Source organism: Alosa sapidissima, chromosome 14 (genome assembly GCF_018492685.1).
Source record: "Alosa sapidissima isolate fAloSap1 chromosome 14, fAloSap1.pri, whole genome shotgun sequence".
Classification (NCBI taxonomy): domain Eukaryota; kingdom Metazoa; phylum Chordata; class Actinopteri; order Clupeiformes; family Clupeidae; genus Alosa; species Alosa sapidissima.
In genome coordinates this window covers 30,814,912-31,103,269 of record NC_055970.1, presented here as the reverse complement: position 1 = coordinate 31,103,269, position 288,358 = coordinate 30,814,912, and the positions used below count along the sequence as shown (strand labels likewise).

General features: G+C 44.0%; 9 protein-coding genes and 1 long non-coding RNA gene across 24 annotated transcripts; 5 read left to right on the top strand and 5 right to left on the bottom strand.

The window, feature by feature from the left end:
- Positions 1-99,066: 99,066 nt before the first annotated feature.
- On the top strand, positions 99,067-115,627 carry sema6dl (sema domain, transmembrane domain (TM), and cytoplasmic domain, (semaphorin) 6D, like). Of its 4 annotated transcripts, XM_042061857.1 has the most exons (19): positions 99,067-99,222; positions 104,139-104,298; positions 104,713-104,824; positions 105,006-105,066; positions 105,254-105,316; positions 105,425-105,526; positions 105,786-105,876; positions 106,178-106,297; positions 106,766-106,854; positions 107,462-107,679; positions 107,786-107,917; positions 108,014-108,169; positions 108,259-108,432; positions 108,694-108,834; positions 108,997-109,074; positions 109,171-109,229; positions 109,613-109,669; positions 110,286-110,450; positions 111,594-115,627. In XM_042061857.1, the coding sequence occupies exons 2-19, from the start codon at positions 104,190-104,192 to the stop codon at positions 112,877-112,879; spliced, it is 3,213 nt and encodes a 1,070-aa protein (XP_041917791.1). In that variant the 5' UTR covers positions 99,067-99,222; positions 104,139-104,189; the 3' UTR covers positions 112,880-115,627. The 4 variants fall into 4 exon arrangements, with proteins under 4 accessions (XP_041917791.1, XP_041917792.1, XP_041917793.1 ...); XM_042061858.1 differs by lacking the exon at positions 109,613-109,669; XM_042061859.1 differs by lacking the exon at positions 110,286-110,450.
- Positions 115,628-132,460: 16,833 nt separating this feature from the next.
- slc24a5 (solute carrier family 24 member 5) lies at positions 132,461-135,901 on the top strand. The gene is made up of 8 exons (XM_042061812.1): positions 132,461-132,720; positions 132,835-132,918; positions 133,106-133,209; positions 133,357-133,457; positions 133,801-134,084; positions 134,321-134,527; positions 135,241-135,342; positions 135,426-135,901. The coding sequence occupies exons 1-8, from the start codon at positions 132,639-132,641 to the stop codon at positions 135,746-135,748; spliced, it is 1,287 nt and encodes a 428-aa protein (XP_041917746.1). The 5' UTR covers positions 132,461-132,638; the 3' UTR covers positions 135,749-135,901.
- Positions 135,902-136,115: 214 nt separating this feature from the next.
- On the bottom strand, positions 136,116-144,659 carry myef2 (myelin expression factor 2). 2 transcript variants are annotated; one of them, XM_042061835.1, is made up of 17 exons: positions 144,401-144,659; positions 143,194-143,402; positions 142,493-142,545; positions 141,705-141,712; positions 141,520-141,613; positions 141,253-141,426; positions 139,674-139,827; positions 139,414-139,463; positions 139,252-139,312; positions 139,067-139,168; positions 138,379-138,417; positions 138,048-138,137; positions 137,855-137,944; positions 137,142-137,210; positions 136,792-136,970; positions 136,642-136,693; positions 136,116-136,525 (listed from the first exon to the last, which is right to left on the bottom strand). In XM_042061835.1, the coding sequence occupies exons 1-17, from the start codon at positions 144,598-144,600 to the stop codon at positions 136,362-136,364; spliced, it is 1,788 nt and encodes a 595-aa protein (XP_041917769.1). In that variant the 5' UTR covers positions 144,601-144,659; the 3' UTR covers positions 136,116-136,361. The 2 variants fall into 2 exon arrangements, with proteins under 2 accessions (XP_041917769.1, XP_041917770.1); XM_042061836.1 differs by lacking the exon at positions 137,142-137,210.
- Positions 144,660-149,010: 4,351 nt separating this feature from the next.
- ctxn2 (cortexin 2) lies at positions 149,011-149,253 on the top strand. The gene has a single exon (XM_042062108.1). The coding sequence runs from the start codon at positions 149,011-149,013 to the stop codon at positions 149,251-149,253; it is 243 nt and encodes an 80-aa protein (XP_041918042.1).
- Positions 149,254-154,989: 5,736 nt separating this feature from the next.
- On the top strand, positions 154,990-166,715 carry slc12a1 (solute carrier family 12 member 1). Its single transcript, XM_042062148.1, has 26 exons — positions 154,990-155,407; positions 157,045-157,179; positions 157,745-157,820; positions 158,834-158,929; positions 159,133-159,272; positions 159,496-159,606; positions 159,717-159,828; positions 159,984-160,111; positions 160,428-160,512; positions 161,127-161,275; positions 161,377-161,484; positions 161,623-161,746; positions 161,906-162,007; positions 162,141-162,296; positions 162,429-162,528; positions 162,618-162,729; positions 162,861-163,001; positions 163,186-163,292; positions 163,402-163,484; positions 163,924-164,037; positions 164,531-164,659; positions 164,973-165,084; positions 165,265-165,351; positions 165,483-165,618; positions 165,769-165,836; positions 165,963-166,715. Exons 1-26 carry the CDS (start codon positions 155,210-155,212, stop codon positions 166,096-166,098), a joined length of 3,045 nt encoding a protein of 1,014 aa, XP_041918082.1. The 5' UTR covers positions 154,990-155,209; the 3' UTR covers positions 166,099-166,715.
- On the bottom strand, positions 165,002-165,569 carry LOC121682125. Its single transcript, XR_006022436.1, has 3 exons — positions 165,472-165,569; positions 165,251-165,368; positions 165,002-165,139 (listed from the first exon to the last, which is right to left on the bottom strand). It is a non-coding gene; the product is annotated as an uncharacterized LOC121682125 (long non-coding RNA).
- A 1,169-nt stretch (positions 166,716-167,884) lies between the features above and the next one.
- dut (deoxyuridine triphosphatase) lies at positions 167,885-172,345 on the top strand. 3 transcript variants are annotated; one of them, XM_042062375.1, is made up of 7 exons: positions 167,885-168,008; positions 169,253-169,400; positions 169,523-169,614; positions 171,036-171,080; positions 171,237-171,311; positions 171,985-172,055; positions 172,214-172,345. In XM_042062375.1, exons 1-7 carry the CDS (start codon positions 168,002-168,004, stop codon positions 172,268-172,270), a joined length of 495 nt encoding a protein of 164 aa, XP_041918309.1. In that variant the 5' UTR covers positions 167,885-168,001; the 3' UTR covers positions 172,271-172,345. The 3 variants fall into 3 exon arrangements, with proteins under 3 accessions (XP_041918309.1, XP_041918307.1, XP_041918308.1); XM_042062373.1 differs by lacking the exon at positions 167,885-168,008 and adding an exon at positions 168,305-168,679; XM_042062374.1 differs by lacking the exon at positions 167,885-168,008 and having other exon boundaries at positions 169,104-169,400.
- A 2,990-nt stretch (positions 172,346-175,335) lies between these two features.
- fbn1 (fibrillin 1) lies at positions 175,336-235,113 on the bottom strand. 2 transcript variants are annotated; one of them, XM_042061610.1, is made up of 66 exons: positions 234,789-235,113; positions 234,289-234,573; positions 233,145-233,227; positions 232,184-232,282; positions 231,076-231,171; positions 230,834-230,929; positions 225,262-225,459; positions 222,272-222,397; positions 220,395-220,520; positions 218,060-218,212; positions 217,397-217,615; positions 216,991-217,131; positions 216,680-216,799; positions 216,380-216,505; positions 215,753-215,872; positions 214,968-215,090; positions 214,286-214,438; positions 212,179-212,232; positions 211,939-212,064; positions 211,543-211,668; positions 211,293-211,412; positions 211,019-211,156; positions 210,854-210,904; positions 210,499-210,624; positions 209,972-210,199; positions 209,009-209,134; positions 207,899-208,027; positions 206,819-206,944; positions 204,827-204,952; positions 204,591-204,713; positions 203,957-204,082; positions 203,525-203,650; positions 196,815-196,937; positions 196,418-196,540; positions 196,195-196,320; positions 195,602-195,724; positions 194,698-194,820; positions 194,275-194,442; positions 193,877-193,945; positions 193,568-193,693; positions 192,822-192,944; positions 192,471-192,629; positions 192,303-192,374; positions 192,084-192,209; positions 191,645-191,767; positions 190,329-190,454; positions 189,955-190,071; positions 189,554-189,679; positions 189,212-189,331; positions 187,620-187,745; positions 185,807-185,959; positions 185,589-185,651; positions 185,354-185,479; positions 185,042-185,161; positions 184,580-184,702; positions 183,713-183,844; positions 182,978-183,103; positions 182,137-182,343; positions 181,785-181,910; positions 181,532-181,654; positions 179,878-179,994; positions 179,087-179,215; positions 178,752-178,871; positions 177,834-178,065; positions 177,395-177,578; positions 175,336-176,690 (listed from the first exon to the last, which is right to left on the bottom strand). In XM_042061610.1, exons 2-66 carry the CDS (start codon positions 234,453-234,455, stop codon positions 176,307-176,309), a joined length of 8,661 nt encoding a protein of 2,886 aa, XP_041917544.1. In that variant the 5' UTR covers positions 234,456-234,573; positions 234,789-235,113; the 3' UTR covers positions 175,336-176,306. The 2 variants fall into 2 exon arrangements, with proteins under 2 accessions (XP_041917544.1, XP_041917545.1); XM_042061611.1 differs by having other exon boundaries at positions 217,400-217,615.
- Positions 235,114-250,786: 15,673 nt separating this feature from the next.
- LOC121681713 (SHC-transforming protein 4-like) lies at positions 250,787-263,476 on the bottom strand. Of its 4 annotated transcripts, XM_042061621.1 has the most exons (13): positions 263,407-263,457; positions 262,404-263,111; positions 261,494-262,073; positions 258,355-258,425; positions 255,981-256,044; positions 255,606-255,725; positions 255,303-255,356; positions 253,853-253,904; positions 253,606-253,732; positions 252,713-252,899; positions 252,531-252,603; positions 251,887-252,194; positions 250,787-251,631 (listed from the first exon to the last, which is right to left on the bottom strand). In XM_042061621.1, the coding sequence occupies exons 3-13, from the start codon at positions 261,998-262,000 to the stop codon at positions 251,503-251,505; spliced, it is 1,692 nt and encodes a 563-aa protein (XP_041917555.1). In that variant the 5' UTR covers positions 262,001-262,073; positions 262,404-263,111; positions 263,407-263,457; the 3' UTR covers positions 250,787-251,502. The 4 variants fall into 4 exon arrangements, with proteins under 4 accessions (XP_041917555.1, XP_041917556.1, XP_041917557.1 ...); XM_042061622.1 differs by lacking the exon at positions 262,404-263,111 and having other exon boundaries at positions 263,407-263,476; XM_042061623.1 differs by lacking the exon at positions 263,407-263,457 and having other exon boundaries at positions 251,811-252,194; positions 262,404-263,347.
- Positions 263,477-263,665: 189 nt separating this feature from the next.
- secisbp2l (SECIS binding protein 2-like) lies at positions 263,666-287,165 on the bottom strand. Of its 5 annotated transcripts, none has more exons than XM_042061616.1 (18): positions 287,079-287,165; positions 281,549-281,736; positions 280,108-280,435; positions 279,787-279,964; positions 278,924-279,183; positions 277,161-277,185; positions 276,928-277,037; positions 276,591-276,743; positions 276,361-276,450; positions 276,073-276,240; positions 275,660-275,801; positions 275,266-275,435; positions 274,852-274,984; positions 274,566-274,725; positions 273,211-273,431; positions 272,700-272,854; positions 267,007-267,226; positions 263,666-266,834 (listed from the first exon to the last, which is right to left on the bottom strand). In XM_042061616.1, exons 2-18 carry the CDS (start codon positions 281,662-281,664, stop codon positions 266,194-266,196), a joined length of 3,270 nt encoding a protein of 1,089 aa, XP_041917550.1. In that variant the 5' UTR covers positions 281,665-281,736; positions 287,079-287,165; the 3' UTR covers positions 263,666-266,193. The 5 variants fall into 5 exon arrangements, with proteins under 5 accessions (XP_041917550.1, XP_041917547.1, XP_041917548.1 ...); XM_042061613.1 differs by lacking the exon at positions 287,079-287,165 and adding an exon at positions 286,731-286,949; XM_042061614.1 differs by lacking the exon at positions 287,079-287,165 and adding an exon at positions 286,731-286,949 and having other exon boundaries at positions 276,928-277,034.
- Between the last annotated feature and the right edge of the window lie 1,193 nt (positions 287,166-288,358).

Below are 288,358 nucleotides of genomic sequence, written 5' to 3'. Positions count from 1 at the left end.
TCAAATAGCGTTTTTTTTTTTTTTTTTTAAATGTAGCACTCTACAGTGGCTCTACATTTTTTCCCTTCCTTCTTTTTCGGCGAGAGGCCTTGTTCTTCCAACAGAGCAAGTTGGAGGGGGGTTGTAATAGGAGAACTAAGATTACACTGTGAGGAAGTAAACAAGAGTACAAGAAGAGACAGGGAGAAAGAATGAGAGAGACACAAGGTTACATCTACAGAACAGTAAACAGCCATTGCAATGGCATTATGGGAGCACATCCTGGAAATAAATAAGTTCTCTGGCCTGAGGGGCAGTGGCAAGAGCAGGGATAGCTTGCCTAATCCTGAGCCTCCACAGCATTAGAGAAAGATGTGCTGTGGCCGGAATGCTGTTGTGACAATTGTGATATTAGGTTGTTCGAGGCACCATATTTGTAAAACCTTGTGGCACAATATATACTGGATCAAAAAAAAAAAAAGGTTCATTCATAAAAAGCCATGTTTTTTGACTCATGTATCATGGGAAGGTATGAGATCTACTAATATTTTAGCTGTGTATTTTAGCTACACAAAAGTAACTTTAAAATCCCAGGGAAAACCCCTGGACAAACTTATGAATATAACCTCGGTTCTCTGAAGGGCAACACAAGATGTTAAGGAAACATTTCTATGTTTACAAAATCATGTTACTTTACAAAATGGTAAGAGCTAAGAAGAACTGAATCAGAGAGGGAGGAAACTGCAATGAATGGAGAGTGAGGGAGCAGTTTTCAATCAGGACCAAGCATGGCACTCTGCTACTTACGATGATAAAGTTGTCATGGCAGTGATATCTCTTGAGGAAGGTCAGAGCATGTGTGCGTCTGATTAGACGGAATGGTTTGGATGGCACAGACACGACTTAATATTGAACCCAGGGGCACAAATAAACAGCGTTTGCTCCGAGTCTTGATAAAGAGCAGGCCTTATACGATATTACCCAGAGTGCTGTTGCGTGGTGCATGCAAAAAAAAATGAGGTTGTTTGAAATGTCATCTGCCTGACAGGAAATTCGGGTCATGTTTGTACAAGTTCCAGATATTACGGTGCAGCACGGATGGTGTGCTGCCACAATCCACTGCATAATTGGATGTCTTCTGCTGATGGTCTCTTGTATCATTACTGCACTTTTCCTTTGGTTAGTTCTTTCTATTAGCTCCCGCAGTAGATTTGCTTTGCTACTGTCCATTAGCCACAGGGTTACATGGTAACAATAGCACAGCGAAAGGTATGATGATTATGTTGTAGAGGGAGCAACGCGGCGACAGGAATCCCCCGCCATAAAATGAGCTTTTGTTTGGGTGATTCATTATGATGGCACTAACACTAGCTTCCACTGAGGGCCCTATCTACACAGGGCTAGTGTGAGAGCCATACCGCAACATGGCAGACTGTTCAAATTCACTGCTCTATACAGTAGGTTATGCTAAGCCATGTACGTACCAGAGCATACTGGCAGAGCAGCCAAATGATTGCCAATTAGTGTGATGTGCTTATTCCAACTCAAAAGTTGTTTACACTGTGCAGCTGGAAAAAAAAAGCTGATTTCTCCAAATGTCACGGGGAGCCAACTGTTTGCAAACAGCAAAGCAGAGTTGCTAAGAGGCGGCTTACCGCACTACACTCTCCAAAAATACTCTGTCATAATTAAATCATTGTCCTCTGTAAAATCATTTATTTATAGACGTTTCACAGCAAATGTTGTAGAGTTGTAGTCATGTCTTCTCAGAGTGGGTTAACATGACTCATTATGACTTGACTACAGGAACTGATTCTATTACAAGACAAGAAAATATTTGTGGCTTTCACATGCCTGTGTGCTAACACAAGCAAGCATGCATAACTCTCAGTAACTGAGTCCTACAGCCTCTCACCATTGTTTCTTTTTGGTTTATTTTGCTGTATAATTTTGGAGGTGCCATTCCTGCTCTGGGCTCCTCTGCTTAAGGCAGATCAAGATGGCCCCTGACAAGGTTCTCACCCCTGCTGCATTCTGATGCCAGGAGACTCCTGTTGCTGGGAGGCACGGGAGAGGATTCATCAATAGGCGTGACAGGCTCGTCTGACCCCAGCCCAGTGTAGCCGTGATCTGCAGCCTGTCTGACAGCTCTGCTGCACTGTGCCACCGCACAGCACCGCACTGTCGTCTGGGAGAGACAGACGCCACAGACCGGCTCCAGCCTCAACCCTCCAGCCTGGTCTCCTGTGTTCCCTTATGACACTTACAGTAGAGTGTGTCGGTGTGTGCGTGTGTGTGTGTGTATGTGTGTGTGTGTGTGTCTGTACTTGGAGGCACACACTCGCTTGTGAATCCTCTGCTGACAGATCTGTTTACTTACTGGGGAGATGTAAAAAGATCAGCTTGCGTAGCTTCTCAGGCTGAGCCCGTTCCCGGGGAAATCGCAGGTCTTTTCAAAAGCCCGCGCAGACTTTCAATAAAATATGAGCCGACAGAGCCTGCTGCACAACACCTCTGTTTGCCAACAAATATTAGGACAGACAGTACAGCAGAAACAATAGCAACAGACCTCCAGCTAATTTGCAGAGTCTCACATCAAATACACGCAGCAAAAAGTTCTCGGTTTGACGAGATTCTATTTTCACTCTCAGCGCGGCGCAATATTCACTTACTGCCCCTCACCAAATTAAATCCAGTACTTCATTACCATTCATTGCCAGGGTAATATTACACAGTGCCTCCCCTCACCTCCAATGGCCCTCTCTAATGATTCCTCTAAACAGTAGTTGCGTGGAGAATCCTCGGGCCCCGGCGAGCAAATGTTTGTGTTAATTCCTTTGGAGTGCTGAGTAAATATTGGACACAGGAACTCATCTGACCCTCTCCTGCATTATGAAAGAGTGATGTCACCGGGGCTTGCGTGCTCTGCACAGCCTCAGCTGGGGATTTGGACAGGAGGGAGACGGCTTGGCCGCAGCTCTTGTCTGGGAGCGCTGGACTACGGTGAACTCAAAAGCTTCCAGTCCTGACTTCTGCCTTTAAAGACACCATGGTGTCTGCAGATAAATGTAAAGGTTCAAGTCATTTAAATTAAAGAAATGTCTTACACAGAGACTAGATAAGGCCCACCTGATTTTGGCGAGGCAAGGCAAGTTTATTTAGATGCTTTACAGAAATTAATCTCTAGTACATTACAAAGGCTCTAATTCAAACTATAAGATTTTTCATGTGTGCAAAGAACACTGCACTAAATGCACTGAATAAAGTGTCTAGCTACCAGACATATTATAACTATAACTATATATATATAACTATATTAATGACCAATTTAAACTCATTTAACTAAAAACATGAAGATGCTGTTCAACTGTGTTTGAAAACAAGGATTCACTGTGTGGCGTAAATAATGTTGTACGCATGAATGTATAATCCAGCCCACTGGTCCCTATACTACCTCAATTAATTACTCAGTGGGTTGTAATGGTGACAGATGCCTTTGTCTTCATTACCCCAGAACAGCCCAACATGGGCCCATAAAATGGATCCATTTATGGCTTCAATTTGCTGTGAACTATACCGCTATACCTCAGGTCAGGGCCTCCTATTTGTGGCAATGGTGGCCGAGACAAACTGTTCTGCACTGGCTGGGCTATGATTAAAGACCCTGTCACGAAAACCCTTCATTCCTACAGCATCCTCCACTTTTTCCATTCTTTTGAGCACTGTGTTTTCGTCCCACGCAACCCTAAAATCGATTCTCCAGGGCAGTGTGAAGTCGGGATATTACAAAGATGGTGATATCCGAACTCTTCCCCCAGATCACTATGACTATTAAATTTGTCCAATCCAACAAACAATACCAGCAAATGAAACCGCATTCAAACATGGTCAAATGTAATTTGTCGCATGGCCACGTTTCATTTCATCTTATCTTTTAATTTTGTTGTGGTAAAGTGGGGGGAGGGGTGGATGCCACACAGAGATCTGAATAGCACAATTCAATAGAACATTGTCAGAGCCTCAGAGATGATAATTTGGTTCATCCATGATTCAGTCATTCTCTACTGTGTCCCTTTGTCTGGTCTATTCGTCTAGAGTGCCATAAATATGCTCCTATTGTCAAGCGGTGGGGAAGGCCTTTCGAGGAGCGGCCTACTTGACCCACAGGCAAGCTGATTAACACCCTCGGTGATCCCGGTAGCCTCTCTCCGATAGAGCTGAGACATAAACACCTCTACTCTCCAGTATTAAGATCTGACAGTCAAGGATCTCGTGATGCTTATCAGACTGTAAAGATACTTTACACATCCATGTCTGTCTACAAAACATCACACAGTTGAGGCCTAATACAACAACTGTACACTCTTTTAGCAAGGACAACTGATATATTAACATTTATCAATGCTCAATATTTCTGGTGGCAGTTGTTATACAGTATGTTAACCTTGATGTCATGGAACAAAATACCTATCTTAACATACAGTCCAGACATAATCTTATGTTGTGAATGTTATAATCCTTTATTCCACTGCTTGGTTGAATTTCCCATTGTCCTACGTAATTTAGAACGGCCATTAACCGTATGTTATCTGCACACCTATGAAGCAGATCCATTTTTTTGGCCGTATCACACAGTATATTAATTCGCCAAACTCGTTGTGAAGTTTAAATGAACCGTCACGTTGCATCCGAGCTGTAAAATGCAGACGTTCAGAACATTGCAACATTGTCCGCTTCGCGTCGGGGCCGTTTTTGCAACCTCGACCATGCATTAACTTCTGTGAACAGACCACCATGTCGTCCATTATCCCTTACGTGTTGTCATGTCATGCCATAGCTTGCTACTGAGCTGAAGGGTAACCACAGATACTGAACAATTTATCATGTTTTTATAAAAAAAACTGTTCCCTTGTAGACCCTAGAATATTCAGAACTGTTTGAACCATTTGAACGCACCTACGGTGCTCAGCACACAGGTAGAGGTGCGGTGTCTACATCCTGATGGATGGTTCTATTCACACTGGCTTTTGTGGAGCCTACTATTGTTTTCCCAACAACCACTGAGGAGAATTTGTCTGACCTCTATCGCATGTTTATCATCTGGGATTTGGAAATGATGGTCGATGCTGAGCATCAGCCATAACAACATACATGCAACAAAGCAACAACACCTCAAAATTGATTTCAGTGGGCCAAGGGACTTCCTGATTTATCAAGAGACTATCTGGAAGACAAACTCCCCTCAACCCCCCTCTCTGTCAGTTTTTAAAGTGTATTTTTATGACTTGTTGTGAGTATATTTGTTGTGAGGTTATGTCAGCTTCCTCCTGGATGTGATAAATAGCAAACACTTCTGAAATAATACACCAAGCACTTGACTGGAGGGATGGCTTGTCCTCCCCTGAGGTTACCGTGGTTACTTTGCCTCCGGTAGAAATCCAATTACAGAACTCACCTAGATTTATGGACATTTGGTAATAAGCACTTTAGATAAAGATGTCCTACATAAAATCTGTCCTAAATTGTTTCCTGCAGACAAAATGGGGCAAAGAGACATATGGAAGCATATAGACAAATATACATGAATTAATCATATAAAATTGCATGAAATTACTTGTTGACACAGTATGCTGTCATTGTAAGATGGTCATCAATTTTGACATTACAAATGAGGATGTGTTATTGTATGTGCACAGCAATTAATAGCCATGTTGCCTTTGTCCCATGTCTTAGCAAAGCAGAAATATGTGACATTACATAACGACCGTAATAAATATGTGGATTTCATGCCTCATGCTACAGTCGATATGGCTGCATTAGAGAGACAAGAATGCGTTTAATAGCATTACGAGGCAGGAGCAGCCGTCGGGAATGAGGTGACAAACATAAAAATAAAATGACCATGAGAATCGCAGCCGTATAATTATGTATTCATGGAATGATCTAAGGCTTTACGTGGGATGACTACAAGATCTTGTGAGGCAAACATGTTTCTCATAAGTCTTGGCCTGTCGAGTGTGTGTGTGTGAGAGAGAGAGAGAGAGAGAGAGAGATTGAGACAGAGAGAGAGAGAGTAAGAGAGAGAGTGTGTGTGTAAGTGAGAGAAATACATGAAGTATGTCTCTGATTTCTCACGGTGGATGAGCAGGATGTAAAGCATGTGAAACATATCATTTGCTTCAGTGTGAGAGACATGGCATGCTGATCCGCTGCATCTGAAGCTTGAGATCCTGATGTTTCTATATTTCTGCTTGTAATTGGCACCATAGAGTAATACAAAACATGTAGCTTTAGCTACTTAAATGTCTGCACACACATATATAAGTGGTTGAAACACAAAAACAAGACTAATGTTCCGTGAGTTGGTGTTCGATTCAGTGCCCGGCAGCAGCAGGCATGCACTGGGATGCAACCCACCCTCCACCATCATCAATTACCATTCTCCTGCGTCCCCACACTCCATTTCATTCAGTCCTGAGTGATTTAAAAGCTCATTTGCCAAGCCCCCCCACCTACCCTCCCCCGAATGATCCCTTTCTCCTCCAAGAAGTTATTATATGCTTTAAAGTTCAACAAAAAACGTGGGAGTGTAGCGCAAGCTCAAAGAAAGAGAGGTGGCTGTTTCACTTTATCTCTGCCGTTGCTAGGCTCTATTTGTATCCCGGATCAATGATCCCTTTGTGGGTGCCACTGGCATGGTCCGCACCGTCTGTGCCCACTGTCTCATTTGCCTGAATGGGACAAGTGTGCGAGAACTGCTAATACTGCGCTGTGCCTGGCCCCGGAATGCTATAGAGAAGGATGGAGTGCTCTAGGTTGGCCGCGTCCTCACTGGCCTTCTCAGCAGGCCGAGAGCAGAGCGTGAGTGATGATCTGCAGAGGTGTGGACGCTATCAACAGCGAGAGGACCTCAACTTCACAATAACTGAGAGAGAATGGGGTGAGGGGAAAAAACAGGGGAAAAAAGGAAGAAATTCCATCTCCATTGGGAAATTAGCACCTCCTCTCCCCTGGAAATCAAAGGGAACAATATCTGGCCCCGAGCTAGAATCATTTAGGGAGATCTGAAAGCAGGTGTAGGTTTGCATGGTGAGGAGACAGATTTTTCAAAGGATTTGCTCTGGGGCAAAACCTTTATGGCTCCCAAGACGCCACGAGACAAGACATCGCCTAGGAATTAAAATGTGTGCGCTATCAATTCAAACCATGCTCTGGAAAAGTGTCATAAAAACCAACTAGCCTGAGCAGTGTCACGGTGCTAGCCAGCCTACATTAGCACTGCTTAAGCTAAGAGGGATTGAGGACGTTCTCATAATGTGGGCCAATTTCTATTTCATCTCTGCTGGAAGTTTTCACATAGAAAGGATATGGGGAGGTTTAACTGCCTTGGGCCTAAAACATTAACATTTTTGTGTATCCCTCTGAATTACCCTTGCAGCACCATTCAGTATCTAGCTTTTGAAAGTTTCTTTTTTTTTTTTCAAAAACTGTCCTTTGTCCCAATAATCCAAATGAAACCAAAAAGGAGCTAAAAAAAGAGAGATGAAAATTAAGAGAAATTCTAGTCATATGGGTTGCTTATGCACTGCAAACGTGTACCGGAATGGTCCATCTAATTTTTGACAACCCACAAATCTTCACTGAGTGGTCAAATCCACAGGGTGCATCTCTTTCCCTTGGAAGGATATACATCATTGAACATCAGAGAGAGAAAGAAGGAGAAAGAGAGGGAGAGAGAGAAAACTGACAGAGACTCACAACAAAGCAATGTTTGCGGGCACAGAGTGACTACGCAAAACTGTCAGGTCTATGAGCATATGACTTCAATTGCACACGTCTCTCTCTGGTAAACGCGGGTGCTAATGGAGGGGCTGTCGGGGAGCCAGAGAGAGACGTTTAGAGGTGGCTGACAATGCAAACTCAAAGCCCACTGCACAGGCACGGCTTAGCTTTGAAGCAGTGACAACAGATTTGAAGGCCTGACACGTGGAGTGAGAGGCAGATCTGAGGTATCCATGGTGATTGTGCGGGGAGAAGGAAGCCGGGACAGAGCTGCTGGTGTGTGGCTCAGATCTCACTTCCCGCCGGGAAAAGAAGGCAGACGTCCTCTAGTCTCGGAATGGCTAAAGCCCTCCCCTCTTCAAGTGTTTCTTAGCTCTGCAATGGTAAACAAGCCCTGTACTGAAAGCCCACGGGGCTCAGATAATGTGTTCTCATGTGGCACCATGTTACTCAAACACACAATATATTGATGCAGTTTATTCAAAACAAAGTTCATACAGCCAGTAATCAAAAAACAATGTCAATCTATGAGAAACGAGAGCCTCTAAGCTCTTCATGCTAAACTTTCTTAACTTCTACATCAATGCCTACCATTTAGTTGAAGCTAAGAAAGTTGAGTGTTTTTTGTTCTCATCTACCCTGGAAATTCAGAGTGATCTGCGAGACACTCTGGCAACGAGTAATGATGCACGTTACGTTTACCCCTTGCATCGCGAAGAACCAATCACATCGGTGTATCTGATATAGGCGGGCCATGAGGCGAGCTAAACAGATGATGACAGCGGTGAAACGAATCAGTCAGTAAACATTGGTCGTAGTGTTATCCAATTGTGTCGAAGTCCGGAATCAGTCAATAAACATTGGTCGTAGTGTTATCCAATTGCGTGCAGTGAGATTTTCAAATGCATGCTTGGTGCCGCCCCTCGAGTTGGGCAATTTTCATTATTCATGGCCAGACCTTTAATCTTCCTAGATTACCAGGGTCTGGATTTTCCAGGCTAGTTCTCATCCTCAAACAGCCAAAAATGTGCAGCAAACATTATGCGATTTAAAAATTACGTTTGTATCCTGTCAGTGCATCAAAAAGAGCCCTTTTGAACCTGGTGAAATCATATTACTCTGAGATATAATTTATAGCATTACACAGGACCCTAATTAGAGGCCAACAGGGCTGTGCTGTGTAATTAGCTGTGCTGTAAACATGTTCATGTTTTCATTGCTCCTAATAATCAAGTTAATTACACGTACCTGTTGGCCCTTAAAAAAGAACATGGTGGTTGGTGCGTGACTGGGGCCTCATGTTGTGATGAAGCTTGAAATATTATGATAATTGCAATGCACCATTTCAGTGCACCTCATCTCCTAATGATATGCTCCCGCCGTGCCTCATGCAGGGCCACTTATGATCATCGGCACCTCTGCGGGTGCGCCAATATAAATTCATTTCAGTTGAAATAAATGGCAATACAGTCATCAAGCAACAGCGATAAAACATTGTAGCTGCAGAGGTACCAGAGCTTAAGGCACCATCCTAAAGGTTCTTTGGGGGATGTCGATCATTACTGAGGGGTTTAATTATCAACAGTAATGCAGACTGCAGATGTTACTAGATCAGATCACCTCCAAGCTAATCTTGTCTATACCTTGATATTGACTGGCCTCTGCAGGTCAATCAATACAGCCATGTCCTTGAAACGAAATCTACAAGGTCAGCTAGCTGCCTCAGCATGGGAGGGCAAGGGACAGAGAGAGAGAGAGTGCGGGAGAGCAAACAGACTGGTGAAACGTGGGCCAGAGACCACAACAAAGAGAGTCATTCATCACTCGCTCTGCTCTTAACCACAGAGACAGAGGCAAGATACATATGCACTATATGAAAGCTACAAACGATATACTATACCCACACATACCCTAGTGTCAATTATTTGAATATCACTTTTCATTTAAATTTATTTTTTGTTTATATAAGTGCTAATGTTATTAACTTTAGTGGCAAGTGATCGCCATCTTCTATTGAGTAGTTTATGGGGTAAATGATCCAGAAAGATGTTCACAGCTGAACCATCAAGACCCTTATCTCTTCAATAGATGTATTTGATTAAGTTGGTGAGTGTGATTAAGTGAATGAGCGATAGTGAGAGACAGAGATCTCTCCTCCATCATTATAGTAACCACTGTATTATAAATGTGCAATATACATACTCTCTGATAACATCTGATATTAGCAAACAAGGTGTTCCTCTTTTGGCTATTCAGCTATTAGGTTCTTTGGACCTACATTTTTGGCCCTTTTAAAATGCATAATCACCACTGGAAGCAAAATATTTTAATTTGTAAATTTGTAGGATTTCACGAATGCTTTAAATGCTTTTTAAATGCAATGTTTTTCAGTTTGTGGGGGGAAAAACTGCAGAACAGTCTCGACATTACAGTACACTACAGGCTATTTGAAAACTGGGATAACACATCCGTAAAATAAATATGGGCCTACAGTAAATGAGCTACACAACTGCAGTCAGCAGGGTAACAGGCCTATTTGATAAAGTGGCTTGTTGGCCGAGGAAAAGTCCACCCAATTTGCAGTATGTTATCAAGGCTAACTTACTGTCCAAACACAATTGTCAGTTTGCACAGTTGCAGTTAATTGCTGATGGGCCTACGGGGTTCTCAGAGGCTTTTAAAGGAAATGTACAACAATTCTATTGGTCAGTTGGAGCATTTGGACCCATTCTATAGATTGCTCTGATCAACTTGACCAGAATAAAGTACACTTGTTATTCATGCACCTGCCATTTCCAACAAATGTTTATGTTTTTCACCCACAGACCTAAAAATAACCATATGAAGTCTTTACAATGAGAATAATAAAAAAAATCCATTTTGAGTGCTCTGAGTGCTTTAGAAATGCACAGAGAATGCAACATATTAAAGGCTAATTGTGAGGCGAAGTGGTACTTGTGTGTTTCTAAAGTGCCTTAATGGATATGTAAGCAGAACTGCATGGTTGTTCCATTCATGAGATCACATACATTACCTTTGATCACATACATTTGATCAAAAGTCTAGTTTTCTGAAAGACCAAAACTCTAAATAAAATGCAAAACATGCATAGCGTCTGTACAGTAATGCTTTCTGATGGATGTTTGTAATGGATGTTTCAGCCAAGGGAGATACAAGACACACATTCTATGTTTACTCAATGAGCACAATGCACTATTTTTGATACTGTCTTGGGCCAACTGGAAATAGATAATAAATTGGATGCCATTTCGCATATATATGATATTTTTATCGTATCATCCTCCAATATATCCCTGACTGATGGAATGCTAACATATGTTTTTCATTTGATTAATTGTGAAATGAAAGACAGGAATCTGATTAGATTGAATAAGGATGCATCACGACATGAGAGATGATGAGTTCAAAACACGATTCATCATGTACTGTTGCACATTTATATTCAGTGGCAAAGCAAAGATATACTCACATAGCTCTAGTTACCTTACACAGCAGCTGAAATGATCATCATGCAGTGTTAGAAAGTACAGAGAATCATTTTTAAATAAAGAAAATGCCAAGCTATGATCCCATAACACTTTTTGAAATGTTTCTAATGTGGGCAGAAGGCATGAATTAGATTTCCGCTGCTCGTATTTCCCATGGTGGGCTACAATGCTAATATGCTTCTGAGGTTTCCGTTCTCCTTTGAGTGTGCAAGGGTGCGTTCAGGTGCGCTCGGCTGGGTGAGTCCCACAAAGGTGCACTTGGACTGTGCTGTGGAAAATTACAGTTATATATAGCACAGACTCATCCAAGGCAGGTGACTCACTGATTATCGTTGGAAGCAAAACGACAGTAATTGGTTTCAAGGAGAGTCTTTCAATGGAGTGGGATCTGAGAGAAAACAGAATACATCTTGGGGGAGCTGGACCCCTTGTTGCTCTCACATAGGGGAAAAACACCCACACACACACACACATGCACACAAACACACGCACGCAGGTGCACACACACACACACACGCACACATAGGCCCACTACTCAATCCTTTTCAATATTTCATTCGTAAGGAGAAAAGCCAAATAACTGGCAGAATGCTGGATTGATTTTCAGAAAATATCAGCAATAAATTTGGTGAAATGTCTTCATTTGTTCTTGCCTGCCTCACTTGCCTTACCATGAAGAACAACTAGGAACAAAGACAGCAAAAAAAGTGAGTCATTCCAATCCAGTAGACCTTTGCTTGTTTCCATGACCTTTTTAGCAGATAGCCCACAGACGGGGTCACGCCCACAAGGACAAAATGGAGGGTAATTAGCGCCTCTGCCTGTGAGGAATTGTTCAGGACCTGTTGGCTGTCAGAGCACCCTGTATGTAAGGCAGGGTAGCGGCCGACAGGCTAAAATCAGCCTGTATGCACGGCGTGCTTTAATAGCTAGGGCTGAGATGGCTTGTCACCTGAGTGGCCGCCTGCCGCTAATTTGCAGGTGAGCGTGTGGGGCTGAAGGTGTGGGGCTGCAGCCTGCGACTCCTGAGTCGCTGACATGATGCAGTGTGTGGGGTTGGTGGTGTGGCGCGGCGGTGGCAGGAGAGGCTGGCATGATGCGGTGTGTGGGGTTGGTGGTGTGGCGGTGGCAGGAGAGGCTGGCAGGATGCGGTGTGTGGGGTTGGTGGTGTGGCGATGGCAGGAGAGGCTGGCATGATGCGGTGTGTGGGGTTGGTGGTGTGGCGCGGCGGTGGCAGGAGAGGCTGGCATGATGCGGTGTGTGGGGTTGGTGGTGTGGCGGTGGCAGGAGAGGCTGGGAGAGACGCCACTGAGCTCAGCCCTGTGAGCGCTGCAACTGGCTGGCCTGCAATGGTCTCTGGGCAAAGGCAGCAGAGCGGTCGCTTGCAGCCCGGTGTTTAATGCGCTGACCGTGTCGCGCACTGAATGGAAAAATGATGGGTAAAGAGGTCATTACTGCCCGTGAAGTGGCCATCAACACTGGCCTGGAAGACAGATTAATATGCTATTGGGGAAAAATGTGTTTTTCGCCTGGTCTGCTATTTTCACAGTTTTTTTATAACAATCATTTAATGCCAAATAACTGGTAGCTAAATTGCATTTTGCATTCATATTGTTGGTCAAAATGAAATACTGTACTTTATTAATTCGCCAAAAAAGACAGAAAAAAAATATATGTATTTCAATAAATAGGCTACTTTCTTGCTTGACATTTAATTTCCTGCAAAACTGGCTAATGTTTTCTAATGTAATTTCCATCCTTCAAAATGACTACTTCCACTGGGTCAGTGTTGCAACACTCAAATTAATGTTATCTGCTTCCATCATTTAACACCCAGGCTGAATGTAATTCAGTGCTATGCATTAAACTGTAAGTAAAGTCAATATTCAGAATTCATTATGGGCCTATATTTAAATATCTTGAATTTATCTTACATATCAAAAGTGGCATATAGGGTCATTGGCAGATGTATACTAAATATTCAAAGAAACCCACTTAATCTGTGACCCTCTCTTTCTGTCAGCTGAGAGTGATCTTAGCAATACTTAGCAAAAGCAATACTTCATAAAACCATATCATGTGATGTGCACGGTGAAGGGAACCATTATTAAACATATTTATAAAATCGCTAGAAATATCAGCATGTGTCTTTAGTAGCACAAACAAACCAACTTTTAACAAGTTTTAACTGCTTTAATTTGCTGCCATTACTGCTGTGGCTCATAGTGTGTTCCTGCTCCAGCACTGCTGTGGCGTCGGATGAAATGATGGGAAGACAAGAGGGGCTGGAATGGGATTAGTCTATTTCAGAATGAGCCTCACGGCTGCGTCCCTCAGGAGTGCAATTTAGGCCCACATGAATTCAGAGGCAAACACACAAAAGGAAGAGAGAAGAGAAGAGACACATAAGAAGAAGAAGAAGAAGAAGAAGAAGAAGAAGAAGAAGAAGAAAAAAAAAACTTTAGACTTGGCAGCTCCGGCAGCATCATTCATCTGCTGACACCATGGAGAGACCTGACTCAGAGAAACAAAGTTTTTTTCTTTCTCCCTCTCCCTCTCCCTCTCCCTCTCTTTATCTCTCTCTCTCTCCTCACCCCAACCCCAAACCCTCTTTCTTCGCAGACAGGTTCTATCCAGACCTGGCAAGGCTCAAGGCTTCCCTCTCTTCCCTCTCAGAGCTTATGGGAGAGTTTTAAGAGCTGCTGAGAGAGCTGAGGCTTTGCCCACAAAAGCGAAAACAGAGGGTCACGACTCGAAAGATAGCTCTGGGAGAGGCGAGGGGGGTGGGCAGGGGGGGTTGCGCTGACCCCAACCCCCTCCTTTTCCCCCTGTTTTCATCCCCATTTTCTCCCTGTTGCTAGGGCTTCCTCCTCCCTGGCACTCCATGCACAGACAGCGGGGCTGCAGGCTGCTGCCATGGGCAAGTGGCAAAGGCTCCCCATCTCCATACGGTCCCAGCTCCTCCGATGTTACAGCGGATTTCTCCTCCTTGTGGAGACCATCTGCTTCCTGTTCCCCCCATCCTACACCGACCCCCCCTCCCCCCCCCCCCCCCCGCCCATGTAGTTATCACATTTTTCAGGCAATTTTCAACACAAATCGGCAGCAGCAATCTGTCTCCCTTCCACATGGCCAAGAAAACATCTGACGCTGACAAATGTTTGGATGGAACGATCCATTGTCACCTCATATCCATTTCTCACTAGTTAAAAAATATATCTATGCAAATTCTGTCTTTTTTTTTTTTCTTTTGCAGGGCTGTGCTGTATTTTGGAAAGTTGGGGCTTGCAGACATCTCGAGCCGTTCTAGTGTGCAGCAGAGCCTAGAGCCAGCAGACGCTGCTGCAGCTTCCATTTATAAATCTGGAAAAAAATGACAGAAAACAAAACAGTCTTCAATTTCCATAAGGAACTCATTTGTGTGGCGCTAAACAAAAAGTGTAAGCTTCCTGCCACCACATTAGCACCAAACGAGTTCCTGTCTGCATGCTCAGTCAAAGCATATGTTAGAAGGCTAACACTCCAGCCATCTCTCAACCCCCCAAAGTCACTGCTCCTGCCAACTCCACGAGCTCCTGGCCAGGAACATGCAGACTCTTCTGAGGTTGGATTCATCCCGCGCATCCTGCCAACACACCTGCACGGGAGACAAGCTCCCCCTTTTCAACTGTCAATGTGCAAAAGCACTTACACATCGCATTGAGGCCGCCCGAGCATGCTATACCACCCGTAACACGGAGGTGGTGGAGCCGTCGTTCCTCCCTGTGGATTCTCGTCCTTCCCTGGACACACACACACACACACACACACACACACACACACACACACACACACACACACACACACACGTGACCCAAATCTAGCCCCACTTTGCCTGCCACCCCCGTGCTCTCTGCTGGGAGGCCTCTGCAGGTTAATTAGCAGAGTGAGCATGGGCCAGTGGGGGGGCTGCGGCGCCGTCCTTCTGTGGCATCTGTTATTGCCATCCCTCAGCTCGGGGAGAGATTGGCAAGTCACTCGCGCTGCACCGGCAGAACACATGTAAGCGCAGGTCTCTGCAGCCGGATCCATATGGCGGCCGCTCTCCAGGTGTCACTCGGGACGGGGGCAGAGAGGCATCTCGGGAGGTGGTGGGGGGGGGGGGGGGGTCGTACATACATACACACACACACACACACACACACCTCCACCTCCTCAAAAAAAAAAAACCAAAGGCAGACTGTAAGGAATAAATGAAAAGCTGTGAGGTATGGACACATTGGAGGGATATACAGTACTCTATATAACTCTACGAGGTCTATGAGTTTTGGTCAGTCAGAGGTAAATCGCTGAAACGCTGATGAGCATGAGGACCTGCTACATCGACATAATGAAAAAATCTGAGAAAGCAGTGAATTGTCTGTCTGCAAAAGAGTGTCTTGAAACGGAATGGCACAGAGTGGCTGCAAACACATCTCACATTCTCTCTCTCTCTCTCCTTTTTTTTTAAAAAAGGGGATGAAGTGAGAAGCAAATGGCCATAAAAGCCTTTGATAAAGCAGCTTCATTACCCCATCTGAAGGGCAATCTGGCCTGTCTGCCAATGCCCGGAGAGTGAGATAACAGTGCAGAACCTTTCAGGGAGACTTTGATCTGTGCGCCTTCGCTCTCACTCCACGAGCGGCTGAATCACAGGGCCAAGCAGCCAGAAGACAATCAGCGCAAGGAAGTCGACTTTTCACAGTGCCAGTGGATGACAATGCAGAACCGCCTTCATCATCCTTGCTTTTTCATCCATTTTCTATGTGTCAATTACCCCCCACCCCCTATCGCTATACAGTACATCCTCTTTGTGGCCTTGAAGAACAGCTCCGAGGCATTGCTGAAGACAGAATAGACTCAATTTGATCTCACTAAAGTTTCCACACGGGTAAGAATAAAACCTTAAACCATGTGCAATTAATTAAAAACAGAGCTGGGAAACCAAAGACTAATCGTTAAAGTATAATGTTGGAAGAAATATCACCCAGCTAGCAAAAGATATTTCATTATAACAACCTTCTAAATGTAGTGTTGAGCATAGCATGAATACAGTTGTTCGCTGAAACGTCATTGTGAATGCTTTTACATTTGCTTTGGGATATTTTCATACAGCCAAGCCTCAGAGTGCAGTCTTTCAGTACCACCATACTGTATTTAAATCCTCCTAATTAACAAAGGCTAAAGCACCGGTTGACACTGCACTGAGGCATTGGACCAAAGCTTTTTGACAGCCAACAGACATGGGAGCACAAGAGGGGGCATTGACAGATTGCAGTTCTAAGGTTGCCATGGCCCCACGATTCAGTGCAGTGGAACACAGACGGAATCAGTGACTCATAAAAAGACAGTGCTCCCCTCAATACAGGCAAGTCCATCACAGCTCAGCTGATAGCCATGACACATTAGTGTGATTAGCCAGCTATGCCACAGCAGGAGAAGAAAAAACGACATGCCCATCAGGGTGAGACTGGGATATGGCTTTTGTTATGATTTTTCAATATTATCCAATATCCAGTTATTGCCAAGCAGGAAGTAACCAAAAACTGCAGATGAAAAATATAATTGCTTTGCCCTGCATTCTTAGACCGGTTATTGAGGCTGACGTTACAATTACATTACTGATTCTAGCCACTGAAGTGCACTTGCCCAATCATTTGTCAGCAGCTGCAGCCTTCTGCTATATGGAAGAAATTAACTTTCCCCTCACTCTCATCATAAATAATGTTTAATTTCTGCAGTTTGCATTCAGAGAGAGGAGAGGAAGTGAAATAACAGTGCGCCACGACATCTGGCTTCAAGGTGCTCATGTATGATACTATTCTGAATTAATGGATGCTGAATACAAATGCCCTGGTTACACTGAGAAGCCCGGGCACAGACACTGGCTCATTCTCCAAGAATTAAAAACAAACACAAAAACTTTTTCTCATGACCATCATCAGTTTATTATATTACTCACTCCGTATATTACTTATTATATTACACTATATTTATTTTGTGATATTTTCTTGCCTATACTTTTTATTAAATTACGCCTTTGAATGGTGTGGTATGAGTTTATTTCAATATCTAAGAACCCTACACATTCTATCTTCACAGTCTAACTGACTCGATCTCTTCTGACATGAGATGCTAGAGGCTCTGGAGTTGCAAAGTAGCATCTTTAAAGCAGGCACTGGGATGGATTTGAAGTGGAAAATGTTTCCTCCTAGTCCGGTACCCAGAATGGCAGGGTAGGAGGCAAGCCGAACTGTCATGACTGCTCTCCTCTTCCATGGTAAATTCAGTTTGCTGTGAACACAGGCGCTTACAGCGCAAGACTCAGACATCACAAAGGGTTAGGCTATGGGGGCGTAAGGTCTTAACCATGCCTACAAACAACAGCTAGAAAAATACTCCAGGCACGAAAAAGAGGAAACATCCAAAGATGTGAAAACAGTGAAAGATGACACAGGCAAGAATCCTGCCCTGAAAACTCCAAAGAGCTATCCTGCAACAATACCCATATATTAACAGGAAACAAACCAATTTGTTCTGGTGTGCAACTCCAGCTACCATTAGCTATTTTTATAGGCTATTTTTATATGCTTAATGACTCTGTATTGAGTGGGATTGCCCTCTTGGTGCAGCATGTCATAACATTCCATTTACATTTCTGAGAGATGGTGGTGTTATTCTGAGTATGCCCGAAGGCTGCTATCCAAATGTTCCCCCATAGATGGGCTGGTGTCAAGCAGGTGGTCTATGACAAATGCACGGCAGCTCCCCCCACCCTCCTACTGAGTGAACGAATGCATGGAGATTTGGAAAAGAGCTGCTTTCTCCTCCCTCACAGCCGGCACTATGTCCCCTCCGTTTGTGGATTTTTATTATCATATTCCTCTTTTTTACAGTCACTCCGGTCCATCTGCTTAGCTGGCTGCATGCATACCAAGTACCAAGTGGGCAAGGGGGCCAGTGAACCGATCGCACCGTCCAGGCTTGTTTTTCCCTCGATGACCCAGCCAGAGCTGGATCGCTATTAAGACAAGGACACTTTAATTAATGGTCACGTTTCACTCGAGGGCCTAACGAGCACCCGTCCCTCGCCGGCAAACACGGGGGCCTGGGTCCAAGCAGCGCACTGGCCAGCACCCGGCCTGCCTCAGCTGAACCCTGGCAAGTGACGATCACCAGGTGCACCGGGTAGCTCTTTAAGAAACCATCAGCCGAGAGAGCCGGGATGTGATTTGGAGGACTGACAACCGGCCGGACTCTACAATACCTGAGCAGGTTGCCAGATGGACAAAAAAAGGAAATGGTGAGACATCACGGAGGCCTATCCCTGTGACCACAGGCTATTGGCTTGGCACATCAGACCTACCTACATGCAACATTTGCTTTGCAATATGTAACATCCACAAACAGTGATGTACCAGAATTGGTGTTCAGTGCTCCCGAGCCTCTGTGGTAATCATTTTAACATGAGCTGCTTTGGCATCAACGCATACGACCTCCACATGACCTCTGCAGCCTCCAGACTGATGATCTATGAAATGTTCTTTCTTTGAGAGGTAAAACAGAAGTCCAAATAGTCCATATTTATTACGGAATGCAGCTCCGATCAGAAGAGAGACATACATTACAGCTCAGAAGCCACTCTGTATAAATCAGCCTGTGGAAAGACCACTGATTTCTCAAGCACATTGTTTGCCTCGCATTTCTCAGACAGCAGCACTGCGAGCCTAACATCATTGTCGTTATAAATATGGGCACTCTGAAGCTGCGGGTCGAGTAAACCCCCACGAAAACAACATGCAGCCCAGCCGAGGAGAGAAGATGGAAACCATCCTTAACTCGGTGAGCGCTCTTCCCCCATTTGTCTCCGCTGGAAAATAACTAATTGATCTGTCTGAGGTCTGATTAAAGCTCATCACAATTTGATTGACTGGCTGTCCCAGGCAGGCACACTGGTTGAATGCACAAGTGCACAGGGGATTTGTCTTAGTCAGCCCCCGAGAGCTCCGGCCCACCTATCAGCACGCAGCATCGAGCTGCCTCCGTGGCAGATGCAAACAGGATTGATAGGGCCAAAGTTTGACAAATAGCGAGCGTAGAGATGTGAGGTGTCGAGTGTGTGTGAGCAGGTAAGTGAGTGGCCCAGTCTGGGGACTGCCACGGAGTGTGTGGCTGGAACGTCACTGTGAGTGTTTTGAAAGGTGGGGAGGAGGGCTGTATTCCAGGAGGACAAAAAAACATAAGCATCTATATGTTTTTTTTTTGCGAGTGCATATCCAACACTAATATTGGGAAGTGTGTTGGCTCTGGTGCCTCGTTTCAGTCTTACTTTGAATGGATTTAGTCCAGCAAGAATATAAAGTACTGTGTTTATTCATAGCCAATACAGATCATTTTAGTCGAAACAAAACTGATGAAAATAAGTCTGTTTTGACAGAATGGACTTTGGGCTATGACATGGCATGTTTTAATTGATACTTTGGATATTTAAGCATGTTTTGTTTTCTTCCATCCAAAACTCTGGGTGGCATTGGAGCCATGCAAAGATTTGGAGCTGTAACTAGAGAACAGCTCTGCCAAAGCATTTCTTGTCCAAAACCGACCTGAGTTAATAACATGCCTCTGCCCTTTTCAGGGTCAGCCATCTCGAGTGACCACATTTGTTGTATTTTGGCAGGCAAACCGTGCTTTCAGAGAAAAAAGAACCATGCCATAGCAACAACAAACTGTGGAATACAGAAAGCCCTGTTTTTCTGATGGGAAAACAACATTTAGAGGCAGCACATAAATAAAACAGACGTCGTCCCAGTGTAATGCTTTCTTCGCATTATCCTTTTTGTCATCCTACCCCGACAGCATGTTGTCTGCAAATATTTCTGTCATCCGTTTGGTCAACAAAATCAACTCTGATAACTGGAGGATGTGTGAGCTAGACAAACGAGGCATTTTGATTCAGCACATCTCCCCTCTGCAGCCATAAGCATTCTCTGTGTGTGTGTGTGTGTGTGTGTGTGTGTGTGTGTGTGTGTGTGTGTGTGGGGAGGGGGGGGGGGGGGGTGGGCGAGGGCATGAGAGTAACCGAAAGGCCGATCGGGGTTGGCTGAACCCGGGACGTGTCCAAATAGTGTGGTCAGAGGGATCCGGGCAGCGATGTGAAGTAATCCATCTCCTTGCGGACTCGCGGCGACCCCGGGAGCACGGGCAGCCGTCAGCACGTTTATTGCTAAAGCAGGGGTCTCGGACCGGCCCCTGAGCAGCCAGGAACACCACAAAACAATTATTGGAACCGTGACCGACGGTGGAGCTGTGTGCACCTAAAGCATGAGCAACAACGCCCTCAGAATGTTCAATGACCTCTGAAATGACCTTAATGAGAAATAAAGTTAAATTGTGAAACATACTGAAAAATGGATACAGAGTAGTTTATAAAGATGTACATTTATATTGTTGTATTCCACCAGTACAATTCATCAGTGGTGTGTAGGAGGTAATATTGTTGGTCCCGCTCAGCATTCTGGAGGCCATTAGAGGCAGGCAAGATGTGCCACCTGTACAGGACTATGAAACACTCTTGCGTGTATAAATTGTGCTCTCACGGCTGACCTTCGGGGTTTGGAGATGTGAACCGTACACTGGGAACGCCTCCAAGCCTCATTCAGAAGTTTGTAAACAGTTTCATAGCTCGCGGACACACAGTGAGTCCATTGTGTTGTGTGTCCAGCGGGCCGTTCGTCATGCATGCGCTTACGCAGTGCATCTCCACCGCGGTCCTCTGGGGACACCAGCGGCTCGTAAAAGCTCACGCATGGATGGCGGTGGACAGTCCCTCACGGCAGCGCTGAGCCGTCATCTGAGTCCACTGTCACGTTTGGGATCATTACATCATGCTCAGCTCCATATGGTGGGTTGAGCACAACGTTGCTGTCCAAGTCAAACATAAACACAGATGCGCTGGATCTGTTGACAGACGTCTCGTGAACTACTTAAAATCAACATCCTGTTCATGCTCATGCCTTTTCTCTATTACTTAATAGCACTTTGGTTTAACCCTGTTGCGTGCTAAATAAAAATGTGCTATATAAATTAAAAAAATGTGCTATATAAATAAATTGACTTGACTTGATATGACTTACTTGATAAATACAGCAAATTTAACATAGTATTTTGAGACATTTAGTTGGTTTTACTTGTTTTGAGAAAATAGCAGTTTTGCATTACTGTGAATGTGCAACAGAGCTGTCATTTGAAATAAACATATCAACCGACCACTGGGCCCAAATGACAAAATGGAGCTTGAATGGTTTTCAATGAGAAATGCCAGACACAGCAGCAATTACCGTGCAATGAATGCCACTGTTCACGTTCCATTTTACAGAACCCACACTCAGGAGTAGGCTGCACTTTATCTGCACAAACAAAGCAGAGGAGAGGAGACAGGAAGGCAGATGCAGATGGGCCTCAGGACAGCCCTCCCCAGCAGAGGAGGCGTCTCGGTGACATCTCTACCGCTTCGCGGTGACAAACCGTCTCGCTGAGCGTCGGCGCTACTGATGGAGTCGTTATTCACCTTCCTCCCAGGCTGACCACCCATTCTCTCTATCCGCTCACTGCTTCTTCTTCTCCCTCCATCTCTCCCCTCCTCCTCGGCACCAGTGACAACACAGCCCCACACACATTTGTTTCTCTTGCTCCCACGATGGCCACATGTCTGGAGATGCAGCAATCGGACTGCAAATGAGGTCCAAGTACAACAGTGTGTGTTGTACACAACCCCCATCATTATCATTTGCATATACAATCTCTCTCTATTTCTCTCTCACTCACACACACACACACACACACATACACACAAGTAAACAATGCTAATCAAAGCTGTTGTGTAAGAAGCCTTCCGATTTGTCTTAATTGGGCATAATCTGTCGCTGTGGGTGGACAGCTGGAAAGGCATCAGTATTTGCAGATGATTTTCCCGGAGCTTGGACAATGGGGCGGCACAGGGACTGAATGTACGGCTCGTACTGTATGGAAATGGAGGCAGGCTCTTTGGGGGGTGCTGGCGGTGCTGTCTGAGAGACCGCTCTGCATAAGAAAGCAGACCTCTACGGCAAAGGTCAGCACGGGTGCGGAGGCAGCGGCGGGCTGGAGGGGTTCCAGTGCCGCATGCCTGACCCGTCCAGGGCACCGCTCCTGCTGGAGGTAGAGGACGAGCAGGTCGTTGCAATCAGCTGGAAAAAGGAGGCCTGCTCTGGCCACCCCCTCCCCGCTGACCAGCCTCCACCCCCACCTCCACCTCCCGTCCGCCCGCACCCTCCCACCGAGTGTGTCCTTGTGTCGGAGACAATTAGAGGAGCCCGATCACATTTTTACCTGAGTCCACATATCAGACAAAGGCAAGTCCGGCCAACACACAGGAAATGACCTGAAGGCATTTTGACAGAGAAAAACACTCCGTAGACAATAGTTTTTCCACCAAAATATATAGCGGTCTTTTTGGACAAGGTCTTCAAGCATCAGTAGCATCCAGGTTAAATGACAGGTCTGGTACTGCATATTTAGATTTGGCTTTACTCTCCCTGTCAGAGAGGGGTTGCCACTGTGGGTTCCACCCCTGCAAGGTTTGCGTGTCAGAGACAATCACACCACCGCAGTGCCACGAGAGCCTTGAGCTCCCGGTAACACGCGAGCCACGGCCTACCTCACACACACACACACACACACACACCACACACCGCACACACGCACATACGCGCGCACACACACACACGCGCGCACACACACACACGCGCGCACACACACACACACACGCACGCACACACACACACACACACACATGCGCGCTACCAGTCGCCACATGCGTCCAAGCGTCTGGCTTTGACAACCTGTCAGCACATCATTAACAGTCATCCGTCACTGATCTCCCCTCAAAGTCGAGAAGTAGAATTCAAATGAGCAAAAACAAGGCGGCAGAGCTTGCGGAAATGAAAAAAAGACAGGAGTGGAAAAGAGGTAAAAAAAAATACTGTATTGAATCCTCGACTCTATTAAATGTCAGCTTCTCTTTCCCTTTCTTTGTCTGGGGAAGAGATTATGCCCCAGGGCAGTCTGGGAGAAGCAGCATCGGCAGGAGGGGAGGAATGAAGGGTGGGGGAGGGGGTAAGTTCTGGATCTCATTGCTCAAACCACAGGTGTTACTTTAATACCCTCTTTTGTGGGAAAAGATGAAGCATGGTGTGAAGAATCCCCCTCTTCTTTTCTCTCTTGCTCTCTCTCTCTCTCTCTCTCACCTCTCCTGTCTTTTCCCCCTGATTATTGGTCAAAAAAAAACATTCAATTCTCTTTCTCTCCATTTCAGAAAGAGCCAATTTCATTTCAAACTTGCAACATATGGTCCCTTCCCAACACTGCTGTCGCCTCAGTCACACAGAGGGCAGATCTGCAATATATTCAGCAAGGGGGGAAAAAAGCCATTACAGAATTCATCAAAAATTAAAGAGGGCGTCATGAAAGTCTGCAGGGGAGAATAGAAACAGACTGCAGGAAATATGCTGTGTACACAGAAAACATGCTAAAGTCTCCTCTCTTAGGTACACAGACAATGCAGCTACAACTATACACAGACAACGCAGCTACAACTCTTCTGCTTTGTTAGTTGATAACAGCCCGTCAGAGCGACACCCAGAGATTTACAGGAAGGTACAAGAAGGCGTTTCCACCGTTGCCTCCTGCCCAGATGATAAATACAAGTAATAAAGGGGATGCATTTGAAGAAAATTGTCCTTTTTTCATTTAACTGAGAGACAGAGATAGATATTGATCCCTGTTTCTCATAAAGCATTACTGAAGGGGACCGATCTATCCAGCTTTCTTGGAAATATATAAGCTACATTTAGAGAGCACCAAATTTAATTAAAGTGACATTATAAATAATTTTTTGTTGGAAATGACACACGAGTGTATGTGACCTATGACTAATCCACACTTGATAGATGATGCATTAGAATATTCTAATTTACCATTCTCCATTTTTACAGTAGGATGATGCAATGAGTCTGTTATGGCTTTGCAATGCATGCTCTGTCAAATTAGCATGGGGAAGAGTGTTGGGGGGAAAGCCCTTTTTATTAGACCATTGTATTATTCTGTAGAGGTTTTCATGTGTATTATAAAGCATGTTCTGCAGCTGATGGAAAATATAGTGAGATTACCTATTCACCCTAGCATCCTACAAATACACACTGGATGATTGGAAATCTGGATACCAAATGAATCCTGTCAAAGAGAGAGGGAGAGAGTGACAGAATGAGAGAAAGGGGGAATGAGAGCTAAAGAGTGAGAGAGAAAGCGAATGAACGTGTGCAAAAAAAACATAAAGCGAGTGTGGGTGGATACCAGAAAAAAAGGAAGAGAAAATAACTAACAGACAAATAGAGGGCTTTGAAAGACGCGGAGCTGCCCTCAGCCTCCAGTACCAGATGTGTCCATCAGGCGTCCATCAGCGGCCTCGGCAGGAAGCGCCACTGTGCTCAGAGAGGCGGAGCTCGCCCAGGTCAGGGACACCTGCTGCGCCCAGAAGACAGGCGCACACCACTGTGACCACCAGCAGATGTGGTCAGGTCTCGTCCACTCCACTTCAAATGCACCCCCTGGCCCTGTCCAGCCTCACCCCAGCACTCACCACTCCATAGGGAGAGGAAAATATAGCTGAGGGACCTGTCTAGTCACGCATCCCTTATGGCTGATCAGAGTGTGATTGTCACACACGCAAAGCCCCCAAAATGGCTCAAAGAGGTTAAAAATATGGCAGATGCATGTCGGCTCCTAATACTGATGCATTGTTTGCGCGTGTGAATCTGCAAGCTTTTAGACGCCTAAAATAGCTGCGCGTGTTGTCTGGCACATCCCCAGCTCCGTCAGATACTAATGAGAGACGTGGGTGAGAGAGCTGACGCGTTCCGTTTCCGTGGATCTGTTACCCCCAGCACATACAGTTTTCTTTTCCCTCCCCCCACCACCCCTTGCAAACATCCATGGGGGCTGTGTGTGAGTATGTGCGTGTGTGGGGGGAGGCTGTGTGTGTGGGGGGAGGGGGGGGGGGGGGGGGGGGGGGGGATGAGGCTGTGTGTGTGTGTGTGTGTGTGTGTGTGTGTGTGTGTTGCTGGAGAGCCTTTCCAGCCCTAAATCTCCACATTCAGACATGCTCCAGAAGCGCGGGCCTTCAGGGACGCCTCCATGTGGTGAAGGCATCAGGCGCTCGTCTCGAGCCGCTGCGCTGGCGCCCCACACGCACTGCACTGCCTGGGCCTGACGCGCTCTCAGTCATGCTGCCGCGGGCAATGATGGGTGCAGCTTACGCACTTTTTTCAGGGGGAACAGGCGGGGATGGGAGGGGAAGGATACAGCTTAGGGAGACGGAGAGTCGGGGGGAGAATCTCCATCTAAGAGAGTGAACACGAGGCGCACGCTTTTAGGTTTCCATCCACGGCGCTAGGAAGGGAAGACACGTGTGTGGGTTCAGCCCGGGCTGGACTGGACGGGCTTTGTCGTCCGCGCTACGGGAGGAGGCCAGTGTTCCCCTCAGACGGGATGCCCGTGCTGTGGATAATGAGCGCCGCTGTTTACCTGCGAATAGGTGAGGCCCTGCAGCACGCCATCGCCGCCACTGCCCGCTCCTCGCTGGCCTCAGGAGAGCCGGCCGCTGCTTCATGGTCACCTGCATCATTAGCGCCGTGTGTATTTAGAGCACTGCCGCAAACACACTCTCCCACTCGCTCACGCTGGGTGGACAGGCAGGTCACGCCCAGCAGGAAGGGGCTCTCTCCAGTAATTGAGCACGTGGCGGTGGGTGATTTAAAGCGATACATAAACGACGGATGCGGCGCTAAATCAGCTCGCCTGGGGACACTTTAAAAAGAGCACAGCGGCTGTTATTTCTCGGCGCCGCGTCACGCACACTTCTTCTTCTTCTTCCCCCAGCGCCTGCTCCCGTTCTGAGCGAGCGGCAGACACCACCAGTCACCCAGAGCTGCCTTCCAGGATCATCCCCACCCTGCGCGCCCCCCGTTCTCCTGCTCATTAATTCCAACCCAGTGACATCGAGCATGCGACTCGACTGCTCCACTAAACACCTTTCCACTCCACTGAGGTGACTGTTTTTCCCACTGCTTCCTCACTCTAAGCTCAGTGAACCTCAGAAAGGACAGTAATTCATGACACTGGCACGCCGGGCGTCAGACAGAGATCAACCGTTTTAATTGTGTTGTGATGAGGAACGCGGGTGTAAAGAGAGTAACCTGTGACTCCGCACGTTCTTGACGTGCCTCACGTGCTTTCAGCATTCTCATCCCCTCAGTCTCCCATCACACGAGGATCTGTCTGTTATCGCACTTGGGGCAGTGTGAGCAGCATCTGTGTTAGAAGTGCCACACACGCTAATTGTTTCTTCTCACCTGCTAATCCAAACAGGAAGCAGGCAGCAGCTGGAGTGGAAGCTGAGTAAGCCGAGCCCCTCACTGGGACACGCGCGTCACTCTCTCACACCACACTGTAACACTTCCATCCATCACACTGACCCAAAGACGTCCAGCCGGCCTGCTGCAGGAGTGCATTCAACACGCCACGGAGAAGCTCTCAGGTAAAGAAACGGCTCCTTCTTGCCACAGGAGCTTTGAGTGATGTAGGTTCATTACAGGTGGTAGCTAACACCTATAGGAAAAGGTGAAAAAAGGATCCAGGGGGAAGTAGGAATGTGACTAATGTGTTTTCTGTCGCCATAGTTATTGCAGCAGTTGCCCTTGGGAATTATTAGGGCAAGTATGGATGCATACACAGAGCCAATATAAGAGAAAGCTGTAAGAACGGAGAGCACAGGGTGTTTATGCGCTTTATATTAGGCCTATTCACAAAATGATCCAGATCTATTGCAAGACACGAACAATCAAACTCTGCTGACTGAGGAGGACTCTGAGGTCACTGACTTTGTGGGAGAAACTAAAAAAATAGCAATATTTCTAATGATTTGTGGGAAGGTTTTTGTTCCATTTTCAGTATTTTACTGTGAACTCATTAGACTTGCTGCAGAGTTTATGGTAATATTCAAATTTGCAAACAGCACACAAACACAACTAAGCTTCAGCATATAAACACCTCTAGCTATTTACAATAATAAACTACAAATACGGTGCATTTATCAGTGTAACTATCACAATGGGAAGGCGGAGTGCATTTCCTATGATGGCTTGTTTTGTGTTGCTGAACATTGCTCGGTCTTCGCCAAGCTTTGGTCTTCTGGTTTAAGGAAGAGAGGACATGCCTCTTTAAATGGTTCAGTTAAATATGAAAGTGGAGAGGAGCCCACACTGCTGGAGTGCAGCCAAGCTAGGTGCAGGGGAGCGCTGGAGCCGAGCGTGCGAGCGTGCGTGGACAACCTGGAGCTGGGGCTCTTGCTATCTATAGACTGCACATTCCCAGTGTCAGAGCAGCCTGTCAGGAACAACACCACAAAGCAACAGCACCCAGGATTCGCTGAAATAGCAGGAAAAACAGTCACCAGCCATCGCAATGCTCTTCTCTTATAAAGACAGAGCTGGTTGAAAGATTATGGTCAGGGGCCGTATTCACAAAGCCTTTTATCTTACCACTAAGAGTACTCCTAAATTGCACTAAAAGATTTTAGCTAGGAGTTTTCTCTTAAAAGTTATTCACAAAGCCTTTCAGACCTACTCTTGACACCTCCTAAACTAAGAGTGAGTCTTCGTTGCTATGGATGACGTCATTACTCATGCACAAGCTTGACTGAAGTGACCACCTTAATTGGCTGATGATTGTAACGCGGGAATGATTCTAAACACCTCCCTTACGATGATGAGTGACAGGTGACAGGTCTGAGAATGCGTGCGCTACACAAGTAGTGCAAAGGACGGAAGATGATGAATAACTGAATAAAAAGGCCTAGCCTAAATTAATAGAGTAAGGCAAAACAAATAGCCTAGTAGTCTAATGAAACATAGGCCTACGGATTGATGCAGTATCTTTGCAACATTATTAAATTAATCTGTCACCATATGCCTACGTTTGCAAAGAGGAGAACATTTGAATTTGATTCACAATGAAACGTTACATTTAATTTACATGTTGACAATGAGTAGTTTTGGTTGTTGTTGGTGGCGTTATTGCATCCCTTTTATGGCTACAGAATTGTTCCCTCGCGATTGGAAGCTCCTGTTGCCGCATACGCATTTCAAAACATGGCAACGTGAAATGCCACAAAAAGCTGTTTGTGAATAGGTCTTAGTGAGTTAAGAGTCCTCTCGACTTCTTTTAAGCTGTCCCAGACTTACGTGCTACTTTTAGGTCTAAAATGCTTCGTGAATTACTTTTAGTGAAAAAAGTTCAAGTCCTAAAGTTAGGAGTGACACGCCCATTATTTTTAGGAGTTGCTCCTAAATTCCACACTTAGGAGCTACTTTTAGCCTTAAAATTCTTTGTGAATACGGCCCCAGATGGTTAGATTTTAACCAAACAATGTCATTATAAATTTGAACATAGCCACAAGCACATTTTTGCTCCTTGCTATCAAGGCAGGCATACAATGACCTTTAACCAACTCAACGTAAGTAAAGCTATAAGGTCAACATACTGTGCTTATTCTTTAGTGATCCTCAATAATTCGTTTGTCAATCAATATCAAATCCCCGGGATCCCATGTTAGAATAATAGCAATTTCACTGTGCCTTGCTTCTGATAAACACTAGTGGACAGGTACACAATTAAATGACTGGTCCTGCATGTGGCCTCAAGGCATTCTTTTATTTTGGCTGGCCAGTGAGAGAATGCTTTCTCAGCCCAATCAGACACCTGTGCACTGAGAGCCAGTCTCTTCACAGCTCCAGCGTGCTGATCTCCCAGGCACTCCCCCAAGGTCATCCACACAAAGGAGGAGAAGAGAGGGCTGGGGAGCATGTGTTGGGTGTGGCAGATCAGAGTAGGGAGAGAGAGAAAAACAGAAAAAGAGGAGGAGAAAGAAAGAGAGAGAGAGAGAGAGAGAGAGAGAGAGAGAGCATTGTGTATTGTGAGTATTGAGTGTACCATGCAGTATATTAAATCATTAAAATAAATCAAAAGCTATAGCACTAATCTGACAGAGCATGGCTCTTATCCTCTTAAACCTCTTTATCACATGCAGGCATGTACATGTGTATACTTATGCAGTACATGGGGGAATGGTAATGGATGATAATTGGTTAAATGAGCCACTATTTATTATCAAAATAAAACAATTATAACCCTGTCATGGCATTTTTTTTGCTTCTTTGAGTAAACAAAGAGCCAACAAAGCACATCTGGCTAAAATCCATTAGCAGCTATTTAGATGGTGTCTATTTAGGGAAACCTTTTGCCACCCAAAGTCACTCGCTGAAGCTGTGGTAGTCTAATTAACATAGCTCGATATTGACTGCCACCGTAGTCCATGATAAATAACACTGCATTTATCTCAAACCTATTTTTACCTAATTGAATCAACTGAGAAATTGATGTTTTTTGTGTGTGCCCTGAACAAGACTTTCGATTTCACAGCCAGTTTGGCTGCTGGAAATCCTACTGGGCTTTTCAGTGATCATTAGTCCTTGAGTTTCTATTGTCCTTGACCTGAAACAAACAAATATCTCATCTTTTTATTCCTAACACAGCTGAGGCTGTTTTTTTTCAAGGTTGCTTATTCCATCCAACCATTCTGAAAGGAGGCAATTAATTGTTCCCCTTTGGCTTTAGTAATACCCAGTGATTGGTTACCCTGATGAAATCAATTGGCTGGGACCAAGTAATTAGTCATGGTAGTCAGCAGACTAATCACAGAAAGCTACATACTGTGTTTTTCCCTCTTCGACACACCACCTCTCATGTCACACACATGTAGAAAATTAACCTGTGGTGGTAAAATGTCCCATCTAATGTCAAAAAAAACAGTGTCCCTGTTATTGCAGGGTCACATTACCGTGTTATATCAATGAGGTCACAGCTTGCTGTATGAGGTTGCTGAGTGAGGTTGAGGTTGAGCCGTTGTGGATAGCGACACTGGCCAGAAGGGATTACTGAGGGAGGGGTACTGCTGTGCACTGACTGTGTTAAGTCTCTTCCTGGGCCCTGGGTCTGGGGCCCCGATGCCATTGTCCTGTAGGCTACAATGACAGACTGTGGCCAGTAGAGAGGCATGAATCCCCCGCATCCCTGCCGCAAAAGCTCTATCTATGAATCACAATGTAAAGCAGAGCTGATCACAATCTTGATTTGTCAGTGCCAATAGCATTGATTCCAGCCTATGCAGAGTTAATATGCTGTCTGCTCGTGGAGATCCACATAAACGGTCTGCTCCTTCTAATTCCGCCACAGGAAATGAGGAACTCGAAGGCTGTACCTCAGGCAGGAGCAGTCACTCCATGACCACTAAAGAGATTTGCCCTTTCCCCTGCCCCTTTGGTCCCAAAAAGCCCCAGCATACTTGCTGGCTTCTTTCACAAACTTCCTTGGGATGCGGAGCGCCGAGCTATCCGGCAGCCGTAATGCCGCAGAATCCTGACAACATGCATGATTGTCATTTGCAGTCAGCAATTAGTGGTGTGTTCTGTGGCATGGCTCTAGCCCTGTAAGGAGCACCAGTGCAACAGCATTACACCGAAAGTGGAGAGAGCTCGTTAAGGTCCAAATAAGGCAGAGATGCTAAAAATGCAAAGCCACAGGTGCAGAGGAATTTACAAGCCGCACTGCCCTGCGTCCCACCCTTGCTGGTATTGCTTGGGAGTCCATATGAATCCGCTGGCATGCAGCATGTGGTCTGGCTGCCTAAGCTTTTAGGTAAATCCCTCAAAGAGATGGGAAATCACATTTAGGAGAAGAGTTCTTTTTTTTTTTTTTTTAAAAAGGGCTTAGAGTGCCCTATCTTGCTCATATACCTCGTACCCAACACAGTAAGTCAATTTAAAAGGAAATGATCAAGGCCTAAATTCATTCCTTTCCTAAGGTACTTGGAGGAGGTGGCACCAATCTCATTCCATGACTATTTTCCAGGGTGTTCCCTTTTTATTAGATGAAGTGAACCAGACCGCTGTCAAACTAGCCATGCTGCACTGTTTGAAGTCAGCTCTGTTCACAAGTCAAACTAGGCCAGGTCTTCCTTCACTAAGGGCCAGTGATTTGAAAAAGATTAGGTTCACTGGTTATGCTGGATGCCACTTGTCTAATTCAGGTTCCACATAAAGACTGTCTTGACCTTAGTCTATCCCCAAGGTTTCAGTTACCTTCTGCAGGTTGTCCTGAAGTGAGAACAGTGATCCTATTACACTATGGAAGAAAAAAGAATGTCAAGCAAAGGTCAGTCAGAATACTAACATCACTTTGATAAACTGAAGAAGCCTTTCTGAATTGGAAAAAGATGGCAAAAAGCAAAGGTCTATATAAAGCCCCTGTGATATTGGCGTGGCACAGAGGGCACCAGAGGGCACCAGATGAAACAGATAGTGCCCCCTCTGAGACTGGGCGCGGGCCCTGCTCCTGGCATGCCCTCGTCTGACAGCTTGTACTTGATTGCTTGCAGCCAGCCCACCTGCGGAGTGGCCTCCACCGCGCTTCAGGGCGGAGCAGCCGACGCTCAACCTCTTGGAGCCCTTGGAAGACAGGACAATAGAGCAGTGGCTGCCATGTGCGGATCAGCCTGCAAAGCTCCCTCTGATGTGTTAAAGAGCAGAGATTTGTGGGATGCGGTTTGACATTGTATCTTTTTTTGCTTTATTATTTCTTATTGAAAATATTTCTTTCACTGCTCATGTATCTTAGAAGACCTTGGAAGACTCTTTGATAGGTTGAGATTAGCTCATCAGTTGAGACTGTTATTATTATTTTAGTTATTATTATTTTATTATTTAGATTATTAAAACAACAAGTCAACACAAAAAACATCCGGAAAAGGACAACTAGTGTCTGGTTTTATTACACCTCCAGACACATTCGGGAGGACTAATGACTTTGAGTCGCGGTGTGTATGCTGTGTCTGAGGAAACACATTGCATCTATTGCACTTAACTTCATCGACTGTGAATACAAAGCCACTGAGTGGTAAGCCGGCTGAAGTTTTTCAACAAGACTTCCCATTTCCAAGGGAGATTTGAGGGAGATCGGTAGCCTTTGATGTTTATATATAGTCACAACAGTCTGATAACATCTTTTGAGCAAACGATGACTGGGAGAGAGCATAAACAACATTTAAAAAACACCATCAAGAGGCAGAGCAAGATGTGCTTGCCACATATGTTGGTCTACAAAGTACAGATGTTTTTGCACTACTTTTCCACCTGCACCAAAGAGAGAGAAACCACAAATAAACAAATACGTGATTAGCCAGACCCAGCACCAAATACCACCTCAGACCAAAACAAATGCAGGAGGGACTGATTTGGTCTGAGCGCCTATCGTAAATCAGTAGAGCATCAGCTTTGTTCCCTTCTTAATTAATGTATCATCCAAATCAAACAGGAACACACAGTCCACGCATCCACTTACTCCAACACAAACATACAACATGTGTTTACATATGAAAACCACCAAAGAATCAGAACAAAGGCTTTGATCCTACTGTACACACAACTGGCAGATCAAGCAAGGTTTTTCCCCAAGTATATTCTCACAGCCCCGCATTAGCCTGTGCGCAATCAACGGAACCACTTGGACTGAGAGAGTCATAACTGAAACACGTACATCACATAAATAAATAAATAAATGAATAAATAAATAAATAACTAAATAAATAAATAACCATAATTAAAAGACCAGTTTGTTCATGTAGCAACATCCTCATGTTTCCATGGCAATCTCATGAAATGCCCTCTGTGCTATAGTACCATAGGTGGCATTCCTTCAGCTCCTGCCATAAGACAGAACCAGCGTGCCCTGATGGCAACACAGCGTGAGGCCTCTCAGAAGTTATTGGGGCTAAAGCAGATCATTTGTCATTTTCATGGGCGCCAATACGACAAACAACATGAGACACGCACTTCGCTGGAAGCTGTTCCAGAGTGGGTTTCAAGGCTATATGGTGAGGATGAGCCCTCGAATTTTTGGGGGAATGAATCAGGAAGGGGGTCAGGCTACACATAACACGAGTTGTCATCCGCGCCCACTCAAGCAGAACACAGAATACTGCCAGGAGGGAGGAAATGACATAATCTATTCCTTGGGTTAATGGAGTGAAATGTGGAGTATTTCACTTCTTGATGAACTTGGTACCACATCACATCACACTATCACTTAATCAGTCCATAACACACTGCAATACAATCTCAGAAACGGGTGAATGCAGTGCCACACAGAAATGTTTTTCTAGAACAAGAACTAATGGTCAGATGGTTGGGTGGGTATTGGATTTTATCATTGCCGGAGGCCAGTATAACTGTCCCATTACTTCACTAATGTTCCAGTTTTTGGGGGGAAAGTGGGTGGGGGGTGAGCAACGCCCTTCAGCACTCTCTGAATGTTTGATTACTGACCCATAAATAAGTCATATACGCATATGAGTTTGTGCGGGTATACGAGTGTGCCTGCGTCTATAATAATCACAAATAGAGTTGGGCAACAGTCCTCCAGCAGGACCCAATAAATGTGGCACCTGAAGCACACATCTGCGTGCTCTTAATGGGCCTCGTGTGAAACCTGTGGCCGTGTGAGAGGTAGCCAATGAATGCGCTCGGGTTAATTGTGATTTATAAGCCAGGCCCCAGCTGCTGTCTGTGTGGCATAATCGCTTTCGCTCGAGAACATCCACCTGCACTGGCTGCTGCTGAGGCACCCCTGTTATGACGCACTTCACCATCCTTAGCCATATCATTAGCTCGCCCTTTAGTCCTTCGTTAAAATGCAAATGCTGGGCTCTGTCAGAGGTCACCAATAAATCCTGCGCAGTGGCCTTGACGAGGTGACCGACTCACATTTTCTTATTCGGCCATCTGATGCGTGTCTCTCTAGTACCAGCAAGCAAGCGCAAAAAAGGGCAGCCAGTAATTTAAATGTGTTCGTGCCCAGAATGCGAGGTTATAGTGACATATCAAAAGTGCAGCTACGGGGGGAAATGAAGGCAATTTTATAGCTGTGGCATTTGTTATTAGAATGGTTTCAGACCAGGACAGTTATTTTAGGCGAAGTTGGTCTTGGAGGTAAATGTTCAGTTTCCGAGGTGTCAGCCATGTAATTAGTAAGAAAATGTGGTGGCAGGAGGAATGACACCACTGAACTCTAACAGAACGTTTAGAGGTCCGACAGATTTAATACTAAAACAGAATTACCACACCGTTACCTCGAAATAGGTTGGAACACATATCTTTATATCACAGGAACTATTGAAGGGAATATGACACTTTTTATGTTTTTCAGAAACTACGATTCAGAAACCCAGTTTGAAGAGATATTTTAGTACTTTCTTTAGGTCACAAGTTTCTTGTACAGTTACAAGTTATATTTGCGTGTACTATTTGATGGACATGCTTTGAGTTTTGGCTGAACTTATCAAATTCATCATATACTAAATGAGTATAATGCATTATATATTATATTTCATTCCAGACAAACTCGGAGGTCAAACATTCTGACCTCCTACTGGGAAAAAGTACAATGGAACACCACTTAAAGGAAAGAGTTCCCATTTCTGAACTCGGGGTAAGTCCGTCTGCCACAACTTCAAGGTTGGAATTGATGTCCGACCTCCGACATCCGAGTTGTCTGGAATGCCCTGGAACCCTGATTAGAGACTAAAGGAACAGGCATACTTCCACAAGCCCAGTCTGTGCTCACCACACACACCATGTGCACAACGCAAATGTTGTCATCAATGCAGCTTGTGGGGGCTGCCACAATACCCCGATCCAGGAGAAACAACAGCACTGAATAAAGTTCACTGTTTGGTTAGCCTAGCGTGCTCTGAGCTCATAGGGAATACATGCATCTCTCCAGATCGCCACGTTCGCATTTGTCCCTACACAATGCAAGAACCATCACCCAGGAAACACATTCCAGTACATCTACTACTAGATTAATACAATACAACTGCACGTACTGTAGTGCACGCAACTCAGGTAGTTCTAACTAAAGCCACTTTATGCAAATTAAGGAGACCATTCAAACTTAGAAGTAGATTCACTCGTCAAGACCCCAACAGAGTTAGTAGTACATGCTTTCATTTTGTTTGCGGAAACGGGCTCAAAAATCGAGTGTGCTTAGCGCACATTTGCAGTTTTGCGGTGCACATTTACGCCCGCTAAGCTGTACGTGCGGAAGTATGGCAGAGTCGGCTGTTCCTGGAGCCATTAGGTGCGGCCTGAGCCAGCTTATGCTGAGTCTGTTGGAGCCCCAGGTGATGATCAAAGGACTGCATGACATTTTCAGCATTATCTAGTTGAAAATCAGGTCACACAGCCTGAGTCGGAAAACGTCCCATACATTAAAAGGGCTTATGCTCCAGGCTTATCTTTCTAGGCAGTTTCCAAAGTCGTCTCAAGACTGGCATGAATTTTTCATAGTGCAGGAGATTTGATTTCCAGTGTGTGCACAGGTGTAAGGGAGACTCGCTGTAAGCAGCAACGCCAGCATGGGCCTGTGGCTGCTCTGTCAGCAACAGCTGTATGGGAGTTGGAAAGGTCCGGAAAATAATAAACAGGGTGACAAATCTCCTGGGCCCCAGGAAACAATGACTGTTATTTAATGCAACAGGAGCTGGGGAAGCCTGGACCACAATACTATAGGTCTCAGGGCACTCACAGTTACAAGAAATACACATTACGGTTCCATTTGTGTCACTCAACATGTCACTGCCTCTTTTTCCACCTGTTAAAAAACTAAGGTCATTTTTTTAGCGAGATGCTGAATAGATGACAAATTTAGTTCCAGTCATAAATGACACCTTGTCCCTGTCTTTGTCTGATATTACCAGCCTTGGCAGTGATTATGGATTGTGACCAGTGTTGGAATATGAAAGCACATATGTCAAACTCATTATCTAATATTTAGTCACTATTTTTGTCTCATGAAATTACTGCACTCACCAGGGCTTTGGCTGCTCTATCTAACAAGCTTACGATTCATCCGGCAGTCTTTCAGGAGTAAATTGTTGCGCTGCTGACATTTCTTCAGGAAAAGGTCACCAAAATGTAGAACAATATTAGGTGCGCGCAGAGCATTGTGTGGTTCTGGCCCATGATTTCTCCCTTCCTCTGTCTGTCTTTCTCGGTCTTTCTTTCTCTGGCGTTTTTGCATAGCCATGATCTACTGCACACCCTAGCTGGGGGTCCTGTATCTGTGAGGAGAGAGGGTGTGCCTTGTCGGGCTCTCTCTCTCTCTCTCTCTCTCTCTCTCTATCTCTCTCTCTATCTCTCTCTCCACAAATGTCAGTGTGGATAAACGTAAAGTCACTGTCACATTCATGGCTTCCGCTATCATCGCCCTACTGAATACATCACACCGGTTCCATTTGCTCACAGCCGGCTATCTATCACCTGAGCCAGGAGCGGCATCTGTGTCAACCATAGCAGGGAGGGGAAAAGGTTAGCTCGTGAAATGAAGCATTTGTAAAAGTGCCAGGTGGTTTGTGAGACTTGAAGAAGGCAGACATGTCTAGATGGGGGAACATGATTTGTACAGGATGCTGCTAGCATGGCAAAACATGTCAAGCATATTTGTGATACACTGGTTTTCTTCTCTTAATAACTTCAGTGGATTAATGGAAACCCAGTACATAATCATCTGACAGATTAACGGAACACCCATTTGGCTTTCAATAGAGGCACAATTTACTGTCACTGTGATCAGTGCCTGATGACATTATGAAACTAACCTGGAATCACCAATAAGGGCAAGAGAGAGCTATGCATGCTAATGGCACTTGAAATAAATGTTTTATTTCAAAAGGCATTAATTGGGGATATGGCTTCCAGGAGGTCGGCACATATGAGGGGATTGTGCCTGTCAATATCGTCCTCATTTTCAGTGCCGAAATGATGAGAGAGGAATTAGTGGTACATTAACTTGGGTCATTATACTTGTTACATTTTTACAAGCTTTTCAGAGATCACAGTGGGAGGTAGCCTATTTGTAATGCTAAATGGCACATCAGGTCCTGAAGTGCAGTGGTTAGCTTAAAAGACAGGGAGAGCTAATGGTGTCCCAGAAATGTTCCTTGCGCTAGTCAGCCATTTGCAGTTACCCGAAACAAAAAGACTCTTCTAAGTTAGATGAAGAAAAGGAGGAGTAACTAGTTTTAGGGATGACAACCGGGCAGGCTCACTCGTTCTTGTGAACTAAGGATTACAGTAATCCTAAACCAAGTAAGCCCGTCACTTTGATGGACAACAGGAATGAAGACTTTTTTTGTGGGTCACAGAACTCAAAATGGAGCTTCTTAGTGGCCTCTAGATGACCTTAGCTTGAATTTTTCAAATGGCTTTTGCCAGGAACTGGAATCACTGAGCGGAGCAGCGAAGACCACAATATGAACCAAATCAAACTGCGAGTCATTATGCTGCCCGCCCACCTCCGAAAGGAGAAGGAAACATGAAAAATGGGGAATTTATACCTCCCAACCAAAAAACAGAGCAGACGAAAAAAACAAAACAGAAAAAAAAATTCTATACTTTTTTTATAATTTTGCCTGCTAAGCAATCAAGGAAACAACTGCAGCTAATTAGACACTAATTACAAACACCACTGGATAGTAGCGGCAATGGGCGTGTATGTCAGAAGAGGGAAGAAATGAAATAACAAGCTCCAAACTCCGAAACGAAGCAGAGTGGCTTCCTGATGGACAGCAGGTTTGCTCCATTAACTTTGCAGCGCATGCTCGTAAATGAGGACAATGTTATTGATTCCAACACACCAGCTACATTACTGTGGTTGCACCCTGAGCAAAAAAATGCACCAACCATTTCTAAAATATTACAGCTTCTACAAATTATGTCAGTGTACACAACAGTTAGTAAAATGATAAGGGCAAATGTTATTATAGTGAGTTATGTAAGGAAGTAACCATGTGAGGAAAAGGGCTGCATTTTGAACATTGATTCATTCGGCTCCTCTAACAAACTAATTACAATACAACATGGCACAGCCATTTACAGAATTGTATTTGCTCATGTGTATAATACAATAACCATTAGATGCTCATGGTAAATGTTAAGACGTGCTATTTGCAAGAGGTCTCTCAATGGGTCTCAATGGGTCAATGCCATTTACTGATTCCCTAAGTGCTACCTAAAAGATAATGAGTACCCCTACCTCATGATCGCCCCTGTCCCATTGACAAACTAAGAGTCTAAGTCAGAGGGGTTGACGCCCCTTCCAGACTTGGCACTTGGCTGCACACAAGGGAGAAAGGAGGGCCTGCTCGCCTGGCGATGGCAGTGATGGAAACAGCCCAAGACAAGGGGCTGGGCTCGCCTTAAATGCCAATGATGACTGGGAGGCAGCCGAGGCAGAATTACAGCATGAGTGAGTGGGCAGAGGCACTGCCCGCAGCCTTATCAAGCGTGATGGAGTTTGGCAACAGGGAAACAAAGCAACGCAAGGAAACAGCTTAATAAACCAAATGAGTCCTGAAAGATTCATTCTACACATACAGTACGGCGCCGAGCGATTCCTCCAAGGGCAGCCGCCCCCGATGCGCTCTCCTCCTCCTCCGCCTCAGAGTAGCTTAATGCTGGACTTCAGGGGCTTGTGTAATGACTCGCATTTAGATGATGATGGTCAGGTGGCCAGAGGAAATTATCGAGTTCACTCGCTGAGGAGGAGAGGGGCCCCATACTGTGGCTGCCTGTCCATTTAATGCAACACTCGAAAGTTTACTGATTAAAAATGTGTTCGCTCATTAATAATTACTACTCCAACTTAATCAACTCTGCTGTTTTTAATGATGATTGTGTTAATCATGTTGTTTTGCAATTCTCTCTCCTTTTTAAATAGCTTGTTCATTATTTGTCTGTTTTCTGTCTTGTGAGAAAGGATGCTGTGCGTCACTTCACGATCCTGTTTGACAAAGATAAATGTGGCAAAAACAAGGAGTCGGTACAAATGGCTCCTGATGACAGAAATCGCTACATGTGTCCATCCAACAGAATACATTATTCTTGAGATGTTAGTCAAATGCAGGGAATTTGAAAGTTTGGGTATAACTTCCTCTTGGGAATTTTCAATGAAAATTATTTTGGTGTGCAGGCAACAAGAAGCATAGTAATAACTACTTATGAGCACCTTTAACACATGTAATGCTAATGGCTATACAGTCCACGAAGGTTGCTAGCCAACAAAGGTAATATTACAGTTTTTCTTTCCCATATACCGTAATTACTGTACCATATTGATGTTTTGCGTTGAGAAGTGAGAGAGTGTTTTGTGCTCCTAGCTCCTCAGATGGAACTGGGCCACAGGGTCAGGGTGCGCTCTGCATAAGACATGGACAGTCTGTTACTCCACCATGTCATCCTTGACCTCAGACAGACATAGGCTACAGAGCATGACACCTGTGATTTATGTAGCTATCATCTACAGAACCTGAACAGACACGGAAGACATATAGACAGTTACGGGCTATCCCTGGGGTTGTTTTCTTTTGATAGAAGAATGGCCAGGGCATTAATAGACCTTCATTTTTTTATCAATTTCTGTGTTGTCTGCTGTTTCCTGGGAAATACATTCTAGCCATTTAGGGAAAAGCACATGAAATGCCGTATAAGACAACTTTGCATGAAAAAGAATTGCATAATGCATGAATAGCTAGAGTTGAAAGAAAAATGAAATTCATTCTGTCAGTTTGCTAGCATTCAGACTGGGACTGTTTAGTTAATGGGGCTCATTGTTTTGATGAATTCACAAGACTCCTTGCAAGATTAATATGCTGGGGCCATCTTTCGTCAACACTTATAAGGGCCTGTATACAGAACAAGTAATAATCTCAAAGTGTGCGATTTCGTGAATGTTGGCTTGGGACTATGCATATATTTATGAATACCCCAGAACCAGGGTGTTGAACAGGACCATAATGCTTTTTGGAATGAATCAGATATATTCCACTAAGGCTGTTCTTTTTCTTTTTTAAGCTTTAACTGTTTTTATCACAGATATATCCTATTTAACTAAAGAACGTTCAGAAGGAGACAATAGGTTTGCAGAAATGTTGCACATAGAATTGCAATATTAGTTCTCATTTGTTAATTTAGAGCCTACTCTACATATGCTAACCTTCAGTACTGAACATATGAACTCTGGAATTGTAATTCCTTTATATGTATATTGTAAATGCCAACTGGTCAGTTCCTGCATCTTTTAATCTTTTAATGTCCCCGGTCTGGCATGTCTGTTTTTGAAATTGCCATGTGAGCCTTTTGAACTAACCTAAAGCACACCACAAACTTTATTCATGCATGCAAATAATTCATTTAAATTACAAATTTCTTTGAATAAATTACACATTTTTTATTAACAAATCTGTGTTGATGATGGAGGCAAGCAGACATCCTGAAGGACAAACATGAGATCAGTCTCCGTCAGCAATGCTCTGCAGGAGAATGAGACTCTGATCAATTCAGCTTGTCATGCTAGATGTGTTTGGACAGCTGGCCGTCACATATATGCTGTTATCACAGTATCGGCAGGAAAAACACCCAATCTTATGCCACTGTTGTCCAAGAGCTAATAAACAACAAGCTAGCTAATCCCATGTTACATCATACATGCTTTGGGGGCTTTGTAAAATATGACATATGTCTACACTGCTACTCAGAGTACATAGGGCCATATTTATTGTTCTAAGATTGGCAGTTCAGCCTCAGACACAGTTGAGTGAAAAGCCTCAGAAACCTGTCGGTGAAAAGAGTAGCGGAATTGAAAGTCATATTTTAAGATGTGTGACCAGGTTGGCTGTTCAGCTGGGAATTGATACGGCATGTGTCAGCCCTGGTGATAAGAGAAATGAAAGATGCCCTTTGGTTGACCTGCACTATTATAACAGCAGTGAATGGACCGCACAGCCTCAGTGCTCTACAGAGGGAAACACTATACAGACTGGACAGTAGTTAAGACAGAGCACCTTTGTAGCACCAATTTACTCAAACCCACTATCCATAAAACATATTTTTTGAATTTCCCATTGGGGATCAATAAAGTATCTATCTATCTATCTATCTATCTATCTATCTATCTATCTATCTATCTATCTATCTATCTATCTATCTATAAACACATCCATAATGCCTATACATAGAAATGAAGGTTAGAATATCATATAGTACAAACCCTTACAGTAGTAACTCATACTGCAATATCATAATGCTTGATGAGTGTCGTCATGTTTATCTACAGACTGTGAACTGTATGATGCATGCATTATGAATGCTGAATACATTTGTTTAATGTTTTGTGTACACTGGGTTTAAATTAAGTATATGCTATATTAAAGCTATGCTTTTACAAATATAACAATTGCTCACCAATACATTTGACAATGTCAATGACAATGGCATGTTAACGGTCCAGAACTGCCTTTAAGTGAGTGTCTTTTAAATCATGAATAAAAATGAAGCAGAGAGCTTGAAGAGACAGAGATTAAACGCAAACACAAAGACATAAATCCCACCTCTTGGAGAATGTCCCTTCCATGTCATGTCACAGATGTATTCCCACTTGTGTATTCCCAGTGCATCATTTTATTCTACATTTTATTTCCACCCAGAACTGTTTATGTTGCCTTCCCGTAATTATCCTCCCTTGAAATCAGGTAATGTAAAAATATACGGTAGCTGCACTGTCCCCGACATTGTGCCTTCATCAAGATAAGGCTGTCATGAAAACCATAAAAATGAATGCCGACGCATGTCGTAACATCTTGTGGGCTGCTCAGCATTCTAATTGCCCACTTAATCTTTTCGAAGAGTATAATGAGACTACAACCACAGCCATATTCGCCACCAGGGGAATTAAGATTAAGGACAAAGAGTTTCTGCGAGTTGGGGCGAGTCACACGCACAGAAAAAAATATTGATTGATGTAGTCATTGCTGCAATGTAAGTACACTGGACCCATTTGCAAGTTAAGACACAACCTCTGTAGTGCAAGGTCCATAGGGCTCAGTGATATGAGAGGTCTGGACTCATGTCTAATAGCTGTCTGGGGTGTTAGTCACAAAAAAAAAAAAATTCTAAAAGGGCATATATTAACACTTTCACGGTTTCCATCTGATCTAAACTCAACTTATATTAACGTTAAGGGCTCCCAGCTGAGGATTAATTACTGTAATTAAAATGTACAAAAAAAGCGTACAGAACGGCCTCTTTGAATGTGTGTGCGCGTGGCTCTGCATGTGATTTCTAGAAGTGCACGGAGTGTACACCTGTGTGTGTGGTTGCGTTTCAAAGGCTTGGGAGGGAAACAAGAATGAAATGCCACCCAGAAACTCTTTGATATGTCAAGCATTTCACTGCAGTCAAACTGTTCACTCATAACACTGCACACAAGAAAACACAGCTATCTATCATCACCATAATCTGATAATATCAGACATAACAAATGGCTGTCACTGTTGGGCCATTTATACCGCACACAAAGGCATGAAAATACAGGTAAAGCAATATCTGATGACTGCATGAAAAAGCAGAGCACCTCCCCTAGACAGTGCTTATTGAGTTAGCTGTAATTGAAGGGGGATGGTCTAATTGATGTCTACTTGACCCAACTGCTTACATATTCATAAGGAGACTGGAATCAAGCAGATTACTCCAGCATGTGTCCTCAGCTTCAAACAGACCCACAAAATCTGCACAGATGCAAACACACACACACACGCACACACGAACGCACGCACGCACGTACACACGCACGTACACACGCACACACACACACACACACACACACACACACACACAGCAGGGGGAGGGTGGTTCTATGACAGGCAGCTGAGCTTCCATGCTTTGAGAGCCTCTCCTGTCCCACGAGGGGGTTTTGGTATGCGACGGCAGGTGAATAATCTACACTTCTGACAGCCTCATCCAGCATGACCAACGGGTGAGCCCACACAAACAGCCTGCCTGATTAGCATCACAGAATAAAATAAACACACTAGTGCACAGACCGAAGCTCTCGCACATGATTGGCCATGGGCTGGAGGATGCAAATGGCCTCAGTCCGTCTAGATGTGCATAATGCGCCTTCCTGATTCCAAATGGACCTGTGTGGGTGACTCATGCTAGATGATGCCATTTGGGTGAATGATGACCACATTTAGTTCACAAGAAGAGAACTTATCACCCATTGGCTTTCGAGTAAAAGCCACCATTTGGTATACTAGGGAGATCACTGGGCCAAGCGGGATAGAATACCTTTATGTGAATGATATACACCCTTTGATTAAATCAGAGAGGGGTGGGGGTGGGTGGCGGGCTGGGGGGGGGAGGGATATCTTGGTAATGTGTGCAAATTGGCAGGAGAATCAAATGACTATAACTCACAATGGCAATCAGTAAAAGCACTGCCTATATCTCAACCCTGGGCCTTCGCCACTCATCCAAACCCATCTAAAGTGGCCACATATTCACAGTCAGCTGTTAAAGAGGAACATGGGGGAGGAATGGACTGAGTGAGAGAGAGCAGACAGATTCTGCTATTGTTGCCATCAAAACCATTTGTGGCAATTCTGATCATTTTTTACAACAAAATTAGAAAATGCACAATGCTATTGGCACACACTGGTTTGCATCATTGCTCTCTCTCTCTCTCTCTCTCTCTCTCTCTCTCTCTCTCTCCCCCCCCCCCCCACATTTTTGCATTTGAAATTCAGTTATGGAAATCGCCTGCATGTTCACACCATGAATGTATCTCCAATACTTCCACATTCTGTCTCTCTCTCTCTCTCTTTTTCTCTCTCTCTGTCACAACACACACACACGCTCAAGCACACACACGCACGCACGCATGCACGCACGCACGCACGCACGCACGCACGCACGCACGCACGCACGCACGCACACACACACACACACACACACACACACACACACACACACACACATACACATTAAAATTCCACTGGCACAGCTGAGCAATACAGTAAATTTGGACAGATCTCAGTGATAATAATAAGCCTCCATGGTACGTAATGACTGTTATGATGGGGCCAGCACCCCAGAGTGCCCTTTTGGTGGAAATACAAATAGTCGATCCCTTCAGTGACTGATGAACTTTATGGCTCCGAGGGGAGATCCCGGCACACGCTGCCTAAACGAAACTCGGGGGGGGGGATGGCTAGCAGTGCTGCCGTGTCCCTCTCCACCCCGGAGTCTGACAGACTGCTACATGTGCAGAATATCCTATGAGGGTTCAATTGATACCGTCCCGGTTGGAGTAAGCACATCTAACCATGTCCTTACATATCCGCTACTGGTGCCCAGACTATAGACATGACATGAACTAAATTCCTATGACCCGTCAATGATCTTTCCTATATTGCGCTATTAAAGTGCTTAGTGTGATCCTGTAGTGCCTAAATGCTTGTCTGCTCTTTGAAGGCATAAGGTGGTGGTTTGGCAGTTCCTAAAGCAAGCTCTTTTAACAAGGTTGAGGTTCACAATAGGGCTTGAAAGCTCCCTTTTGTTGACCTTCGGAATACCAGAGTGGAGGGCGACTTATCTTACTCTAAAAAAGGCCAGATATGGATTCTTAGATGCCGTCAGTCCTTGACAGAGGGGGCTGGCTTGACAAAATGGCTGTCAGAAGGAAGATGCCCCCAGGCTGAGTCTACTCCTCTGTCTGAGGCGACCCTGTCTTCTCCTTCTCACTATCGGCGCTGCTGAGTGACTGTTTGATTGTCTTCTTCAAACCTCCACAGCCTGGAGCTGATAGCGCTGCTGAGCCCAGCTGATCGTCCACCCCCCCCAACCAAGTCACGGCTGCCGGGGCTCGAACACCACACCGCCTGTTCTGAGACCCGCTTATTCCCCAGGATTCTTTCAGGGGGGTCGCGTGGCAAACAAAAACACAATGCAAATTTCACACCTGGCATCATTATGCTGCAATTATCATCCGTTTAGATTACAAGTTGAGATATTGAAAATAGCAACAGGATCTCAAGAGTGCTAATTTCGCTTGACAAAAGTATGAATTGACTTCTCCAGTCAGCAACACTGCTCGACTTCCCTTTCGAGCGAAGCTGAATGGGATCATTGGGTGAGAGGAAAGGCAAGCACATAAAGGAGAAGGAATTAAGCACCCTGCCTGCTATCACTCTGTATATCTATCCATTCTGCAAGCCCCAGCCATTCTTCTGACTTACAAACAATGTGCCATGGGAGCAAGCCATCCATTTGTCTCACATTATGCCTATTGTCTTGGTTTGGGCTCAAATGCCTTATCAGTCTCAAACACAGAAATTCCCCTCCAGTGCAGAGCACACATGCTCCCACTATTTCACACTGATTTCCCATTCAGAGCCAAGTGCTGAGGCGCAGAATATGGCTTTATCTCACAACTGCTAAATACTCTGGCTGTAATTTTGGCTACTTGGTGAGGTGGTGTTGTGTGGTGAGAGGGAAGAGGAGAGGAGGGAGAGAGAGAGAGGCAGAGAGAGGAGTGGGGGTGGATGTCGGGGGGGGGGGGGGGGTGTGAGAGCACAACTCCCTGGAGTTTAAGAAATGGGCAGAGTCTCACTCTATCTGCGCAGCGCCGAGCGGAGCGAAGCACAGCAGCCACTCTCCACAGCAGCACGCCACCAGCCATCCCGCTGGAGAGTACTGCCACAGAGACAGCCTGCCAGCCAGCCACCGAGCGAGCGATCCGCGCAGGAAACTACAGCCCATCCGTCCGACGGAGCCTTTACTCCCTGTGTTGTGAACAGGCTCTGACTGTAACAGCTCAATCAGCCTGCAGAAGCCGGCGAGAGACACTCTACTCCCCCCCCCCCCTCATTTTTGCCTGTGGAGATCACCTCCTAAAAGTAAGTCTACCTCCGTTCTCCCTCCCTTTCTCTCTCTCTCTCTCTCTCTCATCCTTCTCTTTCCTCCCTCTTTCACACATCCTTCTGTTGGAGCGCTCTCTCTGTTGACTGAGAAGCTGACCAGCCAGCACTATGAGCACTGAGCAACACGCAACACTATACTTTAAGTCATCTCTCTCTCTCTCTCTCTCTCTCTCTCTCTCCCTCTCCCTCTCTCTCTCTCCCTCTCTCTCTCTCCCTCTCTCTCTCTCTGTGGTTCAGCTTCAGCATGCTTGATAAGGTTTTCTCAACATGCCAGCTGTCTCATGTGGAGAGTGGCCACTGAGATCGGTACTGAATATCCATTAGGAAGATGTGAGCTGCATCAGAGTAAGAAGGAAGCATGCCATGTGCTTCTCCCATTTGCCTCTCTCTGTCTCCCCTTCCTTTTCTCTCTCTTTTTCCCACAGGCACACGTGTGCTGAGATTTACATTGTTTTTCCTGTGATTTAAAAACAGTACTGTGAATACTTGATGTGCAGATGGAAGAGTGGAGGTCACACATGCTAATGCACCTGTGAACATGGCATCACTGCATTTCATCTCTCATAATCTGCACTTCTATATATTCCACTTTCCGCTCCTGCCTTTGCGTGTTATGCGCCATCTTTAAGGAGAAAGTTATTAAGTTTGGAATCATACCACTGTGTGCATATTTGTATCTGGTTACTTATTTCACGGACTTATGAGTGTGCAAGTACTGGCAGCATATCAATGGGGCATAATTACAATGGCCAGGGTTGGACCAAATCATTTATAACCCTCTTAAAGCTGATGTATGCTGGAAAATCCTATCTGCTAAAAGCGCCCTCAGTAATTTATCACCAGGAATGGAGGTGCCGTGCTCTACCTGACTGTCAATGCCTCTGAGTCTGATCATGATGCACGCCGACGGCTAACTACACAAACAAGTTCACCTGTGATACAGTCAGCCCTCATTCCCACATGCAGGGCTATTGCTAGAAGCTGTATGAGAATGGTATTTTCCGTATCATAAAGCAAATCTGGGGTGGTTTAAACATAAATAACTATACCGGTCTATTCACCAGGTGGCGTGATCTTGATGTCTGTTGTGCTGTTATATATATAGAGAAAAAACAATACATTGTTACATATACAGTTAGGACCTTTTCTGCTTTTGTGATTTCCTCAGTTGCTCAGTATGTCATGTTGTGAGCTGTAGGTGGACACAGGCAACCTCATGTATGTGCCACTCAGGGAGTCCCCACAGGGGCGAGGCGTGTTTGTTTGTTTGTTTGTCGGCTTGTTTTTATCCCCACCACCAATCTGATTCCCACTTCCGACATGGAGCATCTCTCAGTTGCTCTTTGTTCTACTGCCAAGCCTGGGCTGATTCAGGCACTCTACTTTGCCCGCTAGCTCCAAACCCCACCCAGCCACACTCAGAGCCCATGAATTATACATGAGATAATTCACCGCTGAGATGCTGAACATTACGCATGAGAAAAGCAGCGGCGTGGCCGTAACGACGACTGGTAAAGCCATTTCCCATTCCGCTCACATGCCAACTTAACAATATGGTGACTTCTTGTCCCTTTGTGCAGTGACCACTCCTCTTGTCTTGTGGGGTTTATATTCCTCAGAAAGTGCATCTGTTGAAATCAGCCTCCTACATTTGGGGGAGGGGGAGGGGGAGGGGGAGGGTAGTTGCGGAAAACTGATTTCAAAGGCAGCCTGTGTTTATTCCCATGGCGGGCTTACACAGCTAGTTTAAATCTGCTCATTCTTTGGTGCACATGTACATTTTTTTTTGGTTTTCTTTTGCAAAATTGGGACCTCACATTTGCCATCGCTGGATTTTAAAATAAGCAACCAGAAAACAGCACAGTAACAGTTGTTTGCAAGAGGAGGATGCATATTTATGCGGAAATTATGCTGAAAGTATCTACAATGCAAATTGAAAAACAAGCCTCACAAGATGGCTGTTCATTTAGGAGATTAAAAATTGAAGTTTTCGACCTGCTTTGCACAGTGAAAATCCATCCCTTATTCACATCCCAGCTTATTATATTACGGCTGCGCTTATGATGACAAAAGACTGTTTGTTGTATCCAAACATGCCAAAAACCATTCAAACACACACAGTCCAGCACAAAGGCTTCACAGATCAACATAAGCCTCGCTTCCACTGCAAAGATAAGGAGGGATGGCTAGCTCTCCAAATGTCTCCAAACGTCCTCCAACTTGATCACAGCTTCCATGCGCCCAGCCCATTTTCCAGGGGAAAACTCTGCCCCTACCGCATTTACAGATATGTACTCTCCCTCTCAGCCGTCGGCTTTCTGAAGCCCTGTTATTTCTCCTTAGGCAGCTCTTTTCACCACAGGCTCACTAATCTATTTCTTGTCCCCTGGGCTGCAGCCATCACTCCCTCCCCAGCTTGCTTTCTCCTCCACCCTGCTCCATCACCACAGCTAGCCGGTGTTTTTTTCCAATGCCACTTTAATAGATTCTAGTCTTAACACAGCACTGTCCCCATTGATCTACCTGTAGATGCTATGTGGTTGGATATTATTCTCTGGTTCGATACAGTCCCTTCTGTATCCACTGCTAGGAGAACTGTCGGGCTAGACACACGTCTCTTTTCTTTTTTTACCTTTAGCTTCTCACATCAATCTCTGTCTCCAACTGAGTTTCATTAATTATCTATCAATAGGGACTAGAGCATCTCTGCCATCCCGACCCTTAAGTCCTGTGCAGATAGAGTGCTCAAAGACAAATCTCTTGTTTTAGACAGCCTTTTTAGGCAGCCATTCAAAGTGGGGAATAATTAGCAGCATACAAACATCAGGTGACATTATCAATCACCAGAGGCTTCCATCTCATTAATGCCTATGATTACAGTTTGCAGATTCATTTCCCGTCGGGAGGTAACACAATCTATCTACCTACCTCTTGATTTAATAATGCCATGATCCTATTTTTCTGGGGACATCAAACTCACTTTGGCCAAAGTGTTTGTGAATGTCTGCAATACAGTGTTCAGTCTGATTCGCCATCACCCGGTGCTCCCATGTCTGTCTGGCTCAAACAGAAAATGATCACAAGACTAGATATGTGAGACTGACCGTGGGTGCAGGTGTAAAACTAGATTCAGATACAAAAAAGGAAACATGTAACAAGACATAACACAGCCTCAATTATTCAGACCGAATGTGGTTTTCGCTGTGGAAACTTGAGAGCTCGAGACGACATCAAATCGACCACACAAGTCTGTGCAGACAAAACCTTATATTCTGACAGTAATGCAATCTAGAGCCACATTTCTCACCAACCTCTTCAGAAACATTAGAGGCCCATTAGAAAGCACTTGGTCCAGTTCACATCAAAGAGTTGGCTGCAAATGCGATGAGATATTGCTCATAGAAATGCACATCTTGGAGAGGTAATCTATGTTCCTCTCCATGATCTTCTCTTCTCTCTTCGCACAGAACTGTTCTATTGCCATGCTCTAAAAAATTCTCAAAGTTTCACTAAGTTGCAGTTTTACACCAAGATGCACATTATGGAAGCCAAAAACAGTGGAGCATGAAACCATTTGTTCAACTCAGCAACACTGACTTAATGCTCCCTGGGTAAACAAAGGTAGCATTCAGCACAGACAAGTTAATGAAGGTGCTATCGGAGGCACCACAAGCCAAGAAAGGCAATTCCCAAATCAAGGTGAGCACATCGCCTTGAAGGTCACGCTCCCACTCTCTGGGGCCTGGCTCGGAATAACAGCCTTATCTCATGCTCCAGGGGCGGAGTTCACTGGCCAGGAACAGGGACCAGAAGAAGAGCGCACCCATGCACTGAGCACACAATCCAAAGTGTTACACAGCTGCGTTGGTAAATTGGAAAGGCACCATTCGAGTGAACCAGGGGAGAGGGGATGCAGTAAGAGGCATCTATTATTAAAGGGGAGTTTTGTCGTCCCTGATGAAGATGGCCGGGGCCGGATGAATGACTTGCTCCAAACCATGTGCTAAATGCTCATGCTAGCATAAGGATAAAGCTAATCTATAATTGATAGGTTCACTTCAGGGCTCAGATGTGCCATCACACATCTATGCACTCAGACGAATGCACACATACTCTCTCACACACACACACACACACACACACACACACACACACACACACACACACACACACACACACACACACACATAACTTATTGGCGTGGCCCTTTGTGTATATGGAAATAAACCTCCATTTACAACAAAAAGCTGTGATAAAATATTATGCTATCATGTTATCATATTAATATAATGATACCATAACCATTGCTTTAATTAGTATGGGTATATACAGTAATACATCTTAAGTGATTGATCTAGATCACGTCTTAACATGACTCTCATTAAATATCAAATAACTTTCCTTCAAGTGCAGACTGTAGACTGTAAACTGTAAACTGCAGACTGTAGACTGTCTTCAGCCCTTTTTTGGAGACATATGACAATATGTTTTATCAGACATTCTATACAAGTCTTTTTGTCCTAACAAGAGATCTTTAGTAATTCCAATACATGCTAAGTAGCACAGTCATATTGTGTGTTTTGTTAATTGAAGACATCTGAAGACAAGACAAGCATTTATATACACAGTATGTATGTACAATATATTTGTGTATGTGTATGTACTGTATGTATGTTCTGTGTGTATGCATGCATATATGTATATATATATATATATATATATATATATATATATATATATATGGTTTAGGACAGGGAAAGAACAAAGTACTTCTCAGCTGAAGACAAAAGGACAGGCATAGTTAATTAGCAGCTATGTAGCAGAACTCTTGTTCTTTCTGATTATCTTCTAATTAATCTCAGGGCAGGGGATTAAGAACCTGGATGTGAATGTGTATGTGTGTGTATGTGTGTGTGTAAATGTGTGTGTGGCCTGTTTCTCCAGGGCCATACTATACAGGGAGAAGTACTACGTCTGATAATCCCCCCCCCCCCCCCCCACACACACACACACACACACACTCTCACAGACACTCAGTAACTGACTTGCTCCCTTCGGTGTCCCCTTGCCACTGGTCTGCTTCAGTGAAAAGGCCAGGGACACGTCTGGACGGCACACACACAGTCTGATCCCTCCCTTGGTGTCAACCGAGGTGGCGGCCTGCTCTGTCACAACTTGCCTGTAAGCTCCAGTTCAGCACTAATGTGCTTTGTATCCAGAGCTAATTCCCCAGCGAATATGGGACCTCACTTCCGCGCGACTCCGAGGAGAGTCAGGTTTCGCCCGGCTAAGGAGAGGGCAACATCCACGTCACACTACCCTGTTGGGTAGGATGGCCATCGGTCATTGGTGTATTTGACTGACCAGACACTTAGGTGTGCGGTGGGTGCTCTCCTGCCCTGGGGTCTGAGATGGACCTGGCCTGTGGGGGGGGGTGTACTGGTGGCACGAGAGCGTGACCAGAAAGGGCCCCCAAATGCCCGTTTCCCAGAAAGCCCGCAGCCTTAAGTAATAAATGGAACGTTGCATAATCCATTTATAAAGCAATAAGCCTGCGCTTTATAGGATGAGGTTCCAGTTACCGAGGGCCATTTAACTGGTGTGGTGCCAAGACAGTAGAACATTACTGAAAAAGCTTCCCTCTCCTCAGCCAAGAATGTCGGTGGAGAAACACGCAACAGCAGACTTCCATTTACTCCCTGGCCCAGCTCTATCTGTGCTTGTTTTCTTTTGAGTTGTTTCCATAATGTACTGCACCTGGCATCCTACCATGTCCACTGACATAGAAATCATGTTCCAAGAGAGCACATACAAAACTGGCAACCTTTCCAAGGAAACTTTAAGCCAGCTGTTTGAAATATGCATGTGACAGTTAAATAAATCCAACTCATGCTATGGCCATTCTGACAGATCAAGTTAAAGAGATTCGTTCAAGCACAACATTGGTAACAACTCATCTACAACTGTTTTATCGTCATGGTGTTTTTGTCTACCATGGCAAGAAACAGTATTGTGCACTTTATATTACACATTTGCACACTTGTGACAAGATCGTCTCCTTAACTCAAAAGACCTGTGACCAGAACTGAATTGTGTGTATTGGTCACAACACGCTGACGTCCACTCTCTTGGCCAGTGTCTCCATGGACCGACGGATTACGATATTTGGTATTTGCGAGCTTTAAGGGTTGGCTTATCCACTACTGATCTGAGAGTGTACCTGAGCAGAGACGTGGCCACTGGTCCCCTCTAATGAAGCTCGGCTCGACGACTCCTCCTCCCTGACCACCCTGGCACTCTGTCCCCTCTGTTTGCTCTGTGCCCTTCACTCTCAGACAAACAGCTAATGAGGTTAACTGGCACAGCTCACGCCATCAGGGAGACACACTGGACTGGAAGAGAGAGGAAGTTTAATTGGCTGTTGCCGGCGCTGAAAAAGAAATAGTGGGGAGGTGGACTGGGGAGAAAAAAAAACAACAGAGATACTTCTCGAGTTGTTACTTTGCCGCTATTATCAACGACCTTCACCTCCCTCTCCGGTAACAAGCATGGGGACAACGCAACGCGATGTAATTGGAGAACGGCGAGGCCTAGCAGGGAGCTGTCGCTGGAGAGGAACTGCTGTTCATGATCAGCGGCAATCCCTCGTCATTAGCGTAGAACGAGGACTAGCTATGTGACCCAGCCAGGCAGCATGGCTTGCCAGGCTGAATAAAAATGTGTTGCAGTAGGTATGGATGGGACCAGGCTACTCCCCTGCTCCCTCCTCCACCCACTGCAGCGGACGCTAATGACCACCGCGTGGTGGTGTTTACCTGACTCCTCCCTGCCCCGTCGCTGGCCTGTTTGTACAAGGATGGCCTGTCAGCAACTTCAAGAGGGCGCCTAATTAAGATTCCCTTTGAAGAGCCACAGACAATAAGTCATGGGTCTGGCGCCATGACTCCACCCAAATTCACCCCTCACACCCCCCCACCCCCACTAACCCACCCACTCGGACCACACCCAATCCCTCTCCCCTGGCCTCCCACAGCTCCACAGACTCTCCGTGGCTCCGGCAGATATGCGGGCGGTGTCGTGTGCAGCGGGGGTCCAGATGATGGGAGTGGGTGAAATTGCCTTGACGGGGATGCGGTGACCTTCCGTCTGAGGAGCAGGTGCGGGTCTCCGTGGCGCGCAGCTGTCCGGGTCTGACGTGGCGCCCCGGTCCAGACACTCCTCCCGGCTCTCGCTCTAATTGTGCATTAATCTCACAGCCCGGAGCCACCAGTCAGACCAACCACAACCTCGCCAAAATCCTCGGCGACTGTCGCCACTGCTTCAAGGACTCTCAGTAACTATCCTCTCAGGATCTGTTGTCCAGCACAAAAACAAGCAAAGCTCCAATAATTTAAGGTTTTCTGGACACAATGGAGGAGGACCAGGAATAGGGTCCCACTTTATAGACCCTTGAAAATAACTGAATGGCTCTAATTCAATTAGTTTAAGTGCTGAAGAAAAAGAAGTCGTCTAGTTAGTGAAATTTCACATTTGAGCATGTAATTAGCAATAATGGGCAGGAGAATAATTTTAAGTAATGTCAGATAAAATCACACCATTTCAAGTTTGCCTCAAAAGCAATTTAAAGGGGAAATAATTATGTTATTAGGAAAGAACAGGCCATTAACAATCTGATTAACTACTTTAGAAATAATAATCAGATGACTAATGCAAACCCACCATTCACAGGTCATTGAAGACTTTATCAAATGTGCCTAATACACTAAAGACAAAAAATGATCATTTAACTCCAAAACCCATTTAACAAAAGCAGTTCATAATGTTGTCTAGTTTCATCTTAAATTGAAGTAACTTGTTAAAGGTCGCATGAAAAGCTGTCAGGTCTATTCAGATCTGTATGTCTGAGTAATACAAAAAGGAGATTGCTCACATCAAGCAAAAAGAAAATGTAGAAGCTGGGTAGAGTAAAGGTAAAACATTAATTTACAAAAGTTCTGGTTCCACTTCTTGTGTGACCCCCCAAAGGGAAACTTGAAAAAAGAAAACAAACAAAATGGGTTTTGTTGTGGAGCCAGCAGAGAAGCAGTCCAGAGACCCACTCAAAAGTGACTGCCAACTGTGAATAATTAGCACTGCCTTTGACTTGATTCTGCTGACCACAGAGAAAGAGAAAGACCAAGAGAGTTTTTATGAACTTGGGTGATTTCTCTGAAGCTGGTTTCATTGAATGTTTTCCAAAAACAGAATAAGCAGAAACCAGTAGACCCTTAACTACCACCCACTGCCACCCACATTCAGCAGAGGCTGGTCTGAAAGGCCACAAAGCACAGATCTGGGAACAGTTTAATCTCCTACGTTGTAATCTTTATGACTGAGAGCGGTCACGGGAACCTCATCCCTTTACCACCATTCAGAGAGTCTCCCCTCAGGGCATTACAGGTATCAGGTGTCCGCCAGCAATCTGTATAAGGACCAAATAAAAGCCAATGGAGAATGAGACCAGTGTAGGCCAGACCCCAGAGATGCCCACAGGAGCAGTTCTGTGTGTGTCCTTCCCTGTCCTTACACAGAGAGAGGAAAAGAGTGGACCTTGTCCAAAAGACACACACGCTATTCAGAAAGGCCCAACATGCCACTGCCTGTGTGAACTCCAGGTCTGTCATGTCGGAAACCACACTTTACCATAATCCATAACTCACGCAGGCCCGGGCAGGCATATGGAATGCATTCATATGTGAAATCGGCTGACCTATTTTTGTTGGTCTGGTCAGAGACTGAAAGTGAAGTAGTTCCTCTTGGTGGAGAGGGAGGAGGTGGGAATGGCGATGTGGTTGACTGGCAGAGGCTCTGTTGGCACTACAAGGCCCCGGGGCAAAAAATACTCACCAGTGGCATCCACACCCAGCAACGACATGCATGGCCCTGGGCTCAGGGAAACTTTCAACTTTCAAAGATTCTTTAATGACAAATTCAGTGAATGATTTAAAAGAGAGAATAGAGAATAGAGATAAACTGCTTGGGGACATATCCATGCTAGACCAGCTTGTTTGTATTATGTAGTTGGAGATACCTACTTAAACTACGTCATTAATAAAACAGTTATCTGCTAGAGATGGCTTTTGTTCTAGCTCTCTGGGGTTACCATGACAACAAGCAACATATGTCTCCCTAGGTATCATGGAATGAACATGAAACAGAAGGATTGGCAAAGTGAACAAAGAGCTGTTGACGTCGTTTTCACATAAACACGCAGCATCCGCCACTTTACTTAGCCACTGCTAAAGCTCTAAATTGAATTAGTCACTGCACTGAATGGGTGAGCACTACACTGCGTGTCTCACGTCAAATCCAGCTCAGCCCATTCAGGGTGTCTGTAGCAGCTGGGAACCTGAGCAGGCTGATTAATATGCTCAGAGCCCTGACTGGGCCAGGGAGATTCCCAGGCCAAAGATCAGACACATATGGTCAAGAACACCTGCTGACACCTGACTCCCAGGGGGGGTAGTGGCATTATCAGAGGCCTCTGTGATCAGGAATCCTCCTACGCTCCACTGGCAAACGCAATGATTATTCAGAGACAGAAAAAGGGCTTGTCCACGCTCGATTTTTCAGCCGGGCTTCCATTTCAAAGTTTGAGTATGAGACTTAATTAGTTTAAGTGTATGCTGACATTAATATGGAAATGCCCCTAGGGTGAATAAGTATTTCATAAAAAAAGCCTTTTTGTTTGTCTGAATATTTAGTCAGATTCATCATTTAAAATTCAAGGTGTTTGTATGGCTCTGAAAACATCTTCAAAGCCAATTTAGAATTATTCTCTCCAAGTATAGAGGTTAGATTTTCTTTTCATGGCAAAAAATCAAAGCGCAATAAAAAGTTTAGAATTAATTTGCCACCGGTACCTTAAATAAGCCTCTCAGTATTCAGAGCAAGCTTGAGGTAAACCTCATTTAACATTAACATCAACCTATTCATGAAAGTGTAACCCACCAAATAAAAATGTCTTATTCAGATTCTGGGGGTGAAAAGGCGCCCCATGCGTCTGAGATTGACCCCTGTCTGCTGGGCTAGTTCAGGGCCGGTCAAGTGACGGCGTCCTGCTAGTGCTCCCACACCCTCTGGCCTGACCTCCGCCTCAGACTGGAGACAGGTGTCTGTCTTTGGCAGAGTAGCCGCTGTAGGCGGGAGCTGATTGCAGCATGTAAACACACACACACACACACACACACACACACACACACACACACACACACACACACACACATGCAGATCAGTGACCGCAGCAGTGGCAGAAGCAGTAGCAAGGCCTGGTGTCAGCCTTTATTAACAGTTTTGGTGTCCTGGCGTTTTTAATTACTGAGGTCTCCGTGCCGCAAATCCCCCGGGCTTGGTCAAAGCTGACGCAGCCAGTGACCTAAAAGTCCAGGCTGCGCCGCAGCACCGGGCTCAGCACAAATCGCTAGATCAGAAGTCGCGGCAGCAGTGTCTCGACGCCGGTAGGGCTGGGGCGGGGAGGGGACAGGGCCACGTGTGGGGACAACACCGCAGAGAGCCCCTGAGCCACCTGACCGACGAACGCTCGCTCTCTCACATTACCTGCTCTCTGCTCCCACCACTGAGAGCTGTTCAGTTCCATTAGCAAGGCTGGCCATTAGAACAACAAAAAAAGGCTGCTTTCAACCTGCATGCTATATAATACCAGCATCAACATCTTTGTTGATGGCTGTACAGAAAGAGAGAAAAAAAGAAGAATCAGATGGGGCTTCAACAAGATGGAAATGATCTCATTTGTGCAGGGTCAGCTGCTTGACTGATCACTTGTTTTTGAAGAGGAGACGGCACTGCCTTGCTGGGACCACAGCTTTGGAGCCGCTGACAGATGGCATGAGCCAATGTGTGTGTGTGTGGGGGGGGGGGGGGGTTACAAAAATATTTTGACACCGTCACACACCTCTCAAGAGAGGACCAGTGGTCTGACAGCATCCTGCACCTAATCACACAAAACGTTAAGCACACTGGGTGTCCTGTTAGCCATTGTAAATTACAGTAGCGGTAATTGCATTAGCGCACTAAGTAAATCTAATCACTTAGCCAGCAGCCGGGCCACTGGGACTGCAGTTGGATGCAGTATCCTGGCTGTTTGCTCACTGATAATGGGCCAGTAGCACCAGCCATGTTCTCCTGGTTTCCTGTCACAGCCCATTAAGGGGGACCAGCCATACATTAGCACAGCGCCACTGCTCTTGGGTTTCTCTGGTGTCTTTGGTTTCTGGAGTGGCTCTCTCGTACAACCACACATGTACCCACTTATTTGAACAACAAGCAACTATCAAAGCAGCAATTCCCAACACCTCCCACAACTTTTCCTCTTCTCCATATCGTGGCATGTCTCTGAGCTCCCAGGCACATTATTACTGCAGAAATCTAGCATCACTGCCTCACAACTTATGCTCCGAGAATGGCACGTCCCTCTCATCTCTAGGACTTTAAATTGTCTCCAGGAACACATTTAATGACAAACCGAGTCGTAAAGATGGAGAGAGCGTGTCTACCCCTTGACTCATCCGCACAGTGCGTGAAATATTGTAAGAAGTAAATGTGCCGTGAGACACATAATCCACCATATAGTTCCAGGGTAATGAACAAATGGTGCTCAGGTTTCTACAGATGCCTGGAAGGGGATTGCAACAACAGGTCTGCTCCTTTCATTTTGCCTCTGACTAGCACTTATCAGCAACAGAAAATGGCAGACAAAGCCAACCAAATCTGAGGAAAATCGGCTGCTCTCGTAAACACACCAACAAACAATAAATTGACAGTTAAATATTCCATGCCCCACTTATTTTCCTTTATATCTATTAAAGAGCTTTGGATGGGGAATATGTTCTGTGAGAAAAATGGTTAGGTCTAAGTATATCAGATTGATTGTGCAAAGTGGCACCTTATCTAACATCTGTGCTTTTAAACTGTGCTGTCCTGACAGTGAACCCATTGTAGTCAATGGGGTTGCATTGCCAAGCATTTAATATTTAAATAAAAGGAACCACATTAATTAAGCATATTTCAATTAAATATTTTAATTACATTGATCGTAAAATTAAAATGTACATGCCAAATACTCTATACTCACTGAAGGAGCCTAGGCTGGTGAGGAAAGTAATCATATGCGGCGTGTGGTCACTGTATACACACACACACACACACACACACACACACATCAGTTGAGCTATGCTACTATGTACAGTGATGTATTTGTGTAGTGTGTATGCTACTATGTACAGTGATGTAATTGGGTAGTGTGTATGCTACTATGCACAGTGATGTATTTGGGTATAGTGTGTATGCAACTATGCACAGTGATGGATTTGGGTAGTGTGTATGCTACTATGCACAGTGATGTATTTGGGTAGTGTGTATGCTACTATGCACAGTGATGTATTTAGTGTGTATGCCTGGGGCACAACTAAAGGGATGCTCATCGATCTTCAAAGGGGCGTATGACAGGTTTGACTAATCAAATTGACAGGGGCTGAAATGGGTCAATAATGTGGAATGAGAGACATATTTATCAAGGGAAAGTCTATACTAAAATGGCTAATGATCCTGTAATTATGTGTAATTAACAACTGTGTGCCGACACAGTGCAGGCACCAAGCTTAAAATAATGGTGCATTAATGTTTACTCATAAATATCTACCATTTGGAGAGATTCGCGGTAGGCTTAAAAACACATTTTAACCTCAGTATGTCAAATCATTTCACTGGACTTAAACAAAGTCACCCAGAACACCCAGAACTATTGATTAGCTAAACTGAAGTTCTAGAAGAAGCATTCTTCTTTTTCCCATCTCAGGGTCAAGTTTTTGTTGTTGCACTAGAACATTTGTCCGTGCTCTGCTGACATTTTTCAGACGGCGTGCTGGCATTAAATAAATGAAGCTGACCCAGTGCCGTGGGTGCAGTCCAGGCCGGGGCAGACGTTTGGGAGTGTGATCCTCTGTCTGTTGACACTACTCTTAAACTTCCCTTCCTGAGGCTCTCACGCCACAGTGGTAAATAAATGATAAAGACCATCTCTCATTCACAGAGCAGATAGGACGCTGCATCTGTTTTCCCCCCCATCTGTCTCTCTCGCGCTCTCTCTCTCTCTCTCGCTCTATCTCTCTCTCCTGATTTGTTACAGCAGTCCTCGGAGAATGAAAAGTTGAGGTTCATATATCAATAAATAATTAACACCTTTTTGCCATCACCGCAAAGTTCAATCTCCGCGATATGGAAAGGTGGGGGGGGAGGCTGCGAAGCATCAACCTGCACAGGCTTGAAAAAGGTGTTCAAATAAAGGAAGGACATCCGCTGTCTCCACAATCCCTCCACGGGAGGCAGCTGCATTTTATTAAACACTCGGCTCCTCTCCTGGCTCTCCTCTGGCACTGAGAAAATTAGACTACGTTTCCCAGCTCTCCCCCAATCGTTCTGCCGTCCCTCATTCATACTCATCAGTGATCGTCTCAGGACCCGTACATTAGAGGGGATGTATCCCACGGAAACCCACCCAACACAATGGAATGCCGTGTGTAGCTGAGAGCCATACTGCGGGGAGTCCCCATGCTTCAGACCCCTGGTGTTGTCTTCTATCACTGGAACAATTCGCACATGTTGAAATATGTACTTTCTCTATTGAGCCTTTAGTGAACCCAGAAGTGGAGGAGAAGAGGCATTCCCTTAAAGAGGGCTTCTGTGTGGATGCCTGGGGATTAGAATCAACAGCTTCACACTCTCCCGGGGCTGCACCTTTCATTTCTGTAATAAGCCCTTATTAGTGTTCATTAGTGACTCTGTTCCCCTCTTTACTGTAAGAACCTGGTCCTATCTCTCTACCTCCTTATGAATTCTGCATGGCTTCATTCTATCTTTGGGCGTTAAGGCTCCATAACATTAGCATTGTGAGAGAAAGAAAGCATTGTGTGTTGGTGAACTTCCACACGGCAGAGGGGAGAGAAAGAGCGAGGCTGATGGCCTGAACTTGGACTGCCCAAAGGGGCGGAGGCCACCGGAATGCTCCAGTAGGCTTCAATGCGGACCGAAGCTAAACTTCTCCCGCTTAGGCCCCGGATCTCACAATCCCTCAATCCTAAAGAAAATATAACCATGCAGAGGAGGCACAATGGCAACTGCAAGGATGAATACCAATTAGTTATTTTTGGTATCATCACCCTCATCTAGATCAAAGCAAGCTGGCGCCATTTGGTTGCATGTATTAAGACCCATGTTTAATGCATGTCAGCTTTACCAATTGTGCAGCGTGGCATATGGTTCTAATGAGTCTCTGTCTATTTGGAACAGTAGGGAGGTGGTAACTACATGAGCTTATCAGACAAAGCCAGTGAAAGGCGTGGTTTAAAACACTGCCAAGGACTCTTCAGGACAGCAATCAAAGAACATCACTTATTAATGATGATTGCATATACTGTCCTTTCAATATGAGTGCAACTAAACACTCACTCTCAAAATGTATAACCATCACATGATGCCGTGTGCTGTGGATATTTTGTGCATCCATAGCCATGTTATATGACCTTAACAGAGATGCGCTAAAGGCACCATTGGACGTGGCCTGCCTGAATTCTGATTAAATGCGTGTTTGCAAAACATTGCCAACCATGCAAATGAGGATATTCAAGTTGACGACGCATTTCTTTTTTTAAGTTCACGAGTGAAATGCCGTAAGGTCTCCGGTGCAAGAGCTCCTGGCTAGATTAAAATATCACTCACAAACAAAAGGGCTGGATGGTCATCACACTAACAAATAATGGGAAGTATACAAACAGGTTCCCAGTTCACACAACAAGACTGTTGGGACCTTGATTAGGATCCGGGGATCTTAGAGCCTGTAAACAGCCTGAAACCAATAATTAGGCAAACCTCCAGCTGCCTTGTGCTCCACCACAGCTCTGCAGGCCGTGTACTGCTAAATGTCAGTGTAAATAAAACAAAATGACTTTGAGAGCAGTCGAAATCATTTGCTTCGAGAGACCTTTGAAAACATTAATGAAGCCTCAACCCCAGCAGCCCCGGGGACCTATAGTATGTGTTCTTTAAAGACGAATAAATGTCTCTGTTACTTTCAATGACATAGACTGACTCAGAGAATTGTAACTGTTAGTTTTAATGGGCAAAGCGACACCCTTTGATGTAACCCCACAATCAATAGCACATTAAAGGAATGGCGTCTGTAAACACAAATGTGAATCTCAGTTCTGAAGTTCAAATAATTTTATACAATCTCAACTTTTCAGAAGTCACCAGAAGCACCACACTGATTCAAGCACTCCTAATGAGAAAAGCATGGAACAGTGACAACTGTATTGTCCAAGAACCTCTCTTTCTGTCTCTCTTCCTTTCCCCACTCCATTGTTTTTTGTAAGAGTTCACACAGTTGTAAATGTTAGCTGTACTCTCTACAGTAATGGGCAATGACATCTAGAGTATGTGATTAGCGTAGCCCAGGCACTGAAGCGACTAATGGGCGAGTTTGGAGCACGGCTTCCCAGCGCTCCAAAATCACCAATTAGAGTCAACAACTTCCACTGATTCCCAGAGAGCGCGGTCTCCAGAGGAACACCGAGGAGCTTCTAACTAAACACAAGACCAGAAAGAATTTCATTTGCATTCCCATTCTTAGACCCAAACCACCTTCAGATAGAAATTCAATTTACTTGCCTAGCACAATACTTTTCCATAAGGCCACATCTGTCTTATTTTAAGGGGAGATCAGATGATTGACACATGTGCTGTCAACATTCCTCTAATTGATAGCACAGTTAGGTTTGGTGGCAGCTCAGGTTTTTTGGGAGGGATGTATAGATCAAAGCACTTGGTAACTCCTCTGAGAGGAGGACCCGAGCCATCTGAGTGAGACTTAATGGAGGCCGGGCTCAGGGGAGGTTATTAAACAGATGTACTTCTAAATGAATATCTGAGTGAATGGGAGATGGGGAGAGGAGCTGAATGGGGGCTGGTGGCAGAGATGTGCTGAGGCTCAGGCAGACTGCTGACGCTGTTTACCAGGTGGCACAGCTTACAGATCACAGACACCACGCTCCCCTCTGAGCTTTCAGACCTCCAAAACACACAAAACCTGCCTGAACGCTGCCTGTTGAAGAGGTGCTTGTGTTGCACAAGTGTGGTTACAAAGACTGAAAAATATATGTGGAGGGCACATTATATGCTTATTTCACATATGATATATTTATTGGAAAGTCTATCACTGCATGGTAAGTGTCGGGTGGCTTTAGTGTGCAGGGGAGATATGCATTATGTGCTGAATTAACATTCTATTGACACATTATTTCTAAAAGAAATTAGTTGAGAAATACATCTAGGAATACAAAGCTTTATATATTTGCTTCAAATCACGGCACAGCGATGAGTTACAAATCTGTCTGGTGAAATTTGCCTTTCCAATTCACAAGCAAATTATCATCACAAATGTTTGTTATGGGATTGCAGACTTTCTCTTCATAAATGTCTTCCTCATTCACTGAACTTGATAACCCACACCGAGCCCATGAAAACTCACTCTAACCCCGGGTCGTGCCAGACCACAGTAAAAGGCATCTGTCAGGAAGCGCCCTGCGGTCAGTACTTCACATTTCTTTAAAGACTATGGTCTTTAATGGAAATCAGAAATAGGAGAACCTGAGCTGACACTTAGTTCACATTCTAGACCATCATGTCACATAGTCATTTTCTCAGTGGCAAAATCAACTCGATGCCAGCCACCACAGCTGGGACGTGACTAATGGACTCAGCGGCGGTGCGGGCGAGCCCTGTGCGGCGAGCTGGCAGCCGTCTCTCAGGTGTGCGTGCGTGTGTGCGCGTGGTGGGGGGGGCCTCTCAAAGACGCCGCTGCCAATCGTCCCGCCGTGGCGTCAATGGGCCATTGAGATGCAGAGCACTCGGGAGGATAATGGACTGCTGGGCAGTCGTACAGTAGCAGTGGTGCAGTGGCTAAGACCTTGTCGGGGCCTCTCCTCGCGGGCAAGTCTCACTGCATTTCCACCTCTTTTCATCCGGCAGCGGAGAAAGGCGCCCTCATTGCCAAATGAGCTGCTTATTAGTTCCCGAGGACAGAGCGCCTTCCCTTTTCTCCTCTCTGTTCCCCCCACCATGCATCTCAGCACCCAAGCCGGCAGGACTTTTTGTTTGGCGGTGGGAAACTGTTCTTTTGCCGCTGAAACCGAGGCAGCCTGGCTCCGAATCAAATGGAGTGAGCTTGAGCCAGATGAGAGTAGGAACAAAGAGCGTAGCTACTGTACTGAAGACGCCCACAATACCCCAGCTGTGGACGCCGTTTGATGTTACTGTGGGATGTCTTTTTTTTTTGTTCCTTTCTCTCTTTTTACAGAGAGATCAATACACTTCTCATAGAGCGATGACTTGCTTGGCATGGAGAGGCTCATGCAAACACAATCAGTTGCCAAGAGTGAAACTGTCCAATGATAAAACAACAGCAAAGTCCTAAGTGTCTGCTTGAATCCATGGAGGTCATTGTTTCTGTTTCTCCAGCTCATTCTTGCAGCATAGTACGCTTAGGATACTGCCAAAACATGACCCACGTGATCTGTCTTTATCATGCTTTATGCTACTTTCTCCAAAGTTTCGATTAGTTAGGCACAAAAAAAGAACACCTTCTAGGGACATTTATTATTACAATATTTCTCCCTGCCACCACCTCTGAGTCTGATATTATTAAAATGCCCCTGGCAGGGTGGAGTGAGCCGATGAGTGCTATAACTCAATATAAGCTACTGTATTCCCTCACTCTGCATTAATGTGTGTCCAACATAACACCTGTGTCTGAAGGCATCAATGAAACCTTTGGCTCCAGGCTCAGCCCCAGCCTGGATTTATTTCACACTATTTAAAACTGTCATAAAAAAGGAGGGCTCAGCTTATTGCATAGAGCAGCATTATGTCGGCACTTTCTGGAGGTTACTTTCTTTGGCTGGTGCGCTGGGGATCTTGGCCCTGCCACGGTGGCCAGAAGTGGCAGGGAGCCATCCTGGCCAGTTAGCCCGCTTGTTAGTCGAAGGGGAAAAAGAGAGAGAGGGGGTATGGAGAGCGATGGAGGAGGAGGGGGGTGGACTGGGGTGGACGGGGGTGTTTATATATGCCTGGCATCTGGCTGGGTCAGGCAGCGTATGGAGCACAATGCATGTATACATCGTACAGGAGAGAGCAAACATTCCGAGGGGTGTGCATCGGCGGCGTGGACAGGCCTGTATGCGGCTCTCTTTTCTCATCTCCAGCTCGTGTGGAGCCGCCCCTGTATGCAGATTTCACACCCATTACGCCTCCTGTTTGCAAAGGGCCGGTGCCCGCCGGCCAGAGGTATCCATTTGAATGCCCCCCCCCCCCCCCCCCCCCCTCGGAAGATGCCAAAGGTTCGGATTTTCCCATGATGGTCCCTCTCCCCCACCTCCCTCCACCCCCTGGTTTGTGGGTTGAGTAACCAGGATGGAATCTGCCCCTTTTCATTAGCCTGTGAAAGGGGAGCTGTGAAATTGTCACCAAAATTTAGCTGTGTGCAAACAGGAGGTTAGAGCCATCCAGAGAGGAGCCGGATCAGCTCGCCGGGCTCCCTTTCTCCCCTCATTCTTCCATGCAATCCGAGCCCACTGTGAACAAGTGCTGAGGCCGCCAGCACCGACTGCTCTGCACTGCTCTCAGCAAGCGCATTCAGCCTCCTTTTTAGTGGCCGCACAAAAAAAAGCTGTTCAATATCGGGCACAGCACCACTGCCAGCAGCTAAAGCTTTGAGGGCTCGAACCTTTACATCTCCTCCGAGAAATACTTCCCCACAGCACATTTCATATCAATACGGGAAGTTTCTTTTAAATCAAATAATCTATTACTTCCTTTCCAAAATGTTTGAGACTTTCTGAGGTATTTTGCACTCTATTTTGGCATCTATAACCTGTATTTTCAAGCATTCTTCAAGTATTTTTACACTATCTCTACATATACAATACACTACATTCTCGAGTGTATTGGCTGGTATAGAGTGTTTAGTGTGAGTTAAATAGCATTCTGTTTTTGTCTGAAATAGCATGTTGCATTCACCATAAAGCAGACACCAGAAAGCATGCTTTGTCGAGCATTCTCGACAAAGCAGAAACAGAACACAAAATGCAGAAACCTAAAATGGCTACTAACACGTCAGCTCTTAACACATTTTAGACCATCTTAAATATTCTCAAAGAGGACAGAGTTCTGCTCCGAAGTAGGCAGTATGTTGCACATGACTGGCATTTAGATCAATTTCTGTGCCAATGTCAGCTTCAGCCATCATAATACCATGTGCTTTGCTTTTGAGATGTGCTCTTCCGTACCGCTGGTAATGTTAATTTATCCCTCTGATAATTATTCAGTTCACAGCATGCCACCCCATGATCTCTGTCTCCGCAGAAAGTGATCCTATTCATCTTGATGGAAAAAATGTGGCTCCCTAAAACTGAAAAGAGTCCAAAATTAACACGGTTGCTCTAAGGCAAATTATACTTTGTTTTACATATAACACTTTTAAAGCCTTGGCTCTTCTTTCATACTATGAGAATTCCAACAGTGAAAAGTTAGGCTAGCTATTTAAGTGCATTATATTTAAGCAATATATACTTTGCCAATTTGCTCAAATGGCCACATTTGTATAGACTCTGACTCATTTATAAATGGAGAAGTTATGAAAATACACATACATAAAAACATTCATTCATGTCTCTCTTACACTGTATTATGAGAACAGTTAAATGAGGCTCATTTTTTAAGTTAAGGTTATACAGAAAGGATTCCCAGAATGCAGTGCAACTGGTGTAGTTTAACCTGATCAACTTATTCAGTGCTCTCCATTATAACTCCTTTGAAGCAGTCTGAAGTGCTGGTTGCTTCAAGTGACTTTAATCCTGGCGCCTCAAAGTTCTGATATAGTTAATTTCTCCCCTCCTCCCCCTTATCTTTAGGGCTGCTCTATAACAACATTTTAAAAGGGGCCTGTATTAAGAGGCTTAGCGTCTACACAGTTTGGCAGCAAAAAGGTCACTCTGGCAAATTGGGTTCATTAATCTTCAAGTATATGCCAGCTCTTCTGAGACACATTTTATATACATTCCGAGATTGAACTGGGTCACGTGACCAAAGATTACTTTGGAGGGGAAATTTGTCGGGCGATAAAGTCCGTTCAGTGAGTTTTGTCAAGTCCTCCTAACTACAATTGCCTCTTCCTCTGGGATCCAAAAGTGCCACAGACTTTAGAGACAAGGAATAGACGCCTGACTTGAACTCAAACAGCACTGCGTAATCAGAGCCGCTGGCATAATTATACCTCTAGTTTTACGATTCGGATGTTTGACAGATGCTGCCTCCTCTTCCCTCTAGGATCCCTGGACATACATACACCACTTCAGTGATACTTCAGCACGCTCTGTCAACCATAACAACGTGACATGAACACCTAACTGTGTCTGGAAAGGTAAGAAATTATAGTGCATGCATGCTGTATGAAAACACACAACTCAGTTAATGAGGTAAACTTACAATGTTCTTTAGTCTACTCTAGACAAACACAGAGGGAAGGAAAGGAAAGGAACATTGTTTCCAACGGTGACTATCTGAGGAATAAACAGGAGAGAGTGGCTGTCATTTTTATGACAGCTGGCAGACCTATAGACCCAGGGTTTGATTTATACAATGATAAAATGGTCTGACAGATTCTAATATCCATTACATTCAGTAGTTCCAGATAGCTGGTTGACATCAATGACATCAAATGATGAGTGACATCATTCATATGACAATATAATGTAGGCAGATGATGATGATGTGCTCTCTAGCACTGATTAAACAGTCTTTGAAACAGAGTCAATTATTGACTGATATTGAATGAGAATATTTTAAGAAGCTGCATAATAATGCTGGTTGTGCATCATGTGTCCCCACATTATCATCTTGCCCTCTCTGCCATGTAGTTCTGGTCTCCAGCATTAACTAAGATGGATTGGATTGTAGGGGATGGTATCTGACTGAAATGTACGCCAATTTGTTATCTGGTTAAAAGAATAGCAGCTTTTTTACTGGAAAATATTATTTAAACCAACCATCCATGTACCTAATCAGTATACCAATAAGTAGAGAGACCCAGTACAGGGCATAGGCATGGCAAGACATCTAAACTCTTCCATTCAAAAAAGGCATAAAGCAGTGACATTTCCCCTCTTCACTCCTATGTTGCGGAGCTCACCTCCTGCCCTCCTCGTCTGGGTGTCCCTTCACCCCATTTCCATGCAATTAAACTCTCCATGACCAGCTCGCTCATGGGGAGAACTCACTGAATGCCCCACACAAATTAGATCTGAGCCTCCTAATCAACTTAATCAAAATTTCATTTTTGCAGTTTTGTTTTGATAAAGCGCCACCCCGTCCTCCAGATGGCGGCTCATGGCTCTGCACTGTTGGCTGATAATAGCTCTCATAAAAGATGTATGGCACATGAAAGACTTGTCAACTCCTCTTCACCCTCCGCTTTGTAGCGGAGTGGCACGGATGATCAGTCTTGTGTGTCCTACGGACTGGGTGAAAACACGCCACTCTGCAGCAATGCTAATGTTATTAAATGGCTTTCATTGGGGAAATGCTGTGGATCCATCCTGTGGTATGACGGGCGAATGGGACACAGAATTAGGGGCCGCTAATAAGGACTTAGGATGATGTCTGTGTGAGCAGCATGCTCACATCAATGATATGCCGAGGTAATCCTCCCATGCTTTAGAGACTGATGGAAATTTAAACCACAGTGTAGTCAACCATAGTTAGCCTGATGATCTGATATCAGGCAGATCATGTCAAGTATGTGCTGCATGCCATATACCACCTATGAAATCCCACATTTGAATCTGAGTTTCTTTTTTTTTATTCAACGTTTGACATACCATAATGCAAATGACTGCAATTGAAAACCCAAGAAGAATCACATTTCTAACTAATGCAGCCACACCTACAATCATGGTCATGGATCATGGTCATGATGGAAGAATTTAAAAAATATCATAGCAAAGCAGCTTCCAGGACCAGTGCAGTGTACAGTGAAGCCCAAAGCTCTAGAGAGTTCTTTGTCAAGCAGATGGGTCACAGATGGGTGCCGGCATCACCCCAGTCAACCCCCCACATGCCCACATGCACGCGCAGCCTTGCGCTTCATATTCATACTCTCTCTCTCTCTCTCTCTCTCTTTCTCTTTCTCTTTCTTTCTCTCTCTCTCTCTCTCTCTCTCTCTCTGCATCCGTAACGCTGCAGCCGCAGCCATCGCCATCATTAGAGCCCGTAATTGTCTCACATTAATGCAGCGTTATTGGATCTGGGGTATATCTGCAGACACAATTAGAGGTAACTTGATGTAAACCCATTCAGCGGTGAAATAAGGGGGCCAGGCTCGAGCACACACACGAGCAAGATGGTATCGGCATCAAAGGGCCCCGGGAGCATTGTGCTCCCCACACATCCTCTGTGCCACTCGGACGCCAGGTCAAGGCACTTGTTACACTAGACATCAGAGGTCTTTGATCGCCCCCCCGCCCCCCACCCCCCCTCCCCAACTCCTTCTCCCGGAGTTTGGTAATCCAATATAGCACAATGAGACAGGAATTAGGGCTCAAATGTTGAGATGACTTAATCTTGTGTAATGCCTGAATGGGGTCATGCTGATAGAGCTCGTCTTTAATGGTGGTTCTATTCTTCAGGCAGATGTACCTCTGGCGTTCCGTGTGTTGTCAAAACGTGTGAATGTTGACACAGGAAACAGTGGCTTCAATCTATGTTAAAGCGAAGAAGTTTATATAAAAGTACTGAGAATTGACTCGATTTCAGGTGCACATAAAAACACACAAAGAGTAGGCCTGTCAATTTGTTCACACACACACACACACACACACACACACACACTCACACTCGCCAGCCAGTGAGTCATGTTTCAGTGGTAGCTCTCACAGCTCGAGATAATGCACACAGGGAATCAACTCATTTGTTCACCACAGCCTTCAAGTGGCAATATTACTTAGCTGCCTCTGTTGCTTTATTCGCCAGGATTGCCATTAGTGTGGTTTCACATGACTTTAGCAGAACCTTTCCGTTGGATTTCATTAGGTGGGTGGCTCAAAAAAGCAAGGGTGCGGAGCTTCCTCCCAGATTAACAATGATGGCTTGCTGCTCGGGTAAGTGCAGGGCTGCAGGAGCATTATTAGTGTTGATTGTGGGCATGAGGGCAAGAGACCAGGGAGATGCTAGCGCCAGGACCGTGTCCATTTGCTCTTTCTCCATGATGGCTCCTCCTAATTACACCGCAAAAAAAAACAGTGCCTGCCACCACCACCACCACCACCACCACCACCACCCCCTAAACTGGCCCAGAGAACATTGTGTCTGCTCTTGTTCTGGGAACACAGGACCACAAAGCAAACAAGGTCATTGAGTTTGTTAAGTGTCTCGTTACAAGTTTTGCTTTTAACTTAACTCTCGCGTCCACTTTGAAAAAAGATGAGATCTTAAGATGTGAAACACAGTCTCTCTGTGTCCAGCCATTACAAACACTAAATACAGTGAGACAAATGACAAGGAGGACAAAAGACTGCTAAACCACCCACACATAAACAAATGATCCAGACAGAAACACAGTGTGCTCGCACTGTAGAAGGCCATAGCTTTGGATAAAAAAGTGCTTGTTGTGATTGCAAGCTCATATTGTCCTGATCAAAACCCGAAGATAGTATCCCAAGGTTGTGTCATCTGGCTGAAAGTAAATAATTGAAGTAAAATCTGAGATTCCATAATCAGGTCTCCAGTAAATGACATGGGTGAAAAACAGCCACGTCTATCAAAATGAGCTACATAAAACGTGTCAAAGTCCAGCTGGCGTAATCACTATATTTTGACCTCGGTAAGGGAGTCAGTGTGGCTGAACTTCCAAAGTCCCCAAAGACGTGTGTTTTTATTACCTTCAGCCGGGCCTGGGACAATAAATCCTCCCACCTCTGTGCCCCTGTGAACTTTGCCACTTAAGACGAATTTCATTTCTCATGAAGGCTGCCCAACACCCCAGGCAGAGCACATTTTTGCAAGTCTAAACTGCACTGGGCTCTATGTAAACAGAGCGTGTGTTTTTCACACCGAGCTCCTTTGTCAGGGGAGATTTCGTGATTTTAACTCTGGAGGGTGTCTCTCTCTCTCTGTGGGGAGCGTGTGGGGTTAGATGGGGTTAGGGAGCCAGTGGGAGTCGTTGCACGTCCTGGCGTCGCTTCATCAGCAGGGTGCGAGCCTGTGACAGCTCACCGGCCTCAGCAGCCCAGTTACCAGAATCCACTGCCACAAACACCAAGCCACAGAAAACAAACAACACAAGGCGGGACGTTGCTTTTCTTGTGATATGACAAATGCCAGGCAGCAGATATAGAGATTGTAATCAACCACTTTTGGCAATGCTGACAGATGGATAAATCATTGATAATTTCTGCATACTAGTAAGCCACTAAAAAAAGAAACAATTGAAATGAAACTGATTGTAGACTTACAAAGCGAAGAATAAATAGTACAAAAGTAAGAAGCCAATAACAGATCGCTTTATATTCCCATGACAAAACAAAACAAAAGCACTGTGAATATACAGTTCAATGTAGGATTCAGCATTTAATGAAATACACAAATAATGATGATAAACCTGGTGGAGACCTTTTACATGAATGCTCAGAGCACAAGCCTAACTAACACACATTTCAAGGTTCTATATGGTAATGTGGCAACCCCAGACATGTATGTTGGGGTGTTAGTCTTCTTAATGAGCCTAGGCTTGCTAAATTGTAGCCAGTGGGAGAGAGGAGCTGTGCATTAGAAATCCACTGACTTTATGCTCCAGAAATTAAATCAAAGTCCTAAATATTAAAATTGCGGCTGTAAAGAATATAAATAACTAGCACACTTCGAGGGAAATTTGCATAACAATCAGAAAAGCCAGGATTGTTTTTTTGTGTTTCTTTTCGCCAGGCCAAAAATCTTACATAGCCCCGACCGAATAAACAGGTCTGAAAGGCAAATCTGATGGGGATTGTTTTTTTTCTTTGTAAGAGAGAAAATAACTAGATTTCGGCATCCAAAAACAAGGCTATGAATCTACTGATGTAAATGATGAAAGGTTACTTTTTTATTTTCCTGGGGTACCCTACAAACATTTATGCAAAGCCTAAACAGAGAGATGAAGTATTGTCTTCTGTGAGGTCGTGGGTCAAGGTTGGAAATGAAAAGGGTGAGTAGGCATGTTGTTTGTTTCGACCTTGTTTTGTTTCGTTTGTGTGTGTGTGTGTGTGTGTGTGTGTGTGTGTGTGTGTGTGTGTGTGTGTTGATGGTATGCAAGTGTGGAGTACTTAACCAAATCGCCACTGTACACAATCATAGTAGTGGTGCATGATCTGACTTAATAGAGCAGCAACACACACCCAGGCCCTTGTTAGCAGCCTAATTCCCTGTGACACTGGATTTAAGCCGCACTCCTCTATCCCAAACTAAACCCTCAGCACTGTGGGAATTTAGGGAAATATTGATAATGCCATACTTCATTGATATAGCATAAATCAATCTAAAGCAAATTCTGAATAAAGCCAATCACTGCCTTTGTTCTGTTGTGTATCAATCAATTACTCCTTATAGTTCCATCTCAAAGCACACAGCACTGTGGCAGATAGATAGCTGTGGATATTGATCAAACACACGGACAAATAGAGAGTGGCAGAAACAGTGATTTCTCGCTCCCCACTCAACTTTGATCAGGCTATACTGTCAGAGAAACTGAATGAAACAACCTTCAGCCTTTGAACTGGATTTTCATCTGAGGTCCTGCTCGGATGGGTATTCCAGACACACACACACAGAGACACTGAAACACACACACCGTCTCTCTTTTTTTCTCTCTCTCTCTCTCTCCTCTCTCTCTTTCTTTCTCTCTCTCACACACACACACACACACACACACACACACACACACACTCTCCCCATCTCTATCTGTCTCTTTCCATTTCATCAACTTCTAGATGGCACACATCCCATGGGGTAATGTTGAGCAGAATCACGTCACATGGTTTGGTTGCTCCACATGACGTGGACGAGAGAGGTGAGGGACGTCATCTGTGATGCGTTTCCTGCGTCAGACGAATGTAAACTTACAGGACGAGATCTTTTATTGATGTAGCAGACTATATATATGCTCCTCTGTCTTCGTCCACATTCACACCATTTTTAGAATAGAATCCATCCCCGGGACAAAAATAAACACTTTCCCTATTATCCTTTGACTGTAGGGTAGTCAGACTGTGGGCAGCGATCAGCGCGATGCATCACTTAATGTACAGCCGACACAGCCTAAACCTAACACCCCTAATTCCTCTCCCGCGTGGGTTTCTGAATACATTTCGCGACATGCTGGGAGCACTAAATTGTTTTTCCAGCATAGCAACGTGGGGATGAAGGACTCAGGAGTCCGTGCGCTGTCAGGCATGTGTCATTTCATTTCCTGGGCTGCCAGGCGAACCCTCCAGTGTGTTTTTTTCCAAACATCCTGGATCAGATGACAGCGGAGTGGATTATAGGGGGAAACTAATTGATGCAGCTTTTCTTTTCTTCCTTCTCCTTTTTTGTACTGAACACTAGGGGCCCTGTGTGGGCCCAGCAGGACAATACATGACCCCTGTGCTGTCCATTCGAGTGCAAGGCTACCACAAACAATGCCCTGGTCAAAACCAACATCACCAACAGACCATGTTAGAGAAAAAAGCCACGTTACATTTACAACTCTCTCTCTCTCTCTCTCAGTCAGTCAGTGTAGGGACTTGTTTATGACCTGGAGTGGGACTGAGTTCATGCCTGACAGTCTGCTCCAATTGCAGGGCGATTTTTTCCCCCCCTGGTTTGTTACATTATTAATAGAACTGTTTCCTGTGCAACAACAAGAGCTTTGTATTTGTGCCAATGGCTTTGCCATTCAAAACATTTGTTATCCTCAGGACAAAAGGATGGGGAAAGGCAGGCTTGGCAGATCAGCTCTGGACAGAGCGCAGGGATCAGCCTGACAGGTCCCAAACACTGCGCGATTGGATACGCCCTTCATCGCTTATACGTTCACAATAACAATGATCGATGAGGATACCTTTGTTGTAAATACAAATGCAAAGAATGATCTAGAACTTCAGCGTTGCTTGAGAAAATAAAAAAAGGGGCAACAACTGACGTGCCCATTTTGAGCGTCACAACCTTTATGTTGGGGGTGAAGGCAACCTTGTGACTGGGCCATTTTTTCTCCCCCTTCTACTCATCCACATAAAAAAAAGACCAACTCCAGCAGAAGACTTAGGCCAAACAATGAAGGTGAGCCGCAGACGTGGGGGGATGGGGGACGTATTAAGTTTCCACTCAGGACCCGAGCTGCTGTTTTTATAAGAGCGCGCCGCGAGCGAGCCAAGGAAAGCAGAGGCGCCGTGCTGGGCTGGAGGAGGCCAGATAATGCTCTTAGCTCGGGAGTCAGGAGACCCTCAGGATTTGAATTGATCCCTGACCCATTGTTGAGATGGAGGGAATTGGCTGCTGATCAGTACGCCCTCATATGGAGGGGGGTAGTGGGCCTTGGACAAGGGTAAAGAGGCACAGCCTCCTGTTTCAGTTCCTTGTGGTCTGCCCAACCAAACGCACAGCCAGACACATCAGTTTCTGCCCATGCTTCAGCAGTAAATATGTTTTTTACATCTCACCTTCACAGTAATGGTAGCCAAGAGGTTGCCAATATTTCATAAATTTTCGGGCACAGTGCATTCTCAAAATATCTGCACTGGGTTATATGGAGATGTATGCAAATGGCACTGCAAAACATTAAAACCATCAAAGTGCTTCCTGGAAGCATGCAATTATCAACACAGTAAAGTCTAAGCCATTCACCACAATGAGCCTTTAACTTTTGATATCCTATCGCTGGATGTCATCCAGTGAGCCTGTGTGAAAAGCTGGGAGACAATGAAAGTGTACAGCAGTTTGCCTCCAAACAATCCCCGTAATGGATGCCCCAAGACAGATGGCATTATTGCTGCTAACCACTCCAGCACCAGCCTCTAAAGCTAATTGCTGCATTCAGTAATCAGAATTAAAGGCTCTCGTCAGCAGAACCAGTCTGATGGATATCCGCTACCGGACATAATGACAGCCCTGTGTTTTATATCACCGATAATGTACTCTGTGCTGACCTTCCAATACCATGTAGGTGCCACTTAAATTCATTTACCGCTAACAGAAAAATCGGCAGAAATAAATTGACTGAATAAATACTGACCTGTTTATGGGTGATAAAAACACAGCAATTATATCCATTTTTATAGATAAGGTTGCTGCATGCGCCCAAATTGTCTAATTTTCGTTTTATTTTTCAACCATAACAATAATTAAAAGCCGGGCAGAGGAGTACAGATTGGTAAGCATACGCCTTGGGGCTGGGTAGGATGCTGCTTGTTAAAGAGAATCTATTTATTTTGGCTGACTGGCTCTGATTGCCAGATATGTGACAAGTACAAATTAACAATTATGTCCATTCCTTCAGACTCACAAACCGTAACATAGACAATGCTTCTTATTTTATTTCCTCTCAGCAGACTGATCACATGAAAGGGGGAAATGAAAACATAGGTGGGCTGAATGGATGCCTCTTGTGTTCTGGAGTGAAATTCAATTTCCATTTGTGCATTTCTGCTCTCTGAACAAACGCATCAACTACGGAAACATATGTCTGTTACACTTAAACGATCTTCAAAACAATCTGTCAAAACACCACAATTGCTCTGTTTTGTGGTTACAGTGTTTAATTATAAACACACACCTCCCTTGACACAAGGAAACATAACCAAGAAATATAATGAATTCCACTTGTCACTAGAAATGAAAGAAAACCAATTCTCAGTGCAACTGTGACCATGTACTCCTCAGACACAGTTCTCTCTCCCCCCCTTCCCCTCTTTTTCACCAGGCAATCACCAACGGAAAGTTTCTTCATGTCCTGAAATAGAAATACTTTTACTACTAAAGATGCAGCAATCTGTAAAATATGGCCACATTTGAGACATTTCCTCCCCCTCATAACAGCTATGTTTGATATTACAGAATAATAATCTCCAATGGCCCCTGGCGGACATCTTTAAAATATAAGAGGCAAAGAGTGAGCATCTGACACAAATACGTGCCGTTGATATACAGCCAAAGAAATCACACACAGTACAATCTATGAGTTAGAAGCATATCGGTGCAAGAAGACAGTGCTGCTTTCAGATTCACCCCAGAGCCTCAAGCAATAATATGGAAAGTCCTCCTCCAATTTATTATAATGATCTATCACCGCTTTCCAGTATGGACATTAGGTTTAAGATTCATGCTGACTACAGCTCATTATGGGTTCCCTTCACCATTAATTATCCAAAGGATGTTTACATGAGCAGCAATCAAACATTCAATGAGGGTACGGCATTCAGACAGCAGCCGCTTCACTCTAAGTCATGACGAGGGGATGAAAAGGAAGCCCTGCATTCAGCTGCTTCAGACAGTGAGGATCTGTCAGGGGGTGTGCATGGGGGAGCCAAAGTAATTATGCCATCAGAGAGTAACATAGAGTACACATTCTAGCTATGCACTGGGATATGGGGCCAGAATCCAAAGCAATTGAGAGCATGCCAACTCAGTCCTATAAAACCAGTGAGTCCACTTGGAGCAGGACAGTTTCGGCTTGCAAGTAATGAGAGATGCTCCATATATCAGTGATTAACCAGGGAGCTGAGTGATAGGAAGGCCACGCCCATCTGTCTGGACGTTCAAGGCAGTGACGCACACTAAGTGACAAGACTCTGAAGCACACTCATCAGGCCAGTGAACAAAACCACATGAGTAGGGCTCATCAACGACCCACACAAACACACAAGCAGTACCAATCTTTTCCATGACGCAGCAAGACAGCTAATGTGAACATGTTGTTGCTCAAGACCTCTTCCCGTAATCTCGCTGAACATCAATAAATACTGAAACTGCTATGATAACATTAGAAAACATACCTTGCTATGATATTTGACTACCAATGAAAGTTTGCTGCAATTACAAATGAAAACAAAACTGAAAATCCTCTATGTGCATCAATAAAAACATTTGATTTCTGAGCAGTAGGTAAAACAACAGGTCAGCAGGAACCCTTTCTCTTGTTCCAACCAACTGCCAGATATTGGATCTAAGAATATGTTCTGTATGATTTATGTTACTTGGAAGAGGAAATAGAACTGAAAGGAAACAAAACATGAAAAAAGCAAGATCAGCCTTCAATATTTGAACAGTGGGCACAAATCTGTGCACTTTGAGATTCCAATAAAAAAAAAAAACAAGGCTGAGGAGTTTGCTTTGGGAGTCAGCCTGGTCTGGGTTATCAAGGCAGCAGACCTCTCCCACTTTGCACACAAGCCAGGAGGTGGGCCTATCTGCTGTTGATAAGAATGTCAAGGCGAGCCCCAGGCACGCTTATCTGAGAGTGTGAAAGGCCTGCGGAGGCTTACTGTAATCAGGGTCCGGCGTTCAACAGGTGAGCGCGGCCGGCAGAGATGCCAACAGTGACACCGAGGACAGTGGCGGAGAGGACGCACTCGGGCCATATGGTCCATCGGCTGGAGGCGCCGCTAATTAAAAGTGCTTCACCAAAGGTTACGTCTGTCAGCCTCTACAGCTGACCTCTTTATAACCTGATAATATCCTAATTAGACAAACAGTGTAGAAACCAACAATATCTGGTGCACACAAAAAAACTGCCATGGCTCATGATCCACGTATTAATGACTGCTGAAGCCTTGACTAAACACTTCACATGACGGAGGGTAAGAAGAAAAAGAAAGAAAAAAAACAAAGAAAAAAAACTGGCTTGAGCTGGTAAAAAAAACATGACAACAGCAGCAGTCAGAAGTTGGAGGCTGCTGATGACACCTTGCGAGCCGTAGCTACTCATTTTCCCACACTGTGACCTCAACACGTTTAATTGCCATAATGTGGCACAACATGTTGGAACAGCGGGCTCGGGGAGGGACGTGGCGCTGCTGTCAGGCCGCCGCCGACTACGCCATTCCCAGACGGGCTAATGCGAGGGCTGATGGGCACGCCAGCCTCGGCCCTCCACTCCTCTCCACTCCTCCCTCCCTCCCCACCGCCCCGCGCCAGGGCAGCTCAGATTAAGAGCTCTCTCCAACACTTGCGTCCTTAAAATGGGAGGGGGGGAGGGGTCCCTCTTTCATCCCTGAGAACCCTGCTTTAATTACTGGTGCGTTTAAAAGGATTCACTCTCATTAGAGAGGTGGAGGAGATTAGCTCTGGTGCCATCAGAGCGCTCTTATAGGTTTACCGAGAACCATTACCGTTTTTGGCAGTTAAGAGGAATCTGTTTTGCGCGAGAAGCGAAAGTTGTTTGCCTCGCCATGTGGGAGAGGTTTATTTGTGAGGAGATCAATGTCACATTCCCTTTGAATCTTTTGATCATTAAGTCCCGTCACGTCGGGGGTAACTGATCATAGCATTCAAAGTCAGCCCCAATGTCTGGTGAGCGATTCTAATAGGCAATAATAATGATTCAAGCGATGCAATTTGATGTATGTAGAAGTCAGAAAATCAAATCTGGGAGGAAATAGGCGTACGCCTCATTGCCTTCTAATTCCTCGTTAAAAGTGCGGCAGGCCCAGGCAGAGCTCGGCATCATCTCCCTGGAGGCCGGCTGTATTTGTTTCATATGTGGTTCATCACCGCCCGTCTCCTGACGCTAATGCAGAGTGTCAGGCTGCCCAACCACGGCGGGTGTCACATGGCAGACAGACGTGGCTTACGCTCTGATCACGCCAAACGAGAGGACGGACAACGAGGGCCACCGGAGAGAGAGAGAGAGAGAGAGAGAGAGCGAAAGAGGGAGAGAGAGAGTTGCTCGCGCCACACGTCCAAACATGAAGGACCGTTTCTAGAAGGGGGCAGGATGCTTTCGGGGCACCTGCATCGTGGGGAGCTCTGGCGATTACCACTGCCATGCCGTCAGCCAGTGGGAACGCAGCATGGCAGGGCACAACACCTCCTGGCCCAGGGCTCCTGTGGTGAATAAACGTGCCTTCCCAATTCAGCACCACGATCTTCATATTTGACACAAAGCCCTGACAAAGTCTGCTCTAATGAGTCCACGTTCTGTTTGGCACTACCAGCCAGGGTACCACCTTATATAATGGAACACACAGCTCCATTCAGTACATCTCAATCAATGATGATTAGCATCTAGCTCAAATATGCATGAGGGACTAATCCGAACAGATTCCCCCTTATTTCTTCGGGTTTTATACTATTTTTATGCACTTGCATAATCTGGCCGACGTCTTCGTGAGCTGGCTGAAGAAGGCATTAAATTGAAAACACAGCGAGCGGTGATTTCCAAACGAGGCACAGCTCATCTTTTCCCCGCGAGCAAACGAGGGGGGCAAAACAAAGCACCAGTTCTGCATCAGGCTTAGTCAGGCCCATTATGTGATGACTCAGAGAATCAACTCGCTATTCAGGGCCCAAGGAACCGGGACCGTGGGAGATATAATCCATGATTCTCCCAATGTATATATCATCTTTAATCCTTATTTTGGCTTTGCCGAGGGGGATTTAGAGCTCCAGATAATGAAAGGTTAGTATAGAATAATAACACACACATACACACATACATGTACATGCACAGTGCACACACAAAGTGAAACACTGCCAAGATGGAAGGTACCTTTAAGTTAAAGGTCTATACTCTGGAAAGAATTAAACATTTTGCTTGATGGTACAACAAAAGAGTGGTTCATGGCTGCCTCGGCTCTTTGGGTTTTGTTTTTGCTAGCTTGGCTGTCACAGACTGTGGGAGAAATCCAGCATGAGGAGTACGCCTGGGTGACCCTGTGCACCACAGATACCTCCAAATCCAAATAAACTGTCTGATCCACACCAGCCCTCTGAGAACACTGAGATTTAGAGCAAATATCATGTCAGAGTCGGACAGGGAAGGGCCCCTTCTGCAGGCTCACTGAAATGTAACCCTCAGACGTCCTCAGCAGGACTGACTGCATGACGTGACTGTAATTAGTAAATAAATTGCATGTGATTGTCCAGCCAGATTATAGCCAATGGAACTGCTGTACCATGGAAGAAATGAGCCCAGTTTGCATTTTAAATGGGTTTTGTCATCAGAGTTCTGTATGAGACGATACTTACCCTTTTGGTATATCAATGAAAGCCGTCCAGTCAAGGGCATTTTCACGACATATGCACAAAGAGAAAAAGATGGTCACATGTAGAATAGAACCCTAAGCCTTAACATGTGTTTCCTGGCTAACGCACAGCAGTGGTGAAAACAACACCACACAAAAAACATGGAGCACACTGGGCCAGGGCGCACAGAACTGACTTGGGAGTCGTAGATTTCATGAGAGGAATCTCTATCGTCTAGACAAGATGAGAGCAGAAAACAGCAGACGAGGGAGCACAAAACAGCCACCTTTTACATTTTGGGGAAAAACTCCAAGGTTATTAAGTGCCAATTACTAAGAGAGGATTATTCATATTTAGGAATCGATGTACTCCAGAGTTGGAGTAATTACGCTTGGCATGGGGGCACTGAAAATGGAGTAAATATTTACATCATGCAGATAAAGATAACTGGGAGGCCATTAAACTGGTATGTGATGCACAGCCCACTAATTAACAGGCAGGTGCCAGGGGAACAGGCTCCATCACACCCCCAATATAGGCTGAAAATTGACTGAGTCAGTTTCAAGGGGAAAACAAGGTTAAACATCTGCTGAGATGTACGTGTTGGTGTTACACAAACACACACACACACACACACACACACACACACACACACACACACACACACACACACACACATATTTATATGCTATATACACACATATGCTATATACTAACACAGTTTTTGCGACGATATGGCAGAGACGGATTACCTCATACACAAATAACTTGGGTACAGTGCCAGCGTACATTAGAACACGGGAGCGATTCATTCACTCCAAAGCTGTTCTTCTCTGACTCAAAACGTGGTCGTGACCAGAGTGTCAAACAACAGCTAACAGAGTTAGCATTGACCGCCCCAACACCATCCATCACCTCACCCGCCACCATCAGCCGACGCCCCCCCCCCCGCGCTCTCCGCCAGCGTCTCGACACAATACCACTGATTACACAGAACGATAAACGAGCAAGGGAGAATTAGCTTATCACAGCAAAGGATTGTCTCAACTAAAGTCAACAAACGGAGAGCCAGGATGGCAAATATTGTGCAAGAGAAAAGTAGGTTCTCTACATGTGCAAGTGGAGGTGGTGGGAGAGAAATGACGATGAGCAAACAGCCATTTTTTTTACACATCCCTTTAAAAATACAAAACAAAAACAGCGGAGGCAAGGAAAGGTCAGAGCCCATGCGCATGTGACATGAATTGAACATCGGCGTTTAAACAAGGTGCGCAGCACAGCCTCTTCGGTCAGCTGGCAGACGCAGTCGAGACCATTACCCCTCTAACAGGCAGAAAATGTGGCTATTTCACGCACCTCCACCTTTGGAAGTGAAAGCCGTTGAAATACAGAATGTCCAAGACATAGGGTCTTGAGCGCTGAGCCTGAAGCTGGGCTCTGGAGCAGCAGATGGTCCAGCACATTGCCCTTCCTGGAGCTGGACAGCCCTGGCGCTGTGGCGACACACAGGCGAGTCTAGACAATAATGTGACCGGGCGCTGATGCGTTTTGGGACAGGTCCTCGTCATGAATAATTAAAGATGAGAATTTGGCACTTTTTCCACACTCGCGCCGCGAAGGTTGCAGCGTCCTTTCGATTGCTTCTTTTTTTTTCTCTCTCTCGTGGAGGCGTCCAGGCTTTACGTATTGGCACGCGCCCTTGTTCTTTCAGCAGATTGCTTCGAGGACATCAGTCACATTATGCAGTCCAATCACCTTGTTATTCAGATGGCAGTATAAAGAGCTGAGAGATAGGACTTCAATGAGTTCAAGTCAGTCATGGGCCAGGGCAGATGGAGAGTCTGATAAAAATGTTCTTCATGAGGGGTACCCATCCCCCCGCACACTCAATAAATACAAGCCCTTATTGCTTCAGGTGGTGGTAGATACTTGTTAATACAAAAAGATATCAGAAAAATGATACCACATCTGCAAATTTCATAATAATCTTTATTTTATGAAGAAACAATATGAAAAAGATCACATCAAATTATTTATTTTTTCACTGCGCTGACCTGATATCAATGTTGATAGATAATCTTGCACATGGTTAATAATATTTTTCAAAGGATATGAATGGAAAATATGTGTTTTAACATTTGCACTTTGAAAGATGAATTTCATGAAAATATTCACAGTAAGATGACTCAAGAACAGCAATACATTATTGACATACTAATGCGGTCTCTCATTACAACTTCCAGGCTCAATTAGCCAAACAGCAAATTGGACCACTTCATTCCGTTAAATATTTACCAACACCACACAGAAGGTAGTTTTGTAACATAGTCAAATCCTTTTCTTATTAATAACATGACTGGATTTGAGTAGCCACTCAGTCCTGGCAAGGGCTCAGAGCCAGTCTGTCGGAAGTTGTAAAGCCTCTTTAGATCCTTCACCAAACAACCCATTTGTCTATACTAAGATTCCCGGCCTAAAGCTCTGCACTTTCTTATTGACCTATGGCTGAGTTCTAACACAATACTCAAAGAGCGCTTTGAAAGTGAGTGAAGAGGGGGGGCCGGCTCCTGTTTCTGGGGATGGAGTGATGGGGTCATGGAGGATGAAAGACCCCTCTTTTCCATATTGAATGGTGTGGTAGCATGCGTTGGACAGGTTGCACAAAGATGTAATGGATAATTCGGAGCCACTCCTCGAGACTTTGAAAGGCTCTAAGGCCGTTGTTTTCGATTAATAAAGGGACATTGTGGTTTTTTTTTCCCGAACAGGCGGCGGTGTCGCTTGCAGCGCGGCAAGTGCACTGGCCATGTGTATGCTCCAAGAGCTCTGATGGGAAAGTAAACTTTAGAATACCTCAGATGAGGGAGATTAGACCGCTGATAACACTATCAGACTCCTCCAGTCTCAGACTGAATTTGCTCATACATACACAATAAGGAACTGTTATGGACATTCTGTATTTCACACCGGATTCATTTCCCATTCTTTCCAGATTAATCAATAACAAGACAACAGTTATAGATGAATAAAGGGAAACCATTGTAGAGTATTGTAAGGTACCTTGTAGTAATTTGTGTAGTGGTGGTTGGGGCGTGAATTCATTAGTATTTAGTGCATAATAAACCACCAGTGACATTCTGTATGCATATAAAACTGCCAGTGGATATTTGAAATGCATATACGTATCTACAAAGCGAAACTGAAATACCTGACAAGGTGTGTGTTTTTTCTCTTTTTTTTCAGGTCATTTGAGAGAGTGGACCTCTGAAAGAGGTGAGCAGTCAAATTTCCATCAGAAGTCTGAAATCCCCTCTCTCTGTCTCTCTTACAGTCTGAGGGGTTTGTTCCCCCTGAGTGGCTCAAGTGGTTTCAGTGCTCATGGTTGTGCACATCTCTCTCTCTCTCTCTCTCTCTCTCTCTCTCTCTCTCTCTCTCTCTCTCTCTCTCTCTCTCTCTCTCTCTCTCTCTCACTCTCACTCTCTCTCTCCGTCTCTCTTTGTCTCTGTGAGCCTGTCCTACTTTCACGGGCCAGGAGGTCCCTGCTCAGTTCTGTTCTTACGTCATTTCCTCACTGTTTAGATGTCCGGCCACACAATTGAGTGGTTTTGTCTCAGGTCTGAGAGTGGACTATAATCCCTTTAGCAACATGAATGTGGCCTGTCCGTGAAGAGGAATTAGTTTCTCTCACACACAAATGGCCACAGAAGAGCACAAACTCACACTTGCACTTGCAATCACACCCACTCACTCTCTCTCTCTCTCTCTCTCTCTCTCTCTCTCTCACACACACACACACTCACACACACACACACACACACACACACACACACACACACACCTCGCCACCACCTCGAAGTCTTGAGTTACAGCATCTCAGCAGCTCCACCAAGAGTGCTTAATCACGCTCTATCTCATGCACATGATCACCACCCTCCCCATCTCCCCAGCTACATTTTCCGTTAACTCCTAATAATGTGTCCCCATCCGCCGAGTGGCCCTGACTCTAGGTAATCTAGTCGCAGCACATCAATCCTTGCGGGGTCAGATGGGCGTGTGTGAGCGCGGGGCTGTGCGCTCCCCTGGCCTGGGCCAATTAAACCCAGCTCCATTCAATTACAAGTGTGATGAAGACACTCATCATTCTGTCACAAGTGATTGCAAAGGAGAGCGTCAGGCCTCCTCCACGGCTAGACTTATTACGTTTGAGCCTTTGCACTTCGCACACAATGAGATCACCGCTGATTTCAGGAGGACTTTTAATGAGTAGAAGAACAAAAACTGTGTGTGTATGTATAGGGGGGAGGAGGGGGGTAGCACCAGCTGCTTCAGTGCTATAGTGTTTTACCATGATCTGAAGGGATGTTCCCACAGTGTGCAACATCCACAGCACAGTCTTTTGTTTGTGTGTTTGTTTTGTATTTTTTGTGTGTGTGTGAATCGCGAGGTAGATTTATAGTCCCCCATGTAATCCTATTGCTGTGAAGTGCTGTGACTTTTATGAATGCATGTGCCGTATGTGTCTCATAGCATGCTATCCGCAGGCTGTGTTCCGTGAAAGGGAAAAGCTATGGCACCCCCCCCCCCCACACACACACACACCCACCCCTCCCGGTTTCTCCAGTGTGCCGGATCGGCGAGCCCCAGTAATTATGTTATACGTCAGGGCAGATTGTAAATATTTTCCATTACACATTGGACACTGCTGTGTATGTACACTGGTCCTCGAGTCAACATTAATCACCATCCATTTCTGCCGACTGAGTGATGCTCGTGTGATCGATATGCCTGCTTAGGCATGAGGCCTTATTTACCACTGCTGTGGCCTGCAAGGTCTCCACTCCAGGAGAGAGCGGGGGCGAGGCAGACACCGCAATCAGCCCCCCCCCCCCCCAAACCCCATCCCCACCCCCACCACCGCCCCCTTACCTGCAGCTCCTCAAGGGCACTTCTGAAAAAGGAGCCTCACTCCCCTCACTATCTCTGATTACATGGAGTATATGGTCTGTGCAGGGATCAAGGTGACTCCCCCTGGGGAGAGAAAAACAGGCGGAGCTGAACTGGAGGCGATACGGATAAAATCTCTTTAAACGTTTTATAATGTATTAAAGGACCTGCTGGTGGAAATTAATTATGCCTCTTAAATGCAGTATATACCCACCCAAGCATATGGTGACATTTAAAAAGCCAGTCTTGACAATGATGTGTTTGCGTGCATTTTGCATGCCTGAAGACACACTATCTGGTCTAATAAAATGAACGACTTTTTCTTTACAAGCTAAATAATCAACAACATATAACACAGGTGTGCGAAACCCTGAAACTTCTGTTCTCAATCTTTTGACAAAAATAAACTGACTCTAATTCAATTACAGCCTAATTGCAAGGTTTAGTCTTTCAAGGCAAGTGAGTCTAATGACAGGAGTCAATAGTGCTTTCATATAACAGTTGGAGACAGACTCGGTCATAAAGGCTAATGAGATTACGTAACCCGTTCAGTATTCTTTCTGGCAAAAATAACTCTTCTTCTAGAATCCCCCCATATCATACAAGCAGCTGGTTTCATATTAGGACTATTAGAGCACTTACAGTCCAGTAAACAGCATTCATACCACGCCGCTCAATATTTACTACATCAGTGGGATCTCTCCAGTATTAGCAGGGCTCAGGCTGAAGGCTTCCTCCATCATGGAGTTATAAATACCACATATCATTAATGATGGGAGGCTGGGCTCCTCGGCGGCCCGTCTCCCCTTGGTTAGAGCCGAAGCTGTGCATCTCGCCGCACTGCTGCTACGGCACTATAATTACACAGAGGCCACCCCCGTCCGGGGTAATTGCACTTGTCACCATCGATCCCATTAGTCCCTGTAAGTAACTGCACAAAATGGCGAAGCCCCCATGCCCGGTCCACGTTGCCATGCGTGGACCTGCATGTGAGTCGGCCTTCGTCCCTGTCAACACTAATGAAAGCGCACCAAGATATTTCATTTAAAGATCACTGATGTCTAGGCCATGAAATGAAAGTGCATAAGACCGCCATGAGGACTGGGAATAGACTGCTGGATCACTTCTGGATCTTTCCCAAAAGAGTTGCGATAAGGTGTCTCAGCCTCCCTCGGTGCAGTAAATTGCTGCTTAGCCTTGTCAGGTACACAAGGATCAATATCTTACCCCTACTTATGAAGCAGAATGAGGAGGAAAATGCAAAACAGTGCTATTAAACTTATGGATTACATAAACGATGTTGCATAAGGCCAGCAGCCGGCTAAAAATCCAGGCCACACCGGCCCAGTCCCTATGTATAATGGTGGTGAATAATTCAAAAAGGGAGTGGGGGGGTTAACAAAAAAGGAATGCGTTTATGCAACAATACTGAGCATGAAGACTGAAAAGATAAAAACATCCTCTGGTGGGCTGGAGCATCAGCCTGGCACACATCTACATAATACATAGCCTGTGTCCTGTGCCCTGACCTCCAGTCAAACCCACAATCCAGCTTCACTCACAACACAAGCAGGAAGAAAGTGGAGCAATGAGCATATGAGAAACAAATATAGAACATTACATCTGTAAACGTGCCCCAGAGTTCATGACCTCACAGCACTGGTGGCATCAGTGGCCATATTGTGGCACGGGGCCACAAAAATTCAGAATGGGAAGTAACCTCTCGTGAGCGGGGGAAATATCACCCACCCACCCCCCATCCCCGGCCCCAGCTGCATATTAATGTCTGCATCTTGGGTGCCTGGCACAGTGGGAGGACAACCAGGCTCTGCAACTCCAATTAAGAGCAATGCCCAAGAGCGGGGACTGGCTTGTTAGCAGGGGCTTGACACCAGGCCGCTGCCCAGCTCTGCAGTTGCTTAGCATGGGGCTCCTGCCAGGCCAGCCAGCCCTGTCGGCCCTGGGGTCCAGACTGTCTCGTGGGGCGGTGATGGATGAACTCTTAACGGGCTGCACTGGCCACGGCTCAAAGCCGTCTGTTTGGACTGTTTGTCTGAAGAGGGAAGGTACGCCGGCAGCTGCAGTCTCCTTTTGATGAACAATGCAGACGGCTAAAAAGAGTAATCCATGACAGGGACGGGCATTATGTTAAGAGTGCATCAATTCATAGCTCTGTGTGACAGGCACTTAAATCTTGTTCCAGCCATTTGTTACAGAGAAGCACACATTCCCCCACTTTGAATGGCACTTAAACTACAGCAGAATGCATGCTACAGTTAAGGTGGCTCAAAAATGCACCTTGAAAAGTCTGTACATTTCCACGGCATATTACAGTGTAACATGAGCGGGGGCGACAATGCACAGTCACTGCGTGGAGTTTGGCTAGAGTTGGTTACTAGGGAATACCCGCGCGCTAGCCGCATCTGTTTCCTATTAACAGTAATACACTGGCAGATTTGCATGGGCTGTGCTGTGGTACCACACCAGCTTTGGGGAGCTGTGGCACACACACACACACACACACACACATCTGTAGAAGTTTCGTCCATATGACTCATCCTTCCCTTTGGAAAAGGAAGTGGTATGGCAAATCATTTAAAGGCCTTCCAAACTTGATCACCACACCCACGCTTCAGCGCTGAGGCAGGGTCAGCTCTCGCCGCCGACCACATGAGGAGGACATTCTCCACGACAGCTCACTCGCAAGCCTGCTCTGCATTAGATTCAAGCTGCTCCAGTTGACACTAAACACGGGCTATAAATAATCCGTCAGCTGAAACATTTTAAAAGACACATTCCCTTTTGTGTACTGTGGCTCTCTCTCTGCAGATCTAAGTTCCCAAATTTGTGAACATGGAACACAGACTCAAAGATTTCCTGTTGAGGTCATGTCAAAGTGGGCTTTAACTGTGAGGGATTGGACAAGGTCAGACGCCTGTGCTCTGAAACGGCTCCCTGAAAATTGGAAAGTGCTCCTTTCTGTCCATTCTGTCAGACAACCTCAGGCTACATCTTAGAGTAATATCCCAAACTAGCCCCTAAGATGATCTTTGTTGCTGAATCAATATCTACTTTCCAACTTCTCAGCAGTACCATGGTCTGAGCTGGGAACTACATTAGAGGGAAATCAATCCTTACTAGCAGAAAAACAATTGGAGGCAGGAAGAGACTCTTTTCTTGCACATGACACACTTTCTAAAGGTCTCGGAATTGTAAGTAAGTAGGCCCAGTTTCACGCAACTTGATTATTCATGTATTCTATGCAGCTTGGACACTCTGAAATTTTCATAACCAGCAAACCAACCGCAATATTTTCCTTAGCCTTGAAAGTTTGGAAGTCGGACAACAGCGTTAATTCACTCCATAAACTTCCTAACCAACATAAATAGCGTTTGGGGGCTGTGTGCTCGCTGACTGTTTGTGTTCGACTCCCAGTGTCGAATCAGAGCTTTGCGAGATGTTCCAAAGGATATGGTCGAATCCAAACACGTTGTGAGCGGAGAGGGATCTCGTCCTCAGCTGCCGACTTGCCAAACAGTGATTGATCCCATGTGGCTGGCTGGGCCCAGCGTTAGCTCCAATCTTTTATCGCAAACTCCCCCCACCAGCACTCTCTCCCTCTCTTTCTCTCCATCTCCCTCTCCTCTCTCTCTCTCTCTCTCTCTCTCTCTCTCCGTGAGACCCTTTTAGCACGCAACATCACACAACAAGCCAGCCTTTAACCAAATCGCACTGACCCGACTTTGGAGTTTACAGCTGAGTGAGGGGGCTGAGAGTGGGATGGAGGGGGGGGGGGGCTGTTTGCATGAGAAGGATTAATTTCAGTCCGCTCTCCGTTCATGTGTGTTTGGGTCTGAAGTTTAATTACAGTGTCATTACTGGGGCGAAGAACCACAGCACCCAATCGGCCCAGCAGTGAAACGCATGGCCAGCAACCAGATGGCTCCCCCCGTGCAAGGCCCTTCTGCACTGCTCTCTGACCTTCCACAAAACAAGACATATTTAAAGACAACCACCCCCACCCGTCCCCAGCAAAAGAGAAAGCCACAGAGGTATAAAGCCCACTGTGAACAAAACGTATTGTATGAGTGGGAGAAGAGGAAATTCCCATACAGGGCCATCTGACTGTGTGTCAGTCTGTATGTAGGGGGTGTGGGGGGGTGTGAGTGTGTGTGGGTGTAAGGAGGGGAAGAGCAGCTTTGGTGGGAGGGTCTCATTGCAGCATGAGCAAACAGTCCATAAAGGAGGGCCCCCGCCACTCTCTCCATTTGGATGCTAATGAAAGTGACTTTGTTTTGGGGGTTAAAAAACTCTCAGGGGGCCCGGCCGCGTCCATCCAAGGCCTGCCCCCGGACCACAATCCCCCGCATCCTGCGCGCACAACGGGGCTCGAAATAAAGAGCTCAGTAAAGGATGTCAGGGTGTCAGCTCCCATTAGAGTGGGAAACATTGTGTGTCCACGCAAGCGTGAGCGGCCGGACCCATGCGCCGTCCTTCCTCATTGAGCACGTCCACCCGGAGGAGGCCCGGGCCTTAGACACGCTGTTTTTCATTTGCCACACAAAGGCCCACAGAACTGATCTGCAGGCAAAACATCCTATACATTTCCGACGTCTTCTGTTGTTTGAGCTTTCAAAACCGCTGCTTCTTTCACGGGCACAAAAAAAGAAAAAGAAATCAATGGCGAGGGAAATGGCGCGTTGCCTGAGAGGGCACCTTTTAGTTTTCATAATGAGACGGAATGGCAGAGAAATGTTGCCGTCAACATTGGTAGTGATGATGATGCAGCATCTTATCCAAATTTAAAACTTTGTCGCATTGGTATTCCTAAACCTATAGAGTGTCCCAAAAAACAAATGTTTTTTCAAGAAAACTCTCCAAACTGATTACATGAGCTACACAAAGACCTTACATGACTAATGGCATTTAAATGTCCAGTTTGAAGTGGGCCCATGAAAAAATAGAGGGGGTACAGCAAAACAAAAGAGTCAGTGGAGCAGCAGAGGCCTTGAGAGGTAGCGTAACCTTTGCTGAACTGAGTAATTGCTCCATGGTTTGCCCGCAGGCAGATCTGTACAGTAGCGAGAGGCCTTCTCTCCTCTCTCTCTCTCTCTCTCTCTCTCTCTCTCTCTCTCTCTCACTCTCTCCTCTCTTCTTTTCTCTCTGTTTAGAACAAAGAGCACAAGAGAGGCTGTGTTTCATCCTCCAGAGCAATCAGAGCTGCATTAGACCGGGGACAAACAATCGGCCGCCCCGCATTCACAGACCACACGACCGAGGGCCCCGCTAGCCTCATCGAATGGCCTCACTGGGGAGTCAGCTCTTGTTTACTGGCTGACACACACACTAATACCTACTGTAAGCGCTCACACACACACTCAGTGCACACCTTCACACACAGGTGCGCCCTCTGAATCACCTGCAGGTGTGTGCGTGAGGCGCGTGAGGCGCATGAGGCGCGTGCGGCAGGCCCTGCCATAACTTGTAGCTCAGCAGTAAATCCCTTACCCTTCAGAACTGCGCTCCAAAGGTTTGTTTTGCTCACTCCCACGTGTCCTGCTTGAACGGGGACTCTGCCTCCGTAAGCACAATAACAATAAGTTAGAGATGGAGGGGGCAGGTCGAACCACCGCCAGGGACAAACCACCACCACATCAAACCATCCACATGCTTCAGACTATGACCACTCCCACCACTTCCAAGCACTGTCATCCTGTACCCTGCCCCTGCCCCCCAACACACACACACACACACACACACACACACACACACACACACACACACACACACACACACACACTATCCCCCATGCCACCAATGAAGACTCCCACAGTGAGTCAGAGGCGTGCACGCCTACAGGGCTCATTACCAGGCTCATTTTTCAGACGGCGCTCTTTGGCACAGTCTGGAAACAGCGGTGCGTCACTCCACTGTTCTGAGGTAAATAAATCCAGTGCTACGAGGCTCAACATCGCCCCTTGTTATTTCAAGTTGTTCCCGAGGAGCGGAAGTATAACTTTAGCTGATTCCTTGACTTGTGAAGAAAAATCAAAGTGTTCAACACACTTACTACAACGTGTTATGAGTCACACGAAACTGTACATAATTAATTGTGAAGCTGAGTTTTGGATCACTTTTTTTTGGCGGCCTGGATATCTCACAACTTGGATCAAAGCGTTGAGCTGGCAAACACTCAGACAAACCCCAAAAATATCTTTCTCAGCGAGTGATTAAAAACAGGTTGCCAGCGTTTGTGTTTATCACATACAATTTCCAGGGTCCACAGAAAACGGCTACACAACTACAGCAACGTGAATTACAAACATGTATGTGAATGAGTAAGTGTGAAATGTAGGGTTAACCCAGGACTCCCACAGCTGACTTGATTGAGTCACAGACAAGTGGTTGTGTTGCTAGTGCTGAGACAGCTCCATTCCCTCCCTACTCACACATACAACAAGCTCTTTTCTCTGTTGCTTTCTAAAGAGAAACATTCCCACACAAAAGGAAGCTGGCCTTTACATTTGGTGACCACAACAAGCAGAGATGCAAAATAAAAGGCGCCATTGAATCTCTTACAAAGCTCAGTCCAACGCTAACTGCCACCAAAACTCTGTTCAGCAACAATTATCTGACACAAAAAAAGAAAAGAAGAAAAAAACATATGGTTCTTTTTTTATTAGTCAACACATTCTCCACAACAAGCACAATAAAATTAGAACAGATTATCTGAGACATGCAGCACAGCCAGGCATTCGCTTCACTCCACACACTGAACCCAGACCAGTAAACACAAAGGCAGCCCTCCCATTTTTCCAATCAACCTCACTGCAGATCTTTTGGCCTGAGGGCTCAATTTGCAGAGTGGCTGAGAGGGGCTACAGTGAGGAGGCCTGAAATTATGGATTTTAGCTCTGGGGCCAAAGCTGAGGCCGCCCCTGTCGCCTTATCAGAACACGAAGCCACCGATCCCAACTCTAACCTCTTGTAAATGACTCCACTTAGTCTGAGAGAGGGGCACGGCAGCACAAAGAAAGATAAAATTAACACCCCCAAGCTACTGCCATGGAGCGCAGAACACCCTGCTCATATTCCCCATTCTTCATCAACTTAATATTCATTGCCTTTTTTTCCCCCTCTTTCTTTTGCACCTCCCAACGTTCATCAGAGGGAGAAGTAATATAATGTCGACTGCTGGGAAATCCTAATGGAAGGAGCAGGCTCATTATGGAGTGCTTAGCCAAAGACAAAGAAGGAGGGAGAAAACAGGCGTAAAGACTTTAGTTAACATGCAAGAAGAAGCTTGTCCGGGGCCGGGAGGGGAGAAGAACCACTACGCTAAGCTACTTCAGTGCTTTATCCTGGGGGCGGTAAACTGCAGAAGGTGTTTTCCCCATAATAGAAGTCATTAGTTGTTGGGGAGTTTAACACCTCACAGCTACCGGCTTTCCATACACAGCCTAAAAAAGGTGTGTAAAATGGGGTCAAATCTTTTTCCTGCATCTGCACTTCTAGGTGCTGAAGCCCCCACCATGCCGACTGTAAACAAGCGCTGTGGTACAGTCCCTCTATGTCATAAAGTTTTTACATAATTCTATGCCTAATCTTAGCAATGTAAATAAAAATACTTCCATTTTATTTTGGAGAGGCAGAGTACATGGCGAGATTAACTTTTCAAGGAGAATGTGTTGAGTGAGTATTTTTAACCAATTTATCTGTGGGAAACATATGGTGCTCCCACACTTTCCGACGAAAGAAAAGGAGAGGAAAGTTCTAAGAAATCTATAAAAAAAAATTATTTAGTGCAAAAGCGCACTAAAATCAATAGCGGTGCAGATTCTGTTCTGAATACAATTTAATTAAATGGCCTCCAAGGAGCAGCTGATCACACTGATAGTAGCAGTTCTAGGATATTTCTTTAAAAAAACAGCTGCAATTTGGGCTGCAAAGGCTGTGTTCCATTTTCAGCACGTCCTGACAAATGCATTTGAAATGACATTTGATACCTCGCCTCTGAAACAGCAGTGGAGTGGAAGCACTAATCACATTCTGCATCCCTGGCTGCCTCCCCCCGCATCAGCATCCCTCCGCACGCCGCTCTCTGTGGCCACGTCACCGCCGGTAAACAAAGACGGGAAATAATTACGGCCGTGTCCCAGAATAATGCCTGCCTCTGCCTCTCAGTGCGCCCGGACCACGCTGATAACTTGTATTTTCGCTCCAAATTACAGAGCTGTCAGGGAACGGTGTTAAGCCTTGCATGAACTGCTCCACCACGAGCCGTAGCTTATGATGACACATATTTACTTTGATAAAGCTGTGGGGGCTTCAGTGACAGGGACATGCACCATCTCTAACATGCAAGTACATGTCTACCATGTCTTTTGACTGATAACATGAAGACTTAACCACACATAGTATATCATATTAATCTTACTGCTATAGTGTTGCAACCAACATTTGTCTGGAAATTGTATTCCATTTTGTCACTCTTATGCTTTCTGTACTATCTTGTGGCGCAGCCCTTCAATCCAATATTACAGCTTTTTATCTGTGACAGTAGAGATGTGTTCTGTATCATTGTTTACAAGCATGGCACAGACACAAACCCATCAGTGACTCATAATAACGGGGGCACAACTCAATCCAGTGTCTCAGCAGTCCAGAGCACTGGGGAGAGCAAAGTGCTGACTAATGAATTCCCTTTAATCTTGCCAGATAAAACCCCTGATAGATACACTGGCAGCCATTTTGCAGCAAACTCCAGTCTATACTCACATAGCGAGTCACAACAAGAGATATACGCACAGCTGTGTGTCTTGTAAGAGCATGTTGCGGCCAGCCAAAGACCACTGTCACTTCACAGAGAAAACATTTTTTATTTTAACCTTGACTCACTTTTTTCATCGCTCCAATTTCCCTGTAGGCTTTGGTTAATTACGAATCTGGTAATAAAAGCCTGCATCAGCATGCCTAATAGGGCGACCTGTTGAGACAGGATTACCTCCTGCAGCTGCTCCTGGTTTCTTTAATATTGGCGTAATGAAAAAAGACAGCTACCCATCTGCAGGACTTAGGGCTGAGATCACACATTAATCACACCCTATATGATAAGTCACACAGTAGCCTAAAGAAATCTGATTAACAGTTAAACCATGTGTCATTTCAGGCAGGTCAAAGAGATTTGACATGGCTGGTCAAAATAGAGAGAGACATTCAGTCAGAGTGCCCTTCTCCACACTGACAAATTTCACCTTTAAATTGTAATTTTTGATCGCTGCTAACAGTGTATTGGGTACACTAACAGTAGCTGGGGGGTGTCTTCCTTTTACACCTGGCCTGAGAGCCGTTGACATTCCAGGGGACTGTGAATGCTAATCCCCCTGAGCTCAGGACATCCTGGTCATTACCCCAACAATACCATGGAATCCATTTGCACTGGCAACACCCCGTCAATCTCTTACATATCAAATCAGGAGGCAAACTACAGCAGACTGATGTCTTCTGAGTGACCCAGCATAAAGGATTCAGTGAAGTGCCCAAAGACGCCGCCGCACAGACTGTAATATCATTACAGAAGATTGTGAAGTAGGTTCTTGGCTGAACTAGGTCCACCTTTAAAAATGCATGGACCACATTTTAAAAAGGCGGCTGTATTCAAGATGCATGACATCACAAAAGTACAATCTCAAAATAGTCATTTCAAGGCTCATTTAGCTTTGGTCACATTGACTGCGATGTGACCTTGGCTATGCATTTGATTTTTACCTTTCATTTGCTATGGATCAAATTGTACACTGATAAATTTATTCAGTTAACAGAGAGGCCAGGGAGTCCTTGGATATATAACTTGTCTCAGACTGTGATAGCGCCATTTGCTTAGCGCAGAAATCTACAGAACCTTTACCCTATCAGAGCAAGTCAGTGCTGTTCAGCAAGTGAAGTGGCTACAAGATACAGGCTCTAATAACGCAGCAATACTTCAATGTCTTTACACCTTTGAAAATGAGTCTGTATGAAGTTATTCAAAGTTATTAGATGATAGTAAAATAGCAGATAGATTGTTGTATGATAGAAACTACAAATACTTGACACAAGTAGGTACACATACACCCTTATGCCGATATACGATATGATTGCTGTGTGACAGAGAGAGTGGGGGGGGTAGAGAGAGAGAACGAAAGAAAGAAAGAAAAAAAAAAGAAAGAAAGAAAGAAGGAAAAGGAGAGAAATCTGGGGTACAGACTAGGTGGGAACTGTGCGGTGCCCCCTCACCCCCAACAGCTGTGTGAGGCCGTGTCCGGAAACCGGGTCTGAGAATGCGGGGAGAACTGCCCAACGTGCTCCCACACACAGCAGCTGGACTTACTTCTAGTCAGCACATCTCCCAACACCTGTCTGTCTGTGTGCATGTGCCTGACAGACTGACCGACTGCGGGGCTGCTACATGATAACTTTATAACATTACCCGGGGGGAAAGGAGTATGGCTGTGAATTATTATTACACAGACACCAATGAGGAGCATAACAACGACTATCTACATGCTTTGAATATGGTATGAATTCCTCAAACCTTGTATACTCGAGTAGATCTACTACTTCCTCTTTGCATACAGTAGTTGGCGATCGCTCACATATTTAAACCTAAACGCTTCTGATAGATAAATAAATAAAGAAAACAAGGAATGAGCAGGACATGAAAATCAAACACCTACAGACCAAATCATAATATTCAGCAGACCCCCTCATCACCAAATGCCTTATTAAGCAGTTTATTAGACGCCTGGACCCCCTCATCACCCCCCCCCCTGCAGTACTAATAAATTGCCAAACCCCCCACCCCACCCCACCCCCCCACCCCAATAATCACAAGACATGTCACGCTGTAGCAGGTTAAAAGAGGAGTGTAGTCATTACTCCGCTGATGACTTCAGAAGATGTGAAGAATTATTACAGAAACTGACAGAGATATGATTACAGAAACTCACAGAGATAAAAAAAAAGGAATACTACAAGCATATGGGGAATATTTAGATGAGGATTTCCAAAGCTCCTGATGAATTAATAATGACCTAAAAATGCCATGTGAGTTCTTCAATCAAGTGTCACTTCCTATCATTGCGCTCATATTTCCCAGACAATTGCCAAGAGCATCGTCATGAATATGATTATGTCCATCTATGGCTTTGCATATCCAAGGGAAATACATAATTAATGTGAGTGTCAACAACAATCTTAAAGTACCAACCATATTTTTTATCCTTTATAGCATCCCACAGTGTGCAGCTAAATCAACAAGTTATTACCATCTCAACAAGTTTCTGCTAGAAACAAACAAAATAGATTTGAAGAAATAAATAAACAGGAACATCATGGGGTCATACTTGTAATTGAAATGGATTTTTTTAAAGCCACAAAATAATGTCAGCCCCAATCTAACCCTGTTGAAATGTCATAAAGCAAAAGGTCCACAGATCGGTAGACACAGTGGATATTTCTTGAGTCATTACTTTCAATTCAATGCAGCCACCAAGTGTGAAAATCTTAAGCAAAAAATGATATAAGCAATAGTGAGATGAGAGGCCTATTGATCAGTGACACAGACTGAGGCAAAATGGCCTCCCTGACTGTCCCTGCATACTGAACATCCTCACCAGACACTGACAATGCAGTAAGCCTCTCATGTCAGTGAGTGGTAAAGAACAGAGGACATTTACAGTGTGGGTAATTTCCCATTCTATGCAATGAAAACAGTCAAAGTATGTGGGATAAAAGTGGACAAACAAGAATCAAAGTGATGTTCTTTGTGGAGCTGACAGTTCAGTTAAATAAGAGCCTTATGAATGGCAGTAGGACTAAGTGTCTTTAGAGATGGGAAGGGCTCGGACTTGTCTCAACCTGGTTTATGGCCCAGTGAATGGTTTCGCACTAAACCCTGAATCACTGAGAATCAGATGATACACACACACACACCTAATGCTCACGCAAGCTTTTTTTAATGATCCATGAAAACAACATTTAGTTTGAAAAAACTAAAGCTTCCAACTAAATTAAAACTAAAGTTCAGTGTGAATATGCCACGATGATACACCACATCCTGTTAGTAAAGCGATTTAAATACAGCTGGTGCCTTGACCATCAACTACCCACATTTACTCAATGTGTATGAGGTCACAGGAGAAAGGAGAACGTTCTGACGTAGTTTATCATTTCGCAAAACTGACTCACTTAAATGGAGACAGATCTTTACAAGTTCCTATAAGGAAATATCTGATTTCCTCTAACATCAACTCTGTGCGGCATATCGCCAAGTATGTCCAAAAGTCTAAAGCAGCATGTCTAAATGTGACCCTGTAACTGCCCTGCTCTCACAGACCTCGGATCTTAAGTGGGCGACCAGTTGTTAAAACAAATAATTACACACCACTGAGTGAGGTGTAAGTGATTCCCAGCTATGCCCTCAGATATGTCAGTGACTGTCCATTTGGGTGGCAGGGGCCGGACCGAGTGGCTCCTGAGAGGCCTGCCCTGATTGATTAAGAGGCCGTTCCTGGCATGCTCCTGCCCCTGTGTGCGCCATTTGTCACACACGTGTGCCGAGACGCTGAGATTGCCATCCCTGGGCCATCTGCGGCGGCATTCCTCGCAGTAAATCAGGGCGCGGCTCGCCACTCTCGCTGCTCGTCCTGGACCCCGAGGCCATGGCCTGGCAGCCCCCGAAGGTCACCCCCCCCCACACACACACACACACACACACACACATACACACACACACTCTCTCTCTCTCTCTCTCTCTGCAGCCCTGCACACTTCCCCGGGGAGCACAGAAAAGAGCTCCGCAAGCACTGTCCCCTGTCCTTGCATCATCCATCTACTCCCACCACCCCATCACGATTGACCCACTCAGTTATCCGCTCTGAATGTGTGAGGATGTATGGATTTGGATGCAGATTTTTAGATAATCAGGAGTATTGAATTCGGGGGATGGAGGGCAAACAGATGACCGGCACAGGGCAGCATGTCTTCAGCTGCCTTTGTCCTATGGAGATTTGAAAAGGACTTTCACACCTCGAGTCAACAATGGAAGCTAATGTCAACGTGAGCCAAAGTAGAAAAGCATCCTGTAAATGCATTGAGATGCAAATGTCTTAAGTGGCATTCAATAATGGGAAGGCAGGCGAGGAGGGAGGGGGTTGCAGGCAAGAGCATTCTCACATCTGTGAAGGCGCTTTCCTAATGAGGCGCAAAGGGTGCGTCATTTCTTGAGAGCTACATGCAGGGACCTCAGCTTTTAAAACAACTATAAGCATTTAATTCAGTCCCTTAGGATATATAGTACAAGTAAAGATCCCCTCGGTATATAGAACAAGACAAATACAATTAAACATACACAAACCAGGCATTAAAATTTAAAGACTATGTTTGCAAGCTTTGCTAAATACTTAAATATCTCTCTGTGTGTTGCTGTGTTGTCATATGAGTCTGTCAATGGTCTATGAGTCTGTCAATGGTCTATTGCTGGTTTATAGTTTGTACCGTACTGTTACAAGTCACAGACAAAATGATTAATTTTCCTGTTAATCCAACTCCAATGGCTCATGCACAAAACGATGATCTGGGAGACACGGAGCATTCAGACAGCTTTGCCCCAGAATATATAATTGCATGTCTACGATCACCCCTTGCTCGCTTAGCTGACCTTCAGCAAACGCATGACAATCCCCCTGATGTGATTTCCAGTGGCAAACTGGGTTAATGGGACAAATTGTAAGAATTATTTTCTTTCCACAGGGTAGAATTGTATTTGTAGCCCAATGTTTGTGTGTGTATGTGTATGTGTGTGTGAGTGTGTGTGTGTGTATGTCCTAGGCCTATGTAGCCTATTTATTTATGTGGATACAAGGTGTGTGGAATTAACTTGCTGTTTTCTCTTAAATGTTCTATATTTGTTTAAGAAGTCATTTCATAATGTTTTAATTTTTCTCTAACAACAAATTAGCCTGATTCATAACTGTGAAGTTATTCATCTCTTTAAGTTTAGCATGGCTATGTCGTTTTACCTGTTTGTTTTTTTTTAAGGTGAAGTCTGCAGAAAGAATAGTCAAAACAATGATAAAATTAGGATTGCACTAATATCTGAAAGAGTTGTAGGTGGTTGCAGGAGACAGAATGTAGAAAGAGGCTTCTTTGTAGATCACTGATTTTCTCCCTCCAACTGAAAACAGCTCTGTTGAAAAGATTTAACAACCGCTTACTTAGGATGGGGGATGGGGCTGGAGTGGAGTGGGGCACCGCTGGGTCACCAAAGATGTGGGGGCCTCTCTGCTGCAAAACGGGAAAAAAGGAGCGGGGAAAGCAGCCAAAATCCACATCCAGCCAAGCCTAGGAGAAGAGGTTGGGGGCGGGACTAGCGGTAGAGCGTGGCTTATTGGTAGGCACCGGACCGCTCGCTTGATGGATTGAATCAGGGAATGGATCGAATTACACCATTTGCCGTGCATTAGTTTGTTTTTCTCCGAGCCTGCGCCGCACTGCGAGAAGTTCTGAGACTTAAAGGCTTCTTATTTGGATTTGTTATAACACATAAGGGATACAAAAACACTTTCCGATGAGGTGAGTTTTTACACAGACGTGCTTTGCTCATTATCACAGTTAATGTAAAAGTGTGGAGATAGAGATTTCCGAATATCCAAGTGGTGGAATCGCAAGATCAGAAGCGCTCTATGCTACAACTGTGCTTTCGAGTAGTGGTTATGCACGAAAATAGTAGCTTATCCTGCTCGCCAAGCTATTTTTGTGTACAGTACATTTGGGTAGTTTGCACTCGCACTGTAAATGGTGTGATATGTTTAATATAAGATAAATTACTGTATCAGTTTGCCATTCTGCTCATTTTCTACTTGGAAGCAAATTATATATCAGTTTATTTTATAGACACAGTGTTTTTGTCCGTAATTTCAAGTTACGGGGGGATGGTCGAATCAGGGGAGGGTGCTGCCTTGGTGCTATTTAATCGGTGTTGAGCTTTGAAGATCAGAAAGCTTCGAGTCGGGCCCAAGGACGGAGTAGCTTGACGAATCTTCGGGAGCGCCTTTTCTCTCGTATCGGAATTATTGCTAAGGTGGATACAGACGAGAATGGAATCATTATGGTACAATGGATGGAGATCATCTTAATTTACCGAATGGATGTTCATAGGCTCTAGGAAATATATTGGGGATATGAAGACCCGCTAGAATCTTTTTGTGATTGTTTGGAAACCAGGTAGGCAATCATTGACTCTTACTACTGATTCGGGGAAGCAAAACGCATTCGTTTTTCGCGAACCCAGTTTGTTTCATATAGACACTTACAACATATTCTCTTGAAAACTCTTGAATTGCTTTTATGTATGAATTTACCACTATCGCGTGTAGTAAGCTTGATTGAAAGTGATGTTAGGCTACTACATTAGTTCCGATTAAACGACCGGTGCTGTTTTGTTCAGGCTAGAGGTGGACAAAAACTTCTACCACAAATAACCATTTGCAATAGTCTTTGGGAAATCATTGTAACCATAGACCAATCATTGTAACCATATAGGCTACTATATGTAGACGTGTATACAAATTTGCGCTTTATTGAAGAAAAACAAAACCTGTGTAGCCTGTTCTTATCAAGGAAAGACGTGGATTCAGCGCACGCATTTAGGCTACAGTGGTTTAAATGGACACCTATTTGCTGGGCGACTGTGTTAACTTTTGTATAACGACTTAATATCGCTGTATAGGCTACTCCATGTAGATTGTATTTAATATTAATACAAATAATACTTCGGACCATACAAACTAAAGGAGAGAAGGAAATACAAGCTACAAAAGTGTCCGAATAGCCGATTGTTTACGCTGCGGTCAACTCCCACTGCTAAGGAATAACTTGCTTATTTGCGAACAGCTGAGTGCGTCTAATACTAATAATGGATAAGGGCGTTGTTGGTGGTTATATAGTGTGTTGCGTTCATTAAATTTGACCCCGTAGCCATGCATTAGAGGAGAATCAATTTACCAGCTAATCCATTAACGTTACTGTTTTGTCAGATATGCTGCTCTCGCGTCTTTGTTGGCCAATGCATTGAATGTAACACGAAAGACTTGCCACGGATCAATTGTGAATGCATTTACTTACTGCACAAAAAGCTTGTATGCCAATGTTTCCAGGATAGGTTTCTATGAATGTGTTAAAATCACACTTTGTAGATTAAAACTATAAATTAAATGCCATCGTTGCACGCCTAGCGCATGAATGCTTCTTGCCAAACAATGCTGAAATGCAAATTAAATTAGATTTCTGAGTGACAGGCATGCAATGTCAGCAGAAACATTAGTTTACATTAGTATAAAGTATAAAATACATATAACAATTAGTATAAAGTGAGGTGGGTCTACAGCTTTCTCTAACAATTTACACAAAATTATTTTTTGCATTTTTCTAGTTCGGTGACTTTTTAAATCCAGTCTGTATAAAATATTATTTCCAAAATGAGGTTTGGAATGGCTCCCAACATTTGCATGATTAGACATTTCTGCCTAAATCACCTTTATTATGGCTGGCCAACTCTCTGGATGTCTGAAAAGTCTGCAACAGATCATCAGGCAACCTGTTCCTGACCACAACAGGATGCTGGTGCTAGTGCAGGATAATCATCCCCAGCCCCCACAATGATCATTGGCCTGTTAACAACACAGCTGGCCACTGCAGCAGCTCCCTTCCACATCGCTGCCCGCACGGTCAGGCTAGAGTAGCTCAAGTTAACCCTCAGAGCAGGGAGGGAGGGCTCCATTGTGTGCTGTTCAGGCTTCCAAGCCCCTGAGCCCCCATTGTTCCATGCCACACCTGCAGCAGAGAGCTCTTTATGGGGGAATTAAAGCCGGGCCATGGCTGAGTCGACCGGGGCCTCTCCCATTTCATCCTTCTCACGAAGGTGAGGTAGGGGTGGGGCTGGGATGGTGTGGATCAGGGCTTCCAGGTTCCTACCCAGTGCACTGCGAAGCAACAAGTTCAAACTCCTCACATCTAATCCTTTTGGATAAATACTTAAGGACCATACGCTATTGTCATCGAAAGCTGAAAACCGGCAAATCTTTTCACTGTCACTGCTGAGGTCTCGGTCTCATCAGATAACACCGTCCCCCCGAGAGAGCGCTCTGATTGCTTTGTAAAAGCACAGATTTGGATGAAATAGTAATATTGTTCATCCAATTTAACAGCCTCTTCCTAGAAGATGCCTCCGGGAGTGCCAGAGGTTCTTCACAATGCTTCAGAGAGAGGTAGAGAGACAGAGAAGGCTCAAGTGCCCCATTCAGAAGTTATCTGATTTTGTGGTCTTGGACTTTATGGCCGGCATGTAACACAATTGACCCACCCAGTGCCACCAAAATGGACCAAAGGCTTGACAACTGTTGTTCCGTCTGGTTAATCCCAGCAATCTCATTGTTGAGGGGGACTGAGGGACACCTGTTTGTATTGTGTGCCAGGTTTTTATTGCCCCAATTTCTCCTGTAAGACCTCGCTGCAGGGCAGATTCTAGCCATGTACTGCTGCAGGCAAACTTTTCTGAAACAATCTAGGAGCCAACAAAAACTGTGAGCCAACGACCCCCATTCCCCCATTCATTTTTTATAAAAAAATAAATGAAACCCAGCCAACAACATCAGTGGAGAAAGTGCGTGATTGTAGGACATTGAAAAACCCTATAATAACAGGGAGAGTGGAGGGGGGGATGCTAAATGGTAAGACGTTTGCGTGACTAGCGGTCTGCTTGCGTCCTGGAACTTGTCGAGGCTCATACACTGGAGGGCAGGAATAAGAAACCGTACCGAGACATTCAATCGAAAACATGTTGCGCTGGCTGTAGATTGCCCAAGTAATTTTAGATCACTGACCTTTGGTTGTCCTTTTGTTTCTGCTTTGCATTAAGTTCCTGGGCAAAACTGCTTTGCCCTCCCTGGCACTCTAATGCACTGTGGCAAGGAAATACGGCCAAATGACATGTATATTCAGCTCTTTTCCGTTTTCCCATGAATAATGATCAGTGAGCATGGGGTGCTTTAGTTGTCTGGTGGGAATATGATTCACTTCAGTGAAAACACTCATTTCATGTTCTGAGGTTATACAGAATATAGGGAAATTCCTCGGTAGAAAGCAACAAAATGGTTACAGGCTGCCAGAGATGCTGAACAATGAGCTCCATGAAACAGACAGTTTTGCAAAGGACATCACCGTTTACACTGACATCATTTTTTTTACTGTAGACAGTGAAAACTGCTGACCAGGGCTACTCTCAGATATCATTTGTTAATTAAAACCAGTATAGTATTTCTTTCAGATGCATCGACCCAAGTTAGCATGCTACGTTCCTGACCTTTTGAAATCTGCATACTGTCCAGACATTAGTCTTAATTTCTCAATCAGCTGAACTAATTTGGGTGAAGGCTCATTATCCATTTCAGTCTGTTCACTAATATAGTTCACATTTTCTGGCTGTTCATTTTTCAAATGGATATATTCACACAGCCTCATGATGGCAAACCCAGTCACAAGGAAGTCACACATCTGTATGGGATGGGCAAGCATTCAACTTTTTACTGCTATCACATGGAAACAAAGCCCCCACATGCTGACGGCCCATTAAATAGCTACAGGATGGCTAATCAACTCTGCTCTCTTTATTCCAATCAATCGGCAAGCTGGCCATATCGGCAGTTTGTGCGTAGCTTGGCCTTGGAGCAGGTGTGCAGTGGAGGCTAATTGAAAACGTGTCAATACCAGTGTGTGCGTGTGCAGGAGGGAAAGCACTTTGGCGTCCATGTGCTCCACTCTCTGCTCACCGCACGCTGCCGGTTAATCCATTTCCCTGGCTGTTTGTTGTCTCCCAGCGAATTGTTTATATCCGTTCAGGCTCCATGCACATGAATAATTTGTTTGCCTTATAAATATTTGACTGGACATTGCTCATTAATATGCACATACACAGGGATGTCTGTAACTACTGTCACTCCAGGACACTGGCCAGCCACAGCAGTGGTCCCACTGTCACTTCCAAGCCTGGCCGGTGTGTGGCCAAATAGCATAGAATCAGCCCACACACACACACACACACACACACACACACACACACACACACGCACGCAGGATTAAACATATAGCACTCATGAAATGATACAGAAACCCATGCAAGATTGGTGGGAAAAGAACAAACAATCAAAACAAAGCTGTTGGGTTGCCCTTGTGCCCAACAACAAGGGTATCTGCAATATGCCTCCTGTATTTTAAGCACCCCCGCTGCCCAATAATCTGACCTTCCTGCGAGGAACAGATGCAATAATGGCTCTGAGTCACCACTGACTGTCAGAGTGCTCTGCACAGTGCTTTCAGAGAGGACAGGATGTGTTTCATGCTAGAGCAATGCTAAGATAACAGTGGGCCCCACGGTTTTAACATGCCCAGCACAATGTGCCGTTCCTTAATCCTGTTGCTTCTGTGTTTTCCAGGTAACATTACAGTTTTTGCCAAACAGGAAGTGTCCACTTTCTGTGTCAATCATGGGCAGCAGACCTTTGTTTCCCCTTATCTTTGTCCTGATGGCATCACGTCTTGAGGCTGTCAGTTTTCCTGAGGATAATGTTCCCATAGAAGTGGTGGACTACCACTGTGAGTATCAATTATTAACTGGTCACCCATAGTGGTTTCCTTATTGTTGGAGGCTTTCTGTTATGACCTTTGGTATCCTTCCGCTTGTAAGCATTTTTACTTGAGATAGCACCTGCATTGACATACCCAGCAGTCAGCGACTGACTCTTAGTGCAACTTAAATTCATACGTTGAGTCAGCGTGAAGTCATATATGATATTATCTTATTTTCCAAGAGTGCTGTGACAAAAGAAAAAAAATCTGCAGACACAGCATCGTGTATTTATGTTCTAGCTTGTAGCTCTAGTTTTCATTACATTACCAGGGGATTTCTTCAAAGCCATTATACATGGCATATATACAGCCAATCAATACTTGCTATTGATTGTGTGGCCCAGTAATCCCAAATAATGCTGCATCTTATTCCTTGCTCAGATTCACGGCAGTATCCTGTGTTCAGGGGCCGCCCTTCAGGCAATGAATCTCAACACAGACTAGACTTTCAACTGATGACAAAAATCCAAGACACCCTCTTCATCGCTGGCAGGTACGTCTTTTTGAAGGGGAAAGAAGTCCTTGACAATGCTGGCTCTGGTCATGCCCAGACTGTAATGTACACTGGAAGCATCGATCGGTCTGACTGAAGTATGTCACCCAGTGGGTCACACCTTCATTTCTCCTGGCAACCTTTTGGTGCTCATGTTTCCTTTTTCCTTTTTCCCCTAAAGAGACCAGGTCTATTTGGTCAGCCTGCGAGAATCCTACAGGAATGAAATCATTCCTTACAGAGTAAGTTGTGTTACTGCATTAAGTATTATTGCTCATAAATTCACTTACAGCTGTCAAGCTAAACAGTCGTGTCTGTGTGTTTAAACAAACTCATAAACCACAACTTTAAGAGCTCATAAATGCGAGACTGGAAATACTGAAGAGTGTGTTAATACTTCCCCCCCCCCCTCCATCATTAAAATAACAGAAATTAACATGGAGATCGGGCCAAGCGGACAGGGAGACGTGTGCCTTGAAAGGGAAGCACAGAGTAAGTGTCTCAGTGGCTCATTTCCTCTTTGCCTTATGAATCTGAAAAGGGTTCCAGTACTTGCCTGTACCACTGGGTAATATGTTCTCCATCATTTTTGCCCCTTAGGATGAATGTCACAATTTCATCAAAGTGCTTGTCCCCAGAAACGATGATCTGGTCTTCATTTGCGGCACAAATGGCTTCAACCCAATGTGCCGATATTACAGGGTAAGTAATGACAGAGGTTGCCCTGTTTTCAGCAGACTTATAGTCACACATGTAACAATGTCACCCTCCGTGGAGGCATTTTTGTCCCAGCTCCCCATTTGTGATTTGGTTTATGCCTGTGCGGGTTTGACTGCACACAGCTAAACGGTGATTGTGCCAGGAAAACAAACTGTCTGGCACAAACATGATTGCAAACATCTCTGTAGTTTAATGCAAGGCTGAGATAAGACACAGCTGTTTACACATCCTCTGTTCCCAGCTGGATAACCTGGAATTTGATGGGGAAGAAATCAGCGGTTTGGCCCGATGCCCATTTGATGCCAAGCAGACCAACGTTGCCCTCTTTGCCGGTATGAAAGACCCCTCTAAATAATAAGGCAGGATGATGAATGGCTCTTTCAAGTGTTGTGGGGGGCTTCAGGCTGAAAATTAAAGGGAGCCATGAGCGCCAAGCCCCATCCACAGACATTAATCATCATTTTTTTCTTTGGCCCCAATGAGTGGTGTACTAACAGTATCCATGGCAACGGAGGCCCTGGAGCCGGCAGTGAACAAGAACACAACCTGTTTTTTAATAAATGAATTGTTTGGTGTCTGTCAGGAGTCTCAGACCAAGTAAAGAAATCATGACCCTTACACGTGTCCTTTCAGATGGGAAGTTGTACTCGGCCACAGTGGCAGACTTCCTGGCGAGTGACGCTGTTATTTACCGAAGCATGGGGGATGGTTCTGCCCTAAGGACCATAAAATATGACTCCAAGTGGCTGAAAGGTAAGCATGCTGTTTTACTGCCTGAATAACCTGCACTTAGTTATTCATTTGAAGCCAGCAGTGGAGAATTACCATGGCTATGTGTGCTTCCTTTTCTCGCCATTTCCATAGTCTTCATGTAGTTTCTGTAAATTGAGAACAGACCGAGAAATTGTAAGAGTGAATAGTCACTATGTGCACATACTACTGACATACTACAGACACAGGGTACTTCATGATTTATCCTGACATGAGTGGCTTTGTAGTTTCACCTATATTGTCACTCCAGAGCCAGCCCCTATACGCTGCACTAACCTGCATTTACTCTAACTGGGGCTTTGTCCCCTCAGAATAAAGATGTCTAGCTTGTGTACTGCACAGCATCCTGTCAAACAATCTAGGTCAACTCTGAGACACTTTCAGCTTACTTAAAATGCTGTATCAAAAATTTAGTGAAGGTCATTGACAATATGAAAACCTCTTTTCCAGAGCCACATTTCCTGCATGCAGTGGAATACGGGCATTATGTATACTTCTTCTACAGAGAAATAGCAGCAGAGCACAACAACCTGGGAAAGGTAGGACAACCAAAACGGCACACCTTATAAGATTCCAATACCCTTTGATTTATTTCATACAATATGTGTGAATATATTGCCACGCATGCATGCCCACACTGAAGACTTCTTGGCCCTTGAGGTAATAGATGGTTTCCCCCAGGTATTAAAAAACACTCTACCCCCTGGAGCTTGGGTTAAATTTATCAATACATCACAAGCGTGTCGCTAGTCAGGTTTAAATCGCTTTCGCTTCACCACAGGTTAATAAATATTTCACTTGCACTAATGCAAGGGATGACACCTGTGCTGTGGTGGAGATTTGCCTTGGTAAATTATTAAACCTGCAACACTTGACTAATTTCAAGCCTAAAGCCCATAAGTCAAGCCTGTCCTCGCTTAGTAAGCAAACGCTATACTGCATATGTATGCTTCAAGTTCTCCAAACGGGAAGAATCCTCTGTTGAAAGAGGACGCCGAAATGGTGCTTGTTTGCTGCCTCAGGGTAAAAGAAGCCTTCTTGCCGTGTTGGGGAATGTGGCAGCATGTGGAGATGTATTATTCAGGCCTTGGAAGTGTTTTCCTGCTGCTGATTCTGGACCCTCTCGGCCGTGTGCTGTCTTTGCAGGCTGTGTATTCCCGTGTGGCGCGCATATGCAAGAACGACATTGGCGGCTCCCAAAGAGTTCTCGAGAAGCACTGGACCTCGTTTGTGAAGGCACGCCTGAATTGCTCTGTCCCTGGGGAGTCCTTTTTCTATTTTGATGTCCTTCAGTCCATCACGGACATCATTGACATCAACGGGGTCCCCTCAGTGGTCGGAGTGTTCACCACACAGCTGAACAGGTGGGGAGTTTGTCTCCAACTTCTTTCATTGCTTACAATCTGAATCACTTCACCGAGCTGGTAAACTCTAAACACATTTTATGGTGTGTTTTGTCCTCATTAACAGCATACCAGGCTCTGCAGTCTGTGCTTTCTCAATGGCGGACATCGAGAAGGTGTTTAGGGGAAGATTTAAAGAGCAAAAAACACCAGACTCAGTTTGGACACCTTTCCCTGAAGAAAGACTGCCCAAGCCAAGGTGAGTGTCTGCAATGCAATGAGTATTTCCTATAGGATGAAAATAGGCCCCTATGGTTAATAACACATTTTGCATTGTCTGCCTCTCATCATTCAGACCTGGCTGTTGTGCGGGGCACAGTCCAGCAGAGTCCTTCAAATCCTCCATGGAGTTTCCAGATGAGACTCTGCAGTTCATCAAGTCCCACCCTCTCATGGATGCGGCAGTGCCTTCCATTGGAGATGAGCCATGGTTCACTAAAACACGAGTGAGGTAAGTTGCCTCGCCCTCTTTCATTTCCCAGAACACAGGGTTAAGCACCTTGGCCAGAGATTTACGTTTTTCCCCCCATTCATCTGCAGGTACCGACTGACAGCTCTAGCAGTTGACAGTACAGCAGGACCCAACAAGAACTACACAGTGGTTTTCATTGGCTCAGAGGCTGGAATCGTCCTCAAAGTGCTTGCCAAGTCATCTCCTTTCTCCCTAAATGACAGTGTGCTACTGGAGGAAATTGATGTCTTCAACCGGGCAAAGTATGTGGGCGGCTTCTTCACACCTTTCTTCTCCTTTGTTTAGTTATCCTCTTCGAAATTTACCAAGTTATTCTAGACAACGGCCCTCCTTTTACTAAATGCTATTACTTGTTTAAACCTTGGCCGGTAACGTCACTGCTGGGTGTGTAAGATTTAAGCCAAAGGGAGGACACACCTGGCTGAATTGATCGATTGGACTGGGATTAATGGTGGGATCCTCCCTTCCCTACCTGTCTCACTCTCTTCCCACGTTCACTCCAGGTGCCTATCAACCAACGAGGACGACCGGCGCATTCTGTCATTCCACTTGGATAAGGACACACACACTCTTTACGTGGCTTTCTCCAGCTGTGTGGTCCGCATCCCCCTCAGCCGCTGTGAGCGGCACAGCTCCTGCCAAAAGTGAGTCTGACGCACCTGCGCGTGACTACTTGCTAAGAACACCTGTTTGGCAATTACATTGGCAGCAGCCATCTTTATTTTACATAATGAATGAATTTGTCACAGATATGCCATGGTGATGTGTCTGCACCGTTTAGTTAATAAAGCTTTCCTGTGATTTAGGTCGTGCATTGCATCACGGGATCCATACTGTGGGTGGATGCCACATGGTTCCTGTGAGAAGCTCTCCCCAGGTGTCCTGTAAGTAGCTGTACTCGCTGTGCAAATGCCTGAGAAACAAATGGCCAAATGAGTGTGCATTCCTCTCATGTCTCCCCCCTGTGTCCACATCTACAGCACGGGCTATGAACAAGATGTGGAATCTGGCAACACAACGCGACTTGGTGACTGTCATGGTGAGACTCCAGCGGCCATCCATACCCATGCCCAGAAACACCATTAGCTTGCAAACGTCACAGTAGTAACTTCTCACAACATTCCTCTGCAAAACCTTAATACAAACATCTAACAGCCACATTGTACTAATGGCCCATGTAATGCATAAGCATAGCAGGCAGCGGTGGTACAAGAGACAACAAGCTGAACTTTTGGAACACAACGGTTGCCTGAAACAGGGACCTTTTTTCTCAGTGGATGCGACTGAGAAGATAATGAAGCTAACGACTTATTTGCCCTTTTGGTTATTTGATTAAACTGAAACACTGGGCCTTTTTTATTTTTGTGTTCTATAATTTTGGATTATTTTTATGCTGATTTCCTGTTCCTTTAATTCCTTTAGAATTTTTGGCTACTACATCTGCGCCAGATTACAAATCATATGGCAACCCAACCTCTGGTTAGTTTTAATTTCCTTTACTCAATTGATTTCTTCCCCCTCCTGCGTTCAGCACACTTCAACCCCACTCTCCTTCTCTGCTGCTGGCCTCAGCCCTCTAACATGCTCCCCATCCCTCATCAACTCGTCATCACAGCCACCCCAAGGCACTCCGCGTACGACTTATTTCTCTTCACCTCTGAAACCTTTTATCACACCTCTTGTTTTTCATCTCATGCATGGATGCTATCCACCTGGACTATGCCCTCTTCACCCCATGAACTCCCCACTCTCCTTTCCACTTTCAAAAGAGAACTCTGATCCTTCTCCCCTTCAAACTGTATTATGTCTGTCAAATGAATGTTACTCATTTTAATTGGCGTCATAAAACAGCTAACTGTTTACTATTCGGACCATTTCTCAGGACGAATACAACAATGCCACTTTGTATTTGTTGCGTTTAACAATTGAAGCTGATCAAAATATATCCATGTAAAAAAGCTTTCAAAATGCATACATTATTTTAAAAAATTCTGTTAACTAACCAGTGTCCATGCACCATACCTACTAACAAGGTTGTTAACAGTATGCTTTGCCCACTGTCTGACCCCGTTTGTTAACAATTTGTTTACCACAGACATGGAGTTGTCATCACCGTCAGTCACGCCAGTGGCCTCTGGCCCCATAGACTCACCCAAAATCATTGCCACACAGAAACCTGAACTCTTTGGTTCAAGGAAATTTGTGCTCCAGGACGACCCGGCCACCCATTCTTTTGACTCATTCCCAGGTGTCCCGGAGGGTAAGGCCTTAACAGGGAGAGCTCTGCTCTGCTGAATGGAGTCCTGACTAATAGCTGCCATTATCGAGCCCCACTGAGGGCCAGCATCCCTGAGAGCACGCTATTCTACCCCCACTGAGCAGCACAACACACACCATAATAGCAAGTCACAGAGCATTTGCGAAGCGAAGAGTCCCATTCAAAATAAATGCATGTGTGCCACAGAGATTTTATTTGAAGCCAGAGAACATGCCATCCCTCTCCACACACCACATACAATTGTTAGCACTAGGATAAGCAGCTATACAGGACTTCCATCAGCTTACATGGCAGTTTTTCTTTGTTCTTCAATTTCATTGTTTGTTTGTCTATGATTTATGTATCCTCACGCTATTTGATTGTTTTATGGGTGTCTTTTCTCCATGTACAAATATTCTTTGATGTGTTTTATGTCATTGGAATTCTCCTGATGGGATTCTCCTTTCCTGGCTTCCTTTCAATTACATTTTCTCTACACTCTCTATGCCTTTTTTCTATCACTGCCATGACACTATTAACCATGGGAAATAAGGACACCTTCACAGGTCTTGACATTAACACACACTGCTCAAGCAGTTATTGCACCTATGATGACTAACTCCTTCGAATGTCTGTGGTAACTAACAAATCCTAAACTTTGAAACACCAACCAGGAGGTGTTGACCACCCTTTTCTCTCTTTATGCACAATGGCTAATCATTATTTTTCCTTTTTCTGGTAAAGGGCAGACTAGCTTTTCCATTAACCAGGGAAACACTACAAACTTTCTCTATTAAAATGCATGTCATTTAAAACAAAACGTAGAATCAAAAAATGAAGCATTAATCAAGGTACAGTATGTAAGCAACTTCAATATATCTGCTTGAAAATAACAATTTCTCCTCTGGTAAAGACAACTAATGCTTCTTTTTGTCTATCTATAAAAGAATACGACGCAAAATGTGCCGTGTGTAACATTCTTTCTCAATTTGTAAAACTTTTCTGAATGAAAACTGACTAATACCGTTGGGGGAGGGAAAGGTGGAGAATTCATGCATTTCCAATGTGAAACCAAGTGAGACTGAGAACCAGAGGGTTTACAGCAAATGATTTCCTGCATCTTACACCAAGTACTGTGTGTTGTAGGTGTGTGGGAGGTGCAGTCAGGAGAGTCCAACCAGATGGTCCACATGAACATCCTCATCACCTGTGTGTTCGCTGCTTTCCTGCTGGGCGCCTTCATAGCTGGAATGGTGGTCTACTGCTACCGCGATGCTTTCCTACGCAAGCCAAGGAAGATCCAGAAGGATGCAGAGTCGGCCCAGTCCTGCACAGACTCCACCGGCAGCTTTGCCAAGCTCAACGGTTTGTTCGATAGCCCAGTTAAGGAGTATCAGCCCAACATCGACTCCCCGAAGCTTTACACCAACCTCCTGAGCAATGGGAAGGACATGCCTCCCGGTGAAGACACAAAGACAATGATACTAAGCAGCCAGCCCCCAGAGCTGGCAGCCCTCCCAACACCGGAGTCTACTCCAGTCCTTCAGCAAAAGAGCATGCAGCCTTTAAAGAACCAGTGGGAGAGGGCCCAGGGCAAGGTCAACGGATCCCACAAGGAGCACTTTCCCTCGAGCCCTCCACCACACACCTCTGTTGTTGGAAATGTTCATATTCCTAGTGCTGTTGTTCTCCCCAATGCCACTCATGACCAGCGGTCTGCTTACAGCACTGCTGAGATGCCCCGTTCTGAAAGGAAAGTCCAAAACACTGAACAGTCTGGCTCTAAATCAAGTAGAAAAGACCATCGGCGCTCTGTGGATGCCAGGAATACCTTAAACGACCTTCTGAAGCACCTGAATGACGGCAATGGTGTTCCAAAAGCTATTCTTGCAGACATGCCACAGAAGTCCAGGCAGCACTTGATGCTGGACCCCATGGTCAGCATGACGGAAATACCGCCAAAAGTCCCTAGCCGGGAGGCCTCCTTGTACTCTCCTTCCTCCTCCCTCCCCAGGAACAGCCCAACTAAAAGGGTGGATGTCCCCACCACCCCCACCACACCCACAGGGCCCATGAGCACTCTGGAGAGGCAGCGAGCGTACCACCGGAGCTCCTCACAGAGGCACTCCATTTCATCCATGCCTAAAAACATGAACTCTCCCAATGGGGTGTCTGTGTCACGGCAGCCCAGCATGAACAGGGGAGGGCATATGCCTCCCACTCCTCCGTCGAGGATGGACTCGCACGGGATGCCCATGGGCATGCATCCGCAGCCCTCAGTGTCCCGACAGAGCAGCTACAGTGGGCATGGCTCACTGCCGCGCATGGGTATAAAGAGGACACCTTCAATAAAACCCGACGTGCCCCCCAAACCCAACGGCTTTGTGCCACAGACTACACAAATGAGGGTGGTAAACAAGTACAGTTACTAGCCGAGCGACACTGAGTTCCATTTCACTCTGCTGACTGAAATGTGGGGTGAGAGGGCAGGCCTCTGCAGGTGCGTCCTAGCATTGGTGGAGTTTCCCAGTGAGTGTGTCAGCGCACTCTGGAAAAAGGGAACTCACAAGTGGCCAAAGAAGCTACTCTGGGTATGTCCACCAGTTGTCATTTCTGTTTTCACACCATTCACAACTCAAGTGACAGGTGGCAGCCTGTTGGGAGAGCCTTCCCATTCAAGACCTTGACAAGAGGCACGGCCAAGTATTCAGTGGCACTCCTGCGTCTGAGGCCAGGGCCAGTCCGCGGCACACGGCACCCTGGTGGTTCCGCTTGTGCAGCCGGGCTGTCCTGGTAGCTTGAAGTTTTGACACACGGGAATACTTGAAGAATGGGTTTCATTTATTCATTGCCACCATGCACTGTCTTCCCATTAAATGTGAACTTCACAAAAGTAAGAGACAAAAAGGTTTATGGTTGGAGAAAGATCAAACTGAACAAAGGATACATGTGGAATAAAAGACACAGAGGGGGAGTAAACTAAGTGCTAGCGTTCAGTAGTGCAGAGTAGGTACTGCCTTTGGGCTATCCAGTGTGCACCGACTTCACAGACAAAGGGATGCACTTAAACTGTAAACAGGACCAACTAATTCATGTCATACAACTGAATCCCATTTCAAGGTACATTAATATGTGTTGTGTGGATGTAGAATTGCCGACATTAATCAAGAGTTTCTGTGTGTGTGATGTCCAGGGTGCCTACTTGGATAGCTGATGTTTTTAACTCACTGGGAAAATTACTTAACACTTTGCTGCTATCAGTTGAAATGATAATGATCATTGTTGTGTATTTTGGACTCCATGCTCGTTGAAATCATCCGGCTCTGGTTGTCTTGTCTTGTGTGCATTTTGGTTTTCTTAGCTGTGTGGAAATACAGTGTGGTAGCACCGGCAAAATGCCTAGCTGATTGCCAATAGTGCACCATCATCGAGGGCTTAGCAAGACAAAGATTAGTGAGGGGGTAGGTTTACAGAGCAATTGGGAAATGCTTCATTTATCTTTTCAAACAAAACCAGCATCATTGCCTAACATGTAAAACATTTAACATGTTTAAATCAGGCAATGCTAGTGATTTTGTTTGTTAAGATTTTTTGCAGCATTCTTGCAAAAGCTGTTTGTGAATTTTGCCTCAAAGTCTTGACACTGGGCACTGAATGAACATCAGGAAGTTTTAATGAGTCAGTTATTACAGCTATTTTACCTTAAACAATTATTTTTATTTACCTCCAAAGTATTTAACAATTCCTCATTGGTATTACTGACATTTAATTATACATGCTAATTACACAAATTGGTAATACACAGTGAATACAGTAATAGTTATGATGTAAATCCTTCAACAATATGACGTGTTTCTGACACATCCCATTCCAAAAATCAAATGGTATTTGCCCGTGTGGTGTGCTTGAGCTTATATACTTTGTCACCTCAAAAGCTCCACAAACTTGTTCAGCACCAATTTGAATGCCAAAATGCATGTCTGTCACTAGTGTCTGTCTCTTCGTGTTCTTGGGAACCAACACATAACTGCATTGATGTTGCTGCAAAGCGAACAGGCCAATGCTGCTCTCAGTCTAACAACTAGTAAATATTCAGTAGTTTTATCATTTTAATGAATATTGTACAATCATTGCAACATATACCAATGTGTCCTGCGCTGTCATGCCGGTAATGACAATGTTGTAAATAGATATAAATATATTAATATTTTTTGGCAAGTTTACCTAAATCTGTGCATTGTGTGCCTTATTCAAATAGTAATTCTTAGACATGCTAAATTGGTTCAAAAGATATCATAGTCTTTCTTCAGTCTGCTAAATTTGATTGGCAAAAATGTGTGTTCTGTGAAACTACTTCAACTGCAGTTATTGGGAAATAAGAGTCAATTTAGTGACAAACATTCCATTTCAGGATGTAAAATCAGGATAATCTGATAATCTCATAATAGTCTTTGGAAGGGTGCTAATTTGAAACACTGAGGTTCCACACATGGTGAATGTATTATGACAGTGGGATGTACACCAACATACTGTTATCTGAGAATTTCCAATTGAATTCTTTAAATAAGAAAAAAATACCACAAATTGTGTAATGATGCATAATTGAACTTTCATGGACAAGAAAGGAATGATTCTCAGTGTTTTTCTTTTTTGATTTGTTTTGTTTTACTTTATACAACCAAGTCATTTCAATATCTTGCATTTCAGTATATTGAGAATGAGGTGTCAACAGCCTGTATGAGCCCAAAGTTACATTTTGTTTACAAGCAATGATTGTATTTGAATAATTGCCTGTTTGTTCAGTTGGATGTCATCATCTGCTAATATTACGTTTTTGTACTGACTGAGAGCTGCACATGATCTCCATCCTCGACAGTGTCATGATAAGCTGCCTTGTATATTGCAATATGAATCAGAGTTTTTCTGTTGCAATCTGAATCTAAGCCTTTATTTCAGTCTGTGTGCAAATAAACCAGATGGTTGGAATTTTCATTTTTCAATACTGTGTGATCTGGGCAGTTGGAATACAGTTGTACGTTTTACAGAGTATTTTAACGTGTAGATATATTGTAAAGTTGTACTGTGAATGTGTACATAATTAAGTTCTTTGTTTTAAGGATATTTTTGTTGATTTTTTTTAACACGGCATGTATAGTTGAAATAAAATATCACTGCACAGATGAGTACTTCCTTCCGTAATTATAATGCTAATCAGATCTCATGAGCAGCACATGATATTTAAAACCCAGGCACATAACTCACACCATCACACCTTTTAGTAAGCGATACTAAAAAGCAAAACATAAATCACTCTGAAGCAGAGGCGGCTGATGGGCCGGTTGAGGGAGGGGGGAACTTTATTTTTAGACGCGTCTTGTTTTGAAGTTTCAGGCCAGTGGAGAGTTGAGCACTCCAGATAGCACTGGGAAAGTTTCCAAAGTCGTTTGTAACCATAGTGGCCAACATCTGGCCAGCTTGCGCCACTCTGCAGCTGCTCAGAAGTGGGGTCCAGCACAGCTGGCTGATAAGATCAGGTATGGGAGACTGCAGCAGCAGGGACCCGCCGCGCCAAAGGCAACTGCGTGAATCGCTGAACGTACAGTAATTACACTGTCCACTGAAGAATGACATTTCTTCTGAGCAGGACTGCAAGCCCCACCAGCTTATCTGCCATGATTCATAGTGTTGTCATTACCACTGCAGACAAAGCATTGTTTAATGGGCTCTTAGTTTCCGCTCCATGTGGGGACATTTCTCACTGTTCAGCATTAAAATGTCATGTCCATGAGGACACCATCCATCAGCAGGTCATTTTCACCACCACTGCTGAGGTATACGCAGCCAGATTTAACTACAAACAAGTTAGTGAACACATCGAGAAAGATTATAGCCCATAACGTTTCCTACTGGAAAGGGCTTTACTGCAAATAGCTTGCAGAGCCTTGATGAAAAGTGTTTATTCTTCTAAATCACCACGGCAAACAACCAACATTATTTCCTTGTTATTATTTCCAGGCTCAAACTCTTAACAACACTTGTTCATCCTGGCTCAAACTGATCCTATGTTTGATCAAGCTGCTTTTGTGTGTCGTCACTGCCATCTCCACGTTGGCACAAGTGGCCCTTCATTTGCTTTTGCCAGGCAGCATTGAAAATTCACACCCAGTGGTAAACCGACCATTCGTCCTCCTCTTTCACACAATAGTGGCAACATTCCCAACCCATGACACTGGCCTGCTGAAGGGGGCGCCGACACAGGGATGTCTTGATTGAAATGCAGGCCTCATAGAGGATAAACAACAAGGGGGACGGGCAAACACACGCAGCTTTGCTTGCTTTCTTTCACACCATCAGCACTCAGACCAGGCGCAGACCTGGGAAAGAAAGAGGGGAAGGGGATGGGTGAATGAAACCTTAAAACAAACCCAGACCCCTGCTACTCCCAGTTCAAGTGGGGCAAAGCGAGCACATAAGATGTGATACAAACTGAAATAATTAAATGGCTATAATCACAGCTGGTAAATACTAAACAACAACAACATGGTGAGAAAAGGACCAGTGTTGATCCAGTGTTTAGAGTGCAGAGTGGCTCTAAGCCATGCTCTCCCTGCTCCCAGCACTCCCTCGCCTTGAGAAACTTTAAAGGCAATTAGAAGGTAGCAATTACACAGACAATTGTGAAGCCTCGTATGACTTTCTTTTTTTTGTCCAAAATATCTGGGAGGTAAAGCATAATTACTATTTAGGGAGCAGCTTAGAAAGAGGTAACTAAAGAACATATTACACTTTGAAGGGAGTTATGAAAGACAAGACATTTTCAAGCGTAAATATTCAATGGGATAGCAAATGACTTCAAATCAAGCTTCAGACATGCCAATTAAAGTGATTTTTGGTGCCTTTATATTTTAATTAGGGTTTAAGACAAGAATAACAGTAGATGATTGAATTCAGCACAATTTCTTACAGCCGATGCATTTAAAAGTACCTTGAGGGAAAAAATTGACACGTTAATGGAGATGTTCTGAGCTCCTCTGAAAGAAAATATTGCCAGCTAGGGGACAGAAAGCCCATACATAGACAAATGCTAAAATATATACCAACAGAACTAATGAAAATAACAAACTAGGCTTGCACTCTTCTGCCTCAACATAGCCTTAGCCAAGCTGAATCAATCTGACAAAATAAGCAGAACGCCAAGCTTCATTACCAAAACAAGGAGAAAAGAGGTGAAGGGTGAGAGAGATGCACTGCCCAGTTAGGATTTAAGAGCATAAATTGGGTTGCCAATTGGGAACCACTGCCCTGGGTTCATGTAACCTCCTATCGGTCAGATTTAATCCATGGCTCTACTTTTCTCCTCTGTCCATCACGCACCTCCTACCCTGCCACGGCAGCTTTCTACAGCTAAGGGAAATGACCTCTCTGCACTTCAGCACATACAGTAGCAGCTGTTTCCACTAGCTGGACCAACTGTCACAAGACCTCACTCTAAACCACAGCAGTGGGCAACCTCTCTGACTGAAGCGACTGTGTTTCCACAAAAATGCAATCACGAGCGTGATTCATTTCTTTTTGTATCACACGAGCTTTGATTACATTTGCGCTGCATGAATATCATAGCTGAAAAGCACCATGAACACAGTCAATCACAGATGAAAAACAGAAATGATGCATTTCATAAGAAACCTGAGTTCAGAAGGACAAAGGTACTCCACAAGAGTCTTTTGAATTCCCATCAGCACTTGTGTCAAGCTCTTTTTCACCCTAATGCAATTCAAATGAAATTCCTACTTTGTATCCAGTAAATTTGACCTTAGCACACACCATTATGCAAAATATGCCAGCCCTCTCAGCTGTTTAAAAGGTACTTGTCAATCAGTGACTTTCACAAAAAAAGTTGGAATGAACTAAAATGCATATGACTTTCTGTACAGACCTTTATTATGCATTCTTGACAGGGAGTTGAGCTTGAAAAATAGGGGAGCACTTGAAGGGCTTTTCCATTACTGCTCAGTATCTTATGCTGATGTAGCAGTAAGCAACCAACAATAACCCCGTGTGGGGACTTGGGGGAGAGAGAGGTAGGAAACTGAATTGTCTAATGCGGCTTTTTCAAACCTACCCACAGCACCAGCATACTGCCAGTCAATGCAGGTAAAGGTGCTTAGCGGTCGATTCTCGTGAGGACTTTGTCAGCTCAGTGGAGGACGGGGCGAGTGGCGGCACGCCTGGCAGGCACAAGCTCCTCTGACTCGAGCCCACCTGGGGCCCTCTGATGTCAGGGTGGGGCTTAGGAAAGCCCCCAGAGCAGGGGAAATGAGCCAGACCTTTATATGGTGAAACACACCTTATCATCAGTCTTGCACGCAAGGGCTTTCACTACGTGGCTTATGGGAGGGTTGGTATTAGTCATCCGCACAGAAGAGGTGTGTCTGGCTAACAAGAGAGAACAGCAACTGGGCTTACTGCACTACACAAGCTTCAAATAATAATAAAGTATTACCATACCTCCTCAGGCAATGGGACGAGACAAATTGTGCATTGGCTCACCAAAGCATGAATACAGGCCAAATTTCATAGTCATGATTATGAGTCTAGGTCAGGACCTCTCCCATCGCTTGGTCTCCCTATCCTTATCCGTGTGTCACTTTGACTCAGTGATGACCCAACAGTTACACTTATTGTAGTGGTTAGTGGTAAAGGCATAAAAGCATCCCATACTTGGGAAAAATGCATAACTCAGTTTAAGTTTAAATTCTCATTTAAATTTATACATGAAAAAAATGACAGATTTTTTTCAACCCTTTTCAAATGTTATTTGTTTGTTATTTGTTTCAGATGTTGCTATTTCACAAACATATTACTAATCCCCCCCACCCCCAACCATTCCCCCTCCTTCACTGAGCTAAATGATGAGAGAGTGGGCTTGGCATTCAGAGGCTCACACACAAAAGCCTCTTCTTACCCAGACAGGGCGCGCGGATCGATGGGTAATGACCGCAGCGCTGAGATGAGCTGCCTGTGCTGCGTCCGCTGGGCAAACACAGCCCTTTCTGTGCCAGGGGGAACGCTCACCTCAGACGCCACAAGCTAGAGAGTGGGAGGGGGGACGGGGCTGGCAAGCACACTGGCCACTGCTGCTGCTGGCCAGTGCCACTGAGAATCCCAACAAGGATGACTTTGTAAACCAGGGCAGGTGTTTACGATATCCGGTGGAAAAAAACAAGGCAAGAAGGACTGGGGAGGATGAGGAATGGAGAAAACATGTTGCTCAGCTGGAACTTGAAGTTGTTTTGGTGTCCGTGTCAGTTGTACGTACTCAGAAGGCCTGGTCTATGTGAAGATTTGTTGCTCTTGCAGTGTGTTTTTTTATTATTATTGCAGAAGTACTGTATATATTGGCAATACTGTATATATACGATAAACAGTAATACTCTGTTTGTCTGTAAACAGTAATCTGTCATGTCTGTCAAGGGTTTCTGCAGAAACCTTTTTTTGCCAGCCCAGTGTTGGTAATTTATTTTAAAAATTCAAAACTTACCTGCTTATTTTTCAATAACAATCCATGTTCCTGATGCAAATATATCGTAGCTTATAACCTACAATGCACACCTAGGTAATCAAAACAATAACATCTTCAAATCAGTTTGACTGCTACCAGGTTGCCATCCTTGGGTGTGCTTTTTGATGAAGGATGGGCTTAATACAACAAATGGATAATGTCCAAATGTCCAAATCTGCCAGGCTGCAACAATAACTTTGCATGACTGTGCTTGACACCACTTCATTCTAATTTGATCCAGTGGTCAAAATGTGCTGCTTAGCAAGCGCAGACATGAAACTAAACAACATGTGAATGAAAATATTCAGCTTTTAAATGCACAAGCATTGTGTACCGAATTTGCATTGTTTACTGCTGGTCACCAGGTCATGGTGAAACCATATTGCATATTTGCATAACCAATATTATGCAAATGTTATATTATTGTATAACCAAGTTATAAGGCTTTAGTGAAAACAGTGCAAGGCCAAATTCTGCATATAGTTAATTTGTTAACACGAGCCAATTGTGGTTCAAATAAACAGAACTGGCCCAATAAAGTGAATAAGCCTACTTCCCCTTATTAAGATTACTGCCATTTAACATCATGACAGAGTCAGACTGAAAATGTATAGAGAATGAAACGTAAAAGTCTAAAATGTGTTTTCTCTCCCACACTGTCTTACAATCTAAGTGGTTGGACTTTCAGATTTGCATTAAATCAATACAAATAAAATAATATGGTAGAGTTCCATGATTTGTTGATTTGTTTGCTTTGGCTACCAAAAAGTGACAATAACAACAAGGATATATCTTATGTTACCAAACAAAAACCAGCCATTACCAGCTAACGGAAACCCAGATTTGAACCCCAGTTAAAGTGCCAGTGGGCCGCATGGGGTGGGGGGCAGGGTCAGACGCAGGTTGGGACTGGGCTTATTAAAAGCCTGCCTGAGGAGAGCTCCTTCACTGGGGAATCGGCAGGGGAGAGTTCAGTCTCCCAGGCCTTTGTGAGGAACAGCTCTCCATCTCACCAAAGAAGACAAGGTGAAGGGGGCCTGGCATGGGGGGGTTACAAACCATTCTGTTAAGCTTCAGCATGGGGTCGGGAGCGCCGAGGGTGTGCCCACTCTTAATTATGACTGTGTGTCTGCGGAACACTGTGTGACAGGGCTTTATACATAACAGGGGGCTGTTATTGCAGTTCCTCACTGATTTGCCAGAGACATGAGGATGGGATTTGTAAGAGAACCAGCCATGTCAAGCATGCACACTAGTGTTACCGTGTGTCAGAAAATGCTCACTAATGACAACACACTGAAAATCACAGCACCGTTGACTGTGCAAACATCTCTCTATTAGATTCCTCTCCATCTGTTCTCAAAAGTCTGGCCTTAGTTCGAATGCAGCTCTGAAAGTACTAACCACCTGCAATTGTATTTCAGACAAATATTTGCTGATCCACTGCTAATCGGATCATTGTATCCCTGCCTCTTTCCTACACCTCAAACAAAATGTTAATGAATATTGATGCTCAATAATGGTCAGGCACTACTCCAACGAAGATGGCAAATATTTGCACATACTAATATAATAATGATAACCGGGTGGTTGATAGGCAAATCCGGTCAGCAAAAAATCAACATTAATCTGTTTTGAAAGTGGAGAGGCTTCTTACATGCACCAGTAATCTATGAGCACATTTACTGATATGTCCAGGAACTGTTACGTAAACAGTAGAATTTCCAGTACTTTAGAAGGTCAAATGCATCATAAGGTTCATCATGAAATGTCATGTGGGGGGATTGTCCTGACTTTCACCCAGCTTTTCTCACATGTTTTTCTCAATGCTTTAACTGAAGCAACACATCAAATGTGAAGCATCTCCTGACCCAGGGAAAAGAACTTTCTAGCCCTGCTATGTTTGGCGAAACCTTCTCCTTTAATCTGAGTCTGCTTGTCTTGTTCTGCCTCTGCGTGATTACTTCCAGCTACTGGGACCTGACAGATCCATTTCACCAGAGAGCAGTGCTGACAGAGTAACAACAGCTCCCAACCCCAGGGCTCAATTTCAGATGAGGTTTACACTCACACATTCAGCACATGCAGAACATACACTTACACATGCTAAGGCTTTGTACATAGAGAATAGAGCAGTTGTTCAAGAAGGCATGTATGCACCTTCCCCAGGCCAAAGATTGCACAAAGTCACTGCACAGCATTGTAGAACATGTGGAAATAGAGCTTTGTGTTCACTCTGTGGTCTACAAAGACCATTTCAGTGTTAACAAAGTTTTACACGTATACACAGCAGAAAAAGTCCAGTGACTGGGGTTTTAGAAATCTAAAACATTTCTTCAAAATATAAATCTCAGATAGTAACAAACTAGTACATGGATTCTGAACAGTATGAGGACTTTTTCCTCTACTTTGATTAAATATGTTTGTATTTCATGCAACTGCAAGTAGTTAAACTAATATAAATGAAGTGCTAAAGCCAGAAACTTAAAATATGAAAAAGATGCTTCTAGTCTTAAATGAATCCAATTTGTGATTTATTGGAATGCAAAAGTGCTTAATTGTCTCCAGTCAAACTATGTAAGGAGACAACAGTTGGTGAATACTCCAGGCGTCTAGTTTTAGAGTACAGTAAATTAGACAGCGCCACACACTCATAACACACAAACAATGCATTGACAGAGAGTATTTTGGTTGAGATCTTTTGGAAATATGGATGTACATAAACTAGGATATAGTTTAACATTTGAATTGTGCTTTTGTTCAGAAGACAGTGTTTATTGTTTGTTTGACCCTTTTCACATCACTTCACATGGAATGATGCACTCCACTCTTTCCCAGTCTGTCTCTTGCATGTTACTGATAATATAGTGTGTGTGCTTTTGTGAGAACAATCCGTTTCTGTATTAAGACTGAGTCAGAGTGCATGTGACAGAGAAGTTGAAATACAGTTGCTTCCCCTGGTGCGTGTGCAAATCTTCACCTGACCTTCACTTCTCCAGATATGGTGTGTTAGGGATCCTCATAGTCCTCCTCCTGCACTGACCACTCTGAAATCCTGTTTTTCTCTTCTTATTCTGCAGTGGCATGTGAAGGTCCAGCAAATCATTTATGACAGCATAATGTACCTTCAGCGAAGAGGAAAAGAAATCTAAGACCATCCACCTTCTACCAAACCTCTCCCCGTGTTTCATCACGGTATAATGTTTTTTTTTTATTCTGTTTTGTCTCTAAAGTGCTTTTTTATCTTCATGCAGACACAATACTCAATCTCCGCTTGTACTATGCTGTACAATAAAGAATAGTTAAGAAATCAGTTCGATTCCTCAGTACAAGCACAGTATAAAACACATGTAATTCTGTTTGTCTGTAAAGTGCATTTTTATCTTAATGCACACACAATACTCAATCTCTGTTTGTACTGGGCTTTAAAATAAAGACCTGTTAAGAAATCGGTTCAAAAGCTATTGGGCATTAGAAATAGGTCATCACCTTCGAACCTGAGATAGGAGACTATTCTGCGACAAGATTTTTTATCTTCAGTGAGGAGAAAAGGGAAGAAAACATCAGGTGGTGGAGAAAGGGGCTCAGTCCTTCCGTACTCTGAGGCCCTGCCCACTTGTGTGAGAAGGTCATGAATTTGAATAGCAGGCCTTTGATCGTGGCGGGACACAGACTGACTTTAGCCCAGTGAGGTGGAAACCAGGGGAGGGGGGCTTTGCCATGCAGACTGGGCTACTGCCATTCAGCTGTAAGGGGTGAAAAATGATGGAGGCCCATGGAAGACAGAAGCAGAGCCTTTGCGAAAGTAAAAGAGTGGTGGAGAGATCTGACCCAGGGCCAATCATGTGTATTGTGAGTGCAAAGAGAAGCTGGTTAGACCAGAGGAGACTCTGTGACGTTGGCAGATGACATATTTCAGAGGTAGGGACAGGTAGGGACCAGAAAAGTCTTCTTTTCTTCCACAGAAGATCTCAGCAGCGTGCAAACCCTTGTCGGCACAACTAAAAGAGCTTGGTACATTGCTGACTAAATATAGTGACAAGTGACCTGTCTGCAAACAATGGTGGCCTGTGGAACATGTTGCACCTGTGGATGCGATCCAGGTAACGGTTGAGTGAACGCAGCTCCACTGCTCGGGCGAGTAGAGGAGTTCCCTCCTCTTCTTTTACCTGCATCGATTCCCTGCCTCCAGCAGTCTCACATTGACCAGGGTTGGGCTGTAGGCATTGTTGTCGTTGTTTCACTTGATTTACCATGGTTGCACAGAGAGGGGCCAGACTGTTCAGTTAGCCATAAATTAAATCTTTGCCACAGTGGGGGGTTGGGCCTGTTTTTGTATGTGTATGTATGAGTGTCTGTGTGTGTGCGTGTGTGTGTGTGTGTGTGACTGTGTATGTGTGTGTGTGTGTGTGTAAAAGGGGCTGTCAAAGACAAAGAAATAAGAGTTTCTACGTGCAAGCCTATGTTGAGGAGCGCAGGGGGTGGGGGGTTGTAAGTTAACCCTCCCGTTCCACTCCCTGTTGTCAAACCAATATCACTTCCATTTCGAAGACAGCAAAAAATGGATATTTCCAGTCCAACGAGTTGGGATTCCTCCACACCCGTCCCTCATAATGCACCCCCAACTACTCGGATTAACACAACTGTTGACCACAGAAAGGGAAAGCAAATAAACAAACCACAACACTTCCAAATATGTCAGCTTTGGCCTGATGAATTGGATCCTATGTTGTGCCCACAAACAAATGCTATGCTAGTATCAGATTTTGTCCTCAGGACAAGCTCGTCCATTCTAGCACAGAAAACAACCCATGCTCTGAATGGCACCTTAAGTCCAAGCCCACATATCCCTTACGATTTCAACAAAAGAAACCTTCACTGGCCAGTAATCCATCCCTCTCCATATGTATTGCCTGAACAATACACTCCATTATATGCCTGTGACAAAACCTAGCATTGTCTCAATTTACAAAAGACATTATATGTGTGCAAGTATTTGTTGATATGCTATTAACAATTCCCTTTTTCATTTTTGTTTGTTTTTTGTTTTTTTTAGATTGTCAGTGAAACCCATCTTTAGACCCAGACAATACTGGCATCGTATTTACTGTTTGAAATAATTTCCAGTGCCAGTGATTCATAATTACTGGCCACATACTCCCTGACATCTATGCGTCAGCACATTGTCCTCTAGGCATCTATCTCTCTGAAGAGTATGGTTAATCATCTACCCAATCATTAGGATAATTTATATTAAAAATTGCAAATAAAAGGGTAGGTCTTACAACATATTGGGTTTCAACTACTCCCCACTGTGTGTGATTTAGTGGATGTCTCAAGAGGGCTAATGACGGGGAAATTGTAGCTCTAGTAAAAACAGCAGTGTAGAACAGGCATGCCCCTGGTTCTGTACCACGCCATCCTGTTTGGTGAGCTCAACAGTTCACCAGTTGACCAGTTTCTCTCCAAATACCCCAAGCAAAACAGACTTAGTTCCAGAACATTCACATGGAACATTTGGATGCCATTGTACCAAAATGCAAAGGAGGAACATTTGGGTGCTATTCTACCAAAATGCAAAGCTCCAACAAGCCAGCTCTGCAAATGGCTCTCCTAAACAGCCAGATGGCCACTCTGTTTAGGTGTTCTTTGGTCAAGGTTTGGAGGGACAGCTGACTCAGCTCACTGATGAGGAGGGGAGAGAGGAGGGGAGAGAGAGAGCAAAATCCCTTTCAGAGCACGGCACTCCACACAAACAAGCCTGCGCATCATGCAGTGGTGAAACAAAGCCTGTCCTTATTGACCACGGGGAAGACAATGGCTTGGACACCACAGGGCCTCACCTCTGGGCCGGCCCCAGCTATACAAACAGCACGGGCGGTTTCGGCAGCTCCAGTTGGCCCTGCAGTGCCCTGCGGTTTGAGGCCATTCAGCTGGAGACAGCTCAGGGACCATCCTGCCCCGGACTCCATACAACTCCCAACAATGACGGGTCACTTTCCTTTCACCCAAGGGCCCATTCAGCTGGCGGGCTTTGTCCAGCCTGACCCCTGGCAGTGGGTCAATCAGAGAACGTGTCAAAGGACGAGCGAAGCCCTTTTTCCAATGTTTTAACTGGGGAGCATCTTCACACCCATACTTATCTCAAGCTGTACAGTTGAGGGATGTTGTTTGCTGTACACTGGATCTCAACAGCAGATGCAATTACTAGCCAGTTTAATCCAAAGAAGGTTTTTAAAAATAAATAAATAAAAAAAGACAACAACAAATAGCAGTGATAGTAGATTCTTAATAATCTACTTCCTAATTATACGAGGCAGTTAAGACGAATGCTAATGCTTGGCCCTCCTCCTCCCCCACGCCTCCACCCCAAGGAGGAATACATCAGACAAACAAGCACACGGACTAATCAGTACTTTGAATTGTGCCGGCCAGCAGATTCCTTCAGGATTTAAACCTGCTTGGCCAGGGCAGCATGGACAGCCGGCACTGAAGTAATCTGACATATGGCAATTCTCAGGCTTGGAGCAACAGCCTCTCCCCAAGCACTTTCACTGTGCCCACAAACAGCAATTAAGAAAATGTGCAATTAATTACCAGCCGGGGGCAATAGGATCGGAGCATTGATTGGTTGCCAAGCAGGACAAAACAGTGCCTCATATAACATCGACAGTTTCGAGAGGGCTTTAAAAATTGAGTCCTTTGAAAAGAGCAGCAGGAACATACAAAAAAAGTTATTTCATAATCTATCTCCTATTTAATCTGATCATAAGATAAATGTACTCCAAGCTACTCATGATGAATGAATAAAGCCAATAGAAACAAAACACAAGTTTGCATATAAAAACACTTAGTATGGAATGATACTAGGAAATGCTTTACACTAGTTACATATTACCCCAAATATAACTGATTGCCTTCTCCAAGAGCCTCACCCACAGTAGTAAACACAGGCAAGTGCAAAATGACTGCTTTGTGAATGCACTCAGTGGCTCTGAACCTTTTCAGCTACTGGAGAGCTGTTCTGAGGGTACAGGGAACATAACTGCTGCTCTTCTTCTCTAAGCTCAGCAGTGCCACTGAACAAAAACATTGATCTGGGAAGGCCAGCACACCCTTAGGACGCACGCCCTGAGAGGCTCAAAACATTCCCACGCACAAGGTGCATGTTGAAACATATGAACGATCTGTTCAAATCTGACAAATACGCCCTTTTCTTTTTCTATTATGGACTATTGACTGATTTACTGCTCCAAAGAGTACAGTAAATCAGTAGGTTTGCTTTTTAAGAGTCGACATTCACAACTCACTATTCAAAACAGGAAAGCGGGAATTATCCATGAATAAAATCAGAGTTGATATTGTGAAAAGAGTTGGATTCATTCCTGTGCCTGACAGTAAATAGCGCACAAATGTTCCTCAAGGTGAGACTTAAGCAGCCACAGTACTCTGTCTGTCATATAAGGATTTGTTCATTGTAAGATGCTGACCTTCAGACTATCTAAAGGATACTATTGCACAGCCTGCCAAAAAGTTAATGCTTCTTCATCGTGGCTCAAAGGAGCATATGTCCATGGAAAAAACTATCTCAGCGCAGAGGTCAGCACCAGTGATGTTTTTCTTATTTTATTTATAAAGGTCTTAAAGGATGTCTGTACCTACAAAGGGGCATGAACTGTATTTATCCTGACAGAGCTTGGCTCTACACCGATGGGAGCCTCCGTCTGTTGACTACATTGCAAGAAAACAGGCAGCAGACCAAGTGGTGACTTGACTGTGCTGTGTAATCCTCTGCCATGACGCTATTCACCCAGGAGATGGCACTACTCACCCCAGGAGATGGCATCTCAGATGACTACAGAAGGTGCTGGAGCAAAAGGGAGGGTTGTCCACTGCTAATCTGACCACAGTTCTTCATGAGGTCCAGCTTACATCATTACTCAGTTGGCTGTCAAACAATGTTGTAGACTTTTGTTGAATTACCTGAAAGATAAATGATGCAGATGTTGATGTCCAATTCCATTCATAATAATTCTAACAAAAAATAAATATTATGTACTGTAGCTTTAGAGACTTCATTTGTAGACCCTGTATCATGTTATATACTGTCTAATTCTATATCATCTAATATCATGGTCTTGATTGCATGCCAATACAAGTCGCCGCATCTCTCCCAAACCACCACAACTTCAGAAAGGCTTAGAGGTTTAAATTGACTCTTAAACTAATACTAAAGCACAGCAATGGTGTCATAAACATGTGAACCATTAGAGTTAATCCATCTAATGCAATTCATCAGCTTCAGTTAGTTGGGCCAGCCCATGATGACACTTAACTCATTCAGTCAATAGGAGGCAAGGGGGAAACACTGGCTCAATAACTTTTTTGCTCATAGTTCAACATTTATTCCCTCAGCTCCAATAACATTAGACCTCATAGCTTTGCTAACCTCTTACCCACAAATTGGATTTCTTCTTCCAAGAATGTTTTGTTTCCCACATTTGTCAGGCCTTTCTTTAATCAAATATATTTACTCTTCATTATTGTAATTGCTCTGTGGATGAAACTAAGCTGACCACAGCAAATTTAATTAGCCCACTTTAGATAATGCAGTGGTACTAGGCAGATTCAGGCGGAACATTTTTTCACAGTAAAGATTTACAGTCTAATGAATGAAGAAGACAACCGCACTCCTTAGACTCTTTTGATGACTCTTGAATACTGAGATTTCATTAACTATGAAATGATGCAAATCTCTTGATGCTGGGCTTCCAAGAGAGGCAGGAAGGGAAAAAATAGCATGCTACTCTTGTAGTCATGGCAGCTTATCTGAAAAGTGGAAACGCAAATGTTCACAGTCTGCTGTTATTGTTATTGGATCACATACTATTACCATTACTTTTACTAACTTTAAAAACTTCACAGTATTTGCATGTTCTGATTTTTTAGTTCAGCCAGGAGGAAAAGGCAACAGACTGTTAATGAAATCTACCCACAGTGCAACTCTTCACCAAAGCATCCTTTCTTCCTCCAGGCCACTCTCTCCTGCTCCACGGACTCATGACTCTCAACACAGCCCTCCACAATATTGTACGAAACCTTTGCTGGGTTGGGCGCTTTCAAAAGAATATAAAGGAACTAATTGGTCCGTGTAGCTTCAGCCTCTCATTCAGTGTTATGCCTTGGAGTGCAGCATGCCGCTCTTCAACCCATTAACGGTACTCCGCCTGGAGACGTTCACATAAAAAAAACACATCTTGGATAAAGGCAACAGTGGTTGTCCAAAAAAGTGTCAAGAGGTCTCTTAACTGGTAGTCAGGAAGGACGGGGGGGAAGTCAGCCTGTTGGATTATTCCTTCCTAATTAATGAGTGACTTTTAATATCAGGCCACCTCAGGGGGGTCGTGACAGAACTCAGGCTCTGACACCTCCTGAGACCCTTAGTCAATCTCTGAATATGAAATAATAGGGTCGGCCGGCACAGGTGTGAAGAGAGACGCACTGCCTACCAGGAGGTAATTACTGGAAGAAGTGCACACCGGACTAGAGAGTCGTTCCCAGGCTTCCTCTCCAGGCTGATGAACAAGGAAAATTGATGAAGCCCGTTGTTAAACATACTTTTTAATTGAACTTGGCTTGCAGATGGTTTTAAATGACAGTCGAGTTCAGTTCCGTGATGAAGAGCATCTGGGGAAGCTGCTTGGAGAAGGGATTTCTGTCTGGTTTGTACGTTTGCCAGTCCAGTGGTCAAGCTTCACAAGGAGTTGAAGAGGAGATATCTGATTGTCCCTTGCCTGAGTTTCCCCTTATTTTTGTTTTGTTTGCCAGCTGAGTAGATTTACTTATTTCACACAAATGTGTGGTAAATCTTTTAATTCTTCCATTCAGCCACAGGCAGAGCATGCAAATTAATCCCTTACTTCCATCCAAACACAAAAAAATACTAAAAGGTAATTTTAGCAAGTTAGGCGCAAACAATCTAACGTAATCCGTGGTGACACTGAACATTTTCCACCACAAGCCACAGGGAAAAAAGAAGGGAAAACACACAAGGAACTGCGAAGCTCCAGTCTGGCAAGTAGCACGGAGATGAAATTGAATCTGGTCTGTTCCCGTCTCTCCCCTCTAGGGCCTCGCACTCAGCTCCAAGAGAGCTCAAAAAGCAGCTCTGCATTTCAACTCAGAGACAGAAAGCATATGGGTTTAATAAACGTGCAATATGTTTGATTTCGATGTATCTCAAGGAAACACAGATGCTGTCAATTCATGTAAGCATGGCTGTCCTCTACAAACTTGCCGAAAAGATGAGGTAGCACGTGTGCTAAAGTAGTTGGTAGGCTTACACCGTCTGCTGTTACAACAACCGACAACTTTGTGAATAGTTAGTGCTCCAATTTCTAAGTCAAACAAGGTCATTGCTCTAATATAGTGCAAATGGAAAGATATAAAAGATGCTGCCATCTGTGAAAGGATGGACTAACAACAATACTTTTCTGAAAAATGTGGATGGACTAACACTGCCATCTGCTGATTGTCTAGGACAACACATGCAACATGCCACAATTTATGTCTGAAATTCTAGGCTATGGAAGGTGTTATTGTAAAGTTGCCAAGGGGTTTTATTTCCTCAAAGAGATAAATAATAGAGATATAATGTAAAATGATCCAATTAATAACTTTAATTGACGTGTTATGGTTTAATAAGTGGGATATTTTCAAATACAATCAGTGTGCAAAGATGGATACTGGAGTTCATAATAAAAAGGAACATTTTCCTGTTTATGCAAATAAAATCTAAAAAAGTTTGAGTTAGGCCTGTGCATAGTATAGTTTCTACACACTGAATTCAGTCAACTGAAAGGCAAACGACTGTAGGCCCATATGGCAAAGATAAGTTGCATAAGCCTACTGTGTAAAATGCTATGTGCAAATCTAAATATTCAAAACCCTAATTCATGTTTTCCACCATGGTTTGTAGGCTATTGTGCTGTCTAACCTACGTTGCTGTAAGTAAGTGGATCCTCTGTGCACTGTAAGTGGATCCTATCTGTGTGCACTGCCATTTTGAAACTCAAGAGGTCACTGTACCCAAAACATTGCAAAGTGGGCAAATTTAGAGCCATGAGGAACTACATAATAGTTAAAGGAAAATATACGTTGTGTATTATGCCATGAAAATTAACCTGGCAGCAGAATTAAAGTGAGGGATTTTCAAAAATGCCACTGATGTAGGCCTAAAGTTATATAGGCTATATCACTAACAGAAACTGGGATAAAAAGGCCAAGATTTCTATGGAGACACATTCCTGGGGAAATGCATTTAATAAACCACTGAATCTATACGTTACACAGGACATGCCTGACTTGAAATATAGCGTATAGGTAAGCCTACTCGGGCAAGTCAATAAACAGAGCTCGCACACTGCGGTTTTTCGCGTTCTGTCCTCTATGAATAAAAGGCAATTGTAAAATCATTCAACTTACCACAATGTCTGAAAGTATAATACAACGTATGTCTACTTCAAAAAGAAAAACAGAAAAGTTAAAAGTGATCAGGTCCGTGCGCCATCGAACAATTCAGTACAGTGTGAACAGCATCATCTCAACTGAAGGAGAATACCTAGCTACATGAACATGCCCCAACATGACCTTAGCATCGTGCACACACTTCTTTCGCAGCATCCTTCACATGAGCAGTGACGTCAACACAAAAAAAATGGTGCCAATGATATATTGATTGGTATTCATCCGTTTTTAAGTTCTAATCAGCTCACTGGGCCTAATCTACCACATAACTTTATGAAACAGGCCTACACTAATGCAGCCCTGGATCAATGCCTTGCATATTTGCCGTGCATAGCCTACACCCACAAATAATTAAATGTTGTTTGTTTATATTGTCATGCTAATTTTAGGAATTAACTGTGGGCCAATAAACCTCTACCCTGACTTAAGCACTACCTCAGGGTTTGATATGGTTTCGTATTAGCCGCAGGCACGGGGCCTATTCAAGCAGAATAAAGTTGTCTCGTGATTTCCAGTCCTTTGTAGAGCAGCGTGCAAATGATGCTTTCCTTGACTGGTCCATCTAGTTCAGTTGAGCTGTGGATGTAAGAGGCTTAGGACAGGGAAAACTTTTATGTTCTAGCTTAGTGAGGCAGTCTCATGACTTGACTTCTTATAGTTCCAGAGTTAGTGTAGGCAAACTAATTAGATAATGAATAAAAACGTAAGTAATCACAAGAAAAACAGAAGAGATATTTTCTTATATATTTTTGCATTCGTGCTTTTTTTGTATTGCTCGGTACAAACACTGTTCTATTTTTCAAAGTCATATCATGTGAATTCTCCAAGAGTACGCCGGGACACTGGTAAGAAACAATTTCATAGCATGACTTCAGAGCTAATTATATTCCATTTGCTTTCTTGGTCCGAGAATGATTTTGAAAGCTATCCACTCCAGAACTGTCATGGGCTTGAAGTGTAACTGTCTTGCATATTGACAGTGAATAACTGGATGTTTTCTTTCAGAAAATGAAACGGAGTGCGTGTCCCCACAGTCGTCGGAATTCCCAGAGGGTTTTTTCACAGTGCAAGAGAGAAAAGATGGAGGGCTTATTATATATTTTATGATCATTTTTTATATGTTTTTGGCCATTTCTATAATTTGTGATGACTACTTTCTGCCATCCCTTGAAGTTATCAGTGAGCGTAAGTGATCATTTCTTGAATGATTTGTTTGATTGAAATTGTTTTCAGTTGGTCAGGCGTAAGGTTATGCACTGAGAATAATGTAGCCTACTTCTCTGTTATACTATTTTACAGGTCTTGGGCTCTCACAAGATGTAGCTGGAGCAACATTCATGGCAGCTGGAAGCTCAGCTCCAGAACTAGTTACAGCCTTTCTGGGTAAATAAACCTGTGATTATATCTCTATGTAACTGTTGTGTTTTATTTTAAAACTATTCAAAAGGTCAAGACATTTTAGTAATGTTTTTTTTGTTTATGTATTTCACTGCATCAACTAAGTAACAACATGATTTAAATCTAATCATGCACAGAAATTCAGTCATTCATAAATTATAATTTCTCACAGGTGTATTTGTCACAAAGGGAGACATTGGGGTCAGTACCATTGTAGGATCAGCCGTTTACAACCTCCTTGGTATTTGTGCAGCATGTGGACTCTTAACCGCTGTGGTATGTAATCTCCCATAAAAGGTTTGCTTAACCACATTGTACATGAAATGACCAACTGAACAGCCTGTTCTGGGTCAATTGCAGACCCATCGTGTAGTGAAGATACAGTACTACACTGAGCTGAAGTATTTTGTTTACAATGTCTAGGTGGGGCGACTCACCTGCTGGCCACTGTTCAGAGACTGTTTGGCTTATGCTATAAGCGTGGGTGCTGTAATAGCAATAATCTCAGATAACAAGGTGTACTGGTGAGTAACATCATTTCCTCAATATAACCACAACATTGTCAGGAACAGTAGCATCACTACCGCATACTGTACAAACAAAGGACATTGACTTTGGTCCTGCTGAGTCATGTATCATTTAGCACTTTTGTCAATATATTTCTAATCTCTTGTATTATTCCATCTTCCAAACCAGAAAAGCTCTGCAGAATTACTTTTACAGTAATTGTAGATGCCCTTAAAATTAGCTTACTGTTTAAAAATGCTTTATTTCCCAATTCTTTGAATAGCCTTGTGATAACAAAAAGTATATTTTGTAGATCAAAATGCCACCACAGTGACCATCATATTGTTTGACATTTTCCAGGTATGAAGCAGCTTCTTTACTTCTTGTGTATGGGGTATACATAGTCGTGCTCTGCTTCGACATCCGAATCAGTGAGTATGTGTTACGCAAGTTCAGCCCTTGCTGTACCTGTGTGGCCAAAAATGCAGAGGAGCGCAGCGAGCAGCAGCCCTTGGTGGGCTGGCAGGACGACACAAGCCTCCGCTTGCACCGCAGATCCCGGACAGACAGTGGCATCTTCCAGGACGATTCGGGATACTCTCACCTCTCCCTCAGTCTTCATGGACTAAATGAAATCCCAGAGGGTAAAAGACACATAATGATTCACTTTCAGTGTGACAGTTTAAATTATGGATTGTTCTGCATGAAATTATTTACAGCCCCTTTGTGGTTATAAATTATTAACTGTAGTTAGGTCTGCCAAAATTGATAATATATGTGCCTCCCTACTCAAAATGGAAGTACTCAAAAAAGGACATTTGTAATTGTAACATGGTAATTTAAAATTCCAATACTGAAATCCTCTACTGTTTCATGACAGAGCACAAGAGTGTTTTCAAGATGCCTGAGAATGACCTGAAGCGTATCCTGTGGGTGCTCTCCTTGCCGGCCATCCTGCTGCTCTTTCTGACCATACCAGACTGCCGCAGGCGCACCTGGAAGAAATGGTACATGATGACCTTCTTTATGTCAGCTGTGTGGATCTCTGCCTTCACTTATGTACTGGTGTGGATGGTTACCGTGGTGGGTAAGGAAGAAGTCATTGTTTTAACTTTATAACACAACAATATATTTATGTTTATTATTGACTATGGGAAAGAGGAAAACTAATTTGGTAAATAAGATTTTATTCTGTAAATATTTTTCTTTGGAGGGATGTCATGTCTAGAGAATTCAGTTGGCTTGAAGATTCCATATTTTGAATGGTAGGCTAACGCATGTGAGCAGTAGGCCATGCAGAGTAGTCACATGCTGCACTGGCTAATTCCTGAAATGCCGAGAGTTTGTATCCCGGGGAGATTAGTGTAGCCCCTTCATCTTGGGTCAGACGTGACTCTCCGCCAACGCAGGATTAAGGTCTATTTTGCCCTGTGGGTTACCATGAGAAACCATGTGATGTTAGCAGAGGTTGTGGAGTACAATAGGATTATTATCCTGCTAGTTGTCATAAAAGTCTCACATGAGGAAAAGAGGAGAGTAACCATTGTTAAGCCCACTGAATGGACCGCCCAGGTACTACGACTCTGTTGCCCCCAGGAAAGCGTGATGGTCACTGAGCACATCCTGAATGTAGTTGCCCCCAGGGTAGCATTCTTAGTTTTATCATGAGGCACAGCTCTCCACGTAGAGCCTCTTAAATCCCTTAGGCTCACTCCCATTAGCTAAAGCATTGCGTAAATGATCTGAGAATGCATTAAGAATACATTACCGATAAGTCCTTGTCTTCGTCATTTCTCTTAGGGGAAACGCTGTCCATCCCTGACACGGTAATGGGACTCACTCTGCTTGCTGCTGGGACCAGCATTCCAGACACAGTAGCCAGTGTCATTGTAGCCAGAGAAGGTGAGACTATAACTCATATCGTTTAATTTGTTTGTAGTTGAAAAAGTGAGGTGTCCCTCAGATCTACTTTCCCCTTTTCTCAGGCAAAGCAGACATGGCCATGTCCAACATCGTGGGATCTAATGTATTCGACATGCTCTGCCTGGGTCTGCCATGGTTCATCAAAACAGCATTTGTGGACACTACCTCTCCAGTCGAGGTGAACAGCACTGGTCTGGTGTTCACAACTGCCTCTCTTCTCTTCTCTATCGTCATACTTTTTGTGACAGTGCACGCAAACGGATGGAGATTGAACTGGAAGCTTGGAGTCGTTACACTGTTTTTCTACATTCTTTTTGCCACTCTGTCCATTTTGTATGAACTGGGAATTATCGGTAACAACCCCATCAGAACATGCAATGACTAACTGGTTATCCAAAGAAATTGACCAAACTCAGGAATCACTGGACAATTTGAAGAGGCCTGACCTGCTAGGCCTTATCTTGCTTCTGAAAGGGAGTCAGTCTGGGAAGGCCAAAACTGATAAGCGTTTATGATCCCTTTACACAAGCGACAGAAAGAGGAACAAAACACAAAATAAAATAGGAAACCAAAAAAATTCCACTCACCTCTCATTTCTCTGGGTATGTGCATGGTAACGGAAAAGTACCACATCACGTTATTTAAATAGCTTCAGGATCTGTCATATAACAGGTTTATGATACGCAAGCTAAAAATAACATAAAGTAACAAGCACACTTTGATCTCACAAAGAAGGTTATTAAACACCAAAGTTTAAAAATTAAAAAGTTTATTTTGTCATTCAAATAAACCGGTGGCCCACAAATTAAAAAGGGTTTACAAAAAAGTAAAAGGGGGGGAAAAATATCACGGTATATAAACAAACCTTATACACATCCAGTTACTGAGGCTGGTGGTGTCATTCACTGAGCATGTGGTACAACAGCAGAGACTTATGGAAATGTGTTTTTAAAACAAAACAAAAAACAGGGTGATGGGTGAATTGTTACTACGATGTTTTAGGCATTTCGGTCAATGCGGACATCGACTTCACGGCCATTAATTTTGGTGCCATTCATCATCCGACAGGCCGTCTCTGCACTCTCTGGTGAGTCAAAGCGAACGGTACCGCACCCTTTCGACTTCCCATTCTCCATCTTGATCTCTGCAAACATCACCTGACCTGGGATTCACAACAAAGCCAGTAGTCATTACAACTGAACCATGTGAACTTTTCAAGGCTATAAAATATAAAAATGACTACCAAAGTATTCCATTACAATCCACTTCTGCACTTACCACAATGGCTGAATTTTTCCTTCAGTTTCTGCCAGGTAAGGTCATAAGAGAGCTAAAATACAAATAAAAAAAATATCATACAAGTCTCAAATCTAGAACACCAAGTGTTTGACAAACATATACATTAGAGAGATTAATACTGATGCTTACATTTCTCACAAATATCTGGCATCCGCCCTTTGATCCTGATCCCCTGTCGGACATTCCTCCGCCCATGTGACCAGCACCACCACCGAAGCCGCCAAAGCCACGGTTCATGTCCATGCCGCCACCCATCCTGTCGAAGCCGGCGCTCATCCGATCCATGCCCATGTTACCCATCCCACCGCCTGTGCCAGAGTCAAAGTGTAATATTCAGCCAATGAGGCCTTCAAATGAGGAGTTTCATGTGAACAAGTCATGGTTTTTAAAAGGTGGTAAGGAAATGAGTCAAAGCAAATGTGGCTGCAGGGTGTGGGGAAGGGGGAGAATGGAGGGTTAGCGGTGAGTGTGTGATGTACCTAAACCAGACCCCATGGGACCCATGCCAGCATTCCCCATGCCTCCTCCAAAGCCTCCCATCCCTCCGCCTGATGAAGAGAGCGCACTGGCAGTCAGAACAGCAGCAAGCCAAAAGACAGGCCCCAATCCATACACACTTCAAACAGAATTAAAACAAAACACACAACACACCATCCCGCCCACACTGAATGTCACAGCGACAACACCAGCCAAATCAGAATGCTCTAACGTCTCCCCACACCGTTGTGCTTTTCCCTAATGGTTTATTTTGACCAAAGAATCCATCATGCTGGACATCTAAACAAATCAATAGCACATCAGGACTTTGACATCACAAGATAGGAAATGTACAGTGTGTACTGACTTAATATATTTGCAATCTGCCCTGCTCCACTATACAGAGATTAAACCGTAAGTCAAGAGAGACTCTAAGACGTCCCTGTCAGATTTATGGTTTATAAGTGGCCTTGTCACCACAAGATCTAAGGGGCTGGAGTCGTGAATCCTTGCAAGAAGAATTCTGACAAGCAGTGAGTTTAAAATAAAAAATGCACACAATCTTGCCTCTTAAAACGGTTCACTTGGAGTCAAGCATTTCGTTATCAATTTGGTCTATGCATACTCATCATCATGCAGCTTGTCTTAGAAGCCCTTCAAACAGGCATGCTCCTAATTAATGAAAAAATGATGCAGGAGCTAAGAGCATCCTCACCTAGTCCAAAGGCATCACCGAAGGGACGATTCATTGCCATGTCATTCCTGCCAAAATCACGATCCATTCCCATACCAGACCGGTACATGTCTACAGAGGAGTAGATATAAGAAGCCATTTAAAAACAAAATAAAAAAAGGCCTGATTCAAATCGGAGAAGACTCTTGTCAGAATGACTAGTGCATTTCCATACCTCCCATTCTTCCCATGGGTCCCATGTCACGGCCTCCAAAGCCACCCATATTGCCCATGCCATCCATACCACCAAATCCACCACCCATTCCTGAGGGAGGGAAAAAATGCATTATACAAATGGTAAACGAATGACACAAAGTGCCCTGAATTGTCCTTTTTCTGTAAATCACTACAGTATGTGACTGAATTAAACCAAAACCATGCAAGTAGAACAGACTGAGGGAAATGTGGACATACAAAAACATTTTTTTTTAATGAAATATATTTATTATTCAACCTTTGATGTGTGTGCCAAGACAAAGAGTAATCAAAATTATCATTCATCTCACCTCCCACTCTGTTCATTCCATATCCTGGACCATCCATCCCTATTAAAAACAGAGATGAGTTTAAATTTCTTTCAACTCAATAGAAGGGCTAGACTGGCCATGAACATTATAAGTTAACAATCACGGGTAAATGTATACCAGAGGGGATGTTTACTAGTAATTGACCAGAGAACTGGAATTTGCTTTTGGGAACCCCTCTGTCTCAATCACACTGTCTTATCTTATCTTATCGACGACCAAACTAGAATAGACGCAAGAGATCTTTGTAACTCAAAACTCGGCCATCTTGATTAAAAAGTAACTTGCACACTGACTGGTGTGTTAGCCATGAGACTGCACAGGACATCGTTGTCACATTTGATCATTTGTAAAAGTTTCAAGCCCAAAACATCTTCTAATTAGAACTCGACAGTAAAAAAAAAAAAAAAAAAAAGTAAATTCACAAGGCAGGGGCTATTCAAATGGTTTTAATTAGGATTTAGTGTATGTGTTTTATTTGAAATAGAAAATATAAACTTTGAAATAAAACTGGAATATTGCAAACACAAAAGTAGTAGCCCAAAGTAGTTAGCAACAGCAACTAATCCGTTTAGCAACAGCAGCTTCCTATTCAAAATCTCTCATTAAGACTCTGAGAGCAGACAAAGAATGACTGAGACGGAAAGTTTGTGTGTGACTGTAGGAGTACCTCCAGGTCCCATGGCTCCCATTCCTCCAGCTCCACTGATGCGGTTGGCATTTATTGGCTGACCACCAGGGCCAAGACCCATTCCGATGCCTCCAAGACCCCCTGTGTGCGCAAACATTCAATGTATTCCAAACCAATTCTAATGAGACACTGCTCATTTGTAAACAGACTGATAAAATACCCACTTGGCAACTGAGGCGATTTCTCTGCTGGACGAAAATCATCAATGGGAAGAGACTTATCATCCTGTGTAACAAATATCATCATGAAAAACGAGCCTTTACGCAACACTTATGCATCACTAGCAAACACACAATAATAGAAATCAATCAAAACTTTTTACTCACAATTTTGACATGCATGGGTCGGTCAAACAACATTTGTCCATTGAACATAGCTTTATGTCGAAGTCAAGGTAGGTACACAGATTAAGGTCGGAAGAGAGGAACAAATCTAAAATCTAATGGATTTAATGCTAAACAGCTCTTGGTGTATTTAGTGTTTAATAATAGATATGCTGTTTTGTAGTCCACGAGGCACATGCTAAAACATGCTTAATGTAGAGGTAGGCAGACACGTTAAAGCTTTGAGTTTCTCTGGAGGATACAGACAGCTTGGACAGCTTCCAAAGGTTGCTGAAAAGTGACTGTTCCCATTCCACGGCTCTTCCCATCCTTGTCTTCTTTGACATCAGCCCTTTTCACCGTCCCAGCCATGCAAAAAACTTCCCTGAGCTTCTTCCAGCCAACTTTGAAATCAAGCTGGGCAAAACAACATAAAAGACACGGATGTCAAGGGTTACATTTCCATTGTAAGCGATTCATTTGACGAATTAACAAAATCAGATTCAGGAACAGTCCACACTGTGATCACAATTATGTCTTACAGCAGCGTTTTATTCCTAATGTATTCATGCTGGCAGTAGGGCTAAGACGGTATGGATGTTTTCTTACCGCGGTCGGTAAGCAAGAAATTGCTGCAGTTTTGTGGTATACCACCCCCCCCCCCCACAAAAAAAAAAATGGATTATGGATTATGAATTTTGTGCCGCCATCAGCCATCACAGCCAATTCAACTTTAGGCAGCTGCAGCAACTTCAAAGACCACTGGACCAAATGCTTCAGACATGAAAGAAATAAGCAGTTTATCAACAAGGCTATCATGATTTCAGAACTGTTACAGTCATGACGCTTATGCTAATTTTACAACGGTAGGCTACCGCACGTTTTAATGGCTGCGTCAGGTTGTAACAAAGGTAGGTCCGAGGCTAGCCTCGACCTACATGTCACTGTTAAGTTAAATTCTTAACAAACCAGAACATATTTTGTAATTCTTTCATGAACTAAACATGTATGACTCCTTTCTGGCCAAATTTCACAGCTTTCACGTTTAACAGCTTTATGTAAATCGAGTTTAAAACTGAGAATAGACAAGTGTTACGATTGTGCCAGTTCTCCCCTACTCTCGCATAGTAAACAAATGGAATGTTGGAACATCGCGCTCCCCAACACAAACGCGAAAGGTCGGATTTGCTTAATTTTTTTGATGATACGTTTTGACGTTTTGTTGTGAAAACGGAGGGTTAGCCTACTTAACGTAACTGTGGTTCTCTGAGTATCAATGTCATAAGATGGTTCATCACATTACACATCATGATATTACATAGGCCTACAGTACGTGTACACATGTGCAGGCCAATTATAGTGGGATTCAACTTCATGTAGCCTAGGCTAGCCACCTGCAGACGTCTAAGCTGACTGCATAACTCTGAGATTCTGCTACGTTTTCAAACCGGAATTGTGCTAATGTCATGGTTAAAAACGTCGAAGTAGAATCACCCAAATGTTTCAGATATTTATTTTTTTTTTTTGCGGTGATGACTGTGACGAGCTCAGACACGCGGTAGGGGTCATGTGACCGTGGCATTGCGGTAATGCGGTTACCGTCCCAGCCCTAGCTGGCAGTAATGACTGCTGGAATAACAATGGAGGGATGTACAAATTATACAGAGCCAGCAACTCCAAGCAATTAGTTGTCAAGTTGAAATCTAGCTACATAAATGCTTGTTTTTTTCCCGTTACATCCATAATATTAAGTGATGGCAAAGAAAATAATGGCTGAATCAATTCCATATGCATATGAGAAGCCACAGGGCAGAAATAAAGAGACGCCTTAATGCTACTTACATTGGCCACAAAAACAGTGGAGCCCAGTCTTCCTCCCTGAAGGCCATTTATGATCTCAGGTGGGATGTTGGGGTTGTTGGCGATGGCGGGAGGAATGTTGATTCCTGGACCGCCATCTCCGCCCCGTCCTCCAGTGCGCAGCAGCACCCGTCGAGCGTGCTCCCCCTCAGGATCCTGACACACATCAGTAGCAACACAGAGGTCAGGTTCCAGCCAAGGAAGACCCTTCTCCTTCCAAAAGAAAACCCATCATGGAATGCTACATACCTCTTTGATATTGAGTGGTCTGCCATTTAGATCATGTTTGCTCATGACCTCAACGGCTTTCTTCACAAACTCCTCATCTTTAAACTCAACAACACTGCAGGGAGAGAAGTAATGATTAAAACAATGCATCAAATGTCAGCCCAGCCTCTGACATGTTCCTGATAGATTAGATAATAGAATCTTACCCGCAACCCTACGGGTGAGACATGGGATGATCCACACAGCACCAAATCAATCCAGAGGGACATAAATGATAAATAGTCACCGATGGAAAGTACAGACAAAATACTTTCATTAGATTTTGAGTAACACAATGTAACCATATCAAATCCATTGACAATTTCGGATGATGTGCAATGAAAAGAGAATTGTAAACATGTTTTTTGAGGACATAATGGTAATGTTACATACAAATGTTCATCAATTAACTGCAGGATACTTTTATCAAAATCTATGGGGAGTCATAAAACAAATGGGACAAAGTACATTGTGAGACGCTGTGGGAAGAAGGAAGTTATGAATTGCAAAAAAAGCCAATAATTTTCTCAAGGGAGGTACTTAGTCAATTGAAAAGATACATGGCAACACTCATAACATCAGGTGTGACAAAACAAATGCCATATTTGATGACAATCATCAATCAATGAAACACCTGCTAACAATTCACTTCATCTCTTATTGCCATTGACAAATTGGAACTGCCACTCTTGAAAACCACCAATTGAGAGAACTTCACAATAATACACTTAAATGTGCTTTTGAGTTATGAATTTCATATTAGTTTTCCAGTCACATTTGAGAGAAAAACCTCAACAAACCTCTACAAAGCCACCGACAGTGATAGGACAATTCCCTTCTAGTTTAAAAGCAATTCACATGTACATCGCCTAAGATATCTTTACCAGAAGGAACACAAAATGAAACTGCAGAGGGTATTTAAAACCTCGTGCAGCAAGTCGTCCACATCACTTACCCTTGACTTTCCTTCAGCATCCTTAAAGAGCTCCACGTATGTAACCTCACCGACTACATGAGACATACAAAGGGGGAAATACCAAAGAAAACAATGCATTTAAGATCACCAGTCTTCTCTTCAGTCGACATTGGCACACCGCTACAGGTGGAGAAGCTCCATGAGAAAATCAACAAATGAATCAATCCAGACCAACATTCCACTACACACCACCATGCCGTACTGTTCAATTACTGAAACACCAATCAGCCAAAGACAAAGATCTAAAATCAGCATGGATACATTGAGCAGGTTGGTCAACACGTTTCCAACAAGTCTTGGCTCTGTATTAAAATGACCTTCCATCCCTTCAAAAAGCAAGCACAGCAAGACATTATTTGGTTCGTCATTTCTCCTTACAAAAATCTACACAATGATGGTCAGAACAACAACTTAAATGAGGTTACATTTTGGAGCTGTCAATAAATCTAGACCAAAGAAATCTTCATCAGGTAATTTCAGACCACAACAGATCAAAAATCCTCCCATGAGGACTGTTGAAATAAACAACCCAGACTACTGTTTATCACTGCTCTACACTAGAAAATTCACAACATCACTACATCACAGAAAGGGGATCATTTGGAATGCTTTCCAATTTGTCACTGTAGGGGAGAGAGAGCATCTCTTGAGAGGGATGATTACACCTCCGGGTGCTTTACCTTTCTCTCGCATTAGATCTTTAATAGCCTGCCACTTCATATCATAAGGGATATTGCTAATGAACACTCGGTTTCTGTGAGCGCCCTTCTTGTCCCCCGGCCCTGAGTGTTTGTCCTTCCAATCTGAGTAGGGATGATAACGATTTATTTTTCGGCCACCAGACTTCTCTTTTCCTTGCGGTTTGTCCTTGGGGACTTCCTCGGTTTCACTGTGGGGAGGAAGACAATACTGTAAATTAGGTATAGTCTTAAGGACTGCTCAAAACAAATGCAGATATAGCTTAACTAAATAAACAAAAATAAAACATGATTGAAAATAGCTCCAGTAAATAGGAGGGAAAGGAAATCAGTTAGCGTTATTAACTTTCAACGAGCACTGCATGAGAAACGGGTTAACTCACCTGGCATCTGTATTGTTTGCCGTAAATATCATAGCATAGAATCTAGGTTTAACCAACTTAGCGTAACGTTATAGCTGCGTGTTTTTAGGTGGATCGCCTTATTGCTAATACATCTCCACATAAAATTACACTACCAGTGGTGTTAAAACCACTTATTTTACATAGACTCCGTTACCAGTTCTCTTTATATGCACATTATTTATGTTAACAGTTTATAGTTAACGACGTTTCTAAATAGCACTGAGCTATCGCTAACGTCGAAGCAGGCTAACAGGAACTAGAACTAGCTTCCACGAAACGTTAATAGCAAATATGTCCATCTAAAACACCACACATGGGTAAACTGGTGATTTTTTAAAGTATTATTTGAGAATTGGTTGACTTTTGTTTATGACCACCAAGGTAACGTTACCTAAGTCCGATAGCTAGCAGCTAAGTAATTTAGCATTTCTCAAAAGAAGCAGCTTAGCTTAGCATAAACTAGCTCTTGGCACTTTGTACTGGAGTCTTGGGTGCATTGTCAGGTCGATATTTTGTGTTTGATGCGAACTACCACCAATGCCTTATAATCTGTATATTTTATATTAAAGAATGTTACCAAAGTTGCTGTTATTGCTATGGTGTGCAAATCATTACAGCTAGCGGCAGATAATTTCAAGGCAATAGCTGAGACTTTAACCATAAAGTATACATTCTCCATTTTAGCTTCTAGCCTTTAGCGGCCCGGGTAACGTTAGCTAGCAATGCTAGCTGACTTGTATAACACTCCCAGAATGGACAGAAAGAAAATAGTTAAGCTACGTTACGTTTTAACGCCATTTGTAGTCTCTTCGGTTGCTCCAACTTCTTCTTCTTCTTGTCCTTGTCCTTGTTCTTGTTCAGTCTCTGCCTCTACCTCTGGCTCTGGCTCTGGCTCTTGCTCTTGCTCTGGCTCTGCCTCGGTTTCTTCAGCTGCAGGGGTCGTTTCCTCTACCTTGATCTCAGAATCCAGTTCTACATCGGCCATGATTGCTTGTTTCTATCGTCGGAAAAAATGCCGCTTTGACTGCGCAGTTCAAAATTACAGACGCTCCCCCTCTGCACTGATGTTATTGTCGCGAGATTAAACGAGAAGACACATTTGCGGTCTTTGGCTTGACCGCCTCTCTTGTTTCAGCCATCGCATTAGTTAGAAATGTTATAAAACTTAACTGAAATTAACTTGTGTCTCCAAGATTACACCAGCACATGGCTAAAGAGGTTGTGTTATTGTTGCATTTCAGAGGCAAACGACTGAAGAGGTGCTGCATAACTAGGCCTATATAGATAGATAGATAGATAGATAGATAGACTTTGTCAGACAAGTCTGATATTTTTCTTGCGTCCATTTAATAGTAACTCCTTTAATAAAAGACAGACATTTAGGCATTGGATTGACATTTAGACCATGTGTTTCCAACTGTTTCCAACTTTAGCTTTAAGCTTCACCTTAGCACAGCAGAAGTCATGTCTTCAAATGATTTAACAATGATTTAACAATGATTTTCATTGGTTTAACTCATGTTTCACATCCTTTTTCAAAACATGTAACACAGTTCTCATACAAAGACTCCAAACTCCATTGGATTAGGCCTACAGTTTTTTCCAACTGCTAAAACACAAGTTTGCAAACAAGTCTGGTTTTATCAAAATACTTAACACAATTCACAAAACCACGCACCCAAACTGCAAAATACCTCATATATCCTGCAAAATGAAGCAATGCAACCAAAACTATAGTATTATCAAAATCAAATTTTTGCACCAAATGGCACACACTTCATTCATATTATCTTATCAGATGTTTGTCTAACCAACTACACACTGTTGGGCATAATGAAAAGCACTCTCATTTTTAGTATGCTTTGCCATAATACTAAAATAGTTCAAATTGTAGAAAATCCTTCAGATTGTTCACATATACAGAAACATTTGCAGATACACACACATGATTTTAAAAAAAATCACCAAACAAGTCAGTGCAACATGCATATATAGGCCAATTAGCTCATGTATAGTATCATTTTGAATGAGGGTTTTGCAATAGCAAACATGTGACTTTATGTTAGATTGTTGTGTCAGATTGTTGTGTCTGCAGAGAACCGTGTTCAGTGCATTTAAAAAGTGACATTTTGAATTGCAAAATGTGTGTAAAGCAGAAAATGCGTTTAGACTTTTGGACACTTGAGAAGAGGTTTTTGCTCTCTGTGTCAGTTTAAATAAGTGTGCTATGCATGTCATTTTAGTGTGTTAGCAATTGAAAAAAAAACTGTAACTGTGTGTAACAAAAGGAAACATTTATCCACAGCTAATAGATATTGCTTGCAAACTTATGGACTTGTAATGTCAATGTGTGAATCTCCTTTGCACAATTCTTCAATCAGCAATCATTCATTATCCATAAGAAATACCATGCCTGTTCTGTGTTGCTATTTACAAGTATGAATCTTGGGAGGAATGAATACAATTCATTTTTATTCAATACATTTTGTCTTTCCATAGTTTTTCTGATACCAGAAAAATGATAAGAAATGGCACAGACATAGCAAAAATGAAGGCTGAAACTCCTCATTTTGAGAACGGTGTTTTGCATTTTGTTGGGCAGTGTGTAATGTTTGAAAGTGAACAGTGATTTGACTACAAGTTGTGTTGTTTGATGGCAAAATCTGCTTGTGTGTTTTACGTAAATGTTTTGAATTTGAGAGTGTTAGAGTCTTTTGCAGGCAAAATGTGTCATTTTGACCATGAGTACTGTTTCAGCCTGTGTGTTAACTGTTTTGAAAATGTGGAGTTTGAGTTAACTGTGGCATCAAAGCAATCAAGGAAAACTGTAATTTCTCAGTTATTATGACTATAATAACTTTTTGAACTGTTGTGTTATTCACACACTGCTTGATTATAAAGTCACTCTGTTGCAATGATTTGTGAATCACTTTTGAGATATTATCAATCAATGATGCTATGTTGTTACTATATTTAAATGCTATCTTATCTATTCCGCTATCTATTCTTCCAAATGTGCTGTTGCTTCATCTATTCTTCCAACTATGTCAAGAAGACAGTCTGCCCTTTGACCAGATTTTCACACCATGGTTTTACATAATTACATATTTGTAAGAGATAAAGGTTATGCTATTTTGGGAGCAAGACCGCAATTCACGCTATATTATTTGTGGACATATTTATGCAAAAAATAAAATGTATAGAAAAAATGCCACGTCTCTGCATGTCACTTATTCACTGTTTCATTGATACGTACTGATGATATGCATTTCTGATGAGCACTGCATTTCTGATGAGCACTGCATTTCTGTCTTAATGGTGTTCTAGGCTTGTCCTGCAGAGATTAGGCTAAGCCTAGAAAAATTCAAAAAAAGACTTAGCTGATGTCAGAAAGTCATTTCATTCTGCTCCAAAGAACACTGTAAGTGTGCATGCTGTGGTCAGGAATTTTCATAAATGTGTTGTGAAGTCTCAAGAATAACCAATCCAGGTTTCCAACCACAAACAAGTTGAAGCTTCAGCATCTTATAATACCACACTCTAGTGTAGTGTTTTGCAATGAACATCAGCTTTTGGAGCGTTCAAAAACACAACCTAATTCATCCTCATTGTGAATACAATCAGGTCATCTCACCTGATAATTTGTTTTCAAAGTCTAAGCAGCTACTGCAACACATGCCCCTTTTAGATCCTGTCAAATTGAAGACAATTGAAGACATATATTGTAAAAAGTCTTTCCTGACAGAGAGTCTTTCCTGATAGATGAACACAGCTCTCTGTCTGCTGGAAAACACTGTCACGGGAAGAGTCATTTTGAAAATGGGCAAATAAACATTGAGTGGAGAAAACATTTTCTGTAAGCTACTGTTAATGGATGCAGTGACTGTGTGTGAAAGGAATATTACGACAGTGTGTGTTTCTACGAATGACTGAAACATAGCATAGATAGATTGTCTAACAACTGGTCATTATGTAGAGTGAAAGGGAGAGAGTATTGTTGGGGGGGGTGTGTATTGTTCTGGGGGGGGGGGGGGGGTACGTGTGCGTGTGTGTGTGTGTGTGAGTGAGTGGGAAAGAGAGAGTCTGTGTGTGTGTGTGTGCTTCTGCTGACAGAGATAGAGAGAGACGGAATGATAATGAAGATGAGGCAGCCAGTGAAAAGCGCCGGGACTCTCCGTAAAGAGGCAGAGGCTGGGATTTCTGACCTTAAGACATCTGTGACTGGTGAGCCGGGCTGTGCAGCATGCCATAAAAACATTGTCTTTCATTCCCCCGACTAGCCTTTTCAAGAATCTGAAGACTGACCGCACAATTTAAGTGGAGGGGAGGGCTAGTCTCCTGCAATTAACTGAGAGAGCTTATGGAGAAATCAATACAGCCTCCAGTATCTTCTCCTAACAAAATATTGGCACATATCAGCAGAATCACAAGCAACAGGTTTATGAAGATTAAGTCGAAATGAAGGTGAGTGGCATTCAATTCCCCTCTCTGCTTTTTTTGTTCTGGCTTCTTTTTTTAAGAAACACATTTCTCATCTGTAAACATAGCATCTGTCTCTCTGTCTCCCCTGCCACCACCACCTGCTGCTCCACGCAGCCTGTGGCATCCTCAGCGCGGCTCTCTCCGCTTCCTCTCTGCCTCTGAGGGAGTTGGGATCCATTCGTTATGTCTCTTCATATCATTTTCAGTCATCATCCATCCTCTCATCCACATTCCTCCCATTCTGGCGTAATGAAACCGCCACAATCCGTCTGAGTGCCGCTCGCAAGCAACAGGTACGAAGAGCTTTCCCCTTTTCTCCTGATGAATTACCAAAAGCTATCTGTAGTGGGCAACGAGGGTAATACGGATCCGAGAGACATTCCATTTGGATTGGAGCCACATTTGACATTTGAGGATATTGAATGGAATACACACATTGCAGACTTCTGTGTTGTTGCGGCTCCCTGTCTTTCCTGTTGAGCTATTTGTGTTTCCTTTGAGTGTGCTCTCTATTTTTGACAAATGTGCAACCCATTTTCTTGAGTGTGTTTGAAGATTATATAGTACAGTAAACCTTTGCCGCAATATGGGCAAAGGTGCAAGGTTGACAATGTTTGATTAGATATTCACAAATCATTGTGTGATATTTTTCGTGCCAAGTACATTATCCTTACTCAACTGTCCCTTGCTGATAACATTTCAAGGTTCATGCCCATGATTTTATAATGGACTAATAATGATCACATTGCTATCTCCCTGCTTTTAAATCTCAGATTGCAAAACCAGTTTTCTAAAAATACATATAGTGGCATTACAACATCAACATGACTACAACAGTTGAATCCCTCTCTGTATTTCTCTCTCAGGGTAATATGCAGGCTATCCTGTCTAGTCTGATCTCAACCATAAGAAGATGAGCAGCCACTACAATCATTCTCTGGCGGCTATCAGTGGGAATGACAATATTGCTCATGCTCTGACACTGGAGCAAAAGACAGCTTTTGCATTTGTGGGCATGCTGCTGGTATTTCTGGGTCTTCTCATAGTGAGATGCTTCAGGATTTTACTGGACCCTTACAGCAGCATGCCATCCTCTAACTGGGGAGACGGATTGGAGGGCTTGGAAAAAGGGACCTTTGAATATGCCCTGACATGAGCCAACGCCCCTCCCCGTCGATTCTTACCAATACCACTCCGAAGCCTCTTTCTCCTCCAGAAAAGCCTTGCCAAGCAGCTGTGCCACCAAATATGCTGGGGTGTGAAAGTGTGACTCCTGGATATGTACTGAGTCTTCATCAGGCACGTTTGTTATGGTTTGGCACAAGGACCTAACTGTCCTTTTGGAACCTGACAGCTGTTGTTGCAAGAGGTGCCACAGAATACAATGATGGAAAACAGAAAAGAAAGTCTCAGGGAATTAAAGAATGGCTCTTTGAAGATGAGTTGAAGATTTTGGACATGGACTTCAGAGATTTGCACATGTGGTTGTACTCTTTTTTGCACACAGTGGCAGATAAGGGTTTATGTCTATATGTTTTGTAAGCATTCTAAGTGCAATCTTATCTTGTGACGTTACACACCTCTCATCCAGGTAGCTGCTGTATTTAGTGAAGATCTGAAACATGAAAGCATGTGTGGTGTCTCATTGTTTTGTATGTTACAGCCTGACAGATAGTGATAGTGAATATAAATGTAGCGCTCTTGAACACTCTGTCTCACTATGTGAAATTGAAGCAAAAAAAATGGTGTCCAAGTTACTTTGTGAATATATGGTGATTGGGGAAAAAAGCATTAGAACATATAAAAACATCTCAGACATAAGGAAAGGTATCCTCCTGAAATTTTATTAGCTGTTTTTTCTGAATTACTTTAATGTCTATTGTTATTTCAGACGGGGCTGGTATTTCTAAATGATTGTTTTTTATTATTATTAATTCAGAAATAAATAGCTATGTTTTTCTGAATTAAAGAGATATTAAACTCGCAAATTCAGAACAAATATTATCAAGTAAATGCACTACACTCTCTATTACCCACCAATTGAAAAATATTTCTTGTATTAAACCACTCTACCAATTGCTTGTGTTGACACTTGCAGCCCGGCCCTTTACTCTACTGTGGTCCAAAGTGTACAGTGAAACTCTCTGATGTTTCTTGTGCTGTGCGTTTGCCTTACTGTGACCTTATATGGGGTTATGTGCCTTCATGACTTAAATGACCGTTAGATTAGTAGAGATGGCTAACTGCTATGAAGTGCTGTGTATCATATGTGTGTATGTGACACATAATGAAGTGCTGCCCCTTGCTGTCCACATCTGTGGTTTTCAGTACTCAGCTGATTTGTGGACATATTGTGGAATAAAGCAACTTCTTGATTTCAACATTGCTGACCCTTATTTTTTCAATGACAGTGTCTCCCTCAGTTGAGCCAATATGACAATATGACAATGACGATGTCTGCCTGAGTTACAAGCAAGTAAAACAGAGTGGAAGAATCCAATTCACAAGATCAAGGAGCCAATGCAACACTTGTGGAAGTAGCATGTGATAAGATGTGTCATAAACGAGTAATTTAGCGCACCATGTAGTTGGAACACAAATAAATCCTCCATGCTCTCTCTCTCTCTCTCTCTTAGTTTACAAGTTTTATGCTTGTATTTGGATTATACTTCAGGGGTTCTGATATGGAATGACTACACTAAATATGGAATGACTACAAAACAAGTCTCTATTTTTGCATTTACTTTGTTGGTTCAATGAGTGTGTATAAGATAGAGTATACATCTGTACAACTAATATTGGATAGCACAACATGAAGATTCAATTTCTATGGATTCTTGTGAATATTTCAGTACCCAATATGTTGCATCTACTTTTGTGCTGCAGCTACACTGCAGCCAGAAGTCAGGGTAGCACCAAAAGCAGAGTGGGGAGGGGGGGATTTTGGATCAAATTTAATTGAGACATAATACGATTAATCTGAGAATGTAAAGCACTATACAGATTGTACATGAAAAAAGTTGTCATTTTTGGATTCCGAAGAGTCAAAGCTTTGAAATGGTGTATAACATTCCTATGCTACATAGCAATATGGTGCATACAATTGATTTAGAATGTTGGGGGGAGGTGGGGGAGGGGGGTAACCGTCCCGCCAGCGGGACACTGAAAATTATGTGGCTTTAGCATTAGTATAGAAATCAAATGAAATAATGAAAGGAAAAAAATATATAATAATAATAATAATAATAAAAGGATAAATGGCAAATGGTATTAAAAGGACAATAATAGCTTCAGCAATAGTGCTATACTGTAGAAAAACAAACAAAACAAAACTCTCTCTCTCTCTCTCTCTCTCTCTCAAATCAAACCAAATCAAGTCAAATGGTGATTTAATGGCATGAATGAGTTAAGTTATTGTTGCCAAAGCTACAAGTATAACATGTTAATAATCAACTTTACATTAGCTCTTTAAATCTCAAAAATAATTTCAAGCTTTTGCCTAAAATTGCACTGTGCCTATTTACAAGGGCATTGTTCCCACCTCTTCTGGGGCCTACCATCAAATGTTGGACCTCTAGAAAGCTGAGAACCTCTAGTTTTCGTAGGAAACAATCAAAATAAATGTGTGATGTACTCACAAAGAGTTATGGAGGCTGGAATATAGTTTTTTCTTTCTGCTGGATTACAAGCATCTCTGAACTGACCACATTTCAGCCCTCTAGGTCACTTGATATGACTTAGAAACACCACTGAGCCCTAGCACCAGGTCTTGTAAAGTTCTGTGCAAAAGTAGATCAATATAGAATGAAAATATGAGTGCTTTAGAGTATTATTTGCCAAGGTATGCTCATGCGTTTTGTAAAATGCCTATGGAAACTCCCCATAGAACTTTTTGTTATCCAAAATGCATACTGACAATCAAATGCTTACTGCACATGAACCCCTTTATGTAGAAGCATAATCCTGGTCTCAAATGAAAGGTAACACATTGAAGTTTTATGCTTGTATTTGGATTATACTTCAGGGGTTCTGATATGGAATGACTACACTAAATATGGAATGACTACAAAACAAGTCTCTATTTTTGCATTTACTTTGTTGGTTCAATGAGTGTGTATAAGATAGAGTATACATCTGTACAACTAATATTGGATAGCACAACATGAAGATTCAATTTCTATGGATTCTTGTGAATATTTCAGTACCCAATATGTTGCATCTACTTTTGTGCTGCAGCTACACTGCAGCCAGAAGTCAGGGTAGCACCAAAAGCAGAGTGGGGAGGGGGGAATTTTGGATCAAATTTAATTGAGACATAATACGATTAATCTGAGAATGTAAAGCACTATACAGATTGTACATGAAAAAAGTTGTCATTTTTGGATTCCGAAGAGTCAAAGCTTTGAAATGGTGTATAACATTCCTATGCTACATAGCAATATGGTGCATACAATTGATTTAGAATGTTGGGGGGAGGTGGGGGAGGGGGGTAACCGTCCCGCCAGCGGGACACTGAAAATTATGTGGCTTTAGCATTAGTATAGAAATCAAATGAAATAATGAAAGGAAAAAAATATATAATAATAATAATAATAATAAAAGGATAAATGGCAAATGGTATTAAAAGGACAATAATAGCTTCAGCAATAGTGCTATACTGTAGAAAAACAAACAAAACAAAACTCTCTCTCTCTCTCTGTATGGTACTCCCATCCATTGCCAAAGCCACAGGGTAGACTCTGCCTCTGCTGCCTGCTCAGACAGCAGCATGCAGCCAGACTGGCTGATAACAAAGTGCCTCCGAGTGCCTTCAGCTGGGGCTTGTCAGTCACAGGGGGCACACCCGCAGCCACCGCCCACCGTCTTGGCTTCCTGCAGCACCCATCAGAACGTGAACGTGTCCCACAACCAATGACCCCCCCACATGCAGAACAATATCACCATCCTGCCTGAGTGCAATTTAAGGGGTTGATGTGACAGGCGAATCACATGGGGAGATGTGTTTGTGCAGAAAGGAAGAGGTATTGCTCAATGATTAGGAGTTGAACTGTGGACTTCTGTGCACCTTACCTTCATTGTAATATCATAACTGGATCCTCTCCCCTGGAGTTATTGTGACCTTGCCCTCGGTTCCTATTAAAAAAACATTTTGTAACCTGCTTTCCTCTCATAACATTTTGTCTTGTTTTGTATTTGATTCAAACAATGCTTGGTCTGCACCAAAGCATAAATACCTGTTTAAATATCTGTTTAAATCTATGCAATTGATCTAAAATAAATCACTAAGGAGTTCTTTATGTGTTTCCACGGTGTATTACTGTACGATCAATAGTAATCATAACTTATGTGACAGTCACATGAAGCAAGAAGGTCAGTTGGAGGACATTGGAAATGTTTACTGTATTCATTAGGAAATTATGGAGTGGGAAAGTTGGGGTCAATTTGGTAATAAGGAAGCATTCTTGCAATGACCCTCACAAAGAAGCAGAAAGGTCATGGCTTGAAGAGAAATGCCTTAAGCATGTTCTCAGTGTATGTGGCTTCACATTAACTTTTGTCAACAGCTAATAATCCATGCGATTTACCAGTTATTTAATTTCTGTTCAATTGTTTTCTCATGAATTATTTAAAACAAGTATTTCAAAAAAGTGTAATTTCTTAATTTATTCAGAAAGCATTAATCATTTATTAAGAAAAGCCAAACATCATTACATAACCACACATCAGAAATTGAAGATGTAATAGTTGAAAAAAATTCGTCCAGGTGCAGTTGCCACAATCAATTTACAATATCATGGTCATATCTGCTAACAGTCAATTGTGTCTAAACTTTCTACAGAGTTATATAGGTATAGCCTGATTGACACCATGCACTCTTAAAACAAATGTGTTGGAACACAAACACGCAACACAAACTGCTGTTTAGAGGAAAGGAAAGTTTTTTTCACCTATTTTCTGACTTTTGTTTATTTTGACGTTTAATTTGACGTTTGTCATTTAACTTGCTTGACAAGATTTCAAGATGCTTCAGGAATCAGATGTTTCAACTACGTACCATTACAACTCTTGATATTTGAATTAGATTAATGTTACTCTTCTAAAGGTGTCTGATCTAAATTCAACTCAAGTTTTTGTTTTTAAGCCATCTGGATATTGTCAGGCATAAAGCAGCCACTGATAGAGAAGTCATTTATAATGTAAAAGATGCATTACCGTGGTTGTTGTCAGATGATGCTTTCATAAAGGGCAAATAACAGAGTGTGACTGTGAATAAATATTATTTTGCTGATCATTGAAGAGAATGGAACACAATTTCCAAATGAAATTAATGAGATAATGATACTCCATTTAGCTTCATGTATGGGTCCTACTTGTCAGAATATGAAAAAAATAAATGAATAGATTCAAAATCTGAATAATCACATCTATCCTTAATGTTAACTCCATGGAAAATACCAGTTCTGACTGGTGTTGCAATTGATCAATAAAAGTGTTTCCTTCAAACATACTTACATGTGACTGTTAATCAGTCATTTGGTGAGTCATTAGACCTGGCACCTTGTTCAAAACCATGTAAAATACAGGTAATAAAATCTAAAACAGCAGGACAACATGTGCCTTCTCACTTGCACTTCAGACAATAGTATTAATAATCGATACATCCAAGTGCGGCTGTAAGTGTCCTTATCTTTTTTTGGCCTTATTGGCCCAGTTAATTTTTAATCTACTGCCATGTGCCCTCTTTGATGGAGCAAGGAAATTTTTGACACCCTTTGCACAAGTCTAAGGGTAGATCCTATGGTTTAGCCAATGGCTTTGGCTCTCTGGGGGAATGTGAGATAGAGAGGGTATATAAAGAGATGCCCAAGGGTCACTGCTACCTGTTTGAAGACTTTGCATGAGGAATAAAGCTCGACCTGATTGCACCTGCACCATGTTGTTGATGAACTAAACAACATACTGCAGATTTTTTTTTTACCTTGTTACCTTGAATCTGGACATTTCAGAACAATACCTGTTTGAGGCTTCTATTACCTTTTTTGGTGTATTTTTATACACTGACTGACTGCCTCAATTAACACGAAACAAGGTAGACCATTTGAACATTCCAAATGGAGAATCCGGCTTTCGATCCTCCACAATATGAAGAAACTGAGCACAGAGATGTCAGGCCATCAGTGATCAGTGCCTTTGGCCATGACACACTAGACCGAGTGCCCAACATTGACTTCTATCGCAACGCTGGCAGTGTCAGTGGCCACCGAGCGGTTCGGCCCTCTCTGCAAGAGCTCCATGACATCTTCCAGAAGGTAGGCTTCCCTTGCACTCTGAGAGAAAGTGGAATAGAACATTATGTCCAATATTCCAATATATGGTTTAATGTTCTGCATTATGTCCAATATTCCAATATGTGGCTTAATGTTCTGCATTTCTCATTAGTGGGTCACTTTGATACTAAAAGTATGATTCTATGTAATGACTGTATGATATCTGTACTGTCCCTGTGTATATCTCGGTGTGGCTGTATTTAGAGATAAGCAGGAATATTATGACTTTGTGATATTATGAGTGTTTCACTGTTCTGCATGGCTGCGTCAGTAGCTATCTGCTCCGGATTGCCAGGCTGCCACTAATCAGGGTCTGATTCAGTGTAGTCCACGTGAGATGGGATGACCAACGCCATCTCCCGTCAACCTGGAAGGATACTTAAACCCTAACTATTTCCTTGTCTAGTTAGAGCAGCTGATGGATCTTTAGGTGAAGTCATGCTGTCTCTCCCTTGATGTGCATCATTGTAAATAAACTCTGTTCCTGATTTTTTATACTATTGGTCTATTAAATCTATGGTATCAAAATTACCATCAACTCCCACTCGGATGCACCACCACAAAAGGCAGTTATAGAGATTGATGGCAAATAGTTCTCAGTTGTTTGAGCTGTGTGTCTGTGTGAGGGTAGCAGTGACAAAAGCTAAATATGAAGCTGATATATGGCCAATTGTTATGTGAAAGGTGTAAGGGAATTTATAATCATTCATGAACAATCATTCCCCCAAGGATAACCACTCATTCATTAACTCATGATAAAACAAGGGCCAATGATGTGTTCTAAATCAGTGTTTCTCAAAGTGTGGTCCGGGGACCACTGGTGGTCCGCAAGCTATCCCAAGTGGTCCGTGAGCAGACGTGGTAAAATGTAATATAGATGAGTTGTTTGCAATATTGAACCAACTTGTATGTAAATCCAAACAGTTCTGCAACACTGTCTATGTAAGATATGCCAGTTTAAATCATATGAGTCCTCTGACACAATAAGCAAGGAGCCAAGACAATAAGCAAGGTGGTTCAGTGAGTAGGCCTATTGTGTAGGCTTACTGTTGAAGTAGGTCTAATCTTTTTTTTAGGTGGTCCGTGTGTTTCTTTTTTATTGGTTAAGTGGTCCTTCATCTGAAAAAGTTTGAGAAACACTGTTCTAAATCACTAGGCACAATGTTCACTGGAGGTGCTTGTGATTTTTTGCATTAACTTGGATAGTCTCCTAAAAAAACTTGTTGTGTTTTCCCTAACTCCCTGTGGTCCCCACTGCAGATATATAACTGTGAAGGACAAAATTACACTACGCAGACAAAATATTACTCTTCATTAGAGCTGGACTGCACAACATCCAATAACTTCTAAATTCATTCTGTTGGGCAGAAAACAATATATTTTTGTACACTAGTTTGTCTTACTAAAACACATTGACATCTGATGCCAATAGCTCAAAACAGCTTCAAATAGGCTACAACTGCTACACACAATGTTTTATATTATACTTCTTACTGTTCCTCTATTCTGTTCCACGATTATATTTAACAGTTCAACAACTATAGTTGCACATTATTGCAATGCATTGAAACTGTATTGTACATTAACAGTGTGAAATTATTTTATTCCTATCTGTTAAGAATGGAGGGCTTGCGATCCCTGACACAGTGGATGATACCGAAGGGAGTATCGGTACACTTACTGATGATTCTCAGATGGCTACACCCCCAGGGAAAGATGGCACTGTTAAATTTGGCTGGATAAAAGGGGTCTTGGTGAGTTGAATGGAGTGAATTGAGATGGAACAATTTGTTTCTGAGTAACATAGCTTGAAAGCTAAATTTCAAGTAAGCCCGAACAGTCAAACTCAAAATAATGATTAAGCCTATCTTAATTATTTAGTCTAATCAAAAGATATAAGTTAACATAACTCAATTGTTTAGAGTGTAAGTCTTTCTGAGAAATGTACTGTACTGAAATACTGATGAAATGTTAGACATAGTTATTTATAGTGAACTTTGATGGTCAAGGTAACCATTGTGGATAAGTCTATTAAAAACAAGACCTGACCCTTTGATTTTTTTATTCTCAATTATCTCTCAATTTGAAACTAATTACATTGTCAAGTTACATTGATTAGCACACCTGTCGACATCACACTCTTCTGGCTTTGTTGCTCTGTCACATCTGTTGGTCAATTTACTGCTTTCCGGCAATGTCCACTGTTCAGTTGTGGAAAATGCAAGATGTGTTTACAAAATGCTCATCAGTTGCACAAGTTGGATATACTGTATGAAGTAAACGAGATTCAAAAATACTTCTGTGCTGTTATTTCTCCAGGTGAGATGCATGTTAAACATCTGGGGAGTCATGCTGTTCATCCGCCTGTCGTGGGTGTTTGGACAAGCTGGTGCTGGTGAGTCCCTTCCGTCTGTGCTGTTCATATTTCTTCTCTCCCGTCTTAAATGACCCTTCACAACATCACTTCAACCTACCCACCCCCCAGCCCCCGTAAAATAATACTCATCAATTCCTGGTGAGCTTGCCCTCTCAGCTGAAAGACACATCCAAGTGTATGAGTAAGGGATCAGATTTTTTTTTTTCTGGTACCCCATGCGGTGACAATAGTGACTTAATTACATCTGAAAGCACAGTCTGGATCTCTCCTGATTGGTTTGAGGGGAGTGAGAGCGTAGCTAATAGGGAGAGTCCCAGTCAGGGCCGGGGGGGGGGGGGGGGCGGCAGAGGGGCACATCTGATTCTGGGGAGAGGGGGTGTGTACAGAGCGAGATGAGTTACCAGAAGAACAGGGGATCAGAGTGGGGATATGCGACGGGACGAACAGCGGGGGCCACATCTCAGCTGATTGTTTGCTTTCCCAGTCGTCCTTCAGCTCGAGGTCAAATAACAGGAGGTGTGTGCTGCTCTTGTAATTCCAATTTAAATGGCAGGGGGCCACTTGGTGAGGGCGAGTGTCCGACGGACCATTAGGATTCTCATTAGTCCCTGACACAAGCTGGTCTTCTGGGCACCAAAGTCCTTCTGCACTATACTTATGCACACTGTCCTATGCAGACTACATTCCTGGTGGACAGACTGGTTCAAATGTTCTTTATGGAGCATGACTAATGACAGTCATGGCCTGAAGGCTCTACATAGAAAACTTGCAAGTTACTTTGAACTGAGTTAGAATCCAAGCCCCACAGCACAGTTAGTGCTTGAAATTGGGTACTTGAGAGTCACCGTAGCGTTACTTTACTTTTTAAGGTGTTAGGGGTGAGTTTAGATGGTGGTGAAATGATTTCATTATGAGTCCATTGTGATTTGCTGCTGGCACTCACTCTAAACACATTTGAAACAGCAGGGTTGGTTAACACGGCGCTGTTCATTCATTCATGGTTGTTCATTCATGCTTTGGTTCTGTTTTAGGTTTGGGTGTGGTGATCATCCTCTTGAGTATGGTGGTGACCATTGTCACTTGTCTGTCCATGTCTGCCATCTGCACCAATGGAGTGGTCAGAGGAGGTAAATGGATTTAAGCACATATCACAGCTTACATAAGAATCTTAACATGAATATTGTCCTATTGGGATTTCTGGTTAGGTTAGAAATGTAGACATTTTAAAAAAAAATAGTCTGATGTGCAAGATGGTCAACAGACAGCATAATATGTTTTCCTGCCCTTCTGGAGGTATTTTAATCAATTCTACAATGAACCAATTTTCCAGGAGGAGCATACTACCTGATCTCTCGCAGTTTAGGACCAGAGTTCGGAGGTTCCATAGGTCTCATCTTTGCCTTTGCCAATGCTGTGGCTGTTGCTATGTATGTGGTGGGATTTGCAGAGACTCTTGTGGACCTTCTCAAGGTGGGTGATATTGTAAGGAATAATGGCCCATGTGCACTAGCTTACTTGAAGTTGGCAAACCAGTTTCCTGTTCGTTGACATCGCTAAAGCACTCATCGTCAGGTGTTTGTTGACAGCCATATTTGCAGACTTAAGCTACATAGTAAGCTAGTGCAAAGATCCCATAGCATGACCATCACCTACTCTGTCTGTACTAACGGCTACCTACATGGGTTGTCCACAGGACAATAATGCTCTTATGACGGATGAACTGAATGACATCAGGATTGTTGGCTGCATCACTGTAGTTTTGCTTTTGGGGATTTGTCTCATAGGGATGGAGTGGGAGGCCAAGGTAAGTGAGGACCAAAACTTAACCAAATAGACAAGTGATGTTTTACAGTTTCCAATATGGTTTCCAATATTAAAACTTGGTTTAAATGTTTTTGCTTTCTTTCTGTTTAGGCTCAGATTGTTCTTCTGATCATCTTGCTCGTGGCCATTGCCAATGTTTTTGTGGGAACATTCATTCCTGCCACTGAGAGCAAAAAAAGACAAGGGTTTTTCAATTACCATTGTAAGGGTGACATACTAACACACCGATATTGTGATGAAATAAAATGTTTTAAATCCAAATAATTTTTTGATACCATACCACAGTGTGCAACAGATGTCACAGAAGAAGGATGTTATTCTGCTGCTAATTGGGACTCTTACTTCTCTTGCCCACAGTGCCTATTCTCTCAGAAAACTTCATGCCTAATTTTCAAGATGGAGAGTCCTTCTTTTCTGTCTTTGCCATCTTTTTCCCAGCAGCCACAGGTATCTTGGCAGGAGCAAACATTTCTGGGGATTTAAAGGTATGGAAAACTATTTCCCAACTCAGAATACCTGTTGACTGAACAAGCTTAATGAGTTTGAAACTGAAAACACAATTAGGCTCAGTTGACCGTCAGCTAGTTTGACCGATTTATTTGAGTTGTTTAAAAGACCATAAATAAAATTAGGTTTTCCATTATTTTGTGATGTACAACTGAGTTGTTTAAAAGACCATAAATAACATTAGGTTTTCCATTTTTTTGTGATGTACAACTGAGTTGTTTAAACATAAAATTATTTGTAGTCCGTTTATAGAGCCCTCCAAATAATGCTTATAATCCTCTCTTATTTTTCCAGAATCCTAATTCTGCTCTTCCCAAAGGAACACTGCTGGCCATTTTTATCACAGGTATAACATACCTGCTCGTGGCCCTTTGTGTGGGTAAGTGTTTCTCATTAATATATAAAATAAAATGGTACAGCATCCATCATTTTCTTCCTCATAATATATGCAATGCAGCATTTCAAGAGCTACCTGAAGACAAATTACTCACAGCAACTTTCTTTAGTCAGGGAGAGCGAGGCAACTCTATTAAAATTGACATCTTTTTAATGGATTACTATTTTACACACAACTTTACCTTACCTCAGAATTTCTCTGTAGCCTCACTGTCCCTCTCATAATAATCAATAAACACTGGGGCCCATAAAATCCCAATCAGAAACCTGGCCTCATGCCATCTTTGGGCCAGTAATTATTGGTATACACAACTTCAAAAAATCAATGATACTCTAACAGTGCCAAGTACCAACCAGGATGTTTTATGAAGGCATACAAATCATTAGGGGATTGTAAAATAGGATATCATATGAGACCATTTTGTTTTTATCCAGAAGCTGACCAAATTGTTTCATCCATACACCCAAGTTGCTATAATCTTATTCATAGTGATATTATGTTCTTTACAATTTAAATTCCCTTTACCATTTAACCTGCAATTAAACAGACATTGTAGAATCTTCAATTAATTCAATTTCCTTATCTCATTTATTCAGTGGCAACTACTGTTCGTGAAGCAACTGGCCTTAATAGTACCATTACTGAAGGAGCACCCTGCAACTATTCCGTGGCATGTGATTTTGGATATGACTTTTCAATTTGTGAAACAGAATCGTGTCCTTTTGGGTTGATGAACAACTTCCAGGTATGGCTGGGTGACAATCAGCGGATGTAATGCATTTGTAATGCTTTTATTTGCCACTCACAAGCTACAATACTTTAACAAACCCTTACTCTTCCACATAGGTCATGACAATGGTGTCAGGATTTGGACCCCTCATCATTGCCGGGACTTTCTCAGCCACTCTCTCCTCAGCTCTGGCCTCTCTTGTCAGTGCACCCAAAGTCTTTCAGGTGCGTCAATGTCGGATATCTCTTAATATGCAAGACATCTAACCACATTTAATCAATAAGTAGATTCTGCAATATAACATTCTTTGGTTTGGCTCTGAAGCATTCCCTGAATTCTAACTTGCACTGTATCTTTTGCAGGCATTGTGCAAAGACAAGATCTACAGAGGCCTGGAATTCTTTGCCAAAGGACATGGCAAAAACAATGAACCTCTTCGAGGCTACGTACTCACCTTCATCATTGCTGTGGCGTTCATTTTAATAGGTGCTAATATTTTATCACAATATTATCATGGCCACCAGCACTCTGACTGATTTTTGTATCTGTGATATCTTTGACATTTTTCATTGCAATGCAACACTGATGAAAATAATTGATGTGATCTGATGTTGACATGAGACTAACAGTGTTTATATTTTTCAGCTGATCTTAACGTAATTGCTCCCATTATATCCAACTTCTTCCTGGCCTCCTACGCCCTCATTAATTTCTCCTGCTTCCATGCCTCCTATGCCAAGTCACCAGGTACGTTCCGTCTTCATCCTCAGACTAAAAAATAAAATACAAATCAAATTTAAATGGGTGGTGTATCTGACTGTCAGTCTGTTCTATTCTCAACATAATGTCTCTGCTTCAAAAACACAACTCTTTCTGACAGGATGGAGGCCTGCCTATAAATATTACAATATGTGGTTGTCCCTGTTCGGAGCTCTGCTGTGCTGTGTTGTGATGTTTGTCATTAACTGGTGGGCAGCGCTGCTGACATATTTCATAGAAATCGTCCTCTATATCTATGTGACTGTCAAGAAGCCAGGTAATAGAAAAACCTTCTATTCTCTCTCTATCTACCATTTATAAGCATCACCATCTATAAAGCACCCCCCATACTATCACCATTATAATCTATTCCTGATTAAATGGAGCTAAAGCATGTTCTCTTTCCCAGATGTCAACTGGGGCTCGTCGACTCAGGCTGTTACTTTTGTCAGTGCAGTGAATAATACTCTTGCATTGTCTGGTGTGGATGACCATGTAAAGAACTTCAGGTGAGCACTAACAGGATGTGTTATCCTCCCAAGATCGCTAATCACAAGTACATGCATTTATCTAATGCCAGCCATTTCTACATCCTCAGGCCTCAGTGCCTAGTGTTTACTGGATCTCCAAAGAACAGGCCTGCCCTCTTAGATTTAGCCCATTCCTTCACAAAGACCTACGGACTCTGCATTACATGTGAAGTATTTAAGGTGAGATATCATTTTGGGTCTGCACAGCACTATTTATTCCTTTACCGATTGAATACAAATATACAAGAGAGGTAAACATGCTGCTACCTAATGGCGATGGCCTCACACTGGCTCTTCTCAATGATCACCAGGGGCCACGTGCTGAGATGCAACAGGAAATAGCTGAGTGTGTGGACAGTAACATTGCGTGGATCAAGTCTAAGAAACGGAAGGCATTCTATGCTCCAGTGGCAGGCAACAACTTCCGAGAGGGAGCTAAAACTTTACTGGAGGTGAGTGCCATGATACGAAAGCTGCAAAGTTAATGACAAATCCAAATCATGCATCCTTATGGCCCTATTATCAACGATGTGATAAGGATGCTCTATAAGGGATTTTCAAACAGATGCAGTGTTGTCTTTAGTCCCTCAGTAACTAAAAGCTGACCATAAATATTGTCCTTGTGTTCCTCCTCAGGCTGCTGGGCTTGGCCGTTTAAAACCTAACACTGTGGTTCTGGGATTCAAGAAAGACTGGAGAATGGCTAACAACGAGGATGTAAATAACTATGTTGGCGTAGTCCAGTGAGTCCCTCTACCAGTCTATTCACCTACCTTTAGTAAAGCGCATTGAGAATGACTGAATGACCACTTTGCAGAAAGTCAATGTCAATGACGATTGTGTATTTTTCAGTGACTCTTTTGACTTCGAGTATGGAACTGTGGTGTTGAGGGTCACCGAGGGACTTGACATTTCCATCCTCTTAAAGGCTAATGGTAAGCCCAAGCCAAAGTAGTAGTTATATTCATATTTTGGGGTGGAAATCATAGCGCTAATTGAAGCCACATATAGGACATAAGATTGTGTACACATAAGGATTTGAGGGTTTAAGGAAATGTACTGGCCCATAATTATAAATTAACTCTTGATCATCAAAATTCAACTATGTGGCTCATAAAAACTTGTATCAGAGACACACTAAACAATAAAACAAAGGTCAGTCATCATGATAAAAATTGCCACAGGGCTATCACCAAAAATAACCTTTTAACCTTAGATTCATTTGAACAGTTAAATAAAAAGATTTATTGCATGGTGGGATAAAAAAAAAACTGTAAAATGAAATGTAAAATGATTATATAATGTAAAAATGCACTTAAATGTTAACCTAACACAGAAAGGAATAATATCAAATATCTGTTTGTGCATCCACAGAGGAAGTGATTCAACAGGCACAGGAACAGCTGGCTGAGAATGAGCAGTTCCAAGATAAAGGCAAAATATCCAAGAAATCCAAAAGAACATCACAACAAGTGCTTACAACACGAGGTACTATGAGATATTTAATTTGTGTACCTTACCCATCACCTTTAAATGATCTCATTTGTGGGGTAATGATCTTACCTTGGTAATCTTTGACAGAGAACACATTTATTTACCAAAGCCCTTAAAAAAATGCCTTTTTTGTTCAGCATTTCTCAACACACACACACACACACACAATCAGAATAGATCCCTCCTGTCACAATCAAATCTAATAAAATGTTTATATAAAAAAAGGTGAGTAACAATGTAATCCAATAATGTAGTCACTTTCATTTTCTGGTGGCTAGTAAGCCTTTCTAGGTGTCAGTGTCTCTCCTACATGACCACAGACCATGAAACACAGAAGAATATTTGATTTTTGCAATTATTGACATGCCAAGCAAAATATTTTCCATCATATCATTATTGTGTGGTACTATGGTTTCCTGCAATCAAATTTCAGTTTTAGTTGGTTATCTGTATTAATATTCCTCTAAAACTTCCTTCATTTGTCCAGTGTCTGTGAATGTTCCACAGTCTAATGAAGAGGCAAGGACAAACCAGGCACTGATGCATGCAAGCAACCAGTTCAAAAAGAAAGTTGGCAAAGGCACCATTGATGTGTGGTGGATGTTTGATGATGGAGGTAACTACAAATATTGTGCTATTTAAAAATTATTAGAACTCAGATCATTTAATTGATACAATGACACTAAACTAAACATTCAAATAACACATTTTCAGTCGCAACTTGACAGCTTCGATAAATTTGAGTCTTATCTCTCATTGGTCCTTTTCATTTACAAGACTTGATGAAATCTGTGACAGATGCAGACATGGGCTGTCTTTCCTCACAGACAGGACCTACTGTCAACGCGTTGACACTTTTTGTGCGTGTGTGCAGGGGGGTTGTGGTCCTTTGTGTGTTCGCTATGTAATAAATGTTTTCACTGTGACAGGTCTGACCCTGCTGCTCCCTTACATCCTCACTACCCGAAAGAAATTCAAGGACTGCAATTTGAGAATCTTCATTGCTGGTCTGCCTGGCCGAATCCAGCAAGACAAAGACGAGTAAGTGGTCACCAAACACAGACCATCTGGACACATCCCCAGTGAAATGATACATCTGACCAGACAGGAAATTGATCTTAGAAGAGGAGTAACTCCAGCATCAAAATTGAGAGATAACAATTTGATATTGCCATGAAAATGAAAATATTCATAAATAATCTGTCACCTTTTGTTCTCTAGGATGGTGTTACTCCTCAAGAAATTCAGGATCAAATGTGATGACATCCATGTCATTCCTGATATGAATGCCAGACCAACCTCTGCCAGGTAAATTCATTGTGGATCTTTGGGTCATATCAGATATTAAATGTTATTGTTCAGAAAAAACAGAATTTCCAGGTAATAGAGAATACAGAATGTGTGATTAATGCATATTTATGTTCCTACTGCCACTTTAGTTTGAAGACATTCGATGACATGATTGCACCATTCCGTCTGAATGAGGGATCCAAGGACACTACCCAAGCAGAAGCTCTGAAGAAGAAGAGCCCCTGGAAGATCACAGATACTGAACTGGAGACATTTGAGGAGAAGGTAAACACAAGTAGCCTATTCAAGAATTGCTCCAAATGTAGATAAACATGAGGTCAACGCATGATTATGTCACTCTTACACAACAGGAAAACAAGTAATGTGTAATTTGTGACAAAATGACAAAGTGTTCTGTGCTTCATTTCTTCACAGACAAATCTTCAAATCCGCCTGAACGAACTCCTTCAAGAGAAATCCAGCACAGCCAAACTCATCATTGTGTAAGTGTGCTGACATTTCTTTTTAAAACAGAATGTCGTATTCTAATAAACTGCGGTTTAAAGAAAGACCATCTAAAACTCTGATTTCACTGATAGCCACTGACTAAAGATAACAATCTCTTGCAGGAGCTTGCCCATTGCTCGTAAGGGATCTATCTCTGACCACCTGTACATGGCCTGGCTGGACACCCTGTCAAAGAACCTACCACCAACTCTGATGATCAGAGGGAACCACAAGAGTGTGTTGACCTTTTACTCTTAAACTGACAAAAAAATGCCATTCCGTTGTACAAAACAAAAAAGGTGCACACATAATGCTATGGAATGGATTGGAGTTACATAATCAGCAGCTATGCTGCCCTCTTCTGGAATTGTTAGTATATATCCTGTCTCCCATTGTAAAAGTGTGCATGGTAGTTAGGTGACAAATAATGATAAAGACATTAATACAATTAATGGATTTTAAAATAACCATGTAAGATAAAGGTCTGGTTAAAGCCTACTGTGAGGGTAGATGAAATGTAGATAATGAGATTGTAAAAAGGAAGGCTAATTCTTATTTTTCATACAGGGATGAGCATATTTCCAGAAATATATTTAAAGTAATTAATTGAAAACAGCTGTACATTTTGGAAAAAAGATCTGCTACCGTTATCCTTCTATTAGCAAAATAATTGATATAGCTTAACTGGCTTATTTCCTTGTTTTTGTTTTATGCCTGTGATGTTTGGATGCTTTGTTGTATAGGCCTAGTGTATTTAAAGCAACACCAAAGAACTTTCCCTCTGTCGCACGCATGCTATTTGTTTATCCATAACGATGTCCATAGACAAGGTAGAATATGTTGTACGATTTATGAAAGTACGATGTATTGCGACATCAGATGCAAGTCAAATTTGTAGTTTCTTATGTCTCACTCCATCGAACTACAGATCCGCTACCCGATCTGGCAAACTTACATAATGCGGTTATAGCCGATAGAGGGCTGTGAAGAGAATGCAGAAGTGCCGTTCACCCTGTTACAAGTTGATGAACCACTGAAACGATTTTGGAAACATTATTTTAAGGTACAAAAAACTCTATGGTGTTGCTTTAACATTGTATTGCTTTCGTTGTAATTTCTGGGAATAAATAAAAGATAAAATAAAGTGGCTGTTTTTTCTTTTCTACAGTAGCTTTGGCTACATGGTCATTAAATATTCAAAGTAAACAAGAAATAATAATCTGTTCTGAATCGGTCTAGCCTATTGCAGCCAGTGCCATTAATAGTCTAGGTCATGGGTAAGACTTGTATGCACTTTATTTAGCGGAGAATATCTCAACTGTTATAGACTAATATGACCCCATTCATTCTATATTGATTTACTTTGAGATACAGATTCACAAGCCCTGGTAGTGCTGGTAGTGGGCCTCAGTTGTGTTTCCAAGACAAAATAAATGACCAAGAGGGCAGAATGTGGTCATTTCCAGAGATGTACAAAACCGCCTAAAAAAACTATCATTCTACCCTTTGCCACTCTCAGTTCATCACACAGTCAATCTATTGGTACCAAAATAATACACAAGGCCTCTGCTTTCAAAAGAGGTCAAGCACTCAAATCAAAGTATGGAAACAGGGCCATTGTTAGTAGGCGGTGTGCAATTTCAAGAAAACTCAAAATAGGGAAGTGTAAAGATTTAACAATATATTGCCTCATTTTTTGTCTCATATTTTTTTTTTTTTTTTAGGCAAAGTGTAATACAAAAAGTAATTATCTTAATATGAAGATTAAACTGGTAGAAATGTATGGATATCTATAAGGGGGGGGGAGTCCCATTCACCTGAAGTGTGATAATAGTGTCACCTATTGTGGTCATTTTCAGGACTTTCGTCCCGGGTAGAGATTTTGGCACACATCCCACGTTGTTCAATGGGGTCATTTTTACTCTATAACAGTTGAGATATTCTCCGCTAAATGAAGTGCATATAAATCTTACCCAGGACCTCTACTATAAGGCCTAAATCTAAGTAAAGCGTGATTACATAAACAGCCTACCATGCATGCAGTGACATTTGTGTAACCGACCTACAGCAGCTGTGAGCTCGAGCTAGTGCTAGGGGTTTGATTGGCATCTTTACATGGGAATGGACTAGTAACCAGACAGTAAAGCTAGAAACTGAGCACATGCAAGGTAAGAGTCTGTGTTTCCACAGCACAATTCGAGACATCTTTTTTTACATTTGTGGGGTTGTGTTAACCTATGTAGGCTAGGCCTATATGAGCTAGGTTTCAGCTCCACAGTCGGTAGCCGACATTTATTAACAACAGTAGCCTACTCGACCAGGGAAAAGGCATTATCAAGCAATGTGGCTGTTTATGCAAGGGAAATCGATATTCAATCTGAAATTGTTCTATAGCCTAGTTTGGCGTAATGCACGTCGGAATCAACGTCAGAAGACGTGAGGCGGGCGGACATGTTAGCTTAGACTAGGGTATTTTGAACGACAGAAAAGCTTTGAACTGCTGATTTGTTTTAGACGTCAGTGACACGTAAACGAGTCGAGAAATCTATGCTACATCTAAAGCAGGCTAAATTATCTGCTGTTGTCAATAGCTAGGCTACGTTATCCATTCTATTAGGTTAAATTACCATTAGGTCTAGGCTAACGTTAGGATACATGCCGTAATACCGAGACTAACGTTATCGAGGAAATTAACAGCAACGAACCTTTTATATCAGAGACGAAATGGCCCGAATAGTGCAAAGCACTAACGTTATTCGTCATTACTTTGGTCCTTTTATAAAAGGACGGAGACTTCACTTTGCTAACTCTTCCAGAAACGTTGGATCTGCTTGCAAAGGTTATGTCTGTTATATTATGTAGACCATATGAACATGTTAAGCATTAGAATTAATGAAATGATTTGTATATTACTTTCGTTTCGTTTCGTTGTGTATTCTGTAAGCAAGTTTTTGATGTTGTAGCAGTGGTCTGTCTCAGTGCTACTACCAGCGTCTTAGGCTATTTAGAATTTCTCTGGTGGTGCTACAAAGTTGTACGGAATGTTTTGGTTGTAGCACACTCTCGCGAGAGTATGGTAGTTAAGTGGCATACGAGAGATACGTTTATTAAGAATAAAACAAATTATTTATTTTAATTTGTATTTATTTTAATTTAGGAGGAATGGCAAAAATAGTAAAAATAAATAACCGTTTCTTCATTTGAAATTAAATTTAAAGTTTGTTTAAGGCGGATATTCCTGTTTGGATTTGGCGGGGATTTTGGCGGGTAATTTGTATCTGCATTGTGAGCTGAAAGCTGCAGAGCGAGACGGTCGCAAACTAATGTGCAGTGCAGTATTTTGCCAGTCACTGCTTTGTGATTATTTTCGTATTTGTTCTTATTGCTAAAACTGCAAATATGCCTTGTTCAGAGGTTACAGAAACAACTGTATCTCCCTCAAAGAAGAGCAAGATTGAGTTAGTCACAGACAAACCAGTCCTGAAGTTTGCGAAATTAACAGAAAATGCCACTGTTCCAACACGAGGATCAGCAAAAGCAGCTGGTTATGATTTGTACAGGTACGTAGCGTTCTTATTTTAACGAATTCAACACGTTTAAAGAGGGTTAGATAATGTTAGATTTAAATAAATGGTCCAGTATCAAGAATGCTGTTAACGTTATTGTGTGTTAATCCATGTAGTGCTTACGACTACACTGTTGGACCGATGGATAAAGCAATCGTGAAGACCGACATTCAAATTGCAATTCCTCATGGATGTTATGGGAGAGTGGGTGAGTGAATGCGAATACAGCTGATATTGGATTTTTCTATTGGAACTGTTCTCATGGACATGTTAACACCACCGAAGGGCCATTTGAACAAGTGGGAAGACACGCTAAAGTTAACTGATAGTACAACAAATTCACCAGTAACTCTCTACAGTTAACGTTATTTTACAGCCATGCGACAATTTATCCCCTCCTCCACCATCATATTGATGCTACTTCATATGAACGTTAGAACAGTCTAGCAGTCTAATGCTAGTAAATAATAATCAGATATATCAGAAACTGACAGTGGCTGCGTGATGGCTGGTTAATTTCGCTTTGATCATCATGCACGACGCTTCAGAATGCCGACTGTGTAATCAATCATAAATGGCTAGTTTCAGTGGATAAGCTAACTGGACAAATTAAAGTGCCTCTACCGAACTACCTGTAATCAAAGATTCTAGAGCGGAGCGTAGCGCTCTAGAATCTTTGTAATTCACCCTTCGCTAAGTCCCGCCCTCCTTACTTACTGTTGCTATGCCTGACAAGCTTTATGCCTGACGTCTATTACATAGGGGAAACCGGGACTTTTCAATGAAATGTAATTTACAAAGACATCGTACCACACTGGAAGCTAATATTTTGTCACTAGCAACCTACATCTGTCCTGTCAAATACAGTTGGAATTTCATCTCTGAACAAAACCGTTCATGAGCTATTTAAGCAGAAGTCGAATGTGCGTTTTGTTTCATTCGACTCTCCTGGCCAGAATGAATGAAACAGGCATGGGGGACGAAAGAAACATACCATTTAAGCTATGTACTTCCCACAACTTAAATATTTGACAACATATCACGAATGGTACTTCAAATAGGTGTTATTTTTAATAGATTGCTGATGGGCTATACATCTTGGTGAACGTCTGTTAACAACTTCTTGCCGTTATCGTGAAGCGTGTATCTCGCGGTTATGGAAATATCATGCAATATGCCATTTTTATAGTTAGAACAATATGTGTTCCCAATTATATCATGTTTCTATAGTGTAACATGCTATTTTACTGTGTCTTTACGTGGGTTAGGGCACCACACATTCAAATAAGTGCCCTTCATGACCCACAGGCTTTCAGTCTCCACAGGTTAACATGGCAAAACTCGAAAAGCTTGTCAGACCTCCCGTGCCTAGTGACTGGTTGCTAAGCCGCGATTGGCCTGTGGCGGTTTTCGGGTGTGGCTTAGCGAAGGGTGAATTGCGGATGATTTTTTTTTTTTATTATTATTTTTTTATCCTCCCCTCCCCCCCCCCCCCTTCTGTTTTTTTTTATTTTATTTATTTTATTTCACAAATCACCCTGCTTACAGCAATAGTGGCATCATAATAACTAATGTTATATTTTGTGGTTTGTGAACCTTTGGACTCTAGCTTTTCTTTTATCTCCCCAGCCCCTCGTTCTGGACTGGCAGCTAAACATTTTATAGATGTGGGAGGTAAGTTGGCTATAATTTCTTGGATGGGACACCAACAACGATTGGCAGATAAGTAAATGGGAGTATGATGGCGAACAGGTCCAGGTTTGTCACTGGTATGTAAAACATCCTTTTGAAGGTTTGTTTAGGCTTCATGACGGTCTTTTCTCCTAATAGCTGGTGTTGTGGACGAAGACTACAGGGGAAACGTCGGAGTAGTGCTCTTCAACTTCAACAAGGAGACGTTTGAAGGTATGTGCCCCCAAGGGTCTATTCATGGTAGTTAACAAGTCCAAACATTTGATTGAGAGCAAAATTACATTAATTGGTGGAGTTTTGAGCAAGACTGTTTACTGTTCGATCTTACTGTTCGATCTTACAGCTCTGAGCAGATCTGGCTGAATCTTACAATACAGACATGCCTTACGTTCAGCCAGATCTACACAATGCTGGAAGAAGTTGAACATGTCCACTGATTTGACACTACTGGAACACGAAGCCAGGCAATTTACGTTCTGCAGATACAGGTCCTTGTTATAACCTTTCTGTACTCTTTCGAAGTTTACAATACTTCGGTTTGTCTGTAGGGACCCTCACCACACTACCACAAAAGTGTAATTATATTTTGATCAGTCAGTGGTTTAAAATAATGTTTGTTTTTTGACGTGTTAGCTGGTGCCCTTAGCTTTCACTATAAGCCCATTTAGTGTTGATGCAAAATAATGGTCTTGCTCAACTCCACCAGTCAACATAATTTTGCTCTCAATCAAATATTTGAACTTGTTAACTACCGTAATGACCCTAAGTTGTTTTTACTCCAGAGTTACGCTTTAAGCTATGTGGACCTTGCATGTTCACAAGTCTGCTTCCGATAATGACGCTGGCCTTTTTTATTTTTTTTTTTATTTTTTTTTTTTTTTTTAAGTGAAAAAGGGTGACCGGATAGCTCAGTTGATCTGTGAGAGGATCTGCTATCCAGACCTACTTGAACTTGAGGTTAGTCTTCAATTTGTTGTCACAGATCACATGAAAACTGATATAGATACAAACAGCATACAGATCTTTCCACTTCTAAATTCTCCTTTCATTAAAAGAGTATCCTGTGTCGTGCTTTGTATCCTGCATCATCAAAATGTGTGTTTGTTTAATCTCAGACACTGGATGAGACTCAGCGCGGTGAAGGTGGATTCGGATCGACGGGAAAGAATTAACTGAATGTACTTGAATGAAATGTAATGTACTGTTTCTGTGTTCTGCAATAATAAAGGTCATGTTTTCTAAGTTTGCGCTTTTGTGTAGCCCTCTCATCAATATAATATAGATTATCTATAGCCAACCCACTGCTGCTCTCCAAGGTTGCTAACAGCTTTCTTATCCTTAGAATATAGGGGGGTTTTTTCTGTTTCATTTCTTTTTCAGTTTAACGTATTGCATAGTGTGCCATGCAAATTCCATTTGGGAGAAATGGGTGAACGCCAGAAATACTAGCCAGTCTCCAGCATGCTGTAACTAGGACAGGAAGTTTTTGGTCTGTAGTTGACTTAGATTTTTTTTAATGATCATGTTCTCGCAAAAGAATTATACAGATTCTAAATTTGACAATTGGAGACCTGACCATGTTTGTTTCACCCCATCTTTTGAAAAATCACATCAACATTGAATGGGAATAAATAGTATTTGTTATTTTTAATACACAACCATGCAGTACCTCTGCCTACCACAGAGGGGAGCCAAAATCTAAGTTTTAAAATTGTTTAAAAGGGTTTCTAGGTTTTAGCCTTTTTCTTTGCAAATGTAGTCACATCTTATCACAATTGTATGTGCAACTCCCCAGGCTGATATATACTTAGTTTGTACAGGTATGTAGACAGTTTGGTGATTTGTCTATTATTATTTCTAACTGTATTTTAACACAATTTTAGTTTTGTTGGACATTAGCACTCCCTCTGGGTGAGATGAGGCCCATAGGTGTGGCGAAAGTAGTTAAAGATTTAGCCACATTCATTTCACACATTCAAATCCACATGAACACACATTTGACAAAGGAATGTGTTCTGGAAATTGAAATGATCCAGTAGATATCTACCTACTCATTTCTGACTGGATAAATCTAGCAGTCAGAACAGCTCATAATGTTTTGACAGTTTGAGATGGGACAGGGATAGTCTTCCTCTGCCCAACCCACATTCACCGCGTTCATTGTGGTCTGGAATGGTTCCATTGGAGTTTCGGAGTTGAGCTAATGTGTGTCAATTCACATTACATTGAAAGTGACAGGATCAATTAGTGGCTCACATCCTTCGCCTCTATAGTGAGGGCCTTTGCAACTTCCTGCAATGCTTTATGACTTAGACTCAGGGTTAGAATGAAGGGTTTTTGTCATTAGCAAGTCCCCCCCCACCCCACCCAATATTTCTCACAGATCAACTGAATGACAAAATATTAGCCCAACTCCTCGGTTGCTGAATTGTCATTACAAAACTTTCCTCTCTTTCAGTGATAGTTTGAACAGAAAGAAATATACAATCCCCTGAGGGTTAACCTTTAAAGGAGAATTCCGGTGTGATATTGACCTAAAGTGTATTGAAACATGATACCGAGTGTGAACGTATGTCTCATAGCCCATCTCGGCTTGTCCCCTGCACTCCAAAATCTGGCGCTAGTTAGCCGATGCTACCAACAGCTTTTTCAATAGTGGTGCTTCGGCATCGGGCTAGCCATGCAAATAAATCACTGTCAGATTCCACAAATAATTCAGTGGAAATGCATGGATTCCAGTTTCTTCCAGTAGCAGCAACTGGAATCCATGCATTTCCACTGAATTATTTTTGGAATCTGATCCCTTATCATACCTGTTAATTCTTACTCGTTGCTTGACTTATCGTGACTAAATTCAAGATGGCTGCAAACACTAAACTTCGTGAAGATACTGTCTGTATAAATCGTCTTGTAAGTAAACTACCAGTGCGTTTTCAAAGTTCTCAATGTCTCGTTTTAAATGTCAGGGCCCTCGGAAGTCTACCAATGAAGTGTGGAGATACATTGAGCCTCGTAAATGGGTGTAAAACAGTGATTTATTTGCATGGCTAGCCCGATGCCGAAGCACCACTATTGAAAAAGCTGTTGGTAGCATTGGCATGACACTTTAGGTCAATATCACACCGGAATTCTCCTTTAATGCACATTATAACATTATTCCATATCCACTGACATTGATTAGTTTTTAGTTAATGACAGACCTTATGTCTATGGCTATGAATATTTGGTCTGAAATATGATCTAGTTTAAGTTTTGGTGCACATAATCTGGTGCAGAGGTACAACTATAGAAATATGCCGCTTTTGCAACACTGAGAGATCCAGTGACAAAGTAAGTGTAGACGGAGCAAGGTGCGTGAATTGGTTAAACCCCACGACTGGCCACTGGAATTTGTGAACAGAGCAAGGGCCCGAATATAGTCCTGCGTCTGTGTTCAGCGTGTGACGAGAATTGCGTCACCAATGCGGGGTGCGCCTGCCTCCCAACATATGGAGCCGACCGTCAACAGGGGGATTCGACTTCATGCAGCCACCTGCAGCCGTCTTAAGCTGACTGCATAACGTGATTATTTCTGAGATTCTGATACATTTTTAACCATGACATATGCACAATTCCGGTTTGAAAACATCAGAATCTCAGAAATAATCACGGTATGCAGTCAGCCTAAGATGGCTGCATTAAGTCGAATCCCCCTATTGACGTGCGCAAAGGAGTTAACACTTGCTTAACGTAAGAGTCTGACCAGTTGGGATTGATGATTGGCTTACACACAAGTAGACCCTATGTAAGGTGAACCATCGGCAAATGAGTGCATGCCATAATACTTCCTTATTAAACATTCCTGGTCATTCCCTAGAAGGCGTTTTACAAAAAAGTCCTGAAACCCAGTAATTTTAGTGGAGCTTGGCTGATGCTTGCACAAGACCACTAACCAAATGTGTAGCTGATCAGCTGATCCACTCCATTCCATAGTGTTTGCCAAAGTATGTCACACTAATTCACTGGCTGATTAGCCCCTGATCTGCGGGAAAAAAGACTAAAAAAAGTATTGCCACAAATATTGTGGATTTGTGCCCCATTTTCACTGTGTTAATTCTGGAAGCCTTAGCCTCATATTTATTTATTTACTGAGGGTCTTGCATACTTTCAAGATCTTCTTGTTCTTCGTGTAGCAGATGTTCTGGAAGGTTCCCTGAATATGCAGTAGTTGAATAAGGAAAGCCACTCCCGAACCCCATAAAACCAAAATATTTTTTATTGTGAATTTACACCTATACCCCTCACTGATGTGAACACAGGAAACAAAAACTGGTACTTAAGTTGGTGTTGATGTCGTCATCATGGGGGATGACAGCACTGATTGTACTTGCGCAAGAGTGAGTGGCCAGGAGGACCTCAGTGCATCATTTTGGTTGAAGTCACAGATATTTATCATTGGAACGATGTACACAGTTTTAAAACAAAACAAAACAAAAAAACAAAGAAATAAAAACAAAGTAGTTGGTCATTATAAGCACCATAACGAAGCCCTCTTCAATTAAGGGCTCCATCTAGTTTACAAATGCTTCCAAGATTAAAAAGTGGCATGATTACAGTATAAACACACTTAATTTACACATAGCATAGGCATATACTGAGAACAGAGAGGCTATTGAACTAACTGCTGTTGGTTGCAAAAGAGATGGGAAATTGGCCTGCTATAGGCCAGACTGCGTACGGCCACCGTGCCTGTGGAGTATTACAGTGCATTTATAAATCTATGTTGTCATGTTACTAGCACCAGTAAATATGATTAGCGATGATGTAGTCAGTAGAGAAGATGGGGGAAAGCATAATTATAAAGCGGAGTCCATCAAACTTTAAAAAATAAGAACACTTCTGACTGCCGAGTGGTGAACAAATCGCAGCATCAGTGCCTTCCTGCAGTCTTCCTTGTCCCACTAAGTGTTGCCAGATTCAACATATCATAGTACAAAATCTTATTTGAAGACATTCGTTTCTTTTTTTTTTTTTCATACAATGCATATCAAAGTGGTTTTTGTCAGCAGAATCCATGTCTAGTGCATTTAAGAGGCACCGTGGTGGTAATTCTTACTGGAATGCTAAGAAATTGTATCTATGATATATGGAATCGTCTTTGGGAATTGATACTGTAGTAGTCCCACCCGCTCATTTCTTTGGTGGCAAGCCCTTCTGCTGTTGTCCAGGTTAATGGAATACAATCTGCACTTTCATTTTCAGTGTCTCCCCCAGCTGTCCCGTGAGGTAGTCTTTGTCATGCCTGTCCTCCAACTGAGCCAGTTCTTTCTTCTTATACAGGGGCACACTGCTGACTTGTAAAAAGTAGGCTCCAGGGACAAGAGCTTTCTTCTTGGCTAAGTGGAGATAGCTTATGCCCTCCTTCTGGTTGATTTTGAAGAGGCCCTCGTCATTACCAAAGTCGATGGTGTAGCGGACGTGGTTGTTGAGGGTGGAGAGTGCTGGGATGAACTCCAGGATGTGGTCCTTGCTTTTCACATCACTGATGTTCAGGTTGAACAGGAGGGTGTCTTCAACGTCCACACTGGCCAGGCTGATTGTCTCCTGCTCATTCTGCAAGTAATTCAGACAAAATGTTTTCAAAATGCTGACAAAACTCAACTGTCGCAATCCTAAAATGATGTTCTAAGAATTCTACATATTGCAACTTGGAACATAAGAATATGAGATTATAATATTTCAGGAGCAAGTTGCTTGTATTTACTCTAACAGAGAGTCCCATGTTTACTTCTTTCTATTACTCAACCATGGGTACAAATATTTTATCTAACTGAAATGACTTTATAATAACAACCTGTCAAAATCTGCAAACTGTGTTTTTTAAACATATGGCGTAATTGTGGATACATCGTTGCTAAGGGTGTTTAAGACTTACCACTATTTATTCAGACTCTGTCTTGTTACATTTGCTTGGTCAACTTTTTTGTAAGTCATTCAGTGAAATGTAGGTTATATTTCTAAGTAGTGGTGCTGAGGGTTTTTCTGACCACAAGTGGTTAGAATATACCTAAACAAGGCACAAATGTCTGCCTTAAAATTCTTTCTGTCAAGATCTGCGGAATATCCAAAACAGAACTGGTCTATCATCAAGATAGTATTGCATCAAGGTTGGGTAATGCACTGGGAAAAGGTGTCTAAATACACTCACAGAAATGGACTGAATCGTTCTAAAATTCAGAACCTCAATCACAAATTAAATACTGGGGCCAAGTTCACACAGCACCCACAGATACTCCCTAAGATAAATGCACTATTACCATTTCATCCAGAGTTCCATTGGTGCTTCGGCGTTTCCTGCCCTTCTTGGGGTATCCGTTGATCTTGCACTCATAGCAGGCTTCTGGGGAGAGGGAGTTGTCATCTCCCTCTCCACCTCCACCTCCACCTCCACCGCTGGCTAATGGAACCCCAGTGCTAAAGCCAACGCCAGAGACACAGTGCCTGAAACAGAAACACAGGTGAACTGTTCAACCAGAGAGAAGGTAAGAGCACCATGTCAGAAATCATTCAGATGTTCTGGGCAACAGTTTGATGACTATACTACTTCCCATAATGTTAAGAGTTATTTCATAAACAAATTAGAAACCTGTCTACATGAGCAAACCCAAATGTAGTCCTGCAAACTTTCTGCAAACTTTCTTAAACTGTTTATAGTTTGAGTCCAGAGTTCCACATGAATGGCATGTCTGGGCTCACCCTTGTCCTGCTCTGAAGTAGCCCGTCGGGCATCCGCACAGGTAGCCTCCGTCGGTGTTGGAGCAGCCGTAGTTGCAGGGGTTCTGCGAGGACGAGCACTCGTTGACGTCCTGGCAGCCACCACTGTGCTGCTCGAAGTTGAAGCCGTTCGGGCAGATGCAGCGGAAGCTGCCCAGGGTGTTGTGGCAGGAAGCGCTGCCGCAGATCTGGCTGTTCTGGCACTCGTTCTCATCTGGAATGCCAAGGCAGATGGGCACGGGTGTCATAATCCGCAGAGCAACTGTCCACACGCATTCCTTCACATCACTGCTTATTATTAGGGCTGTCAAACTGTAGCTTACACCTAGAAATTAAGCAGTGTGTGCCCACACAATTATATAATGCTGTTTTTCTCCCCTGCTAATAAGCAGCTCTTTTATGGTTTCGGGTTTCACGAAAGAGGCTCGAGAGTGAACCGCCATGCATGTGTCCGCATGAGCATGGAGCGTGGCGCTCGTTTGACCCAAATCTGTTGAGTCTTATCCTTGCCCAAATGTTACTTTGCATAAATATTTATTTTCCAACTGTAAGCTCAGACAGTGTGTTTTTGTGTTTGAAGGAAACCAAGGGAGGTTCAACTGTGAGGTCACTGCTCTAAAAAGATTAGACATCCTTTTAACTCTGCATAATCTGGAGAGGAAAGGTTGAGCTTCCAGGAAAGGGAAATCTTGCACATAGGAGAAAGGCTGTGACAAGGAAAGATTGAGTGTGTGTGAGTGTGTCTGTGTGTGTGTGTGTGTGTGTGGTGTCTGTGTGTGTGTGTGTGTGTGTGTGTGTGTGTGTGTGTGTGTGTGTGGTGTCTGTGTGTGTGTGTGTGTGTGTGTGTGTGTGTGCCCCAGACAGACACACCAGTCCAGACAGCTTCTGTGAGTTACTCACCCACACACTGGTTCCACTGGTAATGCTGCAGATAACCTTGAGGACAGCTGCAACGGTACGCACCCACCATGTTCTGACAACCATGCTGGCATCGGTGATTTCCATCACACTCATCCATGTCTGTCAGCACACACACACATTGTCCATGTATATCAAATTAATTAAGTAATTAATCAATAGTCAATAAGTACAAGTTAATATCGATAGTCACAATTAGTTTCTATTATCTATTCTATTATTTCGATAGTCACTAGATTGTTTCTATTAATAGTACAAGTTTCATTATTATTAAAAGTACAATTCCACAGCAGATAATACACGTTGTAGTGACTGACCTTCACAGCTCTGACCGTTCTGGTCCAAAGAGAAGCCACGCTGGCACTCGCAGTTGAAGCTGCCTGGGCTGTTCTGACAGACACCGTTGGTTCCACAGAGACCAGGATCAGTGGCACACTCATTATTGTCTGTGTGAAACGAGGAATTTTTACTTTACACTCAATTCAAAATGTAAACAACAACATAGGTGGTAGGGTGTTACGTTTGTTGACATATCAAACAAATGTATCATGTGTATATCAGGGTAGCGAACAGTCCAAGTATCTATAACCTAATTTATTAAAAGACAAGTTAACACTATCAACACACAATTTAGTTGAATCTAATAACGTTCCCATAATTTCATCACATTAGTGATACCTGCCGTTACAGTACCTGATTTATTGGACTGCACAAAATACTACCCTGACACTTGAAACCTAGGCAACAATATATGATATTACTTGGTGCAGTCCTTTGTCCCTGCAATGACCTGCGACTATTAAAAGAGCTTGAGTGGGCACTGCAAACTTCGTCGTATCCATGGTGATAGAGGTGCTGGAAATTCCAAAACAAGCAACTTATTACGTTGCCATCACTACAAATCAGTTAGGTTTATTTGACTTGTTGAGACATTACTCTGAATCCATTAATTCCAGGATAAAGCCGTAAAAGAGGCAATAAAAGGGATGTGAGATAAGAAGTAAAACTTGTATGTTTTTGTGTGTGTGTGTGTGTGTGTGTGTGTGGGAGAGAGAGAGAGAGAGAGAGAGAGTATGTGAGTGAGTGAAACAGAGAGAGAGATTTTTACCAATGCAGGCAGTGTGGTGCTGCGTGAATCCAGGAGGGCATTTGCAGGTGAAGCCTCCGATAGTGTTGACACACAGGAACTGGCAGTTGTGCTGCTTGGTTGAGCACTCATCCAGGTCTGCGATAGGAGGTAAATTAGTGAGCAGTACAACCAGCACGCAGTGCAAAATATATAGCTTTTTAAAGATATGGAATTACTCAAAAATAAATGAAAGAGAAAAGAAAGATTTCCCAATCAGTTTTTGCCAGATCTTTGTCCAATCCAGCACAATGTCTGAACAAGCTTAAGTGCACCTTGACCGTCTAGTTCAGATATTATGTTCTGTCCTTGCAGGAACAGCTCTATATTAACAATTGGATGCTTTAAGAAAGACTTTGTCTTCGGATGAAGCGAAAAAAGAGAGGGTGACAGATAAGAGGAAGCAGGGAGCATTCATTCACTGATGAAATTCCCCCCAGAAAGAGAGGGAGACAGAGACAGAGGAAGGGAGAGAGAGAGACAGGGGAAGAGAGAGAGAGAGAGAAACTGTCTGGGATTGGAGCTTCAGGAAAAGGGAGACTGTGGCTGCCAAGTAACACAAAGCTCTGGTCTGCTTTAGCTAACACACAGGCCCCTACTCTCCAGGCAGACTCACAACCCAAACACTTTGCTTAGTGTGTGTGTGTGTGTGTTTGTGTGTGTGTGTTTGTGAGATTGATGGGGAGGGGGTCATTGTTAATTGTACATTACCCCTTAAAACAGTGACCTGTGAATGAACTAGCCCCCGGAAACACGATGGGGTAGAAAAGCTCTCTAGCCTGCAACTGTATGTACAATGAGGAATGGCAATATAATGACTGCCGAGCCGTTCTGTGGTTTAAGGTTTGTTTACGAGTTAATGCTAACTGGGAAAAAAAAAACATTTCTGGCAGGATGCAGGGATCACAGCCTCTATGTACTGAACTGATAGCTGGCCAACAGGGGAGGGGAAGATGGCGAGCGTTTCCCATGGGGTGTCATAACTCTCTGTGCTGGGCAGCTGGTCTGGGAACTGTAGCCATGTCTTGCTCACAATTAGTGGAGAGGTGTGATTTGGGAATACTGATTCTAGATCAGCTTGGAGAAACAGAGAGAGAGAGAGAGAGAAGAGAGAGAAGAGAGTAACCAGAGATGAAGTGTAGCAGCAAGCAAGCCCTCCCTCCTTTCTCCCGAGCAGGAAATTGGGCAAAGGGCCCAGCGCTCTCTCCGCCAAATGGTGACCTTGAAAGCACGTCAAGAGGGAATGTGAAGTTTTGTCTAGAGAAGGACCCCTCACTGAACTCTAGTTAACTGGAAAGCCTGCAGAGTTCACAGACTCACAGTACTTAACTGAATGGGAACATAGCTAGATACAGTAGGGAAGTTCACACGCAGTGCCCTAAACTTTTAATTATGGTTGTAAAAACCTTGTATAATATGAGGCCTAAAGGTGTTTGTGAAAATAGAGGAGAAATGAAGAGTAGCCCACTATAAACAGTTTAATATCACCTCTAAAACTAAGTTCATATGTGTAGCAGAAGATGGTCAAACTGTGATGAAAAGGCCCTTTTGAGTGGTCTAGAGTGACGTGCATCTCCTGGCTATCTGCATGTCTGCTCGGTGGGGATTGGGGAATGAGAAAGTGAGGCCCCGGTACCTTTGCAGCTCTTGCCGTCCTCCTGCAGGAGGTAACCCCTGGGGCACGAGCACAGGTAGCTCCCCTCTGTGTTCTTGCAGATGAAGTTGCAGGGCTTTGGAGCTTGGGAACACTCATCCACATCTAAGGTAGGGAATATACGTTTTCACAGAAGAGTGTTGTTGTGATTAGTCCATATAGGATATTGCAAAAAGGAATGCTGAACACCTCTGGCATTATGCCTGGACAGGTGGATAGGTTTGCAGTCACTCACCGACACATAGAGTTCCAATGATATCAGGGGTGTAGCCTGTTTTACAGACACAGGAGTAGGAGCCCAGGGAGTTGACACACTGGCCGTTCTTGCAGAGGTTCCCCATCACCTTACACTCATCAATATCTAAAACATAGAGCACGGATGTCTTTACAGTGATACCAACTAATACAGATGTCACAGGTTCACACATTTTATCATTTGAATGAAGATCATTCCTTCAGACTAAAGGTAAGGAAGTCACTGTGCTAACTGGTGTGCTAGCAATATTACAAGCCCAACACTTCACTCTGCTCCGCGTAGGTCTCCATCTCTGTGTGCGTCAGTGGTAACTTAACTACTAAAAGCCTACCTTTGCCATCTGTGGTGTACCCAGGGCCGAGTGGGCACATCTTCTTGTACTGCGTGGTGCCTGGCAGAGGGCACAGCTCACAGTTGGGCCCCCAGCCACGGCCGCCGTCGCAGCAGCACTCCGACTTGGTGACGCTGTTGCGACTGCTGGATGTCATCTGGCACAGAGTCTGGAGGACCTCCGTGAAGCAGAAGCCCTGCCTGTTGTCTGCAAACAAACAAAGACATGTTGTTGTTGTTGTTGTAGTTTTCAACCGGGTGGCAATCTTCAAAAGGAATCTGGGAGATTTCCAAAAAGACTCTTATGTGGGAATATTCGGCTAAAAATCGCTATATTTCATAATGTTACAACAATACCAGCGGTTCCCAAATTTTTTTTCCCCCGTGTACCACCACCTACATCCTGACTCGGCTCGCGTACCCCCACCATCCGACACATAATGACGTAACACATTCTATTGACGCATTCCAGGCATCATGTTTTATTAACATGATAACAAAATCAAAATGTGCAACTGGTCTATGAGCTCTCACACTAAAAAACTGTGGAGAACAACATTATGAAACACAAAGAATGAAGAGAACACAGACTTAAGATTTAAAAAAAAAAAAAAATTTAACACCTTTCCGACATTGCCTTTTTCATCTCATGTACCCCCTAGTGGAAGCTTGCGTACACAGTTTGGGAATCCCTGCTATATTATAAAACACTATAAAAACAGACTATAAATTATAAAACAAAAACAAGGAGAAAATAGCCTATGGTGTGTAAACTATATAAACAGACATGAAAAGAGATAAGAAAACCCTAAATGCCTCCAGGTGGATCATCACCTACTCACCGATGCACTCAGTCTGCGTGGGACTGGGGTTGAAGCCCTGGTCACATCTGCAGCGGTAACTGCCCACCGTGTTCTCACAGCGTCCATTCTGACAGATGCCTGGTTTAGCGCTGCACTCGTTCAGATCTGAACACAACACATCATATAAGGGTTTGTGTGATAGAACAGCTTAAAATGCAATTTACTTAATAATTAGTATTTTACCGGTAGATAAATGGGACTGGTGATTCATTTAATGACACTTGGCTTGGTTCATTAAACTTATGACAAGGCTATGTATCAATCACAATTTTGGCATAAACTGTAGTTTACATTAACTTTTGCCAGAAATAATAAACTGGTATAAAAAAAATAAAACCGGTTTCCAACTGGAGAAACGTAATAATTGATCTTAAAATGAGCTTTCATTTCTAACAATGTTTCCAATGCTTCTATTGGCTGTTATATGGCATCTCAGCGGTTCTTGTGTGCTTGATGACACTTGATAGCCTACACGGATATTTGCCTCCATCGCCAACATTTTGGATCATTCATACTCCTCAGTCTCCATGCCTATACCCTTTTATAAACAAGCCCAACCAAACCAAACTCACCAAGTGATTTACTATGCACCTCCTAGAGAGTGATAATGAACTCAGAGGAGTCATTAAGGCTATCAGCTGGTTTCCTTTCCCCAAGTGAGTACTATTTGCCGTTGTACACCATTTTGCACTTGACCCAGTGTTGTGACCGTACCCATGCAGCCCTCTCCATTGGGCTGTCGCATGAATCCTGGCGGGCAGATGCACATGAACGTGCCGATGAGGTTCTTGCATGTCATGCCACGTGACTCACAGTCGTCAATGCCATCCTCACACTCGTTCTGGTCTAAAAAAAAGAATGACAAAGAGAACATTACTTTCACACCACACAGCCTGTGTGTGCATGGGAGTCAAAATGACAAATAACCATATTGGAGGTCAGACAATGATCTCCGACCTTTGCCTTTGCTGTGTGAATCTGAAAGCATTATGTCACATGGGCAGTAAAGCTTGAGAGCAACGTAGTCCACTATTAAGCCAGCCAGGTTCGGTCTGCTGGCAAGTTTGAAAATGGAGCTAGGGTGCTGTTTATAAGTGAAATGTAAATAAGAGCCTATATAGCCCAAGAGACTGAGGGATTCAACCTGTTCAGAGTTTACAGTCTGAAAGGCTCTTGTCCACTGCACTTCAGCTTCTCATCCAGGAGTGTAAACGCACTTGTGTGTATTTTCCACCCTCATAAAGACTCCAGGAAAATGGTCTATCCATTACGTAACGCCAAAAATGTGGATTTACATTATGAATTCTTTATTGAAAGACAGCAGCTGAAGCTCATGCCACCCTGTCTGGGCTTCTTGTCAAATAACACCTCACTGTCGTCTCAGGAATGCCATGGGAAGATACAGCCTCCTCTTTTAACAGCTCATCCAGTTCAAACTCGTACACTGCAGCTAAAATTACCTTCCGATTGTTGCCAGGGAGATGAACTACCTTTAAGCACCAACTGTATTTCACAAGGCTCTGTGTATCTAAACAATCCTCTCAGTTCTGTGAATGCTGTACTGTATGTCTGATGGAGCACCTTTGCACATCCTGCGATCCTCCCGGAGGACGTAGCCAGTGGGGCACTTGCACTCGTAGGAGCCGTGATTGTTGACACAGCGGAATGCACACAGCAGAGGGTTCAGAGCACATTCGTTCACATCTGGAGGGGCACAGAGGAGGCAGGGACACCACAGAGTTCTTACTTCACTGCCACGGCAGTGCATACACAATTAGTACTTCCATATGTTTAACAACATTATAATGACCACGACCAGCATGATGTTTTTTAAATTAAAAAGATTAATGTGCAGAGAGCTGTCCATATGGAAAGTGATCATTTTAATGGCTTCATCAGTGTGCGGCGATACATCACTGTACATCTTGGTACCATCACTAGCATTTTCCTTGGCATCACAGATATCTCACATCTGTGTAAACAGCTCTTGAGCAAGAGGAGAATTAGCTGAGTTGCTGAAGATGAAAGGAAGTCACACCATACCCTCGCACGACATCATTGGTCCTGGCTCGAAGCCCTCGTCACAAGTGCACTCAAAGGCCCCGATAACGTTGGTGCAGGTCCCGTTGCCACATGGGTTGCCAAGGTCACACTCGTTGATATCTGTGGGGGGTGAGAGGATGGAGACCAAATGTCATTTCTGTTCACCACAGCTTTCCCTACTCACTTTTCACCTCCCTCATTGGACGCTCGTGTATTTGAGTGGTGTGACATCATGCATCATGCCAGATACAAGTTTTTTCGAAAATGTATAATTTATGATTCTGACTATGGCCAACCTTTCCAGAAACTCACCTTCACAGTTGATACCAGAGGTGTCCAGTCTAAAACCAAAGGGACACTCGCAGCGGTAAGACCCATCCGTGTTGATGCACTCTCCGTTATTGCAGGCATTCGGGTTGGTTGCGCACTCATCAATGTCTAACCCAAAGCATCAGACAGTAAACCAATGATCTGTCCTGACATGGCTATCATTGTGAAGGCATTTGACTGTTAAGATGCACAACCACAGAGCATAGAGCAAGCTTACCAAGAGCCTTGTCATCTGGCCCAAAGGTCTGGCCAACATGGTGACACAGAACTGTAAATGCCTCTGGAAAAAGAAATGGAAACATATAGCTTAGCAGCGGAAACCTTACTATGCATTACTTATGCGTTCAGGTCTTCTAGGTGTGAATGATATTAAAAAGCTTATGATTTCAAAAGTGTGAAATGTGTCTTGTAGGGCTTCGGGGGAACTGGACTGACCCTCGCCCACGCTGGGGCAGATCTCACAGGGGTCGCCCCAGCCCTGACCAGGCATGACACTGCAGCAGCATTGCCCCTTGGTGGTGTTATGGGCCTGAGGGGCCAAGCAGCGGCCATTCTCGAACTTGGTGTAGCAGTAGTGGATCCGCATATCTGAAGGACAGAGAGAGAGAGAGAGAGAGAGAGAGAGAGTAAGAGAGAGAGAGAGAGAGAGAAGTTAACTTCATGCTCATCCATATTTCAGACTTTCAAATGAGTTTCTGAGGCACAGAGTGGGATTTAAGGTGGGATTAGAGTGGATTTAAGGTCGTCTTTTTCACAATCACAAGAGCAGGCGCTTTCCAGGATCCTGACCCTGGCCTTTGGCTCCAGGGCCCACTCTCCTCATCAGTGGTGCGAGACCGGGCCATCGGGACGTCCCCTGATCGGTCTAGGAGGTGCGGGCCTCTGGGCCCAGGGGCCTTAGCGCTCATCACATGGCCACTGTAGCGTAGACGCCCGCGCCTGAGCCAGAGCCCATCCTTCACCCGCACTCACTGGAGCCCTGCGAGGGACCTGTTTTTCCTCCTCCTCAGCTGGTAATGAAAAGCAGGCGCTGGAGATGTGGCCTCTGGAGTGTTTGTACTGGCCTTCCCTCGCTCTACACAAATAATCCATCTGACCCCCCGTAGATCATACGACACACACATACACACGCAGACACACACACAGACACACACGCAGACACACACACACACACACACACACACACACACACCTGGCTTAAAATACCGTGGAAGAATGTGGAGTGAGCGTCTCATTCCTTTTTCTCCCCCGAAAAGTGATTTATCAGCTTATTCTTTCCCTGTCTTTAGTCTTTAACCAAAGAAGCGAGGCCCAGTCTCCCTCCCATCAGCATCAGCATCCCACCCACCCAATGCATCGGCTCCGTCTGTGGTATGACAACAGTACACGCCAAAGCCACTGAATGTATTCAGAGGGCACCCAATTATCACATGGCAGCCAGGGCTGTGGTGAAATACTAAAGTGTTTAATTGAGGGGGAGCCTGGGGACCATCTATTATTCAATTGTGTGTTTTTTCCCTCAAATTCCCAAGACCTGCTTCTCGTAATTTGGTGGACCTCGCCCATCGCCCAGCCGCTGTCCCGTGTGTGGGAGAGGGAGGCAGAGGCCGTAAACCTTCCCTTTCAACTTATGTCATCACTCTCTTCAGTATAGGGGGAACTCCCAAACACATTCCTGCTCCGCGGATGACGACATGGAAAAACAGCAGCTCGACGCGGGGAACCTGACATGTCTTTTGCCTCCCTGGGGAAGTGTTCCCGGTGTTAATTACTTGTGAATGAGGATGACTATATGACCTGGTAATTAAACAATACTGTACCTCAAGTGCTTAAAAGAAAAGCTAGGACAGAAGCTGGCCACATGTTAGTGCACTGTATTCCCTCACTTGGTGATCTGAGCTGTGAAAATGCACCTCTGATTTATCTGCATTATGTAACGGATCACGGAAGACACAGCAATCAAGGTGGTCATGGAAGCCCCAACACAAAGTGGACATTGCATATATGACACTATGCTGAAGTCCAGAAGAAATTCCAGAAATAGCATGGTGTGTATGCTGTAATATAATGCTTCATACTCTTAGGCACATTACACTACAATATATTTTATTTATGCAGTAAAGCTTTACAGATCTTTTTTTAATTCCACTAATGTAATTGTTAAACATCCCGGTTTCCTTCTCACTTAAAATGACTGCTCCTGGCTTGAGCGGGCTAATCTAAAAATGAGCATGCTGAAAAGGCTTACCCAGGCATCTCCGTCCAGAGGAGGTCAGTTGGTAGCCCTCTGGACAGTCGCATCTGAAGCCACCTGGTGTGTTAGTGCAGGTACCAGAGATGCAGATATCGGGGGTCTGTGTGCACTCATCAATATCTGCCACAAGAAACACACAAAACATATCTCATCTGTAAAGAGTAATTCCTTACATGCACTCACAATGTCTGACCACAGAATTAGTTTGTGGGAGTAGCAAACCAAATGGGAATGTTATGAGTCAATGGATTGTATTGTGATGATAAACATCACGAAAACATAGAAAAACAGAAAATGACAGAATACCATAAATGTGATGGGGACCACACACAAGAGCATCTTTTACTTATTCCCCTTGGAAAGTGATCTGAATTTTTTCAATTGTTGCCCTGCCCTTCCCAAAAAGATGCATCTAACTTATTGCTTGCATTGAAAAATTATGTTCTTCTAAATAATTAATTTAAATCCATGTTCCGACAACTAAATGGGAATGTTTTTAGAATGAAAAAAAAAAGTCAGGACATGTCAACCCTTTCATAATGTTATGCCTATAATACAAAACTAGTGCAGTTCGCAACATAACACAGGGATCCATGGAGCCTTGCATGAAACTCAACTGACTGAAGAAGCTGGACTTGAAGTAGCTTCATCAGGCTGGCATTATACACAAAGAGTATGGGCCCTGCAAACTCATCTGTGGTTTTCAGGGGAGACTGAACAAAGCTGACAGGGGGCTTTTTGAACTGACCCTGGCCTTCCTGTCGAGCTCAGCATGACTCGCCTGTGAGCACTCGACAGCATTTTGATCCAGCCTGAGTATTACAGAGCACAGAGCTCCTGACCACAAATGTGTGTGAACAGGTGTGCTCCTCTGAGTGCCGGCAGCTCGTATGGGACGCTGTCAGCAAATGCTGAGCTACATTCGTTTAGGACTTGTGTGGTTTTCTTTCACTTATAAAACAGAGCTCTAAAAGACCTGCAGATCAGTTCCTTTCCAGAACGGAATGAAAAAAAAAAAAAAAACGCATGAAACACTAAAAGTGTACATTGCTAGGGGTTATGGCCTTGAGGTCACTGTAGTTCATAAAACATCCTCTTTTAAACATAACATCATATCAATACATGTATTTACAGTAACTCAACCTAGATTTACACCTGCCTATCTATTTATCTATCTGTAAATAAAAAGACCAAGAGAGCGCTAGATGTTCCAGGTCAGTAAACAAAGTTTATGCAGGATATGACAGAATGTCACTCATCCCAGCTTATGCAGTGTCTGTGTGTGTGAGTGTGTGTGTGTGTGTGTGTCTTTATTCACATGCATTAAGAAAACGCAACAGATGGAGAAGCACTGAGGGGAAAAAAAGTTGCTTAATTCAGCAGCCCTGTGACCAAAGAACAATCGTCTTTTTATATCTCCTGACACTGGGAGTGTGTGTGTGTGTGTGTGTAACACTGGGAACGGGAGTGTCTGCTTCAAGGGCCGTCTGCATCACATTATCACGCTGTACGAGATCAGGGCACGCATGCAATGTGCACTAGCACAGCCCAAAGATGGGACTTGGAGCTTAGTGGTATGTATATACCTTCACACTTCTCGTCCACAACGTAGTACCCGTTAGGACAGATGCACCTATAGGTGCCATCCAGGTTCTGGCAAGTTCCAGGGCCACATCGTCCAGGGTTGTCGGCACACTCGTTGATGTCTACGGGAGAACACGGAGCATTAAATCAGAACCTATCATCTGTCCTCACAACAAGAGCACTTGAACCCACATATGATCTTCTATTGCTGCCAAACACACTGAGTGCTCAGCCCGTCGTTTCCCCCCCCCCTTTCTCACAACCTCAAAAATTAGCCACAAGAAACCGTATCCTGTTTTTCTTGGCATCGGGCGCAGCGCTGGGGGTCACTGCCTTCCTCTTACCCACACACATCCTCCCGTCCGCCGTGATCTCGTAGCCGTCCCGGCACACGCACTGGAACGAGCCCACCGTGTTCAGGCAGTTTCCGTTGCGGCACAGGCCCCTTTGCGTGGCACATTCGTCCGTGTCTGAAACACAATCGCAAAACTGAGTCAACAAAACAGTCAACAGCAAAAAAAGCAGTCAGTCCAAAAACCTGGCCAAACTGGCCTGGCCATAAACAGTCCAACTCTGTGTTGAGCAGGAGGCATTCTGCTGTAAGCCTTCAGCACTATGGCATGCAGGCAGTTTAATAAGATCTCTAAACGACGTCCTGTCAGTTTCGGTCATGACACTTGAGTATGTGTCAGTGACCAGGCCGTGTGAAACAAGAGCATGGTCAATCATGCTTCTCAAGGCGTACCAATGCAGTCGTTGTTGTGGGAGTGCTCGAAGCCAGGGTAGCAGATGCAGTTGTAGGAGCCCAGTGTGTTCTTGCACGTCCCATTTCCACACGGCTGCCTCTCGCACTCATCCACATCTAATAAGCAGAAATCAACCACACCCGCAGATAAGTCCACTTGCACTCCCAAAACACAAAATGAGCTAAAACAGTAAACATAGAAAATCAGATGAACTGCAGTATTAAATGTGACTAACCTATGCACATGGATTCATATGAAGTGCAGTATTGAATGTGACTAAACTATGCCCATGGATTCATATGAAGTGCAGTATTAAATGTGACTAACCTATTCACATGGATTCATATGAAATGCAGTATTGAATGTGACTAACCTATGCACATGGATTCATCTAAGGTGGACTTATACCCATTAGGGCATAGGCAACGGTAACTCCCAATGTTGTCAAAGCACTGTCCGGGGTGGCACACATTGGGATTCTCAATACACTCATTACGATCTGCAGAAAGAGAAAAGAAGAAATGTCAACAGACCTAATAATAATAATCATCATTATCATCATCATAATCATTTACAGTAATCATAGAGCTCTATCTGTTGTCTTGCATGTATTCTATACTGACATAGAAATATACCACCATCACCATTAATATCACAACAACTGTGGTCATCACTCTACACTATTCTCATCACCAGTCTAGTCTGGGCGATTAAAACGATCCCCACCATCATCATCTTCATCTTCGTCCCCACCGTTGCTACCTTTGGCCACATACCAAATAGAGAGCTGTGCCACTGCACACAAAATAAGCCCAGCCAGTGGGAAGCCAGCGGGCTGAGAATTCCCAGACCCTGAGTCATCCTCCGAGGGGCCTTGTGCAAAACCCCCGCAGCACCAGTACCAGCACCAGAACCAGCACCAGCACCAGAACCAGCACCAGCACTAGCGGCAGCAGAGCTGGATGTGTACTGAGGAGAGGCCAGGCCCTTGTGATGGATTGCCCTCCTCCACAGCTTGAAATAGCTCCCGCTGTTGTCCAGTTATAACAGAGCATAGCTCATGTCTTAATGTTTCCCTTCATGCGAGGATGGGTGGGGGGCATTCTATCCCTGAGACACTGCTCTCGCTTGGGCACGGTTCAAGTGCGGCGGGCCAAGAGCTGAGGGGGATTTTTTATTTCACAGTTAAACTTCCTGAGTGCAAATTAAGACCTTTGGGTTAGTTACACGCAACTAAGCTGACATTAATTTCAAGGTATTGTGAGGTTACAGTCAGAATATTAGCATGGTATTTGGGCTAAGCATTGTCTATGGTCTGACTTTCTGTGCTTGGAACTGACAGGGAACAGAATCTTTGGATGTCTTTCATTAGAAGTGAATTGAAAACGGCACTGAAATGACATTTTCAGTTTATGTCTCAAACATGAAAGATGACTTTTTCTATTTTTCTTTTTCTTGTACACTGTTAGTCACTGTTAGTGATTGATTATGCTGCTAGTCTACTCACACTGCTAGTTCTCTCCTTCATTCCTGAGAGTGAATACATGGCCAGCATTGCTAGGAATGCTACAGATTAGCCTCTGTCTCTGATCATGAGGTGGAACTCAAAAGCAGTGAAAAGACAAATCAATTACATTAAAACACTCATGACATTAGGGATTGTTTCCAGCTCCTCAGATGGGGTCTTACCCAGGCACTGTCCTGTAGGAGTGAAGCGGTAGCCAGGCTTGCACTCACAGCGGTAACTTCCAGGCAGGTTCTGACAAGCAGCATTCTGCTGGCACACTGGTCCATTCTGACACTCATCAATGTCTGAGAATATGCACGCGCACACACACACACACGCACGCACGCACACGCACACGCACACACGCACACGCACACGCACACGCACACGCACACGCACACGCACACGCACACACACACACACAGACACAGTTGAATTCACATTACTAGGCCATAGCCCATCTTTACAATGACTCATGAGTGACCCCAATGACACACAGACTGAAAATTCTACTAACTATTTGCATCTGTTTTTGTGTATGTTGGTTGTCATGGCTAGGATAAGCACTTTGGGCATAGACAAGAGTACACTATTTCAGCCAGAGGGAGCTGATGTACCAACCTTCACAGATGAGCAGCTTGTCATTATAGACAAATCCCATGGGGCACTCACACCTGAAGCTTCCAATCATGTTGATGCACAGACCATTCTCACACAGACCAGCAATCTCCTTGCACTCATCGATGTCTGTCAAACCACAAAAAAACATATACTTAGTTTTGCATTACAACATTTTTGAGATATTAAAGCAACAATAATGTAATTTACATTCCTACATACCGATGACCTGTCCAGTGTAAATGTCAATATAATAGCCAGGCCGTTCACTGCCGCATAGTTGGGCAAATTCAGCTGCGGAGAGAAAACAAATTCACAAAAGCAAAGTTTATTTTTTGAGGAGGAAAAAGTTAGCATGCTAGGCCCTTGACATTTGAGTTGTGTACCCACTTGTGCTTGGTACAGGACACTGTTCGCAGGGCTTGTGCCAGGCTCGGCCTATGTTGTATGAACAGCAGCACATCTTCTTGGTGACGTTGAAGTTGAGCTCCCCATCACACGTGCCATTGTCTGAATAGTAATTCCTGAAGCAAAGGCTCTTCCTCATGTCTGTGTGGTCAAAAAGTATGGAGCATCAACATAGGTAGAATGAAAGATATCTTGAAATATCCCAATTTACGTCCAGCAAGGATAGTATTCTGAATTATATTATAATGACTCTTCTATCTGAGACTATATTTGAGACTCTATGTCTTATTAAGTCAAAGTTATGAGACTAAAATGTAAGAAACAAAAGCTCACCCATGCAGTTGTTGCCACCATTGACTTGCATGTAATCTGGTGGACAGATGCAGGTGTAGTTGCCGATGGTGTTGTAGCACTGACCGGGCCCGCAGATTCCTGGACGCTCACATTCGTTCACATCTGGAATAGGGCGAGACACAGAGAAGAGGACATCTCATTAGGGAAGGCTCTCATTGTAACCATGCCTTCAAGCCTCCAGAGGATGGTAAAAAAATAGCAAGCTAGCCCTGCAGTTAGCTAAGTAAAAAAAGAAATGAAAATAAAGCACATCCTCTCCAAAATGATATGGATGCTTGCAAATTCCAGACACAACCTTTTTGTTCTGCCGTCCAACCAACACGGGGCCCAATTAAAATGCCGTTAAGCACATGTTGGCCAGGGAGGCGATGATCGCTAGTCTCTGCGGGGCCATGATTTCTTTAACAGTGTTCTGTCGTGGGGATGGCAGCTGACCACAACACAGGCTCCCAGTGACAGGGCCGGATGGGCCTTCTGGGGGGGATTAGGCCCCAAAGTCAGCCGCTCCTCCAGATTTATCGACACATGTGACTGCATGAGGGAGCACAACCACCAGCACGATGGCTAGGAGACAACAAATGCTAGCATTGCTTGTTTTGATATTTCCTCCCCCCCCCGTTCTCCATCCTAGGAAAACAAACGGCTGGTCTCAATTTCCTTCCTGCCTAAAATGTTTCAGAGATGGAGCCTGAAGGGAGAGAAAACAGACTTGTTTTATCCTTTACCTTCACAGATCCTGGTCTCTTCATTCAATGCAAAGCCCTTTGAGCATTCACACTGAAAGCTCCCAAATGTATTAATGCAATTTCCTCCTTGGCACAAACCAGGAAGCTCCAGACACTCGTTGATGTCTGTTTAACAAAGAGAGTAGGAAATAAAAAAAGAGAGATATTAATCACAATGTATGTATGTTATGTATAAGAGTGAGATGTTATTCAGTATGTGTTACAACAACGCTCTCATACATCACAACTGAGCAGCACTCCAGAGAGCACTGTGTGTGTAACTTACAAACTGTGACCTAAAACATTTACCCTCCAGGATGACAGTGATGGGGTTTGGCCGGAAGCCCTCTCCTCCAGGACACAGGGTTTTATACTCCGCTGTAAGAGGTCACATCAGACCATTGTGCACATGCACCAACATTGGCTACACACCGTCATAAAAACACCAAGGCTAACAAACAAAATGACTTACACCCTCCAAACGCCCCCACCCTACCACACACACACACACTCACCCCACCTCCCCAAAACAACCCCACCAAAGTTATAAAGCTGCAAGATTTAATAAGGCATTTGTCTTCACTCACGATTGCACAAAGAGGTCTTTTGTAATCTACTTTATTAAAAAAAATAGACACCAACACAGTTAAGATCATGCTGACAAAGACTAACACTGCTGGCCTGCCAAACGGGCTGGGGTGACTCACAGGAGTTGAGTGAGGGGCATTCCTCACAGGGCGTCCCCCACGCCTGGCCCTGGGAGCAGCAGCAGGAGGCCTTGGACACCCCCTGGCCAATTTCGTTGGAGCAGGACAGGCTCTCTGACGCGTCGCCACGAGACTGTACGTCCAGGTAACAGTTGCCAGATCGGGTGTCTAGAGACAAGCACACACAGAGGGTGTGGGCACAGCGATCAATGTTTCCACAGGAAAAAAAACATATTTGTGATTCATTGCGGGTAGCATTGACTACATTGACATGGGAGGAAAAGGTTTTTAAGCCTCTATTCCAAACTCATCTGACAGTCATGTAGTGCGGTGGGTCATAAACATAACTGTATTTCATTAGACGTACAGTTCAGGTCCCAGAGGGGTCGTTAAGAGACCTCAGAAGCAGTTGGTAGAACTCACCCACGCAGCCAACCCCTGATGGGTTAAGTTCAAAGAATGGTGGGCAGATGCACTTATAGCTGCCAGGAGTATTCTCACAGAGCCCACTGATGCAAATGGTAGGATCAAGACACTCATTGACATCTGTGAAGTAAAAGAAAGACACATTATGACATGTATAGAAAGTAGCAGACATTATGCATGCATGACTGTTTGTGTAGTTTAGCAGAATTGGGGCAGCCATAGAAACACATACATGAGCACTGCACAACATTAAGATTGTTTTACTTTGTTGTGTTCAGTTTTGAATGTCTACATGTACATGAATATGTATGTGTGTCTTCTGTATGCACACAAATGCATATGTGTGAGTTGGCGGTCCACTGTTGCTGCTGGGGATGACCACAGCTAACCCTCGGTGGCTCTGCGGTGTGTCGGCCTCCATCGCCTCCCACTATTTACGCACGCACTCATTCCCCATGACAGCGCGTCCAGGGAGGATATGGGGCCCGGTCACTCTTTCCATTCCCTCCACGTGAGGCGGAGCAGTGCCATCCATTGTGCCGGACCGTCACGACCTCAGCTCAGTGCTGGCAGCGGAACGCCGCTCGAGTCATGCCTGCAACCTCTCCATGGCTCAGTGCCCACAAACACACACGGGTAGCTCTGTGTTTACCGTGAACTCAGTGTCATTATCGCCTCATAATGGCTGTGAAATGGGTGGTCATTACCGACCCCTTCGATGAGTTTGACGCAATCTGCCCCGAGGGGGAATGATCCGTTTGGCTCGGCCCGAAGGCTGTGTAATATTCGCCTGACCTCATTCCTGAGTCACAAAGTGAGGCACATCAGAACGAGGAGTCCAGTTCCCACTAGGCTGACCGTAAACACTACATCGTCTTGATAACGAGGGGGGACCACTTACCTGTGCAGTTGCCGCCACTTCTTTCCAACTCGTACCCAGGGTAACAGTCACATCTGAACAGGCCCGGCATGTTCTGGCACCTTCCGTTGATGCAGACGTTGGTGAAGAAGCACTCGTCTATGTCTGCGCAGACAGAGAGGGGAGGCCAGCTGTTAGGGATTAGCCGATCATGGGACGGAGGGGAAAATCAACAGAACGCAGGGAGGAGAGGACGTGTGAACCTCACAGCGGAGTGACAGTTCTGGGGCAAGGAGGCAGGATGAAGCCCTGCAGAGGAAACCCACACCTCTGCTGGAAGCAGCTGATTACAGCGTGCCATCACATCCACTCCCAGCCTGAACATTTACACACTCAACACTCACTCATAAGCGGTTATAAAAACAGAGCAAACAGATTTAACAGACTAAGAATGTTAGTATAAGCTTAATCATCTGACTAAACACACAAGTAATCTCAGAAGCATAGGGAGCAGTTGCTCTAACAGCTTTGGACTTGTTTCATGGCTACATGTGATGCCTGGTGAAAGTAACAAAGTATTGTGAAACCCTCTGACTGGATATTCAGGAGCAGACCTGATCGGAGAGCATCCTTACCTTCGCAGGCTTTGCCGTCAGCCGTAGGGAAGAAACCCATGTCGCACTCACAGCGGTAGCCTCCGGGCACGTTCAAGCAGTGGCCGCTCTCGCACAGGTTCACGTTCTCTGCACACTCGTCGCTGTCTGCACAAACCGAAGGGAGAGGCCACTGGGTTCAGGGTGAACTGCCATCAGAACCAGGAACGCTCAATCAGGCGTAAGTGTTGGGAGGCCCACGCACCTGAGCAGTAGAAGCCATCTCCAGCGAAGCCTTCCTTGCAGACGCAGCGGTAGGAGCCCATGGTGTTCATACAGTCAGCGTTGTGGCTGCACATGTGGGTGCCGTTGGAGCACTCGTCCAGATCTGAAATATGCGTTGAACACACATGATCTTTGCTTTTAACTAAATGCACTGGAGTCCCTGAGATATGATACGAGGTTGCCTGAGGTCAGAGTGCTCAGAGGGTACTTGCATGGAGATTGTAAATCTTAAACCCAAACATGGCAAACAGGAAATGGAGTCAAACAGCCCATGACCTTGAAATGACCTCAGACTACTGCTAACACCAGGATCAGTACTGACAGCTAATGGATGGGCTTTTCTCAGTGTTTATATGCCTCAGACTAAGGGCTCTTACCTGTGCATTTAACCCCATCACCGATCCAGCCTGGGGCACAGCTGCACTTGAAGCTGCCTGCTGTGTTGGTGCACGTGGCATGTCTGTCACAGTTATGGGCTCCAATCTCACACTCGTTGATATCTAAAAGAATTCAAGAAAAGAAGTTACAGATACAGTACTTGACTTTACAGACAACACTGTAAAGGGGAGAGGGGGGAGAAGAGAGCTTGGGTTTAAAGAAATGTGTGGAGGTTGATGCACATTCAATCACGATAACAACTGAAAACAATGCTAGATGTGAATAATCTAGATGTGCTAGCTATTAACGACTGACAGGCAGTGTCTGGGTGCAGTTTGGGTTCTGACCAGGGCCCTGTCCTGCTCAGTAACCTATAGGGGGAGAAGTAAGCTGCAGCACTGATCTGCCTTTCAAAACCTCTGGGCTCGCTATCAAGCCTCCTGACCGCAGAAGCACTTAATGGAGCAAATCTAATCCGCCAAGAATGCAACAAACTTATTTCCAACCGGAGTGCCACTCATACGACACGGGGCCGTCTGTTCGCTGGCCGTGGAATGCCCAGAAAGGCAGTCTCTTTGTCCGGCGAGGAACAAGGGACTCCCACATCGCACCATCCTGCCCGCCCACCCGCCCGTCAGCCATGGGAGGCTGCACTCGACCTGGATCAGCTGCCCCACTGCCCCCCTTCTGCGCGGCTCTCTCTGGCCACCACCACCCGGGTTGGTCCAGCCAGTCTGCCCCTAATTGGTGTCCATCTCCAGTGTGTGTGCAACGCTGTATACAGTTGGGGAAGCGAGGTGAGAGGTCCTCGACACGGACGAGGGAAATGTCACAACACTCCCAGCATCCCCAGCTAATCAGAACAGTCCTAAAAGGCAACATGCTCGGTTGCCAAGTGACGTAGGCGTCCGCACGGACAAACACAGCTGGCAGGAGCCGCTCCGTGTTGATCTGGGCCTGGAGCTGAGGCCGCTGTGAAACGGCTGGCATGTTTGCTGGCTCACACCCACTAAGCTGCAAGCCTCAGTCCACTTAAAATATGACTTTAATAAACTACAATGCCGTGCCTGCTCTAATTTGCCATATAAACTATTGTCTTTTAATAGTGCAGCAGTTGTTTGAGGACTAGATGTTCCAGCGGAGAAAACAAGTTAACATTGGGAGGGTTGTGAGAATAATTGTTTAATTCCTTTGGACTGGAGTAACATGGAGTTTGACATTTATAAATGAGACACATCATGACTCTCATCCCACTAGAGATGACATGATGAAACCCCGAAGCCTCCTTTAATGCTCTCTCAGTGGACTAAAACATGTCCATTTTACAAAGTCCTGCCATCTCCAGTGGGAAGCAGGGACCTTTCAGGCATCATACAAATGTGTCATATGTCTAGGAACTGTCAAAAGGCCCAAGAGTCAAAAAACAATTTATGAATTTGTGATGTCAATAACATTGGATATTAAAACAGACCTTTGAGTTGCATGTAGTCCTTAATGTCATGTGAGATTTATGAGCCTCACCATAGGCTTTTATGCTAGGGAGCCTCTGGGGTTTGTTCACTGAAAATGTATCATGCCAATAAATAAAAAGTTATTTTCTTAAATAATGTTTGTGTCCAATTATACTAGAAAAAAAACTCATGTGAAAAATAACTAGGCCTAAAACATCCAAACTATTCTAAAAAAGTTACATTTCAAAGAAAATGAATATCTGATTTTGAGAGTATATACCAGCACCTTCAAGCTAGATAGATACAGTACAGTACATTTGATTAGAATAAAGGGCTTTTAAGTTGATATCCTCTCAGATCTAGTATATATCTAAACAATTCAAATAGATTTTCCCATTAAGCCTTCTCAGGTCAAGATGAATAAGATTTAGTGCATAGATATAAGATGAGAGGCTTTGGCAAGATGAATATTATTTGCAGTAAAAAAAGAGAGAGAGCGTTCAGAGCCCATAACAAAAGATGTACACTGGCTCTGGAAGCATCTGGAAAACTTTCATGTGAAACAATCCCTGGCCAGCTGCCTGTGGTAATTCCACAGAGGCAAGGCTCACATGAGAGGATTGAGTGGAGGCCTGGCACTGCCCTACCAAGATTTCAGATCTCTCTCTCTCTCTCTCTCCTCTCTCTCTCTCTCTCTCTCTCTCTCTCTCTCTCTCTCTCTATTCTACTCTACTCTCTGCCCCACAATCAAGGAGAATGAAACATCATAATCAAGCTAAATCTCATTAGAGAGAGAAGGGCATTCAATTTTCACTGTGCAAATTTGAGGCTTGGTCCAAACAAAAAAATCAAGGTGCCCTGGTGTTAATATGAGGGCCTGAGAGATGTCGTGAGCTGATTACAGGATGCCTTGGAAGTATTCATATGATTACAGATACTTAGATACTTCCTGTGAACCCTTGAAACAAAATGTAGGGGTCCAAGGGAGGGGGGGGGGGGGGTCATGAAAACAACTGCAGCACGCAAAGAATGTTGAAACTCCACCAGTAAAAAAAAATAAAAAAATGCAAGCAGTCCTCCAACGCAGTGCAGCAAAATCGGCTTGAGGAGGGAGAAAGAGAGAGAGAGAGAGAGAGAGAGAGAGAGAGAGAGAGAGAGAGAGAGAGAAATCTCAGTCTGTGTCACAGTCACGTTTCAGTTTACGTGTCCTAATGGCAAATTCAGATTGTGCATTTTGAAAAAGTGGGCTAATGCTTTGCATATGGACGAGGGAGGGAAGTCTCTAACAAAGGCATGGAAAGCCATGACTGTAGACAGGGCTGAGATTTCAAGCGTGTCTACTGCACACAGTGGACATCCCATGTGCACAACAAAGAGAGCCCTCCGAGGGTGATTTAATGTGGACTTACAGTACACAGGGCCACTCCTAAGCTTGTAAACCCCTGTGCTTGACAAATGGACTCCCACCCTATCTTTATATGTGCAGCAACGCTCGGTGAGGACTAGACTGAGAGAGATGGGGATTATTCCCCAAAGGCAATCATTTGCATCTGGATCAAGTCAGAGAGTGAGGGAGAGCTTTAGCTAAAATGGTGAAGGAAGGGCCCAGCCCTTGACATTTTCATTTCCAAATAGTTTGGAGTGGAGCAGTTATGGCCATACTTTACTTATGTGTCAAAGGGGCCCAGTAAAACCGTAATGGTCACAATTCCAACTTTGGCTATTTGATGGTGATTAACCTGTGTTCTTTAGTGTCAAAGTGAAACTACTCTCACCATTTTAAGTGCTAGCTAGAATTGGTGACATACTAGTGTGGCAATCATTTAAAGGTCTTAAGTCAAAAAGCATGTGTTGTGCATGTGTTTTGAGGATCCAACACATGAATGCACATTCACGACTGGCTGCTTAAAGACATATACACTTTCATAAAAGCCCCCTTAGCCATCATGCTATCTTGACTAGAAGCCAACTCAGTCTACAAGTAGGAATTTCATCTTGAGTGTTGTAGACAGGAAAAGTACATATGAAGCCCCATTTCTACTATGGAGCCATTCTGAGGAAAGAATTGGTGACTATTCTTAAGTATTAAGAAGTATTAAGACTATTACTACTATAATAGTATACAGAGGCAGGCCAAAAGTTGTATTATTGTGTGCTAACGTGTGACAATATGTTCAGTCTACGGAGTTGCTAGTTATTTAATTATTTATTTAACATCCAGTATTCTGCTTTCTGATCCTTTTATTTAAGCTGAGCTGCCACCTTCATTTATGAGATCTTGTTGGTTGTCTTTGCCTTGCTCGATTGTAAATTCCATTATGGCAGAGGTCTGAATTCCAATCAAATGGACCAAAACTCTGTGTGCTTTTTCCACTCCAGACTCTCGTATGATACACTTTCATTAAAACATGAAGCAAATAACATCTGTGTAGGATAGGAATGCTTGTTGAGCTGCCGAGCAGGGGTGGGGGATTCTCCGAAGGTTGTTTCATGATTTGGTCCCACTTGTTTGTTTGTCGAACTGGAAACAATCGGCGATGACAGGCCAGCTGAGTCATGCAGATGGATTGCTAATAAAACCCAGAAAGTTGGCGGCCAAGCGTCACGTGCACACATGTCTTGGTTTCACACACTCTCACTCCCTCCCTTTCTTTCCCCCTTCTTTCTGTCTTATACAGACACACACACACACACACACGCACACACGCACATACACACACACACACACGCAGCACAGCGCTCATCTTGTAGGGTTTTTCTTGTGGACCCTATTCGTCTGTCTGTTCTCCAATTTTCCAGCTTTCTTTTCCAAAACTCCAGCTTGCTGTTCTCAGTTGGCAGCTCTGTTTCCACCCTCGTTCAGTTTCCTCCTCTCCCCCTCTTTTTCTCAGTCCCCCCCCCTTTCTCTCTCTCTCTCTCTCTCCCTTTCTCTCTCTCTCTCTAACTGAAGGTCATGGCCCCATTAGCCTCTATGTTAGGGCGATTCCGCCTCGCTCCCATCACATTTACAGTGACATCACCAGTCCTGCACTTCCCCCTTCAGCACCAGGCCTTCTGGCTGAAACATCTGTATCTCTGCACACACAAACACACACAATCAGGGCTAGCCTGCAAGCACAAGAACTGTGGCCTTAGTGTGTGTACATATGTGTGGATTGGTTGAGTATGCCTGTATGTATGTATCTGAGGGCATGTCTCTATATTTGAGTGTGTACGTGTACGTGTACGTGTGCGTGTGCGTGTACGTGTGCGTGTGTGTGTGCGCACGCTTATAAAAGGCAGCTTCTCCAGCAGCTGGCTGGGTTTTGTTTTCCACTTTGGCCCTGGCCTTGTGTACACTTATCATCAGTTAACACCAATTTACAAACTTCCCCGTGACGGCAAACACAGAGCTCTCACGACCTCTATCGTCCTCGCGCCTCTATTAAGTTCATCCAAACAGTGCATGAGTGATGCCATAGGAGCGGGAAAAAATGAACTTCCAGCTCCACCCTCCATTGCCTTATTTATTTGTTTTGGAATGGTTAATATGTTTTATTCGAAATGGCCCAACCATAGCGTCATGTTTAACTTGAGTTAATGAAAGGACAACAAAGGAACAAACAATGTGTAATTTGAGGCATATGGCATTCAATCAAACAACCAACATGAGATCTCGGTGAGCTCACACACCGCATGCAGCCCACAGCCTTTTGACTAGTGGAGCCAGCGAGAGGGGAGCCTGAGAGGACACAGCACAACAGGCCAGCTTCAGGGTGACGGTAACAGACATCCTTATCAGAGAGTAGCTACTGTAACGTCAAATCTATGGAGCCTCGGCCGAAAAGGGGCCAAGTGTGTGCTAGGTCTCCTCTCGGACTTATTTTGAAGCAGTTGCTGGGTGGGCCCCTGGTCAAGGCCGGTATAGTCACTCTTCACCACAAAAAGAGCTGGGAAAGTGGGCTCTACCGTAAACACAGGCCAAAACATGTCAAGCAACGATTCACTGGAAAAGGGGTTTTACCCTCTGCCAGGTCTACCCCTCTCTGCCTCACTGCTCCGTTCCTTTAAACTCCTGTTTAATTACTGGCAGCTTCCTCATGACTCAGTAAACTTTCGCCTCCATATGGCATCTGACTGACATCATCCCTCTGCGTTCTCCAGGAAGGGCTGTCTGTGCCGCTGCGCCTGAGAACCAGGCTCCGTCTGACTCCGTTGGGAAGAAAGGGCCCTTTCATTCATGCAGCCGTGCTCTAAATCCAATTAGTGGACCGCCTTCCCTGTCCTGACCAACTTTCGTAGGTGTGAAAGTGACCCATCATATCCATGTTCTCACTCGTGTTCCACTCCTATCCCCACCCTGTATTTTTATTGCTAGGTTCTATCTTGCATGGCTAGTTAGCATTTTATTTTAATACCAGCTATCACATAATCTGTGAAAAAGGCACCAGCTCTGTTTGGGCTATGTAACTACCATCTTAAATTTCAGCACCTCTACATTAACGCTGACTGACAGGAACAATGGTGTTCTACAGTGGCTATAGGTAATGTTAGCAAAGAAAGCTTGCCACTTATGTTTACTTAGGTACTACATTTAATCATTTTAGTTTAAAATAATAAACAAGAAATAGAATAGAATAGAATAGAATGTGATAGAACGTGAAGAAATAATTGCTTTGACCTGATGTTAAAAAAATGGAAATGCCTAGATCCACTAAAATAAGTTAGCATGCTCACAAGCTATTCCTGGCATGTCCGCTCTCTCATAATACCATTTTGTACCTCAAGAGGTGCTAGTTAATCAATGGTAATTTTCTGGCAAATGGTAATTTTCTGGCAAATGGCAAAGCAAGCATGCCTCTTTCAGTTAAAAGGCTAGAATAATGACAAAAATGTTTATTTGTGGAGAAATTCCATACACAGTCTCAATTCATTTTCAGAGTGCTGGACTGAACTAAGTTTGACTAAGTTAATGTATATGAATGTTGATTAATGTTGATGGAGACGCTAATGGTATTTTTCAGCCTCAGCTAGTCTTTTAATTTTTCATTACTTCTGCAAATGGGGAAGAGGTAACTAGATATGTACAGTAGTAGTAATATACTGTCCCCTGCTTGGGGTGGTGAGTGTGCCATAATTTAGCTCACTAGCCAACAGCTAGTCAGGCTTACATGCTGTATAGCTGCTTACGGTGTGTGGTTTACGCTCATGCTACAGGTTTCTTCATCTCTGTGGACTTGCAGCATTCTTCCAGGTGAGGTTTCAGGTGAGGATGTTACCTGTGCAGCCGGTGGTGCCCTTCCTGACGGAGTATCCCAGGTCACAGTGGCAGATGAAAGATCCCCTGCTGTTTTCACACTTCCCACTCAGGCAGATGTTTGGGTTGAGCTCACACTCATCAACATCTTCAGAAGAACGCAAAGGGGGAAAAGAGGTTTCTCAGTCTAAAAATAAGAACTATTTATTCAGACCAAAAAAGGACCCGTCCACTTTAACTTCTCCACAGGAGGATCTGGTTTCAATCTTACTCATCGGTCTTGTCATGTTTCTCCCAAATATCAAGCATTCCCCTTCCCACTGTTGTGATTTCCCTGAAAACTAGTTGCATTCCAATCATTCTCATCATCAACTCACTGGATCTGATTTGTGAATAGAAAACACAATAGGGCACTTTTTGTACTGGACGGGTGAAACTGGAAAAAAAAAATTACCCAGGCATGACTTCATATCTTCAGAGGACATGAACCCATCGAAGCACAGACACTGGTATTCACCCGGGATGTTTGTACACTGGCCCCCATCGCATATATTTGGATTGTCCTCACACTCGTCAATGTCTGTGGAAACATACAAACAATAGGAAAACAGCATTGCCAAGCTAACATGGTCTCTATGTGTGTGTGACCTGGTTATTCTATTCCTGTATCTACAGTTAGGCAGCAGGCATTTTCATGAGTAATCATGAAAACCAGCCATCTGTGGAGGAGTGCAACAGCTGGCATATAGCTCAGCAATGGTCATTGTTTGACTTTATTTCAGCTATATACCTTTAATCCATCTAGGGAATTTCCTATCTAAAGAGCTTTTGTATCTGACCCTTGTCACCAGGGCAATAAAAGTCATGAGGTCTTGACTATTGAGTCATGATACCTTTATTAAATCAAGCCATTTTATTACATACTGTGTGTGACATAAAAAAAAGGTGGTTGTCTAGAGTATTGAGGTTACATCGCGCTCATTCTCTGACCTTACTCAGCCCATCAGTGGGAGCAGAGGCAGGGTGACCAGGGCTCAAGCTGGCCTCGAAAGGCCAGCAGACGTGGGCCGAGAGGCGGAGAGACTGACCTGTGCAGCTGCGCAAGTCCGGCATGAGGGCGTAGCCACTGCGGCAGCTACACTCGTAGCTGCCCTCCGAGTTGGTGCAAAACGTTTCGCAGCCGCCATTCTGGATGGTACATTCATCGATGTCTGCGAGACGAGGACACAGAGAGGTGTAACTGTGAAACCTAACCTTCATCCACTGCACAGATGGCAAACTGTTATGGAAACGGTAGAAACAAACATAGTGATGCTTTTCTCACCTATACAAGAAAGTCTGTCCTCTGTGGATTTGTATCCGGTGTCACAGGCACACTGGTAGCGTCCAATCATGTTAATACACTGGCCGTGTTTACAGAGTTTGTCACTCAGTTCACACTCGTTAATGTCTGTGGAACAAACAAAGGCATTTCTAAGATATATTTCATCACACACGTTTACATCTAGTAAAGTGCATGCATGGAGACAGAGGCCAATGATTATTAAACAAATTAACATATTCACTGCTACTAATTCCCAGGATTCGTCCCCCATAATAAGAGTACACCAGCAACACAAATAATTAGCATGAATGTATGAGGTCATCCACTTCACACACATGTGGTCAAAATGATGAATTTTTCACTTCAGATGTATAATCAAACCATTATATTCAGATCACTGGTGCAATATAACTCCCAGAGGCATTTAGTGGAGGCAGCCATGAGAGGCCTGCTCTTATAAGGCCTTTAATGTGATTGGATACAGCTGGGAGCTGCTTTTTTCAACAGTGTGTGTATTTATCTTTTCATGTGGAGGACTTAGCTGGAAAGGAGTGTGCTTTCCATCTGCTGTCCTGGAGTTCAAAGCCTCACACGGAAAAGCAGAGCCCAGCAGAACCCATCCCAAGAGAAGCACGCAGTACTATGGGGAGGGTGGTACAATGGAGTGGCATGGCCCAGTAGGGACTAAAGACTATAGTACAGCTCACCATGCCACAACAAAGTACTGTGTGGAAGAGCACAGCATGGAACAGGGCCATGGCTCTCACTCACTAACGTTTTTGTTACAAAGCACAAAGCACAAAAGGCCGGAATATCACAGGATATTAACATTGTATCACAATCCATCACGCAACACTTTCACACAGCTTAGAAAACCTCAATGACGCTTGTACTTTCTTTCGCGGAAATAAAATAAGGACCCAGCCCAGCGTGTCAGAGTGCAACTCTCCATGCACAAGGAGCTTTCACCATCCACTTAGAGCAAGCTAAGCAAGCCTTCTCAAAACATGTGGCCTGCCAGCGCAGGCTCTCACCCAGACAGACTCTATCTCACCCGCGGCACACCCGTCATTACAGATAAACCACACACACGCAGACAAACACACATGTATATGCACACACACACACACACACACACACACACACACACACACACACACACAGAGAGAGAGAGAGAGAGAGAGAGAGAGACACAGGCACACATATACACAGATATACCCTTATACACACACCCACGACACACACATACAGACACGAGACATCACCGCCACCCCTGACAAAAAAAGGGAGACGTCTACATACTCTCTATCTTTGTTATCTCAAGAGCCTATTAACACATCCATCAGGCTGACCAGGAAGACCACACACCCACACAGACACAAACACATGGACACATTCACACCACTTGACACCAGGGCTAAAACATGTTCATCTACATGTGCGGCACAACCACCATAGACACCACGTCCATCTGCAGTATGCCTTACTGCGGCTTGCGGCTTTGCTCGAATTTGACTGAACTGGTTTTACAGATTCACAGAATGCCCACTACATAATAACTTTGATTAAGCCAAGCTATAAAAGTGATCAGTATATGGCAAATGAAAAATCCTCCATTGTTTTTCAAATGTGTTCATCATCATTATCATCATCACCATCATCATCATCTACCAATTTTGGCTCAGTCATTTTGAGAGTGCTAAGTGGCTGTTTATTTTCATAGCAATTTGATCACATTATTTCAAAGGCAGCAATAATGACTTGTAACACCCACAGTGTAAATGAACCTCTTTGTTTGATTAAGGGCAACTCCCTCCCTCCCTCCCTCCCTCCTCTCAGCTCTGTCTGTGCAAAGCGTTGCTCAAACGTTCTGGCAGCGCCACTGCCGCCCGGCACACAGCACTCTGCTGGTTTACATTGAAGAGGCGGCCTTCCGAGCTCTTCCCAGAACCCGGGCCTGGCCCAAGTCCACCAATCCCGCTCCCTCCTCACCTAGACAGGCGGAGCCATCCGGCGCGATGGAGTGGCCCTCCGGACACAAGCAGTGGAAGCTGCCCTCGGTGTTGATACATTCGCCGCCACGACACAGCAGAGGGTTCCGCTCGCACTCGTCGATGTCTGGGAGAGGAAATAGTGGGGTGAGGGGAAGGGGGGGGGGGGGGGGCGAGGCGCCAGGGCACACAGACACAAACACTTGCATCATTCACTTGAATCTCTTCAGCACTCATCTCTCAGGCGAAAGACGCTTAGAGGCTATCATGGTGTCTCAGCAACAGCTGTAATGAATTCAGCAGAAAGAGAGCGACAGAGAGAGAGAAAGAGGAAGAGAGGGGGAAAGACAGAGATAAACACAGAGAGGAGGAGAAGAGAGAAAGAGAGGAGAGAGCCTGGTGGCCTGGCAAACAAATATAAATTAATATTTAGGAAAGAAACTCATAGATGAATCAACAAACATTTCCACAGATGGCAGGATGTGAGGAGAGGATAATTGTGTATATAAAAATAGTTGAGGAGGGCCCTGAACGATGGCGTGTTTCTCTAATGGAAGGGGAATCCTGGCAGGGCGTGGGGAGGGGTGGGGGGCGTTCGGCGCGGTGTCGACACAGCTGAGGAGCACAGGCAGTGCTTTTAAGCGCACGACTGTGATTCCCATAAAGCTGATTCAACATGCTGCACAGACCCTTTCAAGGAAATTGCCTGAGCAGCCTTCCAAGCACACGTCCCGTTATGAGGCCGGCCAATTATTCTGCCTAGCCGCTCATTTGAAGCCGCAAAAAAAAGCGGGAGAGGGAGAAATGGGAGGAAAAATTCCGACATTTAAATGACATGGCAGTGCCTTGGGCAGGGTGGCTGGCAGACTGGGATCCAGTCCTGTTTTGCGGGTAAAACGGTGTGAATAAATCTCGGGGTTTTTTTGCATGTGAGGGTCCCTTTGAGGGCCATTAACTGGGCTAAGGGTACGTTGTATAAGGTATGTTGCAGCGGCTGGCATGGTTGTGTTGTAATAAAGCGGCCGAAAAGTAAATCTTAGCAGTGAGTCGGCACTGGCGGTGCCCAGAGTGGTCAGCTCACCCATGCAGTTCTTCATCATCATGAAGCCACTCTCGTAGCCCTCGAAGCACTCGCACTCAAAGTCTCCCGGCGTGTTCACACACGTGCCGTGACCACAGAGATCGGGGGAGATCCGGCACTCATCGATATCTGCAGAGGACAGATTTCTATACAGTTAGATCCAAGCAACCTATGTGTAAAGCAGTGTATATGTGGATGTTTGAGTGAAGCATTTGTGTGTGTGTGTGTGTGTGTGTGTGTGTGTGTATGTGAAAATGAAGCACTGCATATTTAACACTTAAGACACATTTAACATTCAAGATAACATTGAAACTTCAACATGAGGTTTGATTTGGGATCATTCATTTAACATGTCTCTATAAATAGACAGCTGCTACCTATGGAAATTGGAGTTTGACACTTACACAAGCTCCCACCTGGCTGGGGAAAGCATTAATGACCGGATTTTGAGGCAGAACTCAGCGGATGTTTGAGTGAAGCATTTGTGTGTGTGTGTGTGTGTGTGTGTGTGTGTGTGTGTGTGTGTGTGTGTATGTGAGAATGAAGCACTGCATATTTAACACTTAAGACACATTTAACATTCAAGATAACATTGAAACTTCAACATGAGGTTTGATTTGGGATCATTCATTTAACATGTCTCTATAAATAGACAGCTGCTACCTATGGAAATTGGAGTTTGACACTTACACAAGCTCCCACCTGGCTGGGGAAAGCATTAATGACCGGATTTTGAGGCAGAACTCAGCGGATGTTTGAGTGAAGCATTTGTGTGTGTGTGTGTGTGTGTGTGTGTGTGTGTGTGTGTGTGTGTGTGTGTGTGTGTGTGTGTGTGTGTGTGTGTGTGTATGTGAGAATGAAGCACTGCATATTTAACACTTAAGACACATTTAACATTCAAGATAACATTGAAACTTCAACATGAGGTTTGATTTGGGATCATTCATTTAACATGTCTCTATAAATAGACAGCTGCTACCTATGGAAATTGGAGTTTGACACTTACACAAGCTCCCACCTGGCTGGGGAAAGCATTAATGACCGGATTTTGAGGCAGAACTCAGCGGAAACAGTGGGAATGGGAATAGCAGCCTCAGACCATGAGCTCACCTGTGCAATTCCTTTCATCGGAGTCCAAGGCAAACCCATTATCGCACCTGCAGCGGAAACTGCCAATGGTGTTTCGGCAGCGGCCGTTGGTGCACAGACTGTGGATCATTTTGCACTCGTTGATATCTGCGGAGAGAGACAGACAGAGGTGACCCTCGGTCAGGTCCAGAGCCCAGCAGCAGCAGCGTGCCGGCTCATTTCTCTCAGATGGCCGACAAACAGCGCCAGCGCGAGGTGCTTTTTATGTGTGCGCTACTTGGCACGGCTACCATCGAAAGTGCAAGGAAGCCATGCAGATGTTGATGCACATGGTGTGCAGCAGTGGATATCAGACGGCTGTGAATGGAGAGATTTAGGGGGAGGGGGAGGGGGAGACTGTGTAAAACTACAGGCCTCCTGAGATACCATATACACCAGAACTTCTGCATGGTCACTGTAAACCTGGCTTCACGTGACTGAGCGAGTGCATGTTTTTAATAATGCTGCAGAGGTTCATGTCAAGCTGGGGTTTTAGAGTGAGGATTAGTGTGTGAGTACACAGTTCAGGTCAGTCTTTTATAGGGCTCTGTGGAATACCCAACTCTGATTGGTCAATCTAAGTGGTCTGCTAAAGTGTGTATCATAGGCATGGCACACCAGTGTTTGATACACTACCATCAACAGAGTTTTAATGGATACTGCTAAAGCTAATAAGATAACATTATGGAAAATTGTCCTTATTCAAATTGTCCTTATTCATTGCTATTACATACTATTGCAAAATGAACCCGTCTAGGGTGATGGAACACTTGCTTTGTATGAAGTTATTTTCCAACAACTTCTAGCTGGTTCTACATTCTCCAAAAATCTGAAGGGTCTATTGACAAGTGTAGGAGGGATGACATTTAAGTGATGCATTTGAGGACTTCTGTATGATAACGCAATCTATCTAAATAGCGGTACCAGTCTGTGGGAGTGTGCTACCTTTGAGGAAGGGCTTTCCGTTGATGAAGTCGCCCCGGTGGGAGAAGCCCGGCCCGCGTGGACACAGCAGGCTGAACTCTTTACTGCCCTTCTCTGGACACTCGTCACACTCGGGGCCCCAGGCCACGCCCACTGAGCAGCAGCAGCCATCCACGCGGTGCCGCCCTGGGATGGGAGCGCCACAGCGTTCGTCCTCGTGGGTCAGGTAGCAGTGCTCCGTCCGCAGGTCTGACAAATCACACACACACACATGTCCATGAGCTTGCGCAAACACATGCACAGACATGAGCGCCAAGCTTCATAAAATCACATGAGCCATCACGTTTCGCCCATAACAGTTGAGTCACAGTGTTCGCTACAGCCAAGTTCATATTTATAGCGTCAATTGCGGGTCTTGAGATTATAGTCCACTATAATTACATTTACGGCTCCTTATAAATTAAATCCATTAGCGGGGATATAGTGTGTGTGTGTGTGCGTGTGTGTGTAAGGGGACACATCAGGGTCGTCCCACTGGGGGCACCTACCGATGCATGTCCTCCCCGAAGCGTCCACCGTCATCCCGCTGGGGCACTGGCAGATGAAGGAGCCCGCCGTGTTGACACACTTGCCATTGATACAGATGTCCGGGAACACCTCGCACTCATTCACATCTAGCAGCACACAAAAGGGCAGTCAGAAGCAGCCTGCGTCAACAACCTTACACTGAGAAACGGACAAAATACTGTAGGACCCCAATGAAGTATTTTCATCAACTTCTTGGGCTGAAATCGACATCAATATGATTGACTCGGGCTACTTTGCCTGCTATAGATCTGAAAGCACATCATGAGAATTGTGACAATTCAGGCACATTTCAAGGTTTGTGTTTTATGGTCTTACCTTCACATACTGATCCCTTAACTCTTCCATACCCTTTTTGGCAGTGTGGATCTGCAAGAGAGAAATAAAAAAATATGCATTTTCACAACACATTCATTTTCCAACACCACCCAAGAATGCCCCGTAAAGACTTCCTGCACACATGTACAAAAGCATCCATCTTACCTGGCTCACACTTGGTACAGGGGCTGCCCCAAGCCTCGCCAAGAGTGGCACAGCAATGTGATTTCAAAGTGGCGCCATTAATGTTGATCTCACAGCGGCCATTCACTACTTTGAGCCAACATCGTCCTTTACTGGTCTCTGTTGGCATACAGTAAATACATGGATTTACCCGGAGAATGAGCTTTCACCCCACCAATAAAACAAAGATACCTAAATATACATCAGCAATTTCCTTTACAAGACTTCAATTCCTCTGTGAGCTTTGAAGTCGTACCAATGCACTGTGTTCCAGAGCTGTCCAGCGTGCTGCCAACGGAGCACTCGCACAAGAAGGACCCCTGGCTGTTCTTGCACCCGCCGTTCACACAGGGATTGGACTCACACTCGTCAATGTCTGCACAGATAAGACCCATCCAAAATAAGCCAAGAAAGCACAAACACAAAATGTGTTTAAGTTATCATGGGACACAGCAGAAGTAAAAAAAAAAAAACAAATATGAATATTGAGTGAATATTTGACCCACCTTCACACACGTCGGTCTCTGGGTGGAAGACGTAGCCCTTGGGACACTGGCAGGTGAAGCTGCCGGGAGTGTTTCTGCACAGTCCATTGTCACACAGAAGTCTGTTCACAGCGCACTCATCAATGTCTGTGGAGACATGACATGTGGCGTCACACACATGACAAAGTAAAACTGCACAGACACAACACACTGACCCCACCCCACGCAAGACGCAAAACGCAAGAGTTAGGTTTTGCAACTGCCAAATGCACTCTATAAAGCAATTACTTTAATCACAAGCACAATTTCATCTATCAAAGCAGTATACAGTACATATACATACATACATACATACATACATACATACACATACATAAATATACAAATTCAATGTTTACCAGCTTCTCTAATACATACCAACACATTGTTTGCCAGTAGAATCCACTTCAAATCCCAAGTTACAATTACATTTGTATGTCCTCAGCATGTTCTCACAAACTCCATTTACGCAAATGTCAGGATTAAGTGCACACTCATTGATATCTGAAACACAAATACGTATAGCGTTGACTCATCTGTAGGCCATTTTCACCAAATTCCAGTCTCAAAGTCGGTCCCTCTCTCAATTGTTTTGTTGTCTCTCCGTGCATGTCCTACCTCTGCCGTCGGTGGTGGTGCCAGGGCCATGGCTACACAGGGCCAAGAACTCCGCTGGAAGACAAATACACACAGAGCAGCCTCAGAGTGAACCCCAAGCCAATAATGGAATAAAAAATATAACTTTTTGTAAAAATCCCGTAAGACATTTAATACCATGTCATTATGCATTTCCATGCTCTCGCGGCTGAGGCTCTTTGGCCTTAGCGTATATAAAACTTGCCTGCTTAATGTGGTACAGCCTGGCGTCTTTTTGATATTGAGACTTTAATGGGCAGAACTAACGAGAGATCGCTGTTTTACTTGTGGCGACATCGAGCCTCAGAGGACTTCTTAAAAAGACATCAAGATGATGAAGCACCAGACACATGCAAACGAAAGAATCAATATGTACACGCGTCATGGTTTCATCTATTTAAACGTCTCATGAATCACATGAGAATCACATTTATCAGTACCTTTATCAGCCAAAGAGGTTATGGTGCGGTTTGTTTGTTTATCTGTTTGTCTGTCAGTAGGTTTATGCCAAAACAACCAGCCTGGTTCTCATGAAACTTGGTGGGATAATGTAGCATGGGCCAAGGATGAACCCAGTTAATTCTGTAGTGGACCCGAATCATTGAGCAGCTCCATGGATTTAGTTTTACTTTCGCACAACGTTGCAATTGCCATAGCTAATGTGGCCTTGGCGGACACCTGCACTCACCTGAGAGTGCTCTTCTAGTCAGATTATGAAACTGAATGTATAAACGAATTTTCTTAGATTAAAAAGCTTTTTTAAAAAAAGAGATTTCATAAACACAGCTGTATGTGTCATATAATTTGGGATTGTTTTGAATGTCCATGCACTGGTCTGTGGGGGTCTGCTCCCTGCACCCCCAGGAGCGTCAGGCAACAGCTGTCTACAGACACATCCTTTTTGGTGATATTTTTATAAGGGGTCATGCCAAGACACAGGCTTTTTCAGGCTAACCATTGGTTCTTTGGCTTGGTGAACTTGCGTAAGCAGTGGAGTAACACTATCCACCATGCGGTGCCAGCTACCCCATGCCCAGCACCCTCCCTGCAAGTCTACTCAACTATTTTAAAGCTCAAAAACAAAGTCTGCATCGCTCCTGGGGCACAACAACTGTATTTCTCCTCATGATGTCAAACTTCACTGGCCATTAGAAAACTGAATGGTGTTTTTAAATGGCTTCCCTCTTCATCTGTCCTTTTGTCACTGACGATAATAGAAGGACTCAAGAGAGACTGAAAAGCTCCACAGTCTGTTTCCACTGCAGTATGCCTGATGCCCACTGCTGCCAAAGCCAAACTGGCCATACCCGTTCAGTAACATGTGTTTTATGAAGCAGTGGGCAAGGGAAGGTTATGTCAAGTGTACTTTTTCTGCGGGCAGTTTGCTCTTTTCTCTGATGATTAAAACCAGAGGTCCAGTTTGATTTTCTGTCATTAAACTGCACAGTAAATGTGAACTCTTGGAGAAGGAATTTAAATGGGCATGACTTGCCTGATTTCGTGTCAAATATCACCAGTCTTCCAAATGATTATATAAGAAATAATAAGTGCTGTAAAAATGGACTGTTGGCTATCTTTAATTAGCACAAGAAGGAGGTTTTCATAACAGGGCATCATAATTGAGCCCCAATGAAATAAAACAGTGAAACAGAACATGGAAGCCTTGTGGGTACATTTGTGCGATATTATTTGGAGGGCACTAACAAAAGTCCCTTTGTGTTTTCCAAAACATGAAAATTCTGGAGATTTAACAGTGCTTCAGAAATACCTACTGTAGATTAGAATGGATAGTACCACAGCCTCTCTCAAACTAGGGCCCTTTTCTCCACTGATAGGGAGTACAGATTTAATGTACCCAGGCGTTTTCAATTTGGATACTAACTTTGTATTTTACACATATCAGGTATGTTTAGCAGGATTACCTTTACAATAGCAGGATTTACCTTTACAAAACATGAGGCTCCAACAACTAAACCAGTGTGGTAAAAAAAAACACACATTTCCAAGGAAATAAGGAAGACATTATTCTTGTACTACTGACATTAGGCCCATTCCTGCCACGGGTGCTTTGAGTGAGGGGCAAAGATACCTGAGCTCTGAGGTGGGCACGGCTGGCAGGGCTCCCCGAAGGCGTAGTTCTGGTTAGCACAGCAGCACTCAGACTTGGTGACGGCACCGTGGAAGGGCCACACACACTGTCCCCTCTTGTAGCCTCCGTAGCATGTGCTGCGCATATGTGTATCTGAGGCCCAATGAGACCAGAGTGAGACACAATGACTCAGAGAGAGAGAGAGAGAGCAAGTGAAAGAGGGGAAAACATGATTCTTATCCTCTTACTCAATGAAAACAAAGAGAGACAAACAAAACTATCTGGGGGAGAAAAATAAGAAACCACTGGTACTGATGAAACATGTTGCATGATGCATCTTCGATGCTCTGCCAAAACAGTATTTAATCACTGAAATGTATACTAGAAATAACAAGCAGTTATTGGAAGCTTTATTTAATCTGTGGTCAGAACATGGGTATAGTAGTTTAAGGACTCACACACACACATACACATACACACACACACTCACACACACACACACACACACACACACACACACACACACACACACACACACACACACACACACACACACACACATACTGTACACACACACACACACACACACACACACACACACACACACACACACACTCAATTGAATTTACAAGGAAGCATAAGATAAACAAGTGTATGTTTTCTGATGACAGGCTCTACTCACCTACACACACACGGCCATCCAGGCCCACTGCCAGGCCTGGCATACACTCACACCTGAAGGAGCCCTCTGTGTTCACACAGCGGCCATTCATACACATGCCAGGAGTTTCGCACTCATTAATGTCTAGAGGAAGGACACAGAAAAGAACAAAGTATTAGACAATAGAATATTATAATGTTGTAACTCGCTTTGGACAAAAGCGTCTGCCAAGAAACATAAATATAAACATATTATTGCAATGCAAGACTACTATCACAGATGTGTTTACTATTGAAATGCAGTACTTAAGTGACACAGAGTGTATTGTTCCACTTTGAAATACTATACATCACATTTGTTCAGATTATTCTTTTCTGTGGTAAATTAGAAGAAAACACAGAAGTCTGTCATCAAACAAAATCATATTAACCTTACTATAAACTAACATTTCTTTTAGTCACTCCAATCTGTCAAACAAAAAATGTCCTTTTTTGGTCAGTCCCACAAAGCCTCTTAAAGAGTGAAAGCCATGCGTTATCAGAATTATGATAATGGAGTCCAAACCGTGATACGCTTGGGCTGGGTATTATGTCTGAGTTCAGTGAGCTGCGAGATCAGTTTACGCTAGCACAGACACGGAGAAGGGCTGCGGCCCCATGCTAGACTATACAAATCATTAATGAGAGCATTCATCAACGCCATGGCTTCACTAGGCCTCTTCCTGGACAGGCCTGAAGGCACAGCAATAATGAAGACATATACATGCACATACACACACACACACACACACACACACACACACTTACCTAGGCAGAAGCGTCCAGTGGGGTCCAGGTAAAAGCCTGGCTTGCAGATGCACTTGAAGCTGCCTTCCTCGTTCATGCACATGCCGTTTTGGCAAATGTTCCTCAGGCACTCATCCTGGTCTGTAAGGAGGACAAATGAGAACAATTCTATCAGCAAGTCCCACTCGGAGGGGCACAGACATCTTGGGGCAGTTTCTGTCTTTTTCTGTCTGTTTTCTTGGAAGCGAGAGTTTACATGAATATTAATAGTTATTTCATAGAAACAAAATATGTAATTGATTTAAGAATGTTTCATTACTGGATCTTGAAGGATAGCTGGTTCTAAATAACAGTTTTTCAGGAATTTTACAAATAAACTGTCTGTGACATCAAACTTAGTGACTAAATATGAATGGTAAAGCCTATTGCTACACTAATTTAGGGATAGTATAACATCATAATTAATGGCAAAGAGACTTATGAACAGCCATCATCAATGTTTGCAGCCCTATACACAAATGTAACTTTAAATAGCTAAAAACATGCACTAAACCAATGAATCTATCCTGGTAACAATTTAGTTTGGAAGTTACACACTAACAATAACAAATCAGAAATCAGTTAAGAGGCCAAGCTTCACAGCTTTACCTTGGCAGTTCTTTCCATCCAGTGTGAGTTCAAAGCCAGCATTGCACACACAGTTGAAACTGCCCACAGTGTTGACACAGCGGCCATTGTTGCAGATGCGCCCATTGGCCACACACTCATCCAGATCTGTCAAGATCAGTCAGAGTACTACATGAGTATGTGCGTTGGTCAGTCTTCTGGTGAACATTTGAGTGTGTGTGAGTGTGTGTGTGTGTGTGTGTGTGTGTGTGTGTGTGTGTGTGTGTGTGTGTGTGTGTGTGTGTATGTCTATGTGTAGTTATGTAGGTTCAACTGCTGTACCTTTGCACTCGGTCCTGGTGGCCGTGGTCTGGAAGCCTGGTCCACACTTGCAGAAGTAGGACCCTCCTGTGTTCACACACTCGCCGTGCACACATGGACTCCTCTCACACTCGTCATCATCTGTGGAACAGCAGCATATGAGCTTTTCAGTAACACTGGATCATCGTTTCAACAACCAGAAGCTGATTTTCAGAACTCAGAAAGTTGGAAAGAGGAAAAGCCTCCAGGAAGCTGAGTGAGATATACGTGTATCAGGCAAACTACATCTCTTCAAATAGCCACCATACATTACCATACATGACCATACTGACCGATGCACTCTCCACGGGAGTCCAGCTTATAGCCCATGTTGCATTCACAGCGGTAGCTCCCAGGGGTCGGAATGCAGCGGCCGTTAACACAGAGATTGAGATACAGCTTACATGTGTTGGTGATGTTCTGGGTCACAATGACTACAGTAAGGGAGGGAGATGCAGAAGAGCATGTAAGTGTAGGGCCTGTCACTGAGATGCAAAACATCCCATAATATGGCTTCCTTGGGTGATGGCTTGATTTAGAAACATGGCGGATTACAGAGTATCTATGGTTACATTATGGTGGGGTGCTAGTAATGAAGTGGCCCTCATAATTATTGACATGTGAATGTGGCTTTGGATAAGAGCGCCAGCCAAATGAATAAGTTTGAGTACATTAGCTGACTGTCGTTCAGCAAAGGCTCACCAGGACGAATGGGTTGTGGGATCTGTCCTGGGTCGATCGGAACCTGTCCTGGGTCGATCGGAATCTGGCCAGGACCAGGGTACGGACCAATGCCAGGACCAGTAGGACCACCGCCAGGACCAATAGGAAAACCTGGTCCCGTGATGATGGGAGGTCTCGGGACTGCAACACCAGGGCCAACGGCTGGGACTTGGGAGCACAGCCGTAGGTACTCATCTGCATGGACATGGGCCATTATGGCCAGTCATTAGAGTCATGCATTTGGAACATGAGTCCTTTTTTAATACCGACAAGATAGTACCACTTTAGCTACAGATGTCCAAGAGAGCCTCAAGGTACCAAATAACAACTGAAAAGAAAATCAGTCGATTTAGCATCAGTGTTTCCCAGAGAACTGAATTCCATTTGTGGTGGCTGGTTTGCAGAATTAACATGAATGCAACAGTTTTTAACAAATTAGCACAGCGTGGTTATGATGCTAACCAGATTTAAGCACAATTTAGTACAACCTGAAAAATCATTGTGTGGTGGTCAATGTTGATATTGTGGTGGGCCGCCACAAATAAGTCAATGTATGGGAAACACTGAGCATGTATCTGAAGATGACTTACTAGGCTGAATGCTGCACTGAAATGATCCAAATCCTAGTCTGATACCCACCTGTTCCTCTCATCGGGCACATCTCTGGGGTGACGGTGTTGGACCAGCAGCGGCCGCTGTCACAGCAACACTGGTACTTGGTCATGGGCTGCGAGTTGGGATTGGCACACCTGCCACTCACCATACTGGAATAGCAAAAGCCAGCACGGGCATCTGTGGAGAAGAGACAAGGATTCATCTCATGTTATTAGGTGGACAAATGGGGCAGTTTGTTATCGCATTATCGGATGTCTGTGGCCGCACATTTAGTCCTCTGGACATATCAAACTAGCAGGGCTGAGGTAGGGGGACATGGCTAGGGGCAGGCCCCTCGCGCTGCTCACCAGTCATGGGAAATCGATAGAGGCTTGGCAGGACTGCACGCTTGGAAGGGAGCGCTTCATAGCGGACATTCCTTCCGGACAAACATCCTCCAGGGGGAGAGGGATTTGTGACTGTGTGGGTCTTTCTGTGTATGTTTCTTTCAGTGAGTGTGTCTTTCTGTTTGTGTGTGTGTCTTTCTGTGTGGTGTGTGTGCGTAAGAGAGAGAGAGGGGGGTTATTATTTGTGTGTGTGTATTTGTGTATGTGCATGGGGTTAGTTATTATTTGTGTCTGTGTGTGTGGGTGGGTGCGTGGGTGTGTTTAAGAGCTGAAATTCTCTGACCCAGTTTCCCCTTTTCTGCAGAGCTTTCCGAGAATTCGGAAGAACCCAAGCGGGCTTGATAAGAGAGGGGACTTTTCTAACTCCAGATTTGGCGTGCGGAAGGGGCAGTACCACGTGCAGGGTGCGTCCTCACGTCTCTTTCTCCTACAGCCTTCCACACCACAGAATTGCCAACATAATGTCTCAAGCACAAGAGATATCACTGACATTGTAAAAAGTGGAAGAAAAAAAGTGAAAAACAGGGTTTCCGACGCTGTTGTCAGAGGATTTCAACCCCACAAATCACCCTAAAAACAAACACCATCATGATATCCACACGATGGATGAGAGCTTCTAGTGTCTCATAGTACACTATAAAAGGTCTGCATGATGTGTTGGTCAGCATCACAGAGTGGAGAGAACTCTAAAGCAGACATCTGGCCATGTGTCACTGGCAATGAGGCTGAGGCATTGACGAGGAAATGAAAACAGCTTGTGGCCCACAGCTGTGGATGCGCGGCGCAGCGTGCTGCACTTGCCCCGAGTCGCCGGAACGTCGGACAGTTTCACTCAGGGGGTGGGCGGACGGGCGGGCGGGCGTGCGGGCGGGGAGGATGATTCCCGTAAGACGTTTTTTGGACTGGTGACTTGGCCAGGGCATTTTAATGAGCCCAAGGAACATTGAGTTAGGAGCCCCGCAGAGGTGGCATGCGAGAGGGCAGTGGTCGTCCCAGAGCCCTAATGAGACGCGAAAGGGGAGACGGTGGCATGCAGGTATGCACAGTGTGACGCTACGCCCCGCACTCCTCCACTCCCCTCCTCTCCTCCTCTCCTCCTCTCCACCTCTCCTCCTCTCCACCTCTCCTGCCCTCCTCCCCTTCCTACCTCTCCTCCCTCTCCCCACCTCTCCTCTCCTCTCTTGCTGCCGCCACACAAGAAAATAGCTCATTGTTGCGGAATTATGAGCAAGCGACTACTGACCTAAATTCAGACGGCCAGGAGTTCCTCTCCTGCTCTCTCTCTCTCTTTCTCTCTCTCTCTCTCCCTCTCACTCTCTCTCGCTCTCCCACCCTCCCTCCCATCTTTTTTTCCCTTCCTCTTCTTCTTTCCCTTGGCCGCGGTTCAAGTGCTCTTCTCCACACGGCCTCCTCTGTGCCTGGGGAGCCGGCTCCGCTTACTCCCCCTGCCCTGAGCTCTGCCGCGGATCTGCAGCCCGCTCCGTTCCCATCCCTGGCGCTCGCATTAATCACCACGGGCCAGGGCTGGACGGACGAGTCCGCAGGGGCAGCTTAAGGGCCCAACGTTCCTCCCCAGAGGGAAAGCTCGGACGGGAAGGGGCCAGAGTCCAGTGGTGGTCATTAGCCAGACTTAATGGCTGAAAGGTGGTCGAGACTTTTGCATGCTTGAGGTAGAGGAGGGGGCGGGGGGAGGGGGGGGGGGGGGGACTGGCCTATCCCACTGTCTTTGGCAGGCAGAGGAGGCCAAGGGGAAAACCAACTTGACACCTTTTGTTCTCTGTGCAGAAACCTTCATTGAAATACATCACAATTTCAGATCATCTTGGCAGGTTACCTTGGCCATGTTGGCAGTCCTGTTTCCAAGAGCAATGCCTATCCACTCTCAGCAACAATTAATAACGCACTTGAACTTCCTACATCTGTGGATAAGTATCACAACACAAAGGACCATCTGCAGGTCTGGTTATACTCACCTATGCACCGAGAGCCATCTATCGCTGTGTCGTATCCCTGTGGGCATCTGCAGAAGTAGCTGCCGATGGTGTTGGAACATTCGCCGCCGCTGCATAGACCAGGGATAGTGGCACACTCGTCACGGTCTGCCAGAGAAACAAAAATATAGCGTGAGGAGGCCGACTTTAAGGAAACAATAGCATTTCAAACTGACACCTTGTGTAAGATCTCAGAGGAACACATAAATACAGACAGTAGACTACAGTTTTTAAAGTGGAAAGTCTAACCTCATGACAGCACAGAGCCGGTGAGAAAAAAGAACATGATTGCAGGATATTAAATTCAGCGTCTCTTCTCTGGTATACACTCCATGGCTGTTCAAACCACCTTTGGTTTGTGAATGCAGAAATTACACTGATGTGAAAACTACCAAAGCTGGTTTTGACTTCCTTATGGAACCATTCTAAGAATTAGATTATTATTTCTGGGCAAAACAGTGCAAACATACTTCAGCACGAAAATGATCACCGCAAATGCATCCTTGGCCAACACTGTATATTTCAGTGAATCAAATTGGACTGTACAAATAAGACTGGTCTGGAACTAATAGCTCCTTAATAGACCTCTACTCCTGCAAGTTTTAATAATAGCAATGGAAGAATCAGTCCTTCATTTGTATCAGTTTTGTAAAGGACGCCAAAGGAAGGTTTCCAGAAGCCTTGAACATTTTCTCTTGGGCCAACAAGTAAAAAAGCAAAATGTTCTCTTCAGAATTCTTTAACATGAGCCCAGGCCATGTACAGTGTATGTGCCAGCAGTGGATGTAAGCTTGAGTTTACTTATGGATTAGTCCTCTGCAGTGCCTTATTGAAGGGGCTTTCACAAGGCCTCCTGCTGGGAAGACAAACATGGGAAACATACTACAGTGTGTCCCGGCTGCTACCCAGCTCTGGGAGAGGAGAGAGCGAAGCAACCACAGCATGACCCAGAGTCCAGTAGACGACTCGGCACACCGACCACAGGGCTCTGCACTGGTGATTTGAGCTCCTCCTCAAGGGGGCCAGGAAAACCCTAAAGTCCCTCAACTGAGAAAGTTAATGTGCAGCTAGAGCTAGTGCAGAGGCTGTGTCTCTCAAAAGGGGAGCTGTAAAGGCCACTAACTTGGAAATACAATACCACCTATTGTTTTCCATCAGTTTCAATTATACACTGCATCTTTTGTCTTTTGTGCTAATATCCAATGTAGAAATCCATAAGACAAGACAGAAAATTGCCTAGATACAGTAGATGTAGCAAAGTAAGAAATATGAATTCTGTGATAAACAAATGTATGCAATATTTAAGCAGTCTGTTGTATTTTGAATGTGTGGCACTCTACTGAATGGCTCTGCAGCTGCTGACTTGAGTGAAGCCCTGCTGAAGCACTTATGTTCCAGGATGCCAGCCAGCTGCAGACCAGGCAGCACACTCACACGGAGGACTTCACATGTGCTGCACTTAACCTGGCATTCACGCTAACTTGGCAGTAATTAAACAAAATGATTAAAAAAAGAAAGCATCCCAGAGCAATGTAATTATGTCTAATTTAAAAGAGGGTCGGCAGTCTAATTGATATACACCCATGATAATTAAGACCCTGGAGGAATGAACCACAGCCCATAGGAAGTTGCTTTTACAAGGAGACAGAATTCTCCTAAACTAGCGCCCCAGGATGGATGAAATCCTTTAGACTGCTGCGCATGTGAGAGACGGTGTGACACATCAAGTTGAATAAAGCTGCTCTGTTGCTGCTGCCGGCTCTACTGCCCTCACACTGGGGCTCCGTACTGAATGATCTTTTGAAACCTTTTTTCTTGATATATGTGTGCCTCCCAAATGACAATAAAAAATAATCTACCTTCACATTTCTGGCTGATTTCATTGAACTTGTGTCCGGCAGGGCATTTGCACTCGAAGGATCCCACTGTGTTTATACAAGTTCCTCCCTGACAGAGTCCAGGAATGGCCTGGCATTCATCCACATCTGCAGAGGAAAAACAACCCGCAATGAAAGAAAAAACATGTCATGGCAACTCATTTGTTCACACCAATACTACTCATCTGCCAGAAGATATCTGTTAAACAAATGGTGGGTGAAAAGCAGAGGAGAAATGAACACAACCACAATGACACAAAACTGGACTGGTTATATACAGTACTTACAGAGATTTTTCACCCAAAGGAAAAACATTTCCAAGTGTAGCACAGTAATGACCAAGAGTCCAACTGTTTGACCCGTGACAGTAAATACTGTGCAGGCAGTGGACAGTAGAGCATCAAAGGAACCTACGAAATTATGGCATCAGATGCATTACAGATCTTGATGCTCCAGTCCATGAAGAGAGCATGTTTACTGATATTCCCCAGCCATTTCTGAAGCATTCCGTGACCCCTTGAAAGGGGAGTGGATGTATAGGCTGCTTATCTTCTGGCATTTCATATGCAGGCACCCAAACACAGGTGCAGGCATTTCCAAATACCCTTTGTCATTCACTTGGACGGTTTTCATTGAAATGTGTATGAAAAGCTTTATGTCTGACTAGAATTACAAGCGAGCAGGGGTCCTCCCATGTAAATTATCATCTGGGAATCCACAGTATACATGCGTGTGTGTGTGTGTGTGTGTGTGTGTGTGTGTGTGTGTGTGTGTGCACGTGTGTATTGGAGAAGGTAACTGCTGTGCGTGAGAATGGGAGACACTGATGAGCATTGAGAGGAGGCTGCTCTGCGCTTGCGGAGACGTGCGGCCTCCTGAGTGCACTAAAGCCCCAGCCTGCTAAGCAGAGCACACTCACTCACACAGGGCCTGACCAGACCAGAGCAGAGCAGAGCAGAGCAGAGCAGAGCGGAGCAGAGTGCGGGAGACAGGAATGCATCCCACCAGTCGCGCACACACACACAAACATGCAGCGCGTAGTAAATCAGAGTGAGCAAGAGAGCAGGGGGGAGAGTAAAGAAGGGCGAGATCGGAGGAGACAGAGACACAAAGAGTCCAAGGGAGACGGAGTGGATGGGGGGAGGGCGGGGGGGGGGGGGGCGATGAAGGAGAGAAAGAAGGAAGGAGGGAGGGAGAGCCAGCGTCCCACAGACAGCCAGACGATAAAGGAATTTATACAGCTGGAGGAATTAGAGAGGAGGCCAAAACTCGCAGTGGAGAGAGAGAGAGAAAGAGAGAGAGAGAGAGAGAGAGCCTTTAGAGGACCTCGCCGGGCACAGCCGTTGCTCAGACACATCTGGAGCAGCACAACACCTTCACAGGAAGACCTCTAGCCAGGCAGAAAGGGCTCAGGCCGTGCCAAAACACAGGGCACATGCATGTAGAGTGTGTGTGTGTGTGTGTGGGAAAGGGAGACAGGGGGGCTGATTGTGCGTCTCCCTGGGGAGGTCAGAGAGACAGAGCGAGAGGGAGAGATAGAGGCTAGACGGAGAGAGAGAGAGAGATTGAGTGAGTGAGTGAGTGATTTGTTGCCAGGCTAACAAAAGAGACAGTATAAGAGGCAGCGTGTGTTAATTTCTGCCTGATGACAGGTGAAGGGGGACATGTGGCGAACCCGTCTGTCTGGAACAGGGGCAGGAACAAGGGCAGGGGCAGGGGCAGGGGCAGGGGCAGAGGCAGGAACAGGGGCAGGGGCAGGAACAGGGGCAGGGGCAGGGGCAGGGGCAGAGGTAGGAACAGGGGCAGGGGCAGGGGCAGAGGCAGGAACGGGGCAGGGGCAGGAGCAGGAGCTCCGTCTGAGGAGCCCAGCTCAGTCAGTCTGGCTGGCTGCTCGGCTGCCTCTCTCAGGGTCAGCTGTGGTCGGCAACCACTGCAGCCCTGTCCTACACACTGTGGTCAACACTGAGGTGAAGCCACACAGGCATTTCTGTCTTTTTAACATGGTGATGGTGGAGCCCTGTACTGGGGGCAGTTTGGCCTTTCTTTCTGTGCTCCTGAAGCATGTGGCTTGGGCACTTTGTGTTTCCCATTTTCAGAGCACAAATAGTTTGTTTGAGCAACCACACTGGGTGGAACTAGAAGATACTAAGAGAAGAACTCAGGGAGCTCGCCTTTAAACACAGTAATGGTAAAACTTCACACTGGTACCACCAAGGCTCATGTAGGGAAAGGCCCGATGCAGAATGCAAGAGAAATGGGTGTTTCCAACTCACTGTGGCATGCAGGGGAAGTGATGCGTTTCAAAAAACTCCTTCTGTGAAAATCCAGACTTTTTTTTTCCCTTTTACTTTTGTTCCATCTGCTGACCTGCAGGTGTTTCCAAATCCTTTTTTTAAGGAACCCTTTTTTAGCTCTGCGCTGCAGCAGTGGCCAGATGGGACATTTTGTGCCTACCGGCCACATGTCCGCACTCAGCTGCCCTGACCGTACACTTTTAAAAGAGGCTTCGGAATCCATCCAGAAGTCAGCCATAAAACTGGCCTGGCTGAGATGAAATAAGATTTCAATGGGATAGAACAGATGCAGCCTGAAAATTACAATGACCCATCAAACCTTCTGACTTCCAGCAGTAGTTACGAGGGCTCTGATATTATGACTTTTCAAGGCTTAGCCCGTAATGAGGAGAGTCTATATTAAGAAAGCCTCCCAGAGCTGCTCCACTCTGTCCAGCTCCCCCTGTGTCAGCGGTGGGGCTTCCGTGCTGATCTCGGTGTGTGTTGGGCCTGAGCGGCAGGCTTCATTCTAATGAAGGTGCCTCCGCATGGTGCGGCCAGCCAAGCACAAACGCTCGCTTCTGACAGTCCACTTGGCCCTCGTGTCCGACAGCATTCCAGAGACGGGGGGACCGAAACCAATTTAACTCAATTATGGCTAATCCCCCGGGAAAGGGGGTCATCGGCGCAGCGGGTTACCTTGACAAGCGCCCGTCCGGTGGTTCGGAATGAAGCCGCGGCGACAGGGGTGGGGCTGCGCAGGGCACATCTCGCAGGGGTGCCCCCAGGCACGGCCCACTGTGGCACAGCACAGCGTCTTGGTGCACACGATGCCACTCAGCTGGCCCTGGCACATCTGGTTGGTGACGGAGGCGAAGCAGGGCCCGGTTCTGTAATCTGTGGAGGGAGTAGAGTTGGCACGCACACACACACACGCACACACACACGCACACACACACACACACACACACACACACACACGCACACACACACACACACACACACACACACACACACACACACACACACACACAGGCCTTTGAGAATAGGTGTGGAAAGCAATGCCGAGCATAGAGAGAGCATTGTGTGGTTTGTGCTTTTTTAAATCATGATTTGGCTGGCTTCAGAGGTGGGCTGAAGGGAATTGATGCTTTTAAAGGAACACGCCAATGCCACGGCAACAGAGCAGAGAAGTGTATACATCCTCGTATCTAACTCTAGGGTAGATGGCAAATAAGCTCCTTTCCCAAAAAGTTGGCCTGTTCCTTTAACTGAAGTGAACGGTACGCGCACAGCAACACAAAAGAGGGCAAAACACACAGGCAGTTCTGCAGCCAGTTTTGGAGGGCTGTTGTTCTTTGAAAAGCCTGTTCGAGACAATACTCACATAAACACACACCCACGCACAAAACACACGTGACATGAACTTTCTCTCCACTTGCTATCTATTAATCTCTCCCTCTCTCCATCCGTCTGTCTCACTCTCTGTTTCCTTCTCTCATGCGAACACAAACAAGCACACACAATTTAACTTGGACATGAAAGACAGAGAATGCCCAGGAGTAAAGTCTGTTGCTGGTGCCTAAGGACTTCAACATTACACACATGTAACCACGCCGTCCAGCAGGGATTTATCATTGGCAGACAAAGAGAAAGTGATGACTATTTCTCAAGGCAGTGTTCTCGAGGTAATGGTGAGAGTATGACTAGGATGTTGACATCAGATTTCAACATGCAAGTCTGTTGAGGGAGAAAAATGAAATAGCTGATCTTTGTTGTTGCACTGATGGAAATATGCTTGTGATAATGCAGCATGGTCTGCCAACTGGCGTCTCCGAGCGACACACATATTGTGGGATACACAACTAGAGCAGAGATGTTTCATGTTTCATGCACAATAATAATCTCAACTCGGTTGGTTTACCTGTCAAAGCTCATGCTGACAGGTTTAGCGCCCTGGCTAATGCGGCGTTGTTCACGGGACGTGGGATACCCCACTTGAGCTCCAGTGTGTTACCGTGAAGTCTCTCCCCTGCCCGTAAATGCCATTGGGATGAAGTCTAAACAGGCGAGATCCGTATCGGTGGTGTGAGCGCTTCGCTGCTCCAAATTGTGACTGGCAGACGTCCAGGGACAAAAATCATTCCCACATTTTACAGCAGACAACAGTCAGCATGAGGAAAGCGGCAGAGCACCAAACGCCCGTCCCGTTCCAAAAGAGCCGCCGTTTTGAAACAAATGAAACATTGTGTCCTTCGGACTTCGGGAGACGGTGCACGTGACTCACGTGCACTCGCGTCTAACTGTAACTTTTGTTTTGTTTTGCACTTTCCTCTTTCTGGCATATCAAGTATTCGTAACATAACTAGGTCATCCTTCTCTATAAAGTATCCTCTTAAGTACTTTTACAGTGTTGAAGCCCTGTGCTCGAGAAGAATCATTCATTTTCATATCTGGAGTAATTAATTACCCAGAAGTCCCTCTCAAATTCTCTTCTGAAGTCACTAGGGGCCTGGGAAAGGGTTCAGGAAAAGCTCACACTTGAGAGTAATATCAGTCTAATGCTACTGCAATACTCTGCCTGCTGCAGTAATCCCTCTCTCGCCCTTTGCTTACAGTAGAGAAGGAATGAAGGCAGCAGGAGACTGTAGGACTGTTTAACAGCCCAGCTCTTAAGTAGGGTCAGAGCACAACTTAAACTTTAACTTGAACACTGCTTTATAAAAGAGACCTCACTTCCATTGGGCCAGATAGAGCTTTCAGAAATGTTCAACTTCATATATATCATACGTGTTCTAAGATGTAAAACCACAGCGGATAACAAAGGGAGCATGAATGATGGCGACAATAACGAAAAAACAGTCAGATCTCGCATTATAGCTTTCTCTCTCTCTCTCTCTCTCTCTCTTTTGAGACATGAGATAGAGAGTTCCTGTGTGGAGGGAAACTGTAGTGTCATTCCAGTGTTCATCCAAGCTCTTTGTCCAAGCACATCTGTGGGATACTCCCAGTGTCTGCAGACATCTGGGAACAATCCGGGCGGCAAACAGCTCCACAGTCTCCCCTCCATTGGATCGCAGCAGCCCCCGTGCACAGGCGAGGGAGACCAGCAGACGCTGGGCAGCAAACGGTCAAATTATAACTTTTTACGACGTCTGAGGGACTGGCTTTATGATATTAGCGTAGTCCTGAGACACTGTTTACACATACACCCACGCACGATATAAAAATACATGAACTTTCTGTCCTGTCCTGTATTAACAGTGAGTGGGCTTGAATGAGGAGGCCTTGAACTGGCCATATGAGTCTCAATGTTGGCTCCATTTGAGCTTCTCCATGTTTACACAAAAACAATAGATTTGGTGTGAAAGTGAGAGCAACACAATGAATTAGGTCACTACTTTTCCTGGAGGGGTCCCAGAAAACGTGTTTATACCAAAATGCCATCTAACGTCTCACATTTTTTTTTCCAGCTCCAGAGTTCCAGAGTTAAGCCCAGCCTTCCCTTCTTTCCTTCAGCTCTTGGATTACCTTCAGTGCACAGCCATGCCAAGCCTTCCCCTGGCTACAAACTGGATGACCTAATCCACCAGCATGTTCCTCAACTGTCTTGTGGATTTGGATATTTGGGTGGAACTCATTTCAAGACAGCTGTCAGTATTCATTTGTTGCTTTTAGAGCCCACATAACGCTATGACTGGACAATAGTGTCCCTGTGGCATTTGTAGCGTTTTGAATGCATACCATCGCATACATTTAGCATCTAGCCAACTCTAGATTTACAACTCGGTCACGGCTTTATGACTAGATTTATGTCCTTATTTCCTCTCTTGAACAAACAAACACAGTGTCCTTTAAATATGTGGTCACAAATGGTTTACATTGTGCATACTGGACTATCAGAATGACTACCCTGACACACTGTTTAAAATCTGATTTAAAGACAGAAGAGAGGGAGTGCAGGCTATCTCACCATATGTGTAGTGGATAACTATCATTTAACTGCTATTGACCATGAGACATAAAAATGTGTGATAAGACACAGACAACAGGAAAACAAGAAGTCAACAATAAAAAAAACATCTTGTCTAATTCAGGCTGTTGCCAAGAGACCACAAACCAAGTGTTTATTTTGCGGTTGCCTCATAATATTGCAACCCACGTCATATTTTAAGTCTGTGCAACCAGATTAAATTAATCAGCATTTAATGAAGTCAGTCCACAACCTTGGACACATACCCTTGGTGAGGGGTGGGACCGTAAATTCCTTTAGAGTATCCAAACTATGCCATTATCAGTGCTACTATACTTCACTGTCAACAGTGAAAAGTTCAGATTTAACCTAATCCAATCTTGGATAAGAATCCCATCATTAACTTAAAATATCTCCAATTACACTTGAAACTGATGAAGTCCTTAAATACACATCAGAGCCAAAACCAAACCTTTTTCTAAAATTGTAAAGTAAGAATGGAGCCCATTTCATCGTCTAGACTACAACTAGCTGCCTTGGACTTGAAGAACGGACAATTTAAAAGAACAATTCATTTCTGAACTAATGACAGAGACACAAAATAGTGCTGTTTTACTGGAAAACCCACTCAGTCCTGTGCTTGTTGTTTAGCTGATTTTCACTGACTGAGCTCTAAGGCTATGACTGGCATCAGCTACAGTTGTTTTCCTTGTCTGGCTTGACTTGTGGCTATTATTGAAGACACTACTCATTCTTTCCGAAAGAAAACAAACATTTCTTAACCTATTTGTTGACACACTGCAGAAAGATCCCAGTATGAAATCGCATGGACATCCTTTTGCATGTATAACACCTTAGATTATAATAAAAAGATCTGATTTCACCATTTCTATACAAAATAGATGTCTGCTTTTGTAAACATGATGTTGCTTTTCTTTATTTAGGCTTTTATGCATGTGTTTTCAAAAATAAGGAAAGAAAAATGCTTGGCAACAAACCCAGGCAAAGAATAGTCCTCTCTTTCACACAACCCTTTCCAGCAGCAAACTTCCAACACATCTGCATTAAATAGAGCAAGTAAAGCAGATGAGACCAAATGGACAAGATATTCCAAAAAGCAGCCTTTCAAAAGCACCAAAAAAGAAAGAGGGGGGAATCAAGCTACATAAATGGCTATGCCACACACAGAAAAACACAAAATAAAGAGCTAATCTGTGGTTGCAATATCAGAGGGGTGGCCAACCAAACATTTCCTTGACAGAAACCAAAGGCTTTATACCACCATCTGCATGTGGGCTATTGGCTCTGATGGGACTCCAATGTCATTGGCTCTAAGACAAAACAGCCCTTCTCAGCCACAGCAACACAAGCCTCAGAGACAGACTTTTACAGGAACCTCCTTCAGAGAGAAAACTCAGATCTTTTTTCCTCATCTTTATTATGTGATATGGAATCAAAGGCACGGTGCAGTACACAGCCCACAATCAGGCATGAGAAGTAACATTTCTGATATTGCCTTTGGCTCGGAGCTTCTAGGCGTAACCATTATACTCTGTCCAGAACCCAGCTTTCCCATTTATGCGACTCATGCTTTAGTCCAGCTTTGTTTATAAATCTGAAACACATTTCCATCCCACCCCTCTCAACAGGTAGAAACAGAATATGTGTGCCAGCCCAGTTCTTGTATACAATAAACTAAACTATCCCATTTACGACACGGTGGTAGCCATGCTCTGCATATAAAATAACATTACATAGAGTATCAGTCTGACTTATGACAGCCTTATGGAGTCACAGTAAAGAGACCGAATTTTATTGGGGTTATAGCAGAGTCTCAATGATGTCAAGATTTAATAACATTGCTTTGGTATCACACATAACTCTGATTCATATAACTGCCACTTAGAGAGAACTCACTTTACATCTGTTTGCACGTCATCTAATATCTGACTGGCTCATACATACATTCATGACAAACAGCTGAGCTCTTGCCAGACTAGCCTGCACAGCAGAAGTACATATTCCAGACAACCATGTGGAAAGGAAATGGTGTCTATGTACTGTATATCAAGACTTTCTCTTCACTGACTTCTTAGCATGCATGTGAAAAGCAGACAATTAAACGAAAGTAAATCTTGTGTCATGTCATTCCAAACTTCCAGAAGTGCCATTGAACAACCCCTACTAATATTGCCTGCCACACCTCTGTCGCAAAGATGAAAATGACAAAATTATGATCTTTTTTATCCAAAGCATGTCCTGTAATAAAGAGACAAACCAAAAAACATTGTCTTTTACCTCTTTCACACTGGGCTCCTGTGAAACCATAGGTGCAGACACAGCGGTTGGGAGCCACACATCGTCCACCATTGAGGCATCCATTCTCACAAACAGCTGTGAAGAAACAGGGGAACATATGGCAATGTGTCCTTTTAAGCAGGGGCCTACACCATGAAATTGTCCTAATTAGAACAAAGTATCATGCATTCCAATTGGGGCCTTATCAAGAACATTGTGCTGTTATGATAAACGGGTCTTACGTTGTCCACAGTGAGCTCCATTGTATCCTTTCTGGCACATGCAGCTGTCTTCTGCACAGGTTCCTCCATTCATGCAGCGGATGTTGCAGTGCTGAACTACAGTCCAGAGAAAAAGCAGTGAGCGGACATTAGCTTTGGGTTCAACACCTATAGTACAAATGCTTAAGGATACAGATTCCTGACACACTAAGTAAATGGGGGCCCATTGACCACTGGGTCATCATTTTAAATCTATCTGCTTTGATTCCATTAGGCTACGCTACAACAGCAAATGTAACTACTCAAGAGTATAGCACTGAGTTCCCATTTAGTTTATAAAAGCATTATAAATGTTTTATAAGACAATGACAAGACACCAGGGGGTTGGAAAGAACACATATACTAATTTAATTGGCAAAAACAAATTACTAGAGTGTGTAAAACTGCTGTGTTGCCTACGCTAAAACATGAAGCTGTTACCCATGGATCATTTCCACAGAACACACCCAGTGCAGAGCATTGGGACTAGCCTGTAGTCAAAATGTGTGACTGAGCCATGTGACCTATTTAACATAGCAACTAACTAAATGATGCGACATGCTCACTGTCCTAAGTGAATTTTAATGACAAACTTCTAGGCAACCCAGCTGCACTGTTGACACATAAACACAAGAGAATTAGGCATAGAACCGGATATAACATCATGCACAGGGCAGGGCAGAAACCAAAAACTGATTTCAATTAGAGTGATCTTTGCCAAAGCGCAAAAAAACATCCCAACTGAACAGGAGGAAACATTAACATGATCCTTATCCCTACATTTCAAGAAACCCTATTGTTTTCGTTTCCATTTGTGTGTAATGGGCTTACAGTGGCTTGCCAGAGGGCTATGGTTACATGCCAGTGTAATGGCAGTGGTTACATTAATAGCACTAATACTAGTCTAGCAATTGTGATAAGACATTGTGACAATAACAGTGATTTAAAAAAGTGTGAACACACTCCAACTGGTGAAGCGAGAGAGTCATTTGTTTCTGCCGTGAGGAACAGACAAGTGATTAGACAGAAACTTGTGAGTGGATTGTGCAGGGTCCCCTAGCATCTCAAGTGGAAATTTCCAGCACATTACCTGATTTGGAGCCGCAGGACGGGGAGATCTGACCACTTGGACAGGTGCACATGTTGGGTCTGGAACAGAACCCATCTCCACAGGAGCTTCTACAAATGGCTGTGGAGGGCAGCGAGATCAAAGAGCCTCAGAATGGGACAGATCAGGGCAGACTAAACAGAGAGAGATATTTGTTTATCACACGTGGGCTGGGGAGGTATGGTACAGGGTCGGGCCTAGGCTGCAGGGGCACTGAATGAAAGGACGGGAAGTCGCACAGCGGTGCTTCGTCCCCCGGGGCTGGAGCTGGCAAGGTAAACGTACTTTCAGATCAATCAGGGAGAATGTCGAGCTTGACCCTACTTCCTTGGTTTCAACTGTGAAACAATATCATGACCCTGTCCAGAGTAGGGCAGACAGCCAGACTGCAATCATAGAAAACAGGGCTAAGAGACAGCAGCCTTCCTGAGCCCTCACGTGTGGGAAAAAAGCAGCTTTCTATTTGTTCCAAGGAGGAAAAACAACATTGTGGAGAGTGGATCTGTACCAAACTTGGGCTGCCCACACTGTAGGCAGGCCTACTACCACATAGCTCTTTGGCCCATAACTCTGCCTCCGACCTTGCTAAAGAAACACACACACACACACACACTCATGCACACACACACACAAATGTATACACACAAATCAAGTTCCCATTCCTATGTCCAAAATGTCTGAAATAGCAACATAAATATTTTATTATGCCTACACAGCTATAGTGTACTATACTGGCACACATGTGTATGCTGTATAATTAAATGTATAGTGCAAAAGTTTATAATGCATATGATACCCCTGCTATAGGCCCACATGTTGCTTTATTTAGATGACAGTTACAAGGCAGTCTCTCTTCATTACTTAAATTCTCTTTCGTACAGTAAATGTTACAAGACATATGTTTTAGACTGGAGAAAATATGTACAAGAGCTGTCACACTTACGAACAATGCACTGGTTTCCTCCACTAAGAGTCTTCCACCCAGGGCAACAGTAAGAGTTGAAACGTGATCCGCACACATTTGGCCTGATGTAGAGCATAAACAATTCAAGACACTTCACATGAAGTCTTCTGCACTAAATTTGGTGTGCATGCTGAAAGGAAAAACTCTGTGACATCTGTCTATGAAGACTATTGACTTTCTTTACATTCTGAGCAGTGTGTTCTTTTAATGACTTATTACAACAGCCATCCAGATTCCAGAGTGACATTGCTACCCAGCTGAAGTGAAAGCGCTGAGGAGAAACAGCACAACCTATTGGTCATGTTCTAATCTAGTAATAACCTGGGGTGCATTATAAATCAAGGATCTGACCTACACCTGAATACTCAGATGCATACACTATTTACATATGGAACTGGAAGTGACACTGACAGAAAAACATACCCACAGATATTGCAATGTGTAATACATAAAAATCGCCTGAGAACACATGATTTTACACATTTTTCAACCTGTTGTTACAAGCATACCGGCACATACTATAGTGTCTTTGTAAATATGCACATGTCTTGTCTAGGATATGGTTCAAGGAAAGAAAAAGAATTGCATCTGCATTACAATGGTCTGCCAGTTTTCTGCGGAGCATTCCTAGAGGAACGGATGTCCAATGGACTCCTTTGTTTAAAGTATAACTTATTTTTGCAGCAAAGCAGGAATGCTGCAGCTTGCCAGTATTTAATTACCAAACTCTCCTCCAGCCTTCCCATCAGGCCAGCTCATTTCTTGGCAAATTAGGAACAGAAAAGCCTGAGACTGAACGCTCTCCTGATGACCATGGTGAGGCTTATTTAAAGTCAAATGCTCAGTTCTATTAGTTCATAATTACTGTACAAATCAATGACATAATAATTTCATATCTCATGTGACAAAGTTATTGACCCTACTCAATACACTGTTTTATATCTTAAATCGGATAATTATTATTATTATTATTATTACAAATATATACCATGTTAGTTGTTAGTCATGCATGATGCATACTGTCTTGTCATGGTTAATTATGAGACTTATGGGGCAGGTGGAGGTATTGGGGGGGGGGGGGGGGGGGTACTTGCTAAGAGCGCGCAAAGAAAAAGTAGCCTACCCTTTGAGAACATCTTGACCTCCGCCTCTCCGCTTCGACCTGTTGGCTCTTTGCTCACCGGATTTACCAGCCTTGCTTTCTAAAATGCCAACATCTTGGGCATCGACTTTGACCAACAAGACCGCTGCAAGTCCCAGGGTAAACTTCAGCAGCCACCCCTGCCACATACTGCCTTTATGTTCCTTCCAAATTCAAAATGCGCTTCTCCTCTTTAAAAAACTGTATATCACCGAGTAGAATCCCTCTTCTTAATGAAATATGTAGCCTGTTCCTATGATCCCAAGTCTGAAAAAAGAAAAACATAGTTGTTTACAGGAAATGCATTTATTCAGATGTTGAAACTAACCAAGTTGAACATTCACTGCAAGACAAGATGCGTCAGAGTTCTAAACTGTAAAAACGCTTACCAAGTTTGTGCTAAAATGCATGCTCATAAATTCTTGTAACGAACAACAGAAAATAAATGTAGTACAGTAAAGCAACATCCTGCTGTGTCGTACCTTTTCTCCGAAAGGAGATTGTTCCTTCGTGACCAAACCAACAAGATGTGCGATTGTTTTCAAACACTGCGCTGCATAAACGTTTTCAAGGGACACTTTTAAGTCCCAAAATAGAAGACGTAGTCGTTCAAACGCAATGTAACTCACACCATCATGGAGCTTTCCGATCAATCTGATGTATCGGTGTGATAGAGGCTTGAATTAAATGATAATCAAAGATGTTTGTGCATTTAGCAAGATGATGAGAAATAATCCCCTCGCAGACTCCTTCTCATCGTCTCTGTTGAATTCGCTCCCCTGCTCTCATCCACAGCTCCACTTTCCGACGAAACTTTCTCTCCTGGTCTCGCGATACACTAATTCCTGCTCAAATTAAGTGCGGTGGGTTAACTTAAAAAAAAAAAGACGAGAGAGAGAGGGAGAGGGATAGAGAGTGAGAGAGAATGGGAGAATCAGCCCTGTGTTTACTTTCCTTTACAAACTGTTGTGATTATGCTGTTGATTCAGCTGATGATTCAGTTGACATTCAGAGGTGACATTTGCTTTAAATGAAGCACAATTAGAGTGCTATACAATTTCAGTATACACATGTATAGTGTATACTTGTATAATTGCCTCATTCCATGGCTTGCCTTATGTCCACAACTTCTTACATCCATTTGGGATTATTTCTGTTAATTCATCATATCACTCACACAGCAGTTAAGAGCACATGCAGCTTGACCTGTGTTGATTTAAGATGGTAATACTCTGTGCTATGTCCAGTCTTGTGACTTTCCCCTCATATTTTGGACACAGCATCATCTCTTGTCCCTGTCCCAAGGCACGTTTTGCTTGTCTGCTTTGTGTCTGGCAGTCTATCACAGGCCCTTGAGTCATGTAATGAATCCGCTGAGTGGCTATTTGAACAATGCACAATTGACTCCCCTCAGCCTATCCTGAAACCTGACATTGGACTTGGACTAGTCCGTGTGAGTGAATTTATTGCCTTCCTCCCTCCAACTGCTCCCCCAATAACTAGGCCAGTGGTACTCCCTCCGAAATACTGTGTTTCACACGTAGCATCTCAGAGAAATAAACGTCAACACCATCTTTAAGCACAGCAGCAGGGAAGCCATTTGGGGACATCATTTCAACCTATACAATAGGCTACTCCAAAGTGATCTGTACAACACATGTCAAATGAAACACTATGTTCATGTTAGTTATACCTGCAATATGGTATTTGATTTGTATTTCTCTAGATGTGTACTTTTAACATTAAATCTCACCATGGAATTTCTATGGATAAGGATCTAAGATATACTGTATCTTACATACTTTCGTAGACAATCCATCAACAAAAATACAAAACAGCACACTTCATAGCAGCAGCTCAGGTCAGGTCAGCTAGTATAATTCAGTTAAATTTATTAAAGTTGGCAAGTGGTTATGGTTATGGTTATGGATTTGGCAGACGCCTTTGTCCAAAGCGACACATAAATACAGAACAACATAATATTTAAAATTGAAGTAATTCACTAGATTTCCATGTATGAAAACCAAACTATGTTTAATGTTAAAATGAGTTACAGTATATTTTGCTCAAAATGACAGTCTCAATTCTAAAAGGCATGTGGTTTTCTATGCCATCAGTGTACAGACACTATATAAGAGAAGGATGAGAAACACAACTTATGTGAAATATTGACAGTGTCACAATCCCAGACATGACGACTGGCTCGTTATGCAGACCACTTGGCCTAGAATTCTCTTTTAACGAATAAAAGTGCATGTCTGTCTTTGTATGAAGTATTTCTGAAGGCCTAATGAGGGGCTGTTGGAGAGAAAATATTAGGGAATTTCAGAGAGAGGGTGGGAGACAAACGGAGCAGAACTCTAACATGGAAATGATTTGTTTTGTGAGCCACACCCGGCTCTTGTTGGAATAAGGTCTGAAACAAGTGAGTCGAGTTCTTCCATGCAGCCAGCCCTTGGTGTGGAGATCTGGTGGGAGGCCAAATGCCTCTCTCTCTCTCCTTTTCTTTCACTCACCCTCTCTCACTCTGTCTCTCTCACTCACTCCCCTCACTCTCTCATTCTCTCTCACTCTCTCACTCACTTCTTCTCCAGATGAGGAGAACAGCTGGTGATCGCACTGGGTCTTAGGTTTCCTCTCCCCCTCCAGAGCAAACAGTGGTGGGGTACCCGTCACTGGTGCCGAGCTAAGCCTGAAATCACTCTCCACAGCTTCACGGCCCGCTCATTAATAACACAAAGAGTAGCCTCATCGCCTGTGCTAGGGAGGAGCACCTCCTGCTCACTCTCTCCAGGCAGAGAGGAGGCAAGATGTGTTTTCTTACTGTAATGAGTACAGTAGATGGGGCATTTGATTTATTGTGTTTACCTTCATCTTCTGAGATCTTCTCTGCAGTTTGTCATAATCAGCTGAGATATTGTGATTGCCTTAAATTAAAAGTGTGGGGAGAAGGTCTGCCTGCGGTTGTTTATGGACACCGCAGATTCATTGGTTTTCGCTCCAGAACATTTGACCTGCTGGACGGACCACTCAAACCGCCATAGCATTCCGGCCCCGTGCTATCTGGCCATTAAGTGTCTGTGTGTGTGCAGAATCCCAGTAATGACAAGGCTATGTCAAACTGACATGTCTTCCATGAACCCATGAAGATACGAGGAGCTCTGAGGCCAGGGCGTCAGAGCTGCGGTTAAACGGATCGCTCTAAAGCTCGGCCCGCTCTCTGCCAAGTGCTCTGGCTTTCGTTTGTTCCTCTGCTGTTTTTATTTGTTTTAACTCATGCTCTCCCTCCACAGGAAATTGTATGCGAAAGGCCATTCACACTAAAACAGACCCTCATCTCCCTCAAATCTGAGACGCACTCCTATGCTTTTGCTGTGGGAGGAAACTTTTTGTCCAGATCCATGCCTAGAACAGCAACTCTCACACTAGATATCTTTTCTTCAGCTATGACCAAACAAGAACCCTTGCAGTACTGCTATTTTTTGATTGTTATTCTCCACAGCATTTCAGGCTGTTTATCCTCAGCCTGAAATTGCCTTATGGGCCATACTGCATGTGAGCTCAAATACTATGAATAAAACAGATGTGGGAGGGCGAAAACTGTGACCTACTTACAATCGGATTTTTTTGCCGTCTTTGTTGCCGTCTTAGCAGTTTCACTTTTTCGCCGGACACAATATGGCAGCACTGTCTGTGGCCTTTCACAATGCTCTCCTAATAGCTGCGATTCTGATGATCAGTCCTTCTGCTTCAAACATTTACTTTCCTCAAATTTTCTCACACTATTTATTGTCTTTGGCCCCACACTGCACGTCTTATTTCATTTCCTTCTGTCTTTAGCAACAGGACTGTTGCCAGTCTTCCTGCCAGATGCCTGAGGAAAATGAGATGGAGCACAGATGAAAATGTATTGCTCAAACACAAAGCTGTTTCCTAATGTTTCATAATTCATAATTAACATGCGTTTGACATCCGAACATATTAAATGTTCAATCGTGATTCATGAAGCCATACTAAATCAACAAATGTTCAAAACATGGGCAAATGTGAAATGTTATCTACTGAAAGCATTGATAGGCATCATTTTCATGATGTATGAGGAATCTGTGAAGAGTGAGTATAAGCCCACATAATGTGGAGGTCTACCCGACAAACACGGGACGTCCCCCAGACCGTATGCGGACATTCACGACGTCGCCGATTGGTCCCAAACGTCATGTTCTCTAGTGGACGTTCCAGTGACGTTATTGGCGTCCTGAGCAAGTTGCCTAGCATTCATGGGCTTCGGAAAAACCTTTTTCCGAGTGAAAACATCATCATTCCGCGTCATTCACGTCACGTAATGTGTGAGTCAGAGGCGGTCAGAGGTCGGAAACTGGGGCTAGATTTTGCTAACAGAGTTGCCCAGTTAGGGGCTCGTCATCACTTTTGTCGTCACGTTGTAGTTTGTTTGTAGTCCATGTGGCCTTTCATGTCCAACAGTTTTAATGTGAACTTGGGAATTTGCCATTTTTGTCACTTGAAAGCTGCATATCTTCACAAGCGTCTTACACTATATTTTAAGCAAATACAGTTGTTTGTTTAGGATTAGTGAGTGTATGTTTTAACCTTTGTTGTGGCATCCGTGTTTGTCACACATTCCGACGGCAAACCACATGAACACTTGCTGTCGGAAAAACAAAGTAGCCATGGGGGCAGTCCTTATCATTCCGAAGTGCCCTGAATGCACCATTATCCTTTGGTTATTGCGACGTCCGGTGCAGGACTTTCTGGGGACGTCACCGTCAGGTCCCTCGGATGACATTTGCATTTGGTCATTTCAAAGACGTCCTAAGGACCCGACAATAACGTTATACCGGGGACATCAAGGGTTGTAGTGCAAGTCATACTGTAAATGCGTGTTCATGTTCCGACAATCTCTCTCCTAGCAGCGATGAAGCCTTCAGGATGTACTAGCCTACCACTAAATCACGTTTCATGTTGTTTTTTTTACCATCACGGTAATATAAACGTTGCGCGCATAACGTGGTGACCATTACAGGACGTCCCCTCAAAGTTTCGGGGACGTCTTTTAGACCTCCCGAACAGAGGTCTGCGGGACGTCAAGGGAACCCTACACAATGTTGAGAAGGTGACGTTCGCCAGGGGACCTTTAGGGGACGTCGCCAGGATTTTATTTTGTTTACTGGGTACACACTCTTTTGTCCTCTTTAAATGCATTCGGAAACAGTGTGTTTGGAGGCCAGCATGTTTGGAGCAAACTCTCCAGCGCAGCTCTGTCTGCTTTACCTAATGGCTCACTGCTGTGCTGAGATAGTTTGTTAAGGGGCTCACAGGGAGGGGATCCACTGTCCAGCTGGTAAAGCAAAGCAGACACTGAATGAAGTGAAGGGAAAGCCTGTCCAAGCCCCTCTCTGTCACACACACACACACACACACACACACACACACACACACACACACACCTCCTCATTCAGCCACATGTGCTTTTGGCTCCGCCAGTCCAGAAAGATAGCAGGAACAGGTGGGTTCACACAATACATCAAACGCCACACTCAGGATGCAGTGGAAAAGAGCAGTGCGGAGACAACAAGCATTTCCAAGACCTGACTCATTCATCACGCAGGAGCAGTCCATGGGTAAGTCCCTAGTTTGTCCGCTGGACAGCATTTGGGCTGCTGATGTTGCAAGAAGCTCTAGACCTTAGCGAGGAGGGGATGATTCTGATTACAGAAATATTCTGCGCTCTCAGGCCGAGGAAGATCCCGACTGCTTCCTGTCAGACCAAAATGGGATAAAAAAGTTATGCTCTGGGAAATTCATGAGTGAATTTGGCTTCAGGAGGCCCCAGGATGAGACACAACAGAATGTAACACAGCGAATGAGGCCGGAGTGTCACACAAAATAGGCTTAGACGGGACCATAGTTGTTCAGTTGTAAGTTTTAACAAAAATGCCTGGAGATATTTAAATTCCAGAGTCAATTTCAGGTAAATCCTTTTTGGATTGAGGTCTGCAGCTTCAAGGCAAACTCTTTGTTTACTGTTTTCCCCTTCCCTCCCGGAAGCAACTCATACACTGAAGGGCACACAAGTGCACAAACTTCCCCTTCAGGAACTTTATCTCAACATGCCGTGTGAGTTAGCATGTCTCCCCACATATTTGACCATCTTAGGGATGGAAAACATTCTGTTCCCCATTTACCCCCAACTCCACCAAGCCCATCTTTGTAGGGGACATCTGTGCTGATATGCATCTGAACTGGAGAGTGAAGTATTGTATTATTAACTCTGACCACAGCATTCTCCATGCTATGTATACATACTGTGTGTACAGTAGAAGGGCTAGAGCGTGTGATGAGGTACAACACGGGGTGCTGCCGTTAGCAGATACTGGAGAGGGTTTGAGTGTCACTGAGTCACAGAAATACGACAGTTCGCCTCTCAGGCTTTAACTCTGCAGTTGGATGCAAAACAGTCAGAGCACAATTTGGTGTTAATGACAGTTGCTGAAGATGTTAAAGATATGAAACAGTGATCAGGTGCACTGACTTACAATTTAACATTCAGGCAATTTAACAAATCATGCATTCAAAAATTATTAACAAATCATGCATTAATATCTTACAGGGAGGACTTTAAAAGTTGGTTAAACAAGTTTACTTTTAACCATTTAACCATCATTTTGTGCTGCTCAAAACAATAGCAATAATATTGATAAGACTGTCATGTCTGATAAACAACATTCTGAATCAACATGAATGTGTCGTGTGATTTACAGATTCTGAAAATTTGAATTAAACCTAATTCATTATATTCACAGTAGTAATTTGATTTCATTTCATTCCACAGAAACTGACCTAGTTTCACAAGGAGAAGACATTGTGAGGAGAGGGAAACAGTCAGACAGAGAGAGAGCAAGAGAGAGAGAGGGAGGGAGAGAGAGAGTCAAGCTCAGGGGCATACTGTTCTTGAAGCCATGAGGACACGCCATTTCCTCTAGTCAGTCTCACGCTGTGGGAAAGGTCTGAGAATGTGCAAAGAGAGAAAGAGAGAGAGAGTGAGACCACTACAACAGACAGAAATGCCGTCAGCTCACTTCAGCCCTGCCCAGCCCAACTCAGCCCAGCCCAGCTGCCCCTGGCCCCAGCAGCAGTGGCACGTTCGGAGTGTTCGCCTGGCCAGCAGCGATGCCGACGGCGGCACAATTCCACCGGCTCCCTGTTGGGACTTCCACACCCCAGTCAGCAGGCCCAGATCACCGCAACAATGGAGGTTTAACATGCACGGTCACATGTCGCCCAGTCAAAGCCAGAAGACTCACTCAAGGCCTCGGAAAACCCATGGGTACGAGGGATTTATGATGTGGCACTGCTACTCAAAATCACATTACACAGACCAGCACATGTGGCCTGCATTGAATTGATGGGGTGGGAGAGTAACACTGTGGGGCATTCATTAATCTGGGACTCAGTTTATCCGCACGTCATTCCCAAAGTGACTCAGAGAGGACAGATGCGTGCATGGTGGTAGGACAAACAAACAACAAGCATCTAAACAAGAGACATACCTCAGCTCCAGAGTAAGTCCCTACACCTTATTTAGACATCAACAGACCAATTTATCTTGTTAGTTTGTCATATGCAAGTAAGGGATAATGGACGACACGGTGGTCTGTTCACAGAAGTTAATGCACGGTCGAGGTTGTAAACCTATGGAAGCATACTGTATGTGTAGCTTAATTCAAATGAGAGTGCAATCTGCAATATGCAATTCAAAAAGATATTACATTATGCAATTGCCAATTCATTATGTTATTTAATATTGCAATTTGCAATAATTTCCAACAAATTGTATTTTAATCTGCAAAGTGACAATGCAATCCTAAAATCAATTTGAATAATTTTGGTTAAAAAATAGAATAAACATGGATTGAATTGCATTCCATTTTGCCATGGTACTTCAGTCTCAAAATTCAAATGGCAATTCATTTTACATTTCAATTTTCAATATTCAGTTTCATCATTTAAAGGACCAGTATGTAGGAAATAATGGAAAATATATTGTAACCATTCCAAAAATAATCACCATATGTTGTCAGAGAGTAAGGAAACACGATGAATTGAAGTAATGGCTTATTTGACAACATTACTATAACCTGTAAAACCCATGAAAAAAAATGAGTTACGGGGCGGAATCTCTTGGAATTTTTGTTTATGTTTTGAACGATTAATTCTAGAATAGCGTATTAATAATGGGCTGGCGTGTCCTCCTATTTGTGTTGCCAAATTAGCAAAGGCCAACTGTCAACTTGCTGTCAGTTGTAGTTATGAACGTCTACGAGAGGCAGGCAAAATTCCAAACTTAAAACAAGAAACAAATTAAGTAGACATCGGAGGAGCTTCCTGAGATGGCGACGTCTTCGTCAAACGAAGAATATCAAGTCTGAGAGAGCTGGTCATATTTCTCCATGACAGGTAGCCTAGGCTAAACTTCATCTGCATCGCTAAATTCAGCTAAATATGTTACGTTGGTTAGAGAGGTATTTTTTGTTTTCACTGTTTCCGTAATGTGTACCTGGGTCATGGTTGGAGAAATGTTAAAGCAGCTGCAGGTCAACTAACGTTAGCTAAGTCTTCATTACATCTGGCAACCCAGAAGAGGCTCGTGTCTGGTAGTCTTGAGAACGTTCACCAGTGTTTTGATTTTGGCCTACAGAACGTTCGGTAACAATCCTACAAATCGCTCCTTTAACTGTCAATTCATTTTGCAATTTAATATTCAAAGTGCAATGTAGGATTGCATTTTGAAAACATATTTGGCAAAACTGACAATGCCAGCCTGAAAACAATTTGGATTATTTTGGGCAAAACGTTTTACCATTAGCCTAGAAATCTAGACGCACCCTAGCGGCGGCAAATTAATTTGCTCAGCCTGTACGTCTAGTATCAAACCATAGGGATTTCTATTGGCTGACACCGTGGATGTTATTCAATCACAGCGCTCTATTTTGTTAGAGTCTTACGGCGGGCTTAACAGGATAACGACAGTCCTGCGACGGTGAACAACAAGGAAGGTGGCTATGGCGAACGAAGAGCGGTTGTTTGAATCGGCGTTGGCGTCAACTATGGAGAAGTTGGACTTGTGCTTTTCTTTGAAAGTTGAGCAACACAATGCACTTAAGTCATTCCTTTCGAAGAAGGATGTATTTGCCGTTTTGCCGACCGGATACGGATATGGTCGTAGCGCTGGCCTATTGCATGCCTAGGCAGTTTGAAAGACAATTCTCTGCCCGCCCCTTGGATTAAGCGAGGTGAATGGTTCGATGCCAGACTATACATTTCAATGATATAGGATGGCCCGCCAGGTTATTTTGCCATCGTTTTGAGGCATTTTATTCAAATGGAAAAGAAATAGCGCCCCCCGTGATTGCATTGCACTTTGCCACACTCTTTGTGTTGCAAAATTCAAATGGCAATTCGATCTGTAATCTGTCAAGTCACTTGTCAAGGCGGGAACTAGGCTACGTCACTTCCGACACGAAGCGGAGGTCCGTAAACCACGGTGTTCATTTCTGTGAACAGACCACGGTGGAGTCCATTCCCGCTTATTCCACTGTTGCCACTTGCGTTGTGTTCATTTCCTGTTACAATTTTAAAGTTTTAATCGCTAAAACTGTCTTGTTTGTAGAACTAATTTCTTCCGACACATATCAACTAATTTCTCAACTTGCAGGACAAACTGCCGTTACTAGTTATAAATGGATGGTTGCTACGGCCAAAGGCCAGTCGTTAGTTCTATCTCTCCCGTTGTCAAGCGGGCGTATCCCAAGATTCTGATGAACTTTAGCTTTGAAACATCGCTATTTTACTTATAACTAGCCTGCTGTCATCCATCTAGCTAAAAGCCACCTCCGTCATATGCTACAATGTTGCCATGTTCTGAACGTCTGCAGCTCGGATGCAACGTGACAGTTCATTTAAACGTCACAACGAGTTCGGCGAATTAATGTACAAGTGTGATACGGCCAAAAAAATGGATCTACTTCATAGGTGTGCAAATAACATACGGTCAATGGTCGTTCTAAATTACGTAGGACAATGGGAAATTCAACCAAGCAGTGGAATAAGTAAGGGATAATGGACGACACGGTGGTCTGTTCACAGAAGTTAATGCACGGTCGAGGTTGTAAAACGGCCCCGACGCGAAGCGGAGGGCCGTTTAAACCTCGTAGTGCATTAACTTCTGTGAACAGACCACCGTGGAGTCCATTATCCCGCTTATTACACTGTTGCCACTTGCATTGTGTTCATTTCCTGTTACAATTTAAACGTTTTAATCGCTAAAACTGTCTTGTTTGTAGAACTAATTTCTTCCGACACATATCAACTAATTTCTCAACTCACAGGACAAACTGCCGTTACTAGTTCTAAATGGATGGTTGCTACGGCCAAAGGCCAGTCGTTAGTTCTATCTCTCCCGTTGTCAAGCGGGCGTATCCCAAGATTCTGATGAACTTTAGCTTTGAAACATCGCTTTTACTTAGCCTGCTGTCATCCATCTAGCTAAAAGCCACCTCCGTCATATGCTACAATGTTGCAATGTTCTGAACATCTGCATTTTACAGCTCGGATGAAACGTGACAGTTCATTTAAACTTCACAACGAGTTCGGCGAATTAATATACAAGTGTGATACGGCCAAAAGGTGTGCAGATAACATACGGTTAATGGTCGTTCTAAATTACGTAGGACAATGGGAAATTCAACCAAGCAGTGGAATAACAGGTTTTAAATTTCTTGTGACATCATCTAAGGTCCAAGCTGACCACTTCAACTTTTAGTCTCTAAACATGCATGAGCTCTTGCAAAATATTTTAAACATCAAGCCTTCCTGTATGTCCTGTCTCAGTGGAAAATATACTTTTTATGCATGTCAAAAGTATTCCTTATGCTTGTGTATTCAAAAGTATTCCTTATGCCGTCTTTTTAAATGAGTAAAAAGCCCCAAACCATGTGTAATATATATGTATATATTTCTCACACTGTAAGCTGGTTTCCTCAGTGAATCCACATTGACTGACCTAAGAACCAAGTGTTCATTCATTACTAACCACAAATGAATTTGTTCCCTCATAGATTCCTCACTAAACATCTTCCTGTTGACTTCTAAACTAAAACAAACGCAGCCAATGGCCTTCATAAGAAGACATGGTTTATTTCCCACAGATCCCGTTCTGATTAACTCGGCATGACTTTGATAACATGGGGTTAAGGAGATGATTTCATGCCCCTGTAAAAGCTGTTGTTTATGGAGATATTGACCCTTTTCCGTCATGCAAAACTGCCTCGCCTATGTTTGCTTCTCCCCCTCCCCCCAATCCAGCAGATAGAACCGGGAGCAATGGCTTGTTTTGGAGACTCTCGCTTGTGCCAGCTGCCTTCCCTTTCATCAGCATGGCGTCTGGATGCTGGAAGCCAGTCCACTCTGATTCTCATCCCAAGATATTTTCCCTCACAGGAACAAGAGAAAAAGAGGGGAATGAAAAAGGGCTGGAGAGAACATACTGGAAGCAGGCTGGAGAGAACATGCTGGAAGCAGGCTGGAGAGCTGAGAAGTAGGTAGGCCTGGTGAAGTACGTGTCACTTGGCCTGGTGGTGGAGGTGGGCAGAGAGAGGGTATCAGGGTTGGCCGCGGTCCATCCTGTCTCGCTGTCCTTCGAACATATGGCCGCAGCCGACGCAGCTAATTGTGTATGCTCAGCTGCAGGCACTTTGCTCCTCACTGGAACTTTAATTATTCTCCATGACCTGAAGATTTCTCTCCCAAAGAAGTCTGCGAAGCACAGATATGTTTCACCGCATCTGTTTCCACTCTGAGTCCCACAGGAAATGATGCATCCAAATCTATCATGCCTTACCTCAAACTGAGAGTACACGGGGCAGGGGGGGGGGGGGATGTTTGTGTGCATCATAGTCACCCCAAAACAAACAAAGCCCTAAAACGAAAACAGTGATCTAGCAAGAAATAGACCACACTCTGTTTCACGAAGATGTCTCTGCTCAATGCACTGGTGCGCCTGATGTCTGTTGCGACAAGGGCCACTGCTCAAAACATCCCCACGGCAATCCCTTGACTCATCCCCTGATGATGTGTATGTGTCCCCTCCCTTATCGGAGACAGGCGATTAATTGGCTGCCATCAATGAGTTCTGAGGTGGGATGTTGACTTCTCTCTGCTTGAAGGCATTACTCAGTGCAGTGCAGCAGGTTCACATCACAGGCCTGCTTAGGGGAGACCTGTGAAGTGTGTGTGTGTGTGGGGGGAGATCATTAGGTTGCACAGAGCAGCTACACGTGCAACACGCAACGTTTCAGATGACCTCATACAGTAGGTCATTATTTTTCTTGGGTAAATGGTCTTGGGCGAGGTAGATATGAGTCAATGGGTGTATTACCTAATGCTACCCCACTGGTGGGACTGGGAGCTAAGGAGAAGTCCCAGACTCCTCACTCAAACCCTTTCCTCTTCCTAAGAGCAGGTATCCACTCAGGCTTGCTTTCAAATGTACCTAAGGACATTACTTTTCTTTGATGATTTAATGATACAATGTTCCAAAGCATTCTGTCCTATTTGAAGTTCTTCAGGAATTGTACACTTTCTGTTTTTAGGCCAATAGTGTCTCAGTTAGTGTTTCACCAGGAGAGTCTGTCCCCACAAGGAGTGCAAATCTGGGAGAGGGAGCAATGCTGTGTTTACAGCTGCAGGAGACTTGTTTTCGCCCCGAGTCCTTAGCGTTCCTCAGTCTTTTTTGACCTCAATCTGACAAAACAGGCTCACAGAGCAAAGGCATTGAGATTTATGTGACCAGGACCCCTCCAAATGCATCTTTCCGTTGGGATGCGAGCGCCACAGCCTCAACTGTCAACAACATACTTTTAGCAGTATGTCAAGCATTGGACCAGCGCAGGATCTTCGCTGGAGTGATAGCTGTCCCAAAGCTCGCATGAAAATGGGTTTATTTGTGCTGTGTTAAACAATCTATTTGTTTTATACAACAATAAAACACGTAGGGATACCCCACTCGACCACAGGCTGCAATCAAGGTTTGTTTTTGAATGGTTGTACATGTATGTCATCATCAACTGGTAGGCCTACTAGCATGACACATTCTGTTTTCATCTAAACAATACGCCATTTGGGGGCCATTTGAATCAACATTAAACAAAAAAGTGCCCCAAACTGACACTAATCCTATAAACATGCCACAAGGGGGAACCAATGCACTGGGATGAGTGTGACTTGGCATTCATATCAGCAAGCACACATCATATCTCCACAAGCACACAGATCCTGTCACAAACAATAAAAGAAGTTATCTTTATGGACATCCAGAGACCGGAGAAATGGATAGAACTCCTCTTACTCAAATAAAAGAAATTATAGGGTGAAACAAGAGAAAAATATCTCCAAATATGTTCAATAACCTGAAGAACCATGCTGACTGATAAAAAAGACAATTAAAGACCAATGGTTTTTCATGACATTGGTTTATATGCTTGTTGCTTTGATGAAATGTTAAAAAAGAAATAAATGGAAAAGCCTGCAAAAATGTGCTTTGCTCCCTCATTCTCTGTCCGTGGCAGACATTCAAGTGCACTCGATATTTTACCCAGGAATTTGGGCTACAAGAAACATGCTGCGGACTGAAAGTGCTGCTTTAACTGTCACAATCCATATCTTGCTTCTCATGCTCTTACAGACAGTGATAAAGCATCCTCCTTGCACGCATTTAAGCCTCGCGACAGTGAGGTTTTCTACAGCGCCATGTTTGATAGCCACAACATGAGGGCCAGTTAGCATCTATGACAGTGATGTAGAGCTCTTTACTGTCAAAGCCCGAAATGAGTTGTAAATCCCATGCAAGCCTCTCTATGCATTATGGGCGTGACGCCGGTAGCAACATAATAACAGACTCGAAGAAACACCATCCAGAGGCTGAGCCGCGAGCACCACAGACAGACCAGTGGGTTGTGTTAGAGCATACACCAAACAGATGCCAGGAGAATAAAAATGTACTGACAGTCAGGGCTGTACATCAGTGTGAAATGGCCACAGCCCACAAATGAGAGAGCTAGAGAAACAATCAAGCGCCTGAGCCATGCTTTCAGCATGAATGATAGCAATAATTACCTCAGAAAGAAGACAAAGTCTATGAGGGCTGGACACTCTTTTCAATTCTGGATGCTTATTTAGCTCTCTCATTTGTGTGCATTGCTGTTTTAAAAAGCCATACATCTCCCCCAAAACAGTTGATGAGTGTTGTAGTAGGCCTACATGCTAAACACTATAGCTTCAAATAGGTCTCTATGTTCCTGGTCCTTTACGGCTGTCTGAAAAAACAAGACAGATGTATACTGTGCCCTTAAAAGCAGGCCACCAATCAGAGGTGCAATTTAAAGAAATTGTGGATCAACTGGTAGACATTAGACTGAAGTCATTAAGGGCAAATCTTGGCTCACCATCAGGGCTTGAGGCCCCAGCAGAACCTCTCTCAGCTGAAGTGCAGGTCCAATGAGGAAACTGGTCTCTGTCTGCCTGCCCCAACAAAAGAGCATGAAAAACAAAAGAGATATACAGGTATTCTAGTCTAAACAGCTTAAGAGTTAACTGTAATCTCTGGATGGCTGAAAGTGTCACTCTTATACTGAGATAGGCTACACTGATAATACACAACAAAAAAACTTTTCATATAATAGAAGGAAAATTACATGGACAAAGCAAAGCACTCTTTGTACATATGTAGTCTTATTACTTTCCTTATGAGCTCATCAACTACAAAAAGGTAGTTTTTTTATGATCACAAGGAAAGGCAACAAATGAGAATGAGTTCAAGACATACACTTGGTTATAAAAACACGTGAAAACAAAATACATTACAATGTGTCAGCCTCGCCCATCCTGGAAGACAACATATATCATTTCACATTTCATTTCATTTGGAAGGGTCACTCATGTTTTCTTTCTGTCTTTTTTCTCCTCTGGCTGCTGCAGACAGGCCTTCCCATGAGCTCAGCCTGGGCTTTGAGTAATGGGATGTGACAGGCGTGGCCACTGGACGCACTGGACATGAGAAGGTATGGTTTCATCTCAGTCTCTGTCCTCACACGGGTGACGTCAGCTTGGACATTAGGTTGGTGTTCCTAATGGTGCATCACTGGAACGCTTTGAGTTGTTCAGTGTGCACAGTTGAACCGTATTGGAGAGGGCAAGTCCCTTAAAAACATGCTTGGTCAGAGGCCTACAAAATCATATCAAAAGACAAGAGGTTCATTTTGGAACAACACTCAACCTCTGGCCACTCCTGGAGCTAGTGCAGGAATCTACTGCATATGAGAGTTCACCCAAGTTTGGTTCCATTTGTGCCTTCACACTGCATTATACTTCAGCACATTAATACCTTTACATACATAATCCAATGTGTATCCCTAGTTTAGACCTCGCAGATGGCCCTCAACCTCCATGTGAGTGCCGGGCTTCAGACGCTGAAGGGTGTAGTCGGAGGTCAGCGCTGCGAGGCTTGATGGAATTTCCCCTGCTGGTTCACCCGGAGGACTGACATCACTCCGCCAGGACCCTCCTTTGGCTCATCATGGAAACAGCCCTCGCAAGGCCCCAGCGCTCCACACCCAGAGTCCTCAAATGGCAATCACCTCCCTCTGTCACCCCTGCCACAGATGGCCTGAGCAGGACCCGACGGGCCTCCAGCTCTCAAGCAGTTTAGAGAGTCACACACTCACTGCAAATTTGGACACAGCGACAGTGTTCTTCTCTATAGAGAAATAAATAAGAGATAAATCAAGCTTTTTGGTGAGTGTTGGTGGTGACTCTGGTGAGTTTGGGTCTAATGGGAAATGCTGTGCATCCCAAACATGGTGATAATCGATCCCAAATGTGTGGTGCATTTTGACAGTAATCTGGAGGTGAGTATTAGGACATATCTTTTGTGATTGCTTGAGTTTACCACTCAAGCAAGATTTTTCCAAGTCAGCCTTTTACTAGTTTAACGCTATAGTGTCATCTTGTGGCTGAACTCATACAATACAAACATTTCAAAATGTGTCCACATTAAGACGTCAAACATACTATCTAAAGCAAGCCAGTTTATTTTAACATACTAATTTTCATTTCAAAATATTTACATGTACATTTAAAAAGAAAAGGAGAAATACATTTACAATGCAGAGTGAAATTCTTATTTTCATTTCTATGATTCTATGATGCCTAGTTTTGAGCAGCCTAATTATCTTAACTTAGTATAAAAGGTATATCAGTTAAAACTCTTACACTATATGTTTTTTTACATTTTAACATTTAACATTTTATATCATTTTAAAACATTCATCTTAAAGGAACAAGGTTTTCCAAACATTTCATACAAATTTTCATTTTTATTAGATGTTTGGAAAACCTTGTTCCTTTAAGATGAATGTAACTATACTGAAACACTGGTTGCTCCACGATTTGTTAGTTTGCATTTGCTATGAATTCCGTTGTAATGAATTGTAAAACCAAGTTTTACCGAGCTCAGACTGTTTTTATGCTGCTAAACACATTTAGGCCACTGACAAGCTCTACCCTAGTACCTTATTCATGCATCTCCTGAATCTATTTAAAGCCCCAATGTATAAACAACGTATTGATTATGTTTTGCATATTTCAGGGTTGAACTGTGTATTAAAGTGTAGTATAGTTTAATCAAAATGAATCAAGCTCCTTCACCTTCATGATATGAAAGAGCCAGATATATCAGCTCTGGTTAATTTTAAAGACAACCACATTTCTGAAATGTGACATGTATCAAAATACAAAGTACAAAAATCTAGTTTACAAAATATTCAATCATATGTCTGATAACTCCAACAAGGCACCATATCAAAGAAACAACACAAAGAAAATCTTTTTAACAAAACACAGCAGGCAACCTCTTGCTCTACTTATATTGTATATATTTGTGCTTTCAGACACCGGTATAAGCTAAAAGAGTCTCTTTTGTGGCTAAAATCCATGGAGTAAGTCCATGAATGGTGACCAAAGTAGCTGTTCACTGTATTCACTATAATGGCATGCAGGTGGAAGGAGGTCCACAGAAAGTGCAGAAAGAGATGTACGGGCACAGAGTTCCTAACGCCGGTCTGGCTACTGCTTCAGCAGGACAGGCTGCTTCAAACATAACTCGCTTCCAGAGGACACAATTGGCTGCTGATTGTCCATGTGATGACGAATGAGATGTCCAACACTTTGGAATACGTTATCCTTCGTCCTCACCTTGAGAGCCAGGCAGAAAAAAATGTTAGAGATCACAAATGTAACACTTTCCTTTAGGCTACTAAGAAAATAATAATAACGTAAAAGAACACTAACTAAAAGGCAGCTTGTAATGAATGCAAAGAGCCATAGTAAAGGCAGATCCTGGTGGTGCTGTGAGATGACAATGCATTATTCACCGAGGGCCAGATGGCGGCCTGGGTGGCGCGCGGTGTCGTGTGTAGTAAATAAGTGGCGGCGGGGCGGCCTACCCACCGTTCCCTCCGGGTCCATGAGCAGCAGGTGCTTGGCGGCGTCTCCCTGCAGCCCACTCAGCACATACTGGCCCGGCGCCGAGCAGCTCTCCCGCACCAGGAAGTCGCCGCTGCGGGCCAGCCGGCTCTCGGCCTCCCGCCGGCTCAGCCTGCCGTGGTACCAGCCCTCTCCGGCCAAGGGCTGCTGCTGCTGGGGGTGGTGATGGTGGGCGGGCACGGGAACAGGCACGGGCGCGCTTGGCAGCGGTGGCGCTTCCGCTAGCGGGCCATCCTCCACCTCCGTCTCACTCCCCGTCTGTTCGAGCGGCTCTGAGTCACATCACATGCGCAAGAACATGTCATATTTATGGGAGTGCTTTTCTCAAGGAACATAAGAGTGAGATAGGTATGAGAAACTGCAAATGGTAATGTAGAAAGTGCCTGATTATAGTATGAATTAATTATTTTAAGTAAATAGTTAAAATAGTTTCACTCATGAAAATAATGCTTTATTGCATCATATGAAAATTATGGTAGGGTGAGTGACTCCAAGAGACAAGAGACAAGACTTTAAATATTTCTCAGCTCTCTTTTCTTTATTTTTTACATTTAGACTTAGACTTTTCATTTTCTCCACTAGCAGGAGCATGACTTCTCCTCCCTCACCTGCAGATGGCAGCAGCTGCCTGTGCGGGAGCGGGCAGTTCTCATAGAGTGCGCTGAGCGGCGGGGAGCCTGTCTGCAAGCCAACACAAAACAACAGAGGATGAGTCACGCAGGAAGTGGCAGCTCCGGCGCTGCTGACGAGATCTGTGCTGTGCATCAGGCGGTGGGCGAGCCTTCCTCACCCTTCCTCGGCCCTCGTCTTCCTCCCGCAACTCGGCCAGCTCCACGCATGGGTCCTGCAGACCCCCCAGCGGCGCCGCCTTGCCCAGGACCTCGTTGTAGTAGTTGTGGCCTCCCCGGGAGCCTAAGCACTCTGGGCTGAGGCTTCTGACCAGCACAAGGCTGCGGTGGGACTCCTCTGCATTCACTCTGTAACAATGACATACATAAATACATACATACATCCACGCAAGCGTATAGTGCTTCATTTAGATAACATCCTGACTTCCAGCTTTTGTCTACATGGCTCCACCAGCATCTCAAACAAAACATATTTGAAAATGCTTATCTGCTGCAGTGAATCTGCAGCATCTACAGAATATAGGCCATCTAAATGAAAACATAATTACATGACAACCCAGACATTCGCTGAATCAGTGCTGTTTGGATGAATGGCAATTTCTATAAATGATACAACATTGTCATGACTACAGTGTAGATTTAACGTTTCACATAACTTATTACATACTATTCAAATCACACAATACAGATGAAAAGACCAAACAAATATATAAGAGAACTGTGCAATGACACATTACACTGAGCTGTCTTATTCTACTCATGTCCTATGAGTAGTGCCATGCTGGAGCTGTTACAAATGATTGCATGATGGATTGCTACAGATCGCATGGTCGTTCATCATAATCTGAGCTGCATGTTTCCCACTTTGATCAATGGAGTTGTGGTGGTGGTGGGTGGGTACGATGTGCCAGTGAGGGATTGGGTGGAGCAGTGGGGTGGGGGAGGGGTTGATGGAGCTGACTCACTTTGGTTGCGTCTGTGTGTGATGTCATAAAGGTGAAATAATCAGGACGGAGCCAAGGAATCAGAGCGACACTCTTCTAAATTAACTGACCTTTCCTTAGCCACTGTGTGTGACGGTGGACTGCTAAGAAACTGCCGGAAACGCTTTTCAAACGCCTGTCCGATCGTGTTGATCACCTCTTGCGCCAGGCCCTCTGGACACTCCAATATGTGACAAGCTGACAAAATGAGTGTGTATGCTGTTAGATACTGATGAAGATATGAATCACACTTATATTTCATATTTGAGTAATACAATACCCAAATGGCAAGTCAACATGAACACACTAAAAACCTACCTCTTTCATTGACAGAATCTTTGGCAACATAGGCAACATAATCTGCAGTCTCCTGAAGAAAAACAAACATGAATAGCTGATGGTTACATATTCAAATCACTGACTGCACAGCATTTATTTTGGCAACACACCTATTAGATATCATAACACAAATCTCAGCAAAAGACAACAATGATATAGACATAATAAAATGATAATAACAAACAGAGGTGTCAGTTATCATGTCCCACATTCAGACCAGTTGTGTCTTCACCTGTGGGCATTAACTACACAGCAACGTTACACACCATGTGGCAGAACAGGAAACTAGTCACATTTATGACTGCACACAGGGTGGAATTACAATGGCAGTAATCGAATTACACCTTGTACATCATGTGTGTGTGTGTGTGTGTGTGTGTGTGTGTATGCGTGTGTGTGTGTGTCTGTGTGTGTGCGTCTGTGTGTCGTATGCACTGTAGCAGAATGTTGATTACAGGATGAGAGACCAGGAAGTGAATTGGGCACCGGGGAGGAAGACGGTCACGTTAATTAAATCAGGCCGCCGCTTATCAAGCCGCTTCTATTTCCCCTCGCTACATTACATCACATGCTCCAGTGCGGCTCCTTCATGAGCGGCTGCCTTATCGCAGGAAAAGCCCTTTCACAAATATTTTCATGAGGCGCTGTGGCACCAGCGCTCCTGCCGCGCCACTCTGCGTTGCCACTCTCTGCGCAGGAAACAGGAAGGGCTGATGCCCAGATAAGGACTTCCCAGTATCTCCCAGCACGGATGACTCCTCGGCGGTGTGGCTGAGACCAGACCAGATGAGACGCCAGGGACGTGCACTTAAGGTGCACCGTCTCAAAGAGAGCACACAGCATGGGTGTCTAATCCCCCAATTATAGTGGAGGCTTTTATGGCTGGTGATTAGAACTGAGAGGCCAGCTTCATACATCCAGCATCCACTGCTCCTGATATAATGTGCTCTGTTGATATCTGGTTTCTATTGAACATCTCAAATCCAGCTTGCTCTTAGATTTGCACAATGTGAAAGGTCCTAAGACAATTGATTTCATCCTTAGAAGGAGAATTTTCCCCAAGGGCCAAATGAAGTACACTGGCAGTGCACTAGTTAGTGACGGAAGTAAGAGAGTTTAAATACAGTTAGGTAGGGTTTCTAATATGTCCTCTGATTGCTCCCAGTCTCATGAAAGATTTGTACAGAGAGCTCTCTGGATAATATTGAATACTTCATGGTCAAAAACATCATGCCAAAACAAACAAACAACAAACAAAAAAAACAGAAACAAAATAAAAAATACTGTGCTGCTAAACTGTAACACAAGGATTATTGTACTGACAACACTGGAGTCACAGGTTTATTCTTAGAGAAGAGCCTCGTCCAGTCAGCTGTCTGCTGCAGGACAAAACATGATTATTTCCAGAGCAGAGGAGGCAGGAACTTACAGGGTCTCCTCCGGAGGCAAAGGAAATGGACTGCATCGGATGCTGAGCCACAGTCTGAGGACAAAGGCAAAGACGGCGTTCTACTTTTGACTTGCTTTTTACAGTATATGTCCTACTGTATATGTCATTACAATGTCATTACATGGTGTGTATAAGGAAGGATTTACATGAATGAAATTGCTATTAATGTATGTCCATAATTATAAAACATAATAATGTACATTAGTCTTATAGCTATAGCTAAGGGGACTGTTTCACTCTGGTAACTGGTAACTATAACATACTGTTCCTCATGGTTCTTACCTGAAGGGAATCAAGAGTGATTAATTTTAAACTGTTCATTGTGATGCTCAGCTTGAGGTTTGTTCCAGAAAACTGCAGGTTGCTCTTGCCCAGAATTGTTGACAGGCCTTTACGTGGTGGCTTAAATGAAATATAAAGCAATTACAATATAATTATGCACAAACATAAAGCATGAATAAAATGAGTTAATTTGTAACAGGAATAGACAACCAGTCAGCATGTTGCATGTATATTTGAAATAGTCCATGTAATTTGAAAAAAAATAATCAAAACAATCTGTCTGTGGAGATGGTTTAGGTTTATCTGTGCATGATGAGGGAAATAGACAGAAGGAATGAGTGCTGCAGAGCACGAGACAGACAGGCAAACAGATACCTTCCGCCGCTTCAGCACTGTCTTGGCCCCTTGTACACTTTCACACAGCCGACATATAGCCTCCCTGGGAGGAGAGAGGACACAGGAGGCACAGTGACCCGACTACTCCACACCAAACATGACACACTTCCCCCATGCCCCAGTGTCCAGCACCACTCCACTCACCTGCCGCCGCCATCCGCACACACACACACGCACGCATATGCGCGCGCACACACACACACACGCACACACACACACGTACATGCGCGCTCACACACACACGCGCACGCACACACGCACACACACACACACACACACACACACACACACACACCCCATTCATACACAGAGCTCACAAACGGCCCAGCGAGAGTCATTCTCAATTCATTCACAGGAATCACATTTCATCCGTGTATAAAAACATTGTTGTCAGAGACCTTGCTGTCTACAAGCGATGTTTTCATTGATTAAAGCCGCAGTGACACATAAAAGACAGTCCTCCCTAATTGCTCTTGTGCACAGCACGCATGATGAGTCAGACAGGAAGGCCAAATTGAAGTTATTATACGGAGATTCATGGCACACTGCTAGGTGAGGATGATGGAGCCCTATGGGGGTGGACAGGGAGCAGACTCCATGCTCAGAGGACCGCCGTGGGATGCGCTACCCATCTGAGACTAAAACATAATCTCTTTAGTTGGGTGACAGGAACCATTATCATGTCTGCGTCGCAACCACATTTGCGTGGTTAACCATGTTAACCAAGTGTCTGTGCTTAACTCATGTGGGAAGAAGCCATCTGTCTATATAAAAATAATTGGAATGAAAAATAATCGGAATGATAGGAATATAAATCTCAGCAAAAAAAAATCCCTTAACAAACTGTGCATGAGAACCAACTCCAAAACTAAATACTCAAATCCAATATTTCCGGTGCCTATTTGATTTCAGTGTGTACGTAATAGAATTCAAGAGTGTAATAAAAAAAAGAATTGACAATTGACAAACGGAACAAGCTGCCTTTCAGGAGTTAGAACAGGCCTCCTGGCTATACATATGCATGAAGCTTGTGATCTGGTGATAAAACACACAGGAGAGAGAGAGAGAGAGAGAGAGAGAGAGAGAGAGAGAGAGAGAGAGAGAGAGAGAGAGAGAGAGAGAGCACATATGAGCATCAGGACGTAGGGCCTTTGAGCAGTGGGGCTGCAGGGGAGAGGAGAAAACAAATCAATGGCCAACTGAGTTCCTGTGCCAGGGACTCGCCCACTCAGGGCAGAGGGGTCACGTCCAGCCCAAAGCCCCGCTAACATCCTCTGATCAGCGCAAGAGGCCGAGCGACTCCCACGCCTGTCTTGGCCCCACGAGCCAAGGTCTGGGCGGGCTGCGGTCCTCTCTCCCAGTCACGACGCTGTCCACTCCAGTGAGAGGCCCCAGCGTTTGCCTCCAGGGAGACCATGGGACAGGAACCACAAGGCTGGACCAGACAGACCATCAGTGTGCCGGATCGGAAATATTAGATTTACCCGAGCACATAGAAGGTAGAGAATACACCCCTGTCTTTCCCCCCTCAGAACTAATAGATTAATGAAAATTAATCAAGCGCTACACAGAAGCCTCAGTTAGCTGGCCATCTATGGCCCCCGCTTTAAAAAGGAATACACTGCAAGCAAAAAAAAAAGCACCACCCAGTTTCCCTTTGGTCGTGGCAGTGACAAAGTAAGTATTTTTCTCCTGAAAACAAATTACAATTGATGGACTATCTCTCAACCTCTTTAAATTCAAGACATCATTAGGAGGAAATTTGCCCAAATTGAATTTTCTAGCACATCATTCTTTGCGCAGTAGCAATCGCATGAACACAGGCTGTTCTGTTAGACTAAGGCCAAGACTCTCTCTTAGTGTTATTTGGTTGAAATCAAAACACAGAGGCCAGACAGCGTAGGACATATCCTGCATTGAGTGGATTGCACTTTTGTTCTTTTTGTATCAACAGTCTAGTAGGCTAGAAGTTTAAGTGTCTTTGATGGCAAAACATTTCCCAAACAAGCACAAATACCTCTTTCTATGAACTTGGACAGGGCAAAAGCCACACACAGCATATTGGTGGCATCAACGTGAATTAACGAGTTAAGCCACTAATGGCTTGGGTAATGTCCATCCTAACACAGCCCTCACTGTGCTTTAACTAATAGCTTAAACTTTCATCTCAACACCCCCCTTTCCTCACAATCACAATCACACACACACACACACACACACACACACACACACACACACACACACACACACACAATCAAAAACAGACAACACAAAGAGGACAGCCTGTCCCAGTGCTTATGCGGCTGAATTGCAGTCAGCCAGAATGGCTAATAACAGCAGTGAGACTCTTTACCGTGTGACTTGCGTTCTTGTCTCGAAATCCAGGGCCCTCATTGACTGGATCACTTCCAAACAGCCCATGTACTGCAGGAAAAAAACACAAGAACACACAGTGTGACTGGGAGGAAGAGCATCTCGGGACCCAGCGTGGACATATATCTGTCCGGCACTTTCACCTTGATCACCCTTAGGCAGCTCGACAGCTGATGAAGAGGGAGCTGAACCGTCAGCATTTCCTGACAGTTAATTTCACAGGGATTAATAAGTATCCATGTCCATAGCTGCCCAATATCACATTAAGGGAATATAAATAGATTATGTACTTCATTGCAAAACAGACGTCACAATGCTTTAATGTGATATATTCTGTGTTAAATAAATGTATTCATATGCAAAGAGGAGAAATTATCCTTCATGTGTCAACACCAAACCGTGGATGACACAATCTGAGGATCAAAGAGACTCTGATCAACCACAGGTCTGAAGTGTGTTTTGATGCTAAATCACTGTGAACGACAACAGCACATATTGTCAGCCTATAGTATACATATATAGTGGCATATATGAATGGCTTTGATGCTCCCCTTGGTGTGAGACCATGTAAAATGTATATGTGTTTGAATGCAAATTTGTGTGTGTGCGGGGGCTGTGTATGAGGTATAGTGGGAGAGGGCTAGCACTCTGTTCCCATAAGAAGCGTAATCTGCCTGCCGAGTCCAGCAGGCAGACAGGATGCACAGACGTGTTTCTATTCCTCCAGCAGAAGCAGCAGCAGCAGCGCTGCTTGGGCCCAGCCTGTACAGGGGCAGGTGACTCACCCACCCAGGCTTACGCCAGGATGAGTAAGTCCACCACTGCTTCCGTGCTCCAGAGCGAGGAGGCCAAAAGAAATCAATGAGGCACCAGCCGGCAGTGCGCACGCCTGTCAGTGTGGTCCTTCGAGCCTGACACTCCCCTCTCTCTTATTCTCTTTGAAGTCCAGCAAAAAAACATTTGTGGGGCTTAATGGTCAAACACCCCAGTCACACTTCCCGGTCAAATTAAGGAACATTTCCTTTATTCCCTTCTGTTGCTTTTCCTTGTCTGATTTTCTTCACATTTTCTGCAAAGCTAAAGCTACAGGGATTACTTATAGACATGGTATCATTTGTCAATGAAATCAGTGCCTGGTGCCTCATTTTCAAATGAAATTAACAAATTGTGTTACTATCAGTTACCAATATCTAAGCAATCACATACACAACTATATTTGTGTCTATACACCCCTGCCCCCACCAACATTTAGACAACATCCTCCCCCAGCTAGAGGTAGTAGGGAGTGACAGTCATGACTTGATAGCAGATGTGCAAAAACTATGACATCAAACAATATGACGCATGATATCATGAGCTGGATGATCACATGGGTTATTACAACAGCCTGAGGTGAAAGCAGAAAGAAGTTGGGATAACAAGGGAAGCTGCAGCTCTGTCTCCTGACCAACAGAAAGCACCTTGCCCAGCTGTTCCCGACTGCCTAGCCATCCAACGCAACATGTTTGAATTCACATCCCTGCCTCTGTGCTTCCCATCGATGAAGCCCCCATCCAAAGGGAAATAGAGGAAGAGAGATGGAGTGAGAGAGAGAGAGAGAGCAAGAGAGGGAGAGGGAGAGAGGATGAGTCATTCCTGCGAGTACAGGAAGCACTGCGCGTCTGTGAGGGAGGGGAGGGGATGGGTGGGTGTGTGATTGTGGGGGTGTGCTGTGTGTGTGCGCACACTCATTCATCTCCCAGGTGCTTCTCTTCCTCTCCTCTCCTCTCCTCTCGCACCGCTTCTCAGCAGCCAGCCAGGCAGGCAGGCGCTCTGTTGCTACAGCTGAGGAGAAAGGGCTCACCTGACTTATGCTAGTTCAGGGGTCAGCTCAACTTCCAAGGGCAAGCATAAGCTGATATGCCCGTGTATGTGCTGTCGTTGCGTATCTTTGTGTAAGTGCACATGTATATAGTATGCATGTGTAAGACAACATATGCTAAGTGTGTTTTATGTGTCTAATGTATGCGTGTGTTTGTAATTTGCTTATTGAAGTTCAAAGCTGAGCAGCAGAGGCGATGAAGGCATAGGAATGGGCTCTAGCATACAGAGAGGTTATATAAGCTTATGCCTTTAGGGAGGGATTGCATAAAGCACCTATATAGCGTCATACGGGGCATGTGGCATCAAACACTCCCTGTTTCCTCTTACAGCAAAACAAAGGCACAGCAGCTGTCACAGGCTCTACACCCGGCAACTCCGGTTGTCTTCAGTCACCAGAGCCGATATCAAAGGATGATTGGTTAAAAACACAAACGACTCTGGACGTCCTCTTGCTAGTGACTGTATTTCCCGCAGCCAGTTAGGTAGCTGAGCTCTGACCGAAGACAGTTTATGGACCCATGAAAAGTGGCCAATGGTACATTCTCCACCGAGATGTATATGGTTTGATGACCACAACCGCAACCAATGACCACATTAATGGCACATTAATCTTGTCTCTGTGCCATCATGTATTAATGAAATTTGACAGTTGATCTACCTGTATAGAATGCTGTATACCTAATAACCCATCCTTCCCATTTACCATCACCTTAGGGTTTGTGGTCAGTGAAGAATACAGGGCAAGATTAAGGATGATTGACCGACTGAAGTCTTGTGTAGTGTCGTGTTAAAAATGTTTATGCATGAGGTATATTGTTTAGCATTGGGGGGGGGGGGGGGGGGGGGGGGGATATAATTAGTGTTAAATCATCCTGTCTTCAACCACAACCACAACAGTAAAAATATCCAAAACTTCAAGCATCTCACAACCACTCCACCAATCACAGACTCAAAACTGGAGGAGGTGAATATGCCCTTGTATATTTTAATTTCCTAGTGGTGAAAGTTTGGTCCATTTTGGTGGAGGTGACAAAACACTTCCTCTCTGCATTTAGCTCCAACAGCCACCAAATTCATTATAACTGTAATGAGGTAAAATAGATTTGATAAGATGTGTATAGCTCTCTACTGCTGTCCATGAGGTATCAATCACCAACAGATCTTATCTGTACTCATTCAGCAAAAGAGCTCCTTTATCAGCAACACACTACCCCACAATATCCCATTTCAAGCAGAAGGTGATTTCAGACTCATACCTTGATCTTAAAAGATACTCCGCAGCCTGGTTGATCCAGTCTACACCAGTCGATCTCCATATTGGTCTTGCGGGGAGATGACACACACACTGGGTTGCGTGCCAAGGGACAGGACGCCCCGTGCTGACCGGTGGTGCCAGGACAGCAGTTGGACACAGGTGCAGGCTGGCTCCGGGGGCTTAGCCTCCGCAGCCCCAGCAGTGAGGCCGGACTGGAGATCTTTATGTTGGCCATCCGAGGGATGAAGGTGCACAGGGTGGACGGGCCCCCCTCCTGGGGAGGGGACGCCGCGGGGTCCAGGAGGGCCAGGCTGCCGGGCTGGTTGGGGGCCACACAGGGAGGGGCCTTGGCTCCGACCTTCAGGGGTCCACCACTGGTCTGAGGGCTGTCCTCCAGCGAGGTGACCGAGTCGTTGCGGAGGCGGCTGTACTTGGATCGGTACAGCATGCCTCTCTGTGCGAAGAGACCAGCGTTTGCACAGACTTTGGGCAAGCTGGACTCTTTCATAGCCACAGAGGGCAGAGGGAGGGCGCTGTCGAAGTTGAACAAACACTTGCACGCTCGCCAAGAGCTATACGACCTGCACACAGAGGGAGGAAGCAGTGGCACACATAGAACTATCAGTAGCGTCTGGGAATGCGTGTGCTCTGCTCTGCCCTGCCAGGTCACGCTTGGGTGAACCGTCTTGCTAATAGACATTGCAGAGACACAAAATATTATTCTCACCCGTCTTTAACAGACAGCTACTGGCCTCTGCCCTGATCCACAAATCCAAAAGACAGTAAAGGTTGCCCAAACACATAATGTTAGTGTTAACATACTAATTTGCAAGCATGTATCTCAGAGTATAGCCTACTCTGTATGATCTATTAATGCAATAAAGTAGTACTTTTAAACTGATTTCACTCACCTCCATGGGGCAGAGTCATATCCAGGATGGTAATGTTATCCTGTAGTACCCTGACGGGTTAGTCTACCGCTCACAGGCAACGCCACCATAGCAAAGAGAGGTCCCGACACTCACTAAAAGCTCTTCCTCGGCAGAATGCGTGCGCGTGTGTAAGTGAGTCAAGGTCCTTTTTGCGCCACGATGCTACAGCGACAGAGCGCGCGCTGTCGCAATTTTCATGAATGAACTTTCCCTTTTTTATGAATGAGTTGCTCTCCCGTACTGCGCATGCTGAGAAACGCGTGAATAGGAGAGAAGATGCCTGTAATTGACTGACAGTCCCCCGAGCTTTTTTCTCCGCTAAACCATCGCCCAATCGCGTACAAGCCGAATGACTCATCCACCATAGCAGCAACCATTTGAACGTTCTCTAGTATTGTAATCAGTTTTCTATCTTTAGGCACACTGACAGGTGAACGATGCCCTTGTGTTTGGCCAAACGTTCAGTCGATGCAGTTTGCGGGCAAACGAAATTAAACAGAAGCTAGAGACTGGGAAAGACACACAGGATGTGAAAGGCATCTCTGAGTGCTCGTTACCTTGGACACTGAGGCATATGGTATTTCCCCCCAGGGAAGTTATGAAGCGCTTTCTCACAGCTAGTCTTCTTTTTATGGCCCAGTCACAATCTCCGGCCTGTTTCAACTTCCTGAAGCCCTCGGTGTCAAACTGGCGATGTGAAAAGATTAAACAATAAGACCCTCTGAAGGCGCTATCCTGTTAAGATCACAAAAGAATTGGTGTGATGTTCCGTCGACCTGTCTGCACGAGACAAGTTTCAAGCCGCAGAAGACACCATCTTCCGTAATTTACAATGAAACTTAGGCTACATTGCATCAGCGTTAAACGGGCTATAATATTAGATCCGGATGAGGCGCACAAAAGCATTAGGCTAACCAACCCATAACTGGTCTTTAGCCTACAGACTTCCCCTGAAAATTCAAATACAAGCAAGATACTGTACCGGAAGGGCAGAGGCAGAATTTATTTGCATATGAGTCCTATCAGCCGCAGAAAATCTAATCCTTCCTGAGCGTCCCATCGTGACACCTGTTGTACACTTAAGAACTCAATATGTTGCCAACGCAACGCATAACTTGTTTAGGTGTTGCCAACAACTTGTTTAGGAATTAAGACTGCTCACTGCTCATATTTACCCAACAGCAACAGGATTGTTCCACAAAAGCAATGTCCACATAGCAAATCATACACAGGGCTTTGCACATTTTTTAAACAACATTTTATTATCATTAACGATAAGTCAGATAGTTAAGATTACAATTAGATATGTGAGGCATCTACATGTTACTAGTGCTGTACAGTTTTAAAGAGCAACTCTTAAATAGTAATATAAAGAACAGCCACACACTGAAAAAGGTACTTCATAGAACCATTTTTTCACATTAGTTACAAGAGGTTGTTTACTATTATTTACATAGTGCAAAGAACACATTTGCTTTCATTACTTTAGACACATGGTAACAAAAGGATAGAGTGTTGACAAAAAGCCTACAACATATAGTACCTTTTATCAAACAGAAGACCTTCACTTTTTTACTGGCATGTCTACAACATTTTACTGTTCCAGAGCCATGGTATTGCACAACACTTAACTAGACTGTTCACATGGGAGCATTTGCCATTATGTCTGAGCATGATGAAATATATGTCTCACAATTTTGATTCTGTAACATTTCATTCATCATCATAAAATTTGAAGGTTCTACCAAAATATATTTAAAATTTGGTGATAAGTTCATATTTTAAATATGACACTTAATCCTCATCATTCCAATTTTTTAAACTCATTATTCCTGTCAGGATTCGTTGCCCATTTCCTCACAAGCAAGATGGGTTAAATCACTGATTCTGTTACTGAACTTAACTAGCTTGACACCATTGCTTTGTTTTCCAAATCCATAATAATACTTGCATTCAAAAACACAGAAAAGAAGAAAGAGAACTGCATCAGAGACAGCGACCATAAGACGTGCTTAACTCCGCCACAGTTCTACCAAGGCAGTGTTCCAATAGAGGTGACATACAAAATGTGACTGTCTTGTAGACATTTGGTACTATAAAATCTAGAAATACACACCTCTTGCAGTCACATCTTAAAACAGGTGTTTCTGCCAACTCAGTAGCAAACACTGTGGCAGAGTTATCCAGGCATAGTGGCAACTAAAACAAAACAAGGAGAAAGAACTCAAAATGAAAGACAACAAATGTGGTCTTGAGGAGACAGGAAGTTTGATGAGAGGAAAGAAAGAAGGTGATGAGAAGAGAAAAGAAAAGAGAAGATGAGCAGAGTGTGGGTCTTATCAGGACCCAGTGGTGTGTGTGGAGAGAGCGGAGATGTCCTGGGCAAGGCTGCAGCTCCAGTAGGTGCTAGGGGGCCCCTGCCGACACACACAAACACTGTCTCCCCACACAGGTCAGCCCAGCCTTGGTCCAGTCCCGCTGTCTGCATGCTGCGCCCACTCAAATCAAGAGGTGCTGCTATAATAAGCATTCATCATCATTTTATACACTGCCTACTGTACATCAAATTTGTTAAGATGACCATCTATAATGCCAGTTTACAGGCCAATACGTTTGCCAACGGTAACGCCACAGAATTGTGACTCAGTACCATGACCTGGAGAAATAAACCAGCAAAGAGGGAGAATGAACAAGCAACGAAGCACACAGAAAACATCCCCAGATAGCTTGTTAACCACGCAAGATAAATACAACAGATTACCTATTATAACAACCTATACATGGTATGTACAATCAAGACATATTTGTTCTGGATTAAGTTTTCATTAGTTATATTACCAACCTCAAACTATTGTCACACAAACAGACATTATTTGAGATAAAACCATCAACAAAAAAAAAAATGTGAATTGTGAAAGTTTTACAAAATTCACCAAGTGAATTCAGATAGAACTATGATTTTGAAAGTAATGACTTGCACTTATTATGGTCATACATCTCTATCACAGAGTCCCCTTTTAATGGGGATAATCATTAGTGGAAGGGTAAACCTTGCATGCATCTATACTCCCCATTTAAATGAAAACAGGTCATCCCATGTTTGTCTGACAGTAAACACACAACCATGAGTGAATAAATTAATGGGTGAAGCACAGCAACTAATCAGCTAAAGAACCGCTGGCTGAGCAAGAACAAACATATGCTCAAATAAAGCCCACGTTTCCCCAAACATAGCTAATAACCCACCATTTATGATGAAGACAGATCAAGAGACTGGAGTAGCGAATGGCTCGATCATTGGGCCACTGAGCTGGAACCCCATCATGGAGTCCCTTCAAGACAGCTACCAAGCATTCCTGGTGCAATACTTCACATAAGTCCACAAGTTACTTCCAACTAGTAAACTGAAGGGGGTCTTGAGGGACTCGCAAATTCCCTTTGAAATACCTCACTGAAAATGTCAGTCAATACAAGCTAATTCAAGTATGGGGGTGGTGGAGATGTGGACTAATGGAGGTCCCTATTAGCTCTCCAGCTACAGCTCAGCATTTTGTATGTATGTGTATGTGTGTGTGTTTGCTTTTTTCAAATGTGTGTTTGGTTTCATACTGTAAGTTGGTCGGTTTCCTGAGATCATGTTAGGTTTGGATCCAGAGACACTGCTGTTCAAGGCTGTGAAGCTGCTGGTTGCTTGAAGGGGGGGGGGGGTGCTGGGAAGAGTTGGAGGGGATGAGAAGGAGAAAATGGAGTGGAGGAGGAACCCAGTCCATCAGCCCACAACCTTTTTGGCCTCCTGGGCCTCTTTGTCGTCCGGCACCACCTCTACCACCTCCGAGGACTCCAGGTCTTCCTCCTCGCTTGCCGCGCCTTCTTCCTCCTCATCTTCCTCGTCATCATCATCATCATCGTCCTCCTCGTCGTCCTCCGTGCTGTCCTGGGTCTTGCCCAGCTGCAGGTTCTCCAGCGTCTTGGAGACCCAGGACTCGATGCGGCTGCAGTTGAGTGAGGGCACCTCCACGGAGATGGGCTCGGGCGTGTAGTCGTCCTCCTCCTCGTCCTCTTCGTCGGCCTCCTCCAGCATGCCCGGCACCAGCGTGCTGGTGGTGCTGGTGATGGACGAGTTGAGCAAGTCCCGGCAGCTGCCGTCCAGCGAGCCCGTCTCCGTGCTCTGCTGCGAGGCCAACTCCAGACGGTCGTCCGTCTTGGCGCTGCCCTCCTCCTTGCTACCCTCGGCGGCTGCTGGTGCCCGGAGGCTAGTCTGGGATGTGGAAGGTGCGGAGCTGACGCTGGCCACCGCTGGACCCTCTACGTCCTTAGGGGCCGATGTGCTGCTGGTGGACTTGCTGCTGGGCTCATTCTCCATAGGCTCCAGCGCATCTGAAGTCTCTACCATGTTCCTCCAGTTGGTTTCTAGGGAATACCAGATAGAAACATGTAAATATCATATCAATAATCTTATGATTAGCACACAGAGTGTAAACTCATATGTGCCATACTGTCTTAAATAGAATCTCCCCACTATGCAGCCAAAACGCATAGGAGGTTCAATCACTCTAATCTAAACCAGTCAATCGAGTCGTACCGTATTCCTTCTCGTTGACCTCAGAGATGGGCTCGGAGATGACGCTGCAGAAGGAGATGGCGCTGGCGGCGGACGGGTTCCGTGAGTGGCCCATGTGATGTGGCACCTTCTTGACGTTCTTCAGGGCCTCCTCAGCCTGCTCCTGCTCCAGGGCCGACACCATGTCCTTGTAGGCCTTCCGGGCCTCCTCCGTCAGGGACACCAGCCCGTTGAACAAACCCTGCGGATGCACAGCAAAGGGAAGAGAAGGTTGAGATGCTCCCACCATTTAACACTGGACATGATCTGAGAAAACGAAATCACACACAGAACTATTCATGCATGTCCATGTACAGTGGGCATCGCTTTCAAATGGCCACTTCAGTCGCGCATTACGAGGCGTGAAGCTGCGTGAAGCTTTAGTACCACTTTCAGCCACTGTGCGTCGCTCTGCCACTGTACATCGCTCTGTCAGTAGCCTGACTGCCGTCCCTTCTGAAAAAGCAAGAGGCTAGGCTACCTTTAAACGTAATTGTTACCGAGAGGAATCCCAGCCTACGAATTCAATAACAAAATAAATCGTAATTAAACATTACCTCGATTAAGGCTATTTGGGTATGGCTTAAGGCTTGACTACACGGTGCCGCTCCACAAAACGAAAAAATATCTTAATTTGCTGTCTATGTTATTGTCAGTGTTGGGGTTAACGCAACTACGCAAAATCAAAACAGTGTCTTAATTTGCCCTTCTTCTTGACTGCAATGTAGTCAATTGACTGCTTGACATGTCATTTTTATTTTTCTGTACAATAAACAAATACATCTGCTTTATGCCGCAGAATTACATTCATATTTGGCTGACTGCAGACGCGCCACTTCCCTCCCCATATTCCAAGATTAAGATAGTAGCCTATACAAAAAGCACTTCATACCATCATAAAGAAATCGTAAAACGAATAGCTATTTGCAATTTGACAAAACACTGATCCTCATTTTGCGTATGCGAGGACGATATGAGCCTGTTGCATTTAGTTAGATGTCCGAGTGACGCATAATGTTTGAAAACCACTGGCTTGTAATCACAATAATTTAACACACGACAGTTGGATAGCCTACTTCATCATGTCCCCATGCCTACATTTCTGTGAGTAGCATAGAGATCGTTAAAAACAATAAAGTATGGCTCTCCGTTTGGGACATCGAAAACTTATATTTTTAATAGACTACCGTCTAAGATGCTGACTTGCAAAAGCCTCAGGATAACACGTTATCTCCACTATCATCAGTCATGCCCCTTGACTTACTTTTCCAAAGTAAGAATTTCACTTCACCATGCACCTTCGACAATGAATAGCTCATTACACTTGTTACTGTTAAACGTAGGCCTACCTGGTATCATTACAAACATTATTCTGTGTCCTAAAACTGGCATATTTTATGGCATTGTGTCATGTAAGTTCGTTGCAAAATCTAGAGAAATGTGTGAGGTGGTCAGCGGGGGACAATTGAGACACACATTGAATTGAATTGTGTTATTACTTAAACATTCCACACTATCCACAGCTGTGGTAGGCCTATCAGGGGCAGGAGGATTACTGTTAGCGCAGGCTTTATATAAAATTCTTCAACAGAAGGCCTCGAATGTTGTCTTGTTTGTGGAGCGCTTTGCTTCGCTTCTGTAATCTCGGCCTCATTGAAAATGAGGGCTTCCCTCAATGACCCTCCGAGAATAAATAAAGGTTGAATGAATGAATGAATGAATGCCCAAAATAAAGGTCTGTGGTTTGCGCAGCCTACAGTAAATAACAGACCCGCCAGAATGTGCGTTATGATGCTTTTTTACGAGCAAGATGTTTTTGGTACCCTACGCACATCAATTAATATTCGACCATTAATTTGGGTAAATGGGCAAGCGTGACCACCTTGATTGGCTGATTGGCTGATGATTGTAACACGGGCATGATTCCAAACACCTTCCTTACGATGATGAGTGACAGGTGACAGGTCTCAGAATGCGTGCGCTACACAAGGACGGAAGATGATGAATAACTGGGGCCGTAGGCTATTCACAAAGGCTTTTATCTTACTACTAGGAGTAGGCTACTCCTAAATCGCACTTAAAGATTTTAGCTTGGAGTTTTCTCTTAAAAGTTATTTACAAAGCCTTTCAGACAACTCCTAAACTAGGAGTGAGTCTTCGTGGCTATGGATGACGTCATTACTCATGCACGAGCTTGACTGAAGTGACCACCTTGATTGGCTGACGATTGTAAAGCGGGAATTCCAAACACCTCTCTTCCAATGATGAGTGACAGGTGACGGGTCGGAGAATGCGTGCGCTACACAAGTAGTGCGAAGGACGGAAGATGATTAATAACTGAATAAAAAGGCCTAGCCTAAATGAATAAAGAGTAAGGCAAAACAAATAGCCTAGTAGCCTAATGAAACATAGGCCTATGGATTGATGCAGTAGCCTACCTTTGCAAAATTATTAAATTAATCTGTCACCATATGGTATACGTTTGCAAAGAGGAGAACATTTTAATTTGATTCACAATGAAACGTTACATTTCATTTACATGTTAACAATGAGTAGTTTTGGTTGTTGTTGGTGGCGTTATTGCATCCCTTTTATGAATGCAAAATTGTTCCCTCGAGATTGGAAGCTCCTGTTTGCGCATAGGCTACACATTTCAAAACATCAACGTAAAATGCCACAAAAAAGCTGTTTATGAATAGGTCTTAGTGAGTTAGGAGTCCTCTCGACTTAAGCCGTCCCAGACTTAGGTGCTACTTTTAGGTCTAAAATGTTTCGTGAATTACTTTTTGTGAAAAAATTAGGAGTCCTAAAGTTAGGAGTGACACGCCCATTATTTTTAGGAGTTGCTCCTAAATTCGCCAGTTAGGAGCTACTTTTAGCCTTAAAATTCTTTGTGAATACGGCCCTGAATAAAAAGGCCTAGCCTAAATGAATCAAGGCAAAACAACCTAGTAGCCTAATGAAACATACGGATTGATGTAGTATCTTTGTAACATTATTAAATAATTCTGTTACTATGCCTACGTTTGCAAAAGAGAACATTTTAATTTGATTCACAATAATGTTACATTTAATTTACATGTTGACAATGATTAGCCTAGTTTTGGCTGTTGTTGGCGGCATTATTGCATGTTAGTTATGCCTACAATGCAAAATTGCTCCAATCCTCACGATTGGAAGCTCCTGTAGCTGCATAGGATTTCAAAACACGGCAAAATGCCGCAGGTTTGTGAATAGGTCTGTGAGTAAGGAGTCCTCTTGACTTCTTTTAAGCTGTCAGAGGTGGGAAGGTGTGATTTGTTGGGGGCAGGGCGGGATTAACTGGGCACAAATGTCTGATGGCTCCCCTTTCCCCCAGCCAACATGAATCGGGTGGTTAGTTAATAGGCCTATCGTGAAGATTTTTCCTGCCATCTAAGACACGAGCTGTGAGGCCAAGCCTCACCAAGTAGCTTGTTTGTTTACAACTAACATTCCATTTAATTAAACTGCTTTATAGGCTATGGCAAAATAGTTTTCAACATTTTGAATATTATTATATATATATATATATATATATATATATATATATATATATATATATATATATATATTAGTGTCGGGTGAATTGAAATGTTCTCAAAGTAGATGGCTGAAAGCTGCTTGGGATCCCCCCCGTCAAGCAATATAACCATACAAACGCACTTCCTGCACTCATTGTTTCAAAAGGAGTAATTTTGGCTTTGTCAGAACTGAAGAGCTGTGGACGGCACGGCATGGTATGCCCAATGAAAATAAATTAACGCAACGCAACACAACACAGACCCCGCTTCTCTCGCGTCAGTCACTGACAGTAACCTAGAATAAATGCATGGGGAAAAACACTTCCCCATGACAAAGACATCGTAAAACACTGAAAGTTAATATTTTGTCACTAGCAACATACATCTGTCCTTTGTTAAATGTATTATGTTCCAAGTAGCCTATGTGTAATTATGCTTCATAAAGTTGAACAAATACATTTGCTTATTTCACAGAAAGGTCACTTAGGCCAACTTGCAGTGAACATACAAACAGGGGAAATTCTTTCTCTTGTAGCTGAGTAGCCTCAGGTGCGCACATAGACATAAGGCCGAACATGCAAGCGCCAATGAATCGTGCTCTCACGACAATCACGCCGTTAAACTTAAATAGGTTAACATCACTCTAAGTTCATCTTCAAGCAAGGAAAACGATGATTTGAAGACATCTGTTTCGTTGGAAGGGCAAGGGGTAGCAACAGGGCAACACAGAGACAGGCCCGATGGCAGGGCTGTTATGAGAGTATTAAAATATGGGATATTCTACGGGAAAACATTAAAACGGCAAGACAGCGGGGGAAAGTTAAAATACGTGATAAACACGGAAAAAGTTGGCATGCATTGTTTCGGTCCCCGTGCACAGGGATTATTTGTCATATTATTAATCACATATGATTATTTGTGAAATTGTGCAAACAGGCGCAACACATTTGAAAAGGAAGGACTGGTAGCATGCAAGCTCACGGGAAAGATTGATTTAAGAACGTTATCACAGTGTGTGGCTGTGGCGCGGGCGGAAGACAGCGACAATTGGCAGGGGAGGGTCATGTCGGAGGGTCATTGAACAATTTCTAGCAGGCAAGAGAGGGTCATGCAACTTGCAACTGAAGCACTCAAAATTCCTCCGGTGGCCCCTTCAATAAATAACGAACAGTCCCTAGATTGCTGCTGGGCTATATGTCTTGGTTCATGTCTGTTAACAACTCATTGCCGTCAAACGCATAGCCTATCTCGCGGTTGCACCCATTACAAACAAACATGCAATGTGAACGTCTGGGATTGGGGAGAGCACTAAATAGATAGATAGATAGATAGATAGATAGATAGATAGATACTTTATTGATCTTCAGGATGCTCTACTGAATAAGCACGAAGTCAAACCTTTAAATGAAAAACACTTTTTAATAATCAAAAAAATAAAATAAACCGCTAATGAAGTAAACTTGTGACCATCAAAAATCGTTTATCGCCTGTAACTCCGTGATAACAGGACGTAACAGGAAGGCATTTGGCTGAGCAACGGAGGTTATTATGCTCTATATTTTGTCCAAATGATGTCTGTCTATCATCGTTGCACTCGGAGAAAACCAGAATGTTTAATTTGTCCTGCGTTTTTTCTACGGCTGCAAACGGGATTCACTCGCAGTTAACCAAATATTTCTTTATTAGGGCAGGCATATTTCTGGCTATTAAATTATTTCTAAACCAGTCTGCTAAAGTCTGTAGTGAAGTCTGTGTAGGGTTTTCCAGGCTCCATTTCTTTTTACGAGACACCCTGCTCACTTGAGCCATCTACCGGTTGTTTGGGTTGTTGCAGCGTCTCACTGGAAAAATACAAATTAAAGTCGCGTGATACCGCGTGATACCGCGTGATACCGCGTGATACCGCGTGATACCGCGTGATACCGCGTGATACCGCGTGATACCGCGTGATACCGCGTGATACCGCGTGATACCGCGTGATACCGCGTGATCCCACGCGCGAACCGCGAGTGAAGCTGGCCAAGTCGAATCACTGCCCACTGTAGAGTGTATCTGTGTGTGTGTGTGTGTGTGTGTGTGGAGAGAGGGTGTTAAAAAAAGAAGAGAGATGTGTGAGTGTGTTTCATTAAATACCTCTGCTCCAGAGAAGTTGAAGATGCCCACAACACTGACCGGGACCAACTTGTTGACACAGCGGCCCAGTGCTTTCCGGCCCAAGGCGAACACAAAGGGAATCTCCTGCTCCCTCGCCATCGCAATGACATTGTACAGAGCTTCATCAAGACCCCCTGTTTCAACACATAGTAATCATTCACGTGTTTCTGAATCTTTTCCCACACACAAGGCAGCCATCCTGTGCCACAGTCATATTGAATGGAGCACACTGCCCTCTTGTGAACGGTATTTGAAATGTTTCTTGTTGCAATCAGCAAAGTTACTGTTACTTTCTTCAATTTATTCTGTTAAAAGTTCTTACTAAATCATACTGTGACGTACTGTCCCAATTAGAAGGAATTTGTAAAAAAAAAAAAATTAAAAAGCCAATGGAAAGATTAAATTAGAGGGGGGAGAGCTCTACTACTTTACACACATTACACATACAAATTACACATTTTTGTCATTTGAACATTTAGGTGAGTCCAACCTTTGGCCTGGATCTTCTCACAGTTGGGGGAGATGATGACACACTTGATCTTCTGCAGCTTCATGTGCTTGGTGACCTCCCTGAGGCCCATGACCAGACGCCTCTTGGCCTTGGCCTTGGTGGGGTCCTTCTGGTAGACACGCTCCTGGAAGCGCACCAGCTCCTGCAGCAGCAGCGTCACGCTCTCGTCAATCTCCTTGTTCAGCACCTGGTTGCAGTACCTGGAGCAACAAGAACATGTTAAAGGGTCATGGCTGTAACAGAGAGCCAATAACACTCCTTTACACTTACTACGCTGTGTACACTTAAGTATAAGTAAGTATATACTCTTTTGATCCTGTGAGGGAAATTTGGTCTCTGCATTTATCCGAATCCGTGAATTAGTGAAACACACTCAGCACACAGTGAGGTGAAGCACACACTAATCCCGGCGCAGTGAGCTGCCTGCAACAGCAGCAGCGCTCGGGGAGCAGTGAGGGGTTAGGTGCCTTGCTCAAGGGCACTTCAGTCATGCCTAGCCAGGCAACCCTCCGGTTACAAGTCCAAAGCGCTAACCAGTAGGCCACGGCTACCCCCTAACTTCCATGTCTTTGCTTGGATATTTAAAGACTACCAACAGATAATGCAAAACTGATTGATATATCCAACAACCATAAATAGAGAATTCTACTACTAACAAATGTACAATGCCATTTAAAAATGTAATGTAATAATTTCCATGAGCAACTGTCATTTTGGTGTGCATTATGCACAATGGAGGACTTAATTTACTCATGTACAGCTCAGTTATCTTAATCCTGCTCAGTAAGGCGGACGGGAGGCAGCCACAGCTTGAGGGCCTGAGCCGCGGTGGGCGTCCAGCGATTGTTCAAGCGCAGGAGCTGAGCGACAGGGCCCTGGCCAGCACAATGGGCTCACTGCGGCAGACATTTTTGGGAGACAAAGCAGGGTCTGTAAAGCGTGGCATACATTGTGCTGTGGAGCGCAGGACGTGCCACTCATCGGCGCCCCACACACTGCACAATTCAGCACTGTGTGCAGTGCGCACCGCCACTTTAGAACAAAAAACTCTGGCACTCATGAGCATCTACAGATAAGAGGAGAGATGTACCGCCCCTATGGACAGGACTGGTGAAGAACACCAATGATCAGAACAATCATCTTTCTGATGAACTAAAGCATGACAATGTCATGAAGCAGGGATCTGATACCAGCCACACAGGCCTGTTCTGAGGTCTTCAGTTCAGAGAGACCGTATGACAGGGGCATGGTGCCTTGTCCTCTCTCTACTTGAGGGGTTTGCAAGGGAGCTGTGCTGACCAGTGGCGCTGGAGGCCAGGGGCAGTCTGACTCACTCTCGGAATCTGCGGCTGTGGATCTTGGTGATGGCGGAGGCCATGGGGCTGCCAATGCCGGAGCTGGCTGGGGAACCCTGGGAGACAGGCGTGATGCTGTACGGCGAGTTCTGACTGGCCGGAGACAGCGAGGCGTCACTGGGCATGCTCAGGCCGTTCTCTGCAAAGCAACAGGAAGCAAAGGTACTGTAAGAGCAGGTCAAGTGACTTTGAAACGTCTAAGAAGTCCCGTGAAGTCCCGTGAAGACCCTCATGCGAGTTTGACTGGCACTGCGCGAGTACTCACCCTCCTGTGAGACGCCGTCTCGAGAGAGGTCGTCTGTGAAGTGAAGCTCGTCATCGCCCTGCTCTTCTGGACCAGCGGCGTTCTGGTCCACAGAGAAGCGGCCCTTTCTCACTTCTCTCTCCTTCAGAATAATCTGGGGACAGAGGCAGCTCGGTTGAGAATACTCACATCAAGTCATTGGTTTTTATGTCTTCTTTTAATTAAGTACAGAATATGCATGGAAAACAATGAGCGAAGCAAAGTGTGTGAAATGTGCCTCTTTTTGAACTGCGCTGAACTTCTACAAGCAAAACCTACATCACGTCAGAATTTTGTTACAAACATGCCGGAATTACTGTCTGGCTTAGTGTGGCAATGCAGATGAGATATTCTGTCTGAAGGGCTGACCTGTGCTAGGGTCACAGGGCTCGTTACCTTCTTGAGGGCCGTTGGCCTCTTGACTTTGGGGATTTCCCGTTCCTTGCCCCTCTTGATGCGCGGAGCAGAGGAGTCCAGCATGTTATGGGGGGCAGCGTAGGGCTGTCCTTTCACCGCTGCTGTCTTGCCAGCTGGTTCCTTGCCATGGAAGGGGGCCGCAGTGCCAACTGGTGGTCAGACACAAAGGAAACTTTTGTCAATCTCACCAACCCAAAAAAACACATCTCTGCCAACTCATAAACCACGGCCACGTTTGGAAGTCCAGTGTTGGAATGGAGACTAACAGACGACACAGTACAGCCGATCAGTGATTTTCCTGTGATTCCTGACGAGGCCTCCACTAGCTACCTGGCGTGTGTGCAGTGCTGTGCGGCGGAGTGGCTTGGCGTACCTGTGAAGGACAGCGGTTTGGTGTTGGTCAGCTGCCGGGCCTTCATGGCTTGCTGCTGCCGCTCCAGAGCAGCCAGCATGTCGCCCAGGTCCAACTGTACTGGAGTCTTACTCTTCTTCCCTGCAGCCTTGGTCAATGCCTCCTATAGAGGGAGCACACACACACACACACAGACACACAGACACACAGACGGATGAAATGCATTCTAACTTCTACATATTGCCATTAATGACATTACATTCCAGAGTCATGAGATAACACTTTAATTGATTAACAGTGTAATAGTACTAGAGGTAGCAGTAGGGCCAGAAGGATGCCCTTCATTATGGCAGCATTGCTCCTGTGTTGAGGCCACTCCCTCAGTGTGCTGTTTGTTTTGCTTTGTGATTAAAAGTCAGAGGCAGTCTGCTGACCTGCAGTTTCTTCTGCTCCATGCTAATCTCTGAGTACTCCTGTGCCGTGGCCAGTGCAGCGGCCAGCGCCTTCTTCCTCTGGCTCTTGGCTCGCTTTGGGACGGACGTGGTGATGGGGATGGGCGTCTGAACGATGTTGATGGGCGAGTTCTCCGGCAGGTTCTCCAGCTGAAAATAAAAACACACAAGGGGAGGCAGAGGTCAAGGTGGTGGTGTGTGTTTTGGTGCTGGTGTGTGTTTTGGTGCTGTTGTGTGTTTTGGTGCTGCCAGGCCACCAGACCCACTCACCAGGCCTTTGGGCATCTTGGGCTGGACCGGTTCTGGTCTACTCCGCGCAGGAGCCTCACCACTGGCCAGTTCAGGAAACTCATCTTCATCCTGATGATAGAAACAGAGAAACCTTAGAACACAGAAGCTTCACAAACAACTAAAGAACAAAAACCCTACTTCTCCTAAATTCAGTGCTGTGCTTAGATATCCATCTGGGTAAACTGATGCGCCTCATAGCTTTTCCTCACCGCAAAGTAGAGGGGCTCAGGAGTGAGCTCGGTGCCGGGGATCTGAGGTGCGGGCTGCACCGTGCCCTGCTGGAGCCTCTTTGGTCCACACACGCCCTTGTCTGAGGCAGCACCCATCGGGGAGCCACGACCCTGGAAGCCCACCTGGAGATCCTACAGAGTACACACACATTCAGACCAGCTGGAGAGAAAACCAAAGTAGCTGCTGCCAACACACTACATCATTCCATGTAGATTATATTTTTCATTTACCATGGATTCTTAGCATTACATTAAATAAAGGCTGCTATGTCCCATTTGTAGTGGAGAGCAGAGGTCAAATGCAATAGTCTCTTACCTGGGAGAAGCTCCTCTGCTCGGGCGGCTTGGCTGGTCTGTGGAAAGGAGAGCTCCGCTCTCCCCACGGCTTCTGGCTGGCCTGGGAGGCCACGTTCACCCAGCTCACTGCTGTCACATAAACACACACACACACACACACACACACACACACACAGACACCGTCAGTGCGCCATGGACAACAAAGCAGCACTGTTACAACAATAAAAACGTCTGTAAAGTCAACAGCCTTACCTGTCATCACACCAGCTTCAACAGCCTGTGGGAAAATAAACACAGTGATGAAATGTGATGATCTACACAAACTCTGCCTGTCAGAAGAGAGTTCATATTTGATGAGCTTTGATTGCATTTCTCAAACACATTTTCAAATATGCTGATCTTGTCATATGTGAGGGTCATCTGACGAATTAAATAGGGGGGATTATGAGGCGTAAGTAAACACCAGGCTCATTTCATTATCTCTTCCCCTTGAGAGGACACTCAAGGTCTATGTATATAGAGCACCAGGTAACATGGGCACCGTACTTTGCACCATTGTAAGACCTGGTGATAATATCCCATAACAAATGAACAGTTGAAGGCACTTAAGTTTCCACTGTCTGTGTGCATCATGTGATGTGAAGGTCTAGTGCAGGTGTTTTCAACTGATTGTGAACCAGGGACCACCATTTTGACTAAATACGCAACCCCACAACCACCACTGAATAAATATACTGATTCCCACATTGCAACTAGGGCTGGGCGATATATCGGTATTACGACTACGACCGATATATTTTTTAAAAACGATATGTAGTTGAGACAATATCGTAATACCGGTATTATGTCAAATAATGGGACATTTTATCAAAGCCACTTGTGTTCAGACCATTCAGATAGCCGCAGCTCTGCTCAACTGCGCCCCTGCGTGTGCACGTTCTCCCTCGCAGCACTACAAACTTTCAAACATGACGGACACTGAGTCAGATTTTGTTTACCGTGATCAGAGGTTGGTACTGATGCCTAGTTCCGTCTGCACATCAACGGCTAGACCGAGAATTCTCGTTGTGAAATCAAAACTCCACTGGAGCTCCAAGCGGTTTTGTACATGCAGATTTAAGTTACAACACTGTTTACAGCTCTTCGACTCACGGTAAATGTCATTTTTGGTACATAGCCTAGCAGATATAGCAGATCTAAAGTCCTCAGGGAGATAACCTACACGCTGATTTTATTAAGAGGATATGCACGCGGGGACTCGCGAGCAGTCAGGGGCATCATTTTTTATGATTCCCGAAACCCCATTCAATCGTGCATAGGGATTTTTTTTTACGAACCGGAACATGCAAAAATGGTAATGAACGCATACAAAATGACGGTAGCGTCTATCACACTCTTGGTGAGTGACAGTTACGTTGTTTAAGTAGCCTAATTGTTTAAAACAATTTAATTGTTATCGATAGCAAGTTACACATGTCTAGGCCATCATAGGCTACATTTGCTTGTCATGTAGGCCCTATCAAACCTTTACGGTAAAAAAACTGCATTGTGTGACAAAAAAACTGCATTTTTTTTTCTGCAGTAGGCCACTGCAATATTTTTGTGCCCAAAATATTGCGTTGTGCAGTACAATGTAGGCCTGTGTTGTCAGTCAGGGTCAACTTATTGGTCTTTTGTTTTTTGCACAGCTTTATAAGAGCAGCTGTAGCCTACTATGCCTACTGGTATTGGTAGGCCTATGTTATTGTTTACACTTTTTTGCACAGCTGTGTTAGAGCAGTCTGAAATTATTCTAATTAAAGCTGGTTGTGTTGTCATAATTGTCATGTTGAGTGAATACGAAACACTTAGCTCTTTCTGTTTAAAATATCGATATATATCGTACATCGCCAATCGGCCCCAAAATATCGGGAAATCAGTTTGTGATAGTCAGAAATCAGTTTGTGACTAGTGATTAGGATCAGTGCTCAGTGTGTGTGTGACCATGTGTCCGAGTGATATGGTGGGGGCAGTACCATGGGTGCGGCGGCGGGGGGCTCGTTGGGCCGGGAGGAGGGGAGCAGGGGCGCGGCAGCAGCAGCGCTGGCGTGGGCCGCCGCCTGGTTGTGTTTGGGACTGCAGTAGCCGCTGTCGCTGTCGATGTCGGCCTCGCTGGCACCCTGCTCGCTGGACGACTCGCCGGGGTGGGAGGACCGGCGGCGGCGCGGCTTGCTTTTCCACGACTGCGGGCTGCCACACTCCGGCACATTCCGTCCTGCAGCTTCGCCGGGGAAATCTGTTGAGAAGCAAGAGCAGCAGATCATCAGTATCGTTTCCTGCCACACATCACGCCAGACTGGAAGGATCGCATTCTTCTCATCGCTTCTCCTCCTCTGAGCACAGCGGTCAGGAATTCACCAGAACAGGTTGGCACTTCCCCCCTTATGATGGTAAAACCTTAAGCCTGAAACGCGTCACTACTGAGCAGCACACCCAATGGCATGTTTTCCTACCTAGTACCATGTGACCCTAGTGACACAGCTTACACAATATGTTTGTGTTGTTCATATCTCCTACAATGGTCTAGTGCATCATCTATCTATCTGAGGCTAGAAGTGCCAGGTCCACTGTTAACATCTTACAAAACATGCTTTATCATGGAAAACACGCCTGCATGGAACCACATGCCAAATGAATCTTACCAGTGCCACCAATATTTAAGTCTCATCCTGTGTGACTTCCAAACACAGCATCACAGTGTATAAATACATTCATATCACACGTCGGTTTCTGCCGCCTCGGCAAGTCTCTAGTAAATCTCCATGCAAGACGGATACAGGGATTTTCTGATCATGTTAAACCCCTATCGGTCTTAGGTGTGCAGTCTGCAGTCTCCTACCTGTCTGCTGTGCTGCGTCCACTAGCAGCACCGTCTTGGGCCTCCCGTCTGGACCTGAGGCACCCACCTCCTTCTGCACTGCCACGTCGTGGCGACGTGGGGGCATTCTCTTCCCTCTCACTGGCTGAAGCAGGGGCTGTGGATAGACACAGAGAGCAAGCCTGGTATAGCTACAACTCTGTGCACAGTTCATGTTACTAAACATTTTGACATGTAACATCGGTTTCCTGCACATATATTCTACCTCCTTCTGGACTAAAAGAAAACATCAATGAAAAGCTGGTAATGCCCTGTAATGGCCAGTCTGTTGTGGCGTCTTACCTTCGGCAGAGCAGCAGCTCGGGTCATGCCCCTGCCTCTCTGGCCGGCCACCCCAAACGTCTGGCTGGGGGGCGGCAGGCGCTCGTTGCAGTCGGCAGAGACGGGGCTGACCACGCCGGTCTGGACTGGCCCTCCGTAGGGGGTGGGGAATGGCTGGTAGAAGCCCATCATGGGGGGGCATGGGGCCGGCATGATCTGGTAGTAGGTGTAGTCGTTGGAGACGGGGGGCTGTGGCGAGGACAGGATGGGGTAGGCCAGGTAGGGGCCCCCCGCGGGACTGGGGTTGGGCTGCTGCCAGCGCATGTCACTGCTGTACATGGGGAGCTGCCTGCACACACAGGAGAGAGCACGCAGGAGGTCAGTGTCAGGGCTGAATAATAATAATAATAATAATAATAATAATAATAATAATACATTTTATTTAGAGCGCCTTTCATGTCACCCAAGGCCAGTTCACAAATAAACACAAAGGTTGTTAAAATTATTGACATCTCTAAAAAATAAAAATACAGGCACATGTTCAGTATAGAGTCTGTGACCTACAGACAATCAGACACACAAACAACCACCAGCACATTATATGTGTACAAACATACATGAACCTGAACATACAAGATGCATATTTTTCCTCCTAGTAAATTGCAATTACTATCCTAATTTTCAGGCCTTCTGTAGGTGTGTAAGGGGATGTCCACAGCACTGCAATGCAGACAGTGAAGTAAATTCATCAATGATGATCAAATCGCCCTTGAACACTTCCTACAAAGTTCATAACTTTGTGTAAAAAAAAGATGAGCCATCCATCCTGTCTTCTGAGTAGAATAATCATTGCATCAGATAATCATTCAAAACTGCATCATGGTGCATGACTTTACACAGTGGTGACTCTCTGGGCCAGATAACGTGCCGCTGCGCTGATAAAAATCCGACAGACATTTTCACGGCCAGTGTTCTAAAGTGGGCATTTCCTGGTATTCAAACCGGAGAGGAAGGAAAGGGGAGGGCGGATGCACTGAGGATATAACACATCACACCAAGAGCTCAGGCGACCTCAGAGCGGACTCCTCTCTCCACTGGGGAGCCCAGAGCCTTGCCATAACAAACTACAAACCAAGCTGACCATGGCATTTTTCCAAGTAAACTATTGGATTCATCTGATGGTAATCTACATTGTGAAAGCCAAAAACCAAACAAACACAATCAAGTTTGTACTTCTGAGCTTATGAATGAAAAAGGAATATGTTTACTTAGTATTTTATACTGGAAACAAAAGCTCTCAAGAAAGTTTAGATTTGTTGATGCTAGTGATTGAGCCTGTATAGGAACTGTACGTTCCTCTGAGGAGATTTGCCTAAGCATGACATCTGTTTTCCTATGGCTGTCTACTTTTCATGATCCCACCGGCTTACGTGCAATGATTTGTTTGTGGCTGGACCTTTACCTATTGGGCTGGTTCTCCTGGACAAAGGGATAGCAGGTGATCAGGTAACTGGGGATGGGAGTGGGTTCGACCCCGCTGCCTCCACCACCCCCTCCACCCTCTCCGGACAAGCTCATGGTGACCAGGGCAGACTCAAGACCTTTCTTCTGGGGGATGAACGGCTCCACTTCGGCAGAAAGCTTCACATCCTAAGGCCAAGAACAGAACAGCAATGTCAAATCAGTCAAAATCACAACCTTAAAGGAGCGTGCCAACTCTTTGGGAGATTAGCGATTAGCTTTTTGCCGTCTACCCCAGAGTTAACAAAGGACACCTACCTTTCTGTTCTCTGTGCATACAATAACACAGTCTGACACCATTAGCCTAGCTTAGCATAAGTCACTAGAAGTGGGTTACACCAGTTAGCCTACAGTTCCCTTTCAGGCGTGTTCCTTTAATGTTGCTATAGGTAAGGTCAAGGTCATTTAGATAATCATGAACAAATATTACACTAACAGCAGGAGCAGCCTTGTTTGCATAGAGGCTATTTTTAGTAGGTGCTATCACAAGACAAGAGAGGTGTGGCAGGTACACAGATTGGTCCACACACTGGACAAGAGGACAAAGTACTGAATAATGATACAGCACTTAAGCAAATATTTAGAACAGATTCCTTCTCCTTTGCAGGGCATTCCTACATGCTACTGAGAACAAAGCAAAACAAAGGTGAGAGAGTAAACACTTTGCTGAAGTGACACATGTGGTCAATGCCAGTGACCTAAAAGAATGTACCTTTTTCGGAGGAAAAAAGGAGCTGCATTGGGTGCGTTTTTTTTAAGTTGGACTGGACCTGAGGTCAAATGTCAACCCCTCCTCCTTCTGTCCCTTCAGAGTTCAAGGCAGAAGTATGCCTTTTTTATCCTGGTGACTTGAGAATTCACCCCTCATTCACATCACACTATTTCAATTCCAAACCATCTAAGGTAAGAACCTAGAATCAAGTGTCAGAGCCCTACATGTTTTTCACAAGGGAATTTCTTACTTTCCGAGACAGAGGGCTGAATAATTTAAAAGAATCTTACTCCCTGGCCCTGTTTGCTAGTCTGAATGAAGCAAGCGGAACAACATTCAACTGGTCTGAAACTACAGCAAACTTAGGGTCAACGGGTGATCATGAAGAGACCAGAAACAGTGACTCACCACCATCTAAGCTCAACTTCAGTCAGAAGGAGACCTTTGCTCTCCTGGACATGGACAGTCTCTTCTGACACAATACTCATGTCATACATTAACAGTCATAAAAATCCGGTTGACATCAGGCCACTCCAAATATTGCACAGAAGAGAGTAATCATTTACAAAGCTACGTAACAGCAGGATAAAGACTAGAGACAAAACACTCACGTCACTGTCAATAAGGTGGAATCACCAAAACAAAAGATGGGAGTGCTTTTAGAAAGTAGCCATATCAGACAACAACTGGGGGAAACATTGCCCAATATACTGAGGAAAGACAGACGCATGAGAGGGGCGTGAGCTGGGCCTCCACTGCCTTGATGTTTGCATGATGGTAATCAGTGCTTGGTTCTGCTTCCGTGTTCTGTCAACGCAAAGTTCCGTCAGTCATGACTGTGTCGTCAGCAGTAAGATCCCGAGGCACAAAGCCACCCTACTACCCTGGACTGGAAACTGTGGCTGTGTGAAAACTAAGGTTAAATATAGCCATCTATAGTTCATGAGTAAATCCACGTAACACTCTGCCTGGATGGATCTGAAAGAGTATAGTCATTTCTGTCAGTGTTAGTCAGTTAGTGTTGTTTCATCAGGATTTTCAAGTTTTTCAAGAAGTGAAAATATTAGTCATCCCAATTAATTTTTCCTACATGAAATTCTAAGCTAAAATCATCATAGTCATCGACAGCGGTATGCCAGGACTTTGATATAATAAAACTGCCAAAGGTTTAAGCTAAAGGCTACATCAAAAGCCATCTACACCAGTTAGCATATTAGATATTCAGGCTCACATTCTTGAAAACATACTGTACAATGAGCACGGCATTAAACATTTTAGGAATTGAATCATATACTTGTCAGTACCAATCAGTGTGTTTGAAGCTCAACTATAACTCAGCTAAACAGACTGTGTTTTCAGTGCACTGTCTAATTCTATGGAAACACTTTTCTTACATTGTCGGCTAAACAGCAGACAAAATGCTGAGCTGGTTCAGACGACACAGCTGTTTAAGTAAGCTGTTCACTGTGTCATATAGGCCATGCCTGAGGAAGGGCTCGGCCTGGAATGTCACAGGTGTTGATACCATTTAATGAGTTTGGGCCCAGAATAGTGCACTGACTTTTTGTGCCTCACTTTCTTTCCAGCACCTAGTATGAACTTGTGCCTGGATGTGCATGTCTTTTTCAATTTTATCATTGGTATGGGCCAGATACTTCGTTTCACTGGTGTGCATTATTCAACCCTTATTATAGATTTACCCAAAGTTTGAATGAACCTTCAAGTCACTTCACATTTCATTCATCGAACAGTGGGATAGTTGCAGACACCAGATTTTCATTAACGCGGCCATTCTGGGGTGAAAGGGCAGCAAAAAGCCTAAGCAGGGTCAGAGAGGCTGTCCCAGTGGGCTAGCAGCACCGAAGAGGGTGTGGTGAAACTACAGTGGTGAGAGCTGCAGAGATTCAGCAGATCTAATCAGACAGGATGGTAAGCCACTGAAACAAAGATTCAGGGCTAGCCCACCACTAACACTGCTGATCTGTATCAACCTACAGCTGAGTTGACCGGGTTCAAAATACAAAAGGACGTTTTTTTCCCCAACAGCTACTGTGAATGCATAATGCATCTATAATTCAAACTATATACAGGCAGTCATTGTTCACTAGCTCTATAGTCTGTGGGTAGCACTGTTTCAGCCTTTGGGCCCAACAACTGGACTGTGTGCCGGGCTACTGGACTTGCAACAGCCATGGATCAAATTCTGGACATCCTGAACTGAAAATATGAAATAACGTTATTATAACCGTTCCTCTCCGTGCAACTCCAGAGTCGATAATGCGAAGGGGACCAGCTCCCAAAAGACCAAATGCAAATGACCTATGATAAGAGGAAACAAAAGCTCATTAAATCACTAGGAATTGAAAGCTTAATTTTTAAAGCTGCAGCACTGTTTTAAGGCATTGTTAAAAGGAAAGAGGTGGCCTCAGGATTAAGCACAGCGCTAAGCTAAGCATTCTAAGGTCGCTAACAGAAGGTAAGCTAATTACATAATACGTAGGCCTATGGGTGAGACATGATTAGTGCCAGAGGCCTCCTATGCGCTGCTAAAAAACATTTAGGCCCTTGTGTCTCCTCCAAAGGTGTGCATGTGTTGCAGTGAGACCGACTGAAAAAGAAGGCATTCTTCTACTTCAGAAAGAATGAATAAGAAGAATAGCTTTGATTTGTCCCCATTCTTCATTCAGAGCGAGCGTTAGGCTTTTGATTGTTTTGAGGCTGCAGTGCAGGGGCAGTCCGTGTCTGGGTGCAAAGGGCTGATTGTCAGGGTGGCACTGAAGTCAGCCCCAGATGTGCAGGGGGACGAGCGGAGTGGACACTGATGTGGAGATGAGGGTGGGCGATTTGCCATTTGTCTTTCCAGCCCTTTGTCTCTCCATCATTGTTTCCACTTTCTTATCAGAACAGAGGATCTCTTGTTCTTGTACAGTATAGTGACAGTAGGAATATACAGCGAGGTGGGACAAAATGAACATGAAGACAGGCGGAGGGAGGGAGGGAGAGAGAGAGAGACAGAAGGGGAGGGAGCATGTGCTCCAAATTAGAAAATAATATGGAAGTCACAAGCACAGGAATTCAGACCATCTCAAACTCCTTCACTTTCCATAGAACATAATGACAACCCAAAAGACAAAGAAAATCTGAAACCAATGCACTAGCTTCAATTTCAAATAGAAAACAGATCGAGATAGATGCATTGCTGATCGTAAATCATGTCTTGAAAACAATGAGATATTCGACTTACAGAAATCAGCTAATCATGTTTATGCAACGACACTATTCGAATTATTATTCAAGTTTACCCTATTAACGCCATTCAATCAATTTGTTCAACATAACTGAACAGCAGGAGCAATTTCGTATGATTCTCTCTGAATGTTTAGTGGCTTCCGCTCCTAATCATGACACAATGACAACTCTCAACAGATCATTAACTTATAACTTCACCAGCTGTATTGCTCTGTGAGTTAAGTCATCGAGTTAACGGCTACAAGCTGAATGTAAAGCCAAAAGTCAGTTTACTCTACTGATAGCTAGGTAACGTGTATATTATTAAGTATTCACATCAGACCGTTTTGTAAGTTAGCTAGTTAGCTAACCCGATGCTATGTATTTTCAAGACAAGCAGCTAAGTTAGCCACTCATGAGTGAGTAACGTTACTGTATCGCTAGCTAGCTAATGATAGTCACTGTACGTTAACTGTACAAGAAGAGTTCGTTGCGATGTAAATATTTGTTCTAACCAGATGAATTAACCTTACACTTAACCGTAATATATCAAGTCAGAAAAATACTATCGTGTCTGCCGTCAGCGAGCCAGCCAACTTTATCCCAAGCTCATAGCTCAACATCACTGTTCCAATTTCAGAGGGCATAACGTTACCTACCTAATGTTATGCAAAACTTAGCTGGCTAGCTAGTAAACATTAACGTTAGCTTTACAAAATAACTAAACGTTAAGGTTAGATCCTTTCATATACCAACACATTTTGAGCATTATTAACTAGAAAATGACAACAGGAAATTACAACATTTTGAAAACACATACGTGGAAACACCAATAAATACAGTGATAGCCTATCAGACGCTTCTGTGACAGAAGCTAGTTTGCTAACGTTAACGTTAGCTGGTGGGTTTCCAGTTCCTATCTCATACCACAGAGCGAATGTTAGTACAGGATCTCATTTGTAGTAGCTTGCAGATACAAATCACATTTAGTTTAACCGTATTACATAATCTTGCTGTTATGTTTTCATGTTAAACAACTAAATGCATTTGTTTTTGCCGGTCAATTACAGTCACCCACTGACGTTAATGTTACCGCAGAACGGATATTATGTTAGCTAACGTAGCTAACCACGGCTAGGAAAAGGCAACTACTTTTGCACCCTAGCTGAAAAAATCCATTTACCTTGCTGTCACTTGTGTCCATGTCGGTCACCGAAACTGTGATGGACCAACATTGATTATGTTGTGGATGTCAGGATGTCTTTGTCGTTAATTTCATCATTGTTTATACTGGGCTACTAAGGGAAAACACACCCCATCGGCGAAGTAGTAAATGTTGAAGCTTCACTGTTGCTAGCTGCTCTTCATTGGACCGTCGCAGTACAACGTAAAGTGGGAGTCATCTGGAACGGAAGCCGTGCAGGGTCAACCCCTCTGACTACCAGGCTAACAAGTTGCCTATCTTTAGCCTCTGTGTCTATGATAATAAAATTAACAGCGGAAAATACGTTATCTATGTCATATAACTTACCAATGAGTTTGTATTTGCAGCATTGGGTTCTCTTCAGTTTCCTGTCAGCTTCCATTTCCTAAAAAGGTTCACATATTGAAAGACGTATTGCCATAAACTGGTCAGGCCAGAACTTTCCAAAAGTTACCCAGTTTCCCCGAGACAAATTTAGCGTTATCTCTGTGTGAAAAGGCCTATTGTTTCACACTCTGAAATGCAGTCATTCAGGAACTCCAGCATCTCCAAGCATCCAGGTGTTACATTGCAAAGCAGTAGTCAACTTATTGTGCCTTTCCAGTCATGTCAATGAACATTAGGCTAGTTACCATTCTAAGACCTTACTGCCTGATGTCAATCTGGCACATGCCTCTAAAGAGAATTAATGAGATATTGAGTTTCATGTCCCCAAACACAACAGTCAACAAGCTCATCTGTGTGTTTATATAATAATGCTACCAATAATCATACAATCTGAAATCAAGACAGACTGCTATAGGCCTAAAGTCCATTTCAAAGTGATATACCTGAGCTGTGGTAGTTAGCCAAGGGCTTGTAAAGTTTCCAGTATAGGCATTTAAATATTGACCCTTGCACAAGAAAGAGATATATTGTCCCACACAATGACTGAAATAAAGTAAATGCATTTTTTGCATTATTATTTTTGACCAGAAGTGACATGGTTAAGGAGGAATGTGTTCTAACTGTCTAAAGCAGTTTGACTACTACTAGCCTAGGCCTACAGCCTTTCCTCAGGTGGTAGGTTCAAGTAACTTGGTTCAATTGATGAATTTGCCATTTCTAGTTTCACACTGACAAAATCGCCGCGATTTTATGTACCAGAATCGCGGAACGACTGTCCCTTTCACATAGACCGAGGCGGAACGGGTGAATGGGTCAAGGCGGAAAGACATCTGGGCGGGCATTTCAATGCTATGTCCAGCCCACCACATGAGATTGCAAATAAATCTAACTGATCAAAAGCAGCAATAGCAGAGACAACACATTATGTCAATCTATAAATTCACAAAGTCTCCAGTCATTCAATGCCTGCTAGAGTTGACTGTAGCTTGGAATGCAATCAGTTGCCATAATAGGCTAAAATCCAGCGATAAAACAAAGCATGAACTCATGAGCGTCTGTCTGCTACGACGGAGTATTAGGGCTACACATGAAGGAAAAAAATATTTTTGCCATGACGAGATTAAACTCGACATTTCGAGAATAAAGTTGAAATGTAATATCGACTTTAATCTTGACGTATCGACTTTAATGTCGCCATGTCGACATTAAACTCAACATTT

Bases quoted from the DNA above. Each gene is read 5' to 3' on its own strand.
- sema6dl (XM_042061857.1), top strand. From the start codon at position 104,190: ATGGGCAGCAGACCTTTGTTTCCCCTTATCTTTGTCCTGATGGCATCA. The intron at 105,067-105,253 runs GTAAGTTGTGTT...TTAAAATAACAG, and splicing joins ATGAAATCATTCCTTACAGA to AAATTAACATGGAGATCGGG. The intron at 109,230-109,612 runs GTGAGACTCCAG...TAATTCCTTTAG, and splicing joins GCGACTTGGTGACTGTCATG to AATTTTTGGCTACTACATCT.
- slc24a5 (XM_042061812.1), top strand. From the start codon at position 132,639: ATGATCATTTTTTATATGTTTTTGGCCATTTCTATAATTTGTGATGAC. The intron at 132,721-132,834 runs GTAAGTGATCAT...ACTATTTTACAG, and splicing joins CCTTGAAGTTATCAGTGAGC to GTCTTGGGCTCTCACAAGAT. The intron at 135,343-135,425 runs GTGAGACTATAA...CCCTTTTCTCAG, and splicing joins TGTCATTGTAGCCAGAGAAG to GCAAAGCAGACATGGCCATG.
- myef2 (XM_042061835.1), bottom strand. From the start codon at position 144,600: ATGGCCGATGTAGAACTGGATTCTGAGATCAAGGTAGAGGAAACGACC. The intron at 143,403-144,400 runs GTAACGTAGCTT...TCCTCCCCACAG, and splicing joins ACTACAAATGGCGTTAAAAC to TGAAACCGAGGAAGTCCCCA. The intron at 136,526-136,641 runs GTAAGTGCAGAA...TGTGAATCCCAG, and splicing joins GGAAAAATTCAGCCATTGTG to GTCAGGTGATGTTTGCAGAG.
- ctxn2 (XM_042062108.1), top strand. From the start codon at position 149,011: ATGAGCAGCCACTACAATCATTCTCTGGCGGCTATCAGTGGGAATGAC.
- slc12a1 (XM_042062148.1), top strand. From the start codon at position 155,210: ATGGAGAATCCGGCTTTCGATCCTCCACAATATGAAGAAACTGAGCAC. The intron at 162,730-162,860 runs GTGAGATATCAT...AATGATCACCAG, and splicing joins TTACATGTGAAGTATTTAAG to GGGCCACGTGCTGAGATGCA. The intron at 163,002-163,185 runs GTGAGTGCCATG...GTTCCTCCTCAG, and splicing joins GAGCTAAAACTTTACTGGAG to GCTGCTGGGCTTGGCCGTTT.
- dut (XM_042062373.1), top strand. From the start codon at position 168,565: ATGGCCCGAATAGTGCAAAGCACTAACGTTATTCGTCATTACTTTGGT. The intron at 171,081-171,236 runs GTAAGTTGGCTA...TTCTCCTAATAG, and splicing joins ACATTTTATAGATGTGGGAG to CTGGTGTTGTGGACGAAGAC. The intron at 172,056-172,213 runs GTTAGTCTTCAA...GTTTAATCTCAG, and splicing joins CAGACCTACTTGAACTTGAG to ACACTGGATGAGACTCAGCG.
- fbn1 (XM_042061610.1), bottom strand. From the start codon at position 234,455: ATGTGGCAGGGGTGGCTGCTGAAGTTTACCCTGGGACTTGCAGCGGTC. The intron at 210,905-211,018 runs GTAAGATGGATG...TCTCTCTTGCAG, and splicing joins CTGTACCAAGTGTGAGCCAG to ATCCACACTGCCAAAAAGGG. The intron at 193,694-193,876 runs GTAAATGTTTTA...TTTGTTAAACAG, and splicing joins CATCACTGTCATCCTGGAGG to ACATCAACGAGTGTCTGGAG.
- LOC121681713 (XM_042061622.1), bottom strand. From the start codon at position 262,000: ATGAAAGAGTCCAGCTTGCCCAAAGTCTGTGCAAACGCTGGTCTCTTC. The intron at 256,045-258,354 runs GTAAAGAGTCTC...CTCTCCTCCCAG, and splicing joins ACAAGAACGCAAGTCACACG to GGAGGCTATATGTCGGCTGT. The intron at 255,726-255,980 runs GTATCTGTTTGC...ATTTCATTTAAG, and splicing joins CAGTGCTGAAGCGGCGGAAG to CCACCACGTAAAGGCCTGTC.
- secisbp2l (XM_042061613.1), bottom strand. From the start codon at position 286,751: ATGGACACAAGTGACAGCAAG. The intron at 273,432-274,565 runs GTGAGTCAGACT...TTGTTGCTCCAG, and splicing joins CACAGCCGCAGATTCCGAGA to GTACTGCAACCAGGTGCTGA. The intron at 272,855-273,210 runs GTTGGACTCACC...GTGTTGAAACAG, and splicing joins TGAGAAGATCCAGGCCAAAG to GGGGTCTTGATGAAGCTCTG.